The sequence below is a fragment of the Lissotriton helveticus genome, chromosome 9, assembly GCF_964261635.1.
Source record: "Lissotriton helveticus chromosome 9, aLisHel1.1, whole genome shotgun sequence".
NCBI lineage: Eukaryota > Metazoa > Chordata > Amphibia > Caudata > Salamandridae > Lissotriton > Lissotriton helveticus.
The window spans coordinates 638,210,383-638,488,462 of record NC_136070.1 but is presented as its reverse complement, the minus strand read 5'-3'; the positions used below and the strand labels follow the sequence as shown (position 1 = coordinate 638,488,462).

At 45.1% G+C, this 278,080-nt stretch overlaps 1 protein-coding gene across 4 annotated transcripts; it reads left to right on the top strand.

The window, feature by feature from the left end:
* The first annotated feature begins 35,842 nt into the window (after positions 1-35,842).
* Positions 35,843-222,006, top strand: RELA (RELA proto-oncogene, NF-kB subunit). 4 transcript variants are annotated; one of them, XM_078660705.1, is made up of 12 exons: positions 35,843-35,957; positions 68,847-69,211; positions 137,909-137,947; positions 162,542-162,699; positions 163,262-163,410; positions 175,825-175,916; positions 191,693-191,827; positions 193,798-193,902; positions 201,895-202,107; positions 208,301-208,381; positions 209,652-209,726; positions 216,225-222,006. In XM_078660705.1, the coding sequence occupies exons 2-12, from the start codon at positions 69,205-69,207 to the stop codon at positions 216,875-216,877; spliced, it is 1,707 nt and encodes a 568-aa protein (XP_078516831.1). In that variant the 5' UTR covers positions 35,843-35,957; positions 68,847-69,204; the 3' UTR covers positions 216,878-222,006. The 4 variants fall into 4 exon arrangements, with proteins under 4 accessions (XP_078516831.1, XP_078516832.1, XP_078516834.1 ...); XM_078660706.1 differs by having other exon boundaries at positions 35,844-35,957; positions 209,655-209,726; XM_078660708.1 differs by having other exon boundaries at positions 35,847-35,957; positions 201,898-202,107; positions 209,655-209,726.
* Positions 222,007-278,080: the final 56,074 nt, after the last annotated feature.

The following is a 278,080-nucleotide window of genomic DNA, read 5'->3' as shown; positions in this document are numbered from 1 at the left end:
CCCACCAACCACAACACAACCCACACCAAAAACCACCACAACAAAAACCACCAACCCAACCCCACCACACACCCACCAACCCCAACCAACCCCTCCCTCCCTCCCCCTCCCTCCCTCCCCCTCACTCCCTTTCCCTCACTCCCTTTCCCTCACTCCCTTTCCCTCACTCCCTTTCCCTCACTCCCTTTCCCTCACTCCCTTTCCCTCACTCCCTCCCTCACTCCCCTTCCCTCACTCTCCTTCACTCACTCCCCTTCCCTTTCTCCCTCACTCCCCTTCCCTTTCTCCCTCACTCCCCTTCCCTTTCTCCCTCCCTCCCTCCCCTTCCCACATTCCCTCACTCCCTTCCTTCACTCCCCCTCCCTCACTCCCTTCCCTCACTCCCTTTACCTCACTCCCTCCCCTTCCCTCATTCCCCTTCCCTCACTCCCCTTCCCTCACTCCCCTTCCCTTTCTCCCTCCCACCCCTTCCCTCACTCACTCCCTCCCTCACTTCCCTTCCCTCACTCCCCTTCCCTCCCTTCCCTCCCTCCCTCACACCCTCCCTCACTCCCCTTCCCTCACTCCCTTTCCCTCACTCCCTTTCCCTCACTCCCTTCCCTCACTCCCTTTCCCTCACTCCCTCCCCTTCCCTCACTCCCCTTCCCTCACTCCCCTTCCCTTTCTCCCTCCCTCCCCTTCCCTCACTCACTCCCTCCCTCCCTTCCCTCACTCCCCTTCCCTCCCTTCCCTCCCTCCCTCACACCCTCCCTCACTCCCCTTCCCTCACTCCCTTTCCCTCACTCCCCTTCCCTCACTCCCCTTCCCTCACTCCCTTTCCCTCACTCCCCTTCCCTCACTCCCCTTCCCTCACTCCCCTTCCCTCACTCCCCTTCCCTCACTCCCCTTCCCTCACTCCCTCTCTCACTCCCCTTCCCTCCCTCCCTCCCTCACTCCCCTTCGCTCCCTCCCTCACTCCCCTTCCCTCACTCCCTCCTTCATTCCACTTCCTTCACTCCCCTTCCCTCACTCCCCTTCCCTAACTCCCTTCCCTAACTCCCTTCCCTAACTCCCTTCCCTAACTCCCTTCCCTCACTCCCCTTCCCTCACTCCCTTCCCTCACTTCCTTCCCTCACTACCTCCCTCCCTCACTCCCCTTCCCTCACTCCGTCTCCCTCCCTCTGCCTCCCTCTGTCGCCCTCCTCCCTCTGTCGCCCTCCTCCCTCTGTCTGTCTCACTTTCTCTGTTTCCATGTCTCGGTCTCCCTTTCCCTCCCTCTCCCTCTGTCTCTGTCCCTCTACCTCCCTCTGTCATCTCACCTTGTCTGTGTGTCACCCGGGCTGAGATAGCTTTCCCAGCCAGCTTCCCCAGCGCGCACAGACACACAGCCCCACCTGAGCACTTCACAGGTCTTTAAAAAGACCATTTGCATGTGAAAGTGTCCACCCCCCTCAGCTCCCCTGCAGCTCCACTCTGGCCTCGCTGGATTGATTCGCCCGGCCCCCACAGAGCAGCAGAGTCTCTCCGAGTGTCTGCAACCGACAGTGTACACGGGTACGATGTCTCATGGTCCGCGGGCCGCCACGGAAGGCTTGCCGGGCCGCTGCCGGCCCGCGGGCCGTACTATGAGTACCCGTGCTCTAATACAAAGGCTCTACGAAGCCAGCACAGAGGGGACTGCTATCGACTGGCTCACATACTACCTTAAAAACCGAACAAATGTCATCTATACCCTCCTTTCTCATCCAAACCGTACTTCACAAAAGCAGCTGGCCCTCAATGCTCTATCATCTCACCAATGCTTTTCAACATCTACATAAAGTCATTACTGGCATGGATCAATCAGTTTCATCTCACATGCTATGCAGATGACTCACAAATACTCCTTAAACTGGAAAGCCCCAAAGACAATAGAAACTCACAAATTTTCAGTTATCTCTGAGCCGTTGATCAGTGGATGAAATGGAACCATCTTAAATTGAATGCTTCCAAAACAAAAATACTCACATGCCGCAATTAGAAAAATTATTACCCACTTGCCGCCTGGCCAGACGACCTGGGAACACTGCCTAAAGTATCTAAGGAAGTAAGAAACCTATAAATTACCATGCTACCAACAGCTATCAATGAATGCCCAAGTGCACAAACTAGCAAGATAAAGCTTTATTACTATAAAAACTATGCAACACATCTTCCGCCACTTGGGATTACCACACAGGGTGCAGGCTACTATCTCTCTTGTACTGTCTAAACTCCAGTGGCGGCTGGTGACATTTGAAAGTGGCGGGGCGTAGCGCGCGTGCCCGAACACCCCCCCCCCTGAAAAAATTTAAAATCGAGTGGCCATATGGTCAGTGACTGCATACACCTGCTCTAACTGTACTTGGCAACCAAATGCGACAAGAGTAGGAGATCCTCTGAAAGATGACATTAACCCAAATGTTGTACTTGCACACACAAGATGTCATTCTTTGCTAACCCTTTGTGTAGCGAATGAACAAACGTGTTCCCGACAGGGCTGCATCACTACTACACATTTACATCTGCCTCGGCCAGAAAAATGAATGCATACCAAGCAAGAAAATTCATACCCATTTAGTATTGCCCTTTGGCCTTGCCCATCAAACTCACAAATCAATTTTAACAAATCTATCCAACAGAAATCCAATTTCACTCACTCTACCAACCGGACATCTCCACAAACCGAGCTAGACTCAGTCTGTCGTGGTATCAACCAAACCATTTTGGATAAGTCACCACCGGACCGGAATACTAGCGCAAATCCATACTAACAGATTGTGTTTTAACTCAAATAATAAGAACCATAAACTATAACAGCATTGGAGCAGAGAAGCATGAAAAGATTTTTACCTAGTATGTTCAACATTTTAGATTTGTTACATGTCTCACAAGTCATACAACAATTTTCAAAATAGAAAAATAAAGCTTTTGAATTCGGTGGGGGGGAAGCGGGATAAATAAAATAAATAAAAGTCAAACTTTTACTTACCTTCTTCCCGCCTTCAAGTTCCGACTCCGAGACTCCACCAGACTCCTGACTCCCGCGCCGACACCGTCCTGTACTTTTGAATTCCGACTTCGCACAGCGCTGGGATTGGTTCGGCCAGCTGCCCTACCCACGTCATTTCTCTCTGTATGCTGCAGCATACAGAGAGCAGGGAGAGTGGGAGGGGTTACTCGAGGGCAGGGGGGAGCGGCTTGCCCACTGTTCTTAATACAGTTCATACTGTCTGTTTCGACAGCCTCTCAGGCTGCCCAAACAGACAGTATTAACAACAGTGGGGAAAGCCACTCCCCCCTGCCCTCGAGTAACCCCTCCCACTCTCTCAAGCAGGAACTTCTGCTTTCTCGCCGTGCGAGAAGGCAGAAACAAATGGTAGTTCTCTACTATTTGTTTCTGCCTTCTCGCACGGCGAGAAAGCAGTGGGGCGGCGCCCAAACGCCCCCATGGAGGATCCGCCACTGCTAAACTCGCTCCCAATATCCTTTACCACAGATCATCTTTAACAACTATGAAAAGACAATAACATATTCAGAACTCAGCTGCCAGACTAAAGCCACAAGTCCACATCTCTCCTCCATTGAAGTTCCCACATTGGTTTCCGGTTGCCAGGAGATCCACATTCAAGCTGCTTTACATCACCCACAAATCAAAACATGGAACATTCATCAGGAATAAAATCTCCAAATACATTCTACAAAGGAACCTCTGCTCTAGATTGGTACCTGCCTCAAAATCCCACCATACAAGAAATACAACATAGGTGGCACACCCTTCTCTGTTCAAGCAGCCAAACTATGGAACTCTTTATACCCAAACATAAGATCCAGGATCTTATCTTCAGAAGACTACTCAAGATTTGGCTGTTCCCTATATAACCACCATACTCAAACATAATGTACAGAAAATCCCAGTGTATATAAACATTTATTTGGATTATAAGTATGTATCTAGATATATCGATTCCTTTGAATAAATATGTATAATAATTATGTTATAAATATATATTCATTAGGTCTGCTTAACAAATGTACATATTACTTATGGTTATATAATTTTATGTTTAACATGTATATAGGTATCTGCATAAATAAGTAAATGTTTATCAAAACTGTTTATCTACAATTGCTTTCTTATTGAATTATTAAAATAGAAAATCGTTTTTTTTTAATTATCTTAACGTACAGCAACACATGTTTTAATTTCACTGTGACTAGTCACTCTCATTATGTGTGCAGGTGTGTTTCCGTGTGATTAAATACATTAATGAAATTGGAAACTTATGTTTGGAGACGGTCATGGCACCAATATTGAACCTATGCATTTTCCTTCATTTTGCTTGTTCTTCTTTTTTCTCTCTTATGTCTACTACAGGGTGGAATGCGAAAATATGAATAATACATATTTACCAGTGCTTAGACACATGCTCACCTTAATATAGGTACGGTGGCAGTACAGGTTGTCTTTTTCCTGACTACAACGGTTTTACATCACTTTGTTACACTTATTTTAACACATTACTCACGGTCCTGATGAAGCGCACAGAGGATCCATTAGGGACCCACCAAATGCGCGAAAAATGTTGACCCTATTTTATGTACACTTCACCCTCACGGACTGAGAGCAGCGGGAGTATACTCACTCACCCCCCCACACGTATGTCTTGGTTAGGATTTACTCCAGTCCTTAATATTTCATTTTATCTTGTTGTAAACGTATCTAGGACCCTATTTAAATATTCCCGATTCATGCCCTTATGTGGTTATAACAAAACATATCCTTATAAAGGCATAAGAATCATATCCATATTTAGTCATAGCCAATGCAGTCCAAATACGGCAAGGCTACTCCCATGGACTCCTAGAAAGCACAACGCGTTCTTTAAACAAACCAAGCCTCCAGCAGCCCGGGAAATCCCCCCGCTTTTGTTTTGATTTGAACAAGAACTCCTGAAGTCCAGAAAGAACTGTAAGTTCTTAGTGACGTCTTATGTCCAACCTTACGTCAAACTCGGCACCTTCCAGGTATAAATATACCAACGTTGCCTTAAGCAAACACACGGTGGTTTGGAGCAGAGCGGCTATCTACTTGCCCGAAGCCCAGCTGATGCGAGAGCCGAAGGAATCCGACCCTCCCATTGATGCACTGAGAGAGACGTTGTCTTTTCTCCTGCCGAGAAATCCAGCTCCAGTGTTTCCAGTCACCCTTGCGGGTTGCTGGGAAATAGAGTCCTGAGAAAGAGATACAAGACCTCCTTCATCCTATAACCAAGGTACGGAGCTGATTAAATCCTTAGAGAATTCTTGATTCAGATTCTTGGCAAAAACTAACTTAACTTAAACTGCAGCTCACTTACTCCTTCCCACATACTAGGCTTAGGTTAGGTACACCGGGGTAGGCGTATCTTAGAAGCACCAGTTGAGTACGTTTAGTCAATGATTTTATGTATGCATATATTTTATCCATTTTAAGTATCATATGGCTCAGAAACCATATAAATGCTTTTACAGTATTATCATAATACTCCTTTTACTGTACACACTTTACTTTATAACAAGTATTGCAATTGTGGCAATTCACTTCTCTTGCACGAGAAAGAGGACTGCTCAATAAATAACAACTTTTATTGAAAACGCCCGTCTCTCTATTTCTCTGCACTCTGGTGAAACTAAGCATGCACGATTGACTGAGTGAAATAGCTGTCTATTGTTTTCACACGACTCTGGAGATATACTTCTTATTCTGGAGGGAGCAAAGTTGTCATGTTAATGCGGTTGTCAGAAGCTAATCCCTTCTTGTCTATTCAGGGAAGTTAACTCCTCCCTGTTCACTCGAGAAAGTTTCTAGTGACCTCTGAGCTAGCTGGCATTCATAATTAAGTCTAACATATTCAGTAGAGACCTAGATGACCTCAGTCCTACGTCTAAACTATCGTTTATGTTATTCCAATGCGCAGAGCCTATTGGGAATATAGGAACTACACTACATGGCGCCCAACGTTTGGTAAGGCGATAATCTAATGCTAGATACTAGAGTAACTCAGTCGTGCTTTTCACACAGACCCCTTTTTCCCGTAAAAACTCCAATAGACGTCTGAAGTGGGTAAAAGGTTAATATCCGCCGGAACTTAGTAGGATGAGAATCCTATGTATTAGTTTTTGGTTTGGTCAACGTTGAAGGATACAGTGTTCCAAAATATTGTGCACCTAATCTTTGTATTGCGGTGAAGAAGGAATTTGGGCCTTCTTACAGAAAAGCAGTACCTGTCTTAGCTATCAGCAGAACAAGATCAGTAGTACTACTGCCCCTTGCTGGTAAAAAGGAGAACAGAGTTGTATCAATCGACCTGGTAAAATCATGTGGCCAATAATAAGTAGTAGGCCCAGTGGACTCCCAAGAAGTAGCAGAAGACCGAACCTTGCTACAATCCAAGAGGTTCAAACTGAGAGACTAATCACTTTTGATAAACCTGCAGTGAACAAAAAAGGACTATGCAACAAAGCCATGGAACTTGTGCCTCTTGAAACCCAAATTGCAACAGTTCGTCAAGAAACACCAGTCTACAATGATGTAGCCTCTGAACATATATATCCAAAGATTAATAAAAATCCGGAAGCAATTCCAACAATTGACAGAACTGCATCTGGCTACTTCATCAATTTCGATGACTTTTCGGATGATCCAAGTGAACATGAAGAAACGCCAGCAACAAAAACTTTGAAAGAAAAATTGACTGAACTATTTCATCAACTCAAAGAAACATATCTGATTTCACCATGGATTGAATTATGGATTGTGTTAGGTGTACTTTTCCTTCTACTTTGGCTCATCATGATTTTATGTTTGGGTAAATTTATTGGTAGTGAGACAAAATATTGAAATTAAAATATCGATATACAATAATATCGATGTTTTAATATCGATGGTATAGAATATCGATGTGTAAAATATCGACAGACAGAATATCGTTTTTTAAGGTATGTATGTTACTAATATCGAAATTAATAATATCGAAATTTTGTTTAGTGTTATGTATTTTATTATGTTGTTTATATGTTTGTTAAATATGTTTTGTAATGTATGTTTGAAAATTAGTAATTTTGTTTACATTTTGCGTTTTAGTATCAGAGCGGGTTGTGGGTTTATAGGGGAATAGGGTGGGAAGTAATTTATTAATAATTAATTAATTATTATATTTTTGTAAATATTTTTTATTAATAATTAATTGGTAATTAATTAATATTAATTAGTTAATTACATTAATTAGAGTTAATGTGCTAATATATTTAATGTTGTGTTATTTTTAATGAATAATTAATTGGTAATTAAATAATATTAATTAGTTAATTAGAGTTAATGTGCTAATTTATTTAATTTTTTGTTATTGTTAATTAATTAATTGGTAATAACATAATATTAATTAGTCAATTAAATTAATTAGAGTTAATGTGCTAATATATTTAATTTTTTGTTATTGTTAATTAATAATTAATTGGTAATTAATAATTATTAAGTGATTAAATGATGTGATTTATTTATGTGTAGTGGGTTGTGTGTTTATAGGGGAATAGGGTGTGATATAATTAAATGTAATTAATTAAAGAGATTGTAATTATTTATTGGTATTTATTGTTAATTAATTGGTAATTAATATGTGTTAATTAGTTCATTTATAATTACATCAATTTAATAATATTAATTGTTATTAATTGATTCATTGAAATTTATATTAATTGTGTTTTTTTGTATGTGTAGTGTGTTGTGTGTTAAAGGGGGAGTAGTGTGGGAAGTAATTTGTACCCCCCATGCTATCCAATGCTTTCCCTACTGTTGCACCCTATGGAGTGGGAATAGTAATATAAACCCCTACGCTATCCAACGCTTTCCCTACTGTTGCACCCTCTGGAGTAGGAATAGTAATTTAAAACCCTACGCTATCCAACGTTTTCCCTACTGTTACACTCTCTGGAGTGGGAATAGTAATATTTACCCCTATGCTATCCAACGCTTTCCCTACTGTTGCACCCTCTGGAGTGGGAATAGTAATTTTTACCCCTACGCTATCCAACGCTTTCCCTACTGTTGCACCCTCTGGAGTGGGAATAGTAATTTTTACCCCTACGCTATCCAACGCTTTCCCTACTGTTGCACCCTCTGGAGTGGGAATAGTAATTTTTACCCCTACGCAATCCAACGCTTTCCCTACTGTTACACTCTCTGGAGTGGGAATAGTAATTTTTACCCCTATGCTATCCAACGCTTTCCCTACTGTTGCACCCTCTGGAGTGGGAGTAGTAATTTTTACCCCTACGCTATCCAACGCTTTCCCTACTGTTGCACCCTCTGGAGTGGGAATAGTAATTTTTACCCCTACGCTATCCAACGCTTTCCCTATTGTTGCACCCTCTGGAGTGGGAATAGTAATTTTTACCCCTACGCTATCCAACGCTTTCCCTACTGTTGCACCCTCTGGAGTGGGAATAGTAATTTAAACCTCTACGCTATCCAACGCTTTCCCTACTGTTGCACCCTCTGGAGTGGGAATAGTAATTTTTACTCCTACGCTATCCAACGCTTTCCCTACTGTTGCACCCTCTGGAGTGGGAATAGTAATTTTTACCCCTACCCTATCCAACGCTTTCCCTACTGTTGTACCCTCTGGAGTGGGAATAGTAATTTAAACCCCTACGCTACCTAACGTTTTCCCTACTGTTGCACCCTCCGGAGTGGGAGTAATTTTTACCCCTACGCTATCCAACGCTTTTCCTACTGTTGCAATATGTGGAGTAAGTATATATATTAATTTATATGTAGAGTTTTTAATTTATTTTAAATGTATATGTATTAGTTATAATGTTTTTAATATGTTTTAATGTTTTTATTTAATATTTGTAAAATTATATGTATTTTAAAATTATGTTTACATTATTATTAATACATTTTAAAAAAACGATATTTTTAATTTCGATATTTTTGTACTACGATATTATTTTTTCGATATTTTTGTACTTACCTTAATGAAAATATAACTCCGATATTTTTAATGTCGATATTTTTGTGTCGATATTTTTGTATGTAGATATTCTGTCGATATTATGTCATAGATCCAGATTTATTGATGGAAAATATAGTACAATGGACACAGCAAGTCAGAACATCAATTTGGCCCTAAAGCCTCACAGATCTTCTCACATTGAAAAAAGAGAACTGTCATCAGTGCCAATCCTATACCTGAGGGTGTAGCATGGAACAAAACGGATTACGAAATCTATGGCCCGGTTGAACTCCTGAAATATCCACATCAGTTCAAGGTTTCCTTAAGTGGCTTTGTGACACCAAGTACTTTCTCTGATGGTTGGGACTTTGAAAATATTAATAATATGATGTCAGATTTAGAAATGTCAGCAAAATTCACAGAACATGACTATTTGCAGGGTTCAACGAACTATGAACAAATGTACTGTTTTAACCACTATGGTCATCACTATTTGCATAAATCTACTAATCCTAGAAATGTTTTTAGTTATAATCAATGGGAACATTGTCCAACACCGCCAAAAGGCAGCTCAAAAACATTTTATGAGAAATTCCCATACTTCTCAGGGTTTAATACAACTGATCCAGAAACATTTTATTTTAAAATGTTAAATAAGACAGGAATGAAAAACATGTTGACAAATACTAAATTGATTTATTCTGAAAAAGTTGATGAAAAAATGTCTACATTTGGTTTTGAATTTTGGAAAAATAATATTGAGACAAAACCCATCTGGGGTACAAATGACTGGCAGGTACAAGGTATAGAATCATTATTTAGAGCCTGCATGATCCCAGAACAGATAATATTCCTGAATGACACCATTCAACAAACAACCTGTCTTGGCTTAGCCAAGATAAAAGACTTAAACAAACCGTCTATTCCAAAACCAATGCCTGATAGTAAAAGCACTACAGATGTTGAGATAGACGTATCCCATATTTTACACCAAAACAGAACAAATCCTGAGTGGAGAAAATGGTTGATCTGACCCACAGACACTAATAACTGTCAAGATAGATTCCTGAACAAAAGACAGGGGTTTAAACAGAACAGGCCAGACCCAAGATATTCCCAGAGACAACATCCAGGGATAGTTACAACATACAGTGTAGGAAAGCTATGCCTCGAATGGCTACAAAGATCCACACTGCAGGAAATTAAGCAACACTTAACTTTACTTAAAGAAGGTGCTGACTGCGAGATTTCATATTGGGACCTCGCAAACAGCGTCAAAAACGTTTCATATACGGCGGTATATACGCAGCTTACAACGAGGCTTGGAAAGTAATGCTAATTGAAACTGCAGAAAAAATACGAGAAATTGATCGTATTAATTTGGAAAAATCACTGTCTGTAGTGGACAATGGGTTAACGACTCTGTCCTCCAGAATTTATTCACTGGGCAGCATTGTATCATCTGCTATTGATATAATAGAGCATGACTTGCTAATGTTACAACATAAATAACCTTCCTTAAGAAAATACCGTTGGCATCCTCTTTTCTTTAATTAGTTGTATTCACCCAGATGCCTCTTGGTTTACCGGGTACCCCCTGTTGTTAATAATGATTTAATTGCACTTTGTAAAGTGTGAGGGTTTGTTGTTGGGATTTCATCCTGGGTCCAGAGAGCTGGATCAAAAGAAGGGTTTTGCACTAGTGTTCATCTAGGGCTATTTTTGTTTGTAATTTGTTGTTTAATTCGTTATTTTATGTATTTAGACAATCTAGATCACGATTGTTTCACGTAGATACACCTTCCACGGTGAGAGAGAAGCTGACTTATTTTGTATAAGATATGTCAGAACCAATTACGGTCACATATAGTGCAGATGAGATAAATGCCTTAGTGTCTAAAACACCTTCACTTCTAAGTGGAGATAAAGGAGAGGCCTTAATTGCAAATGTAGACAAAATTGAAAAACTTAAACAACTGAAGAAGAAAAAAATACGTACTCAATTACACGCTCGGGTACTTTCGGAACATCTGAAGAACCATACGATTCCTGTTGGTTTGCAGGTAAAAAATATCCCTGTGATCTTCATAATAGACAAAACTTATCTTAATAGATTTGGCGGTGTGGGCACTAAATGTTCCATAGATTGGATGGCCCTCTCTGTTGAGACGACATTGAGATTGAATGAGGAGGAACTCAAAGCAATTGAGGATTTGGAAAATGAGATTCTAGGGGACAGCACGATTAAAGATGCAAAAAAATTACTAGAAGCAGCTGATAAAACAATTGCAGATTTTGCTATACATAACACCAACCTGAAAATCTCTAAGGTAGCAAGGGATATAAAGAACTTCAAGACAGAAGATATATATCCTTATTTGAAGGACGATTTTTTCACCACAAACAGTCCCAACTCCCTGAATTTACAATATCGTGGTAGGTCCAGAAATAAATTCTTAACTTTTTCAGACACTTCATCGGATTCCAGCCAAGGGTCAAATAGTGGCTATCAATCCTATCAACAATATCCAAGATCAAGACCTCCTTTTTTCAACAGAGGAAGGTTCAGACCATGGAGAGGGGGACCGAGATGGAGGGGATACAATTACCAAGGGGATGTATATCCCCCACAAATGGTCTTCCAACCAGGAGACCAATATCAGACTCAGGAACCAGAGCTCTTTCAAACCAGGAGAAAGACCTACAGACGATAACACTTCAGACACAGGATAATATACAGAGAGAGACAATACCAATCTATAATCTATCACACCATACCTTGTCCGAACAAGAGATATCTATTTTGTCCAAGGGTTTAACATTCGTCCCTATTAGACTACAAAATCCCATTGACACAAAAACGGAAGTCTTGGCCTTCCTGAGAAAAATAAGGTTGAAAGCATTTTTTCTAGAAAATGAAAGTCTCACAGTAATTAATGTAAGTGGAGTTAAAAATAAATCCAAATTCATACCTGATAGTGTTTTACTACCGCCAGAAATATTAGTTTTTGAAAACCAGGTGTTAAGAGACTTAGATCTACTCCAAAGTAAAAAATGCTTTTATAGATCTAACTGCAGTAAATTGGAAATGCTTGCACTAAAAAATCTATCATAAAATTCTGACATAACTGTAAAGCCTGCAGATAAAGGTGGGGGAATTGTGTTGTGGTATACTGCCCAGTATGAGCAGGAGATTATTAGACAACTATCTAACCAAATGTTCTACAGGGCGTTAGATACGAACCCCACCCTACGTCTTAAAGAACAAATTAGGAATATCACACAAGAAGGTCTGGACTGTGGTTGGTTATGTAAAAGTGAGTTTGAATTCTTGAATAGTGAGCAGAACAAAATTCCCAACATATATGTTCTGCCCAAAATTCATAAATCATTGACGAATCCACCAGGGAGACCCATTGTGGCAGCTTATTGATCCCTGTTGGAACCATTGGCCCAATATGTGGACATATTTTTGTTCCCATTGGTAAAGGAAATACCAGCTTATATTAGAGATACCATGCATTTGATATCGAAGGTGGAGGGGTTGGAATTTGATCCCAACAAACAATTACTCTCCACCTTCGATATCGAATCACTGTATACAAATATACCTCAGGAGGATGCTCTGAGTGTGTGTGAATTTGTTTTGGACTCAAGGCCACGCCCACACCAAGTGCCGACTAAATTTATTGTCCAATTAGCCCGAATTTGTTTAAAAAACAACTTCTTCAACTTCAAAGACAAGTTATACCTCCAGGTCTCAGGAGTGGCTATGGGCTGTAGTTTTTCACCAGAAATTGCCAATTTGGTAATGGGGCAATTTGAACAGAGATGGATATATAGCGACACCAACCCATTTTTACATCTGGTGGGCCTTTGGTGTTGCTATATAGATGATATCTTTATGATATGGAATGGGGATTCTGAACAACTGACCGAATTCCATACTTGGCTTAACCACAGAACCCAAGAGTTTAATTTTACGGTATCAAGTGACCACCTTAAAATCAACTTCTTAGATGTGTACATTGAACACGAGGATGGGAAACTGGCTGTTAGTTTATATACGAAGACCACAGACAGAAACACACTTCTACACTTTAATAGTGGCCATCCTAGGTCGTTGAAAGAAAATTTACCTTATGGCCAGTTCCTCCGTATTCGGAGGAACTGTAGTAATAAGGAACAATTCTTCTTACATGCCAATCTTCTTAAAGAAAAACTGATTTTGCGAGGGTACCCTAAGAGATTAATTAAGGTGGCACTGAAAAGAGCATGGTACACGCCGAGGGAGACTCTGTTGGTACCCAAAGATAAAGACACAAGCAACATACCGTTGACTTGTGTATTAACTTATGATCCTAGAGCCAATAAGGTAAAAAAACTGATTCTAAATAACTGGAAATTGTTGGGTGAAATCGATATTCCAAAACCACTATTCGCTTTCAAAAAGGGTTGCAATATTCGTAACCAACTAGTAAGAGCTAAAACCAATGTGTCAAACTACGAGGGATTTATTGGGATTACCCCCGGTGGTGGGCCATTTCAGTTGCCACAATTGTGTGGCATGTGAAATGACGAAGGATTCAAAAGAAATTGACATTAATGGAAATTTGCACACCCAAAGATCATTCTCCAATTGTAACTAGAAAAACCTTGTATATTATATCATGTGTCCATGTAATCGAGTCTATATTGGACAGACGACCCAGACTGTGAAAACAAGGGTCCTCCAACATAAATCCCGAATCAAGTGCATGACCATAGGGGCCCGTTTGGTCAGCCATTATCAGAGACACAATCACTCATTCAACGACATATACTGGACAGTATTATGCGTGGTATCTAATAAAAACAAAGTAGATACTGAGACCAAATTAAATCAATTGGAAGCTAGATTAATTGAAAAATATCAGACTTCCAAAACCGGACTTAATGACAGGGACGAGATATGGTCCCTAATCTGCTGAAGGGTGTCGCTGGTTCAGGCCGTTATACAGACTTATAATTCTATGTTAATCATGAAATGTACCAGAATGGGGTGTGTTTTTGTATATTTGTATTTCATTCAAAATATTTATAGATTTATTGCTTTTGAATTATGCATACAACATATGGTTTTAGAATGGAAGAGGGGCTTGGTATCACACGTGGTAATGGGTTAAACTCTTCGTTTTGCTCTGTAATTATATTTTCTTCTTTTAATGTTTCTTTTTCGCTGGTATTGTTAGAAGTAGTCTGGTTAAAGATACGAGGAAAAGTTGGTATGAATGGGTTGTGAGCGTAATTGGATGGCGGCCATGTTAGTTGAGTCCTATAGATTTAGTTGTAGTCCGTTTTCGATGTCTCCTGGTTTCGATGTTTCCTGGTAATGGGATCCGGGAAGGCGGACCTTCAGCTTCGAATGGTTTTAGTCCGGCATCTATTTTCCGGAAGCTGGGAGAAGCACCGAGGAGTAGAGGACTCGGGCGCATTTTGGAGTATCGGTGTTGGTCGGGTCGTCTGGCGGACGCAGTTGAGCCTTGGAGACTCTTTAAAGCAGTGAGCGAGGTATACTTTTGAACTTAGTTACGCTATAACCTCAATTAGACTTGGGTGTGAGGTTTACGATGGAGGCACCTATTAGCCTCAGGGATATATAAGTTAGTCGTCATTCCCCGGTTAGTGGGCCCGCTTGTGCCTGCTAAAGCAGATTCACTTATGATAAGTTTGGCAGATTGATTGCTGTATGAATTTATTGCAGCTGTTTAGGGCATTTCATGATATTACTTTTTGACATCTGGGGATTTAGGTGTTTAGATTGCCTGAATGGTGGGACACAAGAAATTCGGATAAGCACAGGCGTGCCCAGTAAAGGAATTTCTTCCTGCCTGTAGCTATTGATTTCCGGTATTACATCTGCAGCCCCTGACCACCCTAGCTGAAATCGGCTTCAAAATTTGTAATACTATTCTGTGGTAGGTGAAGGCTACATGGCCAGTTTAGTTGTTTTATTGGCATGTGTAACATTACACCGGTGGTGTAAGCACGGTGATGAAAGAGTTTTTTCACTGAATGTGTGCAAATAAGAGTAGAAATTTATGGTGATGGTTTTTCTAATCACACTTTTCTCTTTTCGGTGTGTAAATAGTTCATGATACCAGAACCTTGAGGAACTTTCTCTTCTTATAGTGGGAGTGGCCCCCTTGGGTGCCTGTATCCGTGAAACAGACTGTCTTTTTTTAAACCTTAGAAGGATGTAATTATTGATAATGTTAATTTATGTTTTTGTTTTAGGATTACTTGTATGCTTTTTGTTGCCCTTTGTCCTGATGAGGCCTGAAACTGTTTGACAGGCCGAAACGCGTCGACAGTTATCACCAATTTCGACACCCCTTTTGATTTGGAAATTGCTTGGATATAATCCCTAGGAGCATTATTGTGATTAGAAGCCATAAAGACACTGTTTTTTGCTTCTTATGCTCCTTTTTACTTTGGTGTTCGAAAAGGAAATAAGGCCAAGAAAAGACATTGCCAGTATTTTCCTTGTATATAAACTATTGGGCTTCTTACATAACCCTTGGATTAAGGGTCCACAACAATAAGATATTTAACCTCTTGGATCTTGAATAAGATATTTCGCCTTTTTGGATCTTGAGAAGTACTTTCACACAAGATTAAATATTGCGTGATTTGCTGATTTGTATTTATGATGTAAAAAATGAAAAAGGATTTCTAAAAGAAAATCACAAATTTTTTGTTGTGTGTTTTTCCTTTCTTTTAAGTTGTTGTTAATAGCCATTAGATGAACGTTATATTTGATGATAGATAGATACTATACAATTTATGATGTGATGAGACAGATAATTAGTAGTATTTGTCTTGATAAATAACCTTCCTTAAGAAAATACCGTTGGCATCCTCTTTTCTTTAATTAAATGTTACAACATGGCCAGTCCCAATTACGTTCTATTGTACAGCTAGGCTGGACGTTACAAAATCTGCGTGCAGGTCACGTGCCATGGCGTCTAATCAACAAAGCGTCATTATTTTCTATCTTTAACCTTACAGATAAACAAATTAGTTTGGCACAAAAAGGAGCAGATTATACGATTCTGAGCATTGAAAAACTTGAGAGATTACCATTGACAATGTCAGAGAGACCTGTCATTGAATGGATAATACATGGTACAATTACAATTCCGATAACAACTTTTCAGTTTCAGTATTGCCAGAAGTATATACCAGCAGGCCTGTATGAAAGGTTGGGTAAAGGATACATCAAGTCAACCTGGATATTACCTTATACACATAAATGTTATAGTGAAGGGAAAAAAGAGGTATTTCTTAGTGGTAATAACTGTGAAAATCCACTAAGCGGTACACTTCTGTGTCAAGGTATTAACTTGCATGGAACCTGCGAAGGTTCATCAAATAACCTTTCATGTCACCTGCATGGCACTCCTGCAACACAGATAGAGCCTTTTTTCAGACAGCTTTCCAACGGCAGCTACGTTGTAATAAATGACCACAGCTGTTGTGGCATGGTGCCAGGATTAGCCTATCTCGTGAGCGTTACTTCCAGGGTCATTTGCTGTATGCAAGTATTGTTCCAAACAGCAAACCAGACATGGAGGCAGCAATAGGGCATTCTCTGCATATCTCTTCTATTCGAATTGCTACTTTAAGCAGAATAAAGTCTATTCTTTTACAGACAACTGTGCCTTTAACCTCGTTCAAAGAGACGTATGATCTGCAAGTTGCAAGGACAGCGGCAGAGATACATACACTATTATCGACAAATTGCCCCGTGCATTTCGTAGAAATGTTAGGTCAAATTTTAAACATGTCTGATAACAGTGGCATCGCACATGTATTTAAGACCATTTTTTCGGGACTGTTAGCACCCTTTGAAACAGTTCTGGGCATCTTCCCGAATGTTGTGCATTCTGTATTTGGCGGACTGCCTCTTCTTTTGGGACTCATAGCAGGAATTTTATTTTTGTTCCTTCTGCTCCGATATGGCAAGTCAAGCCACAGACAAAACTCAGGCTACAATGGAAGAAACGATCGTGGCTATACGATACCGAGAACGGATCACTAAAGTCCTCGGCTTTGCCCGGCTAAGAGATCTGAGTACTACCTGGTTTCTTTCGTTCAGACCAATCTGGCAAGATTGCATCTTACCTTTGCTTCGATGCCTGCTATGCGGAGAAGAATGCGTGTTGGACGTCTGTCTTACACTACCATCAGCAGTACCTATCGATATCGATACTTTGCTTGGTTCGGTAACGGCTCATGCAACGTGTTGTCCCCAGCGGCTACCTATTCTGATGACGGCATTCGTTTAGACTTCACCATTACGATTAGGTGGCGGTGAGGTACGAGATGAAAGCGGCACCCAGGTACAACCTTCAGTGAGCATTGCTGATCCAGACATCAATGATAGCAATGATTCTCACATATGCACTATTTCAGCTTTTTCGAACTTGGTCGAACTTTCACCTACTGTTGTAGACCAATTTTTTGCAAGCAGTCTGATTTGATGTTGTCTCCTAACAACGAGAATAACTTTTAAAAACAACGAGCACACAGCGTTCCCTGAACTCTGAATTCGGCCTTCAGTTTTTATAAACAAGACTTCTGAAAACAATTGGAACTATTTTTTCCCCTGAAAGCGAAATTATTTTTCCATTTCCAAAATATTTACCTTTTTCTGGCACGCTGTACTCTGCTTAAAGTAGAACTATTCTTAGAGAACAGAACTTCTATTTTTGAAACTCTAGAGACAATATTTTGATTCAGCCTCTAGCACATGTACAGTATTTTATAAATATGTGATGAAATGGTCTCGACCTTCTTTTCTGTAGTAAGAGCCATTTTCATAAATGTAATTTTCACAATTCATTCAGTCAATATTTATGTATACATTATCTGAATGATACCACTGCTTGAAAACCGTACAGTACAAATACTCATTTTCGTGTATATACCATATACCATTTCAAATGCAATTTATGTATTTTGGGGTGAGTTGGAAAACACATGCATCGTTATATGTTTAGTATTGCTTAGTATTTTAGTAATGATTGACATAATACGTGGAGTGGGTGTTGTAAACGTATCTAGGACCCTATTTAAATATTCCCGATTCATGCCCTTATGTGGTTATAACAAAACATATCCTTATAATGGCATAAGAATCATATCCATATTTAGTCATAGCCAATGCAGTCCAAATACGGCAAGGCTACTCCCATAGACTCCTAGAAAGCACAACGCATTCTTTAAACAAACCAAGCCTCCAGCAGCCCGGGAAATCCCCCTGCTTTTGTTTTGATTTGAACAAGAACTCCTGGAGTCCAGAAAGAACTGTAAGTTCTTAGTGACGTCTTATGTCCAACCTTACGTCAAACTCGGCACCATCCAGGTATAAATATACCAACGTTGCCTTAAGCAAACACACGGTGGTTTGGAGCAGAGCGGCTATCTACTTGCCTGAAGCCCAGCTGATGCGAGAGCCGAAGGAAGCCGACCCTCCCATTGACGCACTGAGAGAGACGCTGTCTTTTCTCCTGCCGAGAAATCCAGCTCCAGTGTTTCCAGTCACCCTTGCGGGTTGCTGGGAAATCGAGTCCTGAGAAACAGATACAAGACCTCCTTCATTCTATAACCAAGGTACGGAGCTGATTAAATCCCTAGAGAATTCTTGATTCAGATTCTTGGCAAAAACTAACTTAACTTAAACTGCAGCTCACTTACTCCTTCCCATGTACTAGGCTTAGGTTAGGTACACCGGGGTAGGCGTATCTTAGAAGCACCAGTTGAGTACGTTTAGTCAATGATTTTATGTATGTATATATATTATCCATTTTAAGTATCATATGGCTCAGAAACCATATAAATGCTTTTACAGTATTATTTCATAATACTCCTTTTACTGTACGCACTTTACTTTATAATAAGTATTGCAATTGTGGCAATTCACTTCTCTTGCACGAGAAAGAGGACTGCTCAATAAATAACAACTTTTATTGAAAACGCCCGTCTCTCTATTTCTCTGCACTCTGGAGAAACTAAGTATGCACGATTGACTGAGTGAAATAGCTGTCTATTGTTTTCACACGACTCTGGAGATATACTCCTTATTCTGGAGGGAGCAAAGTTGTCATGTTAATGCCGTTGTCAGAAGCTAATCCCTTCTTGTCTATTCAGGGAAGTTAACTCCTCCCTGTTCACTCGAGAACGTTTCTAGTGACCTCTGAGCTAGCTGGCATTTATAATTAGCCTAACATATTCAGTAGAGACCTAGATGACCTCAGTCCTACGTCTAAACTATCGTTTATGTTATTCCAATGCGCAGAGCCTATTGGGAATATAGGAACTACACTACAATCTTCCGGACCCCGGAATAAAGTTTCTTTGAGGATCCGGTTTTGATAATTTTATTGGACTCTAACACACATTTACACTGGGCCCACACACCTACATGCACAACTACAGCACCTCCTAAAAGATATTCGATATAGAGTCCTCTTGCGGGGTCCGTGGAGGACTGCAGCGCCACCCCCACGAGGAGCATTGCCCGTTGATGAAGCACCACACCTGCAAGAGTGTGTGAGGGCACCTATTCCAACAGGAGGAATTCCCCTATTTTTTAATTGTACCCCACCCACTTTTAGACATAGTACAGCTCTGGTCAAAATTGGCTGTGGAGAATCAGTTTCACTCTGTTTTTTAGGAACAATTACCATCTAGTGTGTCGAATAAAAAGGGCACCGGGGGGGGGGGGAACACTGCATCCCCTAGGCTAGGCCTCGCTGAAACCCTAATTTGAATGCTCATTTCCTGAACCCAAGTACTACCTAGATACCAGAGCTCTGGTCTACTAAGCCACATGTCAAGTTCTTCCTAATGTAAATATTGCACTTCTGTTGGGAGCCTCACCAAAATACAATATGCCACAGGGAAATCAAGATCACAAAGGAAGCTGAACCAATACTAAGAACGGGATATGTTACTAATCCGATGTGGACAAACAGTTCCTCGTCCTTATTCATCCCAAAGGGAGACTTGCTGCCCAGAAGCAGAATGTAACTGGATGCGAGGACTCTGACGTTTCTCTCTGTTTCCCCCTCTTGGGCTTGCTGCCACCCTGTCAATGCCACACAAAGAATATATACCTTCCTAACAGCAGCTTCGGAGCATTTCCATCTTGGCAAAATTCAGCGAGTACCCGGCACTGATGAGGCACACGCCGAAACGCGTCTGCCGGAGGCTGACTCTTGTGGACACACGAAGTGTGAATTATGTGTGCAATGGCGGAATAAAGAAATTTGCTGGTATCCAGAGCATGTGTCAGACCTGTTTTTAATGAAAGCAGGATTGGAGGAGGATATATATATATATATATATATATATATATATATATCCCTCCGCTTCCAAACACCAGCCAGATGCACACGTGAGCGGGTGCACACAAAACGGGGGGGTGCCCGTTGTAATGTCCAAGCTCCTAAGTATCCATGGGATTTACTCCATAAAGATAGTAGCACTCACAGGGGGTAGTTCCATCAATGATTTATTTCGGGAACTGCACAGCAACGACGCGTTTCGCCATAGGGCTTCATCAAATTTTGCAAAGAGCCGAGGCGCCTGTCTGCCTATAAAGACGTCATACATTACATCAAAAGCAAGAAAGGACTATCTTACATATCTACAAAAGGCCGCCATCTTAACATGAAGTGACGAATATCACAGCAATAAGGGTGTTCAATACCCAGATAGTTGGCACATCCATATACAGATTGTACATATATACATAAACGATTTAAATAAATCTAATGTGCATAGGGCCCCTGATGGGCTGAGATAGTCCTTATCTTCGCATATGATACAAATACGCCCATTATGAGTTGGTCTTAGGCAGAGTCATTAAATCAAAACCATTCATCTCGCCCTGTATGGGCAGAATCAAAAACACATGTTTAAAGAAAAAATAATATCTTAAAAAATCGAAATTTCATCTGTACAAATATCAATCTTATGTTACATTTATAATATCATACGGGATGGTTGTATCGAAAATGCAGTTTGGTAATTACAGGTACACTCAATACAATGCTCATCTCAGAATAGTCATGTCTCCTAGGCAATGTTGATATTCTTCAGCCTAAATGTACTGCTAGCTCTTCATGCATGTTGAGACCGTTGGGATTTTTACTGTGCATGTCTATAATATACCTGGATTCAAGACGTCTGAGTTTTAAGAGTCGATCACCCCCTCTGATATTGGCCGGTATACTGTAGAGGCAGACATAGGACAACAGGTCCCTGTTGCTCCTGTGCATTCTTTCAAAATGCCTTGCTACAGGGTAGGACTCGTCCTTCTTGGCGATCGCACGCATATGTTCCAAAATACGCAGCTTAACCGCATTAGCCGTGCTACCGATATAATTCAAGCCGCACGGACAAGTAAGACAGTAAATTGCATAAGGCGTGGAGCATGTTAAAAATTTCATAATCCGTTTAGGATTCGCCAACCCAGGTATTTTATAAGTGAGTGTCCGCTTGCTAAATTTGCAAGCCTTGCAACGGCCACATGGATAGAAACCCCTAAGAACAGGCAGTTTAGGGGTTTCTTCTGGTGCAAGGAAATGACTGGAGACCAAATGGTCCCTCAGAGATCTCGCCTTCCTGAAGGTAACTAAGGGGTTAGTAGGTAGATCAGCCTTGATAACATTATCGGACAAAAGAATATTCCAGTTTTTCTTTAATATTTTCTTAATTTGCCCGGCATTCTGAGAGAAAGTAGTGATTAAACGAAACGTCCCATTGTTCGATTTCGCAACACTCTAGGTTTCAACAACTCCTATCTTTTCATTTTCTTAACTCTCTCATAGGCTCGTGTTAATACAACATCATTGTACCCCCTTTTTTAAAAATCTTGTCAGGCTAGCGTCCGCCGCCCTCACAAAATCTTCATCATTAGAGTTATTCCTTCTTATCCTTAATAGTTCCCCATAAGGGATACTATCAATTAGTTGGCGGGGATGACCACTTGCAGCACAGAGCGTGGAATTACCCGCAGTCTCTTTTCTATACAATTTTGTCTGCATTTTTCCCTCATTGTCAATGTAAACTGTCAGATCTAAATAGTTTACAGAAGTCCTACTGATCTGACCAGAAAACCTTAGATTTACATTATTATTATTTAGAACATCAACATATGTACCGGCTGATTCTACAGTGGATTCTAGGATGATAAAAAGATCGTCTATATAACGATGCCACCCTATGATCCGATTATTCCACTCTTGGTTGACCTTGCTCCAGGCCACCTGCTCCTCCCACCACCCTACGAAGAGATTCGCAAAGCTAGGAGCGGAGCAGGTGCCCATCGCAACTCCAGACATTTGCCTATACATCTGTTTACCAAATAAAAATATATTATTGTTTAGGCTAAATGTCATGAATTCCAGTAACATCTTGTTATGTTCATAGAAACGTGCAGGTCGTTTATCTAAGAAGCTGGCCATAGCTTTCAAACCATCACCATGTGCTATGCACGTGTACAAACTGGTGATGTCAAGTACCATCATACAGTAGGTATCTTTCCAATTAACCTCATTAATGCAATTCAAAAAATGCTTGGTGTCTCTTAAATAAGACTTTAAGGATATAACCAAAGGAGAAAGAAAAGAGTCCACATAAATAGAAAGGTTCTCTGTTAAGCTCCCATTGGAAGCTACAATAGGACGACCAGGTGGATTGAACATATCTTTGTGAACCTTGGGAAGGTAATAAAATGTAGGGATAACAGGACTGAGGCAACGTAAAAATAAATGTTCATCAGTGTACTGCATATTAGAATGATACCATTTTGATATCATGTTATGGTATTCACTAACGCTCCAATTATACACTTTTTCCTTCACAGTCATATAGGTGTTAGTATCTCCCAATAGACGTAAAGCCTCCGTTTCATATTGGGTGGTCGTGAGTAGAACAATATTTCCCCCTTTATCAGAAGGCTTACAGACTATGCCTGAGTCCTCGCCCAGAGTTTTTAATGCCACCTGTTGTTGTTTGGTAAAATTCCCCATAGATGGCACATATTTTTTCATGTTCCTCAGCCTTGCGAGATCCCTCATCACGGCTTCAGAGAAGGTGTCTATGGCATCAGTTGCCATCATAGGCATAAAGGTGGAAGCTGGTTTAAAAGCACTAGCTCCACCCTTTTGTTGTACATCACATATTTCCAACATTTGAGTATTGGTTACATCTCCATCACCTCCTGTGTTGATTTCCTGATGTAGACCCTCCATGGTTCTCAAACCCCCCAAGTCACCACATCTCAATTCTGTAGTCCTAATGTCTATGGTCGGCATGGTTTTTTCACAATGTGGTTTTAACTTGAAAAATTTATGTAGTTTAAGTTTACGCGTGAATTTAAAAACATCAATCCTGGTCTGCGCGAATTCAAAGTTTCTGCGTGGACAAAAGGACAACCCCAATTTTAATATGGATTCTTCTTCTTTATTCAACACTTTGTTCGTCAAGTTGATAATGGTCAGATTATCCGAATCCACTCTCAATTCTTCTTCCTGTAGAAGTTTTTCCTGCTGCGTGTGACGGGTGGGGATCCTAGTGGGTTTCTTCCCACAGCCCCCCGCCGCGTTTTCCTCTTGCCACTTGATTGTCCGGAGGCTTTCCCATGCCTCCCTCTAATTGTTGTTTGCGCATCACTTTGTACTCTACATGAAAAGGAGAAACATCGTCAATGCCATCCTCGCTGGCCGCTTCTTCAGTGGTGGCGTCTGATTCCGATGTTGCGGGTTCAGTAATTGCTGGTCCAGTAGCCTTTGTTCTCAATTGTTTCCTAGTATATTCATACTTTTTAGCAAAGGTCAGGACTCTTCCCGTTTGATAGTCATTTTCGTCCTTCTCGAATTTTTCTTCTTTGCGCTGTTTAATTTTTTGTTCATATTTTTTTAGACGTTTTTTCATCTGTTCACGTTTTTCTACCAAGTTTGCTTGGTCTTCCTCCTTCGATAATTCATTCTCGAGATCCTTGATTTGTACCAATGCCTTTTCTCTATCACTCCAAGCAAAGCGTACTAGTATTATTAAGCTCCCTTTACATGATGCTGCCGTATGTTCAGCCCATGCATCAAGCAACTGCGGATCAGGGTTCTCGTACGCAGGAATAGTGTATATTCTCAGGCCTCTGGGGACACGATCAACATCAATGTAGTTCTGTAAAGATGTTGCTTCCCACCACTTCCTGATCTCACGTTCGTATAAACGCTCCAGTGAGATCAGTTTGGTGTTCAAAGATGTGTTCGCCCCACTCACTTGACCTGTGCCTGTTTTTTGTGCCCCATCCACTTTTTTCTTATTTTTAAACATGCTACATTCGGCTTCACGCCTCCCCGCCTCGTCAAACATATTAACGGTAGCGCAGCCGCAACTACCAAAGTGTGAATGCTGTATCCCCCCTTCGCTCTGAGTTAGATGCCAAAGTTCAAAGTTTATGATATAAAGTCTTTGATGCGCTCACCGCGCCTTACCCGAATATTTGAGATTGCCGGGCAAAATCTGAGTCCAATGTGCATGTGACGGCAATACATCCGGGTTACGGCAATGCGGGATTTTCTCAAAGGCAAACTCGGTGCAGCCGGTAAATAATGCTTCGGAGCATTTCCATCTTGGCAAAATTCAGCGAGTACCCGGCACTGATGAGGCACACGCCGAAACGCGTCTGCCGGAGGCTGACTCTTGTGGACACACGAAGTGTGAATTATGTGTGCAATGGCGGAATAAAGAAATTTGCTGGTATCCAGAGCATGTGTCAGACCTGTTTTTAATGAAAGCAGGATTGGAGGAGGATATATATATATATATATATATATATATATATATATATATATATAGAGAGAGAGAGAGAGAGAGAAAGAGAGAAAGAGAGAGAGAAGGGGGGAAGGCATGACCCCTATCATTGGATGGGACATTGGGCTGTTGGGGCGATATTTTGTTTAAAGTTTTGAGTGTATTCATAGCCCAAGTGCCCCCGTCACCAAAACAGTCTCGACAGAGCTGCGCTGTCTGCTCCACAACTGCAGATCTACAATAAAACACAAACTGGAAATCTCCGATACCATCATCCTTCACAATGTTGACATGCTCTTCCGCACAGAGACCTGGTTCAACAATACCTCTCACTCTATGTTTGATCTCCTATTACCCACAGGCTATTCTATATTTAGAAATGACAGAATTGACAAAGTTGGGGGAGGTGTTACGGTCATCTTTAGAAACTCCCTTCAACTTAAGGCTTTTCCTAACAGCTCCTTCTGCACTTTTGAATGCCTATCTCTTGAGCTTCAATTGCACCACGCTCACCCCTCAGATTCCATGCCATTTACCGCCCGCCTGGTAGCGGCCCTTCGTTTATAGAGGAAGTCACGGACTTCATCAGCGACCAATACTCGCAAAGTGACAATCAGATCTTCGTGGGTGACTTCAATCTCCACTGGGACTCGCCTCAAGACTCTTCTGCGAATTTGCTGGCCACCTTCCTCTCTGCAAACAATCTTTTCCAACACTGCACAGAAACAACACACTCTAAGGGCTCAATCCTGGACCTTGTTATTTCTAAAGCTGGCATGCTTACTATTGCTACCCCTATTCATGTAGACTGGTCTGACCACCTCCTCATCCCATTCTCACTTCACCTATCACACTCTATAACTCTCGGCCAACCTAAGAGGGCTTCCTCCTGGTTCCGTGACACTAACAATATTGACGTCAGTACCCTATGTGAATCAGCTTTGCTATCACTTCCAAGGCTAGACCTGAACCTAGATGTTAATGAACTCACCTCCCAATGTCTCACAGTCCTTGCAGTCTAAATCAATAACGTCGCTCCTCTCCAAAGCAAAAAGAAAAGGCCTACTCCCTCAGCACCTTGGTTCAACAAATCCCTCTATGAAGAAAGGAAGTACCTAAGATTCCTGGAGAAACAATGGAGACAAGTGCCCTCCACCGATAATTTGGCCTAGCTTCGTTCCAAGTACCACAAGCACATCTTCCTTGGAAAAGCGTTGCACTTCAGAGCCCACCTCAACTCAGCCAAAAACAGACCCAAAAATCTATTCGATCTCATCAAGAACCCAAACTGCTCTCCCCCAACTTTCAAGTTGGAGGATTCTACAAAGAAAGCAGCGGAATTCGCTATATTCTTTGACGAAAAAGTGAAATCACTTGTGGATCAGGTCATTCATCCTACCCCTCCAGAGGAGTGCAAATCCTTAGCCATTTGGCAGAACTTTGACCCCATTTCTGAAGATGCCCTCCTCAAATGCATCCTCGAAACAATGCCCTCCAACCATTCTCTTGACCCCATCCCTAGTGCCATTGCCATTGACTTCTATACCCATTCTCTTTCCTATTGGACCACTCTGGTTAACTTCTCCCTCTGTCAAGGCTCCCTTTCTGTTTCCTTCAAAACTGGGCAGGTCACCCCTCTGCTTAAAAAACCCACTGCTGATGCGAACGACCTCAACTACTTCCGCCCCATCACTAACCTACCTTTTCTTGCAAAAATCACAGAAAGATGTGTAGCGAAACAACTATCTCGTTATATCAAGGACAATGATCTTCTTGACAATTTCCAGTCCGGCTTCATTCAAAACTGCAGCACTGAAACAGCCCTGCTGCAAGTGATTGATGACGCGCTGCGGATACTCGATTCTGGGGAGTCTTGTCTTCTTATTCTCCTTGACTTTTGTGCAGCCTTTGACACTGTCAATCACAACACTCTCCTCAACACTCTTCAACAGAGAATGGGCATGGAGGGCACTGTGCTTAAATGGGTTGCTTCCTTCCTCTCTGATAGATCTCGAATGATCCAAATAGCGAACAGTCTTTCATCTCCTTTGGCGGTAGGTCAAGGTGTTCCTCAAGGCTCTATACTTGCACCCACATTGTTCAATCTCTATTGAGAACCATTGGGAAATCTCCTGAGTAAATCCAGGATCCACTATCATCTCTATGCAGACGACACTCAAATCTACCTCAAGGTGGCCTCCACTCACGAACTCTCCATCCTAAGCTCTACTCTCGACTCAATTCAAAACTGGATGTTAACTCATCAACTGATTCTGAAACCCTCCAAAACTGAATTCCTCCTCCTCTCCTCCTCACTTTCTCCTCCCACGTTTCAATCATGGATGGATCAGATGAATCTACTTAACAATAAACCCATCATTGTTGACAGCGCAAAATCCCTTGGTGTCATACTCGACAAAAAACTCAATCTACTCTCCCACATCAATTCCATTGCAAAGTCTGCTCGATACCAACTGTGCCTTCTTTGGGGGATTTGTTGCTTCTTCCCGGAGCAAGACCTTAAAACCCTGGTCCAATCGCTGGTTCTCTCCCGACTGGACTACTGCAATTCTCTTCTTACTGGCCTCCCCAAATCCCACCTGTCCCCCATAAAATCTGTTCTCCATTCAGCAGCTCATTTCATATATGGGGCCAAAAGAAGCGACCACATCACACCCATTTTATCCACCCTCCATTGGCTTCCCATCAAGGCAAGATCTATCCTCAAGACTGCCTGTATCACCCAAAAAGCCTTGCACTCCTCCTCTCCTCGCTACCTGGCGAATAAACTGAAACTCTCTGGAGGCTCTAGACCATCACGTAATGCGGAAAATGTATTGCTTGAACCTCCCACTTTAAAGAAGGAAAGGCCGGAGGCAAGATGGCAGCCGCGTAGACGGCTGTGTGCAGCGAGGCAGTGGAGATCTGTGTTTTTTTTTTTATTACCCTGATGTACTAGCGGGAATGCAGAACCACGGCCAGTGAACGATAACGGTAATGATAAGGATTTAAAAAACGGTCCGAGTGGAGAAAACGAATCCGCTAAATGGTTACCTTCTGGCCCTGGGTGACTCCTTCAGAGGCGCGAGACGGCAGCAGGCAGATAATCGGCGAAGGGCGGAGGGCGGAAAGTGATTGATGTTTCTGCCTCGGAACTGCCACGGACCCATTGGCCGGCTGCTGCGGGAACTAACTCTGGCCGTCAGGACGCTCACGGTCAGAGGCAGACTGCATACGGAGGGGAGGAGCCCAGAGTCCAGAGGCTTGCCGAGTCAGCTTAGCCTGCGGAGTAAGCAGGGAGGCACGGCTCAGCCGGGAGTCAGCCGAGCCGCCAGAGACGCCAGGAATCGAGGAAGCTGCAACAAGGGAGGACAGAGAGGGCAGAGCGAAGACATGGCCCCCAAAATCAATACAAACTCCTAAGCTGCTTCAAAAAGGAAAGCTGCCGCTGATGCTGCGGCAGAAGTTGAAGAGGAGGATAACAGGCAGAGGAAGCAGACACCTCCGGTAAGAAAAAACCAACCTGCAACTAAAACAAAGCAGACAGGGACCCCTATTTCTGATATTTTCGCCAAAATAAATAAGGAAAAGGATATGAAAATTAATGGCTTCTCAGAGGCAATGGTGCAGGGGACAGGGGCCGAAGAAGTCTCAGTAACCATGGCTGCTGAGGGGGAGGGGGCAATTGCTCCACCACCCTCGGTGGGTTTAATTACTGGCCCGCCCCCGACTATAGAAGAAACTAATGTTAAAGTTATTGGGCAATCAAATGATGTGACTTTGATGGACAAAGTACCTGTGAGCCAGGAGGGGCCAGTAGAAAACTCTGACTCCGAAAAGATGAGCTCCAAGGGGATAATCAAATCCAATCTGGTACCGACACTGCTACAGGATCATATCTCAGAGGCAAATGTAGCAAGTACCGGCTTCGAAAAATTAAGTGACAAAGAAAAAGTCCCTAGCGAATGCTTTTACTCTGTGTCAGAAGGTGGCGAGTGGTCAGAGGATGATAGCTCCGAGCAGGGAGGGAGCAATTTGGATTCAGATAGTGAGCCAGAGCACGATCTGGGGACACTCATATCCACAGCAAAACCCCCGGTCGGGATTAAAGCCCAAGAACTCAGTTGGGATCACTCGTCAGCCACCCCATTACTTGGAAGTCCACACGGTGAAGCAGCACAGATGTCCCTCTTAGAGGTAATACATAAGGAAATCCTCGCACATAGGGAGGAAACTCGACAGGACAATCGTAAGGCACAGGCTGCTGTTAGGAAGATGCAGGGTGTCACGAGGAAGCTGTCTAAGGTATGCATCAACTTGGGGGATCGAGTAACCAACCTTGAGGAGAGGGTAGTTTCAACTGAGTCAGAGTCGGCGGCCGCCTCCAGTAAAGTAGATGCCCATAATGCTCAAATATCAGACATCCAATGGAAATTGGAGGATTTGGAAAATCGTCAAAGACGAAACAGCCTTCGGATTTTGGGGGTACAGGAGGGGGCCGAGGGGTCGGACGTGAGAGCCTTTGTCATTAAACTGTTTGAGCAAGCATTTGCAGACCTACCAGGTTGGAATTGGTCAGTGGAAATTCAGAGGGCTCACCGTACCCCATTTAAGCTTAGCAGGAATCTAAGCGAAGGTGATAAGCCAAGAGCTATACTTATATTTCTAGGTAACTTTGTTCTGAGGCAAGCCATATCGGAAAAAGCAAGACCAGATTCAAGAAAGGTGGTGGAAGGAATTTCTTTTTTTGTCAGACCCGACTTCTGTCATATTACAGTGGAGAGACGATGGAGGCTGAGACAGCTGATAAGACCATTTCAAGAAAAAAAGATGCAGGCCTACCTGATCAACCCCGCGCAATTGAAAATAATTAATGCTGGTCGAACTTTGTATTTCACTTCCGAAATCAAAGCTAAAGAATATTTAGACTCTCAGGGGGGTTGATTTTGCTCAATGACTTTCTCTCTTTTCAGTTGGTAAAAAAAAAAAAAAAGGAAAAGTATACTGAGTAGTATGTTAAGTCTTCTAAGTCTCCCAATGGGCTAACTCTAAACTAAATCTCTTTTCAACGTGTTAAGAATGATCGAGTGGTACGTGGGTGCACTCTTGATAGTTAGATTCTCATTGGCAAAACACACATATGTAGGGTCTGGACTTTATGCATGGCTTTGTTTAATCCTATCTCCACTGCCTTTATTGCCTTTCATCACGTGCACAGACTAGGTCTGAGCGCCTTACTTAAGTGGGTGTGGGTGTTGGGGTGGGGGCTGGGGTTGGGGGTGTGTAGGGTTGGGGGGGTGGGTCAGAAAGGGGTGGGGAGGGTGGGGAGGGGGAAAAGTAAAAAAAGAGATGTTAAAGTATAACAAGGTTTTCGATTTAATTCCAGGAATGATACTGATAATAATTGACAAATTCTGGATGTCTGTGTACTACTATCAGGAAATTTTTATACAGGTTGATGCCACACATTAAAATTTGTTCTCTCAATATTGGTGGGCTAAATGATTGGAGAAAACGCCAAAGATTGTGCCACTTTGTCAGATATAATAACCTGGATATTTTGTGTCTGCAAGAGACCCATCTCCCATGGGCTAGGAGAAACCTATTAAACATAAGGGGTTATGAGCTATTGGCCTGCTCCTCGCAAACTTCAATGGTTAGGGGAGTGGCTATCCTCGCCAAAAAAAACCTAGGTGGATGTAAACGAGTGAAGGTCGACAGTTCAGGGAGGTGGGTAATAGTCGAGCTGACCCTCGGATATACGCTGTGCACAGTGTATGGGTCCAATTTTGATGATCCAGAGATGTTTGATATTTTAGAAGAAGAACTGGCAGATTGGCCAACTCCGATAATAATGTGTGGTGACCTGAAAATCTCGGTTGATTGGAATAGGTCAGGTAATTACTCAGGGTCCAAACCAAAAGTGTTTCGGGCATTGCTCTCACTTATGAGCTCATATGGGCTGAAGGACGTCTGGAATGTGAAGGAACCCAATGACCCAGGTTTCACCTATTTCTCGTTCCCACATCAGAAATACTCCAAGTTGGACTATTTCTTACTCTCCTTAGATAAACTGTGCAAAGCCAACATTACGAAGCTACCCAAATCCATTTCTGATCATAACCCTCTGATATTGACATGTGAGGTGGAAAAAATTGAGGGGGGACAAGCTAACTAGTCATTTGAGAGAAAGCTTCTCTCAGATGACAGGTTTGTGGGACATCTCAGACAATGGTCTAGGGAGTTTTATGAGATAAACCGCTATAGCGCCTCTCGCAATATGGTTTGGGAAACGTTTAAGGCTTCTCTGCGGGGCGAAACAATAAGCTGCTCAGCGAGACTGAGGAAGGAGGATAAGAGGAAGGTGGAGACTTTAATCGGGGAGCTAGGTCTAGCAGAGGAACAACATATCAAGGAGATAAAACAGGGGCTCAATGGTCAGGCATCCCAGAACAGAATGGCTTCCATAAAAGCGGAACTCCATGGGACAGTGATACAGAGGGAGACTAGAGAGTATCAATCAACCAGAGCAAAACGATACGAGACGGGAGAACAGGCAGGAAGGGCATTAGCGCTTCAGATTAGACAGGAGAGATCTAAAAACACGATCTCCAGCATTCAAGAAGATGGTATTGAATATACAGAGTCAAAGGAGATATTGAGAGTCTTTCGGACTTTCTATCAAAAATTATACGATGAAGAGGGTGGGAGGTCTGCACCAAATCCAGCACATGTAGACATTGGCCCAAAATTAGAGGAACATAGTAGGGAGGCATTAGAACATGATCTGACCCTGATAGAGATAAAGGAGGCATTGTGGGAACTAGCATCCGGCAAGGCCGCAGGTCCTGATGGGATTCCCCTCGAGGTATATAAATGCTTAGAGGAGGAAATTGCCCCAATTATCTTGGATTTATTCAATGGCATAGTATGTACTGGTGTAGTCCCTGAATCCTGGAAGGAGACTAATATAGTAATATTCTATAAAAAAAGGGAAACCTAAAGCTAATCCCGGATCATATCGCCCGATTTCCCTTATTAACGCGGATACCAAATTATACTCAAAGGTCTGGTCTAGGAGATTGGGGGGATCATAGGCCGTCTTGTCTCCCCGTGGCAGCATGGGTTTGTGCCAGGTCGAGGCACAACGGATCATATTAGACGAGCTATCGCACTATTCGATGCCCATGCTGCCTCGGGTAGGGATATGGCCATGATCCTCCTCGATGCTGAGAAAGCATTTGACCGCGTGGCCTCGGAATGTTTGTGGGACACTCTAGCTGGAAGAGGATTCTGGAATAAGTGTATGAGGGCCATCAGGGCGATGTATAATGATCCGGTTGCGAGGGTTATGGTCATGGGTCAAAGATCGGAGGAAATAATAATCAGAAGAGGAACTCGGCAAGGTTGCCCTTGCTCCCCGATCTTGATTTCATTATACATTGATCCCCTGATACAGAAAATTCTGGCCTCGGAGCAGATCACCCCAGTAATCCTAAACGGTCATACCACCAAAATTCTAGCATATGCCGATGATCTGGCAATTACAACATCGGATCCCCAACATGCTTTGGTCGAGTTATGTCAATTGGCTAAGGATTTTGGTCGACACTCAGGTTATCGCCTGAACGAGGAAAAAACTCAGATCATTTGCACAAGGAATATTACTAAGTTGGATCAAAAATATGTTGAGTCAGCTGTGTATCTGGGTGTTAGGGTAAATGCAGATGTAAATAAGATCATTTCAGAAAATGATCTACCTCTTATAGTCTCAATTGAAAAGGAGCTTTAAAGGATTGATGTTTTACATTTGTCATTGATTGGTAGGGTAAATGTTCTGAAAATGTCTATGTTTCCCAAGATCCTTTACCTGTTCCGTTCTATCCCTCTATTACTGGAAGAGGAGGTGATTGGGAAAATAGAAGCAGCATTTATTCGGTTTATATGGCAGTACGGAAAAATTAGAAGGTCGACTGCCCTTATGTCCTTACCATTAGAAAGGGGTGGCTTGGCGATGCCAAATCTTAGGCTGTACCATTGGACATGTCTCCTGGTTCAAATGAATATTCTGTTTCAATATGACCCGGGGGGGTTAGAACTCCAGCCAGGTAACTATATTATCCCCTCCATTTTTGAACTTTTAATAGGGAAGAAAGCTGCGGGGTTATTAATGCGTGAAGTCGACCGCAGATACTATAAGAGAGCCAAGAGTAAGATCTTGATTGGGGTATGGGGGACCTGGAACTCTGTAAGGAAATTCTTGAATATACAAAGGATTAATCTTAACATTGACCTATGGGATTCCAACATCTTTGCCCATTTAGGCCAAAACAGAAGCAGTCGTCTTTGGAGGGAGTTAGGTGTCCGGTGTCTGGGGGATGTCATGGAAGAAAATGAGATCCTCAATTTTACCATATTGCAGCAAAAATTTGGTATCCCAGCAAGCCAGTGGCTTGTTATATGGGTAAATTGCTCAAACACTTAGCGCAATTAGGCCTAGGATTTCTCTCCAAGCAAACAGTTTAATAGTTGACTATCTGAGAAAGGGGGGTAGCAAAATCAAAATAGGATATAACTGCCTTCAACAAGAACTGGCTGATGATTTGGAAAAAACGGAGACTAATTTGGCTCAAAAAATTGGTGACCCAGATGTCGATCTAGACTTAGCCCTAGTTCTGAATAAAAAGTTCTTTCGATCTACAAATCTGAGAGCCCAACATTATAAGACTCTTTTTAACCTATATTTTACTCCCGCCAAACTGTTTGCTTGGGGCGTAAGAGAAAACGATTGCTGCCCTAGGTGTAATACGAGCCCAGCAGATCTATTCCACATGTTTTATAATTGCCCGAGTCTGACCCCGATAATTAGGGAAATACAGTCTTTTTTGGAGGGGCTGCTAGAACAAAACATCGTTCTATTCCCTACCGTGGTTTTAGTAGGAACTGACGGTAAACTGAGGGCGGATGGTAGCGCTGAGGCACTTGTTTTTATATCTGTAGCTGTATTTCGTATATTAATCTCTGCTGGATGGAAAGACACTACAGCACCGACATTCCAGCAGTGGATAACTAGGCTCCTAGGAATTCATAACATAGAGGATTGCTTATATGACAGTAAGGGGAAGAAAACACGTGAAATGGGTAAAAATATTTGGGCCCCTGTTAAGAAATGGAGGGAATCTAGATGTTAAAAAAAATATAAGTATAACCTATAGTACGTTGGGATTCCCTCACACCCGCTTTCCTTTACCCACTTATTTATTTCTCTATTTATTGCCCGATCAAATTGTTATCTCGTATTTTATATTTATTGCTGATAATGTATGTATTTTGACTGTGTAATGTTATTATATATTTGTTGATCACTGTTGCAAACCTCAATGTACCGAAACATCTCAATAAATAAAACAAAAAAAAAATAAAGAAGGAAAGGTCGATGGCCCAATCCTTTTCAAGCAACGCGGTGAGAATCTGGAACTCACTTCCGCCTCAGCTCCGGACCACCACCTCTTCCCAGGCCTTCAAAACTGACCTCAAAGTTCTCCTCCTACAAAGGCACTTCCAGATGTAATTCACGCCCTCTCTATTATCTGAAGGAAGTCCTTCCATTATAGGAAATTCTATTCTCCGTGACTATAGAAGTGCCTTTCCAGTGTGTTCGTGTGGTTTGAGTGTTTGCCATTTATTGCAGGATTATACTTCTACCTGTATTTTGTACTCTTTTGTAACATGCACACGTCACTTTTCCTCTTGTAACGTATTGTTTGCTACCTCTTGTATTTTGTTTGTTTTTGATACATGCACAATTGCCACCATTGCCTCATGTTACGTAACGTTTGTTCTTGTGTTTTGAGTGTCTGCCTTTTATTGCAGTATTATACCTCTACTTGTACTTTGTACAATTTTGTAACATGCACACGTCTCTTTTTCCTCTTGTAACGTACCGTTTGCTACCTCTTGTATTTTGTTTGCTCTTGATACATGCACAATTTTCACTATTGCCTCATGTAACATAACGTTTGTTTTTGTAACATGCTCACTTGTAATTTTCTCCTCATGTATCATTAGTGTTCCTATTGTGAAGCGCTCTGACACCTTCGAGTAAAGTCTGCGCTATATAAAAATGCAGAAAATAAATAAAAAAATTAAAAATAAAGAAAGAGAAGCATAATCCAGCACTGCAGACAACTAAGCCTAGCTGGATACGCTAGTTCTGCCTGACTGGGCTGACACAGGAGATTACCGCCCATCCGTGCCATTACTAACAGTGATGCTAGAATAAGAACAGCCCTGTAATACAGCATGCTGCCTCCGCCCACCACCACCCTGCCTTCTAACCCTACAGCCATCACCAGGTGGGGATCCCTCCAGGCCCAAGATCACTGCCCATGAGTGCAACAGCATTATGAAGGCCTGGCTGAAATAACATTTTAAGAACCCCAGCATCAGCAATGGCAAGATCATGCTCTGTAAAAATGTAATATGTAATATATAATTTTCCAATCCTAATCGCTTCAGCTCTTCTTAAAATGTAATCGATTGAAATTGAACCTTGTATATATGTCACTCTAACCACTAGTATCTGTAGTAGACTTACGTATTTACTACCATTCTTATGTGATTTTACAGTTTGTGTTTGTATCTGTTATGCTATTCATGTACTCTTAAGTCCTTATGCAATGTAACTAGTTCTACTGTATAGCGCTCTGATACCTTCGGGTACTGTTCGCGCTATAAAAACACTTAAAAAAATAAAAAAAATAACACCCCAGACAACAAAACATCAGTCAACACTGGGGTGGCACCCTCCGACAGTCGGAGGAGGGTTCGGAGTTCGGACACAGGCATATTTGATTCTGGAGCCAATCAAAATTTCCGAATGTTGTGTGACGCTTAGGATTGGCCGAGTAGGCTAAAATGCGCCAATCATAGACCCCTTTACACATTAGCACTGCCTCCTACTCCCAGACGACTTCAGAAGTGGGAGTGGTTGCTGTTCGACCCGGAAGTGCTACACTTGGGGACAACATTTATCCGTGAAAAGATCTGCTATGGACAACGGCCTTTAGGCTGAAGTTGCGAATTGTCCCTGTAAGTAGCTGGCCTGTGAAATAGACATGCTGTGTGGGTGGGTGAGTCTTGGGGACAGTAATACGATTACGGAGGAGGAGCTGAGCCAGTCCCTGGAGTGGGGTAGGGTGGGACTAAGGATAGTAACAAACTTTCGGGGAGTGGTATGGCAGCAATTGTGTACACAGAAGAAAAATCTTCGGGGCCAACAATTGGCCTTTATATAGTAAAGTGACCACCTTCACATTACTTTTCAAGAACCTACAGGCGAGGAGTCATAGTCAAATGTCAATTTATTCTGGCCGCTTTGGTGTTGGGTTTATAACCTGATCAGCATATACGTGTAATCATTTCGAACTTCCTTTCTCTTAGTCAGACAACTAATCACCTTACATTTCTGACCAGGCCACACTTTGAGTTTATCGAGTGCCAAATAATGGTCACAGTGTAGCTGCAACCGGCCCCAACACACCGTGGAGTTAGCATTGATTTCAAACAACCACTACTTTTAGAGAGAAAAGAATCCAAAGCGAGCACTGTGATGTTTGCATTGTAGTGAATTGTACCATAGGCTTTTATACGCCATTCGTAAAGAACAGCGTCCACCACTAACACTGGCTAGTAACCTCATGTTCTTGGACCTAAAGAAAATGCTTTCCAATGTCGTGCCGCCTTCATTCCCTTATCTGTAAGCATTATGACCTCTCATACTGGTGCTCAAAAACCTGGATAGAACGTCCATAAGGGAACATGCAGCATCAGTGGGTAGGGTTTATCTGTGGAACTATGAGAGGTGACATCTAATCCAGGCTTCACAGTATACCAAAACATGCTGGTGATAAATACAGCGTAAAACAAACTGGACACGCCTTCTAATACACTAGACCCTTTTACCGGTACATTACTTGGACAGCTCCCTGTCAATCGCCCTACTTGTGGTGCAGTGTCTAAGTTGAAAACAGGGAAACTTGGACAACGTTTTGTTTTTAATCTCTGTCTGCCAATGCAGCCAGCTTGTGTTCTCTTGGGCAATTTCGTTTCAAATTATTCTGTGCTCCTTTTCGTAAAGATTGGACATATTAAATGCTGGTGGTACACGGATGAGGGAAAAAATGGATAAAACTCAAAACACGTTGAATAGTACTCATCGTTAAATAGCACCCAGTCTTATTTGCTACTCTTGTGGGAAAGTTACTGGCCTTGAAATGAGTAGTGTCGTTGCTTTGCATTTTTCCTCTTATACCAAATTATTTTAACTTGCTAAAAACCTGCTCTTTCTATGCAGTTCATCTATCCCATTTTTTCCTCTCAATCAGGTTGATTTTGTTTTGACCCACTTAACATTAGGTGCTCTCGTGAGTTAAAATAACTAAAAGTAAACGTGTTGCTAACGAAGCATCATGCGGGACACCGTCTGTTCTACAATTCTTTTCAATTCGTTATATAGTCAGTCCTGATGATTTACTTGAAGAAACGCAATACAACTTCCAGATCACACTGCGTTGTCAAAGAAAAGTTAGAAACACTTTCCAAACATCTTTGAGCAAGGAAAGCTAATTAGTTCCTCTATTTTTTAAACCATGCTACAATGCTAGTAAATTGGATTTAATTGTAGATTTTCTGCAGTTCAGTGATTCTAAATGGAATGTGTTCTGTGGCTACAGTAGCTGCAGAGTGGAGGTAAGTGGTATTTGTTTGTGAGCATCAAACGCGTTCAGTTGGGTAATTTGTCCTTATGTTTTTGTTAAGTTCTATTTCTTTTTTTAATCAGTTATATAGGACAAGTGTTCCAATACATTGAAGAATAATGCGAGGAATCAATTCTATTCAAAGTTTCAATCCACCACCCATTAAAAGGTTGGTGTAGCTTGGTAGGGGTGCAGCTTGGATCGAAGTGTTAGTTATACTGGGTAGAGTTTGCAGCTAAGAGGAAGCTAATGTTTTTAAGACATGTTTGGTGGGTGTCAGAAAGACGAAAGAAATTCAAACACATGCCAGAATTGCCGAGCAGACAAGTGAGTTGAAGAAAGGCATGGTACGGAAATATTTATTTGGGGGAGATATATGTTTAATGTATAAAGGAAAGCAGCAGTTGAAAGCTTTGACCTGTGTGTGGAAAATTTCAGAACTGTGACAACTTCTGAGTTTCAGAATGTTTCATGTAATCAGTCTCTTAAAATATCAGATCTTGATGAATACCAAAATTAGATGAGTTCATGAAAGGTTGTACGGTGGTTAAGAATTTGCACCAGTTGCACCCACTATTTTAGCAAAATGCATTGAGGAGCCAAAAATGGATTCAAAGAATATGAAGGAATGATGTTAATGAGATTGTTTAGGGGGGGATGGTTCGTGTAGATCTGAACACTGAAATGGATGAGACGTTTTACAAAATGAGATGACAGCAAAAAATGTTCTGTGGATATGCAAGTCAATATAATTTAACTTGTTTTTCATTTTTAGTTTAATTTTGTATGTACACAGAGGAGAAAGAGGATTAATTTAGACTTCCAAGTTGTAAAATAGTAATTTTAGCCAAATACCTATATGACAAAAGATTCAACTAGCACGTTTTAGTCGGTATGCACATGCCTTACAGTTCACAGGGCTGTTGGGCAGTTGTTTTTCAGCGTAGTGTGTTCAATGACGAAATGTTTTTGGAAGTTATTGGGTAGCCACAACAAGCAGTTTTATGAATCGAATCGGATCTGTCATCTGAGTGTACACCATTAGTGTGGTTGGTAAATGAGAACGTTGGCGACTGTAGTACTTAGCCAGTTTGGGAATCGGAGGAAATGGACAGCTATGTGTTCAGAAACTACATGAGTAAACTTGAAGGTTTTTAAAAGCTGTTCTTTGAGTACAGCTACGACCCCTGTGCATGAACCGGTCTATCACACATCATTGGAAAATTAGAGAGATATTGCTTGAATTAAGTGACCAAAGCATATTCGAACAAGTAAGGTCATGTAGCTGATTCACTCAATCTGTCCTACCTCGTAAGCCACATTTTGTTTTTAAGGTTCTCCATAGGGATCTAGACGTTTAAATCCTTGCTCATGGGTGGACAGTTACTCTCCTCTCAAATCTCATCATAGTTATGTTGTAAAAGGCTTCAGTGCTTATTACATTTGATTTGCCAAGCACTTGTAGTACGTTTTAGGCGAGATATCCAAAAAGTTACCCATGTTTATTACATCCAGTTGCAAATTTTTTAATGTGTGCATGCTTTTTGGGTTGGCTAGTGTTGCATCCTTGTTTAAAAAAAAAAATGTATATTCCAGCTGGTTACGGGCTAGTGAGAAATAGCGGCATTTCAGGATGCCACAGTGATTAGTGACAAAAATCAGAAGGCTCACAGTGTCACATTATGGACTGTGTTAAGTATTTTGAAACCGAATGAGTTCAACTTTAAAGACTGCAGAAATGTATGTTTGGGCAGCACGTGGTTTAATATTTTAACTATATTATTTCTGCTCTGCCATTCAAAACATTACTTGCAGGTTGAATCTCTTGAGATGGTCTCTGGGAAAGGTGAGCAGTATGTGTGTCCTTGGGTGTTGCAAAATTGTATATGAAAAGTAAGGAGCATTTTACAGACGAAAATGATTTGTTATGGAACGGTGTAAAGTTTGAGGACCAAGATGGCGTGATACCTTTGAATCTTTAAAGCAGCAAAAAAAAAACCTCTGCATTTAAAATCATTTATGGTGTTAGAAATGTGTTATCGGTGGGCAACATCGAGTACTGCTTCCGCATGGAGAGGGCTCAGTATTTCAAGAAAATGAAATAAGTGATTACTTTTAGATCATATATATCCTCGGAGCAGAAGAAAAATCTTTTTGTTACTAAGGTGGAAATATTTACATTAATTTGATTGACATGGTAGAGGAGCATTCCTTGTGGACTGTCCAACCTTTTTTAAAAACCACTCACCCACATCTACACTCCCACCTAGGGCCCTCACACCCACGACACCAGAACAGAAGATCTCCGCTAAAGAGCCCCTTCATGGGTGCCCGGCGGGTATTGCACTGTCGACCCAACGAGGAGCAAGTCCATAGGATGAAGCATGACACCTAGCTTGCTGAGTGTGTGAGGACTCTAGTTCCGACAAGGAGGATTCCCCTGCTTTGTATCTCCACCCACGTTGGTTCATCCACCCCCTCTACTGGGGAACTGCGTAATCTCTTTTGTTCTTCAGTATTTGGGCATGTACGCTGGACCCCGTTAAACAGCCCTCTCTTTGCTTAAGAGGAAGAGGGAACCTCCCCAGCTCTATAAAGCACAATCACATCCATCACATCACAACAGAGGAAGCCAAGCTGCTTAAACTCTTCTTTCACACCTGGGAAGGAGAGACTACACCTCTTGGGCTGCACTTGGACCCCTGTTAGAGGAGAAGAGGCGGTGGAGGGGAAACCTAAATAGCGTTCTAAATGGCTCTCACATCTCACAGAGTGAGATTTTCTTGGGCTGTGACTGGAAGACTGTACTCCAGGCCCCCTCTCTTGTCCTTGTTTAAACAGATATGGAAAAGAGAAAGTTTGCAACTTCCTCTGAAAAGGATCTCTCACCTAACTCTTCTGTTGTCAACTTTTTTTTTTTACTAGTGCTATGGGCATGTTAAAAAATGAAATTGTCTCAGCTGAGTAGAGACTGAGCGCCACAAGACGCTTCTCTGAACTAAATAACAATGACATTGGCAATATTTGCTTGAGGGACAATGTTAATCTGCTACATTCAATACCAGCTCTTGTATTAAAACTAAACATTTAGTGATTGAAGCTTAAATTCATAACACATCTTCAGATATGTTTAATGCTCTCCCCCCCCCCCATTTTGCCATTCCCCAGAAGAAAAAAATGAACAGCTTATGGAAATCTTGTGACCCATGGCAATATTCTCCAACAGTGAACTGTGATGTGTATTGTGGTGGTAAACTTCCTAAATCTACGAAGCAACCCCACTACATTTGCTACACTTAATAATTCATTATTCAGTTTATGGGCTGTGATTAAGGGCATGCTTGTGAATGTTCTTGATATATTTACAGCACTTGAAACCATAGTTATGCCAGGGCTTTGTTTTACCTGCCGCAAGTATTTTGCCAGCCCACACCACTTTAAAGAGTGCTTTTTGCATACATGATCTTGTTTAGTCTGGTAATGCCCACAATGTTCAGTTAGTCTTCGTGCAACTTACTGGAGTCGCAGCTACTTTTCCTTAACAACTTCCTCCTGAGGTCACCCCCTATTTTGTTCTGGCACATGTTCCTTCCCTTGAGTCAGATGTGTCTGCAAATTATGCACAAATTAAAGAAAGGTAACGCGCTCGCAGGGTGTGTAATTTAATTTAATTTAATACAATATCTACTTGTCCATGGGACAGGTTGCTTCATAAATCTGCTTGTCCTATAACAAAATCAACTTGTCCCTTTGGTGCCATATAGTGTGGTGACAAATGATGTCAGCAATCTCATTATAAAAGAGCTCGGAAATTCGGATATAGCCTCGCTGATTATGCCAGGGTTCATACCATAGTCGTGTTTGAATACTTGCAATCCTCTTATGTTGCCACGTTTCCGCAGATCTATATACTGGGGCTGAAGGTTGTGGTAAGCAAAAGTTCCAAGGTTAGACTGCCCTTTTGAGTCTGTGAAAAGATACAGACTTGCATGTTGTAAGGGTTTTCAACAACTCTTCTCTAATCCTTTCCCTTACTGATAAATATTGTAAATTTACTCCTGACAATGGCAGGCGTAAACCTTCTTCCAGAGTTGGGATAAAAGTGGTTGGAGGGAAAGTGAACTTGTATGCACTTAGATTTTCTCATGAGCAAATCTACACATGCACATTTGCTCATGCTAAAATGCAGTTCACAAATATTTTCTAGGAGTACTATTTCTTGTCCTATTTCTGTAAATACTTGGGATTTCACGAAAGCCGTATAGTTGCACTTAACGCAAGGACACATACCATCGGTGCACTTTTGAGACTTTCTTTAATAATTGGCCCACTAATTTGGACTAGCGTTGACTGTGACCTTTTGCGTTTGTTAAAATTGTCTCTCTTTGTATCGGCTGGCTTCACGGAGTGTGACAGCATTCTGCTCTTTCACAAGGAGCATATCGGCACACAAAGTCATTTTGTTCAGTGCTCGTAACAACTGTGGGAGAGTGAGCTTTTTGCGACAAAAAACAAGGTTTGCTTTTGTCAATGTTTGTGTTAATGGTGAGGTCCCGGCAGCTCTCACACCAATAAGGTTTTACAAAAACCACGAGAAAACGAGTCACATTGACAAAATGAAAAAGCTGACCACCAATTTCAGACCTACTGGCTTTGACAATGCTGGTTTATTTTTGTTTCCCGTAATCTTATTGAAACTGGTTACACTGATTTTCCATTATGAATATTTTTGGGAAATACTAGCATGCATCAACACGTTACTAAATGATGCTGAAAAGAAATGGTACCTGAAATGTTACTGTAGTTTAGAGAAATGTTTTTTTTCCTCCTTTCATTTTTTTAATGAACATTTTATATTGAAAGCTAAGAATAATCATGTTGCTTTAAGCTTCTGCACATATTTGCATCAAATTAGAGAGCATTCTGGGATCATAATACATAGCCTCATATTGCTAAACTTTGAAAACGCGTGTACACATTTTTATACTGGAGCCACTGTAAGTAGTGCAGTCAGAGCTTACAACATTTACTTAGAGCACTCACCCTAGTAGTAAAGGCTTCCAATTAATGAACCATAAATACAAGTTTTAACAGCATTAACAAATGGACAAAAATAACTGCAGACAGTGCCCTTTCCTGTTCCATAATGTGGTACTGCAAAATGGCAACCAAAGGGTTTGTGCTGCCGGGGTTGGGCCTGCTTGTCCTAAAGACAAAATACACATGAAAACGTGTTGCCCTAGACCCCAAACAATATGTACTGGGCGTCGGGCTATAGGAATTCCACATCCCTGGCTCGGTTTCTCAGCTTTGTGGTGGTTGTTATAATGAGAAAGTAATCAAAGCTAGATGAGTCTTATTTTGGCAATTTCATAAAATAGAGGCCGGCGACTCATTGTTCTAAATTTTAAACAGGCGGAAGTGGCAGGGAATTTGCTCTCATTAGGATAAAAGGGCTCCTCTTGGCAATTTTTTTACGTACCCTCTTTACTTACATGTGCACACATACATACTGTCACATGGGTGCTGAAATATTCTAATGTCTGCTGCATTGCAGGTTTCTTTACCATTTTTACCTCCAAAAATAAATGTGCCTCCTTAGAAACGCTTGACAACAATGATTCACTTATGCTAATTTTGATATTAGCAAGAATGATAATGCGAAGGTTGGTAAAAATACAAACGTGGTTATTAAATATCCTCAAACACCCTTTTTAATTGACAATTTATATCTTGGAATAGTGTGGGCCTACACTCTATAAATCAACATTTTGAATGGATGTCGTTTCTCAAACAATTTGATGTAATTTATCTGCATGAAACTTGGGCAGTTGGGCATTATTATTTAGTTGGTTATAGTTTCTATGTTGCACCCGCAGCTCCTTCTAATTCATGGAGCGGCAGACACAGGCTTTTAATAAAGCATCTATTATACAATTTAGTATTTTTATAATGACATTGTCACCCTAAAACCCATTAGCAATGTCAATAATGTTTTTATAAACTCAGTGGATCATTTCATCTCAGTTGAACTTGATTGCGATTTCAATGCAGACCTGTCTGATGCTATTGCATCTGATATTTCTGGATTTAAGGAAGGCCCCTCCCCTATTACCTTTTAGGCATGATCTGCGAGACCAAGCACCCCGTTATGATTTACAAAAACAAGTTGGTGAATGCTTTAGAAGTTCTTACTGCAGCTACCCCGAGTACTCCAACTTTGGGAGGAAATGGGTCTCAAATTATAATTTACAACATTTTCTTAACTAAGGATCTAACAGATTAGTAACGGTTTTCACAGCAATTTTGAACAATTTGATCATAACCTCCTTTGAATTTCTTTATCCTTGGGGGAAAAATGTAAAACATTTATAAACTCTTATCCCACTGTCTGAACTACTAAGGATAACTGACGTAGACTAAAATGGGACCATGGATCTTTCTACCTTTCTTAGTAGATAATGGCTTGTAATTTGTGAGAGGTATGTAACTGTTTAATATGTTCGTGAAGGCCAGCTAATTCTGGCATCTTTTAATTTAACTTGTCAGAGTTAATAGGCTGCATACAGGCCCACTTCATCAGAGATACATTTAACCAAGTAAGTGGTTTGAATGGTCTTAAATACTAGCGTACAGCAATAAATTAGCTACCATTTAAAAAAATCTTGTGATAATGAAGTGGTCTTGACCAATGTTCCATCAAGTCAAAGTAAGCTTTATTCAAAAACACCTTGTGTATTGTAAAAGCTGTATAAAATAACATCTCTAATTTAAAAATATCTTGTTAAAATAGAAAAACAGGTCACTAAAATGAAAAAATAAAAACACAATGAATTAAAGCTGAGTGTAATCCTCCCCAGCAGACAGTAGAATTCCTACAGCTACTTCCTATGTCTTATCACAGCCAATAGATATCATGACAACACAACACATATGTACAGACTCAGTAGCATTTGCAAATAAGTAAAAGGTGGGCGACATTGGACAAATCCAAGTTGTTTTAACAACTCCTTTTTTAAAACAATTTTGCAACTCTGCATAAAAGAAGGAAAAAAAACAGAATATGCATAGTACTTTGCTTAGAAACATTGTCACATGGCATAGCGGAAGATCAGAGGCCGAATTATTAGTATATGGAAAAGTCGTTAAGTGATGAAAAATATCCAACCGGAACCTGGTTAGGACAAATCTGTCCCGATGGTTAATTACGTTAGCTAGGCAAGGTTGCACATCATAACTTGTCAAAATAAGCTGGTTCTTCCGCACAGACGGTTTCATGATCTCAGAAGATAACCTCAAATCCTCTAGTAGGATGAAACATTTAAATTTGAGGGCTTTTCTGTGGATATTGCTATTAAGCTCCGGATGGTCCAAAAATTCGGAGTGGCCTATGTCGATTAGAAAGACACGCATATATCTGAGCCAGGGGTTTTTCAATGCCGATATAGATCTTAAAGAGTGATTAAGCATAGTATGTTCCGAGGACCAGAACTTATGCCAGAGCAAAACTGGCTGAACCTTAATCATATCGGTCAGGTAGGCAACTCTCAATTCAGAGTGACACACATCGGTAGAACTTCTTTTTGGGAGGGCAAGAAGATTCCTTAAAAGTGCATTTTCTACACGCTGTAATAGTTTGACATTAGCATAACCCCATAGCTCAGACCCGTATGCGGTAGTCGGTCTACATTTGGCATTATAGATGTGCAAAATTTCCCTCGGATGCTTTATGCTTAATTTGCTGGCTAAGTCCAGCAGAGCTGTGGTACTTTTAACAAATTGGAGCCTCCTTGATTTAATTGCATTAGACCAGCTCTCATCTTTTCTGAATAAAATACCTAAATTGGAAAATGTAGGTGTAAAAAGTATCTTTGAGCCCTCTATAAAATGTCTCTACAGTGTGAGGACCTGTTTCTGAGCTTCATAATGAAAGGTTTACTAATATTTATTTTTAAACCCAGACCTTGCATGAACGGACAAATTAATCTAGTACTCGCTGTAAAGTTAGTGGGGTACGGGCCATTAGTACAGCGTCATCGGCATATAACAATGCAGGGATTGGGCGTTGTCCTATTTGGGCTAGATCAGTGCACTTAGTTGCAAGGGTGTCAGCTAGACTATTAAGATACAGATTAAACAAGAATGGGGCTAGTACGCAACCTTGGCTTACGCCTCGTTCTATTGGAAATTGTTCCCTCTAATTATTACAGCAATATGTTTGCAGACACACTTTTTATTTTTTATTTAAATATATGCACTTCTATCAGTAGAGATGAGCCACTACATATGCAATCATGTGGGCAAAATATTGTGTCAAACGAATCCTGGCAATCGTCGGGCTGGGTGTTGGAGGTATGAGGCTACTGATATGGAGGTATGAGGCTGCAGCCAAGATCCATATACAAATTTGCTCTTTAACATATATCTTCTGGTGATTTTTAACAGTCCAGTGATATCATTTTGATACTTATTCTGGCTAAAATTACTTCACTGTGAAACAGTTTGCAGTCGATGCCTACCTGCACTTTGAAAAATACAGTTATGTGCGGATATGCTGAGAGTTCTGTGTTTTTCCCCCCGTTATTAAGAGGTTAGTTTACCTCATCCCACTAATAGTTAAATTCGAAAAGCAAACACACCTATCACCATTCGGTATTTGCTTTGCATATTAAACAAATGAGTCACACTGTTGGCAATAAATCTGTTAAATTAATAGTAATTACGCCTTGAGTGCACTTGAGTAGCATTTTCTCGATCAAGAAGAATCCCAATCATCACTTTTTAAAGTCCAATATCTTTAACCCCAAAGTAGTTGACTAGTAAGGCCTGCACATAATATCTAAATTCTACAGATTGCAGGATTTTTCCTTGATGGAAATACGTGCAACCAGAAGCCATGTAGTATGAACACATGGTAAATAAAGATGGGTTTTAGAACATGAGTGGGAAGTGCTAAATGTGAGGTGATGCTTTACTACAAGAAGTGTGAAATCATTTTCATTTTAAAGTGGTTTACCTGGTGCTGGGATCTCATTACTTGTCTTAAGACCAGTATTATCGCGAGACCTATAGTCTGTGACCCTTGCTGTTTTGTGGTACAAATAGAGAATCCTGTAAAAATTATTAGGAAGCTGACACTAATAATGTACATAGTAGTTAACGCTCCTTCTGTAAGATGCGTATGTTCTACGAATCCTGTACTTTTTGCCAATGGCACATTTGTGTTGGGTATTTCAATTTCCTACTTGCAGTGCCTGAATCCAAACCACAAGTACCAGAACACAACTTGCTGCTAGCTTAAAAATAAAGACTAGTTGGCGAGTTGAAAAAAAAAAATGTGTACAGCTGGCCAGGAGGCGCGGGAACGCAGGTCGCTTCCTCCGGATTGGACGCACTCTAAGGTGGTGGTGTTGCTCAAACCTGGCAGACCTCCGGAGCAGCACGCGTCGTATTGTCCCATCTCCCTCCTGAACGTGGAGGCAAAGGTCTTGGCCAAGGCGTTGGCCAACCGGCTTCTACCACACATCTCCACCCTGGTCCACCTCGATCAGGCTGGGTTTATGCCCCAGAGGGCGACCCGTCATAATATCAGGCGCGGACATGTGGCGGTGGTGGCCGGTGGGCAGCTGGGGGAACCGGCACACTCTTGTTGGCCGACATGGATAGGGACTTTGACTCCCTGAGTTGGGTGTATCTCTTCGCCTTATTGCGGAGACTCAACTTCGGCCCGAGATTCCTAGCTTATTTGACGCTCCTCTATACTGACTTGACGGCGTCAGTGCGGGAGGCGAGGGCACTCTCCAGACCCTTTTCTATTCAGCGGTGAACGCGGCAGGGCTGCCCCCTTTCCCAATATCTATTCGCGCTCGCTATGGAGCCGCTGGCGACCTGGGTGCGCATAGATGCCCAGATTCAGGGATTTAAGTGGGCGCCGGGCCTCTCGGATAGAATAGCACTATATGCGGACAACGTTTTGTTCTTTTTCATATCACAGCTTTAGACAAGTCGGGCCGCGGCTGATGCGTATACCACAGATCTTTGGGTAAACCTGGGGCCTGTATATGAACTCACGTAAGTCTACACTGTGGGCCCTGGGGGGTCGAATGAGAATGGGAACATGGGCACAATCGGTCCAACTGGCATTGGGGGGGGGGGGCTGAAATAATTGGGTGTCTTCCTGTCCGACGTGCCAGCAGTGTCGTGGGAACGCTATCTGGCCCCGGTGTGGGACCGCACGAGGGAAGATCTTAAGGTGTGGTCTCGCATACCCCTGTCCCTATATGGCAGGTCGGTGATTTTCAAGATGGTGGTGCTTCCCCGGCTTCTTTACCAATTACAGAATCATCCATATCCAATCCTACCCCGATGGTTTAAGCAGGTGAATGCAGTGCTTGGCCAGTTTCTGTGGGAGGGGGGAAAGGTGAGGGTGGCCTTGCACACATGCTTCTTGTCTACATGCAGTGGGGGCCTCGCATCATCAGATGTCCTCTTGTATTATCAAACTTCTCACTTATTAGTCCTCAATGAGTGGTGGTATGGGGGCAGGGGAGACCCGGCTTATGCAGTTGAGCGGCAGCTCATGGGACGCCATTCCCTACATACGATACTATACTCTGCATTGCTTAGGAGGTCATTGCCATCCGTCACGCGGGTGTTTTTTTTTTTTATCTGGAGGCAGGCTTTGCGCCGAATGGGTGGTGGAACACCTTGACCCGTGAGACCCCTCTTTGGGACAATGGGCGCTTACCTCAACTGGCAGCACTCCAGGGATTCCGAGGGTGGGACGCAATAGGCATCTCGGTTCTAGGAGATGTTATGAGGGACCTGACACTGGAATCCTTCCAGGACCTACAGGGGTAGTATGCGATGCCGTGCTCCCAGTTTTACAGCTACCTGCAATTTAGGCACACCCTCGCCCCTAGTTTGGCGGGCCTGGAGTTTCTACCCGACTTTAGTCCCATAGAGGCGAAGGTCTTCATGGGGGACCTCCCTGATCGCAAGATCTCCTGAATATATAAGACGTTAGTCATTCACTGCTCCCCTAACCTGCAGAGGCTTAGGACTGCTTGGGAGGCAGACGTGGGTGCATTGGAGGAGGAGGACTCGGCTGAGGCTCTAGCGGCCCCGTGAGGGGTGGCAATAACAATGCACGGCTAGTACAATTTAAGTATTTGCACAGGGTGTACTTCACCAGAAAGCGCCTGTGGAGGGCGGGTATGATCGCCTCTCCCGAGTGCCTCCGCTGTCATCGGGAGCACGGTACACTATACACACGGTCTGGAGCTGCCTCTCACTAAATGGCTTCTGGAGAGGGATATACTCCTGCCTCTCGGAGGTATTGGGTTAGGAGCTTCCCCGCACGCCGCTCTTGGCCCTGCTTCATGTTATGGAGGGAGTGGGGGGCAATATTTACAAACGCCACCTTCTACAACTGGGCCTCACACTAGCGAAAAGAGATATCGCCAGGGCCCGGAAGGCACCTAGGGCCCCTTCGGTGGTGGCATGGAAAAATGGGCTAGATTTTTGTATGGTGATAGAACAACCAGTTTTCCTTGCCAGGGGGTGTCCGCGCAAACAATATAAGATATGGAAGCGGTGGGCAGACTACCGGGGTCTGGAACTGGACCCGCCACAAGATACAGAGACACACTTGCCCGACTTATTCACATGTTCTTTTTCTTAGATGGGGGTGTCGGGACGGATTTTAAGAGGCCAGGATTCCTGGGTGTGATGATATGTGATGGACAGGTATTTGTGGCATGGGCGCAATCTGGGGGGAGGGGAGTTGGGGGGGATTTGTTATAATGTAGTTCTTTAATAGCTACAAAAAGTCAACGTCACTATCAATGTATATTGATGTGTGCAGACGTCTCTGGAGTGCAGGGCCCTGCAATGTATGTGAAACTAGACGAATAAAATTTGTTTAAAAAAAATAAAATAAATAAAGACTAGTTGAACATGTCACAAATGATGTGGTGTCACCTGGCAGCTTTCCTTCTGAAGAGAACCCACCCACGAGACCATTATTTCATGTTTTCTATGTATATCTTAAAAAATCAAACATTTTTTATTATAAAAGATTTCATTTACAAAAAAGAAAAAAATACCCGCCCATGATCACTGATAGATAAACTTAACACAACTCTGTCTTGCCATTTTTAGTGCACCATTTACAGGCAACAAAACATTAGTTTTTGGAAAATAGCAATGTTAGAAGAGGGAAAAATGCTAAGAAAACAGACCTGTTTCATCATCCTTTCCTTCAAAGAAACATGGTACCCTACCTAACAGCTAATCTTTAGGGAGCAAATGTATTGTAGTGGCTTTATTGCTGCTGTTAGTACTAGGAGTCCTGTTTTCTAATCCCTGTTTCTGACTTCACTAATGCTGTGATCCTGAACAATGTCTCTGTTAAACTTAGGAGTACCCAAAAATATACTACTCTTAAGCGCTATATAAAAACTAAATTTATACATTTTCAGCTCTTAAACTTTGAAAATGAATTGCATGTTCTTTTTTTGAGTACCTAGCGCTTATCTGTATTGAAGGTTGGGGCAGGATCAACAGCAGTAAGGTGTGTATGTTTATGTTCAGCTTCACAGATGCTATTAAAGAGAAACCTGATTAGGCAGCGATATAGTCTTTGCTTTCATATGGGGTTCCATGCTGACACGAGACAATAGTGCAAATTCCTCTTCTTAAGAGGGGTAATTGTTGTCTTTGCCCCAATCACTCTTCATGCTTTCATGCTCTCTGTGCGTGGCAAGTAGACTTTGGCTCAGCGGGCGCCAAAGCATGCACGATAGAGGAAGCACAGGTCCTGACCTGCAGAACAGTTTATACATCGAACAAAAAAGCCTTGTAAGATAGGAAGGTTGCCTTAAGTGAAAGAGGCTTCGTGTAGTTTCGGAAGAGAAATAGAATTGATGTATAGCCATAGATTTTGGAATAGTATAAATTCTCCTTTGATTAGTGATTCTGCAACTCTGTGCCAGGAAGATGTCTGGGTCTCTGATTTTAGTAACCTACACTCTCTTCCTAACCCTGTGTCATCATTGGGTCTCCATCAGTGCTATGGACCATACACTACCAATAATGTTCTTGATCCAGGAAGTATCTGATGCAATTAGCAACCGCCCCAAGTGTAGGCCCAGACGGGGTGCCTTTGGAGCCCTTTAAAAGTAGCATTGATTTATGGGCCCCAGTCTTTTACCAACATCCCAAATAAAGCAACTAGCACCACACTACATCTGCCATGTTCCCAATTGATATTAGACTGGTCTTAAAGAAATGTGATAAAGTTGATCTAAGCAGTCATCGCTTGATTTTGCTGTTAAGACTCCACTGTCATCATTGCAGCAAGAGTTCTTAAGGGAAGGTTATGACATAGCAAATTAAAACAATATGATCTCAGGACACCCAGTTTGGTTTTAGATTAGGTTTTAGAACTGTTGGACAGAGTCTTAACTAGCACCTTCTGAGCAAAGAATATACCTATTTCAAAAGGGATCTATACATCTGGCTTTTATGGATTTGTGCTCCTCCTTTGAACCGTGTATGTACATCTAAATTGCGGTCTATGATGGTTTCCATGGGTGTAGAAGCTTCTATTGTTAATTTTCTTTGACAATGTTATGAGAGTCTGACCACTAAGGTCAGATTTGTGGTTGAAGGAAATTATACTGATTCAAATAACATGGACAAGAATATGCACCAGTGTTGCATTTTGACTCCCCTTCTTTTCATCTTGTATGTAAATAAGCCTAAAAGACTTGATTGATGGCCAAGACATGCAGCCTTATGGCGCCCATTCTATCCCAACATTATCATATAGAGGTGATGCTTTGCTAATGGCTCAGACTGCTAATTGCCTCATGAAATTATTGGACTCTTTTGTTTTAATTATATACCAGCTTGATTTGTGTACTTATGTTTCTTTTTTGTTCACAGAAGTTTTATATAAGCAAATCAGAAAATAAAAGATAGAGGGATAAAAAAACAGATTTAATAGAATTACTATTCCAGTTAGAGCTAAGGTTAAGAAATTGAACAACTGACAAGCAAAGAGCTCTTTAAAGCGTATTAGAAATGTGACACTTCGATTCTGGAAAAATAAAATATATAGGTAAGTTCAGATTCTAAAACCTTTACAATGATCATCAGCCAGAAGTCCACAAAGTTCAGCTCATTTGCAATCCGCAATAAGGTTAACACAAGGTACAATCCTTCTTAAACCTGGAAGTTCCATTTGGTTGTTCTGTGAAATGTCACCATCTTTTGATTCCTCCACTACATTGAGAGATCTACACCCTTAAAATATATGTTTAGTCATCTATAATGGCAAATGCATGTCTATTGCAAAACACACAAGTTGATAGACTGTATGTTGCACATTGGCAAAGCATTCACCCCAGTCAAAGATCTAGGTTTAATCCATTGTTATTTTGCTCACCACGCCACCCCAGTTCAGACATGACCATATGCAAATCAGTCTTGACCCTGTGCCTCATGGAAACAGTCCAGCCCGAACTGCCAAGCCATGTCTTCCCTGGACCCGAATCAAGCATCCTAGGACTGGTTTCTGGCTATCAGCCGTCATCAGCCAGGATATCTTGCCTCCAGTGGCGTAGTGAGCACAGGACCCACGTCCGGGCATGGTGGGCAAAATAACGATGGATTAAACCCAGATCTGTGACTGGGGGTGAATGTTTTGCCAATGTGCAACATTCCGTCCATCATCTTGTGTGTTTATATGTATGTCTATTGCCAGCTGTGAGGTAGGAATAATAGGGAATGCCGAAATTATTAACTTCCAACTAGAAAATAATGGATTTTTGAAATGTGTGCTTGCTGTTTCTCCCTGCAGTTCTTTTTATATATGCCATCATGTACTCAGTTTGGTTTATATTCTAGAATTTTCTTTTTAACCCTGTCCTTTGCATCTGATGCTTATTTTAATAGAAATTTTATTTTAGAGTGTTTGGCATTGGGTAATGTTCATAAGATACCCAGAATTAATGATCAAATTATCGATTACAAAACGTAAGATGTGGGCTAAAACTGCATTCCTTAATTTTTACCGAGTCTCAAGAGAGGAAGAGGAGTTTTCAAAATCATCAGTAAGATCATGAGTTCTAGTGAAGACAGCTCGCAACATGGAACCTTATCTTTCCTTTATGAATAAAGCAAAGTATGGTCTTTTATTGACTTGTTTTAGATGAGATATTATTCACTTTTTGGTAATCTTCCCAAAGTATGGCCACCATCTCATTATCTTACATTATGTTGTGTGTTTAAGTGTTTGCTCAATCCACTTTTCAGTTTACCCTGTTTTGTAAATTATTATGAGTACGAGAAAATGTTCTGTCCCTTTACTTAAACCCTTACATTTGCTAAACCCGGTTAACGTATGTGTATGCTCATGGGCAATTTTATTTTAATAGTTCAGTCAGAACAAGAAATAATAAGTTGTTTTCAGGATTGTTACTCTGTGTACCTTTAAAAAAAAAAAAATATATGGATTATATATTTTGTTATGGTGAATTTATTTGGAGTTGAAGCGTGCCATGTTGACTATTGAGAATTAGAACTTTAAGCAAATCACTTTGTGCAGATTGTTTGTGACGATTACTGATAGCCAGATTTTGGCACCTTTGTGAGTGTGCTTGAGTCTGTATTGTGAGATGTAAGTAAATAGCACATTATTAACCAGAAAGAGAGATCAAGAAAACTTTGCCAATCATGTGACGGTTCGGTGTATTTGGAAAATAAGTTCTTTGCGAGGCCTTTTACTCCTGATTTCTGTGACACGACTTACTGTGCTCTCTGAGCAACTGGGTCAAGTATCCCTTCAGCACTTGACTTTCAGTGGTAATTTGGGTTAAGCAGTCCAAGGCTTCTCAGGAAGGAGGTAGGTGTAATGTGAGCGCAGACTCGGAACTCAAAACACACCCAGCAGCCTCCATAAAGGACTTTCCAGTCAAATACTTGCTTGCATGTAAAAAGGAGTATTTCTTTCACAAAGTACAATACAATGCAAACAGTATACACAGTCTTCTTGAGGCAAGCCCACTAGTATTCGCTGGGTCAGCTTTCCAGTCTCCCTTCCCAGTTGGTTGTTCCCCATTCACATGTGGTGACATCAAAGGTATGCCTCGCTAATGAATTCAAGTCTCAGAAGTTCTGTGGAGGCTCTTTTGGCGAGATTGCAGAGTCTCTGTGCTGGAACGCATTAATTCAGAGCAAATTCCCCATTAAGCCCGGCAGGCTGTTTTGCAGCCTTAACTGCTCTCTGCCACCCGGCAGTATCTAGATGGCTGGAAGCTAGAAACGCAGCAGCCAATGTCCTGGGTGCTCCTCCAATGCGGCTAGTCTCTCCTGCGGACCAGGGCAGGTCTCCTGTGCTCCCGGATGTGAGAGTTGAAATCGTTGATGTGAGAGTTGAAATCGTTGCTCTCGCTGTCCATGGGTCACAGCCCTGTGGTTTCTTCTACACTGAATGTGGGGGCAGATGGGGTAGTGGCAGGGCATTGACGCACTTTCTCCTGCAGGGCATCTTCCTTCAGACGTGCAGGTAGGGTAGCTGCAGCGCATGCAGGGTGATAACCTTCTCTCTCTCACCTCACCCCACCAAACATAAGGGGGTCGCATCTGGCACAAAGAAAGTGATAGGCCACTCTTGATTCTGATCCTGTATCGAGCAGCGGCCCTGCAGTGCAGAACCAAGGGTTGTAGCCCTTAATGTACACCACTGTACCTGCTTAAAATGGGTTTGCAGACTTTGGCACATAGACAGGCAGCCTGATCGGTGCGGATGTCCCAACAACCCAGAATCTAACACTCTGCTTCCGTATCCATGCAACAGGAGACCCACTGGACCTTGCTCCATCTAAGTGATCTTCTTCACCTCACATGGCCCAGCAATCTTAGGTCAGGTAGAAGCAGGTGCTACAGGCTCCAGACCAGTGTTCTTGATCCTCCTGGGTGATGTCCCCTCACCCAGCATGGCATACTGAGAGACCCGTAGTCCCCAGTCCTTATCATAACAGGCATAACTCATGTAGAGTTTCTCCACACTAATGTACAGCTTCAGTTTGAGCAGCTTGGGAGCCCCTTTGACCAGTACCAACTTTTAGAACCAAAGATCTCCTATTGAAGTACACTGAAAAACCTGGCTCTTCTTTCCTCTTGTGTGTGTCCCAATCGGCTCTCAGAAGAGCAGCAATCCACAAATCATTCTGGGGGAAACCTCCACCTCTCCCTGCTCCACAAACAAGGCCTGTCTCTAATAAAATGGAACCCAGTGTCTTTTGTGTATTTTGCCCCCAGCCAGCACACACATACTCCTGCATACACACATATTCCGATGCCTGCAGTTTCCAGTGTACTGTACCTCTCCCCGGGCACAAATATATCCTAGCGTACTCATGCAGCGTTCCTCTCTCTTATGTGAGGTATGTTTCCGCAGATACACGCACATTCTAGCGCATACGCAACTGCTAGTGCTATTCATCCCGCACTGTAACATCCCTCAGGCATACGTATATCCTTGCACTACACACAACCCAGTGCAGGCTGGGGGTAAAGTTAAGTATACAGCAACTTAACTGTATTGGACGGGGCCAGGAAAAACACAGTATGCAGACACCACCATGCTTGTGCTACTTAACTTCAGGTGAAGATGGGGAGGGGGTGGTTTGACCTAAATGTTGAATATTATCAAATAACACCCTCCATACTGGACACAGTTCTTTACCTACAAACATGCATTTCCTCAAGAAAACCACCTGGCACCGCAGCCTTCCCTTTTTGTTTTTGTTTTAGCAGACACTGAAAATTTTCTTATTCTATCTTGTGTTGGCATCCTTTGATTTTTGATGCCCAGTCATAGAAACTGGAGCAAGTCTAACCATTAAGTCTAACCATTATTACTATTTTCAGTGAAACTGGCAGTCTGAATGAATGAGCTCTTTCAAAAGACTTGTTAGTTGTTGGCTAAGGAGCTCTATACGTGGACTGATCCAGTTTTACTTAATCCATTTCAATCTTATTTCCGATATTCCCACACTGACCTTATCTGTATTTAGCAGGGAGATTGGGCACAATGATTCACATCTTCTGGGATTTTGATTTAAAAGGACTACTGTGGTAGTTTAACTCCACGGGGACGGGTTGGTGGTGGTGGTGGGGGGGGGGGTGGAATTGATCTTTATGTAGAATATCATTAAATAACATAATTAAATAACATCATCTTTAATGAACAATTTTTTTTAGCTACAGGCTTATACATTTCCCTCAGAATACCAGCTGGCAACGCAGACTTCCCTTTTTTTAAGTTTTTATGAAGACAGAATACATTTCTTCGTCCCTTTCTATCTTATTAGCAACCTTTGATATTTGATGCCCAGTGATAGAAGCTGGAGCAAATCTAACCATTATTACTATTGTCAGCGAAACTGGCAGTCTGAATGAATGAGATCTTTCAAAAGACTTGAGTCAGTTGCTGGCTAAGGAACTATATGTGGACTTATCCTGTTTTACTTAATCCATTTTAATATAGTGATGTCCTGTCATTCTACTGTGCCCCTGATTACTTCAGGTGGCTTAAGGTGGAGGGGAGTGAGGGCCAGTAAGACGGCTGCTCTGTACAGTAAGTGGTTCTCCCTCGCAGTCTACGGTGCTGGAAGAATCAAGAAACGCAGAAACAGCTGAACATATCCATGGGACTACGTATGTTTGAAAAGTTGACCTGAAGGTTGTCTCCAAAGGTCATACAGGCCTTCCTGAACAATGTGTCTTCCAAACAGAGGCCTGGAGCCAACCAGGTCTGCTGGTGAGCTTACAGGTGAGAGTCATTTCTGATCTGCTATGTCAGTCGCTCTTTAGATGATCTTAGTGGTAGATATGGGGATGTCTGGCAATAACTGCAAAGGCGGAGAGAGGGCTACAGACTATTGGCAGATATTACAGATTTGCTAAATGAATGCCCGACATGACTTTAGTTATCACTAGCCTGGCTTGTTGCTGAGGCTGGCAGTTGGTGGTTTCAGTGTGGGCTGACAGAAGTGGAGAGCGCTTTGGGTTTTGTTGACAGAATTGTATTTTATGGAGCCTAATTATGGATAGGTAAGACTGTAAGTTCATTAACCGTAAACTTTTACAACGCTGAATGGAAGAAAATTGGTGCGATATGTATTTTTTGGGGAAAAGTTTACAAAAATTCTTTCAATTCGTCTTGTAACATAGCAGATTTACATACATTGTATCTTTTTCAAAACTATATGCAGCCCAGTTTAAAGCAAAACAACAAGCATATTCCTCACTTCCCTTAAGTGAACTGATCATTTTTCGCCTAGCTCAGAATATTCCTGAACTTCAAGCAAAAACTTGATTATTTTCATCATCATAAAATCTTTATTTGGTTGACCAAAACAACCATAAAAGACCAGAATAAATGTAATGCAACATTATCTCAAAACTCTCCTACATAAAATACATCTCAAAGAAAAAACAGTCATAAAAGGCAGAACAAGGAAATCAATCCATTCTGGTTCTCTGCCTATAAAAAGCACAGCACAGTAAACAATAGAAATTCATTAGGAAACATCTGCAGATGAACTAGAGCTGGGCGTACTTGTGAAAAGTTTAGGGATTTAAACAGTGGTACTAAAAAGTGCTTACTGGGCCTGCTAAAATAATCACAAAACATTACAAAGTGTAGGGTGTCCTGCAGCGACCTATTGGAAGCAGCTGCAGGGCACCCTGCTCTCACTATGGACCCAACTCTTTGGAGAGGCCAATAAGTGGTGTGACATGTTAAACCTAAACCTGGACAGTAAAAACTTGTGACACTGATAATGCACCTGCAGTAAGCATGGCCCTATACCCTGAACAGTTTTAGGAACATATGCTTACACACCAAGTGTTTCTGCAGCTCAATCTGTTCTCTTGCTAGCTGAGCCTGCTCAAGGAAGTATGGCCCTATACCCTGAACAGTTTTAGGAACATATGCTTCCACACCAAGTGTTTCTGCAGCTCAATCTGTTCTCGTGCTAGCTGAGCCCCCTCAAGGAACAATCTTTTGATACCATTCATATCCTGAGAAGACAAAGCATGTGGTGCAGTAAAAAGCTCCGATCTCCCAAGCGAAATAAAGGCTGCCTTAACATACGGTAGCCAGGGGATTCCATACGCTTGTCAAAGGCCATGCAATCCAACATAATCAATTGATTGATCTTCGGCTCCTACCTTGACCAGATCTTAATCCAACACTGTAGTGGGCCAAGCGCTACTATGTCTGTTATAAGACTAAACTCAAGCTACACATGCACTGAGAATGCAGGGATGCTTTGAGGAACTTCTCTATTCGTCGTAAAAACTGTTTTTCTGCTACTTGTAATTTTTCAGTTTCTACAAGCACCCCAAACCTTGTTCCATACCTTAACCGGAACAGACATTTTGCCTGCTAAATGTTTAGTAAGGCACTCGGAGTCCAAGATCCCTGTAGACGTGCAAAACTAAAAACTACCCTGGTGGGTTTAAGGAGCTCTGATCTCTTTCCCTCCACGAGGGAATTACAGTTATTGTTTGAATCAAATAGCACCCCTTAATATGGGAAGACAGAGATTTTGCCAAGATATGACTGGCCCCTTTAAAGGTTTTAGAGCTGGTATGACGTAAGCCAACAACCGTAACATGGAAATTTGAAAAATTAACAGATAAGCCCAAACTCCCTATGAAAAAGACAAACTTGTCCAAAAGAAGGTCCGACCCCTGGCCGTACGAGACATGAGGACCGCGTCATCGGTATATAACAGCACTGGAAGGGGTCTGGTACCAAGCTTCAGACAATCAGCCTGAGCAGATAGGACAAGCGCCAGCCTTTTTACATACAGGGTGAATAAAAACGTCACAAGAATACACCCCTGTCGTACACCTCTTGATGTAGAAAAGGACTGTGTGCGAGCTACACCCTGTGAATACCGCACTGAGGTGGTGGTATCAGCATGTAAATTGGCTAAAAAGGCCACAATGTCCTAATCCACCCCCATCTGTAAGTGCAAAGCCCAGAGTTTAAAACGAATGACCTTATCAAAGGCGGACGGGAGGTCCATGAAAATTAAATGCAGGGATTCAGACCAGGCAACTGTGTGCTTGTTTATTATGAGATGAAGAGTCAGACATTGGCCAGAAGTAGACCCACCCGGCCTGAAGCCATATTGTACGCCACTCAGGCTGTTCTCATTAACCCATTCCAGTAGCTATTGAGGATGACCATCCCCTTGACCTTCACTGTTAAATCTATTAATGATATGGACTGTAATATTGGGGATTGCCTGTTCCCCCCCTTCTTAAATACAGGCACAACTTCCATTGTAGACCATGAGGGAGGTGCCCCATCCCGTGCGGTCGAGTTTAGAACCAGAGTCAAAAGGGTCCCCCAGATCTCCATGTTGGACCAAAATAGGTTCGGGGGATTCCATCATGACCCGGGGCTTATTGCTCGATAATGCCTAAATGTCCTGGGTGACCTCCTCTAGGGTAAAGACCATGTGGGAGCACCCTGGCACCACTACTGTGCTATCCACACCCTGCCCATCTTCACTCTGATTATAGACATCTTTAAAATGGTCGACCCATTGTTGTTTGGATATATGATGACATATTGTCGAACCTGACATCTCCACATGGTAGGAGCTGTTTACCACCTTCCAAAAAAGCAAACTATCCCCACTCTCACTAGCCTGACCAAGATCCTCCGAGGCCATCTCCCTTAGGGTACATCCACGGTTAGCAAGAGCCTGCTTGTAAGCCAGCCTACTACTGGCAACAAGGTTCCTGTCCGTGGGTGAGTGTTTGTGTGGCGCCCTGAAATACCAAAGGCACCTTGCACAGTCCTTATCAAACCACTTTGGGTCCAGAGAGCCCTTTCCAGGAGTCAGTGCTATCAGTAGATTGCATACTACATGAGCGATCCCTCCAAAGGCTTGCAAGATATCCCGCCCAGCTGAGTCTATGTCCTGGCAAATGTCAATTCCTGGGCACACTTGGCAAGGAGGGAAGCCTTGAGGACGGTGGGGTCCACCTGCACCTATTTAAGTCTTCTACCCTGGTCCACCAAAGTAATACCCCTTTCAAGCCCCTCCTGTTGCCTAAGTGGGATAGTAAAAACCTCAAGGGCCAATGACAGGGGATTATGATCACTAAACGGCTTACTATGATCTCTAATTTAGAGATGAGCAGATACTAAATCAATAATCGATGTGCAGAACCTCCCCTTAAAGGTTGGATAGATGCAGTGTTAAGTGCATTTACTAGTTTATCCAGGGCAAAAAACGGATTCTGGGAAGCTAAAATGGCACCAAGTTCAATACCTTCCTTGGAATGGATAAAATGAAGGACCTTTAGGTACATGCATTTTGGTTTTAAGACATCTGATACCAAGGGACAATCACATAGAAGACATTTGAAATCCCTTACAGGAACTAATAGTTCCTTCTCCATGCTAGTCGGCCACTGGGCTTTCCGGGCAGAGTTAATAAGTGAAATACTGGAGACCCCATCCTGCCCCACCCTGGCATTATAGAAATTAAAGAGAGCTATTGGGGACTACCCGGTACTGAGATCAAAAACCCTTGCAGCATCCGAGCTTCCCTTTTCATGTCATAGACATATCCACTCAGTTAAACTGCTGTAAAAGTAATAAAACCCCCACTGACCCTCCCTGCCCCCGAAGGAACAGCAGGAAGAAAATAATTCTTATAGCCTTCTAATACAAAATGTGTTCTTTACCTCCCATGTTTCATGGAGGTAATTATCTGATTGAAGTTAACAAACTGCTGCCAGTCAGGGTCAATGAACTTAGCAGGAAGACCTATGACATTCCAAGACAACAGGTTCCAACCCATAAAAGAATTTGTGGAATCCTCTGTTAGTAAAAGTGAAGCAAGAAGCGGGGGAGAGAGCTCTGGGAAGGCAGACAGTCCCACAACTCCAGACCACTCGGGAGGGGGGTCAGGGGGGTAACATATATGATGTTCTCCAATGGGGGGCGCGACGACGACTGTAGATGATCCAAGTGGTTACTATAAAAAAAGCCCTCCCCCTGTGCTGCTTGGGAATGGGGTGGACAATAAACCCTTTTGGGCTTAGAAAAGAAACCTTGGGGGAGGGCGGATATACCAGATGGATTAGATATCCTCCTCAAAGATAGGCCAGAAAAACCATGAGCCACTGTCGAGGGGTTATTAAAATTTACCACTACACAGTCTCCCACCCACCTCTTGGTGTCCCTTTCTACCCAGCTGACTCTCTCTGCCATTATGATGGACTCAGCTAGCCCCAGACCAATATGGGAATGCATACAAAACTGGTGTACCATAAATATGAACACAGAAAGGAGTGAAGAGGTACTATAGGTCTTAGACTTAGTCTCCTCCGTAAATCATGCAAAAACAAATCAAGTCCACCCTAGATAACTGGAATGTTCCTATCCTTCTTCTATCAGTATTTGGGAAAACAGGTCTGTTATCCTAGCGTAGTGTAGGACAAGCACAATGTTCTTTTAAAATAATCCTCACCCACCAAAAGGTCCCTTGGTGGCATGCTTCATCATCTGGTTCTTCCCGCACCGCTGTGGGACGGGGCTTGCTATGACCAATGAAGACGTGGGAGCACTTATTAGTGAAGTGATGTTATGTGTGATGTGAGAATGGAAGGGTCTGTGTGAATTTAGTGAGATTAAAAAATACCTGGCTTTTGTGGAAACTAAAATGTAATACACCATCAAGCTGGTATTAATAAAAGTGGGGAGTAGAGGTTTTGTAAGCTATGATGGGCTATTATTTCCCTAGTCTACATGTTTCATAGCCATCCCCCTGGCTTCTCTTCAGGACCAAGAGATGATCCCTGTACCACTCTATGTAAAGATAGCAACTTAGTAGTTTGCCTGCTCAATTTTGCAGATAAATGGTGCATGTATCAAAACATGCACTGATCTAATACCCAGTCAGTACAATCATTTGGGTTTAAGTATTCCGAAAGGATAGAAAAACATAATAGAAAAATATAATTAATTTCAGTGAAATACGTGAGTTAGACCACATCACCAAACTCCTGGAAGAATTCAAGTGAGTGCCCTGTTGCCCTTGATTATCACGTGTAATACATTACAAAACATACCACAGAGAACATAAAACGTACAGTCTTTAGCGTTAATAGTTCATAGCAAATAAAACCATGTCAATAGCTCTCTCTCTTATATCCTAGTGCGGTCAAGGAACTTATAGCTATGTCCTGAAAAATTGGAAAGACGTATGATTCAGTGTTTGTTATATATACATACTCTAATATTTTCAAACTATAGCCCCATGAGCTGTTTCACGGCAGGGGAGGAGCGCTTGTAGTCACACACTGTGGAAGAAAAGAAAGCATGGGAATGAGCAATAAAGTTTTGTTTAAAAAAAAAAAGGGTACCTTCAATACCTCAACTTGCTCGTTGTCTTAAGAGATCGGCTATGCCGTACTTACAATATGAAAGCTACTCTCACGCCCTAGCAATGCCTCCCCGTGAACGTGTGACGTGACTTGCTGCCGGGCACAACACACACAGGCAGAGAAAAGACGCCAGTCCACGGACACTGCCAGCCAAGCGCAGTGCCAGTCCACACACAGCGCCAGCCAAGAGGCGGTTTGCGCACCCTGCCAGTCAAGAGGCGGTTTGCGCACCCTGCCAGTCAAGAGGCCGTTTGCGCACCCTGCCAGTCAAGAGGCGGTTTGCACACCCTGCCAGCCAAGAGGCTGTTTGCGCACCCTGCCAGCCAAGAGGCTGGTTGGCGCACCCTGCCAGCTAAGCACCGGTCCGTGCACCCTGCCAGCCAAGCGCCGGCCCACGCACACCGCCAGCCAAGCGCCGGCCCACGCACACCGCCAGCCAAGTGCCGGTCCACGCACACCGCCAGCCAAGCGCCGGTCCACGCACACCGCCAGCCAAGCGCCGATCCAAGCACACAGCCATCACATTTCTTTTTAACACAGAAGAAAACAGAAAACAATTTGAAGGAGGTAAAAAAAAACAACTATGACTACAAACACAATAGGTCTAACTAACTGCATCAAACAACTGCCAACCATGAAACTAAACAAAAAATATAAAACAATATAGTCCAGTCAGTTCACTTTTACTCTCATGGTTACTATACTAGAGTTGCATGTCGTATGATTTAAAACATGCGGGCACACATGGCCCAGGCTGGCACACATAGCCCAGGATTGGGACACTCTGTGTAGTACATACAGCTCTCATTTCGCACACCTCTTCTTCAAACACAGACTCTTTATCTCTTACCGGGAAAGTGTTTTTTTGGGAGTCAGGGGAGAGTAGGAGGAATGTAAGCAGGAAAGTGTCTATCTTTCAATCTATCCACATCCTCCACCACTCCAACTCTTTGAGCACTTCCCTGCTTAACTACAAGGCTGCTTATTACAGATTGCGCACACTAAACACAAGTCATCTGTGAATCTGGAACAATCCTTGAATACAACAAAAGCAATGAATGTTGCCAAATGAAACAAATGAACAGCCAACTTCTTGTACCATATGTATGACTTACGACCAGCACTGTAAGGCTCCAACCTTTGATGTACTCTATCTACACCACCTATGTGCTTATTGTAGTCAAAAATGCACACAGGTTTGTGCCGTTCAGCAATCTGACCTCTAACAGTCACTGGTGAAGTGCTTTCGTCATGAATGGTTGTCAGCATGTGGACATCTCTCCTGTCTGAAAATGTCACCACTAGAAGTTCATCACTATGCAATGCACTACATACTGCATAATTTTTTTTTTTACACATACAAGCTATTTGGAGTTATCTTTACCATTAGATCGGATTGTGCCACATGCAACAATGTCCACTTCGAGCAACAGAACACCAGTGTAGAAGTTATCTACTTATAAAAATCCCTCTACGAAGTTCACACGCAATTTTCTCACTGACTCCAAAAAAAGATGGAAAAACAAGGGGGTCAATAGAAGAATCCTTACCAGTATACACCCGAAAATTATAGACCTATCCAATACTACTCTCAGACAGCATATACATCTTAATTCCATAACACACCTTCTTACTAGGAATGTACTGCCTAAAAACCAAACTTCCCTCGAACAGGACCAAAGACTCATCCACTATTTATTTCCCTGAAACATATATCTCGGGAAAAACAATGTACAAAATTATCGCGGACAGGCCGAATCTTGAAGAGACGGTCACAATCGGTGATCCCTGGGCAGTGCTGCTCCATTTTCAACAAAATGCAGCATCCGAAGTAGTAGCAAATACCGATCATGACTCCTGGTTGCAGGAAATATAACAGTTGCCATCAAGGGACTAGTAGGCCAAAATGAAGGCAGTGACAGCTTCCTTATCCATCCATTAAAAAAAGTTAAACCCCAAAACATCTGCAACTCCACCAGATTTGTGGGAGCTTAGAGTCTTACATAAGTCTGTCACTGTGGTCCCTCAAATACTGTTCATCATACAGATTAGTCTGGTAAACAATCTCATCCAATAATACATCGTCCATAAACAACTGAAAGAAATCTATAGGCAAAAAGTTTTCAGTATTAACGCTACACCTTGCGACCCCACTAAAGGCAGGCAACACAGGCTTTACCATGTTTGGGGCAACCCAGAGGTCAGCACTTGCAACGGAAATCCTTTCAGCCCCAGGCTGCAATCCAGATTCCTCTTGCTGCGCTATTAGCATATCAGTGTCGTACTCTAAAAGAGGCACTTCCTCCATACTGATGGCTTCATCATTGGGTGATTCCGCTCGGACAGAAAAGGCACTGCCAGAATCTTGGACTTCGACCTCTGCCTCAGATACGGAGTCAGTCTCAGAACCATAGTCCAAGGAAGATTCGAAAACCAAACCAACAGCCTGTGGTTAGCCATAATCCTCGCTAATAAAGGTAACATATCAAATAAGTCACCAATAACCAACACTGTGTAAAATAAGTAATAAACTGTGACTTTATCAACCAGAAAATAAATCTACCGGCATATAGTAATGTGGAAGGAAACGTCAATCAATACAAAGCACACAAAGACCTATATACTCAAAAAGGATACCACTCACTTGCCAGAGACGGCAAGACTGAGGATCAACTGTACCTACTCTGCATGAATATGGTAAGCACTAAAGCAGTCCTTCCGGAAAGTGGAAAAAAAAAAACAAATTGCATGTACCAGAGGCAGAAAGAACGTGCACAAATCAATACGTTACTTTGAAAGTTAATCACACAAAAAGTGTAGGATTCAAATATTAGTAGAGCAGTCAAAAAAAATTATACTAAGAGGCCAAGGATACACCTTAGATGAAAATATTACAAAATGAGTTGCTTATCAACCACAACTCTACAAATGACCGGTATGCCATAGCTGCACCTACAAACAGGGTTCACCACACATGAAACGATTGACTGCAATAAAAATAAAAAAACACAAAAATGAGAACAAAATGTCAATCAAAAGACACTGACACAGTCCCAGGGGGAGGGGGGGGGGGGGGTGGGAGTTTGCGGAATAATTTGCCCATGGTATTGCTCCTCATAATATAATAAACAAAATAATTCCCTGGCATCTGGTAGGTTTCAAAGCTCTTCTGCTGCCATGGAGGCATATGCGGGGCGCCCTTGGGGGATTAACAGTGCTCCCAATATGGGTGGGTGCCAGGATGCCCTCGAGCTGTCCTCAACAAACACGCACTGTGGCTGAGGACGGCTCCAAGCCGTCCTCTACAACAATGGGTTTAAACCTATTGCTTGAGTTTGTCTGAGTAATTTCAAAAAGGGGGTGGTGATGGACAGAGTATCTGAGTTAATCAGAACACTCCTACCCAGTCAACAGATCAGGGCTTGATCCATCACCGTTTTTTAGCTCACTGCACCATCCCAGTTCAGAACCTGGCTATATGCAAATTAGTCTGTCCCTGGCCCAGTGCATCATGGGAACAGGGCAGACCAAACTACCAAGCCAATTCTTCACTGGAAAGGAAACAAGCTTCCGGGGACCGGTTTCTGGCATTACAGCCGTCTTCGGCCCGGCTTGCTTGAATCCTGATGGTGCACTGAGCAAGGGACTCATGTCTGAGCATACCCTTCCACACTCATGGTGGCCAAAATAATTTCAAAAAGGGGGTGGTGATGGACAGAGTATCTGAGTTAATCAGAACACTCCTACCCAGTCAACAGATCAGGGCTTGATCCATCACCGTTTTTTAGCTCACTGCACCATCCCAGTTCAGAACCTGGCTATATGCAAATTAGTCTGTCCCTGGCCCAGTGCATCATGGGAACAGGGCAGACCAAACTACCAAGCCAATTCTTCACTGGAAAGGAAACAAGCTTCCGGGGACCGGTTTCTGGCATTACAGCCGTCTTCGGCCCGGCTTGCTTGAATCCTGATGGTGCAGTGAGCAAGGGACTCATGTCTGAGCATACCCTTCCACACTCATGGTGGCCAAAATAATTTCAAAAAGGGGGTGGTGATGGAGTTTGTCTGAGGTCAGCAACCGCTAACTGTTGGTATTTGATACAGTGGCCATAATATTAGAGCCGAAAATTGTGTTAGCCTCCCACATAGACGTAGAGTTGGTTAATTTGCAGCTCTGTTCTTCTTATTGGCTAAAGGGGGAGTCTTCAATGTGTGGGCTACCGTTGACCATATCCTTTTGGATATAAGATATTACAGTCATGTAATGACATTGCTGAGATTTATGCTACTCTCGTTCTGATCACTTCAGGTGTGAGGCACATCTGGAGTCTATTACAGAATTTTCCGAGTGAACTAGAAATAGGATCTGATGTCTGACACTTATGACACGTTAAATGTCATATTAAATATAAATCAGTGTGTGTATGAATGCTGTGTGTGTATTAATGAACATTCAGGGTATATGCTCTCTTCTGTCCATTACGTAAGATAGATTCTCCTAATAGATATTGTATAGTTTTATCTGCACCTGGAATTGTCCTCATCTGCTTAGTTTTCAATGTGCTTGGTGTCCACTATTCTCAGCTGTCTTAGTATGTCAGAAGAATGCCACTATTGTTTTATTGGTTGTAATGTAATGCCATACATATGAACAATGCAAATGAAAAGAACATTCTGGATGTACAGAGAGACAATGGATGGGATTATATGTGTAGGGCAGTACCAACTCCCTGTCTGTCTCAGAAAGGACCTAGTAGAGAAGTTTATCAACCAAGCTTCATTTCCTCTTGTGTGCATTTACCCTCTCAGTGCTTGCTTACTTGGGGAGGCTTTTCCTCCTTGTTGTCCTCCCTCCCCCTTAGGTGTGCTACACAAATTCCCTTTTGCTTTTAATCATGGGTTCTGATATCAGTAGTATTTAGTTGAGGCCGCATGTAGCTCTGAGGTAAAGCACGTTAAGTGTCAGAGCATCAACACGTCCTTTTGGTGGTGCACTGACCTTTGTCTGACTCCACAATGGAAATGAAAGCAGCCTTGGGACAGCTGAGGTTACACTTTATAGATTGTTGCCAGGTATCTAGCAGACTTACACTGATGCGGTGATACTTTCAACACTGACCTCTATTTTTTCTTGGCATCCTATCTTGAACAGAGTCATGCTTCTTCAATAGTTACTTAATAATTCAGGGATCCCTGTTTTTACCAGCTGTTAAATGGGCAACTCTCTGAAACTCCTTATATTACAGGAAGGTAATCGAATCACCTTAAGGAGTAAGATCATCAAGGCAGAATCGCCAACCCCCCCCTACCTTTCCCAGAAGAGTTGCTGCACTTTGGATGTCCATGGAGCTTTCTCAGTCTATTTAGTGTACATCTCTTCATTTTGCTCTTGAATACCTTGTTTGTCTTTGTAATCTTAAGGATAATAACAGAAGGTAAGATGCATCTTTGCCAATTAATCTATATAGCCATCTCCCGTAAAGAGTGCACTGGGTATGATGGGTACCACATGGTTGAAGCTGTAAAGAAGTAGCTCACTCACAATAGTCTGTTAGAGATCATGGAGTTAGACAGGGTTCAACCCCCCTGAGTCACAAGTGGCCATTGATGTACAAAGACCTACAGGAGAAGTGTGTCTCTTAAAAAGAAAATAAAAACGAGCAAATCCTGCGCAGGAGCGACTGGGAATACATTTTGGTTCTATGGAGCAGGGCTAAGAGAGGCAGTGGAAGACCATAGAGTAACTCCTCACTCATATACAAGGGTGAGCAACAGTATTTGTGGTAGGAGGCCTTGGGAAAGACTAATACATATTCTCTCATATAGTTGGAAAAACCCAGGGACCTACAGAGCGAGAGGATGGTGGACAAGAAAGGACAATGATCTTTCTGTTGGAACGTTGAGGACCTAAAGACTGGTCCAAGACAGTGGGCTTGGACATAATAAATTATGCATTTGTATAACACCGAGTGCATGAAGAACGATGGAGTAGACAACTGGAAAAAAATAAGACATCCACATAACATCTGGTGTACCAACATTTTGAGGGAGTTTGTAGGATATGGAAAGGATGATGACAAAATCCTAAGTTTGAAAAGACAAAATATAAACAATGTTCTGACCTTGTAAATTATAACAATGTGAACAGGAAGAGCCCAGCCTGTGGGCTGCAGAGGTTTGGTGGGCAATCAAGAGCAGTGCATTAACAATATCTCATGTGGATAGCTGAAAGGGCACAGTTCTGAACCTCTATAGAAAAGAAGGGTTTCAAGTTTAAAAATAACATATCCTTTAGACAGGGTCACACCTACAGTTGCTTATTGGGGAGGAGGGTCCAGAGTCCCCATGAAGACATCTTAATCGACTGTTAAATCTAAATGAAAGGTGCTTAGTTTCCAGAGGATACATGAGTAATTACAGCCTACTTTCTCTAGAGGGAAATGACGCAAAACAGTGTTATGGTGCCCAGCTTACTTTAGAGCTATAGTAAAAGCCAGTGGCGCAATGCGGTAGTGCACAAGACAAGGAAACGGGCTGCAAGAAAATACGCTAACTATGGAAGAGCTTGAAGAAGACTGGGAGTGTGTGTGTGTCTCAGGAGTCAAAGAGGGGGAGGAATGAAGGATGTAAACTGAGGGAGTTTCACATCCTAAATATTCTCTGAGGTGGGCTAAACGGAAAATCAGACTGTTGAAGCATGAGACTGAACTTCATGTTCTTTCCACAGGGCAAGAGGACTACTCACCGATGATCGAAAAACCCTCAATATCAGGAGATCACGCAATCAAGATCTGGCGGCACTCTACGTTACTCTAAAGGGAGGAACTATCAGTCTTTATTTCTCTTGTGCCATTTAGATGCTGAATAGCTGCAAAAGGGAACTTAAGAAGAAATTAGAACAGGCACCTCTTTGTTTCCAACAATTTGGTACCAACAACGTGAACCTAGCACTTCAACAGAGAGTGGAAAGTGAATGCTGCCACAGGAACAGACTGTCCACTCTAGAAAAGTATTTGAAGTGACAAAAGGCTGTAAAGATCCAGACATCAGCTTTTGGATTCTGACCTCCTCCTTCCGTTGCACAGATGGACGGTGAGCATATATTTGTTCTAAATAATTTTGACTTTTTAATTTCCTCTTCTTCATATCTATTTTTTCTGCACCATTCACCTGTGTACTACCTATTACTGTTCATAAGTCTGTATTACTCTCTCCGTATCTTGGGTATGATGGGTCCAAACTGTTTACTGTTGGTTGACAAAAGTTCATCTTGTCTAAGCACGTTGATAAAGACAACCTTTGCTTTCTCATATTTCCCAATAACACTTTGTTTGGTTGAACATATCAGAAAAACCCAGCATTGCCAAAGACAATAGTTCTTGCTTTTCGTTTTAATGTTAAGCCAGGCCAGTAGGCCCTTACAAAGCTGCCATGAGTGGTGAATTTGAATTTCAGCAGCTACCCAATAGTTGTTGCAGGGGAACTGCCTCATGCTGAATCTGTTCTATGTCATGGCGCCTGAATGTGGTTGGTAGGGACGCCACAAGGTCAGTCTCCCAGTAGAAAATATTAGAGGTAGGGTCATCTGTCATCTCTAGAAATTTCTTGGTTTTTCTGTAGAGTGAAGCAATATTATTTGCAGTGAAACAAAATAAATGGAGTGCTTTAGGATGATTATGTACGAGAGACAAAATGTGTCTGTATGCCAATTATTGATGTGAGTACTTGATGGCAATGAAAAACTGATGTTTGGTGATTAAACATTAGTTTACTAAAAATTAAAACTGGTAATTCTAGGTGAAGAGTTTTTTGTAGAAAGTAACTTCTTCTTTAACCAAATTGAATTCATTTAATCAAAATGGAAAGCCTTTATTTTATATGAAAATGTGAAACTTTCTGAAACATAGTAGCTGATAGTATTGCATTTCAAAACGTTTGAAGTAGAGGAATGATAACCCATGCTGTTAACTTTCAGTTCCTATTATTTTTTTTTGTGCCAGAAGGCAGTTATTCTTTTAGCTTTATTTAATTGCTGATCGGGGCATTTCATGCTAATCAAACATTTGACATGTGTTTAAGGAACCTTGCCCTATGTATGGGCATAGCATCAATTGATTATCTTCCAAGGGATGGTTGCCATTGTAATCTCATCTGAAGGTGTCTTTATGGCAACACTGACAATATTGGTTAATAGCTGATAGATCTTTCCATTGATAAGAAGTAGCTCTTAATGTAGAGCAGGTTGGAGACGCCACCTCTTTGCATTAAACTAATGAAAGGTCAATTGACTTTGTGTTACAGGTTACAAGATGGCAATATCCTTGTAACCAGTTTGTCTGTGAAAACTTGACGCAAGTGCTTCTGAAACAGTTGAGATTGCCCTGTCCTGGAGTTGATATTCCATTCCTGGCCTGATTTTAATGGTGGATTAGGGCCTTTCTTGGCAAATCAAATGTTGAAATGGAATGGAGTGCCTTGTGAAATACATAATTGCAGGCTTTATAATCCGTACTAAATAAGCAGGTCTGTTCACACAGCCTGGGTAAGGTGGTGTAATCACCCCTTACTTAGATATAGTATACCTATATCTACCTTTACATATAGACACATATACACCTATAAGCCACTCCTATGCTAGGCATCGACAGCCCTGGAGGCAGAGTTGGTTTTATGTGAGAGGGTGCTCTGGCATCAGCTGAGCCCCTCTGCAGCTTTCGGAACCATCTCCTTATAGCTGTTCTATGATATAGCTATACCATACACTCTTAAGTGCATTATAATCCTTGCGGTTAATCCTAACTTTGGTTTGGCTTTATCTAAACATGTCGTGTAAGGTGTCAAACACTTTGGAATACTACACCCCCCCCCGCTAATTCTGGCGGCGGGGGTAGCATTCCACCCTTCTAGAGGGAAAAGACATGTAAGTTACTGCTTTACCCGGTTAAAGTTGAACAGAGCCTCAGCATCACAAAATGGATGCTGCTGCCACATACACGAGTCTGACCTCCTGCTGCTGGACGAAACTCCGGCATGGGAGGCCTGGACAATAGGTTTCCTGTCCAGGGAGGTGCTGGCACCTCCCCAGACAGGGGTTTTGTGTATTGGGGCAGGGAGGGCTGCATTCAGTCACAAGGTGCTCCATGCATAGCCCGGTTCAAACCAGTTGCTGGGGCACTCCAGCCCCAGCTCTGGCGCGAAACTGGACAAAGGGAAAGGGGTGTAACCACCCCCTTCTCAGGTCCACACATAGGAGGGACCTAGTCAGGTAATCCAGCCCCCATCCTTAGTATAAGTATAGGAGCTGTGTCCCTGGGACTTTAGATTATCCTGGACAAATCTTTGAAAGACATATCTTGGCCCTTCGACATTCCATTCTGACTGGAAGACGGAAGACATCTCTTGTGGTCAAGGAGTGGCCACCCTGTGCAAACAGGCACCAAAAGCAACTTCGCCGGTCTGCAGTTTCAAGGCTCCCGTCGGAACCCGAAGACTCTGCGACTCAAGAACTGGACTTCCAGACTTCTCTGACACCAATCCACATCCACAACAAAGCTGAGACCCGTGGCGGACACGAGAGACGTGGGACCGGACATCTTGGACATCCTCCATTTTGCTACCTGCACTCCTTTCCTGAAGCCTCAGTAAGTTGTGCATTGGGGTACGAGAAGCCCCAGCCCCGAGCACCATTTGAACCGAAGCTCAGGCCCCCACACTCCGCGAGTGTCCCGTGGGCCCCGCCTTTACATTTGTGCTCGACGCGTCTTCCCGGCTCCTTGCCCCTTGTCTAGTGAGTCCCCTGAAGACGCCATCTTGAATCTAACTTGCAATCCTGGTTGCCCCAGGCTTGCTCCAGCTTCCCTAAAAAGGAGAAGCGCCACAGACCTCGCTGGTCTGCAACAGAGCCAATCTTTTTATTTTTTTATTTTTTCAAAAAATATTTTTATTTTCATTTTATCATAACACAACATGACAATCATGCAATTAACTGCACACATATCCAGTACCCACACCCACCCCCTTCGGCGTTGTCCATTCTTGTTATAAATCGTCCCAGGGTGACTCGACATCAACAACATCAGTATTCCCCCCCCCCCCCCCACAGCATCTTAGGTACCGACATATCGGGTGTGCTCATGGAATTGTACAATCCTAGGCATAAAACAGATCCCTCACAACCCCCCATCCAAACCATGGTAGTGTCTCCATTTAGACCAAACCCTACGGAACTTCCTCTGGCACCCTCTAGCCTTGTAGGTCACCCTTTCGGCGGCCATGTACATGTCCAACCCTCTCCTCCGTTCCTCTATCTCCGACGGTTCCGGGGATCCCCAGTGTTTCGCTATGTCTCTTTTCGCCACCACTAACGCCAACATTAGGAAGGTCAGTAAAGGTCTTGTGAGGTCAACGCCATTAGTCATACCCAGCAGGGCCAGTCTGGGTTCCGGCTGGAGAGGGATCCCCACCACTTCGCTCAATTCCACAAAAATGCAAGACCAGTAGTGGCGAATTGAGGCGCACGTCCACACCAGGTGGTAAAAGTCCCCGTCCTCTAGTTTACATTTGAGGCATTTCTTGTCGTCCGTTTTCCCCATGCGATGGAGACGCACTCTGTCATAGTAAGTTCTGTGGAGCACGTTAAATTGGATAAGGCGCAGTCTGGATTTAATTGTGACATCTCTGGGGTGCATTAATACAGTGTCCCAGTCAAGGTCGTCCATGGCTCCCACCTCAGTTTCCCAGGTCCGTCGAAGTTTTGCTAGATCGCCTAGCATGTTATTTGTTAAAGTTTTATACGTGAGTGAGACCGCTTTCCCTTGTATTTGCTCCTGTAGTAGTCTTCCCTCTAATGGCGCATACTCCGGGAGTTCAGTTAATTGGATGTTCTGGGCCTTCCAAGCATGTCGCAGCTGCGCGTACTTGAAGAACTGCGATGGGTGCAGACCGAACCTATGTCTTTAATGTCATAACGGTTTTCAGTGCCCCCTTGGCGATCACATCCCTATGGTGGAGATGCCTATGTCATCCCATTTGTGAAAGCCTCTCAGCTTGTTAAGTTCAGTCAACCACCTGCAGTGCCAGAGCGGCATCTGCCTCGTGGGCGTCTTCTCCCAACCCGTGCGTTTCATGGCTTTATTCCATGAGAGGAGGCTAATTACTGTCGCCGGGAGGAGCGGTTCCCTACGAGCGCCCCCATATAGTGTCATGTATTCCTATAGGTTCTGAATCGATCCCCCTATTCCTGACCCTATTCTAGTTAAACAAACCAACAAGTTAACTAGCAGTCAGCCCATGAGGCAGAAAACCCCCATGATGCAGATACCGTTATCTGACGCAGTCACACTACGGCACAGGAACGTGTTATCTGATTAGGTCATAACGCTTGCGATCTAATTAGACAAGCGATATTCCTCCAGCCCCTGATAAGGCATACGGAGTTCTCATAACAAATCAAACCTATGACAACCTGGGCAAAACCCTGCGGCCATTGTTTTGATTTCACCGAGAACTTCAGTAAAAGAATGTGCTAACGAGCAAGTCGTATGACATCCTTATTGACGTATCTATGTCCATCCTTACGTCAATCTCGGCACCTTAAAGGTATAAATATTACCGATCTTGCCCTATGCAAACACACGCGTGGTGACGAGACGGAGCAGCCATACTTGCCGAAGCCAAGAGCAGAGCAGACCCCGCTGGCAGCAGCCCCGCCTTACTGACGCGCTGAGAGACGCGCTGCTTTCTCCTGCCGAGAATCCAGCACCGGCGTTTCTGGGCAGCCCTCGCAGGCAGCCTGGAATATCGAGACCAGAGAGAGAGATACCATTCCTCATTCATCCTAACTTCCAGGTACAGAACTGAATAACCCCTCACAGAGAATTCTTTAGTTATTCACTTGGCAAAAACAAACTTAACTTAAACTGTAACTTTCTATTCCCGCCCACGTATTAGGCTTAGGTCAGGTACACGGGGTAGGCGTATCTAGAAACACCAGTTGAGCACGTTTAGTCAAATGTATATGTGTATGTAATATATTTTATTCATTTTAAAACATCTTATGGCTTAGAAACCATATCAATGTTTTTACAGTATTATTTTATACTCTTGCTTTTAATGTATGCACTTTACTTAGCTATAAGTATTGCAATAATATCGATCCATTTCTCTTGTATGAGAAAAGAGACTGATCAATAAATAACACCTTTTTATTGAACACGCCCGTCTCTTCCTTTTCTCTACATTCTGATGAGACTAAGAATGCACGTACTGACTGAGTAAAATAAATTGCCTTTTGTTCACACGACTCTCGAGATATACTCTTGATTAGGGGAGAGCAAAGTTGTCATGTTCTATGGTTGTCAGAAACTAAATCCCTTCTTGTCTAATCAGGGAAGTTAAGTCCTCCTTGAACATTCGAGAAAGTTTCTAGTGAACTCTGAGCTAAGCTGGCAAACCCAAAACTTTAAGTCTAGTATCGACAGTAGTAGACCTAGTTAACGTCTGGCCTAGGCCTTTACTGCTGTAGGTATTATTCCAATGCGCAGAGCCTATTGGGATGATAGGAACTACACTACATGGCGCCCTACGCGTTTGGAAAGGGCAATAAAACTAACGTAAGACATTTAGAGTAACTCAGTCGTGCTTTCTCACTCAGACCCCTTTTCCCAAATACTCCAAAGACATCTGGAGTGGGTGAAAGGTTATATCCGCCAGACCTCGCAGGAGGGAACTCCTATGTATGGTTCTTGGTATAGTCAACTTTGAAGGATACACTGTTCCAAAATATTGTGCATCTAATCTTTGTTTCCATAAGAAACCTGATCTGCAAACAAAAGAAATAACCTTCATGACAGTAAAATGTCAGACAATGAAGAAGAAAGAGAGGCAGTTAGATTAGCAGCTGAACTCGCAGCGGCTGATGCTGCAGCACTAGATGCGGACGGGGATATAATACTCATCCCGGTCATCAAAAGGAGATCTATAACCCTGAAACTTATAGAAAATGGACTGACACCTAGAGGTGGCACAGTCATATTCGTAATTGAGGCACACGAATATCGGCAGACAGAGGTATACTATTCATGGATACATTTTCCAGCAGCAAATGCTGTAACAAAGTACTTCCACTATTACAAAATAGAGGAACCTCCTAATGAGTACACTCCTTTCGAGGAGGTGGAAGTACCACTCAAATTTCAAGAGCATTTGCTCTTATTTGATGGCGCCCTAAAACATAACAATCACATCACCAGGCTCGGTCCTTTAGGTAGACCAGGAGCAACGTGGCCGGTCCTAGCCGGATACACACCACATCCAGACATCAATGGGATGTCTGCAGCAGAGCTGTTAACACAGCTAAAACAATTAATAAAAATTCATAGACAATTAGTTCAGTATGTGATGCGGACATCAACAATTCAGCCAGCGATTAAACTTCCACAGCTGACCCCTCACCAGGGGAACACAAATAAAATTACACCACAGAACATCCAATCCTGCCTAGGTAAAGTACCGGCTAAACGGGAACAAATACCATTCTGGCTAGCGCAAAAAATCACCCAAATAGAGGCGGTGTTTCCTGACACCACCCCGCTAGAAAAGCACAGGATTCTGACTATCTGCCTTCCAATGGGAATCGCACCACACATTGAGGACTGTGACACTTGGGGTACAGTCTTTGCTTCCATCTACACAAAAACGCACGGTGTTCCATCCATTTCGGTAATACCAGATGTGCTAAAACAAATTCAAGATGAATATGGACCTGAACCCGCTTTAACTCTTGGTATGAAATTACTAAAAGACTTCAAGCAGGTCTCGGCTATATTATTAGCCAACATAAAGGGAGAAGCAGCAAACGTGGCGATCCGCCAGAGGTTAAAAGAGACAGATATAGCAGACCAACCAGCTGAAATTGCCAGAATCATAGAAAAATCCTATGAGGAACTAGGTAGAGATAGTTTAGGTGGAATACCAGTAAAACCACAACTGACTGAAAGTCCAGAAAAAATATTTTTTAATAATAATTCACCAAAAAAGAACTGGGATGGAAACAAACAATCCAATCCTAAAGAAAAGAAATTCCAGTCCAGAGGAAGGTCTCCTAGGCGAAGAGAGAAATCTCCGAACCAAAGACACAGGTCACCCCAGAGTGACCCCTCTGGGAAAAGATATAACCTTAGAAATAGGGATAATATAAAAAAGCCTGATAGATATCAAGACATTGATACACGTCCCTCTCAATCTTTTCGACCTTCCTCGCAGAAATCGGAAAGAAGAGGACGATCAGAACAAAGAGAAGAGCACACCAAGTCCAAAGACAAGGAACCTGCTCAGCTAAAAAAGAAATTACAATTTCCAAAAAAGAAGGTAGCCAGTATCAAGGTAGTTAACAATGCCGAGAATACTGAGGACACAACTGAAAAACGGAGAGTGGGCTCAGACAATGCTAGACAGCGCAGCAGAAGTGAGCATAGCTCGCAAAGTCCTTATGAATCATCTGGAGACAGTGGACACGAATGAATATCTTCAAGTGGAAACTGCGGACACCAGAGTTAGCAAACCTCACAAAATATACGAAATAACATTGCGTATAGAGGGAGATAAGACTAGGAAAATAAGGGGACTATTTTGGGATAATCTCTCCAAGGGCTATGATATCCTTCTAGCTGAAAAAGACTGGCCACCAGAGTTTGTCAGGGAGTGCCCTCATGGCGAAGAAGTAATTATGCCTGCCTTCTCGAATCATATCCCGATTCATAAAAAATACACACTTGCCAGAAAATGGGCAGTGGCTTTAGCTCCTGCCTTATATAAAAATCATGTAGGATGGGATGAGGACTCTCCTCCTCACAAAATCCAGTTAAAATCACAACCAACTGCACAAAGGCAGTACCCAATTAAGCAAGAAGCTAAAAAACAGGTAAATGAAATACTAGATCAGCTCGAATACCAGGGGGTGATTGAAACTTGCACCTCACAAATGAACAACCCTTTGTTTCCGGTCTCCAAACCAGACAATTCATATCGTCTAGTTTTGGATTACCGACACCTTAACACATGTTGCAAAACTTTTGCAGTGCAAAACTCACACAGTGCTGCACTAATGAATAACATAGTGCGCAAAAAATACAAAACAACATTAGACATCTCTAATGGATTCTTTTGTCAAAACATCGCACCAGAGAGCAGATATTTAACTGCATTCTCAATAAATGGCACTCAAAAACAATTCTGTCGGTTAGCCCAGGGGTACAAGAACAGCCCGGGGGTATTCTCAGCGAGAGTAACAGAATTACTACAACTATATGATGATGAAGCATTATCTTATGTCGATGACATTTACTTAACAGATGATGACTTGGAGACTCACTTGAAGAGAGTGAACACCATAATACTTGGGTTCGCAGCAGAGGGTTACAAATTCAACTTTAAAAAATCCAGAATTGCCCATCTAACAATCTTGTACGTAGGATATGAATTATCAAGTATAGCCTGGTTGACAATTTTCTAAGAACTAGAAGAATTAAAAAATCTAGAATATGAAGAAACATATACTCTGCCAATCGACATTCTGCCTTTACGACATTACGCCTGTGTAATTTATACAGACGGACATGCTCAACCTCCCGTTTGGGGAGAACAAGCATACAACCCCACATGTGGGATTACAAAAGAAGTGTGGCGCGGAGGTAAACTAAAACCTCTATTAACAAAAACACACTCAGTAGAAACTAATTCTGAACAACAAACAGAAATAATAGCATTGAAAATGGCGCTAGATAATGCGGATCGCGAATTCCCGACACTTATAGTGTCAGATTCATATTACTGCGTCAAATCATATAACAAGGATTTGCAGACATGGATTCAAAACGGTTACAAAGATGACACAGATGCACCAATAAAGCAGAAACTGCTCTGGGAACAAATAGCTCTTTTACAAAAAGAACTACCAAAGACTCACGTGACACACTCACTGAGTCATCAGCGTGATGGCGTTCACGTTGCAGGGAATTCATTGGCTGAAACAGCCACAGCGGCAGCAACTAAAACGGCTCCCGTAGATCGAAAAAAGCGTACATTAAAATACATTGACGGTGAAACAGTGCTGGCAGTGAAAACGTCATCAAAAGGCGACTGCTCAGCGTTACCGATCAACTATCCACTCAATTATACATACATAATCGATGCAAACTCCGTCCCTTTTGCTCGAATCCCTGGAGTGGGGGATAGAGTGATTCCAAACATGGACTGGAGAAACTTGTTAATCGCAGACGCACATATGGGCGAGGGTCTCAGACACCTCAAACTAAAAGATTCTCTGGAAGAATTACAATCACGGTACTGGTGGCCAGGCATGAGCCTGCGTCACACCATGTTTGTAAAAAACTGCCCAAACTGCAACAGAGATCGCAGTGGGGAGAGAAACAGTTTAATACCTCGTCGGTTTACTCCAGGAAAAATCAGGAGTAAAAAGGAAGGGTGCGATTAACTTATACAGGCTAGTTCCACTTATAATGTAGATCACCAGCACTCGGCTGACGTCCGGACTGTTATACAAAGATTTGCGAGTCTAAATGGCATATACGCTAAGAGCATGCTATGTTTGACCATTGTCTCCACTCTAGCCCTCAAGCATGGGGGGAAACATGGCCAAATGAGCATAGCCCAGCGGGAATCTTCTCACTTCCTTCCTGAGGGTACGGGATGGTGTAAAGAAAAAACCAAGGCATAAAGCAATCTATAGCGGAAAGGATATTAGGTTCGGGAGCTGGGTGGGTCAAACATCTAATAAGTGTCCAACGTAGTCTCAATAACTTGCCAAGAAATTCTCTGAAGGGATTCAGTCCGTACAAATTATTATTCGGAACTAGGATGATTATCTCTGACCTTGACAGTCAGACTTCAGTGGTGAAAGAAAAAAGCTTTGATATCAAAGACCGTTTGGCTATTTTGCAGGACTTAAACAAAACAAGAAAAGACCTGAGCAACATAAAGTTGAAACAACAGCCAACAACCACTGAAGAACCACCACCTGTCCCAGCAAGACCTGTCTGGATTCCTAAAGTCGGGGATCTAGTCAGGGAGAAGATCGCGGTAAAGAAGGAATTTGGGCCTTCTTACAGAAAAGCAGTTCCTGTCTTGTCTGTCAACTGGACAAGATCAGTTGTACTACCGCCACTTGCTGGTAAAAAGGAGAACCGAGTTGTATCCATCGACCTGGTAAAACCACAACATGTGGCCGATAACAAACAGTAGGCCAAGTGGACTCCCAATAAGTAGCAGAACACCAAGGTTTGCTACCAGTACAGAGGTCCTAACGAAGAGGCTCATCACATTCGAAACGCCTACAGAAGAACAACAAGGACTATGCAACAATGCAGTAGAACTCAGACCTCTGAAAACCCAAATAAAAACATTTAGCAGAGACACACCAATCTATAATGAAGTACCAAGTGAAAATGCAAGAAACAGTAATCCTGAAGCAATTGGAACAATTGACAGAACAGCATCTGGCTACTTCATAAACTTCGATGATTCCTCTGAAGGCTTCAGTGAATCAAAGACACAGCCATCATCAAAAACCTTTAAAGATAAAGCTAAAGAACTTTTGAAACAACTGAAAGAAACATATCTGATTTCTCCATGGATTGAATTTTGGGTGGGTTTTGGTGCATTTATCCTCATACTTTGGCTCATCATGATACTAACATTGGGACGCTTTATTGAGGGAAAATATGCAAAAATGGACACAGCAAGTCAGAAAATCAACTTGATCCTCAAACCACACACATCTTCACACGTCGAGAAAAGAGAACTTTCTTCAGCCAACTTCACAGCCAATCCGATACCTGGTGGGGTAGCCTGGGACAACACTGACTATGAAATTTATGGTCCGGTCGAGATCCTGAAATATCCACACCAAATTAAGATCTCCTTGAGTGACTTTGTAAAACCAAACTCATTTGCTGATGATTGGGACTTCGAAAGCATTAATAATATGATGTCTGATTTAGTAATGTCTGCTAAATTTACCAAACATGATTATTTGCAGGGTTCTTCAAATATGATAGTATGTACTGTTATAACCACTATGGTAACCATTTTTTACATAGATCTGCACAACCTAGAAATGTTTTAAACTATAATCAATGGGAACATTGTGCAACACCTCCAAAAGGGAGCTCAAGAACCGTTTACGACAAATATTCATATTTTTCAGGTTTTAACACAAGTAATGCTGAAGCATTTTATTTTAAATTATCAAATAAGACAGGGACCAAGACCATGATAACCAACACAAAATTGTTATATTCAGACTCATTCTTTGAAAAAATGAATACCTTTGGATTTGATTATTGGGACAAAAATGTTGAATTGAAAAGTGTTTGGGGTACAAAAGATTGGCAAGTACAGGGTATAGAAGCTTTGTTTAGAGCCTGCATGATCCCAGAGCAAATGATATTTTTAAATGACACTGTTCAACAGACCACCTGTCTTGGCTTAGCCAAAATCAAAGATTTAAATAAACCGTCTATTCCAAAGCCAACAATGTTTAGCAATAACTCTGATACAGATGAAGAGATAGACGTAAACCATATATTAAACCAAAACAGAACACGTCCTGATTGGAAACAGTGGTTGATCTGGCCCACAGATACTAATAACTGTCAAGACAGATTCCTGAACAAAACGCAGGGGTTCAAAATGACCAGGCCAGACCCTAGATATCCTCAAAGACATCACCCAGGGATAATAACCACCTACAGTGTGGGCAAATTATGCCTTCAATGGCTACAAACTTCCACACTGGCAGAAATTAAGCAACACCTAACTTTACTTACTGATGGTGCTGACTTGCGTGATTTCACTATGGGACCACGCAAACAGCGTCAAAAGCGTTTCATAGCAGCCTCTGTATATGCAGCATACAATGAGGCCTGGAAGGTTACTCAAATTGAAACAGCAGAGAGAATACGGGAAATTGACCGTATTAATTTGGAAAAATCACTTTCTGTAGTGGACAATGGGTTAATGACTCTGTCCTCCAGAATTTTTTCTTTGGACAGCATTGTGTCTTCAGCAATCGATATATTATCGCAAGACTTACTGTTATTACAACACGGTCAGTCACAATTGCGTTCTATTGTACAGCTTGGCTGGACGTTACAAAATCTGCGTTCAGGCTATGTGCCTTGGCGTCTAATCAACACAACGTCATTATTCCAAATCTTTAACCTTACTGATAGACAAATCAGTATGGCACAAAAGGGTGCTGATTATACAATCTTGAGCATTGAAAAACTCGAAAGATTACCAGTGACAATGTCAGAATGACCTGTCAGTGAATGGATAATACATGGTATAATAAATATTCCAATCTCAACCTTCAGGTTTCAATACTGCCAAAAATATATACAGGCTGGCATGTACGAGAAATTGGGAAAGGGGTACCTTAAAACAACATGGAACCTGCCCTATTCACATGCATGTGTCAGTAATAAAGGACAGAAAGTGTTTCTTAGTGGCAACAATTGTGCGATGTCACTAAGTGGCACACTTCTGTGTAACGGAATTAGTTTGCATGGAGCCTGTGAAGGGAATTCATACAACCTTTCATGTCACCGGCAAGGCGCACCTGCAACAGAAATAGAACCATTCTTTCAAAGACTCTATAATGGGAGTTACATTCTAATTGTAGACCGCAGATGTTGTAGTCTTATGCCCGGGACTCCTTATCTAGTAACTACCACTGCGAAGGTCAAGTGCTGTGGACGCTCGTTGTTCCCCAGCTCCTTCCCAGACAGGGAGGCAAGGGCATGGCCCGATTTGAAAATTACTTCTATTCGAATAGATACTTTAAGCAGAATGAAAACAGTGCTTCTTCAGACGCCTACCAGGCTCTCGTCATCAAAAGAGACGTATGATCTACAAGTCGCAAGGACGACTGCAGAGATACATACATTATTATCAACTAATTCCCCCGTACATTTCGCGGAAATCCTGAATGAAATCTTAAATATTTCTGATACCAATGGGGTCTTAAAGGTATTTAAGACAGTATTTTCAATGGCATTAACACCATTCAAAGCCATACTGGGTATTTTTCCAGATTTCGTCCATTCGATTTTTGGCGGACTTCCCCTGATCCTGGGACTAATTGCAGGAATCCTATTCTTAGTCCTTATTTTTCGTTATGGCAACCCATGTCACAGACAAAACTCTGGCGACAAGAGACGAAACAATCCTAGCCATTGGATACCGGGACCGGATATCAAAAATCCTGGGACTCTCCCGGCTTAGAGACCTGAACATGACTTGGTTTCTATCATTTCGACCAATGTGGCAAAGATGTGTTTTACCTGTATTGAGGTGTCTGCTATGCGGAGAAGAATGCGTGTTAGACACATGTCTGACGCTACAATCGGATGCGCCGATGGATGCAGAAACATTGTTGAGCCCGATCAAGGTTCATGCTTTGTGCTGCCCTCAAAGGCTACCAATCCTGATGACGGCATTCGTGGAAGCTTCACCACTGCGATTGATGGGTAGTGAAGTTCAAGATGAAAGCAGCATCGAACAGGTACGACCTTCTGTCAGCAATGCGAATCAGAATGTCAATGGAGACAATCATGCACAAGAATGCATGATTACACCTATTTCCGAGTTAGTGGAACTTTCCCAGGAAGCTGTTGACAGTTTTTTCGAAAGCCTAAATGATATGATGTTCTCACCCGAACAGAAATAGAGACTTTTGAGCAAGCTCGCACACGGCGTTCCCTGAATTCGGCCTTCAACTTTAAATAATAAAGTCACATGAACTATTTTTCACTCCAGTTCACGGACAGCAACTCTTTCAGAAGCCCCAATTCATTTTTTCGGTTTTTCGGGACACTTATCTTCTGCTTAAAGTAAGAAACTATTCCTAAAGAACTAAGATTTCTATTTTTAGATACTTTATAGACTTTAGCTGCCCGCTGGTATGTTCACAAATATTTTATTCTGTGATGGAATGGTCTCGAAACTTTTTTCTGTATTTAAGAAACCATTTCATGTGTAATTCTCATATACCAAATAAGCAATAATGTATACAAATGCGTGATTACTTTAGCATTATTCCATGGCTTGAGTGCATACAATATATATGTCTGCAAATTTTCCGTATATTTGAAGAATTTCAAAATGCATTTATGTATTTTGGGGTGGTAAGGTATACACACTACTCTATAGTATGTTGTACTATGTTATACTATGCCTAGATTAGTAAATATGTCCATAGTTAGCGTGGAGTGGGTGTCATGTATTCCTATAGGTTCTGAATCGATCCCCCTATTCCTGACCCTATTCTAGTTAAACAAACCAACAAGTTAACTAGCAGTCAGCCCATGAGGCAGAAAACCCCCATGATGCAGATACCGTTATCTGACGCAGTCACACTACGGCACAGGAACGTGTTATCTGATTAGGTCATAACGCTTGCGATCTAATTAGACAAGCGATATTCCTCCAGCCCCTGATAAGGCATACGGAGTTCTCATAACAAATCAAACCTATGACAACCTGGGCAAAACCCTGCGGCCATTGTTTTGATTTCACCGAGAACTTCAGTAAAAGAATGTGCTAACGAGCAAGTCGTATGACATCCTTATTGACGTATCTATGTCCATCCTTACGTCAATCTCGGCACCTTAAAGGTATAAATATTACCGATCTTGCCCTATGCAAACACACGCGTGGTGACGAGACGGAGCAGCCATACTTGCCGAAGCCAAGAGCAGAGCAGACCCCTCTGGCAGCAGCCCCGCCTTACTGACGCGCTGAGAGACGCGCTGCTTTCTCCTGCCGAGAATCCAGCACCGGCGTTTCTGGGCAGCCCTCGCAGGCAGCCTGGAATATCGAGACCAGAGAGAGAGATACCATTCCTCATTCATCCTAACTTCCAGGTACAGAACTGAATAACCCCTCACAGAGAATTCTTTAGTTATTCACTTGGCAAAAACAAACTTAACTTAAACTGTAACTTTCTATTCCCGCCCACGTATTAGGCTTAGGTCAGGTACACGGGGTAGGCGTATCTAGAAACACCAGTTGAGCACGTTTAGTCAAATGTATATGTGTATGTAATATATTTTATTCATTTTAAAACATCTTATGGCTTAGAAACCATATCAATGTTTTTACAGTATTATTTTATACTCTTGCTTTTAATGTATGCACTTTACTTAGCTATAAGTATTGCAATAATATCGATCCATTTCTCTTGTATGAGAAAAGAGACTGATCAATAAATAACACCTTTTTATTGAACACGCCCGTCTCTTCCTTTTCTCTACATTCTGATGAGACTAAGAATGCACGTACTGACTGAGTAAAATAAATTGCCTTTTGTTCACACGACTCTCGAGATATACTCTTGATTAGGGGAGAGCAAAGTTGTCATGTTCTATGGTTGTCAGAAACTAAATCCCTTCTTGTCTAATCAGGGAAGTTAAGTCCTCCTTGAACATTCGAGAAAGTTTCTAGTGAACTCTGAGCTAAGCTGGCAAACCCAAAACTTTAAGTCTAGTATCGACAGTAGTAGACCTAGTTAACGTCTGGCCTAGGCCTTTACTGCTGTAGGTATTATTCCAATGCGCAGAGCCTATTGGGATGATAGGAACTACACTACAATAGATAGTACAGTAGGTTTCGCGATGACATTTTTGTCGTTCAAGGGCGTAAGTAGGGTGCCCAGCTGGAGCGTGGAACCAGTCATTAATTGGGGCAATATGTTCCGCCCAATAGTATGCCTCTAGCTATCCCCCTGCTGTACTGGTGTCTCTGGAGAGTAGTTAGTGCCACTCTGGGTTGCTTACCCAACCAGAGGAAGGCCCTCAGGTCTGCATGTATTCTGGAGAGTACAGCTGCTGGGAGTGGATAGTACTCGTTCTGTAGGGCATATAGGTACTTGGGTAGGATAATCCTCTTATATATGGCCACCCGACCCAGGAGTGTGAGTGGGAGCTGCCTCCAACGATCCATATCCGCGATGGAGTTCAAGATGATGCGCTCCATGTTACGTTGGAATGATACCGTTCTATCGAGGGTTATATAAACTCCGAGGTATTGAAAGCCCTCCACCGTGGTTAGTAATTGTCCCGGGAGTTGCCCCCAGTCGCCCCGCCCCCTGGGGTCGTACAGGACCGACTTGTGCCAATTGATTCGATACCCCGAATGTCTACCATACCGCTCCAATTCGTGGAACAGAGCGGGTAAAGTCGTCGCAGGGTTTGTAATATATAGCAGGATATCATCCGCGTATAAGGATATTTTCTCCTGTGCGGAGTCCAGCTCAGTCCTCATAAAACCTCCGATGTCTGCATTTTGCCGAATCCTAGCGGCCAGCGCTTCAATAGTGAGTGCAAAGAGGAGGGGGACAGCGGGCATCCCTGACGGGTTCCCCTTCGGATCTGAAACTCCAGTGACATCCTCCCATTCACTTTGACTCTGGCCCTGGGGCCAGTGTACAGGAGCTGTACCCATTTCTGGTACTTCGGTTCAGAGCCAAACTTCTGCAAGATTCCCTCGAGGAACGGCCAATGAACGGCATCAAGGGCCGTCTTTGCGTCAAGGGAAAGAAACCAATGGGGTTCCCCCCTATCCCTCACCTCCTGTAACCAGTTGTGGGAACGCCGTAGTTTCAGTCTGGTAGCCCTGTCTGGGAGGACTCCCGTCTGGTCCAAGTATATTAGATCTGGGATCACGGACCTTAGTCGTTGCGCCAGGATGGTCGCCAGGAGTTTCACCTCTGTATTAAGGAGGGAAATGGGGCGGTAGGACGCACACTCGTCCTTCGGCTTCCCTTCTTTATGTATTGGGACAATGGTCGCCGTAGTAAGGTCGGGGGGAGTCCCTCTTCCCGCAGGGCCCCTTCAAAGAGTCCCTTCAGATGACGGGCCAGGAGATCCGCAGTGCGTTTGAAAAACTCAGCCGGAAAGTCATTGGGCCCCGGTGTTTTGCCTGGGCGCAGTCGAGCTATAGCGTCTGAGATATCATCCAGGGTAATGTCAGATTCCAATGCATTGAGGGCCTCAGGAAGCAGCGTTGGTAGGTCCACTTGTTCCAGATACAGTAGTGCATCCTCACAAGTCCCCAATTCCCTGGCTGTATAGAAGTGTTCGTAGTGTGTGGAAAATGCCTCAGCAATTCGGGCATCAGACCTGACCATCGTCTCATCGGAATCCCTAATTTGTTCCACCCATCTGGCTGCACGTTCCTTCTTGCTCAGCCACGCAAGTAGTTTGCCCAATTTGTCCCCCACATCGTATAGGCGATGGAGGGTGGCCAGTGCATGAGTCTTAGCCTCGCCCGTCACTAGTTCCCTATATTGTTTCTGTCGGTCTAGCAGCCTCCTTAGAGTCTCAGCACTCCTAGATGTCTGGTAGTCCCTCTCCAGTTCCATGATAGCCGCTTCCACTGTCGCTACCTCAGAGTGGAGTTTGCTCCGTTCCTCCGCCAGCCTGTTCTGCATCCTATCCCGCATTACTGGCTTCAATGCTTCCCAGAAGGTCACGCTCAACTCGACTGTTCCCTCATTTTCTGTGATATATACCGCCAGATCTGCCCTCGGGTCTCTCCGGACACCAGCGTTTTGCAAGTCCCATGCTGCTAGGCGCCATGAATCCCTGTCTGTATTTCGCTCCAACCCCACCCTGGCCAGTAATGGGGAATGGTCGGAAATCCCCCTCTCATTATATTCCGCAGTATCCTCCACAGTCAAGTGTTGCCTAGCTATGAATACATAGTCCAACCTCGAGATTACCCTATGTGCGCCCAAGTAATAGGAGTAGGCCCTCTGTGTGGGGTGCAACCATCTCCACACATCCGTAAGTCCTATATTGTCGATCAGTTGGGACAGGGGGGTCCGGGTTGCCACCCTAGGGGTCGTTCCCGACCGGTCCTGGCCCAAGTCCATGACGTCATTGAAGTCACCCCCCAGAATATGAATGGTGTCCGCTGTGTCTAGGAGTATGTCAGCCACTCTCCGGAGGGTATTCGTCTGTAACTTCGGGGGGGCGTATACAGAGATAATCGTGTATGTTCGTCGATTCCACGTCCCCTTGACCCCCACATAGGTCCCCAGTGGATCGATCCATGTACGGGTAACGCAAAACGGGGCGGTCTCTTTGATAATGATGGCAACCCCCCTCGAGTCAGTGGTGTACCCCGCGTGTGCTAGGACTTTGTGTCGGCCCCTAGCTACAAAGGCACAGTTCGACCCTTTGAGATGAGTTTCCTGTAGTAGGATTATGTCTGGATTCTGTCGTTTGATATAAGTGTTCACCAGCCCCCTCTTAATCTTGTTGCCAAGCCCGTTGACATTCCATGTCAGGACACTGAACCCCCTGTGATTCCGAGGCTGTGTGTCGTTGTCACCCGCCATTCAAACTCTTAATTTGTGAGGTGCGATCGGCATCTGGTGTGGAAGTGTATCGTGGCGCACCGAAATGTGTGTCTGCGTGTACATGACTGCCCCCCCCCCCCCACCCAACTCCCTCCCCCAACTGAACTGTAAAGCGTCCCAACTCAGCCCCCCTCCCCCCACCCCACCTTCCTCCCCCAGCATATCCATCAACTACCTCCCTTCGATAGGACTTGTTGGTGGGAAAAGGTCTGTCGCCCACCCTGGTGTCTCCCTCCCCTAACGGACTACCCCAACTCGCGTGTCAAACTACAGCCAATGAGGCCGTGTAGCGCCAAGACCACAGTACTGTGCGTAAGTTCGTTATAGGGAAAAAGACCTAGAAGAAAAGCAGTCAAAAAGAAACACTATAACAACAATAAACAAAACTCGGGAGACGTGTGAGTCACTTGCGTGCTCCCATGTTGTCTAGCCGGCATCTGTTCCATCCACCTTCTGTATAGTTCAAGAGTTGCGGGAATCAGTCTCCCCTTGGATTGGGGTCTCAGCCGTGGCGGATCCGCCCTCCAGTTCATGAATAGCAACTACCAGCGGGTGAAGCGACTGTCCTTCCCCTTCTTCAACCTCCGACGTTTCTCCGCCTGTTTCACTCTCCCTTTCGGCGTGTTCCGCTATGGCGAGGGGTGAAAACCTAGATCCCGTTGGAGTGCCGGGTGGAGGCGAGCCATAATCCTGTAGTTGCCTTGGGGACCCTTGCTGCGAGGGGTATGGGGTCGCCTGAGACCTCTGCTGCCCCCTTTGTCTACGCCTCCGTTGTGATTGCACCCTTTCCCACAGGTCGTCCACCTTCCACAATAGCTGTTTGTGTGCATCTTGTAGGTCCCTGACGTCTTTCCGTAAGTCGTGGACCACCTCCTCCGTCTCACCCAACCCCGTCTCCGCTGTGGTGACTCTCTCTGTGAGGTTGCGGAAGTCCTGCCGCAGTAAGTTGACCTCTGCTCCCACTTCTCCTATCTTCACCTCTAGAGCCGCTCTGGACGCCTGAATATCCACCCTAGAGGCCTGTATTGCACCCATCAGGAGGGCGGTGTCTGAGCTAGCTCCCAACTCTCCCGTGCCTCCGGGCTGCGGCGGTACCGTGAATTTGTCAATAAGGCCTTGCTTCTGGGTCCTCGAGGCCACATCCCTCTTCCCCATGGTGGTCTGGCTTCTTTGCCGCTGGGGCGGGAGGGGAGGCTCTATGGTCTGCGCCGCTGATCGACGGTTACTCCGGCCCTCCACTTTGTCTGTCTCCCGGCGTGTCGGCCAACGACACCGGTTCTTATGGTATAGTTCGTGGGTCCCACTACTTTGTGCACTGGTAAGGGCCTCACAGGCCTCTCTCTCCGCCCGAGGAAGTAGTTGCCGTGTCAGTGCTGTGGAGAGCAATCAGTCTGGACTAAGGTCAGTGGGTCCCGGCTCTGGGTGCGTGCACCGTAGGTTCACAGGCGGCCACCCAGCCCCTCGGAGCAATGCCTTTAATCTCAGTGGTCTGTAAGGCTAGGCCTCCCTCACTCAGACGACTCCCAGTCCTGGGGCGATGACCAGTGTCTCGTTCCAGGTGTTCCTGCCCTACGCCCCTCCGCGCCACCAGGGTCTCCCAGGCAGAGTGGCAGTGGTACAGGATGTGTCACTCCGCCCTCGAGCCGGATGTCCACTCCAACACCCGCGGTGAAATCGGGGTCGGCCGCCTCCCACAGTCGGTCTCTGGCGTTGGGTATAGTTCGCCCTTCTGCAGTGCTCAGGAGAAGGGAGGCATACAGCGAGCCCCCCCTAGGGTCCCCCCTGTGGTCGCTCACCTCCCTGTGCCGTCGCGGGGGACCGCTTCCTCCGCTCCGTATCGGCTCCCGCTGGGCCCAGCAGGTCTCACTCGGGGCCCGGCTCAGCGCGGGGAGGGGCCGCGATCGAGGCGTACGCCGATTCACGGCTCCCACTCTTCAGCAGCAGACCTGGTGATTAAGTCCGGTACAGTGGGTCAGGTATCCTCACCGTAGGCGTTTGGCACTGCAGGCGTTGCTCCGCTTTGCTCCTCCACTCGGGTTCTGGTGCGGGTCCCGGAGCTCTCAGTGATCAGTAGAGACCGCCGCCATCTTGGGTCCGATCGGGGATCCGCACCAAGACTGGGTGTTTGGCAGGATTTCTCCTACCAGGCGGCTGTCAGGCGCCCTCCGATGCGGTCGCTGAGGTCAGTTGCTGTTCCGCCGCTGTGGAGTAGTTTGTCGAGGTCCGTGGATGTGTTAATGTTTGTCGGATTAGTTTGGCTAGCCGGAGCTGGCGCAGAGTGCGACTCACTCGGCCATGCTGCTAGCCACGCCCCCTGCAACAGAGCCAATCTTGACATCCTGCGTGGGTTGTGGTTGCCAAGGCTTTTTGGGTCCAATCCGGATACCGACGCTGCAGTCCTCTAGATCCATCGTGGGACAGCTCGAATCCAGCTCCTGGTCATCGTCGATGCCTCCTGGACCTCGTGGCTGAAGAGACAAACTCACCTTCTTCACCTTCAAGCACCCGACATCGCCTGGTTCCTTCCTGGTACCTTCCTGGTCACTGGCTATTGACCCAGACTCTGTCCCCTCTGCTTTCAGGTTCTTCGCATCACCGATCCACCCGGACACTTTTCCTCTGGTCGCCTGCAGCACTTCTTTGCAGCTCTCCATAGAAAACGACGACGAAACCAGACACGAAAAGACACCTATACACCCGGCTTCCCTGGGTGAGGTAACACGAGTACCCCGTTGCTCCCGTGGGTCTTGACTCTCGAAGTGTCCTAGTTTAAAAGGGTTCCATCCAAGTCCATCCGGAAGTGTTCTTAAACTTCAACTTTTACGAATTCCATAGAAAGTCAATGGGAACCCGCGCCTTTGTTTAGACACTGCATGCGGCTCCCGTGGGTCTCCTACTTCCTAACCTTTGGTTGCTTAGTGTAGCCCCAGCGATTCTACAGGCCCTAGGCCTGCTTTCTAAACCTCACGTGGTACTTATACCACTTTCTTCTTATATGGTTTGTGAGTCCCCTAGGGCATAAAGTATACTGTGCAACTTATCATACATTAACAGTGTGACTTGTATTGTATTTTTACCTCTGACCTCATAAAGAGTGCAGAGGGGTTGTGTTTAGATTAAATACACATATATATTTGATATATACCTTGTGTGGTGTCCTTTAATTTGGTATTCAGGGATTATATATGGTAAAACAACTTGCTTAACTCGCCTACTGAAGTCTTAGCCTGAAGACTGCTGGTTCATGCTACCACTAGGATAGCTTTCTATAAGGTTGACTTTACAACCACCATCAATAAGGGTTGATTAGACTGGTGCAAGGTGCCCACTAGAACTAGTGGACATCATATGCCAGGCTAACTTCTCACAGGCGTCACTGTTTATGCTAAACGGTGGCCTGCCATTAGAAATTAGGGTTTTTTGTGGACGCCCTTTCGCCTCCAATCCTACTGGGTCGCCTGCTTTGCTGCTGTCGCAAAGCACTTTCTTATCTTCATGGGGCCATGTGTTTCTAATTCATGCTAATTAGAAACACATGCCCCCATAAAGCTAAGAGAGCGATGCTTGTTCACATTGCATGAGAGTTGAGTGGGTTGCAAAAGAGGGTTGATGGAAAGTGAGCGCTGTTGTATCACGTACTTTGTGACAGACGAATAATGCAAAAAGTGCTCGTTGCGTTTGAAAAAATGTAAAGCAGACAATCTTTTATATTTCATTAGCTCCCTTATTTTCTAGTGTGCTTTTCATTCATGAGCTGTTTTCTTGAAGTTTGTATTTGATCTTATTTGTAATTGAGACAGCATAGAATGAGTGGAAAATGGAGTAAACCTAATTATTTCAGCAACTATTTTGATATATATGTATTTGGGGGTTTGACACAAATTAAAATATGCACTTGCACGATTTTTATCTGCATGTGGAAGGGTGTTTAATCCGTGGTGCCTCAGACCTAATGGCCTTTTCTGAGGCACCGATGTGGCAAGAGAACAGGCCTTCCAGAAAGAGATTTTACCTCTTGCCTCATGGCTTAGTTTTTGCAGAGATGTTCAGTGGAAAGGTGTAGCATTCGAAATGGGTACTGTGAATTGTGCATCGAGATGAATGGGCTGCTGATAGATACATTTTGATGTATGCGTTGTACTTGGAGAAAAGTGTAATACTGGGACTGTACATTTTAACTTGTGCATATGCAAATTGTAGCATAATATATTCATATTTTGTTTGGCTGACACGGTATAGAATACTTCAGGTCACTCCTTTTGTTATGGACTTACACTTGACATATAACATCATTGATGGCCTCACTAGTGACAACTCATAATGTTATAATTGACATCAGCAACAACATCATTAACTTCATTGGAGTGGTTAAACCATCAACCTTACCCAATAATCTATGGGTGCAGTAACCAGCCTTCGGTCAGATGCTATGCTAAACGATGCTGATGACAGGCACTTCAACTGTGCCTAGAAGGCGCTGGGTCAGGATCTGGCTTTCTAGCCACTCCTGGGCAACGGAGTGGGCATGCAGAGGCATGGTCATGTTAGTGGGCTTTGGTTGCAGAGATAAGTTGATGGCAAAATCCTGAGCTCAGTGCTCCCTACCCCAAGAGCTCAGTGGGCATGGACTTTGGCCATGTTAGGGAATGGGGAGGGGGGCTATGGTTGAACCAATAGATTTCAAGTGAAAAGGATCAGGGAGATCAGATCAGGGAAGATCAGGGAGGATCAGTGGCAGTGATCCTCCTTGATCTAAGTGCAGCCTTCGATACGGTCAGTTATGTCACCTTACTGAACCGTCTATCCAACATCGGTGTATCAGGCGAGGCACTTAGGTGGTTTGAATCCTTCCTGACCAATAGATCTTTTCAGATCTTTGATGGGGACAGAGTGTCAGCTAGAAAACCACTAAATTGCGGAGTGCCGCAGGGCTCCTCCTTGAGCCCTGCGTTGTTCAACGTGTACATGAAGCCACTTGCTGGGGTCGTTGAACCTCACGGCATCAAAATTATATCATATGCCGACGATACCCAGCTAGTGGTTTCATTGGCACAAGAGAACAACAGGCAAACTCCGGAAGGCCTAAGGAGCTGTTTAGAGGATGTAAGGGAGTGGATGTCTGCCTCCTCACTCAGACTGAACGGAGATAAAACCGAGCTCATGCTCCTCGGACCAACTTCACCAGTGCCTTTCACCTCCCTATGGCCTCCATGTCTCGGCCCCCCTCCTATCCCTAAGGAAAGTGTAAAAAGCCTAGGAGTCTGGCTGGACAAAGGTCTCTCCCTCTCCACCCAGGCTACCAAGGTGTCCGCCACATGTTTAGGCTTACTCAGAACACTTAGAAAAGTTCTTCCGCTTTTACCATCAGAAGCCAAACAGGTGGCGGTGCAAGGCCTGATCCAATCTCGCCTAGATTCAAACAACGCCCTATATGTGGGGGCCCCCGAGATGACGCTTCGGAAGTTGCAGGTGGCACAGAATTGTGCAGCCCGCACCCTGCTACAAATCCCACGCACTCAGTCAGCCAGACCTGGACTAGAAAGTTTACATTGGCTACCAATAAGACAGAGAGTGTCATTTAAGGCGCTCTGTATCGCTCATCGGGCCTTTTGGCGGACAGGTCCGGCAATCAATAACAAACTAGTCATACCGTATCACCCCAACAGAAACCTTCGTTCCACCGAGGCCTTCCTGGTTGTGGTACCCAGAATTAGGAGAGCTAGGGCCGGAGGCAGGATGTTCTCCTCGAACGCCTCGAAGCTGTGGAATGCCCTCCCACTCCAGCTCCGGTCTAACCCGAACCTGCTATCTTTTCGCAAACAATTGAAAACCCTATTGTTTGCTAAATCCACCTAGTCCTACTCTCCTTCCATCGCCTATCTCTGTTTGCTCACTCAGCGCTTGGACGCCCCTGGGCAGCAATCGCGCTTAAGAAATTTATTTACAATTACAATTACAATTACAAGGTGATACCCCCACTTGCGCCCCTCCTCTTGCATGGCCCATCACTGTACCATTGCAACACTTTTTGTTTTCTGTCCCGTTTGGGAAAGGCTAAGTTTTTCAGTTTGTTTGCTCCTCACTGTTCTTTACTTCTCGGTTATTCTAGCTTTCGTTACCTTTTTACACAGATATTATTGGTTGAAGAAAATGATTTTAGCAAAAAAGAGTACCTATTGCACGCTTTCGTGCAAATCTGTCTTGGGCAACTCAACAAATTAAATGCTTGTTGTTGACATATGCTGTATTCATCAGCTGATATGTTTGAATCCCGGCACCGCAAACTCAGCCATTCAGTCATCAGAAATCAATATATTTGGTAATATTTTCCACTATTTTCAGTGCTTACAAACTACCAAGTCTGTAGTATAGAATAGTACATATGTTATTATAATAAATGTACACCATGGATGCCTTCTGTATTCATATTTGCTGTGTCTGTACAGTAAACCGTATACCTGTTGTACCTTGCTACTACTGCAGATCTGTGCTACCACTGCTCAAACGAGTTATGCTATGTGTTGCTATCATAAAATGACCAACAATTGGAACTGTAGTGACAGGTTATCTCACGACTGGTTGCAACCTAATTCTGCCCAAGGAAGCAGCACTATGCAAGGTGAATTGAAATGGAAGCATTTTAAAAGCCACTAAACTCATGCTTCCATTAAACAGGACAAGTAAAAATCCAATCATTGTGAAAATGTACCCACCACTGCTTTTTCAATCGTCTCTTGACAAAGCCTACCATTGCCTCAAACTCATGTTTACAGATCAGCCACAGTGTCCTACCTGCGGATTAAACAACAGTGGCTCCTATTGGGCCTAGGAGGTCCAATAAGGGCCTAGAGCCAGTGCTTCCTGCTCTTCTACATCACCCGTGCTTGATTCCGCTCACCTTACTCCATCTCCGCAATCACACCCTCATGCTGCACAACTGTCTTCCACGAGAGGACAGCAAACATGCACAATCTCCAACACATACAGTTAATCACCACTCACACCGATCTAGCGTTTTTTCTCTCTAAATGCTCACTCTGCAGTAGTAAACAAAAGAAGGTATTGGGTCCCACAACTGACCAGCCTGGACCTCAACAATCGCAAAAGAGAGCAAAGTGGCTAGTCAGGTATGTTTTGTAATAAGTTAGGACACACTCAGCCAGTTTGTGCTGCGTGAACCACAAGTTTTGTATTGCAAAAGATTTATTTTCATTTTTGATTAAGTTTCATAGATTTATCCATATGTCTTCAAAGGAAACATTTTGTCAAAACAGTCGAATCAAAAAAACAGACAATTATGTGCGCAATATATACATGTGTAAAAAATGTTCACAATGGATACTCAAAATTCACGACACCAACATACAACTTATTACATAGTTGTTACATATAAAACAAATTGAAACATAGGAAACATTACACAAAAAAAAGCGTTACACAGAAAGAACCAGTCCTTGAACTTATATACCAATGGACAGGCGGAACTAAGAATACAATGAAACTGCCTGCCTGTCTCACAAGACCTGTGATAAAGTGTTTTCAGGATTGACAGCTGGGGCCCACGACAGTGGTATTAATTATTCCCTGGCTGCACCCTTCTTTCTTCTCACAGCCACATTTTTTACACATGTATATATTGCGCACATAATTGTCTGTTTTTGATTCGACTGTTTTGACAAAATATTTCCTTTGAAGACATATAGATAAATCTATGAAACTTAATCAAAAATGAAAATAAATCTTTTGTAATACAAAACTTGTGGTTCACGCAGCACAAACTGGCTGAGTGTGTCCTAACTTATTACAAAACATACCTGACTAGCCACTTTGCTCTGTTTTGCACTCTGCAGTAGAGCATACCTCCAGCATTGCAGACATCCTCTCTAATCTCAGTGTACTTTCCATCACAGTATCCTAGCCACCCTCTACTCCTCTTTCAGCCTCTGAGTCACAATGAACTATACCATGCAAAGCATGAGTGCTATTCACCGGCTCGAAGGATCTGCAGTAATTCCATAGGCCACCTGGGCCATAAGCACTGAAGAACTTAGTTTCCTCCCCCTCTTCTCCATCGAGCTCTCAAATGCCGCCTCCACATCTCGGCCAATTATACTCCCATTTTCAAAGTAATTTACAGACCGCCCTCTACACCAATTAGCGCTTCATTGTACAAGCATTTGCAATGAAATAGATCTGGCATTTACGTGAGTTTAAGCTATGGGCAATGCCTTTTATTTATGTTTTAAAAATAAAAGGCATTATTTCCAATGTCGCGTAAATGTGAGACCTATTGCATTGCTTTTTTTTTTTTAAAACCTTTTTTATTCGGATTTTTATAACATATTATTTATAGCCCTTGGTTCCCACCCCCCCACCCCCCATGAGGACAGGTATTTCTATTATTACTTACATAGAGATTTACATTACACAAATACAAATTCCTAAGGAGGGGATGAAGAAGAACAGAAAGAAAACATATTAACATCAAAACTCAATACACTCTTAATCATACATTTCCTTCTGTGATGATTTAGTGAGACAGAAATTAATATTCTCAATGAGGTTGAGTTGCGTTATCTGGTGATTAAAAATTTTTTTTTTCAATTCCTATATTCTGCGCCTGTATCCAATCTAGCAAAGGTGCCCAGATTTTCATGCCTCTCTGCCGAATATTACGCCCCTTTTGTTTATAAATGGCTACCTCGAGGCTACATGTCGCAAGTAATCTAGCCTTCCATTGGGAGAAGGATGGTGGAGTGGGATCGAGCCAGGCTGATGCGACACATAGTCGAAAGATTGCCATTGCCACGAAGATTACCCCTTGAACCTGTCTAGGACGTTCTTTATTAGTGATACCCAGCATAATCTCTTCAGTTGTTATGTTAATCCCAGCACCGGTGATGTCCGAAAGAAACCCAGATATTTCATTTATAACGTTTGTTAGGGTATTACATGTGGCGAACATATGCACACTGTCTGCAGCAGGAAGTGCACATCGCGGGCAAGTAGTGCCCTTACCTGTTCCCCATTTAGCAATTTTATACGGTGTATAGTACAGCGAAAAATATGTTTTATAGAATTGTGCCTGTAGTTTTAAGGACATTAAGTAAGTGACAAATCATATGCCATAAGGGGAATGCTAGATGGGACTTCTAGTTTAATTTGCCATGCCGCCCCATGTTTGTCCATATCATCTGGGAGTAAGGTATTAAAGCTTTCATAAATCTCACCAATTCTTGGGGGCGTATTATTACGTATATTTTCTATGATTTGGCATATTTGAAATTTAATACGGCCACCCCCTTTTTTTTTAGCAGGAAGTCTCTCACTTGAAGATATTTAAAGAAATCCCTGTTTGGGACGTTATAGTCTTTTTTTAATTCATCAAATGATTTCATTCCCTGAGTAGAGAAAAAACAACCGAGTTGCTCTATCCCTAATGTACACCAGCTCCGTACATAGGAGTCATGAAATATTTCTGGGAGATCTGAATTCTGAAGAACCGGTGTGTAATGTGAAAATCGCCCAAGACCAAGTAGTTTTTTAACCTGTCCCCAGACTTTGACAACATTGTTGATGGTTTTGAATTTCACCTTTTTAAGGTGATCATCGTTAACGTGCCGCCAGAGACAGCCAGTGCTCCCGTTCCCTAGGATGAGTTCTTGTGGTGTAGGAATACTCAGATCAACTGGGTTAGATTTTAGCAGTCTTGTGCTGTAATTCATAACTGAAGCCCAATAATAAAGCATGAAGTTAGGTAGCGCCCACCCCCCACGCTCTCTAGGTAATGTGATCCATTTGAGTGCTCTCCGAGGTTTACTATAACCCCATAAAAATCGTGAGAACATTGAATCTATTTTCTTAAATACATGTGGTGGGAATTCCAAGCAAATTGCCCTAAAAAAATATTAAAATTGAGGAAAAAAACCATCTTCACTAAATTTGTTCTACCACCGATAGACAGATGTAGGTTATCTAAACGTGACAATTCTCTCTTAGTGTGTAGCATAAGTGGCTCCAGATTGTTATTTACAATGTTCCCAACATTAGCACTAATGCTAACACCCAAGTATGTTGCTTTATCAGTTAATCTCGGGTCTCTCATCACAATCTTAGTATTAAGCACGAGCTGTGTCTTACTGGAATTTAACTTGTACCCTGAAACTCTACCGAAGTTCTGTGCTTCGTTTTCAATGAGATTCATGGCAGTTGTAGGATCCCCTGTGACAATAGCGATATCGTCAGCATACGCTAAGCATTTTGTTTCTAAACCACGCACACTTATTGGGGCAATTAACACGTTTTTTTCGAGCCTGTGTATGAACCCATCTATATAAATGGCAAAAAGGAGGGGCGAGCAAGGACACCCCTGTCGTGTACCCCTGTTAATTTTAAGATTGTCGGATCAATACCCTAGCACTGGGATCAACATATAGCTGTTGGATCGCTGTAATGTATTTCTTACCTATGCCACAGTTTCGCATGGCGGCCCACAGGAACTTCCAGGAGACCCTATCAAACGCCTTCTCTGCGTCAAGCAGTATAAGCGCCATAGGGTCTCCTGTCGTTCCCGTGTAGTCAAAAAGGGATATAACTCTTTGCACATGGTCAGTTGTAGATCTACCTGGTATAAACCCATGTTGTCTTTCAGAGACTATATTATGAATCCGAGGTGCTAGCCGTGACGCTAATAATTTTGAATATATTTTGGAATCCCCATTAATCAATGTAATTGGTCGATACGACCCCATTTCCTGGGGATCTTTGTTTTTTTGGGGGGAAACTATAATTTTCGCATGTGACCAGGATTTCGGAGGATTCCCGCCTTCAAAGATGTTTTGAAATAATTCAGTCATGATAGACTTGAGTTGTGGTATAAATTTTATATAGAACTCCGTCGGAATCCCATCTAAGCCTGCAGCTTTTCCAGTTGCTAGGGAGTTCATAGATAGTAGGATTTCCTCCCAGCATAGTGCACTATCTAAGATTTCCTGATCTTCTAATCCCAAGCCCTCTGTAATAGATGGTTCAATATAGCTCATGAAAAGCTTTTCTAATATCTGCCGGATCTGTCTTCAAGCCAAGCGTCGGATCATTAATTGCTTTAATTGGGGTGCCGGATATCTCTTCCCGGGTTCTAACCGCCAGATGATGACCCATTTTCTCCCCCAATTCATAAATAGTCTCCCTACGGGTAGTTGCTCTCACAACTGCTTTCTCAATTAGAATTTCCGATATATAGTTTTTAGGTCGAGCAGACCTACGCTCAATGCGTGAGCATTGAGGTGTCTGCTTCAGACCTAATGCTGCCCGTATGTCGTTTTGGGGACACCAATCTGACACGCGCTTTCCCTTTGCAGTTTTTACCGCGTGAGCGCGCGTCTTAGCCGCGCTTGCGCAGACGAACTCCCAGCCCCTCGCATGCAACACAGACACAGCCAGCCCCCGCCCCTCTGCACGCATACACACGCCGGCGCCCTCCACCCCCCTGCCGCCCCCGCCGCCCCCTCTTCCGCCCCCGCCGCCCCCTCTTCCCCCCCCCACACCGTCCCCCTTACAATTAAGCCTTACTCACCGCATCGCCGCCACTCCGTCCTGTCTTCTGCAGCCATTGCGGGTCATCAACTCCGTGGGCGCGGGCTTCGCGGAAAACGGAAGTCCCGCCCCACGACAAGCGTGACGCTCCCGAACTTCCGTTTTCGGGCTGCGCACGCTCGTTTACTATACTATAGAACGCCGACTGTAAAATGCTGTCCAAGGTCGCATACCCGCATCTCAGTGATCTCAGTGCTAAGCTAGTGACTTTCACGACCTACAAACACCACAGAACAGAGATGTTAGGACGCGGGTTTCACCTGTAGCTTCTCCACAGGCCTCAGACCTCCCCGACTCAGGGTCTGACAGCAGCACAACCTGACAGGAAGGAAGAGAGTCGCTCGACGAAACCTCCGCACAGGAAGAGGTGAGATGGCCGAGGGTTGGGGAGGGAGGCGTTAGACTTTGCTGCTCTCTACTCTCAAAACAGCACAAAGGAGGGGCGAAAGTGTAACTGGTTTTTTAATGGAGACAATTTCCATCTTTTATATAATTCCTATTGTAACGCACTGTAAAGCGCTGGGTCTTATGTAAGCCCTCTCCATAGAGGTGACAAGTCTCTAGCTCATGTAAGATTTAACCCTTCAAGCAATGAATCTGTGCCTCGCATAGCTCCTGTGCTGTGTGGTGCTTAGTGACGTATGCATGATTGGGGGAGGAGGGAGACTTCTGAGAGTCGCACCGCTGGCCACGTGATGGGGTTCCACCCCAGAAAGGAGCTGACTTCACCCACCCCATTCCCTCGTCTGTACCTCACGAGCTCCTGTCCCGAAGCTCGGTGTGGAGTGATTTCTCTCCAAGGAAGCGAGCCTATCCCGCCCGAACCCAACCCTACATCTGCATCTCTTTAGCTGGGTTGGGTACAAGGGAAGGTTGCCGCCCCTCCCCAGGTAGTTGTGATATTAGTGCCACTAGCGCCTGGTGCTTCTGCTATTTCGGTAAAGAATAAAGCATACATATTTTAGGACACAGCCTTCCACAGGGAAGGAGTAGGAATATGTTAAGATCTCTACTGGGTTATTCTGTTCTATGTTCCCAAGCTACACTAAGCACTGTTTACCAGCAAAACTTTCTTTACTGTGATAATCTGATTGAGACGTTATTCGAAAGGATACATGGGTGTTTGCACAGGGTAGCTGCATACACGTGTACTTAAATGTAACTTACTTGGTGGCCAACTAAGGTCTGCATCCTTGCCCCACCCATGCCCTTTTCATCTATCCCATCAATACTGCAGTGTATTTCTGTGTGCGTCAATGTGACGCTGTAATTGAGATGACAAACTGCAGGGCCGGGTAGTAAGTAAATGTTATCACATTATAGTTCATTATGCTGACCGGCCTCCTCAGTTGCTCGTAAAATAGCCCGATCATTATAAGTTTAGAGGCATTTAGGTTAGTTCTACGCTGTGTACCCTTTATACATGCATTCTTGCAGGACGTATAGAAAAGAATGTATAAATAATTTGCTGAGTCTTCCATGATTACTGTACAATCGCACCCTATACCACCTAGTCCCCCTTTTTCAGAGCTTCCAGCCAATGATGAAACTAGTATTGGGCAGTCACATGGTGACCAAGCCTTAACTTTTCATCCCCCATAAAAAACGCAGTTCAGCGTTTAGTTTTTTTTTTTTTTTTAGTTTTTTTTTAGACTAGTACAATGCTTTATAAAATTAAATTAGGGAACACCACAAATATCACATTGCTGGGCTAACTTACATTTATCAAATTGAGAACGATTGGAGTTTATTCTCTTGCTTAACGGGGGTTGAGGGAGGTGCTCTTTCTATGGTCACCACATCACTCAGGGACACCATCACATCACTCGGGGACACCACCACATCACTCGGGAACACCACCACATCACTCAGGGACACCACCACATCACACAGAGACACCACCACATCACACAGAGACACCACCACATCACACAGAGACACCACCACATCACTCAGGGGCACCACCACATCACTCAGGGGCACCACCACATCACTCAGGAACACCACCACATCACTCGGGAACACCACCACATCACTCAAGGGCACCACCACATCACTCGGGAACACCACCTCATCACTCAGGGACACCACCACATCACTCAGGAACACCACCACATCACTCAAGGGCACCACCACATCACTCAGGGGCACCACCACATCACTCAGGGGCACCACCACATCACTCAGGGGCACCACCACATCACTCAGGGGCACCACCACATCACTCAGGGGCACCACCACATCACTCAGGGGCACCACCACATCACTCAGGGACACCACCACATCACTCGGGGACACCACCACATCACTCAGGAACACCACCACATCACTCAAGGGCACCACCACATCACTCAGGGACACCACCACATCACTCAGGGGCACCACCACATCACTCAGGGGCACCACCACATCACTCAGGGGAACCACCACATCACTCAGGGACACCACACATCACTCTTGGACACAACCACATCACTCAGGAACACCACCACATCACTCAGGGGCACCACCACATCACTCAGGGACACCACCACATCACGCAGGGACACCACCACATCACTCAGGGACACCAGCACATCACTCAGGGACACCAGCACATCACTCAGGGACACCAGCACATCACTCAGGGACACCAGCACATCACTCAGGGACACCAGCACATCACTCGGGACAACACCACATCACTCGGGAACACCACCACATCACTCATGGGCACCACCACATCACTCATGGGCACCACCACATCACTCATGGGCACCACCACATCACTCATGGGCACCACCACATCACTCATGGGCACCACCACATCACTCATGGACACCACCACATCACTCGGGGACACCACCACATCACTCGGGGACACCACCACATCACTCGGGGACACCACCACATCACTCGGGGACACCACCACATCACTCGGGGACACCACCACATCACTCGGGGACACCACCACATCACTCGGGGACACCACCACATCACTCAGGAACACCACCACATCACTCAGGGGCACCACCACAACACTCAGGGACACCACCACATCACTCAAGGACACCACCACATCACTCAAGGACACCACCACATCACTCAAGGACACCACCACATCACTCGGGAACACCACGACATAACTCGGGAACACCACCACATCACTCGGGGACACCACCACATCACTCGGGGACACCACCTTATCACTTGGGACACCACCTTATCACTTGGGACACCACCACATCACTCGGGGATGCCACCACATCACTCGGGGATGCCACCACATCACTCGGGGATGCCACCACATCACTCGGGGATGCCACCACATCACTCAGGGACACCACCACATCACTCAGGGACACCACCACATCACTCAGGGACACCACCACACCACTCAGGGGCACCACCACACCACTCAGGGGCACCACCACACCACTCAGGGGCACCACCACACCACTCAGGGGCACCACCACACCACTCAGGGGCACCACCACACCACTCAGGGGCACCACCACATCACTCGGGGACACCACCACATCACTCAGGAACACCACCACATCACTCGGGAACACCACCACATCACTCAAGGGCACCACCACATCACTCGGGAACACCACCTCATCACTCAGGGACACCACCACATCACTCAGGAACACCACCACATCACTCAAGGGCACCACCACATCACTCAGGGGCACCACCACATCACTCAGGGGCACCACCACATCACTCAGGGGCACCACCACATCACTCAGGGGCACCACCACATCACTCAGGGGCACCACCACATCACTCAGGGACACCACCACATCACTCGGGGACACCACCACATCACTCAGGAACACCACCACATCACTCAAGGGCACCACCACATCACTCAGGGACACCACCACATCACTCAGGGGCACCACCACATCACTCAGGGGCACCACCACATCACTCAGGGGCACCACCACATCACTCAGGGGAACCACCACATCACTCAGGGACACCACACATCACTCTTGGACACAACCACATCACTCAGGAACACCACCACATCACTCAGGGGCACCACCACATCACTCAGGGACACCACCACATCACGCAGGGACACCACCACATCACTCAGGGACACCAGCACATCACTCAGGGACACCAGCACATCACTCAGGGACACCAGCACATCACTCAGGGACACCAGCACATCACTCGGGACAACACCACATCACTCAAGGACACCACCACATCACTCGGGAACACCACCACATCACTCATGGGCACCACCACATCACTCAGGGACACCACCACATCACTCGGGGGCACCACCACATCACTCAGGGACACCACCACATCACTCGGGGACACCACCACATCACTCGGGGACACCACCACATCACTCGGGGACTCCACCACATCACTCGGGGACTCCACCACATCACTCGGGGACTCCACCACATCACTCGGGGACTCCACCACATCACTCGGGGACTCCACCACATCACTCGGGGACTCCACCACATCACTCGGGGACTCCACCACATCACTCGGGGACTCCACCACATCACTCGGGGACTCCACCACATCACTCGGGGACTCCACCACATCACTCGGGGACACCACCACATCACTCAGGAACACCACCACATCACTCAGGGGCACCACCGCATCTTTCAGGGGCACCACTCGGGGGCACCACCACATCACTCAGGGACACCACCACATCACTCAGGGACACCACCACATTGCTCAGGGACACCACCACATCGCTCAGGGGGGCACCACCACATCATTCAGGGGCACCACCACATCACTCAGGGGCACCACCACATCACTCAGGGACACCACCACATCACTCTGGGACACCACCACATCACTCTGGGACACCACCACATCACTCTGGGACACCACCACATCACTCTGGGACACCACCACATCACTCTGGGACACCACCACATCACTCTGGGACACCACCACATCACTCTGGGACACCACCACATCACTCTAATACACCACCACATCACTCTAATACACCACCACATCACTCAGCCCAACCACATCATCACTCAGCACCACAACAGCGCTGTCCTTGCTTGCTACCAACAAGCATTGCCATAGCCAATAGGGTTCGCATTAGGAACGTGTAAGCTATTGGCTTTGTGAATAACAATGCTATTAATTTATATATTTTCAAAGCCAACACATGTTAAAGTAAATTGTCATTTACAATACCAATAACTCACACTTTCCTAATGCGAGACCTATTGCATTGCAAATGCTTGTTAGCTATTGCCACCTTGTTCACTTCCCTGTCTGTCAACTCGCCATCCTGTACTGCCTTGATCAGATCTTCTTCCGCGATCCGCAGATTTTGTTCCAGGGACCTCAGTTTTTGTTTTTCTAAATTGTTACGTCGGAATGAGAACCGCATTGTTTCACCCCTGATACATGCCTTCATAGTGTCCCAAACATTTTCTATTGAGGTGGACCCCAGATTGTCCTTCACAAAGGCCGGAATCCAGTTCCTCATATGCCTGCAATATTCCTCATTATTCAATAACGCTCTTTCGAACGTCCAACTAGTAACTGTGGGTCTATTCGCCCCCACTGTTATAGTAAGTTCAAGTGGATTGTGATCCGAGAGAATTCTCGTGAGTTTTTTTATTTGGCAAGTTGATTTTAAAGTACAGGACATAAGCATGTAGTCCAGTCTCAAATGCCTAGAATGAGGGTAAGAATAATAAGTATAACCAGGATTCCCCGGGTATGTCTCTGACCACCCATCTGTTAATCCATGAAGTACACACAAATCTTTCAGAGATTGATATAACTTTCGTTTCCTACTATTGTAGACAAAGTCTGGGTCAGATAACCATTTGTTAGGTAAATGGATGTTAAGATCTCCACAGACAATAACAGGGAGGGGCCAATGTACCAGTTCGTTGGAGATATTGTTCAACACTTCCTGATCATCACTAATATTGCCATAAACAGTGCATAGTGTCAATTTATTTTTCCCTTTATTATAGCAGCACTCCGTTATCACATATCGTCCGAATTTATCCGCGATTGAACGCGAGAACTGGATCCCCCCTCCTTTTGCCAAGATGGCTACGCTTTTTGTACGTGACCCCCTGGGATGTAGCAGAGATAAGTCTATATCCAAGTGTTTTCAAAAGATATTGCTGTGATCCCTCAATGTGAGTCTCCTGGAGACATAAAATATCTGCTGCAGATAGCTTAAACCCTTCTGCCACTTTCTGCCTTTTCTTAATATCATTCAGGCCGCATATATTCAATGAAAGTATTTTTAATTTAGTCATCCATATCTTTCAAAGTTACCATATAGATCAAATGCAAGCCCTGGACCCAGCCTTTCCTCATCAGCCTCCATTCCCATCTCCCCCTGTATATATCTTGTGCTCCTTGTGAAAGGTCCGATTCCTGTCCCCACCCTCCCCTCTCCCCCCCACCCCCCCACTTACCTCCCCTTGAGGCATCCTGGGTCCTGCCGGAACCAGGTGTGGGCGCCCGTTGATCAGTACGCCTCAGTGCACTCCCCCCTAGCCCTGCGTCACTGTAATATTTCCTTACAGAAAAAAATTCTTTGAGATCAAGGTTTTTTTCCCCCCTTTTTCCCCCCCTCTTCCCTTTTTTTTATTTTTATTTTTTACTCCTCCTGTTAAAGTGTTCATGTATTATTTCATGTGTGAGTGGCGATTAATATATATATTCCCCCCCCCGTTATTTTTCACGGGTGAAATGTTCTTAATATGATACTTATTGTTTAAACCACAAAAAAAGAAGAGAAATTAATTCTTGTTCATATTCCAGTTCTATGTTTTTTAAAGTCTCAAGAGATTTCTTTAAGGTAGTTTTCTGCTTGTATTTCACTGGTGAAGCTCCGGGTCGATCCTCTGAATATTATTTTCAGTCTTGCTGGGTTTTGTAAATATACTTTAGCACCAATCTGTTCAAAAGGATTGAATAGCTGCCTCAGCCTCCATCTCCTTTCCACGGTTGCGTGGGCAAAATCTGGTCTAACAAAATATGTACTACCATTATATTCTTTCTTGCTTGTAGGACGAGCTAGATCATATATAGAGTCCCGAAGTAAGAAATTTCCAAAAAATACCAACATTGCCCTTGGATATTTAGATTGGTTCTGCGTTTTCTTAGATTGAGTTAGGGGAAAACGATGAGCTCTTTGAACTTCTGTTTCTAGTTCCCATGTTTGCAATTCGGGGATAGATGATTTAAGAAGTTTAATTATATACCCCCTTGGGTCGTTGTCTTCAACGCCTTCTGGGAGCCCCAGGAATCGCAGGTTATTCCGCCTTGTTCTGTTTTCCTGTTCCTCAGCCTTTATCATTAGGTCCTGTATAATTGCTTCTTGCTTTTTTTCTTGTTTTTGCAAATTAGTGACATCCTTTTCTAGATGGTCAGTTCGTTTCTCAACTGATACCATCCTTTCAGAAATTGCCAGACAAGTGCTGCCCACCTTATTTACTGCCCCTTGTAGCTTTTGGATAGCTAGGTGATGCTTTTGAGTGTCTGTTTTGACATCTTTATGTAGTTTCCTTATTGAGGTCAATATTTCTTTCAGAGACGGCTCATTTATTTCTCCTGCCTCATCATATTCAGAGATGTCCGCTGTAGATTCCTCCCCGCTTTCCTGAAACATCAATGTTTCCTTTGATTTTTTAGGTTTTACATTTTTCCGAGAGTTGGTCGGTTCTGGGTTGCTTCCCTGATCGGTGGTTTCCTCATAAGTAGATTCATTTAGTCTTTTATTCCTTATTCTTCATTTCTCCAATTTTTTCCTCGGTGTGCTTCCTTGTCCAGGATCACTCTCTTTCCTTATACCAGAACGACCTGATATTTCCTGGGTTGATGCATCTTGGTCTTGACTTTTGTTGAGGCTGCTTGGCTCACTAGACGTAGAGATCCCGGTTTCATATATGTCTGCATCAGATTCATCCGAGTGTGTGTCAGTTGCTAGCAAAGATAGTTTATTAGGTGTGGGATTCAGGGTTACTTGACCATTACCATCGGGTTAAGTCTTTCATGTGCCCCGTCCAGTTTTGTTGGCTCCTGAGTTATTACCGCCTGATTTAGCTCCTTATTAGCTCCCATTTTGGACACTGGACTAAAGATACTTAGTATACTAGGCTGCGATGCAGTTGGATCTCCTGTCGCCTTCGCATTTGCTTTGAATTCTTTGATGGTTTGCAGACGTTTTGCTTTTTTTAACATTAATTCCATCTCTTCAGTATCCTCATAGTCTTTCTCTTTCTCCTTATGTTTCTCTTTAGTTTTTTCTTTCCTTTTATCTGGTTCTATGCCATTGCCTTTAGCAGCCTGTCTGTCAGTTTTCCTTTCTTTTTTAAATTTTTCATTGGCCCCATGTTGCTCTCTGTAATTCATGATTTTAGCTTTGTCCTTGTCTTTATCTCTCTCTAGGGCCCCTTCTGTTGCCTCTGTCATCCTCCTTCCCCTTCTCTTTCTCTTTCTCCTTATCTTTTGCTCTTTCTTTCCCTCCATCTTTCCCTCCATCCTGTTCTTGTTCTTGTTCCTTATTTTTTGCATCTTTGGCTTTGGTGCCTCTAGTTTCACGTCTTTGCGGCATTGGTTTCGGTGGTTTCAGTGCATGGTCATTATCCACCTCTTGTACTGTCTTATTAGGTTCGTTAGGTTCAGGCTCCGCATTCCGTTGTGCTCCCAGGGTGTTTGGACGAAGCATAGATAAATCAGCGACCAAGCTTTGGTCATGTAATTTACATGGCTCCTTTTGAACGCTCTCTGAAAGATTCTCCATCCTTTCTGTGTCTGTTTCGTTCATCTTCCCTAACGCTTTTTGTCTTGTAATCTGTTCGTTGTTCCTGCTTTCGTCACTTTGCTTAGTTGGTTTTACATGGTTTGCATATGGAAAGGTTGATTCCTGCCCAGATTTTGTCAGTTTTACCAGTTTTGGTACGTTTGTAATATTCCAAATATTCAGCATTATATGTCGATCAAGCCCTTTTACTTGCCGATTAAGCTGACGCAGAGAGCTCAGAGGACCCTGAAAATCTGATCCGCTTGTACCACCCTCAGGATCTTTTTTATTTCGTTTTGTTTGTGGCTGCTGCCCTTGTAGATCCTTGACAGCTCCCTGAGTCTCTATGACTGTTACTGTTACCTCTATGGTCCTTTTAGCGCATGGCAGATCGAATTTAATCTTCTTCCCACCCAGCCGCTTTCGTACAGCAATGTTCAGATGCCTATAAAGGTGTTTTTGGAATTTCCATCGAGGCTCTTCTCTCATTATAGAGTGAGAGAGAAAATTATGTGGATGTGGGGCTTTAAGAACAAAGTCCGTTTTTTTTGTTTTCCTGAGAAAAAAATATGTGGATATGGGGCTTTAAGAACAAAGTCCGTTTTTTTAAAGTTTCCTAAGCCCAAATAGCCACTGTCAGCCTCCAACCAAGTGATTGGCAGACGAGACCGTGACAGAAATCAGACCCCTTCCGGGCTCCCGTCTGACCTGAACAGAGCAGTAGAGCAGAGCAGAGGTAAATGTCTTTTTTTCTTTTTCTTTTTTAGCGTTTTCACACGCCTTTGCTGAGTTTATTACTTGTAGCTCTGTGTTTACTCAAATGATTTAATTCTGCCTGACACGTTGCTGAGCTCAAAGCCCCAGGTCTCCCCCTCTCGAGCACCCAGCTGCCAGTACTAATGCTTTTGATGAGAGGCCGGGTAAATCCGCGCTATTGCAGCCGTCAGAGATCCATCATAGAAATCCACAAATATGTTGCCACCACCCTATGCCCGCTCCTCACCTTTCAACTTCAGTCGTGCAGACCCATAAGACAGTGTACTTGTATTAATTAACAAGAGGAAGCAGCAAATAACGTGGAAGGAGTGAGGGTAAAAAAAGCAGTCGATGATGTCTACAATGTTTACAAGTCTTTAGCTTTTTCCCTCCTCGATAGGATGCCGATGATTTGCGTTGGTCCAATTACCTCCACACAGCCACACAGCATCACACAGCTTCACACAGTAGCTGCGGTTGAATCATAATGGATGAGCTTTCTTTTTTTGGCAATGTTTTTGGCGATGTTCCCCTTCGTTAGTTCTCCATGCAAGTCATCCGCTACTCCGCTACTCCGTGCTCGAGGAAAAAGCCATTCCAGTCTACCCCGAATTATTTCACTTTATTTCTCCCTTGATTCTCCTTTGCTCTCACGCAGAGCTTTCCAGGGGTAGGAGAGAGCTCAGTCAGCGACCGCTCCTACTGACGCCATCTTGCCTTAAAAAACTCTCCAGAGACCTATTGCATTGCAAATGCTTGTTTATCCTAGCTGCACTCTGGATGTGGTCGACCCACTATTCTATCCTCACTCCCCTGGAAAGCCCATTTATTTCACAGTTCTTGTTCCCTACCAACCTCATCTTGCTTAAATGAAAACAGATATGAATAAAATATCATTGAAGGTAAAACCCCTTATTAGTACCATCCCCTTAAAGAGAGGATTCAGAAGTTATGTTTCTGAAAACTTTCCAAGAGCCTTCCACGGTGAAGCCGTGTATGTATGCCAGCGTAGAGGCAGAACGGACACATTATCAAACACCAAATCAATTTCCTATCAAGTTCATAAACTTTTTTTTTTTTTCAAAAAAGAAAACAAGAAATTTAATTTGTATTAACTATAAACAATTAACCTATGTTTGATTTTCTGTTTCCAGTGATTCAGTCCTGCACAAAGTAAATAGAAAAGATGAGACAAAGAAGTCATAAGAAAATTAAAATATATAAATCCTAATGAAAGATTGCACAACATACTGCTACCTGTTTTGCATAATACAGCTACTTGTTAAGCATGGTAAAAACTGATCTTTAACTCCAGTAGAGTGAAGTTATGGCCTGAAGTAAAGTTACTACTACTATCAGTGCTTTATGTAAAGGCCAACAAAACTCTGTCTCTGTCCAGTATCGCAAAATAACCCAAAATACGAGGGAAGAAAAAGACCAAAGGAATTGTTGCTTATTACTTAACATTCAAATGGGACATAGAAGTACAACTCTGCAGAATTTGCTGTTACCAGCAACCACTCCGGGCTCAGAATCCTACAAAAGAGTTGATGACTTATCATGGCGATTGCACATTTTTGATTTATTTGTTAACATAATCATCAGTGACAGTGTGGCCTCTAAGTTTTAACTGCAGCCGGCTATCCAGTGTGACAAACAAACCAGATGCAAAATCTTGCCTTAAAATATTGGGGTATTGTGAGATCCAGGACTCATGTCATTCCTAACCTAAGCTAATTTCGCTTTGTTGCAAGAAAATGGATAGTACAGCCATGGAACCTGCATGGTTACCATACTGCCATGAGCCAGGCCATCACCAAGGGAAGACATTTAAAAATCTGAATAGCTTTAGTGATGAAAAAGTTTCAATTATAAAGAAAATAGCACAAGCAACATTTGTGTCACTGGCAGTTAACTTACCAATATCAGATACCTGCTCCTTGGAGAGTCATTGACGTATACGCAAACTGCCCAACGTGGAAGACTACAACAGTCTGCTGAGCATAGTAGAATTTAGTTCGTTTTCATTTGTGTTTCAAGCTCAATCATTTTAACTCCTTTACCATGATACAAAGTTCCTATTGGCAGTGCAGTACTGGAATAGAGCTACTTCATTAGGATTGGAGTTTGTGATATCAAGGCAATACAGAGCCGTGCAGTATTTGCATCAACCCACTTTTATACAGGAGGATGATTTGAACCGGGTACAAATAAATTGCAAACAATCTCTGCATAGGGTGCATTAACTCCCCCTTCATTATTTCACGAGACTTGAAATGGCGACTTTCAGGAAAATGTGTGGATCCCTCCAGAAGGGGCATTTACATAGGTTTGTGTCTGGGATTACAACTCAAACCGAGGCTCTGAAGTTGGTTCAAGTATTAGTACAATTGAATTGTATTAATCACAATACAGTTAATTAAAACATTTACATGATAAAAGAAATAGAAAAAGAAAAGCGATAAAAACAAATACACGTATAGAGGACCCCTGTGAGAACACAGCACAGCGGGCCTCGATTAGACCTCTTCAAATTGTGCACGAAGGTTAAAATGACGGTCTCAAAAAGTTAAATAGTAAGTTTGTAATAACTGCTGTATGGTCTAATTATTCGCTCAAAAGAGTGGACATCTGTACCCTTAGTCTATTTCAACATTTATCCACAGTAGTGACGCACGAGGTTAAAGTGTCAGTGCTTTAAAAGTGCAACAGACATGCGTGGTGGCGTGGTGGTAGATTGCGCTCTGGTGCCATCAGAGTATTCATTTGTTTACCCACAACAAGGCATTGGCTTGCCATATTTTGTTCAACTCTAAATAAAGGGCAATATGCTTTACACTAAAGCTTACATCTTTGTCCCTTTTTTAGTTCTTTTTTGTTCGATGTCGGTATTCAATGGAAAATATGAGGGTCATCTTGGCTTGGATTCTAGACGACTGTACGCGCCGATACCTTACTCAGGTCGTTGTGGACCCAGCTTTGAGCAGTTTCTCAGAAATAGTAATAAACTTTACCAGGCAGACTATGTATGACTTGAGCACTTAAGGCTTGCAAGCAGAAAAGGGGGACGTGACGACATTTCTTAATTCCATGAGGGTTAAAAATGTTACTTAGGAACTTTCTGCGCTCAGCTTACAGGACTGTGCATATGCGCACTAGATATTCTTCTTGCGACAGGCACGGTCTACATAGCGTCGAGCTAAACTTTGGAACCTATGGTGGCAATGTGTCACTTGTTGGTGATAAGCCAAACCTCAGCACTAAAAACCTGATTTGTGTAAGCCTTTGATTATTTCAAACAAATAACTTTGTGGGTTCGGGGATTTGTGCATGTTTATACACTCCCATGAATGCCTGAACTTTTTGAAGCATTCCTGGTCTCTCGCCCACAATAGTAGTTTTTTTGTTTGTTTGTTTATTGCAATTTTAAAAGCTTTGTGGGGTATGTTTACTTTCCAGAGATGTGTCTCCAACATCTATCTCTACAGCCTCACGTCCGGCATGGGCCCAACGGTTCGTTTTACTGCCTTCTTGAATCTTAAAGGGAAAATTATCTTGATGCATTCAGTATGGCCTTTCTTAATGTTGACTTATACTTGAGGAGAACGCCTTGTTGTACTAGCCCTTGGTCTTGTAGTCTGAACTCTATAAACGGATCTGTGCGGGTGAGGTGTGCTGCTGTAAATGGAATATGAGGTGGAAAACATTACACTGTGTTGAGAAATAAGTTTAAATTCCCTGGGAAGGCTTCTGACCCATAGGCCAACATTGGGATCAGCTTCACTTTGCTGGCCTCCCAGAATGGTTTCCAGGTTGGCATGGGTAGTTTTCCAAGTAGTTTTTGGAAGGCAGCAATGAGTGAAGCCAAGTAAGGCTTTTAGTGTGTTAGGTGGAGTCTAGAGGAATGACTGTTTTAGAGCCCTACCTCAAAGTATTTGCAGCTAGAACGTTTTTCCATCAAGTTGCCTCCCAGGTACCATTTTCCCTTCTTATAAACCCCTCCCAAGATTACTATTTTGGTGTTTCTAAGTTCACTGTCGTGTTTTTTTGTAAAGTAAAGGGCCAGCGCAATCAACCAGTCTTGCAGACCAATTGGTGTTAAATTCATCAGTACAATGTCATCTGAATATTACAGTAACGTAAGCAATTTTGGGCGATGCGAGTGCGCCTTGTCCAGCGATTTGCTAGAGTCAGAAATAAATAGATTGAACAGACTTGAGACGAGTGCACACCCTTTAAGGCCTCGCCCGGTTTTTATTGCAGAGGATAAGCCCTTGTTCGCACCAAGGCTCACCTTTGCCCAAGTTTCTAAATTCGAAAGCTGCTCCGCTCTTAAAAGATTTGCTGGGATATTCCCTAATGCCCGTTTATGCCACAGCAGATTCCTGTCCACATGATCTAAAGCTTTTGATAAACCAATAAAACGCACGTAGAGAGATTTGTTTTTTTCTGAGTATATTTTGCTCTGAGCATGAAAAGAACCACAAGATTGTAAAGAACGGGGGCCCCTGTATACAATATAAAATTGCCTTTCTACAAGGAAATACCCAATTGAAAAAAAATATTTGCCTAAGGCGAGGCGATGAGCTATTGCTAATGTGGGCAACAAAAAAACAAGTAGACCTGTAGAGTTGTGAACCATATAAAAGACAACATAGTAACAGATTTGGATAATAGAATATTAGTGAATCTAGAATAACACCAAAAGGTGTGAAAAGAAAAGTGCACATTTCATTCCTTAAAGTGAGTGGAACCCAAGAGCGCTAATTTAACAGAGTGAGCTCATCATTATGTATATTGGGTTTACCTCTAAAAAGCTGTATCTATGGAGATCCGTTAATTCTTTAAGGGGAGTAAAAACCACGTGAATTGCTTGATACAGACTGCATCTCCTGTGTGGAGATACAGAGACTTATATAACCGACTTTCCAATATGATACATTTTAATAAAAACTAATTTCTTGATGGAATTATTTGGGGGGGGAATTTGTGTTACCTTTTCAAGGCATTCCGCTTAATGATTCAAACAACGAGTATTTCTATAAGTTTATGCAAAAATACTTTGATGTGTAGAAAAACGGTCGAAATGCTGTACAGGGAAAGCAAAAATAAAACCATGTGAGAAAAGAAAAAATAAGTAAATGATAGCAATGTATCCAATACATGGTTTGTAAATAGTGTGGTTAGATAAAAAATCTTACACTTCAACTAGCCTCACTAGTTGAGCTGAGCGATCTGTTTAGTGTTAGTCCGCATCACTATCTGTAGACATTTTTGTGGGTCTAGCACAGCTGTTTTATTTATTTAAAAATAACTCTGTGAGGAAAAAACAGAGCTGACATGATGAAAAATAAGTCCCTACTTCGTTCCATTCGATCCCAGTAAATGTAGGAGCGTACTGGGGGATAGATTTTTACTATGCCGATCTAAAAACAGAGGTTCAGGGAGAGCACTCTTGATAGCGTTAACTCATTCATTCAATAACTTTATTCCGTTATTATACATAGATCACCATGAAAGTACAATAATTTCATGACCATTAAAATATAAAAACAATCCATTTCCACTAAAATAAGCTTATTAAATTTCATACAGATATTGATTTCCGTGAGAAAAAAACATTTTTTTTAAAACGCAGAGACAGATGCAACAGTTAATATATTATCTAACTACTGGATAGCTAAAAAAGCAGGACGACACTGTCTAAAATCCATGTACTTCAGTATGGGCAATATCCATCTTTTCCTAGGGATTGTGTACAATTTGCAAAAAAACAGGATATGCATATCAGATTGGTTAGACAAATCATCGCATGGGCATTTATTAACTTGCCTTGTCCAATCATTCATAATAGGAAAACTTAGTAGCCTAAATAAGATGTTTAATCTAAAACGTATTAACAAAAACCTTTCAAAGTCTCTCATCTGTAACTTAATGTACGGTTGGATATCACTCGTAATCATTGTTAACTGATGGGCAACCACCGTGTTTTTTGTAATTTCCAGTTTGGTCCTAAGATCCACCAGGTACGTCATACAAAGTTTTTTCAATTCTTTCCTGGGGATCTGGCACATCAGTAAAGGATCTTCATAATGATCTAGGCGGCCTATTTTTATGAGAAACGTCTTTACGTAACATAACCATTTCATCCTATGTACATTATCGAGACTTATCGCATCCCTCAAAATGAAACGGTTAAAAGAGCACTCCTCGGTGGTCCATACCCTATGCCACTGAAGAACCGGTTGTATCTTGATAACATCTTCTAGGTACGGTTGTCCAAGTTCAGCGTGGCAAATATAGGTGGATACACTGTCTGGGACTGCTAAAAGGTATCTCATAAAACAGTTTTCTGCCACCTGCAACGATTTCACATTAGCATGTCCCCAGATACCCGCACCGTATATGGCACTTGCGACTCAAGTTACATTATAGATACATAACAGTTCTCTGATCGGTTTCCTGCCCATTTTTCTGCTAAAAGTTATCAGGGCCATTATAGACTTGGAAAACAGCAATCTCCGAGTTTTTATTGCAGTGTTCCAAAGACCGGATTGATCAAACAAAATACCCAAATATGGAAAAGTTTGAGTAAAATCCAAAGGTTTAGAATCAATGTAAATTATTTTCTTATTTTTATCTGCCCCTGAACCGCAGTTCATACAAAAAGTTTTCATACAATTGATTCTTAGATCCAAATTGGTCATAAAATTTGTGAAGGATGTTACCATTTTCTGCATAGCCTGAGGAGTCTTAGCCATCAGTACCGCGTCGTCTGCATATAATAATGCTGGTATTGATAGATTTGATGCCAATGGCATATCCCAGCATTCCTGCAGCAACGTTCTTTCCAGGTCATTGATGTAAATGGTAAATAAAAAGGGGGCAAGGACGCATCCTTGCCGCACTCCTCTTGCTATACTAAAGAGCTTAGTACACACTCCATTCTTACCAAATCTTATAGAAGCCCTTGCCCCTTTATAGAGGTCCCTGGGGAAAAAAAATATATTTTCCTCAACCCCCAGTCGTTCCAATATCAGCCAGAGCTTACTATGGGTGACGCAGTCAAAGGCGGATGATAAATCAACAAAAGTAAAAAAAACATCCGGCCACCCTTTGCTTTAGTATATTTTTCTAAAAGGATTTGCAGGTTAAGGCCCTGATCAATAGTGCCAAGACCTTTCCTGAAGCCATATTGAAGGTCACTAATTATTGTGTGTTCGTCTGCCCATGCTTGCAATCTATTTAAAATCACTCCGCCAAGGATCTTAATGGTTGAGTCCAATAATGATATGGGCCGATAGCACGCGCAACTAGTTCTATCGCCCTATTTAAAAATAGGTATAATGATAGACTCAAACCATGTCGATACCAGTCCGTTCGAACAGGAAGCGTTAAAAAGTTGCGTAAGGAGTGGGCCCCATAAAGCCATGTTATTTTTATAGAGGTCGACCGGGACCCCATCAGGGCCCGGCGCATTTCCTCCCAAGCTAGCTTTAATACCCGAGATCACTTCTTTCAGGGTGATGCCCAGATTCAGTTTCTTGTTATAAGGCACATTCACTTCCTCCTCTACATTTTCGATGGGTAGTTCGTTCTAATGAAATTGGTGCACTATATAGATCTTCATAGAACCTGACCCATTCATTCTCGGCAATGGCTATCTCTATCCTCGCCTTGGAATTAACATTAAAAAACGGGGCATTTACTGCCTTCCAGAAAGCTACTGTATCTCCGCTTAGAGAAGCCTCACACAAGGAGTCCCATGCTTCCCTTTTCAAAGCATCCTTTCTCTTTTTTAAAGCTACCTTGTAAACCATTCTCAATTCCCTAATTAAGGTCCGGTCCTTGTCCGGTACATTTAGAGCATGCTTAAGGTTAGAATAAGCCTTATTGCAGTTTGTGTCAAACCAGCTTGCTAATTTTTCTTTAGGGTTTTTTATTTCTACCCACAGGCTAGTCTTGATTTGTGAGGCGATTATCATAAAATGTTTAATTATCACAGAATTTTCTGCTGTCTCATCCAAACAAACATTAATACTAAATTTGCATTTCTTAATAAATTTGCGTAGGAAATCATCAGGGACGACCTTTGTCCATTTTAGCGAGTATCCATTTTGGCTTTTTAAGGCAATGTTACCCAAATACTGCCCAGGTATGCAATCTCGCTCCCGATCACAATGGGGATTTAAAACTTCAACACTTATTGGGAAATGGTCACTTAGAGAATTATCTAGCGTTTTAAAATTTTGTACATGCTCTCTATAACCAGTTGATATAATAAAATCGATTGTTGAGAACATTCCTCTACCGTTAAATGTGGGACAGAAGGGGATCTCAGGTTGACACATTCTATTGGCAAAACCCAAATCACAAGAAAAAATGTAATTCAAAAAATCCCCACAAACAGTGTGATCAAAATGCGTTAGATTAGTTTCCTTATCCAAAAGTAAGCCACACATCCCCTGTTCTCCTTTCTTACATGGTGGACAGTTAAAATCACCTCCCCAAATGACTACAGTCTCTTTGGCTTTCCCTCCTCGCAAACAATTTATATCTATTTTCAAGGTTTTCAGGGTTGCTTCAATATCATCCACAGGAACATAATTATAATAATTCACGATAATCAAACAAAGCGTTTTATTAATATGTATCCTAACCATATGATAAAATCTGCTATTCCGGGTTATCTCTATTTTTTCACATTTAAAAAGGTTAGCCCTGCCATGTACTGAGCCTATTGCTGGCGAAAATATTGTTTTAAAACTGCACAAATGGTGCGCTTCTTCTGCCCAGGTCTCTGGTAAACTAACTATTTCATATTCATTTAGAAGTTTAACCTAGGTATGATTAGTTACCTTAGTTCTTAAACCTGCAATGTTCCAGAACATAATGGACCAGGTGCTCTTATTCGTTTCAATTTTCTCGTTTTGTGCATTACCTAGACCATCACCTACTATAGGAATATTTCCATTTGGAGTATTCATTACTGTGTCATCTTTTATTATGGCACCTATTTTTTCAAAGTTAGATGGCTCAGAACTTGCCCTAGGGTCCACTTGTGGAGATATTGCTCTTACTGGAGTGTCTTCAGCCACTGAGATCTCATTTAGAGAATTCAACATCGGTTTAACAGTGACTTTCCCTGTACTCAGTCAATCTACCCCCTCAAGCCCATATAGCATGTCAAATCGATTAAATGTTGAAATATTAGACTGATTTTTATACAAAGTCATAGGGCCTCCTCGCTGTGTATCAGAGGGAAAAAAAATTAATGGAGCAGAGAAAAAAGGAGGATAGAAATAACTTAGATCAAAAGTTTGAATGCCACCCAATCCTCTTTCGTGTTAAGAATCACATATATATCGGACCACACGTCTATGCCTGAAATTAACAATAACACAGTCCTCAACTAGTCCTTTCTTCTGTGACCCACCCAACTCACTCTACGAACATTCAGAATTTCTCCATGTATATCGGGTCGGAGGGGTCTATTTTTATTTAACCAGAAGGTTACCTTATTTTTTAGTTCGTGGTAAGTTTCTGTTTTATCATTTCCTAGCTCCGGAACCCCAGATAAAACAACTACATAAGGATAGGAGTCCGGAGGAAGATCTATACTAGGGAGGGTACTTTTTTGTTTATCCATATTTGTTATTTCCTGAACTGATGGCATGTTTTTCCAGCCTGTACAACTTCCCCTGTTCCCTTTACAGCCCCTATCCCATTGCCCTCTAGTCGCCCCCCTCTTTCGAGGGACATTGACCTACTTACTGAAGTTAAATCGCCTTGTTTCACACCATTTAATAACTGAGGTGATTTAATTATAAACGGAGTAGGAGTTTGGGTGATTGTGCTTGTTGATTCTTCTATTGTGATACTTTCTGCTACACATTGAGTTAGTTTGGTCTCCTCTAGTTTTTTCAGTATGGCAGAATTAGCTGTGGTTGCTTGTTCAAGTATCCCTAATCTTTCACTAATCCTTTTAGATCTCTCCAACAGTGGGAGCATAAGTGATTTAATTAATTGTTCAATTTTCCCCATAAGGCTCTCTACGCTTTGAGCCATAATCAATGAGGGGTCGACCGTTTTTACAGGGAGTACCTTTGGTGAGAGAATAGAGATCGGGGCAGGCGACATAGTAGACACGCCCAATGTCGGCGTTGCTACACTCTTACTTGTATTAGATGCTTTCGTTTTATTTGTACACCCACCCTTTTGTACGCCCCCTCCGCGTTTCCTCTTTACAATAGGTCCTGTACCCACAGGTTGTTTTAACAGTTGAGAGTTAGAATTAGATGTAAATGTGGACCTAGTGGAGAAACGCGGCTCAGGAACATTAGGTGTATGATCTACGGATAGGTCACTTGATAAGGCAGTAACACTAGTCTCATTGGTCACTGATTGGTTTAATTGCTCCTGCGAGTGTTGGCCATTACCGTCTACCGGATTAGTATCGGAGTTCGGGATGGCGTTAATCTCCTGTTCTGGAGAAGGAGCTGTTGCTAAACCCCCCTCCCCCAGCGATGATCGTTTCAAATACATGGGTTCTAGAGAGAAGCGGTGTTCAGTCAGAGCAATTTCATGCTCCAGGACTGAAGTAGTCCTAGTTATAAATTGGTCCAATGTCCCGGTAACACTCCCTCCTATCCCCCCAATTCACTGCCTTTCTCCTTTTTCCTGTTCGTGACGCCATAAACCCTATATACTATGCTGTGTGTTATCAATAGTTATCCCCTCACAAGGCAAATAAAACATTCAATCGTTCAATCATAGGAGTAGAATATAAAGTCTTACAAAAATGGCAATGTGCGGGGGGTGGCCCAGCCCAGTCTCCTCCTGTCTCGGACGGGCTCAGACTGGCCCGCCTTCGCCTGGTACGTACCGCGCTGCGGGGGGAGAGGCGGTGCTTTATGCGCAGAGATGACCCGGTGCCTCCCCCTCGTCAGCGAGTCCCGCAACAGCTGAGCAGATCCGGTTGCACCCTGGGCAATGGAGTCCTTAGGATGATGGTAGAGCAAAACCGCGGCAGAGCAGAACCTCCAAGCAGGCGTTGGATGGTCTTCAAAGCCCGCAGGCAGAGTCAGAGTGACCTTTTTGGAAGAGCAAGCAGGCAATTACAGGGCGTTAACTCATTTAAATAATGGAAGTGCAACGCAAGGGTTGTATACTGTGGCACTCTACGGGCTTAATCTCAGTATCTATGTGGGGACCTAGTAGGTCGCTCTAGCGGGGCAATGTTAGGAAATCACAAGGCACAACGAGGCACTGACTTAAAGGTAATCTCTATCTACCCGCTGGGCGCCTGACAACCAAGGAGTAAGCTATTGGAATTCCCGCAACAAGGAACTACTTTGCCTCACTTACCTTCTCTTATATTGGGCCAACGTATCGCTCCATCCTCGGCGTTTTCGGCGACGTAGAGTGACTTCTGAAACCTGGGGTTTAAATCTTACCGCGTACCGGACATGACGATGCGAACGGAGGGGCTTCAAGAACAAATGGGCCGGAACACTAGTGTGGTGTCTACCTACCATCGCGGCCATATTAAGTGTATTAACTGTATTCAACGATAAAATATAATGATGTAAAATGTTTCAATATAATTGCTGGAGCGGACAAGAGCATAAACAAACATTAGAGGGCACTATGAGAGATTCTCAAAGTGGAGTATGTCTCGTTAGGAGAGTATTTACCAATAGCAAAAACCATGTGCTACAGGATTCAAATATTTAAACGCTAGCTCGAATAATCCAAAGAGATGAGCAGTGTACATCCCACGGGAGGTGAAGCAGGAGGGCAGGCCGTAGGGGACGGCAGATGTCGAGTCCGGAAGGCATCGGGCGGTGAGACCTCATCCCAGCCAACCGGAGAAACACCACCAAGCATCTGCACCGCCAAGATTGAATTCCTTTGACGGCCTGCCATCGTCGATTCATCAGTATGCAGGGGGAGGAAAAGGCAACAGCAGCGGAGAAAACGTGTAGAAACTATGCCAGATGTCCGGCTGGGTAGGTGACAGCCCGGGCGGTGTGCCTGAGCCAGTCTCCCCTTTAGCAGTTGCTGCAGCTCCACCGTACATCGGCCATGTTACTCGGGCTCCGACGGTCATGGTAATGCTCCCGATTCCCTACGAAGAGCTCAAATCCAGGGAAGGAGATTGGAGAGATGATGACAGCAGTCTGAGCACGACCCTGGTGAGTAAAGAGGGTCCGGGGTGGGGGGAGATTAGGGATTAAAGCCCAAAACTGCAATTCCTGGCCAGGAGCTCCGGCTGGAGCTCCTCACCAGACTGCCATCTTGGCCAATAAGGGTCAGTCACCTTTAGAGGTGTCTAATGCCGATAAACGGGCCAATTCACAGAAGTCAGGGGATGCTCCACCTCCAGACAAAGAGTCAAAGCTCATAGATGCATCCGGGAAAATAGTAGCCTCTCAAGCTGCAAATTATTGGCGTATCGCTAGTACCCTGGCCATTTTAGCCAGATACAATAGAGCGCACTGGGATGAAATGGAGCAATTGCTCCAGTTTCTACCAGATGAACACAAAGCCAAAGCCCTAGACTTAGTGCAAGAGGGGAAGCCCATCTCTAATTCTTCCATCAGGTGTGCATTAGATGCGGCCGGTACTGCGGCTAGAGCTGTCAATACCAGTGTGTTACTAAGAAGACACGCATGGTTAAGAATTTCAGGTTTTAAACCCGAAGTTCAGGCTTCCATTCTTAACACATAATTCGACAAACATCTCTTTGGTCCAGCAGTAGACACGTTCCTAGACAAAATGAACAAGCATTTACAATGCAAAGGTTTCGCCTTTGGAAAAGTTAGAGCTATTGGCATTGTAAATGACATAATTTGTATTTATGTGTTGGTTTTGAAAACAGATAAATGGCATAGCACTCTGCACTCCCTAGCCCTCCCTAGTCACTCTGCACTCCCTAGCACTCTGCACTCCCTAGTCACTCTGCACTCCCTAGTCACTCTGCACTCCCTAGTCACTCTGCACTCCCTAGTCACTCTGCACTCCCTAGTCACTCTGCACTCCCTAGTCACTCTGCACTCCCTAGTCACTCTGCACTCCCTTGCACTCCCTTGCACTCCCTTGCACTCCCTTGCACTCCCTCGCACTCCCTAGTCACTCTGCACTCCCTAGCACTCCCTAGTCACTCTGCACTCCCTAGCACTCCCTAGCATTCTGCAGTCACTCTGGACTCCCTAGCAGTCACTCTGCAGTCCCTAGCACTCTGCAGTCACTCTGCACTCCCTAGTCACTCTGCACTCCCTAGTCACTCTGCACTCCCTAGACACTATGCACTCCCTAGCACTCCCTAGCACTCTGCAGTCACTCTGCACTCCCTAGCACTCTGCAGTCACTCTGCACCATTTCTCACGACAGAGTATTCCCGAGACCGCTTTGGTAAATTCAACCAAGAACATAACCTAACACTAGTTGACTTAGGTTTTCAATTCTGTATGCGTTTCTACACAAACACTAAATTACTGAATCCAATAGTATTTTCTTCGCATGAAAAGTGCAATTCCATAGTAGTAATATGTCCCCAAATCTCACCATTTTTGGGAGCAGCTTGATAACATAAGGAAATCTAAATAATTCCCAAAACATTGTCCAATACTGTGCACATCACGCTACAAGGGACACTTGGTAAGAACTTACACAAGAGCAGTGCAACACAATTTATGCTGTGCAAACCAAGTTTACAATAAGTAAGAAAGGTTTGCTAGTCATGTATGGATTAATTACAATACAAATTGATATTACCAACCACTGCTTAAGAGTATTTTTGTGGGACATCGATTTTTTTTTTTACTTGCCTCTACATACCCTACGTCATTCTGCTATATGTGGTAACACGGTTTTAAACCCTTTTCCTCCACTGTCAATTCCACTCAACCTTTACATTTTAGATTATAGCCACTGACTATCACATTCTAGCTCCCTGTTCTAACTTTGTGATATAACCCTGACCCAAATGTGTACATTTATACAACTAACGCATAACAACGTACATATTATTTAACACCCATTTTAATTACTGAGAATAAATGTCACCTTCTACAATCGCTTAAGTTTTCTTCTATTCTTTAGTATGAGGTCCACTTTATAGGAAAACCGAAATAAACGAGATTTTTATTAGTGGACAGATAACGCAGTACCCAATGTCTGTAGGGCACAGTGTGTGTAAAACAGAGATGTAGCATCTAGAGAAAACTATGCTAATCAATATTCATACTGTCGGCTAACTACACAGAGATGCACTGGGGCGCAAATAGCGTGTAGTGGAAGAAAACAATACACAGTGGATAAACAATGTGAGCCAGCCATGCCACGATAATGGATATTAACCCATCCGTGCCGTTTTAAAAGAGGGCATTTGACCTTTACATTTGAACCACACTTAAAATCACCCAATTACACCATATGTTTAACAATGACTCAGATAAGAAACGCTTTAATACAAGACACTTGTTTCTTAAATCACAGATAACGTTCACTTTGCAAGCTCAAAAAGCGATGGGTATGCTGCTTTATTAATCTAAAATACTTGTGATTTTTCTCTAAAATGTGTATGCATCTCTCAATGCTTAATGTTATTTACAATTGTTTAGGATATTGGTGAGCAGATGAATTGCGTTGGTTCGGCCTTCACGTTGTCTTTGCTGGAGCCGGATACAAGCTTCACACACAAACATTCCCTGTGTTTCACACAACACAAACGTTATGTTACAATCCTAAACCAGTACTCATTTCCAGTTAAAAGAAATTGAAAAGTAAAAAGACTATCATCGCTCTGGTTTCAAACTAAAATAACTCCCTTCAAAAGGGGTAAAATCTGATGTCGCTATGGTACAATAATGGTGTTTACTACGAAATAACACAAGCCCAGGTTAACCGATCACTACATCCTGGGCTTTCCTTAGCAACATCTTCTACGGTTAAATTACCGGTTCAGGCCTTTTAAAACAATTACACTGACATTAACAAACTTGAAAACCTTGACCTGAAAAAGAAACCCCAGGACTTCAATGCGGTGGTAGCTAGAATAGCAGGGTGTCATCTGGTAACCCTAACACAAACAAATTAAACCAGCATTTACGACGCATTTACACATGGGCTCCGGGAGGGGGGGACAGGCTCACGGACAGCGGGAGGGGGGGACGGGCTCACGGACAGCGGGAGGGGGGGGGACGGGCTCACGGACAGCGGGAGGGGGGGCTGAAACGGGAGTAAAATATGCCGCTTACCTGCTAGCCGATGCCAGGCAGACGTCCCTCGTTGCGGTGCCTTCGAGGAGAAATGACCAAAACAAACCTCCCCCCCCCCCAAATAAAAGCCCCGCCCACAGCCGCATGACTTAGGAAAAGGGGTGGGATGAGTAAAAATGTCCGGAACGCCCCCGAATCTGCTCCGCAATTGACGGATAGATCTCTGTTCCAATGGCTAGCCTCCATTTATGGAGCTAGCCAATGGAACAGAGGGGCGGATTCCCAGCCACACAGTGTAAGACATAAGATTTCGCCTGCGCGAATCGCTGCTTGCGCAGCTTTTCGCCAGGTTGAAACCTAAAAAGGACACAGACGTGGTGAAATCTATGGGAGTCCAACCGTGGGTCCTTTCGGCGCACCTTCTATCGTAGGGGGTCAAAAGATATCTCTTCAGACACTTCCTCTACATCATACAAGGACAACAATCAACCCTCTTCCTCAAGAGGTTTCTCTAGAGGAGGCTATAGAGGCAACAATGGCAAGGGTAGAGGTAAAGGTTCTACAACACATACCTCCCCCTCAAATACCAAACAGGGACTTGCCTACAAGTCTGGCACTCCATAACTACAGACAAATGGGTGTTAGGAATTATCTGTTCTGGTTATTACCTGGAGCTTTCCAACAATCCTGCAAACATTCCCTTACGTTTACAGAAGATGTCACAGGATCATCTACACCCCCTCAAACAAGAGGTTCAGTCTCTCCTTTTAGAGAGAGCCATTGAGCCTGTACCATTGCAATGTCAAGGGTCGGGTGTATACTCCTTGTACTTTCTAATACCCAAAAAGGACATCTCTCTTAGACCCATTTTAGACCTCGGAGAGTTAAATCACTATATACAGTCAGATCATTTTCACATGGTGACACTTCAGCAAGTGCTCCCATTTTTACAGCAAGGCGATTTTATGTCTACTGTAGATTTAAACTATGCATATTTTCATATTCCTATACATGACGCTCATTGCAAATATCTCACATTTGTGGTAGCAGGGCAGCATTACCAGTTCAAAATGCTTCCATTTGAAGTCACCATGTCCCCAAGAGTATGTACCAAATGCCTGGCAGTGGTCGCTGCTCACCTGTGAAGACAGCATATTCATGTCTTCCCGTACTTAGACGACTGGCTCATCAAAGCCAGCACTTACAGAAAGTGTCTCCAGCACACTCACACTACAGTTACTAAACCAACTAGGATTTACAGTCAATGTGTTAAAGTCTAATCTCCAACCTTCCAACACACAAAACTATCTAGGAGCCACTTTGGATACTTAAAAAGCTCTCACCTTTCCCAATGCAGCCAGAATTTCAAATATTCAGGCTCTAATCACTCAGTTTCAGCCCACACACTCACTACCAGCTCGAGTGTATATGAACTTTTAGGAATGATGGCCTCTTGCATTATGATTGTCCTCCATGCAAGGCTTCATACGCGTCCCCTTCAGGAATGCTTAACGAGTCCGTGGAACCAATCACAGGGTCTTTTGACCGGTCTAGTGTTTGTAAACTGCCGTACCCTTCGCTCTCTGCAGTGGTGGAACCCACAAAATTTTTCAAAAGGGCACCCCTTCATAGACCCTGTTCCACACACAGTACTATCAGCAGACGTTTCGCTCACTGGTTGGGTAGCTCATCTCCACAATCGCACAATTTATGGCTTGTGGAGTCCAAACCAAAAGGCTCTCCACATAAATCATCTAGAGTTGCTGGCAGTGTTTCTAGCGCTCAAAGCTTTTCAAGTTCACCTTCTAGGCAAAGCTGCCCTGACTGCACCAACAACATAACAGCTATGTACTATATACAAAAACAGGGGGGGTGGGGGACACTCTCTCCAACTGTCACACCTAGCTCAAGACATTTGGAAATGGGCCATAAATCACAAAATGTATCTCCTAGCAGAACATCTTCCAGGAGTAAACTATCAGATTGCCAACCTTCTCAGCAGACCGACCGATAGCAAATCCACGCGTGGAAACTCCACCCTCAAGTTCTCCTCCCATACTTTCAAAATGTGGGTTTCTTCAAATAGATCTTTTCGCCACACATGAAAACGCAAAATGCACTAACTTCACCTCCAGGTATCCACACCCGCTCTCCAAAGGGAATGCAATGTGGGTGAACTGGTCAGGGATATTTGCATACGCTTTTCCTCCTCTCCCACTCATTCCATCAGTGGTTCGGAATCTCAGGCAAACATCCCTCACACTAATCCTAATAGCTCCCACCTGGGCCTGTCAACCTTATTTCACGACCCTCTTGGAGCTATTAATAGTTCCACATCAAAAACTAAATCTCACATCCAGTCTCCTCACACTGAGCCATGGAGAAATCCGGCACCCAGATCCCAAAGAACTCAACCTAGTGATCTGGCCCCTGAAATCATAGTGTGACGGCCTTCCACAAGTTTCCCCGATCGAAAAGTTTTTTTATTTGACACAATACGGCTGCGGAGAGAGGCACGGCCCAGGGAATAACTCTGGCGCCGGTTGAGGAATTTGTGTGAAAGTTTCCAAAATTGTGGCCAGCTCCACTGCGCTCCTTCCCTGAAAGTTTCTGGGGGATTCGTGAAGTGGGGGCTGAGAAAAAAGGGGGGTCCCAAAACGTGTTTTCCCCATGTTAAGTTCCATAGGACGGTCTGACAAGTCTACAGCCCGAACCGCTGAACAGAATTACGCCAAACTTGGCAAAATTGTAGGGACTGGTACGCGGATGTACCTTTGCTATGTTTGGTGAAAATTGCTCCAGTGGTTTTTATGAAAATTAACTTCAAAAACACATATATATCTATAGCAGCTCACCCTAAGCTTACCCCTAAGCTTACCGGTACGCGTACCGTACGCGTACGTGCACGTACCCCTACGTGCACGAGCTGCATGCTGATTGGCTGCCACTGTCTGTCAACACTCTAAAACAGAAATTGTGGGCAGCCATCTTGTGCCTCGGTAGAGTGAGGTACAGGAAAGCAGAAAAACAAATGTGTAGAACTCAAAAAGGGGGCAGGGTAGAAGCACCCTGACCCCCTAGGCCTGCTCAGGGGGTCCCACAAGGACCCCCAAGGCAAAAAAAAACCAATTACCCACGACTTTTTAATTTTTTTTGCCTTGGGGGTCCTTGTGGGACCCCCTGAGCAGGCCTAGGGGGTCAGGGTGCTTCTACTCTGGCCCCTTTGCGAGTTTCACACCTTTGTTTCACTGCTTTCTTGTGCCTTGGTTCTAACAAGGCACAAGATGGCTGCCAACACTTCCTGGTTTGGAGTGTTGACAGACAGTGGCAGCCAATCAGCATGCCTTCCCGAGAAAGCTGCATGCTCATTGGCTGTCAACACTTCTAACCAGGAAGTGTTGGCATCCATCTTGGGTCTTAGTAGACTGAGGCACAAGAAAGCAGAAAAACAAATGTGTAGAACACAAAAAGGGGGCAGGGTAGAAATACCCTGACCCCCTAGGGCTGCTCAGGTGGTCCCACTAGGATATTAATATATTTAAACGTTATCCGCTAATAGAATTAGCATTTAAAAAACCTTTGAAATTCACTGAAAAAAACATAGGTTTCAGGCCTTATATAGTTAGGAATTAGCATTTAAAAAACCTTGCGATTTCACTGAAAAAACCATAGGTTTCAGGCCTTATATAGTTAGGAATTAGCATTTAAAAAACCTTTGAAATTCACTGAAAAAACCATAGGTTTCAGGCCTTGTATAGTTAGGAATTAGCATTTAAAAAACCTTGCAAATTCACTGACAAAACCATAGGTTTCAGGCCTTATATAGTTAGTCAAAAGGACGTTCTTTCGTGTGAGTATTTATGGCGGCCGTGTCCGGTCGCGAGGAAGCCCGCTTCCTGTTCATGGCGGATCCAGCGCTCGAGAAAGCTCGAGCGCATCAGGAGCTGAAAGGCCGTTTGGGGTGAATTGGGAAAAAAAAATGTGCAGGTTGTTAACACGGAGATGCCTTCACCCACTGGGGTTTTAATCGGGAGTATTTATCTGACTTTGGCAAACATCCACATGGATTAAACAATGCTAGAACTACAAGCTCCATCATGCAAAGGTGCACTCAATTACGGAGGTGGGGCTAATCTTTGCTTATCAAGGTGTTCTGCATTCAAGATTGCCATTGCCAGCTTTCCTATGACCCGTGATCAAGAACACTTCGTTGTTTGAAACGCGTTGGGTCACTCAATTTGAACAGTGTTTCCTGTGTTTTCTACGCTGCATACTTTGCTCCAAATAAAGGTGTTTGAAACTTTCAGCAGAGGCTCCTCAAAAGGACGTTCTTTCGTGTGAGTATTTATGGCGGCCGTGTCCGGTCGCGAGGAAGCCCGCTGCCTGTTCATGGCGGATCCAGCGCTCGAGAAAGCTCGAGCGCATCAGGAGCTGAAAGGCCGTTTGGGGTGAATTGGGGAAAAAAAAATGTGCAGGTTGTTAACACGGAGATGCCTTCACCCACTGGGGTTTTAATCGGGAGTATTTATCTGACTTTGGCAAACATCCACATGGATTAAACAATGCTAGAACTACAAGCTCCATCATGCAAAGGTGCACTCAATTACGGAGGTGGGGCTAATCTTTGCTTATCAAGGTGTTCTGCATTCAAGATTGCCATTGCCAGCTTTCCTATGACCCGTGATCAAGAACACTTCGTTGTTTGAAACGCGTTGGGTCACTCAATTTGAACAGTGTTTCCTGTGTTTTCTACGCTGCATACTTTGCTCCAAATAAAGGTGTTTGAAACTTTCAGCAGAGGCTCCTCAAAAGGACGTTCTTTCGTGTGAGTATTTATGGCGGCCGTGTCCGGTCGCGAGGAAGCCCGCTGCCTGTTCATGGCGGATCCAGCGCTCGAGAAAGCTCGAGCGCATCAGGAGCTGAAAGGCCGTTTGGGGTGAATTGGGAAAAAAAATGTGCAGGTTGTTAACACGGAGATGCCTTCACCCACTGGGGTTTTAATCGGGATTATTTATCTGACTTTGGCAAACATCCACATGGATTAAACAATGCTAGAACTACAAGCTCCATCATGCAAAGGTGCACTCAATTACGGAGGTGGGGCTAATCTTTGCTTATCAAGGTGTTCTGCATTCAAGATTGCCATTGCCAGCTTTCCTATGACCCGTGATCAAGAACACTTCGTTGTTTGAAACGCGTTGGGTCACTCAATTTGAACAGTGTTTCCTGTGTTTTCTACGCTGCATACTTTGCTCCAAATAAAGGTGTTTGAAACTTTCAGCAGAGGCTCCTCAAAAGGACGTTCTTTCGTGTGAGTATTTATGGCGGCCGTGTCCGGTCGCGAGGAAGCCCGCTGCCTGTTCATGGCGGATCCAGCGCTCGAGAAAGCTCGAGCGCATCAGGAGCTGAAAGGCCGTTTGGGGTGAATTGGGAAAAAAAAAATGTGCAGGTTGTTAACACGGAGATGCCTTCACCCACTGGGGTTTTAATCGGGAGTATTTATCAGACTTTGGCAAACATCCACATGGATTAAACAATGCTAGAACTACAAGCTCCATCATGCAAAGGTGCACTCAATTACGGAGGTGGGGCTAATCTTTGCTTATCAAGGTGTTCTGCATTCAAGATTGCCATTGCCAGCTTTCCTATGACCCGTGATCAAGAACACTTCGTTGTTTGAAACGCGTTGGGTCACTCAATTTGAACAGTGTTTCCTGTGTTTTCTACGCTGCATACTTTGCTCCAAATAAAGGTGTTTGAAACTTTCAGCAGAGGCTCCTCAAAAGGACGTTCTTTCGTGTGAGTATATATATATATAATATATATATATATATATATATATATATATATATATATATATATATATATATATATATATATATATATATACAATGTGTGTGTGTGTGTGTGTAAGTTTGGTGACTTTTTTGTGCGACGAAACGTCGCTCCGGATTGTCGTGCATGGGTCCACAACGGAGCTTTGGCTTCAAAGTAGCCATCATGGCCACAGGCCACACCCTGTTGTGCCTCCCCCAAGCAAAGAGCAGCGCACGGGTTTTGCGGCCCGCCGCACTTCAGTGATGTAGGAGATGACTTGGTGCAGGGGAGCAACACAGCTATTCACGTTGTAAGAAAGAGCGTGACCACAGCCCCTGAGGACCTGCGCGAGGCCTGGAAGCCACGCCATACATAGTCCCCCTCTGGAGTGGGGCAGTATTTCTGAAAACCAGCACACAGCGGCCATATTGGGTGGTCATGGGCCTCTGCGTCCCGCGCCCGGCAACAAAGAGACCCCCTTAATGTAGGTTCTCCCGGCATATGTGAGCAGCATGCAAGAGAACCCAGTAGGGCAGTTACCTGCTGACAATATCGTTGAGGGCTAAATCAAGGGATAGACACCATGGAGACGGCTCAGATGAAAAAGTAGCGCTCAGTGAAAGGGATGCTGCTGAAACAACCTGTGCTAGGCACCCCCTTTGGGGCAGCTCAAGATGGAGAAGGGCAACAGGAGGAGTTGTAGGGCGCAGATCCCCCTGCCATGAAAGCGTTTGACGGCGCTGATTGCGTCCCTCCATGAGGACCTGCAAGAAATGAAGGGACAACTCTCGGCTAACATGAAGGAAATGAGGTGCGATCTGGAGTAGGTAGGAGAACGAGTAACGGTCTTAAAGGAGTGTGACTCCGGTAGAGACGAAGAGATCGGAATGATACAGCAAGAAATCATTACACTGCATGACTACGAGCTCAGGCAGAGGACCTGGAAAATCACTCCAGAAGAAACAATGTCCGCATTAAGGATGTGCCGACGAAGGCAGGAGGAGAAGATATAAGGGCCTATGTCCTGGCCCTCTTTCCTCATCTACTAGGCACTGAACACAGCTCTGATATCCAGATAGACCGTGTGCACCTAGTAGGCCAGCCAACAAGAAGTAGCATCTATTTCCCCCCCACCCCCTCCCCCCAGCAGACATATTAGCGTGCATACATGACTTTCAAGTCAAAGAAACGATTATTCGGCATGCTCGAGAGGCCCATCCTGTGCAATTTCGAGGGCACTCACCAACCTTCTTTCAGAACCTCCCATGACCACACTCTATAAAAGGAGAGCATTCTGGTCAATTACGTCCCACCATAAAAAAAAGGGATTTCGTATTCCTAGGGGCACCCTTTCCAGATCATCTTTCGCTACGAGGGAAAAGTAAGACAGCTCTGTTCCTTGAGGGAAGCTCGGGAGATCATGGGGATTACAGAATTCACGGCGCAGGAAATGGAGAGCAGGCCCCTGGATTGTTCCAGAAACAAATATCCTCGCTGGCATAAGATTGGGAAGCCCTCCTCCACCCTTAAACCAGATTCGGAAACTATAGCGAAAGAAAGGGAAGCGGTAATTAACTCTCTCTCTGAATCTCCGGACCCGATGGCCTCCGTCTGAACTGGGCTATATCAATAGATGGGTATCGTAATTCAGACAGGGTCGGATGAGGCTCGTGCCCTATGCCAGGCCACCTTATGAGAACTCTGTGCTGATACTTCTGTGGATGTAGACCCTGAAGGTAACCAGATGACCACTGGCCGACGATCCCAGAGGGTTCACCCACCGTGACAAACTGTTGTCAATTCTTGTTATCAGTATGATTTTTTTTTTTTTTTTTGGGGTTTGTTTTCATTGTTGGTTAGATCTCATGTTCTTTTTCCCCTGCACCAGTCTCGGGTAAAACCTAGAAAGAGAAACGGGTCTCCACATGTAGACACATGCCCTCCTTATCCAGTTTCAAATTGTTTGTTACAGCACTTCTTTTCAGCGCAACAAAGTACACCACTGGTGTAAAGACCTGAAGGTCTTAAGCCTCAATACGTGAGGCCTTAACCACTCAGTAAAACATGCAGCAAACCCCTTCCATACTACAGAACTCGGGAGGTGACATATGCCTGCTGCAAGAAACGCACCTCCAGTCCAGGGATACAGCACGCATGGCCTCCCGGCGCTTCCCTCACCAATTTCTGGTTCTCAAGCCCTGTTGGAAAGAAAGGTGTCGCCATGCTATTAGGAGCGAAATTCACAGGCAAAGTAATCTCTACGATATCTGAGGTAAAGGGACGTTTGCTTGCAGTTAGAATTCAGTGGGGATCCTTACACTTCACCCTAGCAAATATATAGGCCTCGAATGCACAACAAGAACCCTTTATCGTAAAGGCGCTTTCAAACGAATTGGCATCCCCGATGCAGTAATTCTTGTGGGAGGGGATTTTAACCTGATGAAGGACGCTACCCTGGACTGCTCATGTTTGCGGTCCACGCAGATAGGGGCCTTTTCGTCCGAAGGCAAGCTCTGGCTAGCAGAAAATGGCCTTCAGGACACCTGGCGCCAGCAACACCTGGTGGTGCAGGACTATACCTTTGACTCAGCGGCACACAAAACATACCCATGTTTAGATCATTTCTTTGCATCAGCTATGCTTTTTTCTAGATTGAGGGACACTTCCATTGACCTGAGATCTCTATCAGATCATGTGATGATCACAGTCGCCGTACAAGCAGAGAATGACCAGCCGAGCCTATCTAGATGGCGACTGAGGGAGGGCCTCCTACAATCCACAACTATTCGGTCGGAGATGCGCGCAAAGCTAACAGAATACCTCCATACGAATGAAGTAGGGAACACCTCCTTGTCCGCAGTCTGGAAAACACTCAAACTGGTAATGAAAGGGGAATTTCTCGCAATATCGGCAGCAGAGAACCATGAGCGCCAAGATAAACGCCAGGGCTAAGAAAAAGAAGTGGCAGAGCTGGAATCCATCCACAAACGTACTGGAGCACCGAGAATATGGAGGGAGCTGGAAAAGAAAATACTCCTTCTGAAAGGTTTAGACCTAGATCGAGCAGAATATGCCCCCCCAGACTTCGTTATACATTTTATTTGAGCAGTGACCGCTGAGGACGGCTGCTTGCACAAAGTCTTCGAGCCAAGACTATGGCTACGGCAATTGCCTCGATTAGGACTGCCTTCTGGGGAGGAAGTGCATTCAGATTTAGAAATAGTGGAAATGTTTAAAACCTTTTATCAGACCTTGTACTCCTACACTGACTCTCCACATCAATAGGCCGATTCTTATCATAAAGACAGCCCAGTTACCCGCCTCCCGGATACAATTGCATTTCAACTTGACCAGCCGATACAACCAGAGGAGGTGGTTACAGCAATTGCTCACTTAAAATTGCACCAAGCACCGGGATCTGACAAATTCCCTGCACAATTGTACAAGGCCTTCTGCCGCAAACTGGCGCCACTTCTAACGCGGTTGTGTAACTCCTTCCTTGACACAGGTTCCCTCTCAGAGTCCATGGCGGAAGCCTCAATATCCGTGATCCTCAAGCATCGAAGGATCCCAGAGAATGACCTATTTCCTTAACATTGATGCGCATCTCTTTACCTGGATCCTGGCGGCTCGGCTAAATCCACTGATGGCTGGCCTTGTGGCACCAGACCAAGTAGCTTTTGTACCCACAAGCCAGGGGGATGATAATACCAAAAGGTTCCACCACCTCATGGACGGTATCCATAGATCTCCCAATGAGGCTCTGCTCCTGTTCATTGATGCATAAAAAGCGGTTGACAGGGTGCGCTGGCTATATCTCTTTGAAACACTATGCCATTCTGGGTTTGGGGAAAAGTTTATAAAATGGGTTAGCTGCATCTATCATGCCCCACGAGTGATTGTCCGACTGAACGGGACGTCGTCCGACCTGTTTCTGATTGCCCGAGGCACGAGACGCGGCTGCCCGCTGTCTCTCCTCCTCTTTCCTCTGTACATGGAGCCGCTGGCGCAAAGAATCTGGGATGACCCACAGATTGAGGGCATCAGATTTGGGAAAGACACCCTTAAAATCCGCCTCTATGCAGATGATGTGATTGTCTCGCTGAGAAACCCACTGACTTCTTTGCCGGCGTTGGTGGACGAATTAGCGAGCTTTGGGAAGTCCTCAGGCTTCAAAGTCAACCTAAACATGCAAATTCCAGCTGTTCTGGGCAGAACAATCCATACCTTATCTCGGGGTTCTGCTTGCCCCATCCATAACACAGACCCTAGCATTAAACTACACGCCACTCCTGGACCAAACGGTGAAGGCCCTGGATGGGTGGACCCGCCTGAAGCTGGCTTGGTTTGGGCGGTCAAGATGATGATGCTTCCTGCATTCTCTACATTTTTCAAATGCTGCTGTTGGCCCAGCCACCGAAGGCCCTTCGCACTCTACAACTTGCAATTAATACATTTGTTTGGGGAGGGAAAAGACCGCGATTATCGATTGCCGAAATGAGACAATCTAAGCATGAAGTGGGGTGGGACTACCACTAGTTCAGAGATACCTACAAGCATCACACCTCTGGTATATAGTTGAATGGAACCACCCTTTATCCAGGAAATACTGTTCCTTTATGGACCAAACAGTGACAGGAGCAAACATCTTGCGAGAAATCTGTCTCCCACGCAAACACAGAGCGTCCCCCCCGCTCGGAACGCAGCTCAGAAGTATTCCAGAGATAAAGAGAACAAGGGTGTAAACGAGTGGGCTCCCTGTTTGACCCCAATGGGATTATTCCTTTCGAACAACTAAGGCAGGACTATGCTCTTCCATAGACCGATGGATTTCATTGCCTCCAATTAGGTCACCTCCCCGGAATATCATGCAGTGGCCTCACGACTTCTCAGGTCTTCGAAAAGTGGCTCATGCGCAAAAATGACGATAAACACCTCCTCTCTGAGCTTTATGCAGTGCTCTTCATAAGAAAGGAAGGAGGTCGAACCAAAGGACATCTTTGATGGGAGGAGGAGTTGGGTCGAGCACTCTCTGGTAAAGAATGGCCAGACATACACTACAGAGCACACCACAGGGGCCCATAGCACCGCAGGGACAGAATCAGCTTACAAAGTGATAACATACTGGTATCTTACTCCGACCCGCATTCATAGCTGGGACAAGGGACTCTCAGAGAGATGCTGGATAGAATGTGGCTTACCGGGTTCCCTAATGCACTTGCTGTGGCATTGCCCGAGATTGGTCCGCTTCTGGGAGCAGGTTCTGGAGGAGATAGACAAAGCATTTGACACAACAGTCCCTGCATATGTTATCTTTGGGCTACCGAACCCTTTGACTTTCCCCCTTTACCGTTCCCCCTTACTCTTTGATGGGTAGACAGAATGCACTAGAGTTGTTGGCAGCACGCCTCGTAATTTTGGCCCGATGGGGCACCCCAACATTTTTCAGCCATTCGCATGGCTACTTAAACTTTGGCTGACACTGGCAATGGAACACATGTCCTTCATGGCGCAACACAAAGAGGAGACTTATGCCGAGCTCTTGGCTCCTTTCCTCTGGATTACGAGAGGTCACATGTCCCAAATACTGCGACTACTCCCCAGGGATGGGACGAAATCGGAATTGACCTCACGGACGGAGGTCAATTCATGTCTTAATTAGCACGCACGATTCATGTGGCTTAGAAGATTAGGTGACTGGTGCAGGGTCGGGGAGGGAGGTGTGGATGATTGGGATGTTGTCTTTTTGTTACCCTTGGTTGTTTTGTTTTGAGTTGGTATAATATGATCCTAAATCGCTGCCAGCCTCCGGGTTGTAGGCGCTGAGCTGTGTAAGACCTCATCTGTGAATACACGCTGCCAGCCAATGGTTGTAGGCACTCAGCTGTATGATAAGCTATGGATCTTTTTGAATAAACAAAATTGTTCCATTAAATTACCATTGGCACCCCAAAACCCATACCCACCCTGAACCCTAAAAATTCCCTTGGCACCCCAAAACCCTTACATACCCTGAACCCTAAAATTACTCTCCATCCCAAAATCTATACACAGCCTAAAATTAACTTTCCCACCCCAGACCAACTGTAAGCCCTAAAATTAATTGTGTGTGTGTATGTATGTATATATATATATATATATATATATATATATATATGTGTGTGTATATATATATATATATATATATATATATATATGTGTGTATATATAATATATATATATATATATATATATAATATATATATATATATATATACACACCTCAAACTTGCATGTAAAACAGATATATGCCTTTACCATTCATGCCCTTACAACAAAATTTGTTGTAAAGGCATGTGTGGTAAAAGCATTTGCATTGTAAACGCATATGTTGAGATAGCGTGCAATGTAATGCCACTTGCGTTGTAATGGCATGCTATGTAAAGGCATGTGTTGCAATACTATCGTGGAAATGGATGTTTCCCATAATATCCTTACCATGGGGCAGATGCACTCCGTGTTTATGGGTCCCCTTTGTCCTCACACCACCACCTTAACACCCAGTCTACATTTGAGAATATTGACTTAAACTTGGAAAACTCAGAATTCTAATTAAGGAGAATCAAGGCAGAGTGAGTGAGGAGATTAAAGTATAATACTGGACCTCAATCAGTGCTACAGTGAGTTATTTGGTATGAAGCCGGGTGAAGAGAGAACAGGACTCAAAGCTTGCGAAGCATAGAGGCTGTGATAAATGCAGGGAGCCTTTGGTAGCTAAAAGGAACAAGCATTTGCAATGCAATAGGTCTCGCAGTTATGCGAGTTTGAGCTATTGGCATTGTAAATGGCTATGCCTTTTATTTTGGTTTATAAAACATAAATAAAAGATAGTCATTTACAATGGCAATAGCTTAAACTCGCATAAATGCGAGTCCAATTGCATTGCAAATGGTTGTTTAAGACCATGCTGTTGCTTTCAAAACCAGCAGCAGAGACAAGGCTGTTGAGCCCTTTTAACTCTCTTGTCACTGAGTGAAAAGCTGCACTACAAGGAAAACAACTGCTATGTTTGCCATTTGATTGAAAGCGCCTCGCATGGGGGATGCGTACATGTAACCAGAAAATAATGGTCCTGTTGTCTTTTATTAACAAGTTTACATGTAATACATTGCTGGTCAAACAGCGAAAATAAGCAAAAGTACGTAAACAAAATTTGTGCAGTCATGTTAAGTTAAATAAATGTCCCATGAAATAATACAAGTATAGTATAAACAAACAAATGTAGCCGTGTGTGCTTCCACAAAAAGATTTTTTCATATGCGAGGACAAAGTATGCATAGATTAGTTAAATGGAGTCTAATGCGAAGACTCCAAGAAATGTGTGAAGGCAGAGAAGTTAATTAAAGGCTCAAATAAATGGTAAAAGTATCTGAGAAACAAAGAAATGTAGACAGGAGATCTCCCGCAAAAAGATGCATTTAAATGCATTGGCTGAAGTTCGGAAACATTTGTTATATGGAGTCAGTTGCCAGCAAGTGAGTGCAGACAGGGAAACTGAATTAAAGGCCAATGAAAAAAAACAAGGAATGGCAGCCTGGTTGGGGAGTGCAGGCGGGGGGCGGGTAGGAAAGCCTGTGGGAGGGAAGCCTGTGGGAGGCTGATGCCTTTGATGTGTGCCTTCAAGGCAGGAGGTGTCTACATGGGCTGGGGGGAGTAGAAATGCGAGTCACGGCCTGCGGCCGTGAAAAGTGAAGTTAATAATTAGGGGAGGAGAACTGGCAGAGGCCGGCCGAGCGCACGCTGGGGAAGCCTGTGGGAGGGAGGCTGATGCCTTTCATGTGGGGAAATGCGCGTGCTTGTGGTCACGTGATTCTCGTGAACTGTTGGAAATCCGCTTTTTGAGAGCCTTTTCAGAGCCTTGGGTTTAAGTCTTGGTTTAGCGGTGGTTTAGCGGCATTAGACTCGCATATTCATTCCTGCGGAATGGAATAGGCGAGACCTAAAAAGCGAAAGTGAAGCTGCGGAACATGGCGCTTGTGGTGAAATAGTGGGACTGGGTTAAGAGATGTAAGACTAAGAGGCATGATGGATGGTGGAATGAGTTGAGAGGAGTCGGAGGGAGAACATGTAATTCATTTAGTGACTATTATATTGTAAGATCCACAGTGTGACCATTGTTTTCTTCTTTCTTCCAGACTACCTTCCATTCCTTGGTCAGGACTGGGGGCTTTCAGGTATTGATTTATTATTTTGTTTATATCTGTTATCAACATTGTTTAAATCATTGCTCGTCCAACATTGTTTAAATCATTGTTTAAATCATTGGTCTTAATTGTTAAGTTATAGAATCCGAAAGATGTGCATATCTGTACCTGTGCTAGTTATCTTGAAGTTGGAAGTAAGCCTTTCTTCAAATGTTGTTCCTGCGCAGTCTCCTTCGAAGGGAACGTTGGTGGCTATGGTGTGAATTTTATGTGGAATTCTCATTCCCAATCATTGGAACTAGTCTTACATCTTCTTTATCATTTCTGTTGATGCAGTCTTTTTTGATCTCAAATATTTTTATTGGATTATTTCAAGGATACAAGACAAAGGGATGCAATGTGGGTACACTCAGCGGGCAGGTGTACATGCATCTGAACAAGTCGAGATCAGAAATGTTGTTGATGCAGTCTTTTTGATGGCAGCCTCATGAAAGGGACTGCTTCCTGAATTAATATCTGACTTGTTGCGTATCACAAGGTTTTCAGCTACAATATATGGGTGGAAATAATGTATTACTTTCGTTACAACAGTTAATTATGGGTTACTCTGTCTCTGCCATTCTCTTCCAGATAAAGCAGTGAGCTGTGCAGTGAAGAACTGGTCTCATGCACTTTCATCCATACATCTAGGGATCCCATATTGAGTTACAATTGACTGAATTCATGCTCTGTGTCATTCTGAGTACCGTCAATGCTGTTAGCCCTAATATCTGAACATTTTTCCCTATAATGTCTACATATATTCCCTCTGTGTCGGTGAGAGTCCCTTTAACTGCTTTCTTTGGTGTCTAATTATCCACCTAACAACTTGTAGACGTGGGACATGTCAAGGAAGAGGATAAAATTCCATAAGTCTTGGTGGAACCTCCATGCACCACCTTACGTAATTCATAAAGTTGGGCTCCTAGGGTCCTCTTTTTTGAAAGATAAGTTTGGTGGTTGCTGTCATACCCTTGACCCCGCTTTCTGACTAGAACATACTAACATTTTGCTGAGGTGCTATTTCAAACCTCGGGGCACAGGTCTGCCTCTTGATGACACATCTAATTCTTGTTTCCTGCACATTTCCAGTTCAAAGAAGAAGCCAAGAATTGCACAGCTCAAGTGGTTGACAGCTAGTGTCACAGGGATTTCCTAATGTATAATGCACCCACAGTCTGTCTTGAAACCTCTGCAGAGGATGCCACTGTAGTATTAAAATAAGAGTGAGCTAACAACACAGAACTCTTGGGGGGCAGAGGGATGAGAGAGACACATTCATCTGCTGCCCCACTATCATTTGGACTGTCTATGGCTGTGGACATGAGTAAATAAGCATATCAATTTCCCCTGCACATTTCTATTTTATTAATTTAATTTCCTTAGGCTCTCTTCCTGATAGCATAGTTCCTGTTTTAGATCTCATAGGATTTAACTCCTTCTGTAACCAGATGCGACAAAGCTCACATTTTTCGAGAGCATATTTGACCTTACACCTCAAAAAGGTTTTTACCCTCTCTATGAATGCTCTAGATATGACTTGCTATTGTGGGTGGTGCCCTCATACTTGGGGGTACCTACTCTTCCGTCTTTAATGCAATTTGGAATATTGAGCTCATTACCTCTTCTGCTGTGGTTAGATGTTGTGCAAAACTAAATTGAAAGTCTAATCGCACTAAGGTGCCATCATTATTAACTGTGCGCATCGTTTCCTCAGATTGGAATTCAGATAAGTGTTCAAACTTGTATGTTGAGGCTTCTGGCCAAAATAATTACATTGGGAATGATCCTTCAATCCTGGTCAATTTTGTGATCTCTTCGGCACATTTATTTTGTCATTGAAAGTACACTGTTTATGCGTATACACACGTAAGGTCTTTTAAAAGTTAAGATTTTGGAATCTATTGTCTGATGTGGCTATATCATAGTTCATAATTTGCAAGGACTGCAAGTTTGTTATACTTTTAGTTTTCTCACGAATGAGAGAGAAATGTTACATTTCTTCAGCCTTATCGAGAAAAGGTTGGGTTCACGGACCGGGTTCTCTTATATTTTAACTATTCAAAAATTCACTTGTTTAAAACCAGTCCTTTTTGTAATACCCACTTCATGTGAAGGAGAGATTTTTTTTTAGGTCTCGGCTAGACCGCGCATGCACTGTCTTTTTGAGAGATTTTGATCACAGTTAGTGAGCTAAATCCCACCCACAGGATTACCATTTGTTCACTGCAGCGTCATTCTCTTATCTTTTGTTGCAGTTTGCCATCTCATGCATGTGCCATGCTGCCTCTTATGTTTGGCCCTCCCCAGAGCATGGACCAAGTACTTGTGTCTATCCACTACTCCCTTTCTTTAGAGCTACTTTTTAAATTGTGTTTACGCACTCATGAGAGTGCTTGTGTTTTCACTCGCTCATTTCCCCATTTGGTGCTTAAGTTCATTACGATCCTATTTCTTTTACTATAGCAAACAAGCAAATGCCACTAACTTGGTATTCCATGTTCCTTCCCCCAACCCCCCACACCCTTCTTCTCAATAGCTAGTGTTGCTACCCCTTCGCTTTTGGAAGCAAATGGTTTGTAGGCAGAAAGTGTACTACAGCAAAATTGTACTGAACAGTATATAAAGCCCTAATCTGAAAAGATTTTAAAGTGAGAATGATTTTGAAAACTAGGGCCCACTACTCATGCACTCTGCGCTGTCTACTGGCAGCTTTACAAGATGTTGCTGGTGTGGCTAAATGACAGTTAAAAAGGTGGAAGCAGCTTAAACCAGCAATTCGAGCCCATGGCATTATGGGCATGCACCTGAACCTGGAACGACTTTGTCAATATTGCAGTTACGGACCAGTAAGAAATTAACCTGGTTTGAGTGAAACAGAATTTTTCAATATTGCAGTTGTTCACTTGGAGCTACACAAATGTTATGCAAAGACAAAAAATTAGCACAAAATGAATACATTTTAGCAGCAACATACCTACATTTAAAACGCTCCCAAACATTTGAAACTGGATAGTAGGGGTTTTCTTCATATTCCTGCAATGGGATAAATGTGTCCTGGGCTGGAAGTCTTTTTTTTTTTTTCTTCCCACTTTTCAAAATAAATTGCCTCAGCAGCTGATGATAATATAGAGGAATGAGCACTAATTTGCTCCAACTCCCTCATGGCACTGCAGCCCTCCATCTTCATGGCACTGCTTCGCCCCTTTCCTCCATGTGCTACTGTTTTTCTTCTTCATCGCATTGCACTCCAGGCCAGTCTTCCCTACTCCAACCCTCTTTAATATGCCCCAATCTACCCCACTGTACCCCATGTGTCTCACTCCAATTTCCCTCAGTCTACCCCACTCCAATCGAGTCTACCCAACCTACCACAATCTACCCCACTTTATTCCATCTGTCCCATTACAATCTACCCTACTTCAATTGACCCCACCCAATCTAACCCACTCAAGTCTTCCTCCGTCTACCCCTCCCTACCCCACTCTACCCCACCCCAATCGTCCACATTCCACCCCACCCCAATCGTCCACAATCTACCCCACTCCAGCCTACCCTAGTCTGCCCAAATCTAAACCACCCTAATCTACCCCACCCAAATCTACCTCAATCTGCCCATTTCAATTCACCCCACACTAACCTGTCCACCCCTATATACCACACCCAATCTACTCTACCCCAATCTACCACACTACAGTGTACCCCAACCTGCCCCACTCCGTCTACACAACATGCCCCACTCCAATCAACCCTACCCCAGTCTCCAAATTTACCTCGCCCCCAATCCACCCCAGTCTACCTCATCCCTAGCTACACCAATCCAATCTACCACACCTAATCTACCACAATCTAACCCACTCAAATCGACCCCATATTCCCCACTCCAGTCCACCCCAATGCACCACACTATAATCCACCCAAGTGCACCACACTCCAGTCTACCACACTCTACCCCACCAACAATCTACCCCACTCCAATTTAACCCAATCTATCCCTATTCCAATCTACCCCACCTCATTCTACACCACCCATCCTACCCCACCTAATCTGCCCCACTCCAACTACTTCAGTCTAGCTACTGTAGTCTACCCACTCCAATCTACTTCCAACATACCCCACCCCAATGTACCCTGTCTCACCCAATGTACTCCATCTCAATCTGTCCCAATCTACCCTTTCCATACCACCACAATCTCTCACCCCATCTCTTCATCCCAACCTACCACACCACAATCTGCCCGAGTGTACCCACCCCACGTTCCACAATCTACCCCACCCCACTCACTTTTAGCTATGGTGAGCAGCAGCCACACTAGTCAACAACATGGCTAAAACGCATTGCCAAAGCCAATAGCTAGACCTATTGGCTTTGCCAATGCTTATCTAAATGTGTGAGTACTCCTGTCCATGTACTTGAAGAACACGAACCTCTGTGGTTACGGACACTTTTTAATGGTTTCACTGTTTTCATGTAGAAAAGGACCAAAACAACAGGCAATAGTCTTTTAGTGTGCTGCCCGCGTGTGCCTTTGGAGCTCAATAGGGTGTCGCTCAAGTCCCATCACATTGTTTTAAAGTCCCTCACAGCTCAGTCAAAATTCCTAGTTTGGCATATGAATTTAATATCCACAAGATGTTTCTGCATGATTCTCCTGTTTATCATCCCATTTTTGCATTTCACTAACCACAAGATCCCATATAACTCAAATCCAAACTCTTGCCACAAAGGCCATCGGAACGAGCTATTAGTCTTCTGTTTGTTCTTTTCTAATTGATCAACCCATAATTCTTGATGTTTGCAAGTGTTTGAAATTCTATATTGACAGGACGAACACAAGAGTCTCAGAGCCGCTCTTGATCTCCTTCTGAAAGTCTTGCAAGGGGTGCGTAGCAGCACGCCTCTCCACAGCGTTTCAATTTGCTACAGAAATACAAATTGTCCAATCAAGGGAAGTGTCTGCTGACACCACCACAAGAAACATGTCCTCAGCAATGGTGTTGAATACAGATGTGCCTGTTCAACATATCTACTGAGCATCATATTGAAGAACAGGCCTACATTTACCGAGCGCTGGGGCCTACATACAGTGGCATATTCTTTTGTGTGCTGGGCACTTCTTAATCGCGTTTCAAAAGGTGAGATGACTTCACGCAGTCTCTCGTGTGATTGCTTCTCCCATTCAAACAGGATTCATTGAAAGATACAGTGCTGTTAAAGCTCTCATTAATTTGCAACAAAAAATGTGCAGCATGATTCTTTTTCTGGATTCACAAGCTGTGGATTAATCCACTGTCTGGTGGTTGGGTCCGTAATTGTCTTGGCTTCTTTTTTTTGTTTTTTTCCATTGGGCATCGTCGAACACCATTTGGTGCTAGGTCCATCCCTTTATATCAGACGGCGCCCTGGAAGTTCCTGTAAGTGGTAGCAGCCATTTTCATATTATTTTTCCCGCTGTTGGGTCTGGAAGCAAGAGAAGAAAATCCCAGAAAAAAACTTGGGATTTAGGTGGAAAAACCATCATACATTGATTAAGAAGACATTGGAGAGGAAAAGAGACCTCCAGACACCTTTTCCCGTCGGGGGACCCCAACGGAGCAACAACAACTCTGATTGACTGAAATGTGGCAAGGTAGGGGCCATGGAAAATACCGCTTTCAAATGTTGCCCTAATTGCTACCACAAAAACCCCTCACCCTTCTGCTATCAATGGCTTTGAAAAAAAGGTGCAAAAGACAGTCCAGGAGCTGAAGAAAACGACGACTGTGGGTCTGCCGCGCCCTAAATAACCCCACTGAACTCATTTCAGGGATACAGACAAAGCAAAATGTTGCAATCAACGAAACAGGTGCCAGACGAGAGGTCACGAAGGACCAGACAATACCTTTTGGAGGCAGAATCCGCCACACCCAAGAAGAGGATCTCCCCGACTTCAGACTCCGAAACTGCCCTACAAGTGTAAAAGAGAAAAAGACGCCTAGAAGCAGAAATGGCGGCACTCCTTCAACTAAAGGAGTTCGAGGCGTTAAAGGAGTTCAGGATTGCCGCTAAACCCTCCACTACTGCAGAGGCCGGGAAAGAAGAGGATACTCTTGAAGCTCTGAAAGCCTCTCGACTCACAAAGAGGACATCTAAGAGAAACACGACGTTCCAGAGGAGGAGGAGGAGGAAGCGACAGGAATTTTCAAGGAAAAGTGGAACGACCTCAACACAGAAAGCCCTGTAGAAGAGTTCTGCAGTTATCCCTCAAAGGCTTTGCCACCTGACAACATAGCCTTTTACAACAGCCTCATCAAGAGAGCAGCTGATTTTTTCAGGTTCCCTTTAGAGGAGGAGAAAGAAGACTCCTGTTTCCGCCTATAAACATTAGCACCATCCACAAAAGGTACACAGTACCTTCCAATCATTTTGGATGAGGGCAAGGAGGCTTTCAAAGAGCCTGCCTCCGCAAAGGGAGTAACCCCAAGGGTGGAGAAGAAATAAAAACCCTCAATAAGGGACCCTAAAAACATCCAAGGGAATACACTTGCTGAGTCTATCATTATTACCACAGCAAAAAGGAGGCACAACGCCGATTCCTCCCCTGCCCCCCCTCCCCCTCCATGGAGGGGAAGGAAGAGAATGGACAGCAGGCAAACCAGCAGTCCGTATACCAAGCCTGGCAGCAACAATCAAAACAGTCCTATCGTGGCACAAGAAGAGCCAGAGGACAACCTACAAGAAGGGGCGGAGCAAGCTCCAAGTGACTTGCCCACAAAGGAAGACCCACACACAACACCAGTGGGAGGCAGAAATATTGCATTACCCGCTTCAAAGGGAAAACATAACTACAGAAAGTTGGATTTTAATGTGGTGTGCCACAGCTATTGTATAGAACTTACAACGAAACGTCCACCAAGGAAGAAAAGATTCTGAAGAACAGAACTCTTACAATTGAGGGAGGAAATAAAAGAACTCCTAGGAAAACGAGCAATAGAGAGTTGCAGCAAGGGAGCACAACAAAGGAACCTACTCACCCTATTTCTTGGTGCCACAGCAAGATCTCACTCTAAGATTTATCCTAGATCTCCGGTTCATACATACATTTATTTGTATGCTGACTTTCAAGATGACAACTCTACAGTGAATAATCCTACAACTACAAAAAGGGGAATTCATGGCTACAATAGACTTAAGATGCCAACCTACACATCCCCATGAACCAAGCACACAAAAAATACAGCTGGTTCATTCGCAAGGACATTAAATACCAATTCAAGGTCTTGCCCTTCGGAATAAAATCAGCACCAAGAGTTTTCACAAAGTGCCTATCGGGAGTAGCAGAATCCTTAAGAAGGAGAGGAAGCCACATCTATCCCTCTAGACAACTGGTTGGTGAAGGCAAGGTCAAAGCAAAGACGTTACACACACGTTCGAGTGATCACAACGCTACAAGTGTTGGAGTTTTTAATAAACCACCAGAAATCCTCACCAAGACTGGAACAAGAAAAGGTCTTCCTACCGGCAAGATTAAACTCCAAGAGGCCACGGGCATTCCCAACCGAAAGAAGGATACAAGCTATCAAACAGCAAACTTGCCTCTACCAGAAGGGACAGCAATCTAGGTTTTGCAATACATCCTTGAGTATGCTTACCATGCCTGGTTTGGTCATAGCACTTGGGGGAGAGCTATCCGTGCTGGCATCCAATACACAATTTAAATCCCCTATCCAGAGCAGTCTTTCTATCATGTTTTCTGTGATCATGTTTTGCAGTTGGGGAAAGAACTCCCTGTCATCCACATTAGGCGCGTATGTGTTGAGTATAGTCCTTTCTGTGCCGTCTAATGCTCCCTGCACTAATAAATATCTGCCCTGCGGATCCACCTCCAAGTTGACCTGGCGAAACGGGATCTGGCTGTCTCCTCTATTTTTTCTGTAACTTCTGGGCTTCTTCCTCTGTGAGGTGGGTTACCTGAATACAGGCTATGTTCACCCCCATGCGTTTCAGGTATGAGTGTATTCCATACCTCTTCACATAAGTACCAATGGCCCTGACATTCCAAGAGACTATCTTATATTGTTGTGTCAAAGCTGCGCAGTTCTCCCCCTATTTTTCCCGTCTGTGTGAGGGTCCTGCCTATGTGTTTCAGCTTGCTCCCACAAGTCTTCTGTCATTCCCTCTTTTCTCAACCCCTTAGGTTTTGCACTGCACTCTGTAACTTGTAACAATTACTAACAGATGTGCCCGCCTCTTCCCTTCCGTGACAATCATGTGAAAACAATAACTAGAACTTTGATGATTGCCCGGCTGGTCCACTCAGCCTTTCATCCATCTGAGGACGATAAAATGAGTACCATTGAGTTGGGTAACAATAAACATCTGTTATTCAGCGCCAAGATACCTCTGGGTGAACGTGCGCTTTACATATACACTTTCTGTTATGTTTGGGCACCGAGTACCCTTAGCCCCCATATGTCTTCCTGTGATAAAAAGGAAAATATTTCTCCCTACAACAGATGTCGCCTGTGTTCTCCTTAATGCAGGGGTAAGTAGTCCAGGTGGCTCCCCCTCCCTCAAGGGGGGGTGGGGAGGGTTTGAGACCTCACCAGATCTTACCTCAGCTGCCCTACCCCTATGCCAAACATTTTCACAACAAAACAAGTCCCTTTAATTACCTTAAGCATATATGGCTACTCACTGTTGTCCCACAGGTCACAGATGTGCCTTCACCTTGACCTGTGATATTCGGGCTCCCCTTCCCAATGTCCCACTTTGTAGCTTCTGTGTTTTCTCACTTCTAAAGTTCTTAATCGATGTTCAGCTTTCTTTTTCTCGAGTTACCAGTTCCGACGTTGCTTGCGTCAGAGTTCCGACATTGTGTTCTTTTTCCATACCGTTCTCTTCTCCCCAGGTTGCAGCGATCCATCTTCCTGGACTTCTATCTGAGGGGTCTCCGTGCTCTCTCCTGTCGAAGTTCCAGTGGAAACGCTACAGTTTTCGACCCATCGTGCTCCTCCTTTAAGGTTCCGGTCTGTTTTCTGGGTGCCCCTTTCCCTCACTGGCAACTTGTCCCAGGCTTCAAGCCAGGTCCATACATCCTCAGGCTTCTATAAAAAAAAATGCGTTTTGCCTTGTGTGAACACTTGGAGCTTGGCTAGGAACATGAGCATATATAGTAGTCCCATTGCCCTGAGTTTCAGTTTTGCTTCCAAGAAGGACTTCCATTGTGCCTGAACTTTCTGTGTATAATCCAGGAATATCGTGATCCTCACCAACGCCCTGTGTGCCCTTTCCACAGCAAACATTGGTGACCGTTCCTTTGGCCTCAGGATATTACGTATCCAAGCTTCCACAAAGGACTCCGTGGACCCTCCTTCCTCTCTTTCCGGAAACCCCAGAAAGCATACGTTTTTCTGTCTAGATCTGCCTTTGGCGTCCTCCGCCCTATTTTCCAGTGTTACTGTCAAATTTGTGAGTTTCCCGACCTGTTCCTTTAGGGTGCTGACCTCCCCCGAGACCTCCTTAATCCTGTGCTTATGAACCATGACCTTCTCAGAGATCTTACAAAGATCTGCATGGAGCAGGCACACCTTGATAGATACCGGGTCTAGTTTTCCTTCCAGGGTGCTGAGTTTGCCCTGTATTGCTGCTATTAGTTTTGCCCTCAAGAGTTCCTGGGCACTCTCTGCCTCCTGGCTCTGTCTCGCGATTCCCTGCTGCGGTGCCCGCGGTGGTGCATATTGCATTATGGTGTTGCACTGCTGCCCCGTGTTTGTTTTGTCCTTCCCCATCGTGTGTCCTCAGGAATTATTGCATTTCTTATCATCTTTATTGGGGCTTTCTGGCGCAGCAGGCATGCCTTCTCTATTTTTGCTAACTGTGTCATGTGTAACCCGTGATAGGACTCTGTATAGTCTCAGGAGGCTATAATTCTCTCTTCTTCCTTCAATTGTTGTCCATGCCCAGCCGTTTTCCCCAGAGCTTCTCACAATTCTTTCCACTCCTCAGTTATTTTCCCAGTCAATCGCTCCTCCCAATGGCTGCACTTATCCGTGTCAGCATCACAGTCTCATGCTCCGCCCCAGAGGCACGAAAATAGGGTAGGTAAGGATGGAGAAGGGACAACCCCAGGCCGCCCGCGCCCCCAGGACTTCGTGTTCCGGCCCTTCCGTTGTTCCTCCGCACAGTGGCTGTTGTCCCCCAGGTGCGTCTCTCCGCTCACCAGGCTTCTGCGTCCTTTCTTGGTGCGCCCCCGCTACAGGTCCTCTCACTCCTCCTATTGCTGCCTCCTGTGCGGCCGGTCCCTGCAGGCAGCCAGTCCTCTCGTTCAGTCGTTACCTGCAGGCCTCAATTCCAGGGGTGGGGAGGTAATGCGGGGGGACAGCTAGCTCCCCCGCCCCCCCCCCCCAGAACCGCAGTGTCTCACCTGAGGGTCTTTTCCTTCCCCAAGGCGATGTTCCCCACGCCTCCCTCCTCCGCCTCATCTTCTGTAGTTCCCAGCGGGGCGTGGATCCGGTGAGGAGATTTTCCCGGGGCCGGAAGTCCTCGAGGGGACACAGCCCTTGCTGCTCCCTCGCCCTGTCTGGTGTCAGTCTCTCTGCTCTTCCTCCCGCTGGGGCTTTCTCTTCCGTTCCACACATCGGGCCTCCCCTCTACTTGTGATACCTCAGCGGCCCGGTCCCCCGTCGCAAGGCCTTTGCTCCTGCCCCCGTGAATACAGGCGTAAGGCAGGTCAGGAAGGAGGATCTCTCCAGGTACGTCAAATCTCCCGGGTGTTCAGCCCCGATCCCCATCACCTCCACACTGCTGATTCTTCTCGTCGCTCATTCTTCACCTGTTTCAGCGGTGTTCTCCGCAAGCCGCTGGGTTCAATCACGTCCCTGCTTGCTACGTTTCCGTGGCCTGGTCGCCCGCGACGTGGCCTCAGTGGGGAGTACAGGATGTCTCGAAGGTAATCTTCTATTTTCACTGCAGAATATCTATTTCATTATGAGGATTGTGTGGGATTATGTGTTTGGGTGGCGGAGCTTTGCCTCCGTGCGTCCAATCGGCCATCTTGCCAAGCCACCAATAAGACTAATTTTATAACTTTGTGAGTTGAGAAATACTTCATATCCTTACAAGAAGTTGATCCAGTTGCCAGTACGTCACTGTTGCATCACTTCGCAGGAGAGCTTGCATACAGGATTTTGTCGTCCCTGTCCATTATTGGTGACACAGCTGACTAAGGATTGGTGACCATAGTCCGAACAACTATTCTAAGCCACAGGGTTAGCTACAATAGATTTGACCTTTGGAGCAGGCAGCATTTGGGGTGAAACTGCTTATACACTTTTACTCCATGATTATAGAGTTGTCACTCTACAAAACCTTTGTAGCAGATCCTTTGGTAATCAAGTAGGTCACTCTAAAATCACGACAGCTGCACCCTCATATGAGCAAATAAACCGCCACAATGGAGACTGGCACTAGTAGACTTGCTTATCTTCTCAGTGCAGTTTATGATGACGATCAATAACACCATCAAAGCTACAGGGATTAATCCCCTGTGCTGAGGATTGATCAATCCCATTGTTCATGACGAGCTCAGCTCGTCATGAGCACACAAGCAGTGTACTGCATGACGAGCTGAGCTCGTCATGAGCATGGAAGGGGTTAAGTTGACATGCTGCCGCTGGACTAAGCCAACCTTGGCAGTCTAGGCCGCTGCCTACAGAGATGGCAACACAGCCTATGTGCACTGGCTGATGGCCTCTCATGCATCTTGCTCACTTTGTTATAGTTTGACATGCTTTTGGTGCTGGAAAGAGCATGCCTTGCCTTAGAGTTTGAATCTTCACTGGAGCAAGTCCAGAATAGCCACCATGGATCCGATGTTGGCTCCAGCTCCTATACAGTATACACAGGTTGACTCACTGACCCTGCACAGCATTGAATCTCATGTCATTCTTTTGCTTCGGGAGCTGTATTAAAATTGGTGTCGACGGGCTTCAAGATCTTCAATTTAGGTAGTCCCATCATGTCTGTTCATCATAATAATGTCCCCCTTTGCAGATTTCCTTGCCAGAGTATGTTAATACAGTTGGCTGCATCCCAGATTCTAGGAACAGTGTGAAAAAAGAGAGCCATGTAAATCCAACCTATTCCCCATCATCCATATGTATGGCGTTTCATAGATACACACCCCTTAAAGTGTAGGATTAACTGAAATATCAAGTTATGTCACTACCAAAGATTTCCTGGACTTCACTGAAGATGAAGCCGATCTTGTGTGATGTTCTGAATCCGGAGCTACTCAACACAGTATGATGAAGAGTGGCATATCGTGTGGGAGTTACCGTGTTGTCAAATAGAGAGCTGTGTATCATGTCACTTGCACTTTAAAGTCATTGCAATTGTGAGATAATGGCTGTTAAATAGTGATAAAAAGTTAATTCTGATATTCTAAATCAGTTTGTAACTTGTTCTACAGACGAGTTCACAGAAATGACTATCTGACTATTACTTTTTAATGGTGTTTTCCAGTCTAACTGGGTTTACTTTTGTTTGGAATTGGGTGTTTTATTGGAGTATAATTACTCTATCCTATACCACTACCCAATCCACTCATCCCCAACACAACCCAAATCCACACCATACTTAATAATATCCCATCCAAGCACACACTCCCCACTCTAAGTATTCCTAACAGACCCCTTCTTGTCACTTACAAACCTATTCTCAGTCTTCCATCATTTCTCCAGCCAACACCCTACTCTTCTTTCTACCACAATATTACAACCGCACAACACTTAAACTCCACTAATCCACACATATTACCTCTTGCATCAAACAAGTCTAAGACCAACACGCTTTACACCACTTCATCCCTTCTTACACACAACATACACTCTACTCACAAACATAGCACCATCCCCTTTACCTCAAAACTTCCACTCACAAACAATACTATACAAACAAATCCATCGCATAAAACAAATACGTCGTCTTTTCACTACTCCGCAGAAATCAAAACATATTATGCACACCAGTACAACAAAATCTCTCACAGCCCCTCATAATACTTACCATCACAATATACAAACATACACTCACCTTCCAAACTACACAAATGAACAAACTCCAATGCAAAGCTTTCTCTCTTCCACCTTACAACATGAACCAAATGCTGCACCACCACCCCTAACTCATACACCTTCCGCCCTAAACACACGCAAACAATATAAGCAACGTGCCACACCTCACAACTTCACTTCTCTGTGTCTTCTGCACAACAAGGTTACACCACAAAAACAGCACAGAGCACCAACTCACTCTCAAACACCGTCTCCATCTCCTACACATGCAGACCCATCAAAATGCCTTCTTAGCCTGCTGGACGGGGGACACGATACAGAACATCTACACAATTGCTATCCTCATCCAGCTAATACCAGCACTAAGGACACACCTGCTACTAGCCAACAAAATATGGCTCACTCTTCTACAAAATATAGTCACACTATCACAAAAGCACACTCTCTAAACTGTCTATTAATAATTGCTTGATCACTCTAAAAACCTCTACAACCTTCTCACTGACGCAAAAACAGACCTCCGCCTACAAATGTGACACTCCCAGACATACTTCTAGACATGGTTTCAAACCTGATAACCTTACACTCCGACCTATGGGTTCTGGGTGACCTCAACATTTGGTTTCACAAACCCAATATGCCCCACCCGAAAACAATCATCGGTGGCCTAGATGCACTGAACCTGCATCAGATCGTCCACAAACCCACACACAACGCTGGACATATCCTAGATGTCATTTTTGCTAATATCGAACTAGTTAGCTTTCAAACCATAACTCCGTTCACGTAGTCAGACTACCATTTGCTTGCTTTCCAACCTAAAACAACACTAAGAGACACACCTAAAACCACCTTACGGGCATCCACCTATCGACCGTGGAACAAACTCAATTACGAACACTTAGAAATACAACTACCATCCATTACAGATCTAGAAACAAAAAACTCTGTTCAAAAACTGAGTAGCTACAGGAACCTTTGAATATCCTGATGCCACTAAAAACCACACAACAGAACAAAAGAAAACAAGCACCTTGTAGAAATACAGAGATAAAAGACCTAAAACAACAAATTGGAAAGCTGCAACTTGTCTGGCTCAAAACACATGCCAAGCAAGACCAACTTCGACTACAGAAAATTAACAGATTTACAAGTCTGCTATCAAAAAAGCTAAGAAAAGATACTATTTAGACAGAATTCAAAATGCTAAATGTGCAAGTAAAGAATTCTATAAAATACTCAATGAACTTCGTGAACTAAATTGCCTAGGAGCAGCTCATCCCGTTACTCAGGATTTCACAGACAATCTGGCAAACCATTACACAGACAAAGCAGACATGTTGGACTCCTACTTAAATCAAAGACAAAGCACCAGCACTGACCCTTTTCCAAAACAACAATCCAAGAATACGCTAAGCCAGCCTCTCCATTCCTTCCAACACATTTCACACGTTGAATTTATGGGCCTGGTCAAAGCAAGCAGGCCTGCCAACAGCCCTTCTGACCCATGTGCACCTCAAACCTTCAAGACAATTCTTCTAACAACCTCTGCTGCCACTCCCGTAAAGAGAAACATCAACAACTCCTTAACTACCAGAATATTTCCAGAAGAACTCAAAACGTCATACATACGCTCATTACTGAAGAAAACCAACTTGGACCCTGGACCTGCTGAACCCTGACAATATACAGACCGATTACAAATGGACCTTTCCTGGGCAAACTGATAGAAAGAACAGCGATCGCCCAGATGTCACAATCATTGAAGAGAATGCCATACTTTCAGACTTCCAAGCGGGATTCCGTCCAGGAAGAGGCACAGAATCTGCTCTCCTCGCCATCTGGGATGACCAGAAGAACACAGTTGATCGCAATGGGGTTGTCGCGCTACTTCTCTTGGACTGGACTAGTGGTTGCCTTTGACATGGTTGACCATGACACTCTAATGCAAAGACTCTGCAAAGACAGCATAGAGGGGACTGCTCTAGACTGGATCGAATCCTACCTTCGCAACAGAACTAATGTCATCCATACCCCACCTTTCTCATCTAAACCGTACTCCACAAAAGCAGGGGTCCCTCAAGGCTGTATCATCTCGCCCATGCTTTCCAACATCTACACGAAGTCTTTACCTGTACTGAACAATCAATTTCACCTCACGTGCTATAACTATGCAGGTGACACGCAAATACTCCTTCAACTGAAGTGCCCCAAATACATTGGAAACTCATCAGTGGATCAATGGATGACATGGAGCCATCGCAAATTGAATGTTTACAATACATGTGGCAATTAGAAACATTATGACCTGCTCGCTACCTGGCCTGATGACCCGGGAACACCGCCTATAGTATCGAAGGAAGTAAGAAACCTCGGAATGACCATGGACTCCCAAGCTATCGATGAATGCCCAAGTGGACAAACTAGCAAGATCAAGCTTTGTTACTAAAAAAACTCTGCGACTAATCTTCCTCCATTTGGGATTTCCTCACAAGGTCCAAGCTACCATCTCCCTTGTTCTGTCCAAACTCGATTACGCCAATAGCCTCTACCACGTATCACCTTTTACGATTATGAAAAGTCTACAACAGATTCAGAACTCGGCTGCCAGACTACTCTTACATATAAAACCGCAAGACCACATCTCCCTGCCTTGAAAGCCCTGCATTGGTTACCGGTTGCCAGAACATCCACGTTCAAGCTACTTTGTATCACCCACAAAGCGATACATGGAACAGGATCCCTCTTCATCAGGAATAAAATCATCAAACACATTCAAGAAAAGAACCTTTGCTCTAGAGTGGCACCTCGCCTCAAAATCCCAAGATACAAGGAAAAAACCATTGGTTGGCACATCTTTCTCTGTTCAAACAGCCAAATCATGGAACTCTTTATCACCAACATAAGATCCACGGATAACCACCTTATCTTGAAAAAACTACTCAAGAATTGACTTTTCCCCATATAAGCACCATGTGCAAACATAAATATACTGCATATCCCTCTGTATATAAGCATATTTTTGTACTATAGATCTGTACCTTTATATGTGTATTGCTTTGTATAAACGTGTAGAATAATTGTTTTATAAAAGAATAAAAAAGATATGATATTCATTAGTTCTGCAAAACAAATGTACATATTACTGATAGTTACAACAATCTGTTTTTAACATGTATATAAGTGACTGCATAAATAAGTGAATCTTTTATCCTAACTATTTATCTACAATCGCTTCACTATTGAATTACAAAAAAAATTATATGTATGTATAAAACAAAATTAATTTTAAGTGCAAAAACACTTGAAAAACGGGGTTTATTTAATGCATCTTTAATCTACATATATTTACTTCCTTTATGCTTCTATATACCTTGCATGTACTTATAGATCATTATATTTATTACTTTTCTTCTAATTCAGCATATCCAATGCACTACCCTATTTCTCACCCTATTCTATACCTCTCTTAATATATCCGCTACCTCAACTCTGACTCATCTCAAACCTCTTTCTACTACTCTTTTCGATGCACTACCCTATTTCTCACCCTCTACCTCTATCAATATATCCTCTACTTCTGCTCTCTCATTCATCCCATACCATTACTATGGTCCCCAAAATAACCATTTCTAGACTCTTCCCCACTCTACCCCTCCTTGCATCATCCCATACCTCTTTTACTATTCGGATCTCCCAAAACAAGCCTTTCTAAACCCTTCCCTCTGATTCTTCCCCCTCCACATCCCTTTTACTCATCCCAAGTCTCCTACTGCTATGACCTCCAAAACAAAAAAAGGCTATATCGTTCCCTCTTCTATCCCTCCACTATCCTTTTCAATCCAAATAACAGACTAACATATCCACCTCTCAAATTAATTTCATATTTCACTATACTAATTCACCACTAATCCTTAATGGGTTCCGGAGTAGCGGGCTACTCGCTGAAAAAGCACTTGAACCCCTCATCAGGGGTAGCAAGTGCTATATAAATGCAAACCTTTTTAGGTTTCGCCTGGCGATCCGTTGCGCAGCAGCGTTCGCGCAGGCGAAATCTTTTAAGAATAGTATTAGGCTTTGTCCCGCCTCTGTCTTCCATTGGCTAGCTCCATAAATTGAGGCTAGCCATTGGAAGAGAGAGGCGTCCGTCATTGTGCGAGGCGATTCGTGGGCGTTCCGGCGATTATTTTTATTTTTTTATTTTTATTTTTTCCCTCTCCGCCCATTTTCGTGCGTCATGCGGCGGTGGGCGGTTGTTGTTTTTTTTTTTCGTATCGGCATGTTGGTTTCATTTCCAACGTGTGCTTTGCAGGGGTGGGCTGCGCGATTTCACTTTACAAGAGCTGCTAGGAGGTAAGCGGCATATTTTAATACTTTTTTTATCCCTTTCCCGCCCCCCCTCCCGCTGTCCGTGAGCCCGTCCCCCCTCCCGCTGTCCGTGAGCCCGTCCCCCCTCCCGCTGTCCGTGAGCCCTTCCCCCCTCCCGCTGTCCGTGAGCCCGTTCCCGCCCCCCTTCCGCTGTCTGTGTGCCCGTTCCCGCCCCCCCTCCCGCTGTCCTTGAGCCCGTCCCCCCTCCCGCTGTCCGTGAGCCCGTCCCCCCTCCCGCTGTCCGTGAGCCCGTCCCCCCTCCCGCTGTTCGTGAGCCCGTCCCCCCTCCCGCTGTTCGTGAGCCCACCCCCCCTCCCGCTGTCTGTGAGCCTGTCCCCCCTCCCGCTATCTGTGAGCCTGTCCCCCCTCCCGCTGTCTGTGAGCCTGTCCGTGAGCCCGTCCCCCCTCCCGCTGTCCGCGAGCCCGTCCCCCCTCCCGCTGTCCGTGTGCCCATCCCCCCTCCCGCTGTCCGTGTGCCCGTCCCCCCTCCCGCATTGGCGATACTGGGAATTCGGGGGTGTTCCACTTTAGGAAGGCCTTACTACACCTTATGATTTCACATACTGTTTTCAACATTCTAGTACATATTTATGTACATCCTTAAACTATGCACATCAAAGTTAGTACCTCAGCTCTGACAGTACAAGCACATTTTAAGGAGGGAGGTACGACTGCTCCCCCCCCTCCAGTACCAAAAGTTCCCGAAACCATGTTAATGGCAGAACGCGTGCTATAGAACTGCCCACTAAGGCAGTGAAATCGCTTTCCGTGGCTACACTCAGCGGTCCGCGCATTCCTATTTTAACTCGTCCCGCCACTATGTAAAGGGCAGTATTCTTTCTAACCGTTGAATCCCTCGCCCCCGTCTGTCCTTGCCTCATACAAGTGACCTATTTCTATATTTCTCCCTGAAAAAATTGAAACGGGCCTAAACATCCCCGAACAGGATAATTTACTATCGGGTAAAGATCATTTGTGCGTGCAGTAAGCACATTACCGGCAGAGCAATACTACCGGCCTGACTGCGCACGCATAGTGCGCTCCCATACACAGCGGCTGTTGTAGGGCGTGTGCTGGAAGGTAGTTTACGCATATACAACACAAGCTTTCTATTGCAGCAGTGTTTCAATGTCCAGCATCATGTTATGTGGCACATATTTCTATGGTGCGCATGCTGTCCCTAGCATGGCGTTGCAGCAGATTTCAAGGCATTGCTTTTATTACCTGGACTTTACATCGTTATTACGGGCACTCAGACATTAGACTCTATTTGGAGTCACGTTTATAATGTTACTATAATTGCAACATATTTTATTTTATTTTGAGCTGATGCACGATAGTGGGAACCATGCAGCGCGCAACCAAACATAACTATTGGCATCTGTTTCCTAATATTAGCTGTTACATGCACAGTATAGATGTTAAAGTTAAAGTTAAACTTATTTTAGAGTCACAATCCTTGCAGCCAATACTCTAATTAAATGCGTTCTGCATGTTGGTCACAGCGCTTTACGCAAGGCGACCTCTTCATTAAATGTTATCGCAGTGAGACCCGTGATGAATAACATGCTGTTTCCAAAAGAAATTCAGTTGCGTGCAAACATACTGTTTCACAGTCCACGGAAGTCTACAGTATTATGGTAAAAACTGCTTTCAAGCGCATACCACATGTGTGGGTCTGTGTGTTTTTGTGTGGCATTTGCCAGAGATTAAACTATTGGCATTGTAAATGACAAAGCCATTTATTTATCTGTTTTCAAAACCAACACATAAATACAAATTTTGTCATTTACAATGCCAATAGCTCAAACTTTTTAAAAGGCGAAACCATTGCATTGTAAATGCGTGTTCCCTTTTCTATCCCTCCACTATCCTTCTCAAACCAAATAACTGACTTACATAACCACCACTCAAATTACTTTCATTTTTCACTATACTAATTCACCACTAATCCTTTATGGGTTCCGGAGTTGCATGCTACTCGCTGAAAAAGCGCTTTGACGCCTCGTCAGGGGTAGTAAGCGCTTTATCAATGCAATTACAATACAATTCAATGTGCTATATAATGTGTGGTGGTCTCTAAGTGGGAGTGTAGGACTCAGAAGATGAACGTCATTGGCTTGCTTTAAGCTGTTTTAATGAGGTGAATGTGCTGCTTAACAATACCGAAGAACTTTAATTATAATTAGATTTTTTTTCCCTCCAAATAGAAGTAGGGATGAGAACAGCTCAATGTTACTCCACTTTAATTCTGGAAATAGAGCCTGGATGCTGTATGCTGCAGTAGTGAAAATACTTTGTCTCCCTGTTTAACCACCCACCTTCTCACTAATTCTTAAAAGATTCAATCTACACACTTTCTTGTCGCTTAGTGCTTGAGCGGAGATGTGCCAACCAAACACAAAATACAGCTCGCATTTTCTGTCATTAAATCTTATTGTCTCTAATGAATTCAACAGAGATTTAGTGGCATCTGTCTTCTTCTTTGCTTGCAATGCTCAACTAGTAAATACAGCAGCCGTTGCCCGCTATCCTTTCTTTAAGGCATAGGTTACTTTAAAAAGTACATTCTAATGATCAGTCGGATCAGGAGCCGCTGGATCAGGAGTTGCAGCTCCCCTGAGACCGGGGGGCAGGGTTTGCCTCCATATTGGCTTCAATCTTAAGCTGGAACTCCCTGTGTGCGCCGAATTCAAAACAAAAGGCTTATGAATTTGCCATGATTCCTCTCCCGTGTCGCAGTGCAGCTCCTCTTCTTTGATGGGACTTTGACCAGTGCCCCGGTCATCTTCTAAATCCCCATCACCAAGCTCCCTTTCAATGACAGAACTGATTCTTCTGTCAGTTGCAATGTTATCAACTTCAGCTGGGGCTACAGGTATGTTAATTTCCGAGGCAGCTTCCTCTCAAGCGGTTTCGCATGGGAGAGCTTGACCTGGATACTCACCCATGGACCAGCACTTGCAATCACATAGGCCTCTAATCGACTATGTCCTACCTCGCTGTCCTAGTCACAGCTTTCCAGCTCTGTCCATTAAAACCCCACCAAAGCTGGTAGATGTGCTTTGCTGGCAGCACAAATTCCATCAAAGCATGTTCTAACCATTGAGCTGTAAGTCTTCAGGAAATCTCAGGAGACTTAAAGGATGCAGTCTCATATCTAAGACAGTGTGCACTGGCTTCCAAAGCACACTTAATTTTTATGTTTGGCGTTATGAATGTACTAGCATAAAAGGGGTTTTCTGCCAGCCATCTTCATCCAGTGGCAGCTTATTGTCTTGCCTATTTTTCTTCGACCCACTACAGCGTGGAGTAGGAGGGCAGCCCACTTCATCTGGCAGCCCCTTCATCTGTTGGTTAACCGTACTGTGAGTGACCGCATTCTTTCCTTTCACAAGGAGCACATCCACAAACTACTTATCTTCAGTGCTGTGACTACAAAGGCAGTGTGTCTATTTACACCAAAAATTTATTTTTTGCTTTTAACCATTTTTTTTATTGACAAATGTGTGCTTCCTTAACGATAAATTTGTTCATAAACCATGTCAGAACAAAACATACATTGACAAAGTTAAAAGGCTGGAACCTAATGCCGGGACTAATTCCTTTGACAATACTTCTTCGTTTCTAGAAGTCTCACACCTCAGCCTGTTATAGTGATTGGGATTTCACTGAAGGGTAAGTTGACCTTTTCCCAGCAATGCTTTTGTGATACTGGTATTAAAATACAGATGTTAACTGCTGCAGAAGTAGTTTCCAGTTGTGACTCTGGATGGCAGGATACCCACAAGGTAATGATGGGGAAAAGCATACGGACTGAGGGTGCCAGGGTTACATGCAGATATTTTTATGTTCGCCCCAAGGGAATCCCCTATGCGTTCTTGTGCTTGGAGTCAACTACATCACGATCTTTCATATGGGTTCCCATTTAAAGTGTGTATCACATTTCATGTACTTAGTCTGTTTACAGGCTATCTCCTCGCTTTTACTAATATTCATAGGAGATTCTCTTCAGTAGTTCTTTGCAGCGAATGTTTCAGACAATACCAATAATGTACTTGACTTCAGAAGCATGGATCACTTCCTTTGATAGTAAACCAGTCAAGCCCACTGCAATCACCAACACATTTTCATCAGAAAGTATAATAGCACTCAAGCAAGGAATCCTAAGGTTCTGATTTAGGTGTCTGTTCCAGCGAGGCTCAGTCTGTTGTGCTATGTGCAGTCTTTTATATTTTTCCCAGTCTGAAGTTAATATTATGTTTCATCTAAGCAAATCCCTCCTGTATGTTGTTCTGCTTATCCTCATCTACAATAATCAGAAAATACTTTAGTCTTTTGTAAGCAATATTACACATTTAAAAGGGGCTTTCTGTAAGCAGGACATCCTCTCCTGTTCAAACTCCTTCTTTTGGTCCTACCCAATCTCTCTCTGTTATTTGGGTGCCCAAAGTACCTTGACCTGCTTTTGAAGCATTTCTTGTGATTTTCAGATGATGCAAAGATCAGGATGTTATCCTAAAGAAAATGCCACCATGGTCATTACCATAAAGCCAATAAATGATCCTTTGACAGACTGCATGCTGAGAAAGTGGAAAACTGTATCAGGCTTCCTAAACGTTGTTAAAACCCTTGTTACAGGATGTAATATGACATGATATGTTGAGATAAAGTTTAGCATCCTAAAGAAAACTAGTTTTTCTGCGGTTTATAGTAGGATTAAAGATCTGTTGAAAGTGAATACAGTCCACAAGCTTGCGTCTAGTGACTCCCAAAGACAATGCGTGGATTAATGCTGCTGTTTAGTTCCGGGTAACATCAGAATTGACTTGCCCTTTGTTTCTTTTATTATCTCAGTAAACTGTTATGTGTTTAGTTTTATCTGTTCCGCTGAAAATCTTTTCTCAAAGCAATGGGAATTACTCCATTCAAATTTTTATTAATAAAGTTGCACTAGAGATGACTTTTCTAAAAGTCGATTTTGATTGTTAATATTAGCCTGACTAGCATCGATTAATTGACATGAACAGCCCTAGATTACATTTCAGAGAACCTTTCACTTGAATCCTGCTTCCATCGGGACCCAGTGTAGTGCCTTTTACAGTCTAGCCTAGTGATTGCATCCGAAAAATTCATAATAAAAATACATACATACATACATACACAGCCTTTCAGATAGCTCCCATCATCAGTTGATCTATTTTACGTGTCATTCATATTTTGCTTCCTGCTGACTCATAAGCTTCACATGGAGTTGTGGATCAGCCCACTTCATCCATTGGCTGTCTTGCACTGTGATTGATGGCATGTTTCCATATGATATATGCACAGTTGCATGAAAAGGAGTGCTCTTCTGTGTCGAGGCTGGTGAGCCTAGGCTGCTTGGCTACTCCTTTATGTTTTTTGTATTTTTCCTGTTGTTTTTTGCATAATGCAAACCTATGCAAAAATGTTTTTAAAACGTTGCATGCTTTGTTTGTGAAACCTATGGGGTTTGCTAGTGCAGGTTTTAATTATGAGATGATTGGATCCTTGTTGAATGCTTCAAGAAAGATACGTGGTTCTAGTGAGACATTGGCTAAATATAGGGTTTGTTACATTCACTGGGGATCGCTTTCTTAATCATGAGAAGGAGAATATCGTCTTCATAAGCGTTTTTGAGACCATTGAACGTGTTGAGGTCAGGTGGTATGGGGTCTTTGAAGACCCCTCTTAGATATGTATGATTGTATGGGACTGATTTTATTTGCAAGCAAATTTAATGTTGCATTTTTCTGTTAAATAAGATATTGTTAGATTTAGGGTAGAAGTGATGCAGTGTTTGTTGATTTTTGGTGAGGGTACTGATTCTGTTTGAAGCTTTGTGATGGATGAAGTTTTCTTGGAGTTATTTTTCCCTATTTTCTTAATTTCTTGACTGAATGATCAGTGTGTTGTTGAGGGGCTCTACGGTGTACAGTAGATGGCTTCTTGTTCATGTTGCATGGGTTCCGGCAAGCCTAGGTGTCAGCGTCGTTTTTTGGGGTTGATTCAGGGTTTCTAGTACGGATATAAAGTTGTCTTTTGTCTGGGTTGTAGCTACATGGCTGGTGAGATCTATTTAGAAGACCTTGAACAAGTGGCACTTGTATTAGATGGTGCTAATTTCGAAAGGATGTGGAGTTGAGCCTTGTTTTTGTGCTGAAGAACGGCTTTCACTGTGTTGATAGTGCCTGTGATTTTGAGGTGTAGCTTACTGCAAAATGAACATCAAATAATCAGAGTTTTAGCATCTACATGGACTATGGTTAATGGTGAGTGGGATGTGTGAGGTGTTTGAGTGCATACATTTTCTACGCATTTTGAAGTTGAGCTCATGAACTTGTGATTAGTACAACAAAATTATTTTTTGTCAGTCTGAGCAGTATCTCCGAGGAGCAGTGTTTGCTTTCCATAGTTTTCCTCAGATGAGCATATCAAAAGTTTAAAGACTGCTGCCTGTACATTGTTAGTTTAAACGTTGTCTCATGAAGTGTTCTAAGATCATACATATAAGTGGGGAAATTCAGTGTTCATGAGTAAAATTATGGTATTCAAGCTATAGAAGTAGTATTTAGTAATTGCCGATCCAGCTATTTCTGTGTTTAATACGTATGTATTTTTACAAACGCTGTAGATTTACTTCCGTAGCTCACCCAAAAAATTATCTTAAACCATTGTTGCTGGTGAAATGTTTGGAATTCATTTTTAATGGCCATTATGTCCCTGTTGTTTTTCTCCAGTTGTCAGCCCGAGTGGTTGGTAAATGGTGGGAGCAGAGGAGAATATTTGTTTTGTAAAAGGTGGCATTTAAATGAGATGTGAAATACTTCTGTTTTGGTGCAATTTGTGGGATTAACTTGTCAGGTGATTCAACCACCTTTTCAGAGTGTAGTACCTGCTCCATCTCAGGTTATGTTATGTTATATTGAGTTTGTATAGCGCACGGCTACTCTAAAAGAGTGTCCCGGCGCTTTCCACAGGCAGCTCGGTTACCAAACTAAGTTGTAAATATAATTTGGTTAGTCTTTTTTTTAGTTTTGCTTCTACCTACTACTTTTCATCCCTTCTCTATATCCAATGCCTTTAAGTGTTCTAAGGCAATCTCTCATTTTCTGTTGCAACATCATCTTCGTTCTCAGATGCCTCTCCTCCAGCTAGCCAGACACCCTATGTGGAGATCATCGAGCAACCGAAGCAGCGGGGCATGCGTTTTCGCTACAAATGTGAAGGAAGATCAGCTGGCAGTATTCCAGGCGAAAGGAGTACAGACACCAACAAGACTCATCCTACCATTAAGGTGTGTGATACTGCCTTGTGGATCCTGGGACCTAAACATTCACTGCCTAAGGCTGTGGTTTACGGCTTGGTGTCTTAATCCATTCTTTTCTTATCTGAACCCTTCAAGAATAGTGCCTTGTTATGTACTTCAGCCTTCTTTTCTCCTCCTCTTCTTGCAACCAGCACAAATGTTAATGTTGATCTTTATCAAAGGACTAGAATACTAGAATACACTCCAGATCTGTGCAGGTGTTAAACCGTTCCTCTTTAGCATAGCACCAGAGTGGTAGATGGTATGGCCCCTCAAATTGAGTCCCACTTATGTGGAAAGCTCAACGTACGTGTAGGATGGGGATCTGTACACAAAGGGGTTATATTTTCAATATAATCCTAACTTAGGGAAAGCGTTATTTACAGTATTTATAGTAATACATGCTGGTTATTATAGGCCTCAGCATGGAAAAAGATTTGTTACACCGAGTTCCAGACATGGTTTCACCTGCAGAGGGATTGCAGGCTGTATAAAAACTTTGCTTATTATGTATCCAAAAACGACTGAACTTTCTAATCTTTTATCTTAGATTAATAACTACAGTGGCTCTGCTAAAGTACGCATTTCACTGGTCACCAAGGAACAGCCATATCGGCCTCACCCCCATGAGCTAGTTGGCAAGGACTGCAAGGATGGCTATTTCGAAACAGATTTGCCACCAGAACGCTCCATCCATACGTAAGTGTGAATTTTATTTTTTATGTATTAGGTCTGTTAAGTGCTGATTTTCTATGAATTGTTATAGTTTAAAAAATAATTTCTTCGTATTCTCTTGATGAGTTCAGCAGTCTGATTATACCATACAGAAATATGAGTAATGCAGTTTGTGGGGTCATATAGTATCTTTAGCATTACCTCTATCAAAGACATACCTGCTTTCGATATTTCCCATTGTCAAGCTAGGGATCCGTGCTAAATTTTAAATAATTGTTTAAATTGTAGCCAGTACACTTGGATCTTTTCCTTTCAGCAGGCGGCTGAAAATCTTATGGTAATGTAGTTTGTTTTTTTATATCCAAGCTAATGTGGCGATATTTTTTTGTACCCATACTAGGGCCCTTCATAACCCCCTTGACATACCTCTGTCCAATGGGCGTGAGCACTATTTGTGAAGCTCCAACTGTCATAACGACTTCCTTGTCGTGAGTGCCTCAACATCCTTGGTGTTCATTTCTTCAGAGCTGATTACTTCATTGGCCATGACCAATTCATTGGCTATACTAAGCATACACTCCCCTTGCCTCCATTCCCCACTCTACACATAAAAGGGTGCAATCCAATCCTTTTTAGGTATTCCTCTTTTAATGGATAAATACAAGACTGCTACTTGGTCAACACCACATACATTCACGAAGCAATAGTGTAGGTTTTCTTCTTTCACTTCAGGAAACTTTAGTTTGCTAATTAGTAATACCACTGTTTTAACCGCATGCGTGCGGGCGGAATTCCGCTCGCACGCTGAGATATGCGAAAGCGCATGTTACGTGACGAGCTGGGCTCGTCATCAGCGTAGCAGGAGGCTACCTCATGACGAGCCCAGCTCGTCATCAGCGTCGAAGGGGTTAAACCATCTGCATCATCTGCTCGCTAGCTACAGCTTTGGACATGGATGGTTTTATAATTTGTGCAGCGCATCTGTAACTGAAGCCATACATGCTATAAATGGAAAACTTTACGTACCCTATAACCATTTGTAATGTGTAGTGATGTGGATTCAAATGCACCCACTTTCCTCCCTGGACTACAGCTATGATTGTATATATTATTTTCTATGTCTTGTGCTCCCTTTGCTATGCACAGTACACTCTGGGCCTAATTATGAGTAGCTTGTTAAATTCCATCCCATGCATAAAACCCCTGTTTACTCACAAGACAGAATTAAGAGTTTGGTTTTATGTAACACATCTGATAATTAACAGATGTGTTAAATAACCCAAGATTCGTGACATTTCAGCAGGTCAAACCTAGACCTGCTGAAATAGATGCTTGTGGTGTCCCTGTAGCTCATAACAGGAAGTCCGTCAGCTGACTCCTCGAAACCACTTAAGCCCCCTAGGATGAATGGTGCAGATCCAGTCTTCCTTTTCAGCAAGCAGAGCAGGCCTCAAGCAGCAGGGTAGTAGGGCGTCCTTCTGTAGTATCCACACGTCCAGGAGTGTACTGAATAGTGGGTCTGATGGTCTTCTTTTTATACCTGGTGTCCACTTTGAAGTGGGAGCAGCTTCTACAGAGGTGTGTGGAATTTCCTGCCTCCCTGGCTTGGTCCTAATCGGTGTGGACACACAATAGGCTAGTGTGAAGTCATCTGTGCGTTAGTGTTTTGAAGTGCAAGTGTGGTAGGGGAGAGCTCCCCCCCCCCCTCCCCCCCCCCAAAGAAGAATTAAGCCATATGGCGCATCCTGCCAACACCTAAACCCTCTTGTGAGACTGCCTGGGAAGAATACACAGTGGTTAGCTGCCAACTACACCTAGTCATGTGACCCAGGAACAAGCGACAGGCACCAAATTGTTATGACCACATAATTCCAGTTTTCTAAAAATTGAATTTTCAGCATTGTGACTTTAGTATTTGAGGAATTGCAATTTAAAACCTTCTTTAATGGTAAACATGGCATTCCTATTGGCTCTCACACAATTTATAATGTATTAATTGTAATAAGGTAACCCAATGTTATCCTATGGGAGAGGTAGGCCTTGTGGTAGTGTAAAACGAATATAGATATATATGTATGTATGTGTGTATGTATATGGAAGAAATAATCGACAGATTTAAATCTAGAGGCTACAATGAAAGGGTCCTGAGAGCATCACAAAAAAAGCTAAAACTTTGACAAGAGAAAAAAATCTATTTTAACCCCAAAAAGAAACAGCAAACGAAAGGAACGGTGAGAATGATAACCACTTACAGCAATCAAGGCCAAGAAATAAGACATTTAATGAGAGAGAATTAGCACATCATTCAATCTGACCCAATAATAGGGTCATTGGTGCCCCAAAATCTCCAAATTGCATACCACAGAGCAGTATCAATGAGAGACAAATTGGTCAAAACCAGCCCGGAAATCAGTAGATCTGGTAGTTGGTTATCAGAAAGAGCCAGGGGACACAGGTGCCGTAAATGCACAGGGTGCAAAGCTTGCACCACGGGCATAAATTTAAAAGAATACCATACATCCTTTAATAATGATGCTAGAAAAATTGAGGGCACGTACACTTTCAAAACTGATCATCTGATTTATGTCCTGACTTGCAGTTGTAATCTGAGATATGTGGGCAATACAGTGACGCAGGTGCATGAACGCGTACTGCAGCACATGCAAGCCCTCTAAATGTTTTGGTAATATGATTTATTGAGTGCACAAATGCCCAGAGGTGTCTTGGCGCCCCCTTGGTGTTCACCAAACATCTGGCGTTTGTGGCAATGTATAATCCGGCGCAGTTGCAGTCATGTGTTCCCATACTTGAACAAATGATTTTAAAGGGGAGCACTGTGGCAAAATTCCTTGCTCATCCTCCGCAAACAATTTTGTTGCATAGTTTTTTTTTTTTTTTTTTTAGGTGGCAGTAATGAGATTTATTTCGTTTTAGCTGACAAGTAGTTTTTTTATTATGTACATTACATTTTACTGTTCTCCTCTCACATCGAGTAAGTTACACCTGCATCCTTTACATTTTTTTTTTTTTTTTTTAAATCTCTTTATTAGCATCAGATTGGTCCGTGCAAGCATACAAGTACACAGTAAATTGTTGACAATGAAAACGTTAACGTTCATTATACAAAGGAAGTAAATGGATGACTAGACCAATGACATTACAAGCAGTGTAACACATTCTAAAATCTTATTTTCACTTTTCCATATCTGAAGGAAAATTGCACACGCGGAAAGATGGCACAAAGAGATAAAACCTTCTACAAACAAAACGAAAACAAGTGAGCCTTCGTGACAGAGAGAGCGGCAAGCAATACACCTATTGACTAGTAAGATGGCATAACCAGAGGCATAGGCAGACGAGGGTAGGTAAAACGACAAGTGTAAAGACTAGGGTGAAGCAACCACTCCAGCCGGGGCAAGGTGTGTAAGGGAACTGAAGAGGGAGACGTCCCGGACCCAACCAGCATACAGTCCAAAATCAGCAGCTCACGCATAACCCACTTCAGTAGTGTGTGGACGCTAAGCCCTGCATACCTCAATAGGCAGCGCACTGGCAGTTCGGCTAAAATCACCTAGCCCACCCCTTCTGGGACAATAGAGCTAGCAGCCTGGGAGTGTGTATCCCGTGTAATCTTGCTAATATACTGTCGGTATGGGCCCCAGATGTCGATTGGGCGTGAGGCTGTAGGGATCTGGGTGGAGTATTCCACACTATTGGTATTGCATTGGGCAAGGCTGCGCATCCAAGTCGTGGAATCAGGGATTCGCCTGGACCCCCAAAGTAAAGCAATTTCCCTTTTCGCCAGCAAGAAACCTATGGCGGCAAGCTTACGCGTGGTCCGGGGGAACTCAGCGACATAGCCAAGCAGTGCAATCTCCGGCTTATGTTGCAATTCGCACTCTAGAATGTCTCCCAAGATGTGGTGTACCTGTAGCCAGTAGGTGTGCAATTTCGGACAGGTCCATGTGAGCAGATGTGCAAAATCGGCATGGGGAGCTTTGCATTTAGGGCAGTGATGAGGTCTGTTTGGGTCGATTCTGTGGGCCAGCGCCGGTGTGAAGTATAGTCGCCTCAAAAATTTGAAATGAATTAGCTTATGTCTACTGTTGACAGAGACCTCTTTAGTGGAGCGGCAACAGGCATCCCATTGGGCATCCGTGATGGGGCCACCCAAATCAAGTTCCCACGCCGCACAAACCTTCGCATCCGAAGCCGGGAGGGCCGCCACACAAAGTCCATACAACCTGGAGACCATATGGGCTCCCGTTTGCGACTGGAGTAGGAAAGTCAGTGCTGCCATTTCATCCGGCGGCAATGGGAACGATGGAAACTGCGCTCTAAGCATGGACCTCATCCTGGTCAGGACAAAGGAATCCATAAACGTCCGGTCCGTGAACCGTGGATCCTCGGACACAGAAAAAACATGTCCGTCCGGGAACAGATCCCCTATTGTGGTGAGCTGGTATTTGGACAGCGTTCTGCAGACCACCGCCTCCGCAGTGATGGGGAGCCAGTGAGGGTTAGGTAATGGAAGAGCCGGGGAGTACAGTACGTCCAGCTGGAGCAGTCTACGCAACTGCATCCAGGCCCATGATGTAGTGGACACAGTTTGTATGTCAAGTGGGTCACGTGGTAAGCCTCTGGGCAAGATCGAGTTGAGGGTAAGTGGTAGTACCAAGTCCGCTTCAGGTCTCAAATACGGGATCCGAGCGTCCGGATGGAACCAAGGATGCGCATAGGCGCACTGCGCGACTAGGTAGTAAATATAAAAGTCTGGCACTCCAAAGCCACCCCTTTCATAAGGCAGCGTTAAGATGCGCCAAGAAACTCGCGGATTCTTATCCCCCCACACTAAACGCAACAACAATGAGCGGAGTTGGGTGAAAAAGATTCGAGTGAGCGGGATCGGTATGTTATTAAATAAATACAGAAAACGGGGAAGTATAATCATTTTAATTATGGCGATACGGCCGGCCATCGAGATAGGGAGGCGAATCCAACGTGTAATATTATCCTCCAGAAAGTCTAACGCCTGTCCGTAATTAAGACGAATCATGGATACCGTGTCTAGATGAATGTGGATACCCAGATATTTCACCGATTCAGTATTCCATTCCAGCGGGAACGGGCAGTCCCAGCGGGCAGTGGAGGGGGTGAGCGGAAAGATCTCAGATTTATGCCAATTAATACGAAGGCCGGAGTACCTCCCAAAGCGTTCCACCTCAAGCAGCAAAGGCGACAGGTTGGTCTCCGGAGACCTGACATATAGAATGGTATCATCAGCGTAAAGGGAGATGAGTAACGGGCCCGTCCGGAACTGGAGCCCGCGGTGCAGGTGGAGCTCCTGAAAGTGTCGTACCAAGGGGTCCATGGCCAGGATATATAACAGGGGGGACAGGGGACATCCCTGTCTGGTTCCCCGGGAAAGAGGGAAGCTATCAGAGAGCGTGCCATTAAGGCGCAGCCTCGCTCTGGGGGCAGTATAAAGCAGCTCGACCGTGGAGACAAACAAGGACGGCATGCCCATGCGGTGCATGACAGACAGAAAAAACGACCATTCTAAGGAGTCAAATGCCTTCTCGGCGTCTAGAAACACCGCAGCTGCCGGCGTATCTGGCTCAATCTTGTGAAGGACAGAAAACAGCGTCCGCAGATTAAAGGAGGTGGATCTATGGGGAACGAATCCGGACTGGGCTGGCGAAATGATAGATTCCATAAGTAAAGATAGTCGAGTGGCAAGGACTTTCGCCAAAATCTTATAGTCAAGATTGAGTAGGGAAAGGGGCCTGTAGGAACCGCACCTAGTGGGGTCCCGACCCGGTTTGGGAAGTAAGATGATAACTGCCTCCCGCAATGTGGGCGGCAGAATCCCCGTCTCGAGTGACTCCGCATACACCTCGATCAGGCGAGGTACCAGTTCCTCCTTGTACTCCTTATAAAAGTCAGCCGAAAAGCCATCCAGACCCGGCGCCGAGGAGCCCTTTAACGCATCAATGGCTTCCACAACGCTGTCCGGTTCAATAGGCATCGCCAGAAATTCCTGCATATGTTTTTCCAGGAACACCATAGAGATTTCGTTAATATAGGGGCCAGGGTCGCGACAGTCAGCCGACAGACCAGAGGTGTACAATTCCTTGTAGTAGGATAGGAAGGCATCGCAAATGGCAGGGGTGGTCTGATGACGAACACCTAGATCATCTACCATGTCAGAGATAAATGAAGCCTGGCGGGGGGGACGAAGCAAATGGGCCAAGAGCTTGCCAGGCCTGTCACCTTCACCATATTGCCTAGCCGAGTGTTGTGTGCAGAGATATGCCAGTTCCCTGTCTGCAGTGTCTCTGAATTCTTGCAGTAGTGTCAACCTTTTCGCCTCTACCCCACCATCCGTGTCAGTGAGCGTGTTAGTGTCCAATGCAGCAATGTCCTTCTCAATACGGGTCAGGGAGGCACGGATGTCGCGCAAAGCCCCTACATGTTTGTTGATGCAAACCCCCCTAATAGTGGCCTTGAATCCCTCCCACAATGTAGCCCAAGTGTCCACTGTGCCCTCGTTGAACTCAAAATACTCCTCTATGGCAATACGAATGTCTTCCTTGAAGACCGGGTCAGATAACGCCTTGCCAGGAAAACGCCATTGTCTCTCATACCCTCCCAACCTGGGGATCAGCAGGGTCAGCACTATGGGAGAGTATCAGACAGAGTGCGCGGGAGTGTCAAATGGTCACTTACCCAACCGGCCACCCCTGGGGAAAGGAGCCAGTAGTCTATTCTGGTACTAGTGTTGTGATACCCCGAGTGGTGGGTGTAGATGGGTGCGGTGGAGTGTAAACGGGCCTCAATGTCAATCAGTGAGTAGTGAGCGCACACATCCGCCAGCACAGCACGGGAGCAGGGCTTACAATCCGGGGAAGAGGAGGTGCTGTCTCTGGCAGGGGTCATGAGCAGGTTAAAGTCACCCCCCATTATCATCATATCAGTGTCTAATCGCAGCAGAACATCCTGGAGACCCTGGAAGAAGGCAGGGGAGTCTGAATTGGGGCCATAAACTCCAACAAAGGTGACCTTAAAGCCCTGAAGCACCCCCGTAACCACAACATACCTGCCATCTACATCTAATACACTGTCTGAGAGCACGAATGGAACGCGTCGATGTATCAAGATCGCAACCCCCCTTGCATATCTGCTATAGCTAGAAAAAAATCTGTGCGTGCCCCAGCTTTTCGCAAAGGAGGAAGAGTCAGCACCCACTAGGTGTGTCTCCTGCAGAAATAAGACATCCACCCCATGTCGCGCTGCATAGTTTAGAACTTGTCGCCTTTTCCTCGTGTCATTTAAACCCCGGACATTCCAAGACATGGAGGTAAGTCTGGAAGGACCAGACTGCTGCCCTAATTTAGCCATTCAAACTCGGTGGAATCGTAAGAAAACATGTGTGTGCGGATCCGCCAGCTCCCTCCCGCAAAATAGGCATCACTCAAATAGAAAAACAGTGCGTATGCACAAACAACAGAACCAAAGCATAAACAAACCCATCCCAACCACCCACCACCCAGCCACTCCTTAAGCCCAAGGAGGCTAATCCCACCCCTCCGGAGACAATCTAGAGCAACAAACAACAACAGTTGTCCACTAATGTACCTGTAAAATAAAGACAACGTTAGAGAAAAGTACAATACGGCTCGCGCCATGGGGGTAGGCGACGCTCCGCCATGCGAGAACCACAACTGGGGCAACGTTCAATTGTCAGCATTTATGAAAAAGCACTGCAAAAAAAAATAACAGTATTGTCAGATGCAGAATACTGAGGCAAACAGCCTGGCACAAAAAGATGGGGAGGAGATAAGTCAACCCTGTCCGGTTTCATTAAACAGGTCAGCACTAGCCTGCGAGTCAGTGCGTGGCGGAGACCGTTGAGCATCATCTGATTTTCGAGGAGACCCTCTGTTTTTGTAGGCTCGACAAAATTCCTGTGCCTCCGCAGGGGAGTCAAAAATGCGAAACCTGCCATCCACGTCCACCCTGAGCCTGGCAGGATACAGCATACCATAGCGCAACCCCAGTTTGCGCAATGCAGCCTTGACACCAGTGTACTTACGGCGCGCATCTTGGACCATGATGGTGAAGTCCGGGTAGAAAGAGAGCACATCTCCCTGCCACCGAACCTCGCCCGCCTCCCTGGCAGCCTTCAGCGCCGCATCTCTGTCCCTGAAGTTCATGAGCCTGGCAATAATGGGCCGGGGCGGCAGGCCAGGGTTAGGTCGGGGCCCCAGCGATCTGTGTGCGCGTTCAACCACGAAGCCAGCGGTAAACGTGTCTCGGCCAAAAAGTTCGATCAGGAGGTGTTCCACAAAAGTGTCAAAGCGTCCGGTAGCTGTTGTCTCCGCCACGCCAATTATTCGGATATTATTGCGCCTACTGCGCGCTTCTAAATCCTCGTTCTTAATTGCGACGTCTTTAAGGATCTTCTCCACTCGTTCCAACCTTTTCAGCGTCGACGCAGCTCCATCCTCGATGTCGGAAACTCTGGATTCCGCCAGGTCCAGGCGCCTATCGTGCAGTTGGATCGTCGCGCCCATGTCCGCCATTTTCTTTTCGAGGGTATCAAAGCGAGAATCCAAGGCCTTGAATCCAGCCCGCATCTCACCCATCATCTCAGCGACCATACCCGCAGTGTCTCTCGCCGCCACCTGGCCCCCAGTGTCCGCCTCCGCTGCCGGCGAAACCGCAGAAGCACGGACGGGCGCTGAACTGAAGGTAAGTCTCTGGGTAACATCCTTCTTCACCATGTTGGAAGCAACGTCGGACAAATCACCAGTGGCACAGGACTCTACGACTACAGCGACACCCAGAGAGTCAAGCACAGTGACAGGGTACCCCAGCAGCAAGGCGGTCAGGTCGGGACCAGAGGATTAGGGGTACTCGTTGTTCCTCCGCCCCAGGGCTGAGTCACGCTGCAGGAGCCCACGAGTCGCCAAGGCAGTTGCACACAGGACGGCAGGGTATGAATCCGGCTGGAATAATGTGCCAGAGGTCAAGAAGTAGGGTCAGCAGGTGGCCGCGGCAACCACTCGGCAGCAGCCGGCGGATCAAGGGGCCCGCCAAGACAGGCAGCCAATGGTGGTGTAGTGGGGGGACCAGGTAGGCAAGGCCTCGAGGCAAAAGCAGCACAAATGGGCGAGGTCCCGCAGGTCATGCAGCCAGCGCCGGCCACGAGGAGTTGCACAGGCGTCCGATAATCAAGGCCACCGCATCAGCAGGAGTGCAGGAGAGTTTGTAAGTCCTGGGTCTGCAGGGGGACAGGCGCAGGTCTGGGGTGCACGGTAGCGGTGGGGGCAAAGGTGGCAGGCCCCCACCGAATGCAGCGATGCCAGGCCGTCCGCAGAGCGCCCAATAGCCCGCCGGCCACACCCCTCGCCAATCACCCCCCAACCCCGGAGCCCGCCGCCCGCGCTCCCCGCTCGCCGCCGCACTTCCCGGGCAGTCCCCGAAAATCGAGGCCCCGGCTCCCAAGGCCGGACCAGGCCGCAAGTGCCGGTCGCGCCCCGAGGGGCCGCACCTCCACCCACGGACACCACCGGGGCCGAGCAGCGGACCTGGGAGAGCACAACAGCGGCCCCAGGGCCGAGGGGGACAGCAAGGGGGCAATCAGGAGACTCACCAGGCGCTCCGGAGCTGCAATGTAATGGCCCGCGAGGCACAGCCGGCCTCAGCACCTCTCAGCTGTTCCGACCTTTCACGTCGTCCCCCGTCCTCCAGACTAGGCAGGCTGCATCAGGTGGCTTCAGGGATCAGTTGCAGGCATAATCCGACCCCAGCGCAGCGCCGGATCACTTGCGAACGGCCCCGTTCATTTCTCGCCCGGCGGAGCTCTACAGTCAGGCGGCCATTTCGTTCGCCTGCGTAGCCACGCCCCCAATTTTGTTGCATAGTTAGGGTTCACAGTCAATGTGAAAACTATCACACATTCATCTCCAAAAAACACAAGCTTTCTTCTGAGCTACACTCAGTACAGTGGCAGACAACGCCTACACCAGCCCAAAGAGAGTCCATTTATTTCAAGACTGCTTCCCCTTGGCCAATCGTTGCATCTACCTTAGTATGGTCATGAAACGGATATGAAAGCAGACTCTAGCATTGATTTCGTGTCGCACACCAGCTAACACATGTAACTGCTTAAAAAACATCGATCAAGACAGTGATCCCAAGCAGCTGAGGATTGGAAGGGTCTATTGTTGGTGAAATCCAGTGTTTCACACAAACTGCAAAGGTGTAATGCAAAGAACCTATAACTGGGCAAGTAGTTTTCAACCCACAGTAACAAGGGACCATCAATATAGATGCCCCCTTGTCGGTTGGTGTTCTCACATGTTACTCCTCATGATTCCTGATCCTTGGTGCACACAGCAAGGGTTCCTCTATGTCAGTGTTTTGGAACCCATGGCGATCAACTAGCTCGTTAAGCTATTCTGCCACGTATTCTCCAGAATGGCAATGTATTGCAAACAGAAACAGTTTGAATGCACTGGCTGAAACAATAAGGGCTCATGCAGCAGATTTGGCATTGGGCTATACACATCCAGTCTCCTTACTGGCAACATCTCCCAGGGATGTTCACTGGCTTTGCAGATGATCTCAGCAGGAGTCCCTAGAAAATGCACTAGTGGTAGATAAACCCACAAGGGTTCAATCACTGTTTCCACCATTGGGGCACACCACTAATCGACTTATGTGCCTCGCCAAAGAATGCAAGGAGCCAAAACCTTGTGTTAAGATACTCTCGCCCTCTGTGCCTGTGCAATATTTTATAGCATTGCTCTTGTGTGCTACCAATAATTCTGCAGTAGATTTCAGTAGAATAGTTTGCTTTTGTCCTTGGGTTAATGCCTTCTGCCTAAACCAGCCTGCTCAAGATGCTATCCTAGGATTTATAACGCCTTTAGCAATTCAGGAACCCTTGTAAACTCTTGCACACATCTGCGGATGTCTTCTCTTTAAACAATGAAGCAGCTAGGGAGCATTTGTATTTGTCCTTAATGTAAAACTCTGACTTACCCACAAGGCACAGCTTGCCACAGCTCCAATATACTGCTTCACATTTTTCACGCTTTACCATCCAACCAGGCGCCCAAGTCTGGCTTCCCAATACTGTGTGAATTATTACAATGAGGGTCAAACTGTATGGGGACAATTCTATAGAGACTTTGGCATCAATGGATTGCTTTATAGTGGTTTATCTCCCTTTATCATTGAGATCTGATGCTCTGAAGTAACACCTGCCACATTTGTTCTTTACAGTGAAAGAAGAATACAAAACAAGATCGGTATCTACACTGGGCTGGAGTTTAATTATCTTACTTTAATGAACCTACTATTTGAACCTATAATAACTTGTGACAGTGGCCTCTTGACTAAGGCCTTGACATTCACGATCGATTTAGAAAATAAGGATTTGAGAGCTTGAAGTTTGTCTTTGTGTGAGCCATATTTTATTTTCGGTATAGACAAAGTGGTGCTGAGAACGTTCCCTATATTATTATTCCAAAGGTTCTGTCAAAATGTCATCTGAACCAGGAAATCAGTCAGTTTTCTAGCCAGGACTTTTTTTCTTCCCTAACTTGAGAATACTTTACACTAAAAGTAGTATTTTAGAAACTTGAAATAGTCAATAAATAACTTACCATAGGGTAGTCACTCTATATACTAATCTCCTTTGATGGTTTTAACTCTACCTCTGACAACAAAGTAACAAAGGGTAGTTTTTCCAGGTAAGTTAGTCTTGCTTACGTGCAAAGATTATGAAACCAATGGGATGGGGTTCTACCGCCACTGAGAAATCATTGTCAGTCTACCAGAATTAAAGCTGAGGCTTTTCAAATACATGTACCTGTAGTAGATATTTGAAGAGCAGCCATACGTGTTGTTCTGCATGCCTTCTGAAAACCTATTTCTGCAAAGTTGTAGTTTTTAGCTATAGTGTTACGCATAGCCTATTTGAATCTGAATTTTCCCCCTTACTTTTGAGTTTGTGAAATCAGATAATCAACCATGTGCTTGAGGCAGATCCGCACTATCTGGTAAAGAATAAGAACACTCATTGTGTTTCTGCACTCATTCATCACCTTCTTTAATCATTTGCTAGGCTTCTGCCACCCAAAGCATGGGCTGTTAAGATTTGTGCTGCATGGGCAGTCGTGATACCTGACTGGAGAGAGGTGGGCTCTTGTTTATCGCACAATATTTTAAATTGACAGCCTCTCTTAGACTTTTTTTTCTTTCCCTGTCATTTAGGTTTGTAATTTTGAAATATACTGACTAAGAGTAGCAGAATCACTAAGAAGGTAGTAGTTCCCATTTCTGCTACTTGAGACCCTGATAAATATGAGGGCTGAAGTTTAAAATAAAATGATTTACGTTTTCTTTGTTTCCTTTCTTTCCCAGCTTCCAGAATTTGGGTATTCAGTGCGTGAAAAAACGTGAACTTGATGGTGCAGTTGCTGACCGTATCCGTACCAACAACAACCCCTTCAACGGTAACTTCACCTTGAACGTAATCCGTCTAGTTAACATTTTCTTATATTTTGAAAATGAAAATTAAATGCATCTATAAAACTTTGGGAACTGGAAGAACAGAGACAGTTGTACATTTCGCCTACAGTGAACAATGTTCAAGTCCAGTGAGGTGACAGCCTATAGTTAGTCATAACAAAAACATCTCTTGCTTTCCAGAAAATCAGAGATGTAGTACCTATTCTCTACCTTCTGCAGATAGATCTAGTTAGTAACTGATCAACATACCTTCTCCCCACAGTCACTAATGGAAAAAGCATTGTGAATGGTCACCGTAGCTCACAGTTGTGAACCACTAAAGAATTTTAAGTGCTGTCTATTGGCAGGCAGTGTAGTAAGGAGGTTGAAGAGGTTTTACCAGATTGTGGGATGCACTGGTTGCCTGAAGTGAGAACCTAAATTTGCAGAGTGAATAATCCAATATGGTAGTTTGATGTCCAGATGCTAGTGTGTACTGTAATTTCTGATAAAGATTTGCTATTTGCAGATTCATCACCTTTTGAAAATTGCCCAGGCATCCGACTGGATCTGGAAAATATTCTTCTAGTACCTGTCCGCTCTAGATGGTGGCGTGTGGCACTGCAGTGACATTGTTCTGATCCAGAAGTGTCATGCAGAGCCTTTAAATGCACCACTCCTGCACACAGACGTCTGTTCCTTTCTTTTCATCCCTCTAGACATGAATCTGGAACACCTCTCTTCTTTCAGAGACTACTTTTTCAACTTTTTTCAATACATTTTCAATAGTATGCCATGGGTGTCACCCCCCAAGACAGGATTTAAGCCCTATAAGGATTGTCACAAACAGGTGTCTGTTATCGATCCCCACCACCTTTGCCTGTGGTGTCTGGGGTTGAGTCATGACTCCAAGACCTACAGAGACTTCAGGTCGATGAAACCGAAGGCCTTCAGGTAATGCAAGGCAAAACTTTATATCACCAAGCAGAAAAAGACTCCGGGCCAGGACCAGTCCAAGTCCGGCTCCAAGTCCTAAGCTTGTTCAGGTAAGTAAGAAAGTTGGAAAGTCAAAGCAGAGTTCGCTCCTTCATGCCATTCCTCTCAAACGCTGTCTCGAAGCATGTGTGAATTTGACCTTTGTCCCAACCGAATCTGGTGGAGGTTTCTGCACTCTCCCTACCTACCACAAGGAAGACAATACTGTTTACACCCTCTTTTTGGAACGGACTTGGATAATGATCTTGACCAAGTTGGTGAGTTCACTCATTTCTATGCCAATGAAAACTGCTATGCAGATTTGCAAGGTGCTAGTGAGCTGGACATTTCCCCAGTGTTCGCCATTTTCTCTCCTCGTGGCCTAGCCATGGACGAATCTACATCCTTTGCCACGGTTAGGCATAAGGTGGTCAAAGCCCTTAACCTTTACCTCTCCACAATAGAGGTAAAAGCAAATGTCCTAACAGAAGTCCTGAAGCATGGTCAGACTGCTTATGCGCTACTCCTACCTTTTAATCAGGTGTTGATAGATGTCCTGCTAGGGCTTGGGCTAAGCCTTTTACTGGTGCTCCGATTAACCAGCAAATTGACAGATTCCATCGCTCTGCTCCCGGCGACATCGTTTTTATTCCGGCACCATTCTACCAAGAGCCTCGTGGTTCAGGCCTACATCAGCCGGACCGTCCCTAACAATTTTCCAACCACTCACCCTGACAGAGCATCGAAACAAGTGAAGACATGTGAAAAATACCTCTTCTCAGCCAGTTTGACCCTGCGATCAGTTAATGCCTCCTTTTTGCTGGGTCACTATACTCCTGTCCTCTGGGACTCAGTGGTGCAAGTACACCCAGGTGTTCCTAAAGTCCTTCGCTCTGTTCCGTCACTGGTCATTCAGGATAGTGGTGATATGGCCAAGTTCACAATTTGTTGTGGCTTGGACACCATCGACTCCATTGGACGGGTTATTGGCACCATTGTTGCCATTCATCGCCATGCATGGCTACTATCAACTAGGTTCTTGGTTGACACCCAGTCCTCCCTGATGGACATGCCGTTCGATGGCACTCACGTATTTGGGGGACAAGGCTGATTCTGCCCTGGAACATTTTAAGGAGAGTAGCGCTACCCAGCCTCGCCAGCAACAATTTTAGCATTCCTTTCATGGCTTCAAGCCAAGCATCCCCCCCCCTCTACAGCAGGGAACCCAACAGTTCAACAGTTGAGCTGGGGAGGACTTCGTGCCCGCTGCCCCTGCAGCCAAGTTCAGCGTGCTGCCCAGTCCTTCACCTCCCTGCAGGCCGACCTGCCAAGCCTCTTCAGTTTACACTTACTGGGTCACAAACACACTGTGGGAGGCAGAATCCACTGATTCTATCCAGATTGGCTAGAGATCACGTCAGACAGGTGGGTTATGCATATTGTCTGCAAAGGTTATGCCTTAACCTTCCTTTCTTCGCCGCTGCATCTTCCACCCAATGACTTACGGAGTACCATTTCAAAACATTTTGCGACAGGAAGTTAAGGCCCTATTTGCCAAAGGGGCTGTTAAAAGGGTGCCTGTGATGAAAGTAAGGTATGGTTGTCCCTGCTAATTTCTGGTGCCCACAAAAGACTTGGGTCTTTGGCCTATTTTAGACTTGTGCCCTTTAAATGCCTTCCTCCAGAAGAAGTTCAAAATGCTCACCCAAGCCCAGGTTATGTCTGCTTTCGATCCTGGAGATCGGATGGTGACGTTGGATTTGGAGTATTTTTATTTCCATATTCCCATCCTGCTGGCCAGACCTGAGGTTCATGGTGGGAGAAGAGAATTATTAGTTTGCTGTGCCTTCTTCGGTCTCACCAGTGCCCCTCAGGTTTTCATGAAAATGAGAGTGGTGGCAGCACCCTTCTTCGATGACTGACTGTTACAGGTGGGGTCGCCTAAGCAGTCAATGGCCACCTCCATAGTACCGCGACCTATTGTAATCTTTGGGGTTCATTATGAACGTACCGAAGTTAACCCTGACTCCTTCTCAGATGCTCCCCTTCAGTTGAGCCATTCGTGACACTGTTAAGTTTCGTGCCTTACCCCTGGAAAAAGAGTACAAGACATTCAGACTACAATATTGATCTTTCTGCCTAATCCCTGGATTTCAGTGAGGTCAACCCTGAGGCTGCTGGGACTGATAGCCTCCTGCATCCTGCTGGTCGAGCATGTGAGTTTGCATATGCGAGCTCTGCAGTTGGATCTGAAGCCCCTGTGAGCTCAACATCAAGGGGACCTCCTCAAATGAAATGGAATGAAATGAATTTGTACTTGTAAAGCGCACTTATACCCCAACTGGGGTTTCCTGGCGCTGTACGCATACCGCTGTGGAACCCTTCCTGGCTTCTCCCTGTGAGATGTCCACTCCTGGGCACCCCCAAGGTGAAGCCAGGCATCCCAGCGCTGTTGGGGCTGTTGTGGAGATTAAGCAAGCTATTGCCCAGAGTTGCAGAGTGGGGCCCATGATTAGAATAGGCACCGAGGCGAGAATGATCAGGTCCGAGGAAATTGAGCCCAAGACCCGCCGAGGCGTGAATTGAACCCTGGTCCCGGGCCAGACCTCTGCTTCAGGGTCTGCCGCTCTAACCATTGAGCCACACTTCTCCACAAACGTTCAGATTTCAGAGGACACTTCAAAAGATCTGCAGTGGTGGTTGCTGGACCTTGATGGCGTCAGCAGCAGACCATTCTCCCTTCCCCGCACAGAGTTGACAGTGGTGACTGATGCATTGCTTCTGGGCTGAAGCTGCCACCTGAGAGAGGTGGAGATCAGAGGCCTCTGGTCTCCTGCAGAATCTTGACTGCGTATCAGTCATCTGGAGCTGAGGGCCACCTGCTTGGCTCTGAAAGCATCACTGCTATCCATCAAGGTAAGGCTGGTACAGGTGCTCATGGACACCACCACCACCATGTGGTACTGCAGCAAACTGGGCAGAGGTGAAGTCAAGGACTCTGTGCAAGGGGGGGCGCTAGAGGGCGCACGGCAAGATGGCCGCACCCTAGTGAGGCTCTGCCCGGCCGAGCGACCATCCGTTAATTATCCGCCTCATACTTGCTACATCAGGGTCCCTTTTGTACCTGTTGGGAGTCGTGCATACCTTAGGCATGATTTCACGAAGGATTGAGCCTCCAAGCCTCGCTGGGTGAGTGAATGGCAGCCTGACTTCTTCAGAGGACTCGCGGAGGAAAATGGCGGCTGCAGCGCGGCCCCGCATTTGAGTCTTGCCTGCCGCGAGCTGAAATACAGTGAGGGAATCCCAGCTCACCTTGTCACTGAAACAGGGAATCTGGAACTTGCTCTTGACTGAAAGGGGATCTGCGTCCAAACGTGTCACGATCGGTGGTCGTGAAGGCTGTGTGTCGTCTGCTGCTGCTGGGCCCTGACGGAGAGAGTGCCTGCGGTCTGTGAGTGGCGGACCCTGCAGGACCTGATCTCCCTGCGGCCCCGGATCGGACCCTGCTTGCACTTGCTGATGCCCGTCGGCGCCGGCTGTGGTGAGTGGGACGCGGCTCAGCTCAGGCTGCAGCTGCGGAAGCGGGTGTAGACCTGGGAGGGGGTTGCAGCCTGCGAGCTATGGCGGGCCACTGGTTGGTGCGCGGTGGGTGCATTGCGGGAGTGGCTCAGCGGGGGAGGCCTGAGGAGATCCTAAAAGTTGCTTTGTGACATTGCATCAGAAAGGGGCTCCCTCTCCTCTATACCGACTTGACGGCTTCGGTGAGGGTTGCCGAGGCTATTTCATCAAGGTTCTCGGTGCAGCATGGAACCAGATAGGGCTGCCCGCTGTCGCCCTATCTCTTCGCCCTAGCAATGGAACCGCTGGCGGCCTGGGTGCGCATGGATGCGCAGTTGACGGGGCTAGAGTGGGCACCTGGGATATCGGACAGGATCACGCTGTACGCCGACGATGTCCTCTTTTTCTTCACTGATGTGGATAGGTCGGGCCCGAGGATCCTGGAGATCATGCGCATCTTCGGGGAATCCTCCGGGCTGTATATGAATCCCTGGAAGTCCACCTTATGGGTCCTGGGTGACCCCGGGTTGGTGGGTCCCTGGGCCTCCACCTTGCAGCGAGCAGAGGGCGGTCTCCGGTACCTGGGGGTGTTCCTAACTGACAGGCCGGAGTTGGCGTGGGAGAGAAACCTGGCGCCGGTGTGGGAGTGAGCCCGGACCGACATGAAACTATGGTCGCGCATGCCACTTACTATCTACGGCCGGTCGGCTATATTTAAAATGGTCGCCCTTCCCCGGTTGCTCTATCAACTTCAGAATCATCCGTATCTGATAGCGCCCAAATGGTTCCAACAGGTTAACTCCGCACTGGGGCCCTTTCTATGGGCCGGGGGTGTGGTGCGGGTGGCACTCAGTAAATGCTTCCTCTCCACCTACTGCGGAGGATTGGCAACCTCTGATGTTCTGACTTGTGGTATGGGGACAGGGGGGATCCGGCCTATGCGCTGGAGCGTGGCCTGATGGACCCGCACTCCCTTCATACACTTCTGTACTCGGCGTCTTTATTACGGGCGCTGCCGCCGGGCACGCAACTGATCTTACGCATTTGGAGGCAATCGCTGAAGCGCATGGGGTGGTGGAATACCCTTACGGGGGAAACCCCGTTGTGGCATAATGGCCGTCTGCCGGAGCTGGCGGCACTCCAAGGCTTTGGGGGATGGGACGCCATCTGGGTTTCGGCTCTGGGTAATGTACTCCGGCAAGGGACCCTCAAGTCCTTCACGGACCTTCAGCGGGAATTTGGCATGCCAAAGACCCAATTCTTCCGCTACCTGCAGCTCCGACACGCACTGTCCCCCTTTCTGGAGGGAGTAACCACGTTCCCGGAGTTTAGCCCCCTGGAGGCCATGGTATTCATGGGCGACCTGGAAACCAAGAAAATATCGAAGATATATCAATCTTTGGTCACCCACAGTGCGCCAACCCTCGACGATCTGAGACGGACCTGGGAGGCTGATGTCGGCGCTCTCGAGGAGGAGGACTGGAGGGAGGCGTTGGCTGCTCCGCGGGGGCGGCAATAGCCATGTGTCTTCGCCTGATACAGTTTAAATATCTACATAGGGTCTACTTTACGAGGGCCCGGCTATGGCGAGCGGGTATGGTGGCCTCCCCTGAATGCCTGCGATGTGGACGGGAGGACGGCACGTTTTTACACACGGTGTGGACGTGTCCAGTTTTAGATCGGTTTTGGAGGGGGGTGTTCTCTTGCCTAGCGGAGGTCCTGGGTTGGGAGCTCCCGCGGACGCCCCAGCTCGCTCTTCTGCATGTCATGGAGGGCGTTGGGGGCAATGTCTATAAGCGTCACCTCTTGCTCCTGGGGCTCACCTTGGCGAAGCGAGATATCGCGAGGAAATGGAAGGATGCCCAGTCTCCGCCCCTAACGCTCTGGAAAACTGGCCTCGATTTTAATATGGGGCTGGAGCAGCCCATCTTCCAGGCCCGTGGTTGCCTGTGCAAACATTATAACATATGGAAGAGGTGGGCCGACTATAGGGGGTTGTGGTTGGATGCCCCAACTGTGCCTGCTGATATCCCTGGGAGGTGACCACGATGTCCTGTTGAGGGGGGGGATGTGCTTGGGTAAGGAGGGCTGGGGGGGAAGTGGGAGCCGGGGATGAGGGTGGTTTGGTGGCTTTATTTTTCTATATTACTCATGCCTTCTAAATTGTGTGATGGTATGAACTCAATGGACGGTTGCGCAAGTTGGGGGTGGTGGGGGGTGTTTGGTGTTGTTATTGTAGCTGCTGTAGGTCTCCATTGGCTTCATTTACCTTTTGGCCTTAGTGCTCTGACTCCCTGGTGCTTTTGAACATGTCCCCGTGGACGGTGCGCCCGCTGGTTCCTGTTCAGGGATGTAGCAGTGGTTTCTGGTTTTCAGAGCCCTGCACCCACACATGCTGGCATCTGAGAGACCTCTACGTTGGTCCTACGCATTACCGAATTTAATAGCTGATGGGGTCGGCTCGATGGTGGTAGCTCTGTCTGGGGGGGGATGATTTCCTTTGTACCTTACATTTTCAGTGTCATGGACTTATTATTCTTATGTATTAAAAATTCGGCATTCACAGGATGGACACTATACCCATACGGCTTGGGCGCCCTGATGTCCCCGGTTGGGAGCTGGCTCAGGCTTGGTCATATTCGGCGTGGGGATGACTGTTGCCAGGCTTTGTAATGTATGATGTGATGCATTATGTTGTGACTTATGTCCTTTCTTTCTCCACCAACTTAAAATAAAATATGTTTTCAAAAAAAAAAAAAGAAAGGGGCTCCCTCTATCTCTGGATGAAATGGGGTAATTGCTCTGTAGTCAGCTGCTATATTGAGGCCTTAATTGTACACGCCTTACTGGAACTTTCAACCAGTTACTGAAGTGCATGGAGGGCCTATGCGGATAAAACTGGTGTGAGCTGCTTTGAAGGTGGTAAATGCTTCTGGGGTGCTGTGGCCGGGGACAACCGGACGATGCTACTGTTGAGCCTACCAGAGGCCCTGGAGTTCTTTTGTGCAAGACTGCATCGGGGTGTTCGGAGCTCTGACCTGAGCTGCTGCTAGTTGCAGGCTCCTTGTGAAATAACTGTACCCCCCAAACATCACACACGCACCATAGTCCCTCCGGGCAAATACACAGGCAGAGGGGTCCGAGTATAATCATGGGGCGCACAGACAAGTCGCAGCCGCGTCTTACTTGTGAGGCACGCAAATCATCAAAAGGTGCGCAGAAGGCAGCGTCGGATTCAGAGGCAGATGCCCAACTGATCACCCTCCCACTCTGGAGTCTACACTACTGGCATGCAAAGGAATCTTCAGTCAATCGAAGATACGATGGAAGCAGTAAATCATCGTCTTGACCTGAGAAAGAACAAGGTGTTTGTCTACCCGTACCTGGAAGATTGGTTGATCAAAGCCTCCACCTTCCAGGAAGGGCAATTGCACTTCAACAGGACGTCTGTCCTGTTGAACCGTCTGGGGTTGCACATAAACCTGTCCAAGTCTGTCCCGATTCCTGTGCAGTGCCTGCAGGACTTGGGAGCCTCCATCAATACGCTGTCGGCAAGCGTGTCTCCTTTGGAGGAGAGACGCTTATCCATCCTTCGGAAGGCTCAGGCTCTCATAGCTGCTCCATCTACAACAGTGAGTACGGTGTCTTCTCTACTGGGATCGATGGCCTCTTGTATCTTCCTCACTCCGCACGCGCGCCTACACATGAGGCCGCTGCAGGAATGTTTGGAGGACCAGTGGGACCAGAGGAAAGGGTGTTGGGACGACCGGATTCAGTTGTCTCTTCACGCCCAACAGTCCCTGAGATGGTGGTGCTCAGCAGAGAATCTCCTCAGAGGGGTTCCTTTCCATAAGGACATCCCGACTCAGACTATCGTTACGGATGCGTCTCTCCTGGGCTGGGTAGCGCATTCAGACCATCTACAGATCCAGGGAACGTGGTCTCCGACAGAGGCCACGTATCACATCATTTCCTGGAACTCAGAGCTGTTCACTTGGCACTGAAGGCCTTTCATCCGTCCTTCCAGACCAACTCCTTGCTTGTGCAGACGGACAATACGACCACGATGTATTACCTCAACAAGCAGGGGGGCTCGAGATCGCGCACACTGTCACAGGAAGCGCAGGCGATCTGGCACTGGCTGTTGGCCAGAGGACTGACGATAACGGCAACTCATCTGCCAGGTGTGCAGCATGTTCAGGCGGACGCCCTCAGCCGGTTGCTTCACGAAAACCACGAGTGGGTCATAAACGACGAGGTGCTCGACGACATCTTCGCCATGTGGGGCACTCCAGAAGTGGATTTATTCGCCGAAAACAGCAAATGCCGCGACTTCGCCTCGAGGTATTACCAGCCGGGGACTCTAGGGAATGCGTTATGGATCAGCTGGTCGAACAGCTTTCTGTACGCTTTTCCACCCATTCCCCTGATTCCGGCTGTGCTCATCAAGCTGGTCCGATCCCGGGCGCGGATGATCCTCATTGCGCCGGAATGGCCCAGACAGTGGTGGTTCACGGACCTGCTTCACCGGTCGATCCTACCTCATCGGCGGCTGCCGTGTCGGCCGGACCTTCTCACGAAGTTCGGGGGGCAGATGGTGCACCCCAACCTCTCATCGTTGAGTTTGGCGGCATGGCTCCTGAGATAGTGCAATATGGCCACTTGAATCTTCCTGAGGATTGCATGGACATATTGAAGGAGGCTAAGGGGGCATCTACTAGGACCTCTTATGCTTACAAGTGGAAGAGATTCTGCATCTGGTGCATGTCTAAGAACTATGATCCGACGACCTGCAAGGAGGATGTTATCCTTCCATACCTTCTGCATCTAGCTCAGTCTTGCCTTAATTTCCATTCCATTAAGGTTCATCTGGCTGCATTGACTGCTTACAGAAAATGCCCTTCGCAGACATCCTTCTTCCAGATTCCTGTGATTAAGGATTTTTTGGAAGGGTTGAAGAAGGTGTTCCCTCCTGTTCGGCTTCCTTCACCTTCATGGGAACTGAATGTGGTGCTGTCCAGGCTGATGAAGGAACCTTTCGAGCCTATTCATAAGGCTTCACTGCAACACCTGTCTTGGAAGGCGGCGTTCCTCGTGGCCATTACATCGGCCCGCAGGGTGAGTGAAATTCAGGCATTGTGTTGCCAGGAACCTTATACTGTATTTCATGCTGCTAAGGTTGTTATGCGTACTCACCCTAAGTTCCTTCCCAAGGTGATTTCTGATTTTCATGTTAATCAGACTATAACTTTACCAAAATTTTTCCAGAATCCTTCCACTCCAGCGGAACGGTCTCTTCATTCCCTGGATGTAAGAAGGGTGTTGAAATTCTATCTGGATAAGACCTAGGGTATTCGTAGATCCGACCAATTATTTGTCAACCATGGGTCGGTTAGGACTGGTCTGGCTACTTCGAAACAGTCCATCTCTAGGTGGATTGTGTCATGTATCCAGCTCTATTATCAGAAAGCGAAGACCTTAGGGGGTAAGCCTAAGGCTCATTCTACCAGGGGCAAAGGGGCAAAGCAGCTACAACAGCTTTGCTTCGAAATGTTCCCATTGCAGAGATCTGCAGGGCGGCCACCTGGAAGTCGGTCCACACCTTTGCTAAGCATTACTGTCTGGACTCAGATGCCAGATGCTCAGGTTGTGCAGGCTTCGCTGCGGAATTTGTTCACACAATAGTGGTGTTGTCTATTTTTCTCCACCGCCGGGTTGTTTTTGGATGGGCTTGCCATTCTATTCACTAGATTATGACTATACCCAGAGATCCCCTACTACAGAAGGAGTAGTTTCTTACCTGTAACTCCAGTTCTGTAGTGGGGGTATCTCTGTTATAGTCATAAGCGCCCGCCCTCCTCCCCGGTGGAGAAAATGGTACTGTGATGTATGCTACAGGCCTTGCTTTATGCACCTTCAAAAAGAACTGAAAGTAAAAGGAAGGGGCTGTGCATGCTGGGATACCGAGGGTCTCTAGAGAGTTCCTTAAAGGCACGGTATCCCTTTTCCAGACACATAATGGCAGCCTATGGAGGCTTGTCTGTCCTTACCTTCCTCTCTATTATTCCAAGGATTTGGTGAGGGGAGGAAAGTTTCTCTATGGGTGAAACTTGACAGATTGTGTTAAATGTGTTATTGGTGTTATATCCTTGGCATTTCTAGTTGAAGTACTGGACAGTGTAGCCTTGTAGGTACAGGCGGCATTATTGTCTTTAATTTTCTCTTAAGTGTCTATGCAGGAATGCAATGAAGACAGTTTAAGAGATTATTTTTGATTGCTCCGGGGTCCACGCACATGGGCGGGACTATTCACAAGATTATGACCATAACAGATACCCCCACTACAGAACTGGAGTTACAGGTAAGAAACTACTCCTACTATAACTAGGAGCCTAAAACGTGTTTATGCAGCAACAGTCAGTTGGCTTTGGTCTGGACTCGTTGGCTCCCTGTTATGTGACAACAGTAACAGTCTGGCAGTTTGTGGCGGTAAAAGGTAACAATTAACAAACCCCACCTCACACACTAACCTCCCAATCAGGTTGTGTATACATCCCAATGAAACCCCCCAAAACAGTTATACACCTAGTCGCCTGGGATATTTGGGAATTATTCCCTGGGCGTACGTGGGGTCACCGGCTTACACCCCTGCCACTTACTGCAGGGTGGCCTTGCTTGCTAGCTATCACAAAACTTATTTGCCTTTAAACGTTTAGCGACAAAATCCAACACTCTGCACCCGCCTCCCCCCGCCACCCAAGCATTCTAGAACAATGTTCGGAGCTCTGTTTACTCACTCCTGAGAGCGACAAATAGTTATTCGTATGGTAATGTCCATACTGCAGCAATACATGTGATCTCTGCGAACGGTGTGCTTTGACGACTTGCTTTACGTAGTGCAGGGCGGCTTTGGCGTCCGTGAAAATCGTAGGTTTGCTGTTTCCGTGTATTTTGAGCTTGGCTGGGTATGTCAATGCGTACTTGGTGCCTGATTGTTGTAGCAGTCTCTTTGCCGGGAGAAACTCTCTGCGTGCTGCCTGGACCTGCATTGTAAAATCAGGATACAGGGATATGACATTACCTTGGTATTGCGTAGAACCACGTTCTCTGGCTAGTCGCAATATCATATCACAATCTTGATAGTTTAAAACCCTGGCAAGGATAGGGCGTGGTGGTGTCCCCGGCGGCGGTCTTGGGCAGAGAGAGCGATGCGCTTGTTCTATGAGGAACATGGCTGACAACTCTTCCCCAAACAGTTCTTTCAGCATGGCTTCAATGTACTTTTCCATGTTTTGGATATCTGTGGACTCTGGAATGCCAGTAATTCGTACATTGATGCGTCTCGACCTAGCTTCCAAATCTTAATTTTTTGTCTTAGTGAGGTTGAGCACTGAGTCCATCTGTAGTAGCTTCTCTCTCGCTTCTGACAACCTGGTTTCGAGCGGATCTAGACGATTATCGTGTTTTTCCACGCGGTGTGTGAGCCTATCCATTTGCGCCGCCAGAGAATCCATTTTAGAATATAGCCTGGAGACTTGCCTTTACCTCTTTGAACATTGTGCGAATGTCCTCGTCTGGCACCGCGCCCATTGCTGCGTTTCCTGTACTCTCTGGGGCAACGTGGTCCCCCTCTGCTTGTTTGCCCACTTTTTAGTTGAAAGTCAGCCGGGGTGGACTAGTGTCTGTGTTCCTCATTCCTGTTGAGGACAATAGTTGGAGTGGAGGTGGAGTGTCATCCAATCCACCAGCGTGTCTTCTTGCTCCGGTTCGAGTTTTCACGGGTGTGGAGCCCACGGGGACCACAGTGTCAGTTTTTTGCGCCCTCCTGCAGCTACCCGCGTCCCCAGTGGCTTGCCTGTGAGTCGCACGCAGCATTAGTGGCACTGTGAGAAAAGGATGTTGTGTCTGTAAGCAAGAGTCCACTTCCCTGTTGCCAGCTGTAAATACTTGGCGTATGTAATGTCTATCTCTGAATCACAGTCTCAGGAATACACCTTTGTGCAGTAGTTACGGGACAACTTGGATCAATCAGCCAGTACTTCCCTCAGGGAGCTGCTTGCAAACAGGCACCATCTTCACTGCCACTCAGTTCGCGCCTTTGGGACACCGTGAGCACTATACACTTTGTTTCCAGAGCGCGGTGTCCTGTGCTGTTCACTTTTTTAGCTGCTCTACAGCTTCACTTTGAGCCGGCATGTTCTTCTTACAATCTCCCCTTTAATGGTGCCTGGTGCACGGTGGTGGTTGTTAGCGGTTGTAAATCCCATCCCTGGGCCGCAGTGCGCACCACCCTTGCAGCCAGCTATCACTCTAAATGTGGGGTTTGTCATCTTCTCCTCCCGGGGCCTGTTTGAATACCTGTGTGCTGGGGTTGCTGTTCGTTTTCAGTGAGTACTGAGAAGCCATCCTTGCACAAGGACGAGGCCACCAACTCACTACGTTGCTCCCCGTGTTCCGTCGTTTCCCAGCGCAGCTGCTTCCCCTCAGGAGTGAGGCGGTGTTCCGGTGTGTCCTGAGCACGGGGGGCCCACATTCGTCCGGTGTTCCGTGGCTGCTGGCGGATGCGCGGAGCGGGGGAGCCGGGAGTTGGCCCGGCTCGCGTTGGCCTGCCCTCATACGCAAACCCCTGGATCTGCCACAGGCCGCGTGTATAGGCCGCTGCAGGCCCTGGTCCCAGAGAAGTCTCTACTGCCCTGCTAGTTCCTCGGATTGCCTCTGATTGCGGATGTCGGGAAGCTCGTGGACACAGGAGGGTTGGAACTTGTGTGCCGCTGCTCCTATTTCGTCTGTTTTGCCGGATAATGGCAGATTGGGCTCAGTCGGCGGAGCCGACTTAAAGTGCGGTCATTTCGCTGCACGGCATTGCCACGCCCCAGTCATATGGTGTTAAAGGCATCCAACAAAGATTGGAGGTCGTTGGCTGTTCTGGCTATGAGGACTTCAAGTTGTATTTTAAAGCTGCAGTGAAACAATACAAAGCAATACTTAATACCAGTAAGCAATCTTTTTATCTAACATTATTGCTGTTGCCCACCACCCACAATGTCTTTTCAGACAATAAAATAGCTCTCAGATCATTCTAGTATTTCTCCTTTAGTATTGGCTTCCCAACTACACATCTCTTCCACAAGGCAACACATTAAACAAGAGTAGTTCCCATCCATTAATACTGATCCTGAATTCTCAATGCATAAACTTAATTTGCTCCTCTCGCCATATTATATTTTTATTAACCCTTGAATAGTCTTACTTTGAGTGCCCACAAAGATCTGTGTTAGTACCAAATCTAAAACGGGTACAAGTATCCATTCTTAGATCCTGAAAGACTGATTTTCTTTTTTTTTTTAAAGCAGTTACGAGGAAAAAAAACGTATGTTGATCAACGCCATATTGCTATCAACTATATGATTAAATGTAAAATGCTTAAATCCTCAGTGCTACTCAGGCAAACCATAGTGCCGTAGTACTGATTTATTGCTGCTCTAAGAAGGGTGCCTGATTTCTGCATAATCAAAACATGGTATCATTAGACCACACCACCCTGGTGGACCGCCTTAGTACGGCAGAGTTTATTTTAACTGTGCCATGGTGTGGTTTAATCCATATCTTACAGCATGTATCCGATATGTGTGTCTCTTAACCTTCTTAGCTGCAGAGTTTCCAATACAATGTAGAGTGCCGGATAGTGTTGCCTTCTCACTATACCTCTAACTTCTGCATTGTGCCATTCGCTAAGATCATTTATTCCAGAGAACCACCATCTCTCAGGCTTATTTGCCTCCGTTTTCCTACCATATGAAGCCAGGTGTGAATCAATTCAAATCAAATTTCAGGAAATCAGGCTGTTTTATTTTATTTTTTATGAGATAACATTATATAGGATATTTCAGCTATGAATAGGTGGTAAGTGGACTATGCCAATTCCTTACATGTAGGTTTTCAAGTCTGTATGCTGTATCTTGTAAAAGTCATGCAGAAACAGGAATTAGATAGAGGAAGTAGATAGGGTGCAACAGTGAAAATGCAATCAACTACCATGGAGTAGACGCCTTAAAAGGATCCTGTTCACAATCCAATGACGAGAGTACTTCCCAGTGCAGAATGTAAAGGTGCCTGCTCCTGACAGTGTCAATTCTTACAGGGCTCGAAAAATCATAAACATTTCACTATCCCTGCAGTTCTAGTAACTTGAAACATCTACTCGACCTAACTGTAATGCATTTGATCTCTGTCTCTGAAAGCCGAGCAAATGTGACATGTTAACAATATTTAGAGGCATTTTTATTGATCGTTCACTGTGAGCAATAAAGATGTATTTAAATATTGTTATCTTGTTACATTTGCTCTGCTTTCAGAAGCAGAAGTCAAAAGTAAGTTTGTCTTCCTACTCACCAGAAAGGGCAAGTAGGACCTAAAAATAGCTCATCCTAATTAAATCTGGCTCGCAAATGCAAGCGGGCAAGTGGAGTTTTCGAGCCCTGTCTAAGTGACATGCAGATGAAGGACTGCTGGAGTTTCTGAGCATTCCATTCTGAGCATTCCAGAATTACGTGAGTGTAGGTTTCTCCTGCTAGAGTGTAACCAGCCCCTAAAATGAAACCATTAGCTATAACATTGTATTTGGAAACCTTGCACAATTCCTTCTTAAAGTCTTTGAAGGCCTTCTGTCTCTTAGCAGACCAGACTACTTTGAATGGCTTCTCTGAGTTCAGGACTGTTAGTGGGCTTAACTCCCGTCCCATAGTTGGCCATGAAGTTTCAGAACCAGCGAGACCTAGAGAAGGCTTTCCCCTGGTTCTTTGCTGTGGGCATCACACAGTCGAACACAGAATGAATGTTAAATTCCAGAGGTATTATTATGTTACACTACCTCCTTCCTGGACGCAATGTTTGATACGTTTGGCTGTAAGTAAGCCTGGTCCACTTGACTTTTCTCCCTCTAGAGAGTTAAGTGCTCAAGAGGACTAACTTAGTTATCCAACTAGATTTCAATATTATTGCTAGTTTGGGGGACATCATTGGTAAACAAGATACTCTACAATATTCTCTGACCACCCACAAACCTCAAGAAAAAATTATATTTGTATTTTATTATCTCGGTGCTACAGTTTAGTTAAAAACTGAATGACAGAACGTTCATATTAGTAAACCTTTTTCTCTCTTTTGTATGCTCTTAAATGTTTTACTTGTTGCATCTTCTAGTCTGTTAACCTCATATGTTAAAGATGTATCTCTTGCTTTGTTCCAGTTCCCATAGCCGACCTCAAAGGGGACTACGATCTCAATGCAGTCCGTCTCTGCTTCCAGGTCTTTATCCAAGATCCAACACGTGGCCAGTTTATGCCTCTGCCCATGGTGGTGTCTCAACCCATCTTTGATAACCGTAAGGAACAGTCACATTTTGAAATGCTTACTTGATTTGTTTTATAGAAATTGACTCTCCACCAGTATAGCTGTAATATTTATGCCTGAATAAATCAGGCAGTCAAGATAGCACTGTTTCATTTGCATCGCTGCTAGTCTATAGCTCCAAGCAGTAGGCTCACTTTAGGCTTTTTTCGATCACCTACGAACCAAGGGGTTTTTGCCCAAATATCTATGTTTGACTCCTGTGAATTGTATTAGCGGGCCTAAGAAGAATCAGTCTTTGTTCATCCTTGCTAGCTGTCATTGGAACTTTCATCCCATCAAGGGCGGTTTTGATCTCCCACTTCCAACCCCTGGTCTGTCTACATGCACTTAATTGTGAAAGTAAACCATGACTATTTGTCAGTGCTGGAATCTGTAAAGGGATCCAGCTTTTCTTCAGAGCTGAAGCACACTAGCAATTCTAGTACCAACTGCTACCATACTACTTTGTATGCAAGATTCGTTTCAGAAGAGGCCTGGCTGTTGACAGCACAGCTGTCTAACAACCTGTAGCTGTTAATGTACATAGAGCAAACATTTGGTTCATCCTTTTCAACCTTCTTTTTTTTTCTACCACCCATCATTCATTTTTCACCTGTCTGTTTGGGTGAATCCTCCTGCTTCGACTTGATTCCCGGAGTTGAACTCTATAAGTTGCTACTTTACAACTTTATCCCTATCTGTCTGCTCCTGCTGGTTCCCTTTCCTGTAGCTTGCTCTAATGTACATATGTTGCATTCATTAATGCATTAACCCCAGACCTATTGGCATTGCAAAAGCTTGAATGCTTGTTTTTATTTTCAAACTATACTTTTACAATCCCCACCTGACATTGGTGTGGCCATTTGTTTAGGTGTCTGTTGTCCCATTGCCAAAATGAATATTTTTGACATTTTGGGCGAACTTAAAAACAGTCTCATGATAACATTCCATTCCTTCATGATCTGTTGTTACTTTCACCGTTTTCACATTACTTCTGCAAGAGGTAATTGTATCTGTGAAAGCACAGTTTAATTTTAAAAATAAGAGAATAGATTGCCCTTTGAAGAGGAATCTCATTTATCAAATGGTATTACTTTATTGATGCTTATTTAGTTTTTGGAAGGATCAGATTAGTTAGAAGATCCACATCCATGCCCCAATTATTGTCTATGAACAGAGATTATCAATGGTGTTAGAGTGGTTTGGAGTGTGTAGCTTGTAGTTACGTGGAGTGTCGCTTGTACACCTTATTAATATTTGATATTACATTGGAAACCTCACCTTCAGAAGACAGCGAGCAATCCATTCCCAGTTATCCCTTGATATTTCCCACAGTTGGTATGAGAAGGAATTCTAAAGGGGATTTTAGCCAACGTGTACCTGCTGCCCTGTATTTTGGTAACTGTACACAAACCTTCACTTCATTTTTCAGACCAACCATCAAATGCTATTGTGTCCCTCACTCTCAGTTACTTCTGATTGGTCTGGCCAAGACTGAACCATTGTCTAGTGTGACCAAACTTGATCTAGCACTCTAGAAGTCACTTCTCCTACAAAACCCATCACTTGTCAACTTTTCACTTGGTTTTAAACTTTCACTCCTCACGTTTTCCCCTATCTATTAGAAATATGAGGGCTAGGGAAGACCATGACACTATTCTGTTCCCCATCTTGACGTTTATACCTTACCAGGGTGGGAGACCTTCATACTTTGAGAGTCACATTATATGATCAGACATGGATATATTATGAAGACTCAGTAAGGACCAGTTGTGCATTTGTCAAACTTGTGAGGGCTTTCTTATTCACACCCACCCTACAAAAACTTTCTGCCTCTGTGTTGCCTCTACCGAATGAATGCTGAAATAGACATCTGCAAATAAAATGTCACTTGCAATCATACTGGACCAGAATTTTGCAGTCAAGGTTGTCAAAGGCTTGTGTTTTTTGTACTCCTAACAGGAGCTCCAAACACTGCTGAGCTGAAGATCTGCAGAGTAAACAAAAACTCAGGCAGTTGTCAGGGTGGTGATGAAATCTTTTTGCTCTGTGATAAAGTCCAAAAAGGTAAGTAAAGCGGTAATGTAGGTTCCTGAGTTCTTATATGTATATCTTTGTGATTCTGATTGTTAATATAGTTTTGCATGCATCTGCAAGGCTGTTTGTAGCTTTTAAACGTTTTCTGAGGGATGAACTTCAATGTGCTACTAGTGACTATTATTGTCCCTTGACTTGTCCATTTTAATCTTGTATCTTAATGAAAGAGCTTCTTCATTGCATGCTACTTTTTATATGGTTTATATATCCTGCATCTGACTTTTCTCCTCATCATGTCTATCTTTTCCTTGTTCCCTGTCTTCTTTTAGCTATTATTCTGTCTCCATCACGATTGTGACGTGTATGTCCTACAGGCAGTGCATAAAAAAAATTCTCGAAAGATGCTCGGTTTGCATATTGTCAATATCCCATGGATCAGCCTAGCTACTATATTCTTGAAAAGCTATCCAAATCTGATCTGTACTCTTTAAAAAAATCCCTTCAAATTTCACAAAAGTACCATAAAGAACCTCACGCGAGGTTTATAAAAGATCTCCAATGACCAATACCATTGTGGTCATAAGGTATGCCTAAAAATTGACCTTCTTTTCTTCTCTCACAGTCAATCACTCTGGGAATAGATCCTTTCAGAAGAACTGAAATGGGAAGTGACTAGAAAACTCATTCATGGAAAGGCCCTATTGATACCCTCTTCATCTCCCATGGCTGGAAAACTATCAATCACCTTTTTAAAAATAACTAGATTGTGATTCAACAAATGATGCTCTTGTCCAATTTGATTACCAGTTCAGGAATCTCCTTCGCTCTTGGAAGGCACCCTCCATTCTCACCCACCTACTAATAACCTCAGCCTTATTCCGTCCTCCCCAGTCTTCCCTTCCACAATTTGTACTCCTCAACACAGATTCGTTAGATAAGAACCTCACCCACATGACTGTCTCAATCTATAGACAGTCTTAAGATTTTCATTAATCCCTTACTGCTAAATGTCCATCCTATTTTGTGCTAGCTCCCAATGACGTCTCCTTCCAGCATTACCCCATACACTCCCTTCTTCCCTCCTGAGTGTGTTAACTCCAGGAGAATATCTCCTGTCAGCCCCTCCCTGTCCAAGAACCAGCACACTCAACTCTTGCACCAAAAGCAGAATCTCCTCCAACCCCAGACACAATCCCCTCACTTGTTTTCTAAAGCTGAGAACTTTTAGAGCTGTCATACAGATTACAGTCAGCCTTTCAAAAACTCTTTACACTGTTGACAAACTGTACTCAATCACCCTTAAACTAAATTCTATTCTAAGAAATATATGACTTGCATTGTCCATTCTAAAGTAGAACGATGAAATATTCATTATTGAAAGCAGTTTTATTTCGAACCTACTTTCTTCCTCATCCTCCAATAATAATGATGGAAATATGAACATTATTTCCTTAAATAACAAACTTCATCCCCCAGAAAGGCTTAGCAGTACATATTGAAAGACAGCACCAATAATCTGACTGTGTGTGTACAACACTCCCACCTCTAGAGAACCTACAGGACACTCCCTCCTATAGCTCAGTTATTATGAGAGGCCATTGCTTTACCGCTGCACAGAAGCGTACCTAGATTTTCGGATGGTTACTTTTAACTGCAGATTATTGATCTGATCAGATTTTCAATATTACTCAGGCTTCAGACAGGATGCGGAAATGTTTGAGCACTACCTCTGCATGCCGGTAGGTGGCACAGTACGAATCCCCACTGACACTGTTTCACTGTGGAAATGATCTGTAGACCCTATATAGATGCCACTTCTGTGCGCTGATGTTAGTTATTTCTTTTCCTTTTCACCAGATACTAAGGGTACCGCTTGTCTCTCAAGAGACACGTTTATTTCAGAAATTCTAATATCTGTGCAAAGGAAATATTACCTCCCGAAACGACAGGTTTTAAGCCCTTTACAATACAGGTGGTAACAGCTAGAAAGAGCGCACAGCAAATCGAGGTCAATGTAAATAAACAATTCGTAAAGAGGTGCTCAGGATGAAACGGGGACGGTTACCACATCCCCAGCAGTAAACCACAAAAGCGGTTTAATAATTAGTATAATAGTCTTCCGAGCACTCAAATCATAGAATTCAGTCTTTGAAATGTAGTTCTTTTTAATGTCCAAATTCAAATGTACTCCAATCCAAGTTCCATCACATAATTAGATGCAGCCAACACGTGTTTCGTCAAATCCGTTTAGACATATGACTTCTTCAGGGCTGCAACCCAAATAGCAAAGTAAATAACATATTTTCAAAATACAAAAACAAATCTGTTAATGCTTCCACAGCATTTCCAAAAGTATTCCTTAAGGGATACATCCTCAAGCCATCATAGATTTGAAGAAAAATTAGTAGGTAAGAAGGGGACACCCCCAAAACTCGTCCCTGAGTCTCCACAAAAAACATGTAACTTTAATTGATGTAGTAAAGAGTACCAAACGTCCCCAATATTTAATAGATCACCAGGTCATAATATAACTAGCCTAGAAGAGTAGTTCACGGCTATTTAGAGTATTAGGTTGTGGTTCTTAGGTGACACTGTCATACCCAATTGAGAATAAGATCCTTCAAGTGCAAATATCACATATCCAAACTGATCTATAGTATTAGCAAATATTGTCACAATAACTCACCAAATTAATCTCACTAAAGTGTCCACAATAATCTTCTGGCCCGGTTAAAATCTAGTCTAAAAAATATATAGACACCGTCCCTCAGTTATCGTTATTCAAATCGGTATACAATTTTGTAATTCATTCATACAGGTAACTTGACAGTAACCCTCACCTTATCAAAGCTCCTCAGTCAAAATCGGGCTGTATTCAGGCAATATTGGTCCAGTCACAGTAAAGGGTACAACACGGGTAGCGTCCTACAATCCAAATGTAAATTTAATGAGTACCCATAATCACTCACTAACTTGTTGTCGTTTCTATAATGAAGTCGATAACTCTAACCTAGTCGCACTCCCTCTGTTTTTAAGGGAACAACTCCTTGTTATCTTTTCTATTAATTCTCACGTTCCTATTCTAGTAAATCAACTAAAATATAAGCAACTTCTGTATGAAATCTTCATAAACATACAGATATGGTATCTAAGTCTAGTCACCAGAAAAATATATATTGCAGACGTCCTTCACCTTATTATAAAAGCCGTAACAATTATCGGGCAATATTCGTCCAACCATCAAAAGTCTTCGTTATGGCTTCTGCACGAGTACGAGTTCTATAACCCAAATAGAGATTAAGTAAGGAACAGTGCACATAACGGTAAACAGCCTCATCTATGTAAAGTTTTGTACCCAGCCTGTAGCTTACCTCACATGTCTAGAAAATCGCGAGTACGTAAGTGGCGTTCACCACTGGCGCCATCTTAGAGTGGCTATTTGTAAGTAAAAAGCATCAGTGCCATATTGTAGTGGGTCATCGTATACTGTCGACCCAAATTCTTAGTACTATTAATTAAGTCAATAAGATATTCGCAGTAATAGTAACCATTGGATATAACATGAACAATTCTTATGTATCTGTTAAAGAGCATAAACCTCGAAAATAAAAATCCTAGTGTGAGCGCCATCTTGGATTGGTCACCTCGCTATCTAGTTCTAAAGGTACGGACCACGGAAATAATTATTCTTCTGGTACGGGCGTCTTCATAAATCGGTTATGGCGCTATCAGGTACTATAGACCATTATCGGGTGTAAGGACCACTTGCTCATGATTAAATCAGTCACGTTACCAAAGTGTCATTATTACGGTAAGCCATAGTCAGTTGGGAAAGTAGGCATAAGTCATGCCTTTCTCATAATAATCCTAAGACCAGTTCCGCGTACATTTGCTGATTCAGTTGTTAATACATCTATCGTTAAGAGTCTCCTTAAAATTATAATAAGACCAATAATAAATCATAAATTAAAAGTCATCAGTGATGTCATGAGTGATGTCACTGACCATGTCATGAGTGATGTAATATGTGACGTCATCAGCAGTGCATTGCACGCGCAAGTTATAGTGAGTCCAACCAACTATAACGTGGGAATTTCAATGGTTTTATGCGAGTAAAATTTTCACCTAACTATAACTGGTGTGAAACCTATGGTTTTTTCAGTGAATATATATATATATATATCAAAGACAAGACCTAGTGTCTTAGCCAAGACTTATACAGATCAGAAATCAGCAGGGCTCCAGAAAATGTTTGGACCTCATGAAAAAGTCTTCCAAACCCTGGCCCTTTCTTGATCTATCCAACAACAACACAAACTGCAGCATATTGTGTAACTTTCTCAAAGAAAATATATTGAGCTCTCCTAACTGCAGAAACATATTTGTTACCTCAGTAAACTCAAATGCCCAGATATGTTGGACCCGTTACGAACTTATATATTAAACTATACTGGGAAACACTCTATCAGAGCATTCTCTCATTTTGCTCACCCTGCCCCAGATACTACTGAAGATCATCTCTTCATCCCTCATGCCCTACTCAACGCAAGTCCCCCATCCTCTTAAGAATAACTAATGCAGAATCTGCCAACCTTAATAACTTATGGTCAGTAACCAATCTTCCCTTCCTAGCAAAAGTGCTTAAACGTTGTGTAGCCAAACAGTTAACCAGACACTTAAAAGAAAACCATCTACTCAGTGGCAACCAGTTTGGATGCAGAACAGTCGGCCACCCAGAAAGAGCAATGCTGCATGGTGTGGACGGTGCCTTACCCATCCTGGACAGTGAAGAATATTGCCTGATCTTCCTTCTTAATTTATGCTGTGCAGTTAACGCAAGCAATCATGCCCCTCTTTTAAAAATTCTTAGAAACTGGTTGGGGATTAACAGCATGGTTCTGAGAGGGTTTGAGTCTTGTCTCACTTATCACTCACACAAATGAGACTTTCATACTCAAGCCTTTCTATTCTTTGCCAAGGGGTATTACCAAGGTTCCATCCTTCCCCACCCTTACACATTTCAGTTTTTACAAGGCACCCCACTGCTTTTTGCTGAGACAATCTAATATCTCCGCAAGCTCCAGTCATGGAAACCCATCCAGCATCTCAAACTGATATCACAGAAAAAGATCGAACTTCCTTCTGCTCTCACCACTGCTCTGCACTATGCTGGTCCAAGCCTGGCTGAATTTTCCAAACCTGCTGATCTGTAAACCATTCTTTTTACTGATGACAAACACCTAAATCTCCCCGCCCACACACCTAAATATCCATACCCATACCAGTGCTGCAGCTAAAGGTGCACAAAATCAAATCAGACTCCTAGGCACACTTGTCTCTTATCCCAGCAGACAAATTCAAAACTGTGGTCCAATATCTAGTTCTATCAAACTTGATATTAGCTACCTGCTATTGACTAGCATTCACAGAGTTTACCTAGTCCCATTGAAAGCAGCCCTCAACCCAACAACACATTTAGTTACCGGCTCCAGTAGATCCAAACATATCACTCCAATCCTAGCCGCACTTAATTGTTTCCCCATTAAGGCAAGAAGCTCAGTCAACAAGTCTGTGCATGGGAGGGTCTGCTAACTATCTGGCTCACAGTGATCATCTCAAGAGGCTCCCATTCTGTTTATAGTAGACTTCATCTAGAAATTCCTTAATTAAAAAACCCAGAACACTGAAGGAAGTTTTCCCGGGAAAGTCTCCCAAAATATTTAACCCCATCCCTCCTGCAATTAGGAAAATCCCTGATGTGAGCACTTCAAATAGAATTTAAAATCCTTCACTTCCAGCAGCATCTCCCATTAGGATAGGGCATGCCCAACTCAAGTGTTCTGCGATTCTGACAGCCACTATTCAACGTTCACTCTGGGACGAATACTATAATTTTATGTAATTTATATTCTAGTTTGATATTTCTCTTGATTTCCTGCTGTTATACCGTGGTTGAAGTTTTTGCAAGGCTTATGTGTAAACTTTCATGTATAAAAAAATAAGTAAAATAACTGTGTTGGTGATGTTCAATGCTGGAGCACTTTTGTTTTGCATTTGTACCTTGTGATGTTCCTAATACATCCATGCCTCCCAAAAGTGATTCCTGATATAGAGGAGTAGAATTGTTTCACAGGTTTCCTTCTGCACACGTTTGTTGCACAATTTTGATGTTGGACAGGCTCTCCCATCTGGATAATAGTGCCGTAAAAATTGAAAATAATTGCCACTTAGATCACATTCCTGTCTTTCGGAGGTGAAATCTTTCATCAGGTGTGCGGCACATTTTCTTTTCTCACTTGTCCACCTAACCCCAGAGCAGTACTGCTGTTCCCTTTTTTGCCCCCAGTGTCTGAGCAGTTCAGATCGTAATTTCCAGTGTTCTTGCTGTCGGACTCGTGAGAAGGCAGCCAGATGTTCAGTTTTAACTGATCCGTACGTAACATTTGTCCGTTATCATGAAGGTTGCTCATCGTGGGTCTGATTACTGGTAGTAAACATGGTTTTAGTGTTTTGCTAAACATGAGGTAGCTGTGAATATTTCTTATCCCATTAGAGAGTGTTGCAGTATTGTTTGAGAAGATTACTGTTGTTGGTTGGGATTTCGATTCCAATGTTGCACCTTTGAGCTAACGCTCTTGGTTGGAAAGTGTGAGTTTTTCCCCGGGATAGGTGTGAGGGTCTTTTTCCAATACATAATTGTTGATGAAGAGCCAAAAGGGAAAGCGAGATTTAGAGAGAGCGAGAGAGATTGGGCTGATGTGTTCCTTTTGATTCAAATGCAAATGAAGTCTCTCTTTCTTTAAATATCTTTTTATTAACATTTTTCCGTTTATATATCCAGATATGCGTATCAATGCAATGTACATTAAGAAATTGGTACTTATGCAGTGAAGGAGAAACAAAGTTTTAAATATTGTATAGTACAATCATAATTCACATTTGTTCATAATTATACTTGACATCGGCTAGTTACATGCTTTGCCTCCTTTAGAAACACCATGTCCAGGTTTGCTAATAACATATCACTTTTTGTGTTCTAGGAAGCGTAAACCTAATCCATTAACATGTTAAACCAATAACATCTTGGTCTGTATTGGCCATCATTTATCAATAGTACATGTTGGATAGAATTCTCCAGTGCGTTGGGGGGGGTCACAAAGTTAGACTAAATAAGGCATCTTATCTTACTATGTGATGCGTCTTTTAAGTCTCTTTAATGTATTGTGAAGTCATTGTAGCCCGTTAAGCCGATATTCAGGCACACCAAGCTGGAGGAAATTTGCATATTCCACGCAGGAGAGTAGAAAGTGTATGGATGCTTTTGCTCTCTCCTACTTGAATTACACACAGGAAAAGCCCAAGAATGGAGTTGAACTTTGCTTATGAATGGTCTGTTGGTGTCCAGTCTGATGTTAAAGCTTGATCTTCTTCAAGAGTAGCTTAGTGTAGCAGAGTTTGGCTTATCTGAGCATATTCTGTCAAGGAAGGCGGCATTCAAGAGGGTTCAAAATTATCACAGGCCCATGACAAATAAGAAATGCTTCCTTTTCATGGCTTTTAGCCAGAGGTTAGCTCGAGGTCCGGATTTGTATCTGGAGAGATCTCTTTTCAAACCAATCCAAGTCAGATTACTTGGAAAAGGAGCAAAGTAGCTGACATTTAATCCCCTGTCATGGATCTGAAAGTTTACACACTTTATTCTGGTGCCAAAACGACTACATTTAATTAGCAGATACATGGAACATAAGGTTCCTTTGTACACCTTTGCCTTGTATTTCCTTTTAGGAGTTGGAGTACTCTTATAAAGTCTTAAAACGTACTAAAATCTTGTTTGGTCTAAATAGTTTCAGTTTTGCATGAATAATGTTGTGTGAATGTGACCCTAGCTGACTCGGTCACTAAACTATCACCTCATGTTCTCACAGTGTGCTTTTACTCTGTGGTGATGACCCATGGTATTAGATTGTCCTCTCCCTTATGTGGATTTTAACTGCCCTTCATTTTCTCTCATTTCTTACGCAGAAGATATTGAAGTGCGTTTCTTCCTGGGTTCCTGGGAAGCCAAAGGGACCTTTTCGCAGGCTGATGTCCACCGGCAGGTGGCAATAGTCTTCCGCACGCCTGCGTATCAAAACCAGGCAATTCGAGAGCCAGTGCGCGTGCAGATGCAACTTCGACGTCCTTCGGATAAAGAAGTCAGCGAAGCCATGGAGTTCCAATATTTGCCAGATGAAGGTATGAGCGAGGAAGTTTTTCTCTTGTGTTAAGCATTTTGAAAATCACATTTTGGAGTTTTGATGCAAGTCAACAGTTGGCTTATCTTTTTAGTGCTAGCTGGGGAATGTTCATAAATTAAGATATAAATACCTCGCTGAATTTGCACAATTGCATGTGGGTGGTCCCAGGAACCTCTAACACAGAAACCCGCTATGGTGGCACTCTCGGCTAAATTATGCACTTTAAAGGACAATATTTAAACACAATGGCTCAAAAGCCTATTTTTTCTATCCGTTCTGAAGTGTGAGATCACTGAACACTTGTTAAAATATATATACCTATAGCATTCACCAGCACGCTGGAGACTGTAAGGCAGCTTTCACTAATTTATTTCATCAGCTGAATAAAAAGACCCAAGTAACAGCGACATTCTGTAATGCTTTTCAGTTTAGGCAATGATGCCCTTCCCCCTCCCTCTACAATGGTAATAAATAGCTTACTGTACTCTGTGCATTTGCATATATGGTTTATGCCTTGAAATGTTTTCAGGTGTATTTGTTTTACCAAAAGATATTTCAACAGACCTAGGATACAGGCGGTTACATTTGTGCAGTTCCACAAAACTACATTGAAGAGGCCATGTGGCTAATAAGGACATTCCATCCATGAGTAAAGTAACTATAACGTGCAACCTGTGAGCATGTAAGCAATTATTTTTCTCCTATGACTTTGACACTGCTCTGGTAATTAACCTGACCTCTGCACCGTAGTAATAAGTGTGTGAAAGTGCATTTCTTAGTGCCATTGCTTTAAAGAGCACAAGTTCTCTTCACCTGCAGGAAAGACCAGTCATTTGACGGGGAGAGCATTCAGGGATGTCTGAAGAGGGTCTTTGACTGGTTCCAGCAGAATGGTCTCAAGGCCAACTCTAGTAAATCTGAGGTTCTGCTATTTGGCTGTGCTTCGGAACCGGAATGGCGTGACTGGTGGCCAGTTGATATGTGCCCCCCCCCGCCCAGCCATCTTTGGTTGCCAAAAATCTGGGAGTCAAGGTCGATAATGGCCTTACGTTCAGATCGCACATTCTTGGTCTGACGGGCACCTGTTTTGGCATCCTTAAGATGCTCCGGAAGTTCCTACCCCTGCTTACAGAGGAGCATAGGAAGATCATTGTCCAAGCTCTTATAGGATCTAGACTGGACTATGCTAATGCTCTTTACTTAGGGCTTCCGGAGTATCTGATCCAAAGGCTGCAAGTGGCGCAGAACTCTGCGGCTCGCGCCATATTCGGCCTTCACAGGCGGGCAAGAACATCTGGGGTGCTACAGTCACTTCACTGGCTCCCCATCCGTAAGCGGATAATGTTTAAAACGTTGACGCTGGTGCATAAGGCACTTTCTGGCTCCGGAGCTAAGTATCTGCAGCGCAGACTGGCCTTTTACTGTCCGGCCCGCTCTCTGCGGTCGGAATCTTTGTTCATGGCCGTGGTGCCCCGCGTGAGGAAGGCTCGCATCGGAGGTCGTTCCTTTAGCCTTAAGGCTCCCCAGTTGTGGAACTCGTTGTCCCTTGCTTTACGCAGCATTCCTAGTTTGCTCCTGTTTAGGAAAAACCTGAAGACCTGGCTTTTTAATCTTTAGGTTGTTTTCTTTTCTATTCCACTTTTCTTTTTTCTGTCTACTGTTATGTTTTTTAATTGCTGAGCCGCCCTCTGAAAGCGCCGGGACACTCTTGTTGAGTAGCCGTGCGCTATATAAATAAAAGCTTAACATAACATAACAAGTTATTGGGCCACTTTTATTTCCACTGCCATGGCATAAAATAAATGTAGCCACGAAGAGGTTAGCAGATACTACGACAGTCACACTCATTTCTCCAAACACATTTCAATATGATAATGACGATAAGAGAGAGACTTACCTGATCCATGGACTGTGAGGAAAGTAACGTCCAAAGAAGTCAATGTACAATTTGCTAAATTATAGGAAAAGTGCTAAAAAAAAGGGGGGGGGGGGGGAGTTTGAAAGTGGGTGTTGGACCATGCTTTGAGATTTGAAACCCACAGTGGATACATTCTTATGTCTGTTCCTGAAAGAGGAGGTCCAAATGAAGGTGTGCAGGGAGGAGGAAAGCAGAAGATGCCCATCTCTAATTAATGCACAGTGATCCAGCACACACCTTCCTCTATTTGCCAAAGGAGCTCTTCCCACCATTAAGGCAAACTGTCTCAGCCTAATTGGCTTCCATTTTATTCAAGTTCCAGTAACAAAAGATTTTTTTTAAATTTTAAAACCAAACGTAAATTGGCCTTCAAATGATATCCCTCTATCAGTTAAGTTTGCATCTTCAAATGATACAAATGAGTATCCACAGTTCAATCAGAATCAATGTAGGAAGCTGGGTTTCTGTTGCAGTAACCCTCCCACTTTTTGCCAGACTGCTGATGAACTTTGACTGGATGTGCCCTGGTTTCCCAGGGCCTGTGATCTTTCCCAATACTGTACCTTGTACCCCCAATTGGCACGTCTCTGGCCACATGTCAGTCCCTTGTAAAAGGTACCATGGGTACCAAGGGCACTGTGGCCAGGGAAAGCCAGTAAAGGCTGCAGCACTCATTGTGCCACCCTTAAAGGCCCTGTGACTTTACACACACACACTCTGCCATTGCAGGTTGCTTGTTTTGGTGCTGAACAAAATGAAGAGTTGACATGGCACACATTACTGTGTGCCATGCCTACAACCCACTGCCCTGGCATAGGTCAGCCACCCCTATAGCTGGGTGCACTATTCCAGTGGTGAGGGTACAGGTGCATGAGCCCAGTACCCCATACAGTGTCTAGACCAATTATTAGACATTGTAAGTGCAGTAATGCCATTAAGAGTATATGGTGCGGGGAGTTTGTCATTTGGAACTCCACAGCACCATAATGGCTTTACTGAAAACTGGGAAGTTTATTATCCAACTTCTCAGCACATTAAATCCACACTGATGACCGTGTGGTATTTAATGAAAAATACACTAAGAGGGCATCTTAGAGATGCCCCCTGAAAAATGACCAGTCTCTGGTGGGTTCCATGACTGGTACACACAAGCCTGCCACCACAAGACATATTTCTGGACCCCTGAAGTGGAAGCCTTTGCTCCCTGAGCCCAGAAGCAATGCCTTCCCTGGGTGGAGGTGGTCACATCTGTAGCAGGGGAGCTTGTCACCTTTGTAATGCAACCCCCAGCCTCTTGTGGTATGAGGAGCAGGCCCCTTTCTTGTCTCCGCTCCTTAGCGCGAATTATAGTTAGTAGAACTAACTATAACAGAGGAATTTCAATGGTTTTGTACGAGTGAAATGTCCAGCTAACTATAAAACCCCTGAAACCTATGGTTTTTTCAGTGAATTTCTAAGGTTTTTTAAATGCTAATTCCTAACTATAACATGTCTGAAACCTGTTTTTTCAGTGAATTTCAAAGGTTTTGTAAATCACAATTTTTAAATGTTTTAATTGTTATATTTTTTTTATACTGATTTACTAATTTTTGTAAAACTATTTATTTTTAGATATTTTATTTTTTAAATTACATTATACATTACTTTATAAAATATATTTTCTCAGAATGAATTACTTTAGTTTAAATACTTTGCCAATAGGCAATAGACTTTTAAGTACAGTAGTTACAGTTGTTGCAGTGGGCAACACAATTTCAAACACAATGCAACATTGAGCTCAATGTGAATTTCTAGTTAAATGCAATTAGTTACTTTATGGATTACTTTTCTAACCACAGGACTGGATCCTAGTTTCAGTCCTGGGACATCTCCTGTAAACAGTTGAGTAAAAGCATTTTGGTTACAGTAGTGATTTTTAAGGAATATTATTGTATTTTAAAAGTTGACACGTAGACATTTTTTCACATAGAATCACCAATGTTATCCTATGGGAGGAAATTCACTTAGCAGGTAAGTAGTGTTATCGTTACTTTTTCTTGCTCAGTGGTGGATCCTGGATCCAGAACTGGTGCATCTCCTGTAACCAATTGAAAGAAGGCGTTTAAGTCATACAGGCGATTTTTTTAGGAATATTTGTAGTTTGTGAAAATAGACACTTGAAAACTTTTCTGGTGAAAACCAGACAATGGATTCCTATGGAAGGAAATACAAGTTACTCGTAAGTATGGTTAGAATTACTTTTCAGGGTCAGTGCTGGGCTAAAAGATGCAGTGCTGAGTTCTCTCCTGATAACAAGTGGCTGCCTTGCCCCCCTCCTTAGGCCATTTATGGCCCAGGGGACCCCATCCCCCTAGGCCAGCCTTTTTTGTATTTATTTATTTTTAATTTACATTTTGGGGAGGGGGGCGCGTGGCCCCCCTCCCGGGTCACTTGTAGCCCCGGGGACCCAATCCCCCGGGACACTGCAGGAGCTGGCCCTGAGGGTGGCGGTCCCCATGGCCAAAACAAGGCTCCAGGAGGAGCCCCGGGGGTGGTGGTCCTCGGGGCTGGGGATCCGTCACGGACCCCCCAATTAGAATCTTTAGTGCACCGGGAGGTGGCGGTTCCCAGGGTGTGTGGGGGTGGCTTGAGCCCACCCACACAGGGTTTTTTTTTTTTAAGAAAAAGCCCCGGGGGGGGGGGGGGTGTGTGTGTGTGTGTGTGTGTGTGTGTTTGTGTGTGTGTTTGTGTGTTTTTGTGTGTTTGTGTTTGTGTTTGTGTTTGTGTTTGTGTTTTTTTTTGTCAAAGTGCTTTGAGCAGCTTATTTCTTACACACTTAGTGATATTTAAAAGGAATTATGTGAGTGAATTGTATCAGGTTACAAGTGATCCTGCAGCCAGATATTTACATTTGTGCAGTTCCACAGACCTCGAGTTTGAAGGTAGGTAGAAAAGCCATGTCTGCATAGGTGCAATTGTTGACAAAACTATTAGTGACCCAGAATTTTGTTTTTCAAGTTTTATTTTATTTTGCAGGTTGCAAAGGTCACTTTTGTAAAGTTGTCATTTTCATGCCTTAGTTTGTCCAGTTGGCATTAAACATCATCTTGTAGTGAAGAACTCACTGGCCCGTTGGTTATTGATCTGTCTTTCACACTTAACTCTCCTCCAAAGAGAGATGTTTGACTCTCATTCATGAAGTCTTTCCTAGGCAACGCTTTCCTGTCTGGCACTGCCCTTCTATTTTAACAGCCGTTTGTGAAGGGTACTTGCTTCTGTGAAGGGCGGAGATTTTGCAGCCTCAAAGGGTGGTGGAGGTATATGCAACCATAAGTGTTGTTTGCTGTGCTTTTATCCTGAAGCAGCCATGGGAGTTTGCTGTTGTAATAATCATAAGAGGTAGAGAGGAAAGCTTGAACCACGCTTAGTTCTTTTGTTTTGAAAAACTGGAACAACATGGCATTGTTAGCTTACATTTGCTTTGCCCTTTGTTAGCTTTGACAAACCAGTACTGGATCATAGTCCGGAGAAAGGAAGTATGAGACTGTGCAATAATTGTGAAGTAACTCACTTAGGAAAATGTTTCTGTTACTTTATACTTAACCATGTATAAAATGCTACTACCACTATTGTGGCACAAAGCGGACAGGAACAGAAGAAAATCCAAACCAGTTTGCCATTTGCTCGAAGAATTCTTTTGTGCCTTGAAAAGAAATGTAAATGCAGTTCATCAACTTTACCTTGACTTTCTGGAATGGGAAAGCTGCTATGCATGGCAGGGAAACTGCCACGCAAGGCTAATGGTTTAAAAACCCTACATTTTCCTAAAACACGTAGGAGATTCACTTTGAAACCATAAAAATCTGATGCTAGGCAGTACCGTGCATTTATATTTACAAACTTATGGCGTTGCTCGCACCACATACTGATAAGCTGTCTGGAGCATTACATAAACCAGCAGACAAGGCTTATGGTGATGAACACTGCTCTGGACACTACAATTGTGTCATTTATTATGAAGAGACCCTTACAAGGAGACTTTAGGACAAGAATCCATGCCAATATTCTTACAAACTCTGTAAAAAAGTGTTTCTCCTTAATCTTTGAAATATCAAGTGGCAGTGGCAGAATGGACCTTATAATTGTGAGTGCCATCTTGCCTGCTTTTATTTCAGTTCATGAAGTTTTTTCTTAATTATCTCACCATTGTATCTAAACTATAATCTGATCATTTCACAGTTGGCAATATTAGCTGATTTCCCAGGCTCCTCTTAAAATTCTAATTTCTTTCCAGGGGACCTTCATCGAATTGAGGAGAAGCGCAAGAGGACCATGGAGCACTTTAAAAGCATGGCTAAGAGCATCCCATTTACAGGTATCACTGGTGTGGGGGCTGAACAAGAACCTCCTTAAGGGACACTGTTACAAGGGTGGATAAAAGCCATAGAAAGGATGTCAGGGTTAAGACACTCTTCCTACATTGATTTAATTTAGAAAGAACAAAGCAGGAGCTGCTCAACTGTAGGTGGGTAAGTGGATTGAGGAGGAGGCAAAACTTCAAATAAGAGGACTGTAGTGTTCAAAGTGGAAGGTATGGAGTAAGCAAGGATTTATGAAGTGGTCCCTCTTGTGGTGCTCAGGAGTCCACCTCTGTTTGAAGAATATGGACGTGATGTAGACCTCATTACCAACAAAAGGGCAGGTGAGCCTATCCTAAATTATTGGTGACCCATTCACTTGAAAGTCTCTGTGCAGGTGGGTCTGGGAAGAAAGGTAGAAGCCAAATGTAGAAGAGAGCAGTAGAATTACATTTAACTGAATTGTCATGGAAGAGGTTAGTAGATTCAGGAACATTCTAACCCATTGCTGGTTGTTAAAAAGGGGAAGGGCTCATTTGCGGATGCAGAAGTTTGAAAGGCAGAATCAAGTTTTGCGGATACCATACCCTAAAGGAGGAAGATCTTTTCACACAGTTCATTGAGGAAACATGTCAGCATACAAACAGAAGAGGATGTATGGGTAGGAAGATAGAAAAGAGTCAATTTGGTGGAATGGCAAGGTATTCCTCAATAGCTGCATACACCTTGTATAGACACCATGTACATCAAGAATTGTAACCTGGGAATGATTTAACCAGCTGTGAGTTGAAATTGAAGCCCTCCATATATCATGCAAGTCGAGTTAAGGAATATGGTGCACCAGAGTCCAACAACGAGGAGAAATCCATCAGTTACTTTTTCAAAAATTGGGATCACCATCACAGGTCAGCTGAGTGACAAATAATTTTTTCGATGGTACCTGAAAGGGTGGAGAAAAGCAGAAATCGAGACATGGTTTATTGAAATAAAGTCAGATTTTCAGGAAATTAAGATGTGTCTAATTGGGGGCGAAGTTTCAGAGACTTATCTAAAGAACACCAATCAGTTTATGCCTTGAGGATGATTCCACTATGGTACTCCATCCATTAAATTGATACTAATAAATGGGTGCTGCATTTCTAGGCTATGCGGTCAGGCTGTTGTGTCTGGCTGTATTTTAACTCTCAAAACTAAACTCATCCTTCATGTTGTATCATATTATACTATTCATTCCTCACTATTTGTGCTGCATTTGTTGTTAGGTTCACTAATGCTTGCTTTCTTTAGCAGCATCCACTGATCCAAGAATGCCTCGCAAAATAGCTACTCCTGTTCGGACTATGAACGCAACACCAAAGCAAGGTCAGTCAAGTACCATTGACTATAATTTATAAGCTCACATTCTTCTGCTGGTTTGTTGTATATGTTTAAAATTAATACATTTAAGATAAAGCATCAATTAGAATGTATTTGAAGAAGCATATTTACACATTGGCAAGTTGAAGTTAATGCCATAGAATATTTCATGCTTTGAATGAGGGATAGCACTTAAAAATAAAACCAATATTATCAACATATGAGACGGAACCAGAAGTAAGGGAATGTACTTCTTTAAAAATGGAGCAGGAATGAATAGTGCACCACAATTCAGCGAACGTTTGACCATCTATCTGACCCCAAGACTCGTCATGGGAATGTGCATAGGATACTGTTCAGTGTGGGGAACAAGATGGGCAGTCCTATAGGGTGGTTGAGCATACATGACTTCCTGAGTAGGGGACCGTTGGAGAACACTCTGGAAGGTGAAGGGAGACATAGCCATAGTACAAGTATTCACAGTTTACTCCTAGTCATTATATTGATCTAAGACAAAAGGGGGCATTTCCACATTTTAGAAGACTTCTTAACCCCTTCGACGCTCATGACGAGCCCAGCTCGTCATGGAGTTTCCATTGACTTCAATGGAAATTACATTGAAGAGCCAGAGGTGGCCTTAGCATCCAAGTGGTTAAGGAATGTCTGGCCACAGAGCTCATCGAACTTGGAAAAGTCTGAAATAAAGATAGAAATCATAGGAAATGAGCCAGCCAGAGGGCGGATGGGGAAATAATGAAGCCCACATGGAATCTCAGCAGTTATTTAAGAAATTAGTTAGCACCTTTGGGGAACATCTGTGGGCTATGGTTTGAAGAGCATGGAGCAAAGGCTTGAAAGAGTGACTGGAGATCTGTAATATTTCATTGATTAGATATTTTTTTAGAGGCCTTTAAGTTTCTCCCTGTCAGAAGTTGTACACCAGGGTGGCTGCTGTTCACCATGGCTAAAGGTTAGCAGGGTAAAGGAAAGTGGTGTGAAGTGTCATAAAGTGGAGTACAGTGGAGTGGTGTTCAGCAGAGTTGAGTTGCGTGGAATGAAGTGGATTGTCATGTAGTAGTATACAGTGTTGTGGAGGGAGTAGAGTGTTGTAGAGGCAGAGTGGAGCACAGTGTCAGTTGAGTAGAGTGTCAAAGAGTGGTGTGGCATAGAGTGTGGTGGAGTAGTGTATTCTAGAGTGGAGTGGTGTAGATGGTTTTGCCTAGTGACGTACAGCATAGTAAGTTGCCAGAGTAGAGTAGTTTGTCACAGAATAGAATGAATTAAAGTAGCATGGAGTGGCATAGAGGGAGTTGCGTAGAGCATTGTAGAGTGGAGTAGTGTCATAGAATAGCATAAAGTGGAGAAGAGTGATGTGGAGTAGAGTGTCAGTGGAGCAGAGTTTAATGGAGTAGAGCATCATAGAGTGGAGTATCGTGAAGTGACCTAGAGTGAGGTGGCGTAAAGTACAGTGGTGCAGAGTAGATCGGCATAGAGTGCAGTGGCATGAAGTGCACAGGTTTTGAGTAAGTTGGTATAGAGAGCTTTGGCATAGAGTGCATTGGAATAAAGTAGAGCGGTTCAGAGTAGATTGCAGTGATGTAGAGTGCAGTTATGCCGAGTAGTGTCTGAGTGCAGGGTCATAGAGTGGTGCAGAGTAGAGTGGTGCAGTGAGATGTAGTACGTGGTGCAGAGTAGAATAGTAATATAGCGTGCAGTGGTATATAGAGCACTGTTGTAGAGTGCAGTGGTGTAAAGTACAGTGGCGCAAAGTAGTTTGCATAAGTACAGTGGTGTAGGGTGCATTGGTTTTGAGTAAAGTGATGTAGAGTGAATTGGCGTAGAGTGCAGTGGTTTAGAGTAGAATGGCGAAGCGTAGAGTGCAGTGACCTAGAGTGGTGCTGCGTAGAGCAGAGTGCAGTTTCATAGAGTGCAGTGGCGTACAGTAGACTGTTTCAGAGTGGAATGCTGGAGGGTTTATTTTTTTTATTTATTTTAAACGTTTTATATAGCGCTGGCTAGACCCGGAGGTATCAGAGCGCTTTACATGAGTTACAGCGAGTTACAGGTTACATAGTTACATCACTTAAATCAAAGAGTCACAGGGGGAGGGAGGGAATACACAACGGGAAAAATGAGGACAATAATGTCAGCTGTCTGGCTGGATAGGTGACGGCCGAGGAGGTGAAACCCGGGCCAGACTCCTCTTTAGCTGCATATGACCGCTCCACCGGGCATCGGCCAAGGTTGCTTGTGCATCGAGGTGAGTACAAACAGTTTTGGTATCTGCCCAGTAGGCATTGTCAAAGGTCCGTCAGAAGTTCAGAGGAACGTTATTATGAGTTATATATTGTGCTGGCTAGATCCGTAGGTATCAAAGCACTTTAAATTAGGCTGCACAATGTTACAGAGAATGAAAACAAATACACATTGCGTCAAACATTAAGCAACAAATTGGGAGAGGAAAGAAAGGTGAGACAAATAGAGAGGAAGGGTGAAGGGGGAAGTGTGAAGGGGGAGGATGAGGGAAAAGACGGCAGGAGAGATGAAAAGAAGTCTGCCCAAAGACCGACTGGGTAGGTGACGTCCGAGGAGGGAATCCACAGCCCCGTCTCCCCAATAGCTAAACAGGTAGCTTCATCAGTCAGATAGCTAGGTCTCAACTGACGAGGAATAGTTCACAGAAGACAGTCCAGTGGATAGACAGGGTAGGAACTATGAGCAAGGACGGGTGAGGGCAAAGGTCAATAGCTGGAAAGAGGAGAAGAGTAGAGAGGAGGGGGGGTATGGGGAAGAGGAGGAGTGAGAAAAGTCCAGTAGAGAGAGACGCAGGAGAGTTTGCCCAAAGAACGGCTGGGTAGGTGATGGTCAAGGCGGGAAATCCATAGCCCATCTCCCCTTTAGCTTGCGAGGTAGCTTCACCGGGCATCAGTCAAAATGTCTAGGCCTTAGCTGCCGATGGAAAGATCTCCGAGTCAAATGTCATGGAGGGTGAGCACGAGCACCGTCAGTTTTGGAGTGCCCCGATGCCTCAGGAGTCCCCCGCGTAGCTAGTCAGGACTGGCCCCAGTCGCCATCTTGGGGACAGGCACTACAACAAACACCACCTCCGGCTGAGATGCAAGCATTGTGAAAGGCAGACTTGATGGGGGCCAAGAAATCACAGTAGCCTTTCCAGCAGGAAACGTGGACCAAGGTCCAGCAGGTCGTTGGGCCAGGAATCCGAAGGTGTAACAGGTACTCACTGTGGACGGTGAAGGTAGGGTAGAGTATAGTTGTGCAGGATAGACTGCAGTGACGTTAAGTAAATTGTTTTACTGGTTCAGGATACAGTGAACTTGTATAGAGTAGTGGCGTAGAGTACAGGGTTATGGAGTGGAGTGATGTAGAGTGCAGTGGTGAAGAGGGCAGTTATGCATGGTGCACTGACATAAAGTAGATTGATGTAGAGTAGAGAGGCATAAAGTGTAGGGGTACACAGTAGATTAGAGTGGCTTAGAGGGCAGAAGAGTGGTGTGAGTGGTGCAGAGTAGAGTGGCGTAAAGTGCAGTGGTGTAGAGTAGTGTGGCGTACAGTGGTGCAGAGTAAAGTGACGTAGAGTGCAGTGGTGTAGGGTGGCGTGCAGTGGCAAAGATTACAGTGTCCTAGAGTGCAGCGGTGCAGAGTAGATTGGCTCAGAGTGCAGTGGCGTGGAGTATATTGGTTTTGAGTAAAGTGGATTGCACTGGCATGGTGTGGAGTGGCGCAGAGTGCAATAGAGTGGCGTAGACTGCAATGGCAGAGCATTTATGTGTTTATGTATTCATTTATTTGGAGCACGAATCATCCCATGAGGGGATCTCTAGGTGCCTTTACAGATGGGATGTCACACAGTACGAGATTAAATTAAGGGGTGAGTAGGTTGTTTCAGAGTAGTGAACTGACGTAGAGTGCAGTGGTATAGAGTAGAGTGTCATAGAATGCAAAAGTGCAGAGTATATTAGAGTGGCGTAAAGTTCAGTGGCATAAAGTAGAGTGGCAGAGTGCAATGTTGCAGAGTATAGTGTTGTTGAGTGCAGTTATGTATAGTAGAGTGGTATGGAGTGCATTGGGGTAGAGTAGAGTGGCATGGAGTACAGCGGTGCAGAGTAGAATAGAGTGACAGAGTGCAGTGATGTAGAGTAGAATAGAGTGGCGTAAAGTATAGTGGCCTAGATTGATTTGGTGCAGAGTAGATTGGTGTAGAGTGCATTGGTTTTGAGTATAGTGGCATAAAGTGCAGTGTTGAGTGGCATAGAGTGGAGTGGCGCAGAGTTGTGTAGAGTTCAGTGGAACCTGGTAGAATGCGATGGCATAGAGTGGAATGGTGCAGAGACGCAGTGTAGCGTGGAATCGTGCAGAGTAGAGTAGAGTGGAGTGGGGTAACGTGGCGTATGAATGGTATGGTAGCATACTGCCATTTCAGTCAACACATCTTCCAATTAAATGACCATTACATTTTCATTCACATGCAGTTTTACTGATAAAAGTATACTGCGCACAAATGATAATGTGTGGAAATGTCATCACCCAATGTATTGATTTGATCGTCAGCACAGTTCGTTTGAAGGCCTTACATTTTTTTGTGTTAGAAAAAAAATAACATCTGTACAGCCTTCCTCAAGCAGACCCCCACTTGCCTGTGTGATGGTCACATAATCCGTCTGACTTTGAAGTCCGAGAAAGAAAAATAAACACCAAGGTCCCAGGAAGACACAGCCTGACATTGGACCTCTGTCGCAAACGTGACAAGATAAGAACAAGATTTAAAGGCCTGTTTACAGAAAGGGAGTGCATGGATGACTGCAGTAAACAAAGTTTGGCCAACGGGAGGGACAAACTCAAGCTGGACAGTCTAAAGCAAAATCAGCCAGCAAATAGAAAGCCAGAAAATGTGAGTTACAAACCACAAAGCCAATTGTAAGCAACGAGCGGAAGGCATTCCTAGGTCAACTTTCTGAATGTCCCCAAGATGTGCTTAGCAATCCAGATATTTGCGCTCCCTGGTAGGCTGCAGCCTAAAAAGGAAGACCAGTTTTATCTTTGTAGATTGTTACGGGAACCCCCTGCAGACGGAGCTAGTCGGTATCGAGGATTCATTGTAGATTACCATCAAGTGCAACTGAAATTGCAACAGAAATTGAAAGGAAGTTACATTTCCTTAATTTTTGCTGTAGGGGATGATTTCAAAGATCCAACAGAGCTTTGCAACACCATCTACCCATCTTGTTACTTGTATCGTATGACATTTCTATACTACATTATTTGCTATTAGTATGGCTTTGCACCGATGAATTTTTAAAATCCATTTAGTTTTGCCTAGAAACCACTTTTATTTTTTGCGAGGAAATCCGTTATTGTGGCCATAGGGGTCCATACACTTAGAAAATATTTTGCCTCTGGTATTCTTTAACAATTGGCTTTCTCCTCATTTAACCTATTCCGTGCTCGTGACAGAACCACTCCGTCACAAGCCACGGACGCGCTGTGCTGGTGACGGAGTGGTTCAGTCACGGCGCGGTCGCCCCGCCCAGGCTGCAGGAATTCCACGCCTGCGCGGGCATTGTATTGAACGGGTGGGGCCGTGACGGAACCACTCCGTCACAAGCACAGCACGCCCCTGGCTCATGACGGAGTGGTTCCGTCACGAGCATGGTGGCGCCGCACGGACCGCCTTCCCCCCCAGGCCAAGGGGTTAAGTAATCAAATGAGTCAAAATACTCTTTCCATTACTACAGCTGAAATATTCAAAGCATCTCTCTGAATGCCTGTTTTTGTACTCTGAATGATTCCCTTGCCCACGGATCCTGGACCAGTGCTCAAGGTAGACCAATCAGTCATAAATATCTCCTCAGCCCACCAGTGATCCCAATCCAGAAAAGAAGAGTTACCTGATGGTGATGATGGGTTTAACAACGGATTTCTAGGTTTCCTTGCAATGACTTAATTATTGAATTTTCCCAGAGGAACCATACACAAAGGAAACTTGAGGTCTTTATTCCAACAGAGCAGCCTCATACAAAGGGATCTTTGTGCTGTTGATTAATGATTAAATACTCACATAGCAACCGCAGATAGTCACATTAGCAGACTACTTCCCAGCAATGGTTGAAAGGGTGTTATGTGCTATCAGAGTTGCCTGAAGTGGACTTCACAGAAAAATAACTCACCCTCCCATATTAATGCATTAGTCACAAGTGAGGAATTTTGTATTTCAATATTCTAGGAAACTCAGAAAGTGGTAAACTAACATCACATTTTCACTGTTGAGACACATGCAGGAGGAACATTCAATCTGAGAAGTAGTGCACACATTTTTTTTAACTGTCCCAAAGCTTTTGCTAATGAAGCCAAATTTAGCTCTACCACTCTTTCTTTTCTGTTTTACTACTGAATGTCCTTTAGTTTCATCATATAATTTCCTGCAAAATTAATTGGTTTGGTAACTTTGTGTACAGTGCTTTTAAGCTGCATCTTTTTTCCTCACAGAAGTCCCAGAGATGGTGCCAATCCTAATGCCTCCAGTGTCCATGAAGTCGGTGGTCCAGCCAACGCAGTCCTCTGTGCCCTTTCACTTTAACAGTCAGATTGCATCAAGCCATTCTTCTGCATCCTCTTCAGCAACCCAACAGCTGCCCCATCAGATGTTTTCCACTGTGGATTTCAGCAGCCTGGGATTTGGAAGTAATTTTCAGCAGCAGCAGTCCCAAATGGTTGGTCTGGGCTCTGCAACAGCAGACGATACTACCCTGGCATCCCTCCTAAATTTGCATTCCCAGGAGGAGCTGGGTAACATCCTAGGTGACGGTGACCAGTATGCCAGCCTGAACTCTATTGAGAACTCGGACTTCTGCAAGATGCTGAGTGAATCCATGGCCAATCTTCAGACACAACAAGTCCAGGTACAGCCAGCAGAAGCCTCTGGTTCCAACCCTGGATGCTCAGGGAGTCAGTCCACGCTCATGACCTATCCAGATTCGATTGCCCGACTAATGGGTGGAAGGTCAGATGAGGAGAACGGCCAACAACTAGATAGTGTCGGCAGTCTGCTTAATGGAATCATGAATTCTTTACCTGGAGATGACAACCTTACATCCATGGTGGACATGGACCTGAACAGTATCCTAAACCACCTATCGTGAGACAACATAGCATATACTGCCATATATGCAGAAACATGTGACGATGGAATTGGGTATAGACTTTAAAGGACTGTGCCCAGGAGGCAGGAGAACGATATTAGCACAGACTAGTGGACACATAGTGTCAGTTACCTGCCTAACAGTGTCAGGAACCAGAATATGTTACATGGGCCATAATAACTACCAAGCAATGACAACCTTCAGGCTTATTTGCCCTAACCAGCTGCACATATGGACTTTGTTTGCTGTTTTGCATTCATTTTTTTGGGCAACATTTTAAATATTGCTAAGTATTTAGGACTTGGGCAGAAAGGTAGGGAGTTGGGTAGATAGTTTTGGGGCTTCTCCTCTTTCTCCCCTGTTCTGTCTCAATAGTGGCTGAGAGAGTATTTTTGTGTAATGCTGGCATCTTATCTGTTGTGTCATGAACTCACTCAATCCCAACCACGTTCTTGGTGGCAGAATGTTGGCCTGAACAAAAAATAGTGGTCTTAGTGGACTTCTCAGCATTTGAATGGCAAGAGGACTAAGTTCTTGTTTGATTTTATGCCTGTCCTTCAGAGGCTATCAATGAGAAGCCTGGAGCGATGGAATGAGAAGGCTTGCACTGCTCTTCGGCGTGCATCGTGTGTTGTGCGGAGGACTGCAGGAAGCTGAGATTTATTGCAAACACTAAAACTTCATCTCCCATTTGTAAACATGTTTAGAAAAATATATTTCACCTACAACTTTTAAACGTTGGGCTCCTTCAAATAATGCATTCCTTATGCAAGTGGCTCCTGCATTTGATATCTGGCCAGCTTTCTAGATACATTTATATTTGGTTTTGTATTACTAATTGCTGCATATAAGCCGCATTGGAAGAAGAATTTAACCTGCACATCTAGTGTTAGTCACATCCGGTATCCCTACCAAGGAAGGAAACCCATGCTATGTGTTTGGTCAAATTGTGTGTGCATCTGAAGGAAAGCTAAAAATAAAATCCAACAAAATGAAATAAGCTTCTGAAGATTTTACAACCTCCAACTAGGGCCGATACCTGGAGCCTCATTTGAAATCATATTTATTTGCAGTCTTGAAATAGCAGCACAATTTCATGACAATGGTGTTAATATAAAGGTGACAGTTATGATGTTAAATATGTTCTGATGTTTGGATGAGGAGCACATCCCAGGACGAGCTGTTCAACTCATACATAGCGTCAAACAGCCCTTATCATCTGAGCCCCAGCCAGAGCCTAAAATTGCAAGAAAGTTCAAGTGAAAGTATCATGACAGCCTTTTCTCTACCCACTTTCGGATGAAGGTGTAAACTCAGCACAAAGGAGGGGGCACCCAGTGTTAAGCACTTTGATGTGAGTGACAGGCTTTATTGCCTGTCTCTATAATTTACAAATACCTGTCTCAATGAGCATTGGGACTAAAGAACAGGTTTTCACATGTCTCTGGAAGAGAATGGTGGTGACAAATGTGTGTTATTTTGGGAACCTGGTCGTCTGGATTGTATTGTTCGGATATGCACACATGTAACCGTTGGTTATTGCCCAATTTTTTTAAGTTGGGCAGACAGTTTTGATAGTTTTTGACAAAGTACTTCCGGAAGTACACATTATCATTCTAGACTGTCAAAACTGAGTATGAGAAGCCTTGTTTGTGAAGCACTGATTCTTGATTGTCTGTATTTCTCTTACGTTCAAAAACAGTAGAATATCAACATGAATATGAATATCGCAGAACACATTTAAAATATATACATGTTCAATTTTGGAAATAATTTTAGAATGTGGACATACACATAGGAGGCAGCATTTTTCTTTTAAAATGAAAGCCGAATAAATCGGCATTGTCTTTACAAGTATGTTTGATTGAATACACCATTCTGCATTTAAAAGTAATAGGAACTTTGCTCTCTTTGCCGTCAACACAAATGCACTCTGACAGTTTAAGGATCGTGGGAAGCTAGAGTCTTAAAGTAGCTTCACTGAGGAGATAATTTCTGTATCTCGCTACTTGCGGAATGGGGAGAGGGCATTAGACTTAACGCCATATAGGGTTCATCTGAAAAAGTTCGACATTTATGCTATCATGGTTGAGGCACTTGATGCAGCATTATTCAAAGTTGAGGCATCTTTTATCATTAAGATCTTTAACAAAATCAACTACTAGGGTTTTGCTGTTGATCTTTTCTGACATCTTGTGTTCAAACTGATTGAACTATGAAGCACACCAAGAAGAGGAAAATAAAAAGATTGCATTCTTCCGAACTGGTACCACCTTTGGCTCAAGATCTCTTGGCTGCTACTGCTGTTAAGATGAGACTCCTCCACAGCATCTACAACCCGTGTCTGACTCTCCTGCGGTCCCAAGGTTTGTGCCCTGTGGGTGCCCCCTTCATAAGTAGCACAAGAGGAAGAGAGACCAAGTGCAGAGAAACACAAATCTAAATGGCTGAGAGAAGGAACTGAGGACCATTGCACCAAAGAGTTGTCCTAAAGTTAGCTTGTTAAGGATGAACACTCTACAGAAGACCATCCTAGAGAAGATAGTTTAAGGTAGGAAACACTTGTGAATAATAGTCCCTATGAAGGCACAATAAACTACAGACTTTCCGAATGTAGTGAGTGTTGCCCTTTGTCACAGAAATCGATCCATTCACATATATCCCCAGTTGACATTATCAGTTTCCACACAATGACAAATGGGGCTGAAAAGAAGCTGAATATTAAGGTCAGTCCATCTCCTTTACACTGTCATCTTGAAGGTCCTTTAATTAAAACCACGACCAATGCCAGTGTTTTAGTTGCTTACAGAGGCTTCTTGCACTTACTGTACACACATTTTTGAAATGTACAAGTGCCCTGAATCTGATCTGTTTATTTCTAAGGGAAAACACCTTCTGATTTATTTGTTCTTTCAGCGTCCTGAATGAACTACAATGCTACAAGAACATTATTTGTCCCACCAGAGAGGGAAAGTGGAGGAATCTCCTCCTTTATGATGGAGGTGTGCCAGACATCACCTACTGCCTTTGTGTCTGTTGTCCATTCTCCTAAGATGATCTGACTATGTCCTTTGGGATGTTCTGGACCAGTATAAAACATCTGCCTTGTAAGAAAAGGGAGGACATAAAGGAAAATCATAAAGATAGAATTATTACCGGTGATCAGCATAGCAAAAGACATGACCAACCTGTCTGCCCATGATTATTTGGCGTTGTTTCTAGGTGTGCATCTTGGCCTTGACTTATTCCCTGACCCTACAGGTTCAGGAGAGGATCTTAGTTCTCCAGGTCTTTGGGTCCAATCTATTTACTATCTACACTGCCGATGAAAGCCAGAAAGCAAAAAAAAAGCAGAGACACTTAAGTCAGGTGCCCTGCCGGAAAATAAAGATTTTTTTAAAGATTCTATCTCCGAAGGCATGGTAGGGTGCAGCAGCACTCAATTCAGATATCTTATTGGCAAAGGCAAATCCATCATCAATAGAAGCTATGGTAGCAGTACAAGAAGGCAGCGAGAGGAAGGGAGACAGCCATTCTCAGCCGGGAGGAACGTTTCCTCTACTAGTGTAATTGACTGACATTTAGTCTCTGCCATCTACCTCTCTGGTAGGAGGTAGCCTGGCAAATGGTATTCGATTATGACCAGATTTAATTAAAAAATTTGATTCCCAGCGTTCCAATAATCGTGTTGGATATTTTCTTTAGGAAGTTTGTCAGTAGTCAAGATGGTGGCAGCCACCAGTGCTATGAAAACTCAGAGAAGCAAGGTCATATACTCCTACCTCTCCTTAATAAAAGAAGTGGTTAAACCATGAAGTCTGCCTAATTCTGGTCTTTGAAAACTGGAAGAAATGGATCACAATAGACAAATTCACCCATTTAGTGTGGCAACAGATATTCCCTCAATGTTAATAATGGGATTGGAATGAAATAGATCTGGAAGGCCATATCGAGGTTATCCATAAACAAGGTGTCTCCACATTTCCAGATCAGCTTCAAACATTATTAATACAGTGTTGTGCCTTACATACTGCAAAAAGCATGGCAGTTGTAGCAACTTACTTCTGATGCACAGGCATTTAGTATATTCATACTTAGACGATGGGTTGATCAAGGTCAGCAGTCATTAGATGATTCAGGGCCTGCATTAGACAGTAGAACGTCTTGACATTAATTTCACTTCTCTGTTCAGTGAGATCTTCTGGAGTCACTATTATTTGTTCTGTGTCGAAGATTGCCCGTCCCTTGAAGGAAATACTTTTTCTGCCTTCATTTCCAATGCTCCTCCTAAGTGTTGAATGCTTTGTACTAGGGAGAGAGTTGAAGTGTTCGAGGTATTTTTTTCTGAATTCTTAAATATCACTCTCTATTTCTGTTGGACCAGGAACATAGTGTTTGGTGAGAGCTATAGACACTTTCTTATTTACCATAAAAAATAAACTGCCTCACAGACCATGCTTTAAGTAATCTGTCCCCTTCACCTTCACAAGTTACACTTCCATGATTCATTCATTTTAAAGACTGAACCTAGGATTACCGTTCTTTTCTTACCATCTCATTGTAAAATGCATTTCAGGAGTGCTATTTTTAGTTGGTTGTACTTTGTACTTATTGATTTGATGCAATAGTCTTCAATTTAAAAAAGATAATTTAGTCTCATCTGGCTTTGACTCTTCCAAAAAACTGATGGAAATGGATATATATTAAAAATGTGTTCTGGGGCGTTCTGCAGTTTAGGAGCCAGAGAAAATATCCAAGATGGATAATTAGAATTACAGCTATATATCGCTTCAATATAGAATGGTCTGGCGTCCAAGGCAACCTGAACTGTTTGGTTTTCAAACCAGTAACTCCCATATCAACATAGACTGACAGATAAATGCTAAAAGCGGCCCCTGTCTCAGTTGCATCTATGAAATGTTTTTGGCTCTTGTGGAAATGACCGCTTTAATCACAGAATATATTCTCAGCAAGTAGCCTTTGTATTTTTCCGTAATTACTTTAAAATGCTTACACATTTTAATCCTTTTGATATTCGAAAAATACTATACTTGTGCACCTTTTTCATGCAGTGAAGAAAATGTACAGTTTGACTTTGCTATAAAAAACAAAACAATGTTCGCACAGTTGCCTGGTGTATTTTCATTTTTTTAAATACTTGGCCTCAATGTATGATAATAAACCCTATATGTGAGAAGTCTTCTTAAATTATGAAAGCAATTTTTCAGGAAATCAAGACTATTTCTTGCTACTATTAATGCACCTTGCTTTTCATTAGGATCGTGAATCACTGATCTTCCTTACTAAATATTAGTTTTGAGGGCAAGCAGGTGGCCATGTTTTAAATTTACATGTTTTGCACATCACCATTTGCTGAGATTGTTCTAGAATGGGTCTTTCGCTCCTATACTCGGACTATGGTTTGGGGTTGTACTTTGCAGTGCTCTCATGGCTTCCAAATCTCATAAGACCAGACGTCTTACCTTTGATTTTGAGGCACAGTCTTAAACAAAGCAGCCCTGTTACTGAGCTTAAAGATGAAGAATTGTAGTCCTAAACTCCGAATTTAGCTGAATTGATGGCTGCATTTCTACTTCTGTCATCACAAGCACTTGGGAGACTTTGGGTCACTGTCTACAGCTCCTAGTATTTTGCCTTCCCACCAGGTTGCACTGTCCAGTCTCGCCCTCACTCCTCTTCTGTATCCCCAGCAGTAGAATCCCATTTTTTAGGTCGAGGACCTAAAGGCTGCGCTTGCGCAGTCTGGGGTCGGAGATTTAATGTCTCTTAGTAGTGCTGTACAACCCGCCTCCCTGCCCCGTCTCTCCTCCATTGGCTGGCTTCATAAACGGAGGCCAGCCATTGGAGGAGAGATGCGTCACTCCAATTTAGCCCCGTCTTTTTCGGATTTGGGGGCGTAAGTTTTGCTGTTCTTTAGACAGTGACGTTGTCTGTCACTCAGAACCACAAAACCACTCCCCCGATTCCGAAAAATTCGGAAGCTTGCGGACGCCATTTTTTTTCAGCGCAGTGAAGGTGAGCATCGAGCCTCTGCCCCCGTTTATGCCGTTTTTAGTGCTCCTGCACCCCTGTTTGATGCTCTCTATCTCTTATGCTGCCCCCACAGTCCCCCAGCCCCCTCTCTGCTTGATGCGCGTGTTCCCCTCCCCTCTACGTACTGCATCTTTGGCTTTCTCCTCCCCGCCCCCTCCTGAATGCTCCGCGCTCGTCCGTCACCCCATCTCGTCTCTGTGCCTTGTTCTTGTTTCAGTCCGCTCCATCTGCCTCTGTCGTGTCTGGTATTGTCTAATGGCACTAGGTGTAGAACCTGATGGCATGTTCGGCTCCCGGGCTCATGCAAACTGCCCTGCGTAGTGCCTAGCTCCGCCCGACACGGCATTTCGAAGCACACACACACACAGGGAATGCTTTTCCCCGCTCCTTCACTTTTCCTAAACATTTCTGCGATGGCCTCAGCATCCCGCATCACCCCGTGCCGAGAGTGCAGCAGGGGACTAGAGGGGTGACACCGACGGGGGCCTGACAGCTCCCCCCCACACACACCCACGGGCATCAAATACAACCCGCAGCGGCCCTGATGTTATCTGCTTCTGTCCTAGCAGAGGAAGGCTGCCCCTAGCTGGCATCTGAGAGCTCGCCCACTCCGAGCATCAGAGGGTATGCACCTGGCGGGCCTGAGAGGACCCTCCACCCCGAGCAGCTTGAGGTCAGCGACTGGCTAGCGCTCTGCGAGGTAAGACATGCCCCCTCACACCCCCACCCCCTCGGACCCCAGTTCTTTGGTGGTAATTAGGATCGCAGGCCGGTGCGCGTCCACCCGATGATTCACGGCAGCTCTCCCAATGCCCCTCAGTCCTGGCAGCGTCCCCTGCTATTCTAATACTCACTCTGCCCCGCCCCCCCCCCCCCCAGCGCCAATCCTGATCCGCTGCACCCTGAGCCTCCAGTAATGGGACTCGCCCTCAGCTCTGACAATGCCCCTCAGTTCTGGCTAATACTCCCTCTGCCCCTCCTTCCCAGCTCCAACCCTGATTCGCTGCACCCCCAGTAATGAGACTCCGAATCGCCCTCAGTTCTGGCTAATACTCCCTCTGCCCCTCCTCTCCAGCTCCAACCCTGATCCGCTGCACCCTGCGCCTCCAGTAATGGGACTCGCCCTCAGCTCTGCCAATGCCCCTCAGTTCTGGCTAATACTCCCTCTGCCCCTCCTTCCCAGCTCCAACACTGATCCGCTGCACTCTGCACCCCCAGTAATGGGACTCGCCCTCAGCTCTGCCAATGCACCTTAGTCCTGGCTAATAGTCCCTCTGCCCCTCCTTCCCAGCTCCAACACTGATCCGCTGCACCCTGCACCCCCCAGTAACGGGACTCGCCCTCAGCTCTGACAATGCACCTTAGTCCTGAAATGCTGCGGTCGCTGCCTCGGCCCTGACCTGCGGCACCCATTGCTTCTAATGCACAGGAGCCAGCCAATCCCTGCAGCACGCACAAAACCCGCTGTGTAAAGGTGGCTGACACGTGGAACTCATCCTGTGTGACGCAAGTCACACGGTGTTATTGTGGCAACAACAAAAACGACGGAAATGCCCACGCTCCATCAGCCTCTGTCGTGTTATGCTTAATTTACTGACAAATGCTGTCCCCACTAATACGTTCTGATCAGCGTTGTTTTTAGTGTGAAATAGGCACTAGGCCTGGGATGGTGGAGGTATACTTGGCTGTCCAGTAGCAACGTAATTACTTTAGGCAGTGGGATGTAGTTCAGGACCCGAAGGAGACTACTCCGGGATTGAGAAGTTAATGATTCATTTCGTTGCTCGATTGATGCAGCGTTGTGTAAGCTTCTCTCTCCCATTGGCAGTAAAAGAAAGCGTTTCTGGACTACTCTGGAGGTGTGCCAGTATTTGCAGCGTTTGGCGTCCTGTGTATATATTCCGACACACGAACTATGTACGTTTGTTTTCTTCGATTTTATTTAAATACTTAGTGTGCTGACATGGAGATAACCTGACCCTTTTGCACCAGGTATGGTGATGTTTGATCCTCTAGATTTTTTTCAGTGCTATATGTCGTGCTCAATTCTCGTTCGTTCCTCTTTTAGGACGCATTGCCATGGTGAGCGAGTTGGGCAAAAATCAGTATTACTGAAGAGAGGAAACCGGAGACTCGGAACTGCCTCTTAAAACACTTCACTATTGTATTAGGTCATATGTATATTTTTAATAGTTTATAACTCGTTCGAAATTGTGTATTGTACCGAGCCACCTTGATTTTACTGCTTATCAGCGTGGTGAAATGTTATGCTTAATTTACTGACAAATGCTGTCCCCACTAATACGTTCTGATCAGCGTTGTTTTGAGTGCGAAATAGGCACTAGGCCTGGGACGGTGGAGGTATACTTGGCTGTCCAGTAGCAACGTAATTATTTTAGGCAGTGGGATGTAGTTCAGGACCCCAAGGAGACTACTCCGGGATTGAGAAGTTAATGATTCATTTCGTTGCTAGATTGCTTTTGGTGTATACAAGCAAATATGCATTCACATTTGTAGTAGAAGCTTCACTTTTTGAAGCAGTAGTGTTATGTTGCTGTCCAGCACTGTTCTAGGCCTCCGCTGATCTGCCAAACACATGGACACAGTTGTTATACTGCTCTCCACCTTCCAACAATTACAGAGGGGTTTGGATCATGTTGCCACCCGTTGGTAAACTCCATAAGAAGTGGCTGATGATCACCCATCTTTATGACCAACAATGGGGTCTAACTTCTCAGTGCTAGGCCTTCTTTCATAGCACCACCCCATTGGCAATATGCCAAAAGATGTATTCCAACCCTGTTAATAGGAGGACGCCGATCATGTGCCAACTTCTGAAAGATAGCATTTATTATTTTAATAAGTTGACGTAACTCTTTGGGGTGGTTTTCTGACTGCCACCCTCCTCAGACCCTTGCAAATTGCGGGAGAGCTGCCACCTACCTCACCAATCCACTGCATACAGCCTTGGTCCTCCATCTACTTTGTCAAGAGCTTGATTGTGGAATTGTTAGGTTAGAGCAAGTATGTTTTCATCCATATCCAAAACACTACGGTATAGTTACTACACCTCCATTTCCTCCACCAAGTACAGTAGGCTCTTAGTGCCTTTTCTAATCTACAGGTCTTGCAGATTGTGACTTGTTTTAATCACTTCAACTCTTTTAGGTTACCACACTTAGAAAACCCAATTAGAGATTTCTGGCAAATTAACCACTTCTTTCTAGCCGGCCTTATTTTATTCCAGAATCCCTATGACACTGCTTGTAGTGCTTCATCAACTTGACTAGTCTCCTGGAGACTGGTAGTCTTCCATTTATCTCATTACCAGTGGAGATGGGTGGGAATACAACCTACACTTTATCTGCTGGTTTGAAAATGAAATGGTTATTGTAATTAATTTCTTCCAACTTACCTGTACCAATTGGAACAGTAGTATCGTTTGTACATACCATGTTCGAGGCATGTGGGCTGCTAAATTCATATCTTAGCATTAGATCGCCGCCTAGTGTTGGGTCCGGATGATCGCACATTGTTGTCCTGGAAGAGTCTTCGAAGTATCCTGAGATAGGTGGCTCCTCCCCTGGACTACAGTGCGCATGGGCATCGGCTCCATCCCCAGATTGTTTTTTTCCGCCATTGGGTTCGGATGTGGTCCCGACTTCTCTTTGTCGGAACCGAGAAAAACTAACTTTTTCAGGCCAAAAGGCCTTGTATTTTCTAGCGTCGGTATTGTTTGCGCACGGTCTCGGGTTCTTCCAACTCTTGAAGTCGGATTCAACGGAGTCTACACTCTTCGAACATCGAGGCCTTCTCATCGCGACACGACTACGACTTTACAGCATGGAGCGGAGTCCGTTTAAGTACTGTCCGCTCTGTGGGTCCAAGTACCCACATATAGACCTCCACCCGGTCTGTAACAAATGCCTTTCACCGGACCATGACGACGGCAAGTGTAAGGCTTGCGCTCAATTCAGGTCGAAAAAGACTCTCAAGCTTCGGCGCGCGGTGCGCCTGGAGGCCAGACAAGCGGCCCCGATCCAGAAAACATCTTCGGCGACCAGGAAGAAGATGAACAGGGTCATCTTCTCCAAATCTCCCCACCCGAAACGGAGGTCGAGGCGGATCCGGAGGACGACGACGGAGTCGCGGGTCAAGACCTTCAATACGTCGACGAGGTAGGGGACGTCGAAGAGATTTATGGGGCCGCGGCAGATAGCTCTGGAGACGAGCTATGCCCCGAAGGTTTCGAAGATCAAGATCGGGTCACGGGATCGCCAAGTGGCCTTACCCAAGACCCAGTGCCGCAAGCCACGGCCCCGCCATCAGGCCCGGCCACGGACGTACTTGCTGGGCAAGCCGGATCGAAACCGAAACCGAAACCTGCGGTGTCGACGACACCTAAAATGGCCGACCCGAAAACGAAACCGAAACTTATGGACTCGAGCGTCCCTAAAATGGCGGCCGGCCCACAAAAACATACTGCACCCGCTGCCGCATCGGCTCCGTCGGGCTCCGGTCCGCAGAAGCCTAAGAAGTCGATCGATTCCGCTGGAACGAAATCGGCGCAGGAGGAGGGATCCTCTAAAAAGGGTGGTCGGCACGGATCAACCGCTGCGACACCGTCCAAGCACGCCAAGGCCAGCAGCGTAGTGGATACGGAACCGACTCAAGCGCACGGATCAACTGCTGGCACGTCTGCGCATCGGTCCAAGGACTCTGGGTCGGCGTCAACGGCATCGGCGCCCAAACCTCAGAAAGGCCACCATCACGTCGGATCCGAGGGGAAGGTCAAGACGTCCTCGTCAGCGCCAAAAGCCACTGTGGATGAAGCGTCTCCCATCGCCGCTTCGCTGCAGAGAATCAGGGAAAAGGCCGCTGCTACGTCGGCTCCGTTACCGTCGCCTCAGACGCCGAAGGATGCTCCGGCCAAGCCTAAAAGCAAGCTTCTCTTCCTTCTGCCGCCGAAAGAGGCTCCGAAGGCTTTTTCTACAAAATCGACGCCAAAGAAGGCGGATTCTTCTACGGCAGGGGTACCTTCAAGTCGAGAACTCGGATCCGAGGACGATTCTGAGCACTTCATCGACGCCAACACAGGCAAATTGACAATATACAAAAGAAGGATCACATCAGAGCCTCTAGACTCCTATGTTATCCCACTAAAGAAGAAAAAACTTCCTCTGGACGCTTCTAACCTCATAGAGCCTATCCAGCCTCCTCCAAGAAGAAGCCCTACTCCCTCACCAGACCATTCTGATGGTGAGGGTTACAATGAGGAGGACCAATACACCTTCCCAGTAAATGAACCAGATGCACACACAGATGCATATGATGACATTGGTGACCAAGGCACCCAAGGTGTGGGGCAAGACCCACAGCCTTTCAGTGCACGTGCATCCCCAACAGAGGATTCTGCAGGTTTTCATGCACTAATTGAGAGGGCAGCTGCTAATCATGATGTGGACATGCATGCTGACCCGGTTGAAGAAGACTTTCTCTTTGACACGTTTTCAGTCTCTGAGAGGACTGTAAAGACACTGCCTATGCTCAAGGGAGTCCTCAAACATGCTGCGGACATCTTTAAGGAACCCACTAGGGCGAGAGTGGTCAATCCACGTATTGAAAAAAAGTACAGACCAGCACCTGCAGACCCTGCATACATTCGGGGACAGTTGCCGCTAGACTCCCTGGTGGTCGCCAATGCCCGCAAACGGGACAACTCCCAAACAACGGGTGAAGCTCCTCCCCCGGATAAGGAGTCCAAAGTGCTGGAGGCAGGGGGCAAAAGAGTAGCTGCACAAGCTGCCAACTTTTGGCGTATTTCTAATACACAAGCACTCTTAGCACGTTACGATAGGGCGCATTATGACACCCTAGAACAGATTGTACAACACCTGCCTCCAAAGTTTCAAGAGGGCACAAAACTGCTTATAGAGGAAGGAAAGTTGATCTCCAACGCAGCCATCAAGTGTGCACTTGACGCCGCAGACACAGCAGCTAGGGCGATCAACACTAGCGTCATGCTGAGACGACAGGCTTGGCTCCGCATATCTGGGTTTAAACCTGATATTCAGACAACCATCCTTAATCAGCCAGTCAATCCTGATCGACTGTTTGGTCCAGATGTTGACACCACCCTCGAAAAGATAAAAAAGGACACAGAAACTGCTAAGTCCATGGGGGCCCTACAGTCACAACAGTTTCGTGGCAACAATTTTCGTCGCTCAGGTGCACGTGGAGTCACCAGAGGACAAATGGGTCAACAATCTCAATTCTCAAAAGGTGGAGCCCAATCCTCGTTCACAAAACAGAACAAGGGAGGTTACAGAAATAACAGCAACAGAGGTCGCGGCAGAGGAAACAACAGCTCCCGCTCCTCTACCCCAAGCAAACAGTGACTCTCTGTCACTGCCCCCCGACCACTTAACACCTGTCGGGGGGAGACTGCAGCAGTTCCTGCCCGTCTGGAGAAACATCACCACAGACAGGTGGGTGCGTCAACTAGTCCAGTATGGTTATTGCCTAGAGTTGAAATCCACTCCACCCAACATCCCGCCAAGGCAAAGGCCTATGTCCGCAGAGCACTTGCACTTATTGCAGCAGGAGGTAGTGGTGATGCTGCAAAAAGGCGCAATCGAGCTCGTGCCAGTGGAGGAGGAAGGCACAGGGGTGTATTCCCTGTACTTCCTTATCCCAAAGAAGGACGGATCTCTCAGACCCATTCTGGATCTACGTCCCCTAAACCTGTATATACTGTCAGAACATTTCCATATGCTCACACTGCAACAGATTCTTCCCTTATTAAACCAGGGGGACTTCTTAGCAACCTTAGACCTCAAGGATGCTTATTTCCACATACCACTACACCCGTCCCACAGAAAATACCTCAGGTTCACTATCCAAGGCAAACATTATCAGTTCAAAGTCCTACCCTTCGGAGTCACCACAGCCCCAAGGGTGTTTACAAAGTGTCTGGCGACAGTAGCGGCGCACCTCAGGAGGCAGGGCATCCATGTCTACCCCTACCTGGACGACTGGCTCGTTCAAGCCAAGTCAGAACAACAGTGTGCCGCGGACATGTCGACTACCATTCACCTCCTTCACGATCTAGGTTTCTCGTTGAACTACCCAAAGTCGCACCTTCAACCGGCGCATGTCCGGCAGTTTCTAGGCGCGACGATCAATACCCTGACAGCCGTGGCTCAACCAAACCAAGTCAGGATAGACAGCATGCAGTCTCTGATCCTGAAGTTCAGATCACAACACTCACTTCCAGCGAGAGTGTTCATGCAGTTGATAGGCATGATGGCCTCCTGCATCTTCATAGTCCCTCACGCACGGCTACATATGCGCCCGCTCCAGGAGTGCTTAGCAAATCAGTGGACACAGGCTCAAGGACAATTAACAGACCTAGTGTTGGTTACCAGTCGGGCATACGACTCTCTGCATTGGTGGACTCCACACAACCTTTGCAAGGGCCGACTGTTCCAGGAGCCAGTGCCACAGATTACCCTGACAACGGACGCATCTCTCCAGGGATGGGGAGCTCATCTGCTCAATTACACTGTGCAGGGACTATGGACGACGCAGCAACAGAAGATGCACATCAACTATCTGGAACTGATGGCAATCTTCATGGCACTCAAGTCCTTCATTGTACATCTGTGCAACAAGGTAGTGTTGGTCCGGACGGACAACATGACCGCGATGTACTACATTCAAAAGCAGGGGGGCACCCACTCGCCACAGCTGTCTCATCTGGCTCAGGGCATGTGGAAGTGGGCCATTCAAAGGAACATCTTCCTCATGGCAGAACACCTCCCGGGCAAGGACAATCTAATGGCGGATCTGCTCAGCAGACACAGCCATCAAATGCACGAGTGGGAGTTGCACCCATCTGTACTCCACCCGTACTTCCAGCAGTGGGGTCATCCAGAGATAGACCTGTTTGCAACAAGAGAAAACGCAAAATGCCAACACTTTGCCGCCAGGTTCCCTCACCCACAGTCGCAGGGGAATGCGATATGGATGAACTGGTCAGGCAAATTTGCGTACGCTTTTCCGCCAGCCCCTCTGATACCGCTGGTGGCAAGAAAGCTAAGGCAGCACGCGATGACTCTCATCCTAGTTGCTCCAACGTGGGCGCGCCAAGCATGGTACACCACGTTCCTCGAACTCTCAGTGGTGCCGCATCAAAGACTGCGCCTCACGCCCAGACTTTTGACGCAGAACCATGAAGAAATTCAGCATCCAGATCCGCAACAGCTCAACCTGGCGATCTGGCTCCTGAAGTCCTAGAGTTCGGATACCTTAACTTACCTCCAGAATGCATGAACATCATCAAGGAGGCAAGGAAGCCAACTACCAGAGCATGCTATGCTGCAAAATGGAAGCGTTTTGTCATTTACTGTACGGCTAATGACATCACCCCGCTAGATGCATCTATCCCTAACATCATTTGTTATCTGCTACATCTGTACAAGTGCAATCTAGCGTACACTTCCATTCGGATACATCTATCCGCCATAGCGGCTTATCTTCAGAACAGGCAGCATCTCTCTGTCTTCAGAGTGCCTGCCATTAAAGCTTTCCTTGAAGGTCTGAAACGAGTCATTCCCCCAAGAACACCACCAGCTCCGGTGTGGAACCTCAATGTGGTCCTCACCAGACTGATGGGACCACCTTTTGAGCCACTGCACTCGTGTGAACTCCAGTTCCTAACGTGGAAAGTAGCTTTCCTAATAGCTATTACGTCACTGAGGCGTGTTAGTGAGCTACAAGCGCTCACAATCCAAGAGCCTTTCATTCAGATTCATCCAAATAGGGTAGTGCTACGCACTAACCCCAAATTCCTTCCGAAGGTGGTGTCACAGTTTCATCTCAACCAAACTATTGACTTGCCGGCATTCTTTCAAAACCCACAAACGGTGGCGGAAAGAATGCTCCATACCTTAGATGTACGGAGGGCGTTGATGTACTACATAGACAGGACACAACCCTTTAGAAAGACAAAACAACTTTTTGTTGCCTTTGCACCACAACACAAAGGCAACCCTATTTCCAAAGCAGGAATAGCCAGGTGGATTGTTAAGTGCATCCAAATATGTTATCAAAAGGCCAAACGCACTCTAACTATACCCCCAAGGGCGCACTCCACACGCAAATTGGGGGCATCCATGGCTTTCCTAGGGAACATTCCTTTAGAGGACATTTGCAGAGCAGCCACGTGGGTTACACCACATACCTTTACAAAACACTACTGTGTTGATGTGCATTCCAAGCAGCAAGCTGCTGTAGGACAGGCTGTTCTCAAAACTCTCTTTCAGGTTTCTGCAGCTGGCACGGGCAACCGCCGCTGATGGAGGGACTGCTATGTATTCTATGCTAAGATATGAATTTAGCAGCCCACATGCCTCGAACTGAATATGCTACTTACCAGTATGCATCTGTTCTTGGCATGTAGGGCTGCTAACATTCATATCGCCCACCCTCCTCCCCGGTGCCTGTCGCAGCTGCAGATATACTATTGTATTCAGTCATTAGCATGGACATCCTTTACACTTTTCACTCCATCTTCTGCCACAATGGCGAAAAACAATCTGGGGATGGAGCCGATGCCCATGCGCACTGTAGTCCAGGGGAGGAGCCACCTATCTCAGGATACTTCGAAGACTCTTCCAGGACAACAATGTGCGATCATCCGGACCCAACACTAGGCGGCGATCTAATGCTAAGATATGAATGTTAGCAGCCCTACATGCCAAGAACAGATGCATACTGGTAAGTAGCATATTCAACATCCTTTGTCTTTCTCTGTTGGTATTGCCCTTACCCTAATTCCACTGATTACTTGAAGACCTATTGCTGGATGACATGCATACTTGTTGCCATCCCCCTGGAGGTGACTGAGTGGCTTCTACCGACCTGGCAACTCATTGCGTCTGGTTGGCGAACTACATTGACCTGACCAAATATTCTGATTTAGCAGTTCTGATTCAATCTACTTCACAAACACTTTGGGTCCTCTGGCCAGCCTTTCCATTGGTCTGTGAGGACAGCCGACAGGCATACATCGACTTCAATGGCTTTTAAGAGTTGGTTGGTAGCCCCCATTCACTTCATCAATCCCTTTAAGACTGCTGGTAGACTTCCAACTGTCGTCCGAATATGGCAGACATGTTTTTCTCTTTCCCACCAACATGTTTGAGATTTTTTTTTTATATATATGTGATAAAAGACCCCCTGCCATATTTTATAAGGATATTGCAAGTCACTACATTACAACTTCACTCTCTCTCTCTAACTCACTACCTCACTCACTCTCTATCTCACTACCTCACTCGCTCTCTTTCTATCTCACTAACTCACTTTCACTCTCTCTTTCACTACCTCACTCTCTCTCTATCTCACTACCTCACAACATCACTCTGTTTATATCTCACTACCTCACAACATCCCTCTCCCTCACTACCTCACTCTTTCACTACCTCACTCTCTGTATCTCACTACCTCACTCTCTATCTACCTCACTCTCTCTCACTACCTCACTCTCTCTCACTACCTCACTCTCTCTCAATTTCAATACCTAACTCTCTCTCTCTCTATTTCACTACCTCACTCTCTCTCTGCTAATGCAATAGGTCTCACATTTGCAAACAATTCAGCTATTGCCAATAGAAATGACAATGCCATTAATTTAGGGATTAAAAAAAATACAAAAATTATGAGCAATGCCAATAGCTCTACCTAGAATATTGCCGAGACCATTGCATTGTAAATGCTTGTTTCTGGTATTCACTGGGCGGTCACCAGATGTCTCATGCTCTTACCATGAGACATATGGTGAGGCATACTGTAATGTACAAAAAAGGACCTGCAGATCCTGAGCTACCACTAATTGTCTGGCAGTTGTGGGCTTTTTCAAGGCTGAAAGTACAAATAATATATTTTTTCAGCCTTTACTTATTCAGATTGTCTTCCTAAAAACATTGCAGTTACTTGAGACCCAGTTGTGAGGTGGTAGAACATTTTCACTCTGTGGCACAGTACGCATGTCGACACATGAAGGAAACCAGAGAAATGTGAATAATGAATCTGAAGAATGTGTAAAGTGTCTATGGGACTTACTTGTACATAGGAAAAATTAGAAGATTAGATACGAGGTTAGTTTAAAGTTTCTACTGTGGGTCCAGAGATTTGGTAGCTATTCTGTAATAAAACAAATGTAGTGAATAGGTGACTATCAATGTAGTCTATGGTAAAATGATAGAAGAAGAATGGTGGGTGACATCAGGTGTGATAGGAAACTACCTCATCTTTGTTAAAGTGAACACCAGTTCTGTGGAAAATATAACCATCATACAATTAGGTAGCCAAGTGCACTCCTGTTTTATCATGTTTGTGTTGTCTTCAGTTTCGTTTAGTTTTAGCGTGCGTCCGTGGTTTGCCCTCCTGCCACGTGGAATAGTTAATTAACAAATAATTATGGGAGCATCGTGTTTCTCCCTTCCCGGAAGCACTGCTAGTATTGCCCATTGCAATGAATGTACCACAATTAGATTAGTTGTTTTTCCTTTATTCAAATTATTCCAATGTTTTCAATATTTCGTTCGATTTCATTCTGTCACATGAAAAGCCATTTTATGTATTTTTAGTTCTAATGCAGTAGACGTGTGCATCCGGACCTTTTTCTTCTAAAGTAGGAACTATACATAATTCATCCTCGATAGTGAATATTTTCCAATGCATTTCGGGCCATGTTCTTGCCCTTCGTCAGGGATTCGCTACAAATGTAAAATAGCTGTAATTAAAATATATGTTTAAACGGACATGAATTATACTAGCTCAAAAGTCACTCATTATGTATTCGTTAAAAAAAATGCTTGAATCGACGTCTTCCCTCTATCTAATCAACATAAAACTCAAATTAAATGACTCTCCCTCCTTTTTTTCCAGAATACAGATTTGTACAAAAAATCATTAGACTGTTAACCCCACTAATTTAATTCATAGGTTCTATGGTGCCCCTCAAAACCAACCTTGTAGAACTCCCCTCATACCTCTAATGCGGGTAGTGGCCTCATTCCTAGTTTGTTAGACTGTCTATCTACTCTCTAACACCTGCTATCCTTTTAACCACGTTTACCATGACTCCTCCCCTGTTATTCACTGGTCATAACCCTTTTACTACAAGACCCATAATTCACCTCGATAGGGGAAAATTACATTAGAGTTTCCACCAACTAGATTACTCCGTCCACCCTTGCGATGTTAATAACTACGCCATTTCATATAATTGAGCATTTCTCAAAAGATGTGCATTTGTTATAAATTGCAAAAACTGAAAACATAAGGTGAAAACGTGTGCTGTTCAATTAGTTCAATATGACGACATTTCATCCACCATGTCCGTTAACATGGGAGCAGTTCAAATTAACGCCCTCCTGAGAGGCGAAATGGTTTGACATGTGACCATCCAATTTCTTTTTCCTTTTTCCTTTGTAACGTGGGTGCAATCTCGAAGTAGGGCTGAAAAAGTTCATCATACAATTAGGTAGCCGAGTGCACTCCTGTTTTATCACGTTAGTGTTGTCTTCAGTTTTGTTTAGTTTTAGCGTGCGTCCCGGGCTCGTGGTTCGCCCTCCTAACACGTGGAATTGTTAATCAACTTATAATTTTGGGCGCATCATGTTGCTCCCTTCCTGGAAGCACTGCTAGTATTGCCCATTGCAATGAATGTACCACAATTAGATTAGTTGTTTTTCCTTTATTCAAATTATTCCAATGTTTTCAATATTTCGTTCTCTTACATTCTGTCACATGCCCACGAAGGGCAGAACATGGCCCGAAATGCATTGGAAATTATTCCCTATTGAGGATGAATTATGTATAGTTCCTGCTTTAGAAGAAAAAGGTCCGGATGGACACGTCTACTGCATTAGAATTAAAAATATATAAAATGGCTTTTCATGCGACAGAATGAAATAGAACGAAATATTGGAAATGTAACCATCCCATTGTTAGTAATTGGGAACCTGTATTTAAATCCGAAATCTATCTTGAAATACTAGAGGCTTTCTACCAAGGAGCGATCTGTCTACTAATGTGAATTTTCCCACAAAGGAGTGACGGCTCTGGGTGGCAACACTATGGTGATTCCTTCTGGAAAGTTCTGCCAATCAAAACATAGCCTCAGAAAAAGGGCCTTAAGGACAAACTTATAGTTAATGAGTTGAAAAAAATAGGGTCTGTGTCTTCTCAATGGTAGAATACAAAGTGATTAGTCTGCAGCTTATACATGCACTTCTAATCAAAAGCTAGCAACTTTGGATTATATGTGTGTTTCTAATGCCACTTCCGGGACAGCACAAATTACTGGGCACACAAACTGATCTGGTTCCTATTAAGTAAGTGAGGTGGCAACTCTTGTACCCTGATTTCTGCATCAATCTTATGAAAGAACTACTGGCTGTGAATGTGTGTAATGAAAACGTGGGGATATGTGCAGCCAGCGGATGGTTGTAGTTCCTGTCCACCTTTTGGAGGCATCCATCTGGGGTAGAGATTCCAACCGACAGAATAAGAGGCCTGTAAACAGACCAGCATATGGGAAGGGTATTGAAAGATAAGTTGAACAAGACTTAGCAGCTGAAATGGCATCAAATTGATTACAGAACTAAAAAATGAAATTAGAGAAATCAGAAAGAGCTAGCAAGGCACCGTGGGATGAATAGAAAGTAGCAGAAGAGAGGCAGTGGACCAGACTACTGGAAATGGTAAAAATTTGGTTCACGGTAAATAAGTTGGCAACAAGGAAACTTCATTAATCGCTCAAAAATAACGCAATCTAACTGAATAAGACATATTAAAAAACTATATATGACTAACCGCACCAGGAAACTATAAGGAACAGTAATAGATGTCCAGACTGCCGCTAATTGCTCTAAGACATGATCCAGTCCCAAGGGGTGGAGAGGATTTTAAAAAACATACATAATCCCGGAGCACCCACGCTTAATGGTATTCCAGGTGAGATGTTCAAGTATGCGTAGGCTGACCGAAGGACCCCCTTCAGTCCCTTTTTTAAACAAGCATTTGCAATGCAATAGGTCTCGCATTAGGAAAGTTTGAGCTATTGGTATTATAAATGACAATTTTTTTATTTATGTGTTGGTTTTAAAAATAGCGAAATTAATAGTTTTGTCATTTACAATGCCAATAGTTTTAACTTTCGCAAATGTGACATCTATAGCACTTGTAATGCAATATGTGTTGTATTTACATGACTTAGATGTATTGATATTACAAATAACAATGGCTTTTATTTTTTTAAATAATTAATACTATAATTAATAATAAACTATAAAAACAACGTAACGTGTTATCATTTTATTTATCCTGTGCTGGCAGTGGGGCTACGCTCGTCCGCCATTACAGAGGAGCCGTCCCTGCATGATGTACCTCATATTCCCCTTATAACCAAACCACACATATGCAGCCCCCACGCTTGCATGCCACCCCACACAGACGCTAGCCTCACACTCTCACCGCATACACACACGCACATCGCCCATGCTCGAATGCTACACACACATTTATGTTGGAGCCGATGCTGGGGGGCTTAGGTGGGGGCTGGCAGTGAGTGCAGATGCTCTGGCTGGCAGGCAGCGGTGGCTTGTGTGTTTTGTGCTCTCTTTTGCGAGCGGAGCAGTTTGGCTGCCGAGCAAGGCGGGGCCGTGGGAGATGATTGGCAGTCGCACACAGCTCATTATACAGGCAGCTGAAGATGGGAAATGCATTTGCTGATGCCAGTTCAAATTGCTCCAGTCCCCCGAGGTCCAGCAGTGTGATCCGCCAGTATGAAATATTCACGTTTTTATCACCTTTGCCCACAGGAACGCTGTCATTTCCACCAACTGCTCAGAAATGTTCTGCCTGAATGTATCCATACAGTGGCTGTGTTTGTATCTCTGCATGTTGTGATATTATGCCGCCTGCTGGCGCATATATTTTGTTTGTAATCAGGTGAAAGCCGAGCACCGGTGAGCGCAGCTCTCACAAGAGCTGCCATACTAGAGCCCCAGTGCTGTACAGCACCCTGGCGGATCGGTTCTCTCTGCTATTACCTTTTTGTCCTAATGTGTGACTTTCTAATGCGTAGAACTCACCATGATGTAAAGCGCCTCACAATGCTTGGGAGAGTTCCAGTTGTTGATTTGGCTCTCTTGACTGCTGCCTCAGTTAGGGCACAAAATTATTTACAACAAGGGGTGGTGATGGACAGAGTCTCTGAATTAAGCAGAGTACTCTCACCCAGTCAAGAGATCAGGGCTAGATCCAACACCGTTTTTAGCTCATTGCACCATCCCAGTTTCAGAACCTGGCTGTATGCAAATTAGTCTGTCCCTGGCCCAGTGCATCATGGGAACAGGGCAGACCAGACTACAAAAGCCAATTCTTACACTGGGAAGGAAACAAGCTTCCGGGGACCGGTTTCTGCCATTTCAGGCGTCTTCGGCCCGGCTTGCTTGAATCCTGATGGTGCAATGAGCAAGGGACTCACATCTGAGTATACCCTTCCACGCTTAGGGTGGACAAAATTATTTACAACAAGGGGTGGTGATGGACAGAGTCTCTGAATTAAGCAGAGTACTCTCACCCAGTCAAGAGATCAGGGCTAGATCCAACACCGTTTTTTAGCTCATTGCACCATCCCAGTTTCAGAACCTGGCTGTCTGCAAATTAGTCTGTCCCTGGCTCAGTGCATCATGGGAACAGGGCAGACCAGACTACAAAAGCCAATTCTTACACTGGGAAGGAAACAAGCTTCCGGGACCGGTTTCTGCCATTTCAGGCGTCTTCGGCCCGGCTTGCTTGAATCCTGATGGTGCAATGAGCAAGGGACTCACATCTGAGTATACCCTTCCACGCTTAGGGTGGACAAAATTATTTACAACAAGGGGTGGTGATGGACAGAGTCTCTGAATTAAGCAGAGTACTCTCACCCAGTCAAGAGATCAGGGCTAGATCCAACACCGTTTTTTAGCTCATTGCACCATCCCAGTTTCAGAACCTGGCTGTATGCAAATTAGTCTGTCCCTGACCCAGTGCATCATGGAAACAGGGCAGACCAGACTACAAAAGCCAATTCTTACACTGGGAAGGAAACAAGCTTCCGGGGACCGGTTTCTGCCATTTCAGGCGTCTTCGGCCCGGCTTGCTTGAATCCTGATGGTGCAATGAGCAAGGGACTCACATCTGAGTATACCCTTCCACGCTTAGGGTGGACAAAATTATTTACAACAAGGGGTGGTGATGGACAGAGTCTCTGAATTAAGCAGAGTACTCTCACCCAGTCAAGAGATCAGGGCTAGATCCAACACCGTTTTTTAGCTCATTGCACCATCCCAGTTTCAGAACCTGGCTGTATGCAAATTAGTCTGTCCCTGGCCCAGTGCATCATGGGAACAGGGCAGACCAGACTACAAAAGCCAATTCTTACACTGGGAAGGAAACAAGCTTCTGGGGACCGGTTTCTGCCATATCAGGCGTCTTCGGCCCGGCTTGCTTGAATCCTGATGGTGCAATGAGCAAGGGACTCACATCTGAGTATACCCTTCCACGCTTAGGGTGGACAAAATTATTTACAACAAGGGGTGGTGATGGACAGAGTCTCTGAATTAAGCAGAGTACTCTCACCCAGTCAAGAGATCAGGGCTAGATCCAACACCGTTTTTTAGCTCATTGCACCATCCCAGTTTCAGAACCTGGCTGTATGCAAATTAGTCTGTCCCTGGCCCAGTGCATCATGGGAACAGGGCAGACCAGACTACAAAAGCCAATTCTTACACTGGGAAGGAAACAAGCTTCCGGGGACCGGTTTCTGCCATTTCAGGCGTCTTCGGCCCGGCTTGCTTGAATCCTGATGGTGCAATGAGCAAGGGACTCACATCTGAGTATATAGTTCATCACCACCCCCTTTTCTGTATCGTTTTTGGCCACTATAGGTGTGGCAGGGTATACTCAGACATGAGTCCCTTTCTCACTGCTCCATCAGGATTCAAGCAAGCCGGGCCGAAGAGGCTGAAATGCCAGAAACCGGCCCCCGGTAGCTTGTCTCCTTTCTGGTGAAGAATTGGCTTGGTAGTTTGGTCTGCCCTGTTCCCATGATGCACTGGGCCAGGGACAGACTAATTTGCATATAGCCAGGTTCTGAGCTGGGATGGGGCAGTGAGATAAATAACGGTGATGGATCAAGCCCTGATCTTTGGACTGGGTAAGAGTGGTCTGCTTAATTCAGACACTCTGTTCATCACCACCCCCTTTTCTGTATCAGTTAGGGCACAGGCACCTGAAGTCTTCGACAACAGTGCAGCCACCTCAATTTACCCAGATTCCCCCTCCGCCCTTCCCCCGACCTACCGCACGCTGTCACTGAATCCCGTGTGGCACAGTCTTTTAACAAAAAAAAGAAAACTAAAAACAGCAAACACAAAACCGAAACCTAAGAGCCGCGCGACGTCAGAAAACGAAAGCGCTCGCACACATTCACAGCAAACAGCCAGCAGCAAAAGCGCGCTCACAAGGACAAATCTGATACTGAAAAAGCGCGCGTCCGTCTCGTGTCCACATTCAAGTAAGCACAAGAGGTATACTAAAGTATACAAGAGTTCTCGAATGCTCGACCTAAAAAATGCTTGGCCACCAACTCCATTCCAGATAGCTGGAGGGGCTCTCTGTTATGTCCAATACATACAAATTGTTCCTTTCATTCTCATGAGAACTTTTGATTCATTGCACCTCTTGATATTGGAGGAGAGTATTTTGCTAAATTATTAAACCAAGAACTGAAAAAATTGACTTTTGAGAGGCGACTGACCACAATATACCAATCAGGGTTCAAGAGAAGAAGTAGCATTGAAATAAACCTGCTATGCCTAGCCCCTGTAATCGATTTTGTATCTGCCTTTAACAATGTGGACAAAAGCAGACTTTGAACAAAACTGGGCAATTGAGGTATTCCTGCTCCCTTGTTATCAGCAATTGTCTGCCTCTACACAGATACCTGGAGCCAAATTAAAGTCTTATCGAAATGGGTCATGTTGAGAAGAATATGTACTAACAGGTTTAAAACAGCACTGTATTTTAGTCCCTCCCCTCTTCAATTCATATCTTTCTGATTTAAATCAAGCCCTGGCTAAGGCAAGAGCCTTTCCTCTGACGGTGTCTGGGACTAGGATCCACTTGCTGCAGTATGAAGATGACTCAATAATATTAGACCAGGCGCCCATAGGGCTTCTAAGATCACTAGATTCGTTCACCTCTTTCTGCAACACCAACAGTATTAAAATTAACCGCTACAAACCTAAGGTCATACATTTTGGCCAGATATTAAACAAAAGGGCTACTGGGTCTTGGAATAATAAGAGTTAGAAAGAGTATCCTATAAATACCTAGGTATATGGATTGATTAAAGAGGGCGAAAAAGAGGCGTATTTGAAAGCACTGTAGAACTCTGTCCATGCATTAACCACTGTTTTCCAAAATCTGCTTAACAACATAACAGGCCTGGACACAAAAATATTTTGTAAGATCATAGCCAGCAAACTAATCCCAACTCTGGCAAATTGAACAATTGCGTTCAGGAACCAGTTTAGTAGCTTGCTGGAGAGAGCGCAGTGCAGCTGCTACCACCACCTTTCCCCCTTTCCGATTGTACGGCATTAGTAAATACACCTTGAATTTAATTTAACGAGGGAAGAGCTGATATGGTGTGCCAGGCTTATATCTTACTGTGCAAAATTAAAGGAAGCAGGCCTGGACTCACTGAAATTCCTATTGTGGCAGGTTATTAAAAACCAGCATTGGTAAATGTATTATGTTTCACCCTTGTGATTGATAATAAGCAGTTTTTTAGTTGTAAGTTGTAGCTTGCTGAGTAGTTGTGCAATGTAAGTTACAGAAAGGCTGTTACAGTGTTATGACTTGTTTATGCACTAGTGGTATAGTGTGGCTAGGTTATAGCAAAGTTGTAGGAAAGTAGGATCTGCTTCTTATGGTTGGTTACCCCCACTTTTTGCTTGATGTGCACTGTTTTTGACTAGTCTGACTGGGATCCTGCTAATTAAGACCCCAGTCTATCTGCTTTCTCCCTAAAATGTTATGCATGTACTTGGGTACACGCCAGACTGGATACTTGGATACTCTTGTCAGTCCCTAGTATATGGTACACATGTACCCAGGGCATAGGTACCCCAGAGGCCTCCCATGGGCTGAAGCATGTATTAGGCCACCCATGAGAGGCCATGCAAAATGTAACTACAGGCCTGCCATTGCAGCCTGTGTAAGATGGTGCATGCACCACTTACTTTAGATATAGGTTTACTATATCCATGGGTCACTACACTTAAAACCAGTCACCCCTCTAGCAGGCCTTGACAATTCTGAAGGCAGGGTGCTGGATTTTACGTGAGAGGGTGCCCCTGCATGAGCAGAGCACCCCTGCAGCCTTCGGAGACCATTCTCCCAGGTTGTCGGTGCTGCAGCCAGACATATAGGTAGAGGTGCATTATATGCTCGCGTAAAATGCTATCTTGAAAATGGCTGCAACAAAACATGTTGTGTTTGGTATCAAAACACCTTGGAATCATACCGCCACACCGGTAACCGGTGTCAGAAGTATGATTCAACCCTTCTGAAGTGAGCTTTGTGGGGTCCCCGGTCGTCCCGGTACCACCCTTCTCGACCAAGGCAGCACAAAATAGTTGCTGCTGACCAGAGACACATTTCTGCCCTCCTGCTGCTGAGCCAAGCTCAAGCAGGGGAAAGCAGGACAATAGGCATCCTGTCACAGGGATGTGTGACCACCTCCCAGTCGGGATTTAGTGTATTGGGGCTGGGTGGGTGCACTTCCAAAGTGCCTGAAAGTCTGCATCTGGAGCACACTTGGTGTCCCTGTGCATAGTCCAATTCAAACTAGTCCTGGGAGCCATTGGCTCCCGCTCTGGCGTGAAACTGGACAAAGGACAGGGGAGTATCCTCTCCATTGTCCAGACCTTCCTCTTGGAGGGTCCCCTGAATCTGTCCAACCCTCTCCCTTGGGCACTTAAGGGCTTACCTGGCTGGAGGACCCGAGATTCAACGTGGACAAGATTCCGAACCAGAAACCACTGAACTTGACCGTCTGGACACTCTGGACTTTGCAGGACTTCAACTGGGCCCGACTTGGTCTCCCTCTCCGTCCAAAGCATCGTCTGTGCCTGTGCACCGTACAGGCTCCGTGCAGGACCTGTGGAGCATCAAGGACAACTGAAGTATCTCCCTTGGGGTGAAGGATTCACTCCCCTGCATTCGCAGGCACCGCAACGCAACTGACCGGTCTGCTGATCCTGAGCTCCTGCTGACTCCGAAGGCTCCAGCAACACAGGAGGTGGGTTCCTACGTTCCTTGAGGTTGAGCTGCCCTCTCTCCAAGTCTGAGGCCAGTATCCCTCGTGGGGAACGCATAACCCGAACTCCTGTGCACTGCGTACTCTTGCAAGTGCCTATGCTTTTTGGCGTTCCCCAACTAAGTGCATTGGGCTATCGCTAGCCCCAATGTTTGCGCACATTTCGTACAAAGGACTTCGGCCTCCTCGCACTCTGTGCCCTGCAAGCTGTGACTTTGTGAAACTGCTGGAGATCCCCTTGCGACTCTGTGCCTTCGGCTTGTGGGCACTTTTGAGGGACAACACTGCTTTTCTTGGGCTCCCCTGGTTGCTCCAGGCCTGCCCTGATTCCCCTTGCTGTGGTGAGTCTCCTGGTCCTTGCTGGGCCATATTGTAACCTTACTCGACCTTCTTCGTAGGTTGCCGCTGCCAAGGCTTATTGGTGCTCCCGCTGGACACTGTCCCCTAAGCACTCTACATCCTTTGTGGGACAGCTCGTATCCGGCTCCTGGTCGTCCTCTATGTCTCCTGGTCCCTGTGGCGGCAGAGTCAGGGTCTCCATCCATACACCTGAAGCACCCGACATCGGTGGGCATTCGTCTACCGAGCCCCTGGTTACTCCTGAGTGACCCAAACTCTGTCCCCTCTGCTTTCAGGTTCCTTCCATCAAGAATCTACCTGTGGGTTCCACCAGCCACTTTTCTTCTTTCCAGCAGTGGCATTACTTTGAAGACCCCCATTGAGATCGACAACGGTTTCCGACGCCACTTCAGCCCTATGCACCCGGCTTCCCTGGGATAGGTAACTCTGGTACTTCGGTATCCCTGGGTGGAGTGGCTCTCTAACCTTCTATGTTCTAAAGGGTTTCTTCGTAATCCACTGGGAAGAGTCCTTAAACTGTTAAACTGCAACAGCGACTCTCCCATTGAATTGCACATAGCCTGCGGTCGTGTTCTCACACTGCGCCCATCCTCCGTGGGGTCCCTCCTTACATACCTTGGGTGCTTACTTGTGGTCCCAGCGATTCTACAACCTCTAGACACTGTCTTGACTCGAGTCGTGGTTCTTATACCACTATTTTAGTATATGGTTTGGTCTCCCCCTGGAGCCCACTGTGTATAAGTGATACTTACGATTGTTTCTGTGCTACAGTATTGTGTGCTTTGTGTGCTACAGTATTGTGTGCTTTGTGTTTATCTGAATGTAGCAGATACTGTGAGGTATGTAAGGTGTGTTATAATAATAAATACATATTTTTATAACTACTGTGCGGTTCTCCTTTCATTTAACCAATACAATAAGGTTGCATTCTGGTAAAACAAGCTGCTTAACATTCCTTCAAGACTAAGCCTGAAGGCTGCTCTCCACAGCTACCACTTGGATAGCTTTCTAAGGTTATCTTTGGCCTCTTAAATCACAATAAGGGTTGTTTAGACTGTTGCAAGGTACCCACTTTAATTAGGGGACAGCATATACCAGGCTAACTTCGCACAAAAATGTAGAAAACTGAAAGAAGGGAATAAAAGAATTAACTGATGTAATAGTAATATTGTGTGTTTAGAGGAGTTCTGACAACTTTTGGGACCGGTGCCACTGCACCTGCTGCATCATTCAAATTATGCCCCTAGTGCCTGTAAGGTAACTGCACTTGTGACTGCCTATTTAGTAGTAGAATATTGCAATATTATCTGTTTAGAGGGGTTCGCAGAGTTTAGGCCCTTGTATCACTGCATGTGCTGCACCATAGAAATCATGGCCCAAGGTCATGTAAGGTAACTACACTTGTGACTGCTTATTAGTAGTTTAATGTAGCAATATTTGGTGATTAGAGGAGTTCTGACAACTTTTGTCCAGTGACACTGCACCTGCCACACCATTGAAATCATGGTCCTAGGGCCTGCTAGATAACTGCACTTGTGACTGTCAACTAGTAGTAATATATAGCAATATTAAGTGTTTCGAGGACTTCCTCACAAATTGTGGGCCTGGTGCCACTGCGCCTGCTGCACCATTCAAATCATGACTCTGTTCTCCAGTATTACATCTTTCATAGATTCACATGCTTGTATCTTCCCCGTCGTCATGGTGGGAGTCTCACGGTAACAGAATGACCAAAGCAGTATCATAGAGAAGAAAACTGCATAGAAAAGCCCATAGGGACTGTATTATTTGGTAACCAGACCTCCTCATTGTTTGGTCCAAAAGTCAGCCAATCAGCATTGCTGCCCTGCCCTCACACTCCCCAGCAGAACCTTCCTGCCTCAGATTCCAACCGCCTTCGTGTGAGAAAGGAGTCTCCCTGAGCTCTGCTCAGTTTGCTGTTCCTGTGTGAACTATTGACCTTTTATTTTCAACTGTCTTATCATCTGGATTAAGGTATTGTGAGTACCTATTTCTTTTATAATGGCTGAAAGCTCTAAAAAGAGGCTTTTCAGGCATTGCAGATCCTGTGGAAAGGCTTTTCTCTGAAGACCCTCACAAGGACTGCTTATATTGTCTTCATCCAAAGCATGTTGCCAAGGATTGTAAATATTGTAGAACCTTCTCTGCTAAAACTCTGAGGGACCGAGAGGCTCGTCTGCTGTTGTGGCTTCAGAAGAAGAAGGCCGCATCAGATTCAGATTCTAGTGAGGAGTCTACTAGATTAACACCTAAAAAGAGAAAGGCCTCACATTCTGAGGAAATGGTGGAGCCTAATAAGGTTAAATCAAAGGGGAAGGAGGTGTCATCGCTCCCTCATACTCCCCTCAAGAAGCCGTCAGGTCAGAAGGGGGCAGGGTCTGCTCCGTCGACCAGCTCTCTGGTTTCTACTGTAAAATCTGTGGCAAAGACTGCAGCTCCGTCGACGACTTTACCGTCGACGACGACTGTTTCGACGACGGCAGCTGCGTCGACGACAGGAACTAAGGCAGTGTCGACGACGACTACGTCGACGAGTGAAATCATCCCGTCGACGACGACATCGTCGACGATGGGATCAGTGACGAAGTCGTCGACGGAGACCCCGTCGACGACGGTTCCGTCGACGATGGCTTTGGCGACGACGGCTCCGTCGACGATGGCTATGTCGACGACGACTCCGTCGACGAAGAGTGTAATTTCAACGGCAAAGGCATTTAAATCACCACAGTCGAAGACTTTGATCTCCATTCGCTCATTTCAGTCATCGAGAGGTTCGGCGACCATAAGCAAATCTGCAGAATTCACGTCGTGGACGCAGATTTTGCCTCTACCCCCATCTTCTTTGCTGGAGCAGGATTCAGAAGGGGAGGAGTCGTCTGGAGTGGCTTATAGTTCGTCACAACTTAGGATAAAAAGCCAGGACACAGATGACGAGGAGGTGTTTTCATTTAAGGAGAGGGCTCAACCTCAATCTTCAAGATATGAGTCTTTCCAGGAGACTTGCGACTATGGTGAGGAAGAGGAGCAACAAGAAGAGCCGCGAGAGGAGTCGCGAGAAGAGTCAGTCTCCATACCTGTAGCTCTGGTTTCTGACCTGAGGTTCATGATTAACGACCATTATCGTCGTTTTCCAGAGGCGAATGCGCCTCCGTCATCTACGCCGGCACCTACAACACAGCCTCCGAGAACCCAATCTACTCCTTACACGCAGTCAGTGAGATCTCCTCCAGTGATCACAATCAGAGACAATCTGACGGACACTGATGATGATGAGCAACCTGAGGAAGGTGAAATTATACAAGATTCTACGGGAGGTCAGGAATGGAATTATTTATTTATTTATACAATTTCTTAAGCGCACTACCACCTAACAGGCATCTTGGCGCTGGTAACTCTGAGACCATATCCGCACAGGAGGGGATCGAAGCGCAGGCCTAGTTCATAGGGAATAGCCAGGTTTTAAGGTTCTTTCTGAACGCAAGCAGCTCCCTATGTTGCCGCAGTACAAGAGGTAGAGTGTTCCACAGCCTGGCTGCGGCCACCCCGAATGTTCTGCCCCCTGCTCTGACTTTGTTGAAGCGTGGTACTTTTACTAACATTCCTTTTGAAGAGCGAAGCTCTCTGCCCGGAACGTACCACTCAAACATTTGCTGAAAGGAGGTTGGACCTTTTCCGTGCAGGGCTTTAAATACTAGGCATAGAGATTTAAATTTAATTCTCTGTGCCACTGGCAACCAATGCAGCTCCGTAAGTGCTCCAGAGGCAGAGGTCCGCCTTGACCAGCCTAGTACCAACTTAGCCGCGGCAGATTGAACCCGCTGAAGCCTATCTAACAGGAATTTGGGGGACCCAAGGAGTAGAGCATTACAATAATCTACCCGACTAAGTATGGTACTACGTGCAATTAGGGCACGGGCTTGAGGTGGTAAGAGGGGAAAGATCTTCCTCAAGGAGGGCATAATCCCCAAACAGCTCACCACTTTCCCCACATGCACCTCCAAAGAGAGGTCACAATCAAATGTGACCCCTAGGTTGCGAACTGTTTTTACCGGCAAGCCGGGGTTGGGGAACTCTGGTGGCCACAGATTCGTGGGCGGCCCTTCCCTGTTCTTTTGCGTTTTAAAATGAGTACATTTTGCCGTTGGCCCCTTCACCTACAACCACTTCTCCTCCTCAGGATATTGGAGGATTCCATGACATTATGGAAAAAGCAGCAGGAGATTTGATCTGGAAAGGGAGGTTAAAGAAACTGAATGTTTCTTATATGATTTCAAGGATGACGCCAGGAAGTCTGCTCGCTCAATCCCGATTATTCCTCACATTTGGTAGGGGGGCCTAAAAATTTTGAAGACACCAGCCTACATCGCGGTTTCGGTTCCTAGAATCGAAAAGAAATATAGAGCACCAGAGTCTTCTCCGGCCTGTCTGATAGGACACCCGAGACCAGAGTCGGTGGTGACGCAAGCGGCACAGAGGAATTCCAAGAATCCGGTTTCTACTTCAATGGTGCCGCCAGACAAGGAGGGACGGAGATGGATGGAGCCGGGAAGAGATTTGCGGTCATGGCAGCCTCTACTATTAAAGCAGCCAATGCTATGGCCCTAATTAGCCGTTTAAACAGGCAAATGTGGTTGGATTTGGCACCCATTCTGGCTGCACTCCCGGAGGATAAGAAAGAAGAGGCAGCTGCTATCATCCGCGATGGGGCAAAGTCGGCCTCGGAATCCATTGACGTTGCCATGGATGTTTCCTCTATGGCCTTCAGGCAGATGGCAGGGGCAGTTTCACTTCGGAGACAGGGTTGGCTGAAGGCAACATCCTTTCGTCCGGAGGTGCAGGCGAAGATTGTTGACATGGCATTCGATGGCAAAAATCTTTTTGGCAAACATGTAGACGAGGCGCTTCAGGGCATCAAGTCAGATACAGATACGACTACGGCGCTGGGATCCCTTCAGCAAGGAAGGTTCCAGTCCTTTCGTAAAAGAGGTGCAAGGGGTCAATTTAATCAGAGATCTTCATATCCATCCAACAGATATCAGCCCTATAACCAGCAAGGATATAGGCAATACAATACGGGCAATCAAAATAGGCCTTCCAACTCCTCTTTCCAGCAGCAATTTAGGGGCAAGTCCTCCAATAGAGGAAAGAATCAACAATCTAACAGACGATAATGATCTCATGCCGGCGCTCCCCACACAGCAGATCCCAGAAAACGACCACTATCTGTCTCTCTTCTTCGACAATTGGATGTCCATAACATCGGACAAATGGGTTTTGGACGTAATAAGCAGAGGCCATACCCTAGAGTTTGTACACATGCCAAAAGATCATCCCCCGGTGCTCAGACACCATCAACATCGTCAGGAGCTGCAAAAGGAAGTCCATTCACTCTTGCAGAAGGGGACTATAGAGGAAGTACCTCGACAACACAGAGGGAAAGGCTTCTATTTGCATTTCTTCCTCATCAAGAAGAAAGAAACTACGAAGTGGAGACAGGTATTGGATTTGAGGGATCTAAATCAATACATAAAGAAAATTCCCTTTCGAATGCTCTTGTTACAAGAGATCCTCCTAATGTTAAAGAGGAAAGACTTCATGGCTTCGTTGGATCTCATGGATGCATACTTCCATATTCCGATTCATTGGAAGCACAGGAAATATTTAAGATTTGCCGTGGAGAGTCGCCATTTCCAATTCAAAGTGTTGCCATTTGGCCTCAAATCGGCCCGAGGGTGTTTACCAAATGCATGGCCCCGGTGGCGGCCCACTTAAGGTTAAGAGGGCATTGCATTTACCCATATCTCGACGATTGGCTGGTGACAGGTCCATCATTCACAAGAGCCAGGAGGTCCCTTCAGTGCTGCATCCGCCTGTTCCATCGGTTAGGCCTAAGAACCAACTTGGAAAAGTCTTCACTGGTTCCAGCTCAGGACATTCAATTCCTAGTGTAGTGACCTGACAAGTAGGGACCGAGGACACTAGGACCCTGTGGGTCATGAGGGAGGTGACCAGGTCACCGGACACCACATCCGGTCAGGGGACAGGAAGAGGACAGATTGACCAGGACGAACACGGGGACGGACGTGTGTGTAACCAGCTGCACAGAGAATAAGAATAAAGAAACGTGAATGCACCGACCTGTGTCCTGCGTGTGATTGTACTGCATGGTGCCCACTGCGTGGACACGACAACTGGCGACGAAGGGTGAGAGACGAGCCAACGTGCATCTCGACGAGAAAAGACTACGCCATCAGGAAGAACCAGGTGCCCACCCTGGATGTGCAGGAAAAGAAGCGACATCGGAGCCCACCCGACCGCCTCTGAGGAATCACCGGCAAACTGCGGTAAGCGCGAAGGAACGCGCGCGATCTCGAAATAGAGGCGCGAGCTCTCGCGAGAGTCTCGGCGGCCATTTTGGGATCAGGCGGCTGGGCCAATCAGAGGCGAGATCAGGGAAGCGGCCATCTTTGAATCAGGCAAGCGAGATTTCGATCGCGAAATCTCGCGAGAAGAGCGGCGGCCATTTTGGAAAAAGGACAATAGAAAGAAGGGCCATAGGAATCAACAGAGCGGCCATTTCAGAGTCAGGCAAAGAAGAAAAGAAGAAGAAAAACATAAGAAAAGGACAAGGAAAGCCTAGGAAAGGCAAGAAAACATAAGAAAAGGACAAGGAAAGCCTAGAAAGGGCTAAAACAAAGCAGAATAATAGAAGAAGAAGAAGAAAAAAGAAAACAAAAGGGCACAAGAGAAAAGAAAGTAGAAAAGGTTAAAATAAAGTAAAACAAAAGAAGAAGAAGAAAAAGGGAAATAAAAGAGAAGGGGAAAAAAAAGAAGAAAAAGAAAAAGGTGAACAAAAGAATAAAGAGCAGATAAAGGGAAGAAGGCAAGAATGGCAGATCCAAAGCCCAGCGCACAATACAGGAGCCCACTACCGTTCAACTTATCGGAGCCACAAACAGGAATAAGGTGGGAGAAGTGGATCAGACGGTTTGAAAGATATGTAGAAGATACAGATGTAGCAGACGGAAAGAAACTAGGGCTACTGCTGAACTTAGCAGGGGATGACGTCGAAGAACTTCTGGTGACACTGCCTACCAAAGAAACAAAAACATATGAACAACTAAAGAAATGCCTAACAGCCAAATTCGACCCACAACGAAACATTGATTTCGAACGATATACCTTTACCATTGCGTGTCAACAAGTCGGCGAAACACTAGATGACTTCGCGACAAGGCTGAGAAAATTGGTGACACATTGTGAGTTCGACAAATTCGATAACGAGCAAGCAATAAGGCTACGGATCATAGAAGGCTGTCGCGACACAGGATTCAGGGCGAGAATACTCAAGGAACCAACCTCATTGGAGAACATCCTGTCACTAGCAAGAGCAGAGGCGAGAGCAACGGAACATGCCAAGGAAATGGAAAGAGGGAAAGAGGGAAGAGCGTTGAAATCGAAAACGCACACTTTACGACAAACAGATATCGCACAGACCGATGGAAGAATGACTGGAGGGAACAAAAAGAGAGGAGACAACCTGGAGGAACATGCTACAAGTGCGGAATGGAATTTCCACACAGAGGCACATTCCCAGCGTTTGGCCAGACGTGCAGAACATGTGGTGGAAGAAATCACTACGCCAGCATGTGCCAAGGTGCACAATTCAGAGACGACAGGGGAAGAACAGGAAGACAACAGGAGTCGACAACAAGATACGTCAGGTATGTCGACAACGAAAGGAGAAGTTTATCACGAGGGTCGGGCGAAGAAGAGGAAGAAGAGAAAGTGGAAAGACTATACCACATGTCGGAGGTGCACACAGAGCGAAGCGAGGAAGACGAAGCAGGAGAAACAACACAGCCAGCAGACAGAAGCACCCGAGGAAAGACGGACTATGCAAAGATAAGAGTAGGAGCGCATGAAGCAGACTTTGTACTCGACAGTGGTGCAACATGCAACGTCATGTGTGTATCAGAGTACGAGAGAATGGAAGTAAAGCCGACACTGAGAGCGTCCAAGGTAAAGGTTTTTACCTGGGGGGCAAAGAAACAGGTAACCAACTTGCGAAAGTTCACAGAGGAACTGAGGTACAAGGACAAAATAAACAAGGGGGACATTCATGTTCTAAAAGGCGATGTCCCAGGACCATGCCTGATGAGCAACAGCACCGCTCAAACGATGGGCCTTATAACGATGACATATGAAAAAGACAAAAGACATACTGAGAGCAAGCGAAGAGAAGACGCTGGGACCAGAGAAAGAGAACAAAAAAGAATCATTGAGGGAACAAACCCAACAAAGGGCGGCCATAGAAAGAGAGGAGCAAGAAGCAGAAAGGATGGCGAAGAAAAACGATCAAGACAAAGAGAGGCTGGCAAAAAGGGAGCAGACGGAGGGCAACTGAAGAACAGAAATAAGGCTAAGAGGAGAGAGCAACGACAAAGAGGAAGAGAGGCTGGCAAACGGAGAGCAGACGGAGGACAACTGAAAAGCAGAAGCAAAGATGATGGCAGAAAACGACGACCAAGGAGGGGATGCAAGGGGACAAAGAGACTACGTAGAAAAACGTAGGAGACAGGGACTGGGGAGAAGTGTCGACGAGACTGACAGACTCTCTCTCTCTCTCTCTCTCTCGCTCTCTCTCGCTCTCTCTCTCTCTCTCTCTCTCTCTCTCTCTCTCTCTCTCTCTCTCTCTCTCTCTCTCTCTCTCCATCTCTCTCCATATCTCTCTCTCTCTCTCCATCTCTCTCCATCTCTCTCTCTCAATCTCTCTCCATCTCTCTCCATCTCTCTCTCTCCATCTCTCTCTCTCTCTCTCCATCTCTCTTTTCTTTTCTCACCACAACAATAGGCAAATGCGGTCAAGGGTTGAAGGGGCGGAAATGATCAGGAGAACAGCATCATGAACCTTTGTTTGCAACAAAGGGGGAGATGTAGTGACCTGACAAGTAGGGACCGAGGACACTAGGACCCTGTGGGTCATGAGGGAGGTGACCAGGTCACCGGACACCACATCCGGTCAGGGGACAGGAAGAGGACAGATTGACCAGGATGAACACGGGGACGGACGTGTGTGTAACCAGCTGCACAGAGAATAAGAATAAAGAAACGTGAATGCACCGACCTGTGTCCTGCGTGTGATTGTACTGCATGGTGCCCACTGCGTGGACACGACACCTAGGGGCATGGATATGCACCAAGGAAACGAAAGCATACCCGTCCGAAGAAAGGATGAGGAAAATAATGGGCCTTGCAACATCCCTTCAGGCAAAAAGGTTCACTTCTGTGCGGATGTACAAATCCTTGTTGGGGATGATGTCCTCTTGCATCCCACTGGTTCCAAACTGCCGTCTTCGAATGAGACCCTTGCAGGAACATCTAGACGAGCAGTGGGTTCAGTCCAAAGGAACCTTCGAAGATCGGATTACCATCACTCACCGTATGAAGGTGGCCATGTCATGGTGGAAGGTTCAGAAGAACTTTAATCAGGGTCTGAATTTTGTACCTCAGAATCACAAATATGTGATGACTGACGCTTTGTTGCAAGGATGGGGCGCGCACCTACAAGAGCTGGAGATCCAAGGCCACTGGTAAGAGTGGGAAGCACAGCTTCACATAAATATGTTGGAGCTCAAAGCGGTGCTTTTGGGACTTCAAGCTTTCCTGCCCAGAATCCAGAGCTCGTCAGTACTCATTCAGACAGATAGCACCACGACTATGTTTTATCTTCTAAAGCAAGGGGGAACAAGATCCAAACAACTTTTTGCGCTGGCGCAAAGGATTTGGAAATGGCTGATAAGCCAGGACATTTCCATTCAGGTGCAGCATATACAGGGCATCCTCAACACACGGGCAGATGTCCTAGGTCGCACGACGAGTGTGTTGCACGAGTGGGAACTGAACGACACTCAGCTTCACAGATTGTTTCAAAGATGGGGCACACCAACGTTCGACTTGTTCGCAACCCGGGACAATTCGAAATGCGATCAGTTTGCGTCCAGGTACCCTCAGCGGGATTCCAAAGGAAATGTGTTTCACATGGACTGGACGGGAATGTTCGCTTTCGCGTTCCCACCAATTCCTTTAATACCGCGAGTGCTTCGCAAGATGAGATCAGAACCATGTCATGTCATTCTGATAGCACCAGCTTGGCCGAGACAAGCATGGTTTTCAGATCTGCTACAGATGTCAAAAGGCAACAAAGTACAATTTCCGACATTCCAGAGCCTCATATCGATGAGCAACGGCCAAATTCTACATCCGGACCCAGCATCGCTAAAATTATCCGCATGGAACCTCATGAGCGGGAATTCCAAGCCATGAGCATTCCGCAGGACTGCAGACAAATACTTTCGCAATCTAGGGCTATGTCGACCAACAAGGCATACACAGCAAAATGGACACGCTTCTGTCATTGGTGTGCCAGTCAGAGTCTACATCCGTTGACTGTACCACCAGAAGGTATTCTGCCTTACCTGTTGTCGTTATCAAATGCAGGTTTGTCACATGCCTCATTGAAAGTGCATTTGGCGGCAATATCAAGATTCAGGAGAATGCCAGATGAGCCGTCTCTCTGGTCCCACAGTCTGATAAAGGAGTTTGTCAGAGGGCTCTTTAGAGCTTTTCCACCCATTCAATGGCCGCCAATACCCTGGCATCTCAAAACAGTTTTTGCGCAACTTATGAGGCCACCATTCGAGCCTATACACAAGACAGACTTACAATTCCTTTCATGGAAGACAGCCCTGCTACTAGCTCTCACCTCGGCGAGGAGAGTTAGCGAAATTCAAGCCTTTTCAGTGGAAGAGCCTTTTCTTCAATTTCGGCAGGACAGAGTTATACTACGGACAAATCCTACATTTATACCCAAAGTTCCTACTTCTTTTCATCTTAATGAGCCAATTATTTTGCCTACTTTCTTCAGCAATCCCTCATCTGAAGCAGAAAGGGCTTTGCATTCCTTGGACATCGCTAGATGTTTAAAATTCTACATTGAACGAACAAGAACATTCCGCAAACCTAAACAGTTATTTATTGCGTTTGAAGGACAGAGGAAAGGCCTCCCTCTGTCAAGACTGAGTATCGCCAGATGGATATCATCGGCTATCATTAAATGTCATGAAAAAGCTGGAAAGCCGCTTCATTCCAAAGTGAATGCTCATTCCACAAGAAAGATGGCGACATCGATGGCCTTGTTTGCAGGAGTGTCTCTACCTGACATCTGCAGAGCGGCGACGTGGAAGAATGTGCATTCATTTACCAAGCACTACTGTCTGGACACTGCGTGGAAAGAGGACACGGCGGTGGGACAAGCTGTTCTGAGGCGTCTATTTCAATAAGGTATTCTTTTGTTCTCCGTTAATACTTTATACAATATATATATATATATATATATATATATATATATCGTGGAAACAGTCCCTCTCAACAAGAAAGACTCAGAGGCCGAAGGGGTTTTCTGAGAAGCCAGCTCGTATTTATTCATCTTCTGGCAGCGATGGCGAATGCATTTCGGCTTTGACAGCCTTCCTCAGCGCCCAACACAGAACACACCCATCAATCTCCACCTGCGTAAAATACTTCCCAGCGCTCGCTGCTCCTCCCCCTAATGAAGTTGTCACACCCATAGCAGCTTAATGTAGATGAATAAACTGCAGTTCCCAGCAGGCACTGTAACGTCCAGCCTGGGTGGGTGGTGTGGCGGAGTGAGGCAAAACAATGGGTCCGCGCTGGACAGGTAGGTTGTGTGCAAATCCTTCACGAAGAACATCCACGGCCGGCTCCCTTGGTCCCCTTACTCCGCAACATCCAGCTCCACAGGAATACAGGCGGGGCAGGGGCAGTCAATGCGGACTATGCACCAATAGGTAAAATACCTTAGTCTCCCCGGATTTTCCAGTGACAGCTGGCGGTCCAAAGGAAATGTCGATACCTCGACGATTTACAGTCTGTTGTTGTTATTGATGGTTTAATACGTTTCTTTCAAGAGCTTGCACTGTATGATATAAGGGGTATTTGGTTTTTATTCCTATCTACCCTGTGTATTTTCAGATCATGTTCTAACGATATTTCAGCTGCAGAACTTCCTTCTGGGTTCTATCCTGGAAACGCTGCAGGCTTTGTGGGTACTACTTACTACTCTGATACAAGCATGTGAATCTATGAAAGATGTAATACTGGAGAAGGAATTAGTTACTTACCTGTACACTATAGTTCTCCAGTATTATCTTTCATAGATTCACATGCGCCCGCCCACCCACCTCCCCGTTTCTCAGGCAGAACCTGTTATCTCGGGAAACGTTTAGATTATTTCCTTAACTTTCAATTTATGACATGTATGATACAGCATGGGAAGATGGACTAAATATGTTTTCTAATACTTAATGTCATTATTCGAAATTCATGCATTGGTGTACCATGCTCTATGATTCAATAAAGGTTTTTGAAACTAAAAAAAAAAAAAAAGAACCTGTTATCTCGGTATTTATCCATGTCTCTCACTTGGGGCCGGAAATCTGAGGCAGGAAGGTTCTGCTGGGGAGTGTGAGGGCAGGGCAGCAATGCTGATTGGCTGACTTTTGGACCAAACAATGAGGAGGTCTGGTTACCAAATAATACAGTCCCTATGGGCTTTTCTATGCAGTTTTCTTCTCTATGATACTGCTTTGGTCATTCTGTTACCGTGAGACTCCCACCATGACGACGGGGAAGATACAAGCATGTAAATCTATGAAAGATAATACTGGAGAACTATAGTGTACAGGTAAGTAACTAATTCCTTGTCTGCAAGGGTACTGCACTTGTGACTGCCTGTTTAGTAGTAAAATATAGCAATATAATGTGTTCAGTGGGGTGCCTAGAGCTTTTGGCCCCAGTGCCACTGAAGCTGTTGCACCAGTCAAATAAAGTTCCCTTTACTTGCAAGGTAATCGCAATTATGACAGTCACATATAGCAATATTATGTCTTTAGAGGAGTTCTGACAACTTTTGGGCCTGGTGCTACTGCACCTGCTGCACCATTCAAATCATGACCCTGTTGTTTGCAAGGTAACTGCACTTGTGGTTGCCTGTTTAGGAATAAAATATAGCAATATTAGGTGTTTAGTGGGGTACCTGGAGCGTTTGGGCCTGGTCCCACTGTACCTGCTGCACTAATGAAATCATGACCCTAGTACTTGCTAGATAACTGCACTTATGACTGTCTGTTTCGTTGTAAAATTTAGCAATATTAGGTATTTAGAGGAGTTCTAACAACTTTTGGGCCTGGTGCTACTGCACCTGCTGCTCAATTCAAATTATGACCATGTTGTTTGCAAAAGTGGTTCTGTCGGGTGACGGAATAAATTGCTTTTGAGTAAAGGCTAAGTTAGCTCATAACACAATATAACAAATAAATGCGATTAAACCTCTCTGAAAACAGATGTGGTTCAAAACTTTTATATAGGAAACACAGTCATATTTACAAAACATCGGAATTACTTCATTCCATTTCAGTTTAACGAATTTCAAGAACATGTGAAGAGTGACTATTGGTGAGCAAAGTGAATGGTGCAACAAATTCAGTGACACTTATTTACAAATATATACAGTAGTTATACACGGGGAAAAGGGGAAATTTTGGCGGTCAGAGTTCTAAGTTAATGCTCCAAGGAGACAGATGGTTACTGTGCCCGTTCCTGGAGGTTTCTTGACCAGTGTTGTGCGTCGACGTTTCGACCCTAGTGTGCCCCGATTGGTGGTCACGGCGGGTCCTTATCAAGACAGGGGGGGGGGGGCATGGGGGACTGGACTCACAGGAGGCAAATGTCACACCCTGGGGGGAAGGCCGGAAGGTCAATCCCGAGTCGAAGGAATTACGCTGCTTTCTCCGGATGAGCCGAGCACCGACTGTCATAGATTGCAGTTGCTCGAGCAACTGCAATCTATGACAGTGTTATATTGTGTTATGAGCTAACTTAGCCTTTACTCAAAAGCAATTTATTCCGTCACCCGACAGAACCATTTTTGTCTTTAATCATACCTACCCAGGTTCTGAGGGACACAGGGTTACCCCTTTTTGTTAAAACATGTTGTTTGCAAGGCAAGGGCACTTGTGGCTGCCTATTTAGTAATAAAATATAGCATAGCTCTGGTATAATAACTTGTATTTGTTACATGCAGTGTTTACTACAACATTTAATATTTGATCATAATTGCCAAGTTGAAAATAATCAATCTGATAATGCGTACAAAGAAAGATACTGAGGCATGAATGGGAAGTGCCACAAACGTTCTAAGGCTAAAGCATCTGCTTTACACAACTAAATAATAAAAAGAAAGCATTCCAGCATACTGTAAGAAGCTGTCTGCCTTTTCCGTGGGAAGAGATCTTATCTTGACAGTGAATGGGGCTCAAACAGTGTGAACAGCTTCAGTAAACGTATTGTAAATGTATGCAGCCAGGAGAAGTTATCAACAAAAAAAGTTCCACACTAAAGCGAATGAACACAGTAATTCGGTTATGGGAACTGATAAGAACCCCCTTATATATTAAATACAAGAGATTTCACAAGCACAGCACAAGCGCTGTGCAGGCTGAACCTTACAAGCATTTGCAATGCAATTGTTTTGCATTTGTGAAAGTTAGAGCTATTGGCATTGTAAATGACAATGTTTTTTTTACTTATGTTGTTTAATGTTAACTTTCTCAAATTAACACATTTAATATTTAAACAGTGCAACAATGGCCAACTTTTAGGTAAATATCTGGTGATAGGAGATGGAGGTGTTACATGCATAACTGATGTGTACATTCAGGTTCTTTCAAATGAAGCCAGCATTTAGGACCTTCCAATAGTTGTTGAATTTTAACAGTGAAAGGATCTGATTTTGAATTGGATTGTGCCCGATCGTTGATGTGATGTGCATCTTGGTTGAGTGCTGTGTGATACACTCTATAGGAGCATTGGGTGTTGTTAGGATTAGATAAACTGCTCAGGGCTGACATTTTGGAAGAAAAATTACATTTTCAATTTTTTATTTTAATATGATTTGTTTAGAGACAAGTAAGCAGTTTGTCAGTACTGACCTTATCTGGTCATCTTACCTGTTCGTTGTGTGCCGGGTTCATGTTGGTGTTCTGCTGCCCAAGCTTTGGCCCTCATGTGGCATCAACTTCGTGACCCTTCCCTGTTGCTCACACCAACACTGCAAGCTGCGGCGTCTGGGGAGGGGACGTCAGATCCAGCCACTGGCAGTGTTTTTGCACACAGTGCCGACATATAAAAAGAACTGGTAGTGGTACAGTGGAGCAAGTGGAAGCAAAACGTCAGGAAGGGCAGACTGGAGACTACGAGCGGGCAGAGGGGCCATCTTATGAGAAGTAGGCTTCCGTTCGGGTACAGTACGTCACTCAATTAAACAAGGGAGCTTAAATGGAAATATAACTACAGCAAGTGTGATCTAAGGGCTGGGAACTGGTCCGTGCTTTCCCGAATTCTGTGTCTTGGACTTGCACACTGGAGAGACGACTTGGCGAATGCTAGAAGGACTCAAGAGGGGGCAGCAGTTCAAACACACTCTGAGCCCTCTCCACCCCCCACTGTCTAAACTAGTAGTCCCCCCAGGAGGATGAGGAGCTGGTGCCTCCGGGGACCTGGACGCATCCAGCATGAGAGAGAGGAACAGGGGGAGTGAAAGCAGAGCAGCTACACACAAGCCTGGACTTAAAGGCACAGGCACTTCTAAGAAGTGCTCCTTGTCAATAATAACTGAAAAAACATTGCATGAATGGCAGCGTCTCATGTGCCCTGGAATTGGGAGTATGTGAAAGCATGGTGGAAGAGATGCCAGGGTGGAGCAAATGGAGCAGGAAGTCTATGGGCGGGTATGGTTAGTGTAACAAGAGCAGCGTGCACATGCACTCTGCAATATAAAAAAAACTGAGGGGCAGATTTACAATTACTGGCGCATCCCTGCACATCAGCAGGGATGCGCCAGTAATTGGCGCCGCAGCTCCGCCACCCATGATGCGCCGCATTTACAATGCGGCGCACCATGGGGCAAAAACGGCACAGATGCGTAACGCATCTGTGCCGTAAAGGCGGCGCATTGCTGAAGTTGCATCGCAAGCATGACGCAGCTCCAGCAATGCTCTAGGGGGGGGTCTATTCTTCCAATGCTGGGTCAATCCTTACGCCTGCTTCAAGCAGGCGCAGGGTTTTGATGCAGCATTGGCCTAAAAGTGAATGAGTGCAATCTTGTAGATTTCACTCAGCCACTTTTAGGAGGCGCTCCCAACACAAAGGGAACAGCACTAGGGAGAAAGGATAACCTTACCAATACTCCGGGGGAGGGAATTTAACACGAGAAGGAGGGACATATAATTAAATGAGCGAAAGAGCAACATGCTTTTCAGAGCAACACTGTTTGACAAATCAGCAGTGAGGGGCAGAATTAAAGCCCATATACTACACACAGCATGTCTCGAAGAGACGGTGGATGCGTTGCCTAGGCGAGACCTAATGATAAGTCTTTGTGGAGCAAATATCTTTGAAGCAAATGATCTATGGGAAGCTGAGCTCTGAAGCAAATGCATTGTAAGGGTGTTGGTGGAGCAAATCAAACTGTTATCCTATTTAATGGACCAAGAAGAAGTGAGCAAGAAGGCAGATACAATTTTTCGACTAAGCTCTATGACCCATCCCGAAGTGGTCGACTTACTTAGAACAACCACTATAATCTAAAAGACAACTAATCATTATGTAGATAGGACTCCTACTGCTCAGGGGGTATTGGTATGTGAGGATGTGCAATAATACCAGCCAATAGTGTAGGTTCTGCAGGACATCCCCCAAAAATTCATCTCTTGCATTTGCAAAGAATTGTTCCTACGCAGGAAATATTGGTTGCGACCGATCTTTCGTGTTTTAAATATAAGATCTGGCAATGAGGCCGTGTTGAGTTATTCTGAATAGGGCTTCTTGCCAACTGACGGCACATTTACTAAAATACATCAAACGGGCCATCAAAGATCTGACTCGAGAAGAGCTAATCTCCGCTAAACAACGCTTTTCTCTCACCCCTTCAATTATGTGCAGTATATATAGCATCTATTTTCACTGATGATAGTTTATAATAATTTGAATTAGTCGTACAATAAATATGTATATCTTCATCTCATAGTCTTCAGTGTTAGTTTAGTTGCTGATATTTGATACAGCGATACTAGTGAAATATGCATTTATGCAGCGTGAATCTTTCTGGATTACCTTGTTGTGCATTATTCCACCATATAGTGGTTTGGTCCGGAATTCTTAAGTACATTAGTATAGTAGTCCATTTCTTTTCTTTTTGTCTTTTTTTTTTATTGTGTTGGGGTGTCAACGAGCCCACCATTTGATGTCTCATCCAGCCTCTCCTGATGTCATATGCCCTCCCTGGAAGTTCCCACGCGTGGTCGCTATAGGAAGGTGGCTTTTTAGGTAGTGTTGCCAATGTAAGGGCACAATATGCAAAAGTCCAAATGACCCTAATGTGACTTACAGGGCTTATTTTAATAATTGTCAGGTGCTCTATTTGTGGTAGTGTGGTCGAGCAGCTCAGGCTTACCAAAGGGGAGTGTAAAGCATTTGTTGCACACACATAATAAATGATGCACACACTCAAAACAAAATTCAAGACCTATTTATAAAAATAACACACATTTTTGTTTACATTTAGACACCTAGATCTTTAGAATAACTTTTGAAGCTATTGATTTTACAAATAAATAGCAAAAATACTCTACTAACGGTATGTGAGGTATGATCCTCAAATGATGTTCTGTTATCCTACGAGAGGAAAAACAAACACAACATATATAGTTGCAGTCAAAGCTCAATGGTGCCCTTTTGGACTTAAGATGCTAGTGTGTCAAGGTCCAAAGAACCGCCAGCAGTTTCAGGTTACCTGCCCTAGGGATTATAGCTTCTAGTGCTACACCGTGGAAGTCATTGGGGACCTGAAAACAAAGGCTGCAAGGAGGGACTTGGGGGCAAGTCTAAGTGAACGGGAAGGAGTTCTCGGGTCTTGAGGACCACTAGGCAAAGAGGATGCAGGCTGGAGTTACAGCCCCAGGTTGTGTTCGGTGCAGAGGGTCCTGGCTTGCTGGCCACTGGAGGTCGAGGCTCTCATGGTTGTTGGTCGGTTCTGCAGAGGAGGGAAAAACAAGACTGCAGGGCCACTCTGGTTGTGGATTTAGTCAGTCCCGAAGTCCCTCATTGTGCAGGAAGGTTTTCCATGGCAGTGGTGTTCGGCTGGACCCAAACATGCCTTGGCTGGTGCAGGTGCTCAGGTCCTCATGGTATTGATGCTTGGGAGCTCCTGGAGGGTCTAGTGTCTCGAAACTCAGCAGTGTGATAGGTTGACCTAGCGCCACAAAGACCTCTTCCTGATGTGAGGCTCCTGTGGTGGGCCCGATGGCCAGCAATCAGCCGCGTTCAGCAGTAGGAGTTCCTGCAGCGCGGTGACTTGGGGATGGGCAGGGTGGGGGGGTAGTAATGTATGGATTACGGAGTTTAACAGTTAAGTAAACATATAAATAAATAAAACGAATTTCGTTGCGTGCACTGCATCACCAAATGCGATGCAGTGTGTGCAACGAAATTAGTTTTATTTATTTATATGTTTACTTACCTGTTAAACTCCGTGGACTGGGCCCCAGTGCGCTGCAGATAGAGAGCTGATGTGGACATTAGGTCCCCCATCCCCCTCCCAACCCCTGATAGCTGCACCAAACGCTGCCATCGACGAGAGGAGGCAGGAGGGCACTTGGACAGAGACCCCTGGACCTCGCTGTACTGACCCTGAACTGCCATTGGCCATGAGGTAAGGAGAACTTCCCGCCTGGGATGGCTGAGATTCATGGCGCCATCTTACTACCGACACCTCTGTGGCTGCATAGGTGACCCCCCCCGCTCCTCCCGGCAGAGATTGCCACTATGGAAGGCTCCCTACTTAACAGTGGATCTGCACCACAGGACTAGCACAATGGCTATGAGACTGCTGTGGTAGGGTCTGATTTATCTAAGGTACTGTTGACATATTCTTGCATGTTCTCTGTTTGACATTGATTGAACCGCTCCGCACCTCGCCCCTTGGATACCTAGGCGGACCCTACACCCATGCGCAAATGCCATAATAGTGTTGCCGCTGTACGCAAGTCTGTAGATGTGCTGAAACATTTTCTGGCAATTGCATAGCATGCATGGGGGGTCCATCGTGGTGGGCCTCACTGGAGTCTGCTTTTGCTTGCTGGAGGTGATCCCTCGAGATGCGCAGCCTGCCCCTTAATTGTGTGACCCCGTGCAGATAGTGGTTCCACACTCGTGACACATTGAATCCGCTCATACCTATTCGGCAACCCAGAATGTATAGCCATGGGCAAGGATAGGCCACAAAGAGGTGCACAGCAAGTGAAGATGGATCAATATGCGGCTCAGGGAGGCGCCTCAAAGACAGACCTCCCCACGTTAGTCACCCTCAGAGAGTGAAAAAGTTCAGGCCGGCTCTACTGGAGCACAAATATTCACAGTCATAGAGGCCTCCAGCGCGGACGTGCAGGCCAAGATTGATACAATGTCTCTTGATATAGGGCTGTTATGGGTTGACCTTCGCACTGTAGCCACTGAACAGGCTGTGACTGAACTGCGAGTGAGGTCTCCACCTTGAAGGCGTCCCTCACAGATTTATCCACCAAATCCATGGCTGTAGAATGCCGAGCTGAAGATGCAGAGGTCCGCTCTCGAAGATGCAATCTTTAATTTGTTGGATTTCTGGAGGAGGTGGAAGGGGGAAACCCGGAAATCTTTCTTGAAAAATGGATTAAGGAAGCATTCCCTAAGGCGGAACTCTCTGCGATCTTTGTAATCAAATGTGCACATCAGGCCCTTATGCCACCGTCCCCTGTGGGTGCCCTGCCCGAACTCTTATCGCAAAGGTTCTCAATTACAGAGATCCAACTGTATCCTTAAAGTTGCACATCGAGACAGAGACCCCGTCTTCGGAAACCATGTTATCTGCATTTGCCCATACTACACACGCTTAGTGCTGCAACAGAGGGCGTACTTTGGATGGGTGAAACAGAAACTTAGGGTGATGAACTTCAAGTATATGCTTCTTTACTCTGCTAAGCTGAAGGTAATACATGGAGACCATGCCTATTTCTTTACATCACCGGAGGCCACATGGGGCTGGAAGTTCGTGGCGAAGGGAGGACTGCACCGGGGGTGCAACGAAACTGACCCCTGGCACAAGCACAACTTGAAAAGATGGTGGACGGGGAAGGCGAGCCTCTCGTTCGACTCATCGAGTGGTGGTACTCCATGATGGGTCCCTGGATCTGGAACAGCCGGACTCTGGTAACAAGGACAGATGGTTGCTCGATCTGCTTCAACAACAGGCTGAACGTGGGGCTGTGAGGGCCCTAGCGGAGGAACTCACTGCCTCAAAATCTGATGCCAGAATAGGGGATGTGGCGGAAGAGACCAGATAATCCCTAATTGGCTGTGGACTGATGCTCCATATGTATGGTGATAATTTACTAGAGGGGTGAGTCATGTGCCCGTCCTTGGTGGCGGGCAGCCGAGCTGATTGTTGAAAATGTTCAGCGTGGATATCTGATCCAGGCCAGTGCACAATGGGACTGGGATGGGACTGGGATGGGTGCTACTACGTGGAGAAGCGTGGCTCAGTGGTTAGAGGCGGCAGACCCGGACTCGATAATTCTCGTTCCGGTGCCTACTCGACTCACGGGGTCACACTCTGCGACTCTGGGCAATAGCTTGCTTATTCTCCACTACGGCCCCTCGCGGCGGGATGCCTGGCTTTAACCTTGTGGATACCCTGCCGGGGTATCTCACAGGGGAATACCAGGACGGGTTCCCTAAGCAAGCGCTTAGATACCGTGTCGGTGATTTGCGCTTTATAAATACATGTACATTTACTACATGGCAGACACCCCCCCAACATCCTTTTTCAGCTATCTCTTCTTCTCATCTCTTCTTTATCTTTGCTTTCTTCTCCTCGATTTACTGTTCAATATTTTTCTTCTGCTGATAGTCTCACTACACAGAAGGGTATGTCAGATGAGTGACTGGATGTGTGTTTGGGCGTAAGTGGAGACCGAGGTCGGGAAGATGTCGTTGGTCCGATTCACAGTGTGACCCTATCGTACAACAGTCCAACCTGGTGTTGAGCACTTTTCGATGACTGATTGTGAGGTGCATGAAAGCATGATGATTACCACAGTTCGCTGTCATTACTCCTCCCATGTCAAGCCTCTGTTGGACTTCATTTTAGCGCCAGGACACCCTCGGGTAACAGCAGCGCTCTAGAAATGTCAATAACATTAACATTAAGTGCCCTGGTGGGATATGGTGGTGGTTAATATTTTCTCCAAGCTATGATATATTGTTCATCTGTCACCAATGTTCGGTTTGTGGAGATGGTTTCTGTATTCTATTGGGGATTGAGGGCCTGGGAGGGTACAGAGGGAGTTGGAAATACTTGGGGATGCATGTTTTAGTCTTGCAGTGTCTACCCGGGGGTGGGGAGTTTCAATTTTACACCTCATGTTCATTGGTGGCAGCGATGGTGGCGGAGGGGTGGGCGGATGAAGTAAGGGGTAGCCACTTGTTATGATAGATGGGGCAATTTAATTCGGAACATTGAATGTGAGGGGGCTCAACTCTTTTGTGAAGCTCTTCAGGGTGCAGACTTACTTACGCAGACAGGGAGCCCAGGTGGTGCTGCTGCAAGAGACCCACCTGTCAGACCCCGAAACTCAAAAGTTACATAGGATAGGGAGGGGACCGATGTTTTCCGCCACCTACTCCATATATGCAAGGGGGTTAGCGATTTGGGTTGCCCCACAGGTCCCATTTCGAGTACATGGTTACGCAGCAGATATAGAGGGGAGGTATGTGGTGATACATGGCGAGCTAGATGGTGTGGAGGTTTGTCTGGTGAATGTCTATGCCCCAAACGCAGATAATGGTGAGTTTGATTTAGCCCTAGAGAAGCTGCTATTTCCTTACATTTCTTTAAAAAATAAAAAAGATTTATAAAGCGCACAGCTACCCAATAGGGTTTTTCGGGGCTGTTATTGATATGGTCAGATACTTTAATTGCGTGCTTGACAGTAACTTAGATAGACATCCCCTGAAGCTGCATACCAAACCCAATATGTCGGCAACTCTGTGGGAAGTGATGAACCCCTTGCACTGCGTCAACAACTGGCGCGAGACACACCCTGAAGTATGAGGGTATACCTGCTATATGCCCTCTCGTGCCATTTCTAGCAGACTTGACTGTTTATTGCTCTCTGAGGAGACCTCTGCAGCTGTGATGCAGACCACTTATTGGACCTCCTTCTGTCACACCATGCCCGGTATTAATGAAATGAGGGTTGGACAGCAGTTGGCCGAAAGTTCCATTGTGGCGCCTGCTTCCATAAACCCTCTGAGATATGGTGTTTCAAGAGGAGACAAAAATTATCAACTAGAGAGTAAGGGTATGGACAGTCACTCCTGTACCCCTGTCATATATTAATAAACAACTGAAGAGTGACTTAGTGAAAAAATGAAAATATATATATATATATATTTACGTTATTCTTTCCCCCTAAAAAGGCAGAGAAGAGTTAGTGAAACTCCCAAGAAGGGCAACCCTTGCCCTTGTGCATACCCAAAAAGAGAAAAAGATCTTTCTCTTTTTAAAAAAGGACCCTCACTCACCACTAGTTGGTGACATGCTTCAACATAGGGTCCCGCTGGGGTGACCGAATGTCTCCCCAGCGTGCTACAACGCCCGTATTACAGCGGAGCAGGTAGGTGGTGTGTGCAACAGTGCTACAACTAATATGTGAGTCAAACTGTGAGTGATGTTAAAAAATACATGGTTGTAACCTATAAATTTTTTTTTTAATAAAGGCCAACCAGTATTAGGTTAAAAACAGTGCATGGCAGACAATCCAAGGTTCTATGTTATGAGAACCCTTGTCCTTAATTACAAGTGGTCAACATGTTTCTGCTGTTAGGGTAGCCAATTCGCTCAGCATTCGTCAACACCTACATATAAAAAAAGATGTTCCTCCGGTGGTATGCACTCGCTAAGGTGCACCCTCCCGTGAGGATCTTAGTGTGAAAAAGAGTTTTGTTCAATAGTTTTACTCACGGATATTACCCGTGGCGGCTCACTGAACTTCACAGGAGCCAAATACTTAATACGGGACGAGTACCCTCTTCCTGGGCTCAGACGGCGCGGGTGATTTTCACGCCTTACCTAAATTCAACACGCGCGACTCCCCGCCAAAAACCTACATTCAGTTTAGCCGTCGGCCCGAACAGTTAAGAGGAGATTTGGGAAGCCATTGCAGAATTTTTTACACTAATTGGTCATACACTACCAGTAGGGGAGTGGAGTGGGACACGCTTGAGAAGGTAACCCGAGGAGAATGGTTGTCTAAAGTTGGGGGTATAAGAAGACGTCTGGAACGTTAGCTTACCGAGGCAGATGATGTGTTGGCCAGGCTGCAGCACAGGAGACGGGAGCCAGAGCCGCACAATGAATCCCTTCTGCGGGTGCGTCGAGTTGGGGAGGTGTGGGACAAGCCAGACTGCTTAAGAAGATGAGAATTCAGCCAGCTGTTGCATAGGGAAGGCGACAAATTGGGGAGACTGTTGGCGTGGCTGCTGAGGCGGTAACGACCTCCCCTGCTTATACTGACATTTAGGTGTTCAGATTGTACCACTGTCATTACACATGTTGAAGTTCACTCCCTGTTGCGAGACCATCTGGCTGTGGTTTATCATGAGGGCCCTGAGGCTGCTCCGACTGCGGTTTCAGGGTTTCTGAACAATGTCCCCCTCCTCCGCCTCACTGAGGAGCAAGTGGTAGACGTGGGTGCTGCGGTCCAACTTGATGAACTGAGGGAGGCAGTGCAGAGTATGGCCCACCGTAAATCGCCAGGATCTGATGGTCTCCCAGTAGAGTTCTACCAGACTTATGCTAACCTATTACTGCCCTGCCTTTTGGAAACCTTACTAGAGGCCAAACGATCAGGAGTTTTGCCACAGTCTATGAGAGAGGCAAAGATTATTATGCTCCCTAAGGCGGGATGAGACGTTTGCAACCCTGGCTCATACAGACCTTTCTCAATGTTGGGGGTCGATTCCAAATTGCTCGTCAAAGTATTGGCAACATGTTTGGGTAGAGTGGTAACGCACCTGGTCCACGAGGACCCATGCTGGTTCATGCAGGGAAGAGGGACGCACATGAATATACGTAGCCTCTCACATGTATTACACACTGTGGCGGATAGCGATACCCGGGTGGCAGTCCTCGCCCTGGGTATCGAGTAAGCATTTGATACCCTACGATGGGAGTATCTGTGGGAGGTCCTGAGGAGAATGCGATTGGGTTGGGAGTTCATAGCCCGGGTCTGACGACTCTACTGTAAGCCGAGGGCTTGGGTCTGCAGTGTGATATCGGCAAATGTGTCCGCTGAGAGGGGCACACGGCAGGGGAGCCCGTTTTCTCAGCTTCTTTTCACCTTGGTGATGCGTCTGGATATGGACTAGCGGGGTATCACCATTGGTGGTTACACCAATGTAAGTTAATTGTATGCAGATGATGCGCTTCTCTACATTTGCCAACCGGAGGAGGCTATACCTCTCTCCGCTGTGGAATTTGGTTGGGAGAGTGACCATTTTCTCTACCTGGGCATGCAGGTGGCTCATTTGCCAGTGCTCAATATGCCCTGAATATGGCAGCAGTTATTACTGGCTTGAGGGAATGTATCGGGTTCTGGAACAGACTTAACCCGTCAAGTTGCGGAGGCCTGAGGGCAAGCTGTTGCTCGATCACTCTCTCTCCAGTGGCTACAGGGTTTCCATCAGATCCAGTCCATTATGGATCTTACCTAATGGGATCATGGGGGCTGCACAACAGCTGGAGACCTGTACATGAACGGGACATTATTATCCTTCGACAAGGCGAGGGAGTGGTTCCAAGTGGCAGATGGTTATTTCCTACAATATGCAAAATATCACGCACAGTTTGCGAAATATGAACCTCGTTTCCAGATGAACCCGAAACGACACAGACTTTAGCATTGTTGCTTGACCTGGGTTCCACTAGAGGACTAATCTATTCATATATAAAGCCTTGAAAGAGGATTATACGATCGAGGTGTCCGCAATAAAGGACAGATGGAAGGCAGACCTGCTGTCTCTGCTCACCGAGGGCTAATGGAAGAGGGCATTTTCACAAGTCTGTGAGGTAGCTAGTAATGCAAGGTTTAAACTCGCCCAGTTTTTCTACCTACATCGCACATACACATACTTGATGCCTCAGAGATACCAACTGATAGCGGGCCATTCTGTCGGGAACCCACAGTTACGACCCACATCAGCAACGGGGGGGGGGGACATAGGGGTGTTCTTACATCTCCCTGATAGGGATGGTCCAGGACCCGATGACGAGGGACGTAGTTGGCATCCATAGGAGAGGGACGCGGACACTGAGTGGGGACTTCCAGGGGGAACTGGTTGGTGTGGGTTGATGGGTGGCCAACCTGGGAAGATACTAGCGGAGACCTACTACATAGATTCATTGGGTCCGAGTGTGGCCATCAGGGGAGGGACGATTCCTTTGGGAGATGGTTGGGGAGGGGATAGGGAGTTGTTGGGGGGGTGAAAAGAAAAGCAGATACTTCGTTGTACTGATGGCCGGAAACCCTCCTGTAACACTCTTGACGATTTTATACAGAAATTCGTTGCTGCGCCGCCCGGTGTTAGACGGGGACCCAGAGGGTCGGCCGAATACTGGGGGAGAGGCCTCCGACGATCGTACAGACAAGTCACTTCCCTCCCCACAGATAGACACCACACAAGGATGAGATCAACACTCTTTATATAGGGTTCTTGCGGCAAGGTTATCAGCGGTACAGGAGATTCAGGACTCGAGGGTCCTCTCAATTCTAGTCTCTTTAGGGAAAGGGGGTAGCGGGACAGTCTTGGTACCGGATCGGTACAGGAGGTGGCAGGAGGGAAGCTCACAATCCTCGAGCTTAGGAGTCTGCGGGGTCGGGCCGCGGCAGCGCCAGCAGGCCAAGATGATGGTTCAAGTTGCAGAGGGCCGCGGCAGCGCCAGCAGGCCAAGATGATGGTTCAAGTTGCAGAGGGCCGCGGCAGCGCCAGCAGGCCAAGATGATGGTTCACGTTGCAGAGGGCCGCGGAAGCGCCAGCAGGCCAAGATGATGGTTCACGTTGCAGAGGGCCGCGGCAGCGCCAGCAGGCCAAGATGATGGTTCACGTTGCAGAGGGCCGCGGCAGCGCCAGCAGGCCAAGATGATGGTTCACGTTGCAGAGGGCCGCGGCAGCGCCAGCAGGCCAAGACGAAGGGTTCACAGAGCAGGGCTGCGGCAGCGCCAGCAGTCCGCCAAGGATGAGTTCTTCTCGGTGTCTCTCGACTCCAGGATACAACTGCCCTCCTGGTCTGGGGCTGCCCCAGTTATAGGTCTGGTTCCCTTTGATGTCCGGACCCTCGCGCCTGGAGGTCGGGAGGTCCGGAATGAGGGAGTCCCGACACCCAGCAGGGGGTTGGAGCCAGCGCCCAGGGAGGCCGGGGGTGATCGACACCCGGCGGAGGAGAGCCGTTGACGCCTTCTTCTTTCATTGACCTGCCAAGTGGTCTCTTTACCTCCTGTGTGGAGGTTGGTGCCTCGATGTCGGGGCCGGGCCAGGCCCAGGGTTGGGGTCGAGTCGAGGCCATGTGGCCTCGTGTTGTAGTGTCCAAAGATGGCTGCCGGGCCGGGGCCATGGTGCTGACGGGGACCCGGCCAGCCGGTACGGGAGGGTTCAGGAGCTGGAGTCCCGGTGTGGATTACCTCGGGGGGTGGCCGGGGTGGCTCTTGCTGGGGATTCAGGGAGAGCCGGGGTCCGGGCCCTGTTGTGCGTAGGGGGGGACGGCCCGGCTACGAGGCCTGTCCAACATGCGTCCCCCCCAGCTGAAGGCAGGGAGAGTCAGCCATCCTCTTGGGGACTCTCCTCGCCGAGGCGGAAAAAGCGTGACAGGCCGTCTGCGTTGGCGTGGTCCTGGCCTGGACGATGCTCCACAGTGAAGTCCATCCCCTGTAAGGAGATGGACCAGCTCAACAGTTTCGGGTTCTCCCCCCGCATCTGCATCAGCCATTGCAGGGGTCGGTGGTCTGTCTGCACCCGAAAGGGGGTGCCGAAGAGGTAGGGCCGGAGCTTCTTGAGGGCCCATACTACGGCGAAGGCCTCCCTCTCGATGGTGCTCCAGCGCTGTTCCCGGGCCAGCAGGCGTCGGCTGATGAATGCCACTGGCTGATCGACTCCCTCGTTGTTGAGTTGGGAGAGGACGGCCCCCACGCCATGATCGGAGGCGTCCGTCTGTACGATGAATTCCCGGCCGTAGTCGGGAGCCTGGAGCACGGGGGCAGTGCACATGGCGGCCTTCAGCTTCTCAAAGGCCGATTGGCAGTCCGGAGTCCAGTTGACTGTTTTGGGGTTCTTCTTGGATGTGAGCTCCGTGAGGGGCCCCACGATGCTGCCATAGTCCTTCACAAACCGCCGGTAGTACCCGGTGAGCCCCAGGAAGGCCCGGACCTCGGTTTGGGTCGTAGGGGGTTGCCAGGCCTGGATGGCAGCGATCTTGAGCTGGAGGGGGGCCACCAGACCGCTTCCCACTTGGTGTCCTAGGTAGGTCACGGACCCTTGGCCCACCTGACATTTGCTGGCCTTGAGGGTGAGCCCGGCCTGCTGGTAGGCGTGTAGAACTTCCCGCAGGTGGCGGAGGTGGTCGGTCCAGTGGTGACTGTACACAGCGATGTCGTCCAGGTAGGCGGCGCTGAATCCTTCGAGGCCCGCCAGTACCTGGATCACGAGTCGTTGAAATGTTGCCGGAGCGTTTTTCATGCCGAATGGCATCACCCTGAAGTGGTAGTGACCGTCCGGGGTAGAGAAGGCGGATCGTTCTTGGGCCCTGGGGGTGAGGCCGATTTGCCAGTAGCCCGCTGTTAAATCGAAGATGCTCAGGTAGCGGGCGGCCCCCATACGGTCAATTAGCTCATCTGCCCGGGGGATAGGGTGAGCGTCGGTCCTGGTAACGGCATTCAGTCCCCGGTAGTCCACACAGAACCGGAGCTCAGGGGCAACGCCCGGGGCGGCGGCATTGGGGACCAGGACGATGGGGCTGGCCCAGGGGCTGTCCGAGGGTTCGATCACTCCCAGTGTCAGCATCTTGGACACCTCGGTCTGGATGCAGGCGCGCACCCGATCTGGTACGCGGTACGCCCTGTGGCGAATAGGGGGGCTGTCCCCGGTGTCCACATCGTGAAGGCACCAGGGGGTGACCCCAGGGGTGAGAGAGAACAAGGATGCGAATCATGTCAGGAGAGCTTGACAGTCTTGGCGTTGCTCCGGGGACAAGACCTCGGAGAGTCTGACCCCTTCCACGGAGCCATCCTGCTCGAGGGTCCTCAGCAGGTCCGGAAGGGGCTCGGAGTCTTCTTCCGTCCCATTATCGGTAGCCATCAGGAGACTGAGTTCTGAGCGTACAAAATGGGGCTTGAGTCTGTTGGCGTGGAGGACTCGTAGGGGGTTCCGGGAAGTTTCCATGTCGATTAAGTAGGTGACGGGCCCCTTGCGTTCGATCACCTTGAAGGGTCCGGACCATTTGTCCTGTAGGGCACAGGGTTCAACCGGGGACATCACCCAGACCTGCTGTCCCGGCTCGAACTCGAGGGAGGAGGCGTGCTGATCATACCATGTCTTCATGTCTTCCTGACTGGCTTCAAGGTTGACTTTGGCGATCTCCCTGAATCGCCGGGTCTGGTTGCGAAGGGCCAAGAGGTATTTGTATACATCCGGGGGAGTTTTCTGGGGGGGCCTCTCCCAACCTTCTCTGACTAGGCTGAGGGGACCCCGGACGGGGTGCCCGTACAGGAGTTCAAACGGGCTGAAGCCTAGGGATTTTTGAGGGACCTCTCGATAGGCGAACAGGAGGCACGGGAGTAGCACGTCCCACTGGCGATGGAGGGGCTCTTCTAGGCCCATGATCATTCCTTTGAGAGTGCGGTTAAACCGCACAACCAATCCATTTCCTTGTGGGTGATAGGGGGTCGTGAATTTGTAGGTGACCCCGCACTGTTGCCAGAGAGACTTCATGTATTTCGAGATGAAGTTCGTGCCCCTGTCGCTGACGACCTCCCGGGGAAAGCCCACCCGGGAGAAGATCCCCATCAGGGCTCGGCCTACCACAGGTGCCGTCACGGTACGAAGAGGGATAGCCTCTGGATAGCGGGTGGCGTGGTCCACCAGGACCAGGATGAACCGGTGTCCTTGGGCGGTTCGGGGGTCCAGGGGCCCCACAATGTCTATTCCCACCCGTTCGAACGGGGTGGTGACGACGGGAAAAGGCTGCAAGGGTGCTTTGGTTTTTCGGCCACTTTTTCCGCTGGCCTTGCAGGTGGGGCAGGCCTTGCAGTGGTTGGTGACATCTTTTCACCTTCGGGGCCAGTAAAAGTGGGTCACCAGGCGGTCGTACGTTTTGTCCTGTCCCAGGTGTCCGGCAAGGGGTATATCGTGGGCTAAGTTCAAGAGGAAATCTCTGAAGCGGAGGGGCACCACCAGCACCCGACTGGCCCCCAGTTCTGCAATCCTTTGCTCACTGTAGAGCAGGTCATTGTCCCAGTAGATCCAGTGGGCCCCTGAGGTGTCCCCTGCGTTCTGGGCAAGGGCTTGCTGCCGGAGTCCCTCGAGGGAGGGACAGGTTCTTTGTTCTTGTTGGAATTGTTCCTGTGTGGGACCCCCCTCTTGACGCCACTGGGCCAGGTCGGGGGGGTCCGGGAGCCGACCGGGTCCTTCTTCGGTTTGGGCCGGGGGACTTGCTTCTGGGGTGGCCTCCTCTGGGACAATCGCGGGAGGAGGCTCCGGCCACTCGGGTTCTTCTGGACTGGGGACGGCACGGGCGGTCATGGACCGGGTCGTGGCACAGACCCATTCGGGGAGGCCCAGCATCCCCAGGTGCTCTCTCCGTTCGACTGCGGCCCAGGGAGAACTTTCGAGATCGTTCCCCAGGAGGCAATCCACGGGGGCATCATCGCGGACAGTCACTTTCAGCATCCCTGATACTCCTCCCCATTTGAAGGGGACGTAGGCCATTTGACATAGACTTTCTGAGTTGTCGGCCGACCGGACAGGGCAAAGAATGTTCGGCAAGATCTGGTCCGGGGCCACCAGATGACAGCGGACCGCGGTCACACTGGCCCCGGTGTCGCGGAGGGCTTCAGCCCGGTGGCCATTAATGTTGACCCACTGGCTGTACTTCTGCGTGTTGGCGGGAAGGGGGGCCCGAAGGATCAGGTCTCGTTCCCCTAAGCAAACCAGGGACATGGCGGCCGGTTCCCACTCAGGCTGGTCGGTTTCGTACTCTTCTTGGTCTTCTGGGGTTTGCTCTTCCCCCAGGGCTGCAGCAGCGACCTGGCGGGGTAAAGGGTTCGGGTTCTTTGGGCAATTGGGATCATTTGCGTAGTGGCCGGGTCGCTGGCATCGGTGGCAAGTGATGTTGGCTCGGAAGCCGGGTCGCATCGGGGGGTTTCCCCTGCCGGCCGGGGGCGGGGGGTTGCTGGCGGGAGTCACCGGGCCGGTGTCCCTACCCCGACCCTGGCCTCCTCCTCCTCCACGGGGGCGATGGGGCCCTTGGGCAGTCCTGTGTGCTTCGCTGGGTCCGTTTCGGCCAACTCGGGTGCTTTCCCATCGGTCAGCTTCGGCGGCGAGTTGCCGAGGTTCCGTTAGTTTACTGTCCAGGAGGTGCTGCCTGAGTTCGATGAAGCAGTTGTTAGAAAGGTGCTCCCACACAACAAGGTCAAAGAGCTGCTCGTAGGTGGTCACGTTGCTGCCCTTGATCCACCCCTCGAAGGCCCGGCTAAAGAAGTTCACGTACTCCACCCAAGTTGTACCCGGGATCCGTTTGCAGTCGCGGAACCGCTGGCGGTACATCTCGGGTGTGAGTCCGTATCGAGTGAGGAGGGCGGCTTTCATGTGGTCGTATGATGTCATCAGATGGTCCGGGAGTTGCAGCAGGGCGTCTCGCCCTTCGTTGACAAACCTCCCCCATAACCCGGCTCCCCAGTCGCTCCGGGGAATCCGGTGGGAGGTCATGGCTACCTCGTATGCTTTGAACCATTGCTGGATGTCATCGTTCTTGTAGTACTCTCTGACGACATCTTTGGGTATGTGGACCTTGGGGTCTGTAGGGGCAGGAGTGTTCGTGCGCTCGGGGACCCCGAGTTCCTTGTTCTGCTTCCGAATCTCTAGTTCTTTGAGGTTGCGCTCATGTTCGTAGGTTAGCTTCTTCTCTTCTAGCTCTCTCTGCTTTTGTTTCTCTTCTCGCTCCTCTCGGAGCCGTAAGTGTTCCAACGTTATTTTTTGTTCCGCCAATTTGAGCTCTCCATCTATGCGAAGTCGTGCCAGTTCTAATTCATGGAGCCTGCTTTTTTCCCGTTCCCGGACCTCTTCTGGGGAGAGACCCGATCTTCTTTCTTCCGTCGGCGTGTGGCTTGTTTCGGGTGTCTCGTGGCTTCGTGTTTGGGGTACGGTCGTACCCGTCTCCGCCCAAGATTCCAGGGCTCGTTTGAAGTCCTCTTTCGTGCTCAGTCCTGTGGTTGAAATGCCTAATTCTATGCAAAATTGTTTCAGTTCTCTGTGGTTGTATTCTTCCAGCTTTTCCATCTGGAATTTTTCTGTTGTTCCGCTTTCTTTTGTTGTCATGGTGGTTGTCTGTCGTGGGGCGAGTGACTCTCTGTACGATTATGCGTAGGTTCGGATCGCGCCGCTGGCCACCAATGTTAGACGGGGACCCAGAGGGTCGGCCGAATACTGGGGGAGAGGCCTCCGATGAGGGCCGTCTCCGGCGATCGTACAGACAAGTCACTTCCCTCCCCACAGATAGACACCACACAAGGATGAGATCAACACTCTTTATATAGGGTTCTTGCGGAAAGGTTATCAGCGGTACAGGAGATTCAGGACTCGAGGGTCCTCTCAATTCTAGTCTCTGTAGGGAAAGGGGGTAGCGGGACAGTCTTGGTACCGGATCGGTACAGGAGGTGGCAGGAGGGAAGCTCACAATGCTCGAGCTTAGGAGTCTGCGGGGTCGGGCCGCGGCAGCGCCAGCAGGCCGAGGCGATGGTTCAAATGGCGGAGGGCCGCGGCAGCGCCAGCAGGCCAAGATGATGGTTCAAGTTGCAGAGGGCCGCGGCAGCGCCAGCAGGCCAAGGCGATGGTTCAAATGGCGGAGGGCCGCGGCAGCGCCAGCAGGCCAAGATGATGGTTCAAGTTGCAGAGGGCCGCGGCAGCGCCAGCAGGCCAAGATGATGGTTCAAGTTGCAGAGGGCCGCGGCAGCGCCAGCAGGCCAAGATGATGGTTCACGTTGCAGAGGGCCGCGGCAGCGCCAGCAGGCCAAGATGATGGTTCACGTTGCAGAGGGCCGCGGCAGCGCCAGCAGGCCAAGATGATGGTTCACGTTGCAGAGGGCCGCGGCAGCGCCAGCAGGCCAAGATGATGGTTCACGTTGCAGAGGGCCGCGGCAGCGCCAGCAGGCCAAGACGAAGGGTTCACAGAGCAGGGCTGCGGCAGCGCCAGCAGTCCGCCAAGGATGAGTTCTTCTCGGTGTCTCTCGACTCCAGGATACAACTGCCCTCCTGGTCTGGGGCTGCCCCAGTTATAGGTCTGGTTCCCTTTGATGTCCGGACCCTCGCGCCTGGAGGTCGGGAGGTCCGGAATGAGGGAGTCCCGACACCCAGCAGGGGGTTGGAGCCAGCGCCCAGGGAGGCCGGGGGTGATCGACACCCGGCGGAGGAGAGCCGTTGACGCCTTCTTCTTTCATTGACCTGCCAAGTGGTCTCTTTACCTCCTGTGTGGAGGTTGGTGCCTCGATGTCGGGGCCGGGCCAGGCCCAGGTTTGGGGTCGAGTCGAGGCCATGTGGCCTCGTGTTGTAGTGTCCAAAGATGGCTGCCGGGCCGGGGCCATGGTGCTGACGGGGACCCGGCCAGCCGGTACGGGAGGGTTCAGGAGCTGGAGTCCCGGTGTGGACGGGTTGTGGATTACCTCGGGGGGTGGCCGGGGTGGCTCTTGCTGGGGATTCAGGGAGAGCCGGGGTCCGGGCCCTGTTGTGCGTAGGGGGGGACGGCCAACAGGGATGTGGGCTGAAGGGCCGTGTAAGATCTGGAGACAGCATAATGCCTTATACTGAGGGGGGATGGAGGTTGTACTGCCTTGATATGTTGTTCTTAATTCTGCAATAAAAACAAATTTAAAAATAAAATTGATGCCTCAGAGATTAGCACACTTCAATCCGGGGCGCTCCTCGGCATGCCCCCAGTGCGGTTCGGACCCGGCGACATTCATACACATGACTTGGACCTGTGTCTGCCTACAATTATATTGGCAAGAAGTGCTCCACGTGCTGCGAATGACTACAGCTGTGCACATAGAGCTGTCGGTTAAGCAGTGTTTACTAGGTGTGGTTCGGTCCCCAAAAAGGGAACTCGTATGAGATACAAATTCGCTCTTCTGGGCCTTGTCTTGGCTAAGCGTCGTATTGCAATACATTGGACTCATACTATATTCCCGACTGGATAGATGGAGGGTGGATAGACGTGAATGAGGTGTGGCTGTGGAGTGCCGCCTGTGAGCTGTATGTACAGATGAGAATGCAGAGAGTGAGGGAATATGCTGGAAAGTATACAGTCAGCTGAGGGTCAGGGTGAGAGGGAGGAGGTTTCTAGGCAGATGTCAGGACATGCCACCCCTACATCGACCCCAGAGGATGTCCCCTCGCAGGACTGACTCCTCTCTAGTAAAATCTATACTGGGATGGGATGAGTAAACCATAGTATTGAAGACTAAGCTAACAATGGGGTGGACTGATGACTTAGGCTGTAGGCCTGGCAAATGATAGTCGTGCCTGCCTCCCACATGTGCCACTACTGGGGCTCTGATTAGCGGCTAATTGGTATCATTATCCCTGCAGACTTGACTATTGTGGTCTGCCGCCCCGGTAGTACCTATTTGGGGGGGAGGAAACACCTTTATGTGCTGTAGTGACCTTCATCGGAGGGCTGAGGGGCTTGCCCTCTGTATTCTGAAAACTCTGCCTGCCGCTCGATAATCATACTTTAGGTTTCCTGTTTTTTCCCTATTGGGATGGGTTCCCGCCACCAATCGCTGCCAAGGTTCTTTTCGTTTTTATTCTTATTTTCTTTTATTGCA

Excerpts from the sequence above, each read along its gene's own strand:
- RELA (XM_078660705.1), top strand. Across the intron at positions 162,700-163,261 it reads AGACTCATCCTACCATTAAG|ATTAATAACTACAGTGGCTC; the intron begins GTGTGTGATACT and ends CTTTTATCTTAG. Across the intron at positions 163,411-175,824 it reads CCAGAACGCTCCATCCATAC|CTTCCAGAATTTGGGTATTC; the intron begins GTAAGTGTGAAT and ends TTTCTTTCCCAG.